Source organism: Barbus barbus, assembly GCF_936440315.1.
Source record: "Barbus barbus genome assembly, chromosome: 41".
Taxonomy (NCBI): Eukaryota; Metazoa; Chordata; class Actinopteri; order Cypriniformes; family Cyprinidae; genus Barbus; species Barbus barbus.
In genome coordinates, this window is record NC_136719.1 from 19183378 (window position 1) to 19471735 (window position 288358).

A 288358-nucleotide genomic window follows, 5' to 3' on the forward strand; every position below is an offset into this window, starting at 1 on the left:
ACCAGATAAAGTTTAGAAAATATTAAATATATTATTGTAAAGTTATGCGTTTTAGTGACCAATTTAAACAACTGAAAGGGATAACCATAAATTTACCTCAGACTCTTTCTTGAACCACCTCCCGCACAAATACACCAACAGGGATAACGTTAGCCTATGTAAAATAACAAAGAGGGGAATTTGAAGACTTATTAACACAGAACAATATAAATTTACAGGGAAATTTAACATTACATGGACAAAACAATGAATAAAAGTACATTTATAAAGCTTACCTTTGGCTTGGCACCCATCCGTCCGTCTGTCAGATGACTGTTACTGTGTAAAGGCCGCCGAGTCCCATCCTCTGTAGGTTTTATAAAGTGTTTCCAACGTAGAATAAAGTCAATTACATACAGAATCTATCGCGGTGGTATTATCTTCAGTCTTTAGTAATATAACGTTACAGAATTAATACGGACGCTTCATATTAAATCATATACTGGCACGCTTACCACATTGCTGATGACTGATAGCCTGTGTATGGCTATACTGCTGTGAACTGTTTCAGGCTTTCCATATCATAACATTTTAGAAATTAATTCATTGTAACATTTCAGAAATTGCATATTTAACGAGAACATCGTGGAGATCTAGACTGCATTTGCTGTTTGGGTCAGAAATGCAGGCGGACCGAAGGAAAAATCGCCAAAACTATTTTAAATGTCATATAATGTTCATTGTTAATATTATTATCTTATTTAAACCTTTTATGTGTTTCAAACAAACTTGTGTCGCTATCTGCGTTGCATTCATGCAGAGAGCAAGATTTTGCTCAAGAGATGTGTGGCATCATTCTTATTTTGTCTAAATATTTTTTTCTTCATTACAAATCTTGTTTGGTTTTATTTTGTATCATTGCATGTTAAAAATAATTCACTATGTTATGCAGATGCAAAATGCTAGACGGCGAATAAGATTAGCTACAGTTTCACATTTTATAAATATTTGAACAATATATTCAACATATTTAACCTGTTTTGTATCTTTATTTAATGCATATGCGATTTATTAAAACAAGTTTATGAGAGTCATTAAAACAAGTTTCGTCATTATCTTGATCAGCAGCAACTAATGCTCAACGAATTGGATCGACATCAGCCAGTTAGATCATTTTAAAACGTCAAATGTAGCCTTCAATTTGCAGGTTAGCGATGCATCTGTCTCGGATGTAGACTGGTGAAGATTTATTTTAATGTGGATTCCAAACTCTAGCGTTAACCTATATAAATGTACTACATTTTTGGCCTATATCTAAGTGTTTGTGTGGAATATCAATGCGCATGCATGACAGGGAGGCAGGCGCCCATGCAATCACTTGCATTTTATCCTGATAATGAAACTAATTAAAATCAGTTTGAAACTGATTTTATTTATTCAAATTCATAATGACAAAAAATGCTGAAGCTGGTTGCCTTAAACTTTTAAGTCGGCTCAACTTTTTTTTTTTTTTTACAGTGTTACTGTCAGCACCACAAGCATTGCGTGGCTGCAGATGTCCATGGACTATTTCCAAGCTCTTGTTCTTTGACATCATCATGCAGATTGATTCAGACAACGTAATTGGATATCTAAATGTTTGATCCGCTGCCATGCTCGGCTTATACAATGCTTGGAGAAAAGGCCACAACAGAAAGACGAGTGTGGGGGTGTTGGTGGGACTATCTTTTTTCTTTCTGATTTTTTCTTCTCTTCACACAAAAGAAAAACTGGGGTTGGGTTTTGCCCCCTCTCTCACTTTCTGGCTAAGCGTAACAAATCCCCTGGGCTCTGTGGTTAAGGAGGAAAGACTGCCATGAGAAAGTCCTTGTGCTTTTGATGGCAAGCAAAGGATACAATCTTATGTTTTCAATTAGGGAACATTAGGTAGAATTGCCCCAGTGTTGTGCTGCTTGCTGAACATTAATTACCCCAGCAATTATCACACCTCAGCCAAGCCACATTAACTCTGTTTATTCCTCAGGCAAAATGGCAGAAACCACCATAGAAGTGCAAACTTCTCTATAAAGTTATATGCATGTAACGAGTATTACAAAAGCACAACAATAGTTTAACTCGATCTGTTTATGTATGTAAAAATCAATTAATGAAAAGGCTTTGTCCACAAATAGGGTGCAGTTTTCTAATAATATATATTTAATTTAATAGTAAATAATTTACATTTTTATATAAAATAATATTTTGTGTATATATAAAATTAACATTACTTATATTTGATATATTGATATATTTTTTATATTTGTTGTGCCGTTTGATAAGGTTTTTCTTTTTTTAACCCTAAAGGATTAATTCACTTCCAGAATAAAAAAAAAATCCTGATAATTTACTCACCCCCATGTCATCCAAGATGTTCATGTCTTTCATTCTTCAGTGGAAAAAAATAGTAAGTTTTTGAGGAAAACATTCCAGGACTTTTCTCTATATTGTGGACTTCAACAGGGACCAACGGGTTGAAGGTCCAAACTGGAGTTTCAATGGAGCTTCAAAGGGCTGTATATGATCCCAGGCAAGGAATAAGGGTCTTACTTAGCGAAATGATCTGTAATTTTCTAAAAAAACATGTCACTAGATAAGACCCTTATTCCTTGGGTGGGATCGTGTATCCTGTTGAAACTGAAAACTGAAGCACTGAAACTGCAATTTGGACCTTCAACCCGTTGGCCACCATTGAAGTGCACTATTTGGAGAAAAATCCTGGAATGTTTTCCCCTAAAACCTTAATTTCTTTTTGACTGAAGAAAGAAAGATTTGAACATCTTGGATGACATGGGGGAGAGTTAAATTATCAGGAAATTTTTACTCTGGAACTGATCTAATCCTTTAATCATGGAAAATAGACAAATTTATGAATTTATCATATAAATTATCAATGTGAACATATTAAAACTCAAAGGATACAATTAAAGTTTCTGAGGAACTGAAACTTTGTCATCATTTTCTAAGTTGCTGTTTGACTAATATGATGATCCAACCAGCAGACTGGTCCAAAATGGTGTCTTAGAGTTTCCGCTCGTTACAGATTTTGTTGAACCACAGACTAATTACACACTAATGTTTGGACTCAGGTTTTTGGATAGTTATATTACCAGAGCGCAGTGTCAGAGTGAGAGCGGTTGGAAGCTGGATGCCAGCTGTGAGAGACGCAATAACAGCAAAACTACATTGGAGTGCCAGGGGAACTTCAGAATAACATACTCACAAGAGCGACAACAACAAACCCTGATATATATTCAGATTATCTTGTTTTTCTAATTTAAGATGATGTACTAATTAAACATGACTGTTAGTTGTTATTTCACATTTGTTCATAATATGGCAATGGCAATGGCAATAATATGATACGTAATAGTTGTTTTGTCCTATTCTTAATTATAAGTGAAGTGATGGACATAAACGTCTAAACATGCAACTTGCCATAATTACTGTTTGCCCAGATGATCTTTTCACATAATCACAGAATTAACTGCTTATTTTTCCACCCTTTCAGATTCAATCAATATGCATCTCTGAAAAGCCCAGTGAGACTGAGCACACCCAAATTGGAGTGATGTAAGATATCCTACAGCATTTGTGTATAGGCTGGGTACATGACGTTAACCTCACTGGAGTGGCCTGGGACTGCAGCAATGCCAGGCAATAGCTTAAAGCCATGAGAAACTGGCAGCTGCTTGTTTTTATTGGCCAAAGAGTGCATCATCAACCAAGGAGAATGTTCCAGAACCAAGGAACGCAGATATGAGGTCCACAAGCTTATCATTTCTCTCCTTGCCACATAGTGACCCCTGCCATCCATCTTGTTTTTATCACGCATGATGCACTGGCATGCATGAACTTCCTCTTTCTTTGTGCCTTGACTATGTCTTTGTGTAGCTAAACCCATGAAAGTATGCATCTGCTGTCCACTAAATAGCTTTGCTTGTGCTATCCAATGTGATAAAAAATACTTTACATATTTGATAATAGTGCCTTTAAACATCCTCTGCGTTGTGCAATTTGGGAATTCCCATGTGTTGGTTCAGATCAGGGCAGATGAATTGGCTTCTGTTGGTACAGTTGATCTAGGCCTTGGATTTTATCCAGATATCTAACTGTAATACACCACAATAGCGGTTTTAGGACCGGGAAAAGACCTGCTCGAGGGACGCAAGGCATGCGTCCCTCGAGCGCAGACCTTTCCACTGTCTGCCAGGGAACTAAAGAAGGTGTTTTCTCACTCGCCGTTGAGCTCAAATCGCAGCCAGATTCAATAATATTCCATGATGCTTGGGAAGCACCAACCATCATCCTGGCACCTCTCCACTGAATTGTCACATTGCTACCAGGGTGTATAATGGGTGAACTCACAACATGGGAAAAAGTGGTAACTGAAATTCAGAGTGTTGTTCGGGTGGCTAACCTAACTATGGGGAGAATGTGAGCTCAGCTAAACACATTTGCCAACAGGCTGTCATAGCGAATCATTCTTTCTTGCCCTTTCCATCCATCAGTTGAGGAAGGTTGCACCTCTGAAAGAGCAATACTTACGTTGGGAGGTCACTGTCACATTTGAGCCGTGGGTGGTGGGTTGGAATGCAGTTCTTATGAGTCTTTCCTTGGAGTCCTCATTCAAATAGCATGTAATTTGACCCTTTTTAGCCACTTAGCTTTGGTTAATTTAATTCTGCAGCAACTGTAGCGTGTGGTTGCCTGTCCACATGGCTGAAACTACTGATCCGGTTATCATAATTTGAAGGTTTTTCACTTCACTCTTTCTCATTTTGTACATTTAAATGTATGCATTTAGCAGATGCTTTTTATCTATACAGTAAGTTTGATCAGTTCATGTATTTTCTGGGAATTGAACCCATGACCTTATTAGTGTCACATGCTTCTGAACAAGAACAAACTCTGACAACACAAATATGTTATTTAAAACATATAAACAACAATTTTAGCTTCGAGTGAAGTCATGCAATCCTGTGAAATGAGCTGAATATGGTGCCAAAGTGGTGTTGAAATTATTTTGTTTCGGTGCTGATGTTTCAGTCACTAGAGTGATGTTTGAATTTGCAGCCAATTAACATGGTCTTAGAGACAGTAGACATCAATTTTATGATCTAAAAACTCTACATGCTCACATATTTCCATGGTTGTCTGAAAAGTGTTGCTACGCTTTGACCGTCCATTGGCGAAGTATCACAGGAGTGCCAATTGCACTGAAGTGTCAAGCATTTAACAGACTGGTGGGAATGGAAATGTATAGTGCTTTGCGGTTTCTAAGTGGCTTCATTTGAACAATGTCTTCTTGCAACCTCCAAAGTTTTAACAGCAGCATGGCTGTTGCAGCCTAATGAATTCAGCTGGTTTACAGTTTCACATTACTCTTATTAAAATATCTGCGCTGACCATTTGAGGATAACTATAGGAATGTATGGCACATTAACTTCAGATTTTATATTACACACTACTGTATAGCTTTGGCTAACTATGCAGGGTTCTGTTCGGCTGCCTAATTCAGTTTTTCATTTAGCTTGAAAACTGATTATGTGCTGTTTGAGGGTTTGTCTGGTATGGAAGTCTGTTCTTTTGTAGTACTTTTCATATACAAAATCATTTTTTCTTCTATTTTAACAGCACTAGTTTCCTGGTAAAAGTTTGTTCGGTTCAACCACCATACTCTTGAGAAGCTGCTCCGTGTTCAAACATTCCCACCGTTCAACCTACAGCATTACTCTCACCTCTTGGGAAAAGGGAATGGGGCGTTCAGCTCTGCCCTGCCCACAGGGCGTCACTTACAAACCAGCTTTTTTTTACTCCTTTTTGAAATAACGGACATGCGGTAACCTCCCTGAAAGGCGAGTGCCTTTTACGCACTACTGTCTTCAGCCCTGTGACTGATCATGTAAACATCCATCTATTTTCAGAAGAACATGAACCAAACGCTGTGGTCCTACAACGACTCCACACGTACGACTGCTTTTCGAAAAGACAATTTCACCACATGTAGTCTCAGAAAACAGGATGAAGATGCTTAATAGACTCCTCAGACAGTTTTCCAACCTCTTCAGTCTCCAAACACACACATATACGCCCATGTTCCAGCCAGCTCCACCCAGAAAGAGAGCAGGATATAGCCCACAATTACGATCAACGGCATGTTTCCACTCCAAACCAGAGCCCTTTGTTTGAGATTTCCCGCTAACTTTTTAACTGTCTCCTCTGAGTAAACACTACAAACTGCCGGCTGTCACATCAATCAAGGTGAGACTGTTTTAGAGTAAAATTTAATAAAAGCCCCTTAAACCTCAAATATTAGCACTCAAAAGCAGTGATGCTTTTATACAACTTAAAATATAATGTATCCACTTACCGAATGATTTCCTAACAAATTATGAGGAAAAAAGATATTCGTATAAATCCATACAACAAAGAAGCTTAAAAATTAATAAGGATATATAAACTAAGAACATAAATACAGTGTGTAATCATAAAACGCTGCATGTAAGGCACAATATAAAGTACAGTTTACAAAAGACTTCAAATAAACTTACTGTGAAGTAAAAGAAAGCCGAACATTAAAGCCAGACCCATCGTTTTCCAGAGCTCATTCATTCTTTGTACAGCCATTCTCGTCTCTGTGTGAGAGGGTGTGTGCAGGCGCTGGGGCAAGGCTGAGAGAGTTTAGGGGTTTCCTGTGCCTGAGACAGAAATGAGCGGGTCACAAGATAAAGCATGGCTTGTGCTCCAGGGGTTTTATACGGCCCTTCTCCACTCCCCCCATGTCTCTCTCTCTCTCTCTCTCTTTCTCTCTCTCTATCTTTCTCTGTCACCCTTATCTTCTTCCAGGGAAGACCACCTCCTTCGTGTTGTGTGCATTTGATGGTATAAGAGATATGTGTGTCTGTGGATTTATTTAATTTAATTTAATAAAAAAAAAATCTTAAGAACTTTTCACTGGTAGTTTTCTGAATATACCAGGTGAGAATTATGTGATTCATTTTATTTAATTTTGTTATTTTTATTAGGTTAGCGAAATAAAAAAAAAGTTATAATTTGCGTAATTTATGTTATTCCAAACTTTATTCCAACTTTATGGCAGATATATAAATCTTTTAGGAATTCCTTTAAAAATATTCAATTTTTAATTTTTTTTTTTAAATTTGTACATTATTATGTAGGCTGGATTCATTCAGATTTTATTTCACATTTGCACTTAATATCTCATGATTTGACTTTTTGTCACAATGTGACCTTCTGATTACAATCTCACAATAACTTGTTCATTTTTTATGTGTAAATGATCTTCAATAGTTAAAAATGTTTGTTGAATTGTTACAGAGGAAATCTAGATTTTTCTTTATATTGAGTGTCTGTACCTGGGCCTGAAAAGTTTAAAACCCTGATTAAATGAATTTTGCATGTCTGATTTGCATTTAGTTCTCTTTTATTATTTTAACTATGCCAAATGTGTGATGTATTAACCGAACTGTTCTTTCTTCTTGCTTCTCTGCAGACTTTATATTGTGTTCATAGCTGATCAGCTTGTGAAAGCACATCACGTCACACACGCTGGATTTGTGTGTCCCTGGACCAATGAGTAATGCAGTGAGTCATCTTTAACCCTCAATCACCCAAAAATGCCAACACGCACACACTAGGGAAGTGAAGAACGGAAGGCAAGATGAACAAGCTGACACGCACACATACACCAGTGCATCTAAACATGCGCACACCCTCATGCAAACCCATTTCCCCTAGACAAACTTTCATTTCTCCTCAGTGTGACTGGGCGGGAATCGTTCACATGTATCTGTGTGTTGGCGCCGCACAGAGAACATCTGGAAACAGTGCTGTGTGAGCAGCTTTGTGTGTTCTTGGGGACTGCTTGCAAAATTACTTTTCAAACATTTCGGCCAGATGGGGGAGAGAGCAGAGAACATGTGTCCCCCTCCCACAAGCCTGATTTTTTTTCGTTTCCCTCCCTTTTTGAGGTGAGGGGAGTTTGGGTGAACCCCACACTGTAGCCCCTTCCTGACCTCTTAGGGAAGAAACATGCACACCGCAACACTGATTTCCTTCTTTCTGTTCTGTCTTTTTGGAAATGAAACGATCGATAGGCCCAAGCATACAACATCCACCTGGGCTGCTCGGTTTCTGGCCAGCAGCAGTGGGTGGAGTGGGACCTCTTAACACCACGGTGTGAGGAGGGTCCGACGGCATGGCCAAGACTCCACATATGGAGCCACACGTAACCTGAGCTGTTTTGCCTTATGCAAAGAAGCTACTCCAGTTACAAACGACCAGTATGTCTCTTGAATATATCATTGATGCACTAAATGAAAAGAACAAATCTGGAAATTAATTCCTGTGGCTGTGGTTTTGTAACGCAAGACTCTCCAGGCACTTAGCGTGACCATAACTCACAGGAAAACTCATCTGTTTTCTGCTTCATAGTGGGTGACTTTGTTTTATTCTTAAGCGGATAGACATGAAAAATGAACAAGCTTGTGCTTTGAATGGCCATTTAGTACGCAAGTAGCCATTTAGTGTGTGCATTTATCAAACTTAAAGTATTTAATTTTAATTGAATTTCAATCCCAAAGTAACTGCTATGAGATTAAATGAAGGGCAAAAACATTTTGATGGTTTCTTTTTCTGTCATCCAATGTCATAAAATATAGCCACCTTATCTTATGGCTCTATCCTTTACATTTCCTTATTTGTGTAAATTTTTTTCACAACACATTTTTGAAATAAAATAAAAATAAAATAAGTGAGTGTGATGAATGGATAATGTATTATAGTTGTGTGTTCCACATTTATTGTTGAGTTTTCATGAGATGGATTGCCTAAGGGAAGAAACTGCTTCTGTGTCTGGCCGTTCTGGTCCTCAGAGCTCTGTAGCGTTGACCAGACGGTAACAGTTCAAAGAGGGCGTGTGCTGGATGTGAGGGGTCCAGAGTGATTTTACCAGGCCTTTTGCTCACTCTGGATAAGTACAGTTCTTGGAGAGTGGAGAGGGTTGTACTAATGATTCGTTCCGTACTACCCTCCGTAGTCTTCTGAGGTCAGATTTGATAGCTGAGCTGAACCAGACAGTTATTGAGGTGCAGAGGATGGATTCAATGATGGCGGAGTAGAACTGTTTCAGTAAGTCCTGTGGAAGGTTGAACTTCCTCAGCTGGCAAAGAAAGTACAACCTTTGCTCTACCTTTCTGACAATGGAGTCTATGAGAATATCCCACTTCAGGTCCTGGGAGATGGTGGTGCCCAGGAATCTGAATGACTCCGCTGCAGTCACAGTGCTGTTCATGATGGTGAGTGGGGGGAGAGCAGGGGGGTTTCTCCTGAAGTCAACAATCAGCTCCACAGTTTTGAGCGTGTTAAGCTCCAGGTTGTTAAGACAGCACCATACAGCCAGCTCCTTAACCTCCTGTCTGTAAGCAGACTCGTCACCGTCCTTGATGAGGCCGATCAGTGTCATCTGAAAACTTCAGGAGCTTGACAGAGGGGTCTTTAGATGTGCAGTCGTTGGTGTAGAGGGAGAAGAGCAGTGGGGAGAGTACGCAGCCCTGAGGAGCTCCAGTGCTGATGGTTCGAGTGCTGGATGTGAATTTACTAAGCTTTACTAACTGCTGTCTGTCTTTCAGGAAGCTTTTGGTCCACTGAAAGACGGGGGTGGGGACGGAGAGCTGGGTTAGTTTATTCTGAAGGGTGTCTGGGATGATGGTGTTAAAAGCAGAGCTGAAGTCCACAAACAGGATCCTCACATAAGTCCCTGGTCTGTCCAGATGCTGCAGGATGAAGTGCAGTCCCATGTTGACTGCATCATCCACAGACCTGTTTGCTCTGTAGACAAACTGCAGGGGGTCCAGTGATGTCCTTCAGATAAGCCAAAACCAGTCTTTCAAATGATTTCATGGCTACAGACGTTAGAGCCACAGGTCTGTAGTCATTAAGTCCAGTAATTTTGGGTTTCTTTGGGACGGGATGATGGTGGAGCGTTTGAAGCATGAGGGGACTTCGCACAGCTCCAGTGATCTGTTGAAGATCTGTGTGAAGATGGGGGCCTGCTGATCAGCACAGGATTTCAGACAGGCTGGTGACACACCGTCTGGGCCTGGTGCTTTCCTTTTTTGTTCTTCCTGAAGACCTGGCACACATCTTCTTCGCTGATTTGAATTGTAGGGGTGGGGTAGAGGAGGGTTGCTGGAGGTGTTAATGGTTGTGTGGAGAGGTGTTCAGAGCGGGTGTGGGGTGATTTTTTCAAAACGACAATAAAACTCATATAATTTGAAGAATATTAACATTACTAATATAAGGAATAAGTGAAGGGGACATGAGGATAATCAATCCTTGAATAAATCTTATGACGAGCTGAAAAGAATGTATAATCCCTAGCACCGTGATTTTGTAAACGCCAAACGTTGCATATATTGGAGTGTCGCAAAAAAGAATTAAAACATCCAGAGGTCACTGAATCAGACTTAGAGGCATGAGATCTATCTAACTGGGGATCCAGCACCGCATTAAAATCGCCCCCTAACACCACAAGACAGTCCTCTAAACTCACAACTAAATGTAATAATTCTTGAAAAAATTAGGAATCACCCTCGGTGGGTGCATATACAGACATAAAAGCATAATTAGTATTATTTAAGGAAACAACAGCATAAGTGAATCGGCCTTCTGTATCTCCACCTGTTCTTATAATTGAAAAACCACTATTACGCTTAGTAACTATCAGCACCCCTTTAGTTTTGTTAACACCCAAAGAGGCAGATATCAATTTAAAGTATTTATTTTTAAAGCGATGCACGTCTGCTGATTTCAAATGAGACTCTTGTGTAAAGGCAATAGAGACCTTTTTGCATCTTAGGTAATCTAAGCATTTGGTTCGTTTAACAGGGCTATTTAACCCATTAACGTTCCATGACAAAATATTTATAGCCATATATTAAAAAGGAAAAGCAACTCACACCAACCACTAAGATGGGAGGACCATAAAGTAATCCCCTGGAAAGATAACGGTGATCAAAACATATGCATAGGCATCTAGGCATACAAATATTACGCAAACAAATACAGAGGCCTACACTAGGCTAATTAAACTTACGTGGGCAGTCCAGGGTATAGAACAAAACAGCAAAAATAACAACAGTGACAAAAACAAAATGGGCAGTAAGCAAAGAGTTAGAACACACTCTTCTATCTGCCCTCAAAGTAACAGCCTTTGGATATGCGGCCACCCTAGCAGTCCAGCTCGTCCATCAACATCTGACCCGGTCATTTTTAGGATGAAGAGACAATCAAATTTTCTCAGCAAAGTCCTCCATAGGAACTGCAGATTCATCCTCGTTCACCTCGGATTCTCGTGACGCAACCGCTACAGCTTTCTTCAGAGAAGGGAAGATCCAGATTGAGAACGGACTTTTCTACCTTGTCTCAAGAAGAGAGATCTTCCCTCGGTGAGTAACTTTTGCTACCTCGGGGTAGACCAAAAAGGACAATATCCCCAGCTGAGTTAGCTTCTTCCTCACCGATGCCATCGCTCTCCTTTTAGACGGCGTATGGGTGCTATAGTTCGGGAAGAAAAGCAGCGGCACTCCCATATGAAGAATTTGTCCAGCGGTTCGGGCTCTGTTCAGGATTGCATTCCGGTCTCGATAACGCAACATCTTGACGATAAATGTACGAGGGGTGAATTTCGAACGTTCACTGCTGTAAATACGGTTGGGTCTTTTTCTCTCCATTTGCCAGCAAGAGAGGGAATCCATTTAGGAAGATGATTCTGTATAAATACCAGAGGGTCATCTCCTTCTACTCCTTCTTTCAGCCCCACTAGACGGATATTGGACTGGCGACTTTTATCTTCGATTCTCGCCAACTTTTCCTGAAGGGAGTCCACTGCTATCTTAACCTCCACGGTGTCTTTTTTTGCGTGAAGAAGAGCTGTTTGCATGTTGTCAAAGTTGTTTCTTATCAGATGAACATGTTCCAGGACTCCAAGTCTATCCGCAATCGGGGCAAATTCTTCCTTAAACAGTTCCCTGAAGAAACTAAGGTCGTCAGCAACAATGGCGCGAAGTTCCCCCTCAGGAACATAATTAGAGTCTTTAACTCGCTCTGTTAGAAAACAGTCAAAAACGAACCAAATATTGATAGTTTTACTGAGAAAAAAATCAGATTAAGGATATCGATTCAGGGAGGGTGGGTCATGTGATCTCCCTCTTATTGTCACTTTTGATATATTTAATGCATTCTTAAGTAAAACAAAGCAACAACAACAAAATATACTGTGTGTGTGTATATATATATATATTTTTTAATCTTATTTACCCCACACTTTTGGATGGTTATATATAACGGTTTCCACAAAAAAATTCAACCTTGTTAATAATAAATGTTGCTTGAGCAGCAAATCAGCATATTCAAATATTTTTAAAGGATCATGTGACACTGAAGATTGGAGTAATGCTGAAAATTTAGCTGTCATCACAAAAATAAATTACATTTTAAAATGTATTCAAATAGAAAATGTATTTTAAATTGTAAACATATTTCACAACATTACTGCATTTACTGTATTTTTATAAAATAAATGCAGCTTTGGTGACCTTAAGAGACCTTTTTCAATCACACAGAAAAAAAAATATATGCCAGACTTTTGACCGGTAGTGTATTTTTCATCTGAGAAGAAACATCTGAGCACTAAGATTGTCCTCTCCTTCATCCTGGAGTAACCTGAGGTTAAGCGTCTTAATCAGGAGTACAGTATTTCATAACTCATTCCTCATGGGGTTTAAACCAATGACCTTATATTCACCAGTCTCTAGCTTTCACCACTATGACTTGCAAGCTTTATCTCGCTGTCCAGGTCTTTATGTAAGGAAAAAGACCTGGACAGCGAGATAAAACTTACAAGTGCGCACATTTCATGTCTGTGATATTTTCTGCTTCCTGTTATTTCCTGTTTGCGGAATGTGTCATTTTGATTTACATAACATGAAACACTAAAACATACAGCATTCGTGCACATTCGCACCATACAAAAGCACACTCAGGCACCTGTTTTGAATTACCATTGAGAAGGCTAATCATCCTTTTCTTCCTCCTTTTCTCTTTCTTTCAGAGTCTCTGGGGTTTTGAAAAGGGATTGCTTCATAGCATGTATATTCTGCCTCCTTCCTCAGCCACGCCTTTGAGAACACAGAAGACAACATGTGAATGTTCCTTCACTCAGCGGCTCCACAAGAGGACAAACAGACCCTCTCTGTGGCCGTGGGCCATGGCTTAGGCACCGTTCAGGCATCGTGAGGCACAGCGGGTGGAGGGTAAATTGTCAGACACTTGACCTACTGTGACCTTGTTTATTTTTCAGTCCATGGGGGCAAGCGGGGGGATGGTTTACACAAACTGCCACAATGTTACTAGCATTCCACTGGGAAGGAGGATGACTTCCACATGGAATGTTTAAGAGATGCACTGTAAAAAAAATTCTGTAGTTTTTACAAAATAATTCTGGCAGCTGTGGTTGCCAGAATAATTTTGTAGAAAATACAGAAAAACTGTAAACACATTTACAGAACAAAACTGTATAAAACTGTAATTTACAAACAGGAAAATTTGAATGTAAACCACTAAATTCAACAACACACACTGCTATTAAAATCAGTTTTGTACCTTTAACATACTGACAGCATAATAATGCAGGTGGTAAAAGAGAAAGCCATATGAAGAATCAAAGCTCATCACACGTAGCTTCACCACAAGCAGAAGTATATACTAATATAAAGAAGGTGCACAGAGTCATTCATGCAAACACAAAACACCGTCATGGTAACGCACATGATACTTAAATAATGCAATAAACGTTCATTAAACAACAGATGTAACATAAAGCCCAAATGTACATAACTGATAACAAAAACTATTAAAAAACATGATTATTTAAACAAAATACTTTCTGGGAATATCAGTTTACAGTTTTTGACTGTAAATTATACATTGATTTGTTATTTTTACTTCTAAAAACTGTACAGTTAACAGCATTTTACTGTAAAATTACATGAAATGTCTGGTTAGATATTTTACAGTTTTTCCCTGTATATAGTACAGGAACTCACTGTTAACATATTAAAAGTTTTTTTCAGTAGCGTTTTTACACAATTTTACAGTTAAAATTACACTTATTATATACACTACTGCTAAAGTTTGGGGTCGATAATTTTTTTATGTTTTTGAAAGAAGTCTCTTAAGCTCACCAAAACTGCTCCTTTGTATATTTTACAGTTGAATTTTTAGCTCTTACACATCTCGTGTCACGAGATAATTCAGAAATAATTTGAATATGCTGATTTGGTGCTCAATTATTATCGAGAATCATTTCTTGTTATTATCAATGTTGAAAACAGTTGTGCTGCTCTGATAATTTTTTCACAATTCTTTGATGCAAAGAAAATTCACAAGAATGTTTGTTGTTAATTAAAAAATGCACTCATTGTATTTATATATTTGGCCAAACAATCTTTAAATTCAAAACGGATTTTGAATTTAAAGCAGGAAGTAAAATAAAGTAAAAATATGATTAAAAATAATAAAAATGGCATGTTTTGATAAATAAAATTTCACCAAATGAATACAAGGAAAAAAGTTTAATAATTACTTTTATTTATTTATTTATTTTTTGTTTCCACAAACACATTTTGGGAAAATTAAGCAAATGATGCAGCCAAATATTTGAACCAGATTCATCAAAATGAGCAATTTGAACTGATTCATGCAAATACAGGGCTGCTGGGAAGTTTGTGAACCCTTTAGAATTTTCTATATTTCTGCATAAATATGACCCAAAACATAATCAGCTTTCTGAAAATAGACAAAGAGAACCCAATCGAACAAATGAGACAAAAATATTTTTTTTGCCATTTATTTATTCAGGAAAAGGATCCAATATAGCATATCTGTAAGTGGCAAACGTATGTGAATCTCTTGGATTAGCAGTTAATTTAAAGGTGAAATTAGAGTCCATCTGTGCAGAGGTGTTTTCAGTCAGTGCAATGACTATCAAATGTCAGTACGTGACCTGTTTTACTCAAAGAACAGGGATCTATCAAAGTCTGATCATGTTTGTGGGAATGAATCATATCACGAACAAAGGAGATTACTGAGGACCTCGGAAAAAGAGTTGATGTTGCTCATCAGGCTAGAAAAGGTTACAAAACCATCTCTAAAGAGTTTGGACTCCACAAATCCACAGTCAGACAGATGGTGTACAAATGGAGGAAATTCAAGACCACTGTTACCTTCCCGAGAAGTGGTCGACCAACAAAGATCACTCCAAAGCAGAGCGTGTAATAATCTGTGAGGTTGTAAAAGTTCCCAGGGTAACTTCTAAGCAACTAAAGGCCTTTCTCACATTGGCTAATGTTAATGTTCATGAGCCCACCATCAGGAGAACACTGAAGAACCATGGTGTGCATGGCAGAGTTACTTGCTAAAGATCATGTGGACAAGCCAGAGGACTATTGGAGAAAGATTTAATGGATTGATGAAACCAAAATAGAACTTATTGGTTTAAATGAGAAGCTATTATGTTCAGAGAAAAGAACACACTGCATTCCATCTTAAGAATCTTATCCCATCTGTGAAACGTGGTGGTAGTATCATGGCTTGGGCCTGTTCTGCTGTATCTTGGCTTGGACAGCCTGCCATCATTGATGGAACAATTAATTCTGAATTATACCAGCAAATTCTAAAGTAAAACATCAGTACATCGGTTTAATAACAGAGTCTCAAGTGAACGTGGGTCATGCAGCAAGACAGAGAACATAAGCGCACAAGTCATTCTACCAAAGAGAGGTTAAAGAAGAACAAAGTTAATGTTTTGGAATGGCTGAGTCAAAGTCCAGACCTTAATCCAATTCAAATGTTGTGGAAGGACCTAAGCTAGAAGTTCATATGAGGAAACCCACCAACGCCACAGAGTTTAAGCGATTCTACACTAAGGAATGGGCTAAAACTCCTACATGTTATTATGCAGGACTGATCAGCATTTACAAGAAACTTTATCTTCAGTTTTGGGTCATATTTATGCAGAAATATAGAAAATTCTAAAGAGTTCACAAACTTTCAAGCAGCACTGTATCAATACTATTATATCATTGTATGCATTCAATGCATCACTCAGTCCTAGTAGCAAATTCTACCATACTGTCAAAAGCCAAAATATGAACTCGGTTAATGTAGCATCTGCACTCTGGACATGCTTTTAGCTTTGTGTGAATGTTTTTCACCTCTAGTTGAAGAGAGTGTTGAGCTTCCCCTGACTCCAGTAAGGAAGTGGGGAAGGGCGGAGAAATTCGCGGCTGTGAGACTGCGGTTTGCATGCAGTGACGCTTCTGTTAATCTGTTGTGCATCTGTCCAGTGTTCATAATTCACGATTACTTTGTTAGGTGGGGATGAGTGATCTGGTGCAGTGAATAGAACAAGGGCATCCAAACCTACTTCTGTAAGGCTACTGTTTTGCATTGTTTTTTGACCCATAATTAAACATACCTGAACTACTTAAGGTCTTCAGACTCACAGGAAAGTGTGCTGTTGCTGGTTGGAGCTAAACTCTACAGTATGTTGGCCCTCCAGAAGCAGGACTGGACACCCTGCTCAATTTGAGATATCTTTCCTGTTTATAGCACAAATGTTGTGGGATGACTTACATACCGGAGTTTAATACTTTGGATTAAAGGTTTATACAAATCGAAGCATCAGTAACAAATAGTGCATGTGAAAGAATAAGACCCTTTAATCTTTAAATGGCTGCAAAATAATTTGTGAAGCTAAATTGCAGATTAATGAATACAGCTGAGCCCAAAACTCCCAAATTGTTTTTAAATGGCAACATAACTTACACTGGCTCATCCCCTGGACAACTGTCATGACAAAAGCTTCGGAAATCTATAAATACACTAAAACAACACATGCATAATGGCCTCTAAATTCCTTCCTTGTCTGTCCAAACAAAAACGAAGGGCCTGTTCAAACAAGCAGCGAGCGGACTGACCAAGACCAGGCCTGTGCTCCCGCCTGATGCCAAATGTGACATTGATATCATCAATGGGTACTTGAAAAAAAGAAAACAAACAAATGGCAAGCCAAAAAGAAACACAGCGGCAAGCAGCTGTTGAGTAATACGTGGAATTATGGGAGATTACTGGAGCCGCTGAATGCGTATATAAAGCACATTCAGGAGGGGAGAATTGAGTTCCCATCTGAAAATAGGCGGATGCAGAGGAGCTCACAGGAACCTGGACTGAATTCCTGTAGAACAAATGAGACTGGAGTCACTTTGGCCAGGAAAAGCAGGAAACAATACAGGGAGCCCCTGTTCTGCATAGTGTGACGGCTAACACTCCCTGCTTCCTTTCCAACTATTGCCTGCTTCCTGTCTTTCGTTGGTATGTGTGTATTTGTGAGTGTGAGTGTGTGTGGATATCTGACCCCCTGTCATTGAACTAAATGTGGACATCACTGTGGGAGATGACCCTCAAGATCCTGGTCCGGGTCACAGAATCTGTCCCACGCTCATTCTGTTGCACTGATGCCGTTATTCTTTTTATCTGGCATTAAAGGGATTGTTCACCCAAAAATTATAATTCTGTCATCACCATCATGCCGTTCCAAATGACTTTCTTCTGTGGAACACACATATATATATATATTTAGTGCAGTCAAACGATTAATCGCGATTAATCGCATCCAAAAATAAAAGTTTTTGTTTACATAATGTGCGTGTACTGTGTATATTTATTATGTATATATAAATACACACACATGCATGTATATATTTAAGACAAATGTTACGTTTATATATTAAATATATTTAAATATGATATAATTTATATGAATATAAATATATACATTTAAATATGTGTCTTTATATATATATATATATATATATATATATATATATTATACATACATATAGATATAAATATATACATGCATGCGTGTGTATTAATATATACATAATAAATACACACAGTACACACACATATTATGTAAACAAAAACTTTTATTTTGGTTTTTATTATTTTATATATATATATATATATATATATAAATCGTAGGAGCCGTCATTCTGGAGCTCTCAGATTTGATCAAAAATATCTTAATTTGTGTTCTGAAGATGAACAAAGGTCTTATTGGTTTGGTACAACATAAGGGTGAGTGATTAATGACAGAATTTTCATTTTTGGGTGAACTAACCCTTTAAAGGTGTATATATATATATATATATATATATATATATATATATATATATATATATATATACTACGTTTCTAGACCTTGAACGTGGTAGTTCCCTTGCTATCTATGGAGTGTCAGAAAGCTCTTGGATTTCATCAAAAATGTCTTAACCCTCTGATGAATGAATTATTAAATCACAAAATAATATTTTTTTTACATGTTTGTTTTTACTTTTAAACAAGTGAAAAATTATGCCAAATATTTTTTTTTGTAAATATATTATATTTTGAGGGAGTTGCATATATGTCCACTGTAGTGGACACCATAGATCAAACGTGAATCAATAGAATTAAATGTGGGCTCTTAAAAAAAACATGTTTTTAAAATATCTACTACGTGAAAATGGTTTGAGTAGACATAAGAACATTCAATGACAACAAGCTATGTCGTGATACAACAGAAATGTGAAGTGTAACAAAACGTAAGAGTGTGTGTCTATGGGACAGGGGTGTGTGTGGCTGTGTGTGGGGGTGGGGGCTATTCATACACAGGTGAGCACAAATACAAACACACACAAGCACACACACGCTCGAACACAATCATGCACACATACAGTATACATGCCTACACTTTTATATGACCTATAAATAAATATAGACTGTAAACATTGAAATATAGACTGTAAACATTGAAATAAATGATCAAATCTGAAGGTATTTATATTAAGATTTATGTTCAATAAAACCATTCAAGTGTAAATTATATCATAATTTAAATAAAACATACAAAATAAGGCAGAACCTATACATAGGACCATAGGCAGAATTATACCCTTTGGTGCATGACGTCCACTGTAGTGGACAGATATATTTTCTGTCACAGAAAAAAATATACAAGAAAAATATTGTTAAAATCTGGATGAATCTATTTCTGACATCCTATTTAACTGAAAAATATTTTTTGTACCTGTCTGGTTTTCTGAGGATAAAAGTATTTAACACTTATTCCCAAGGTACATGGTGCACCCCCTTTCCCCGTCGCCATTTTGAATATATTATGTATTATCTCAAAACAAACAACCAAAAAAATATTTAAAAAGACAACAATTAAATGGAATCGTAGACAACACATTGGGGGTTCGCCAGTTGGTGGTTGGGACATTATGCTACATCTTAAATGGTTCAAAATGGCTTCCAAATATCTGTCCACTGTAGTGACCACGGGTTAATGTGTGTTGCGAAGATGAAGGAAGGTCTTACGGGTTTGGAACAACATGAGGGTGACTAATTAATGACAGAATTTTCGTTTTTGGGCGAACTATCCCTTTAAGTGAGAATTCTACATACCTGTTTGAATTTCCATGTTTTATTAGTGTGGTTTTGTCCTTTGGCTAACTTCAAGACACACGGAAAAGGAAACAGACCCTGAAACAACATACTGCAAACCAGAGATGGACAGACAGAGGGCACTTTTCCATGTGGAAAAAACCAGACTGGGAATCACGGAGGAAACTGATTATAGTGTAAAGTTCTGTGCGGATTGAGATACTGCGTTTTAATTCTGTAGTCTCTTAAGATCAATCCAGTGAGGGCATCCAGATGGAATCCATTATTACTTATTGGCAGATCCATCCCTGAATTGATTGTATCGTATATTTTGGGAAAGTGGGGCTTTTCATTTGTAGATCATTTGAACCAGTCTGGTTTAAACAAACTCTTAAAGTTGAAATACTGTATGTTTTTTTTTGACCCCTGTCCCAGTTTAAAGTGCAGAGACTGTATTCGTAGGCTGATTCCTCAATAAGTGTAGACATTTTGGCTCTGTAGAGCTATCAAATTTTGCCTTAACCAATCATGAGTTTGGGGCAGGACTGTTTGTTTGCCTGACCAGTGGTAAACGTGGAGCGGGGTTCTAATTGTTGTCAGTCATCTTTAATATAAATAATAATTACATGCTGAAATTTTTAAGCAGTTGTGTTTTGTCTCCCACAATATTCCAATGTTTTTTATATGCTTGTTGATAATAATAATACCTTTATGATACATGTTGCATTAACTACACTACCACAAAAAGGAAGTATTTTTCAGCATTGATAATTGGCATATTAACATAATTTCTGGAGGATCATGTGACACTGAAGATTGGAGCTGCTGAAAATTCAGTATTGCCATTACAGGATACTAAAGATTGCAATCAAAGTGGATATATAACAGGATAATACAAAACATATTCAAATAGAAAACATGTATTTTGAAGTACAGTAGTATGTATTTCACAATATTACTGTATCTTGAAATATTAATGCAGCATTTGTTTGCATAATGGCTGCTGTATAAATATTTGATGATATACTTTAGAAGAAGTCTTACTATTTGTACAAAAAACCAAATATAAAGGCAACACAAACATTTTGTCTGGGCCAGATGTATCAGAGAATTATGGAACTTGCTGTTTTATGAACAGTGGAAACTGATGTGCATTTAAGTGAAATGAGAACCTGTCAATAAAAGCCAAAACTCCACTTCAAGCCACAGCTGCTCGATGACGAAATGGACAAATGTGCGAAAGCAGAGAGACATGTGCCTTTACGTAACAACTCTTGTAGCTTTTCAATCTGATTGTGGTTGAAACTGATAACGTGCCGGTAATTGTCACTATAGCAACCAATAGGTAACTCAGACCACTTACAACCGGTTGGTTTGTCTCTAATCACTTTAAAGTTATCAGGCTAAATTGTTCATGAAATTCAGTAAAAATACAAAGCTCTGTGTTTCTTGCTCTCTTTCCAAATTCCCCTTCATTTGTTCTAAACTCCTCTCTCATTTCTTCCCCTCTTTTCTTTCTTCATAGCCTCTTGTCCAAGCTGAGCATGTGCAGATGTTTGACTTTGGCAGTTTTATCAAGAGAAAGGACTCTCCATGTGCTAATAAAACATCTTCACCACACCCAACAGAAAGCGTATCCTCAACAGTATGGGAAACAAAACATACAACTGACATTCAATGGAGTAAAGAAACAAGAATATGAAAAAAAAAAACAAGCACAATTCGCATCTTACAGATGTGTTTGTATATCTGCTTTTGCACTCACACAGGTCAACAGTGGCTGTAAAAAGTAAAAAACATGGACACTTTCACCTAAAAATGCATAAAATGTACTTAACTTAATTGCATTATAACCAAATATCAGCAAAGTTTTTATTTTGAAGAAAGTTAACAAAGTTATATAAAGAATGATTTGTTAAAAAAAAGAACCATTTGCAACAAACTATATTTGTTGAACAAAAGGGGGGAAAATTGCCAATTGCCAATTTAACCTATTTAAATAACCAATTTAAAAGTACAATTTGTTAATAAAAATATTAGTTAAAAAAGGAACTGGTGCAAAAGAATGATTCTAGCCAAAAAAAGAAGCAGTTTAAGAGAGTGATTTGTAAAGAACTGATCTGATTCAAAAGAATGATTTGTTAAGAATAAACAGGAACTACCAGGAATTTGAGGAATTAAGGAAAAAAAGAGGTTCAGAAGAATTTTGATTGATATGATTCATGTGATGGCATTTTAGTGCCACGTAAAAAACAAAATAAACAAAAAAAACAAGATCACGAGAATGAAGTTGTAATATTTTGAGAATAAAGTCACAATTATGTGAATAAAGTTTAAATATTTTGAGAATAAAGTCAAAATTATGAGAATTAAGCCATGACAGATCACTGTATTCACTTCAATTTAAGTGGCATGTGAATCAATCATCATTTCGATTACAATGAGACATAGCCTTCTGATGTTCCTTCATGTTTATATTGTGCTATAACTTGTAATAAAGAGGAAAACACGTTTATAATTTGTATTTTGTGATAGTATGACTTTAATCTAATAATGCTACGCCTTTATTCTCAAAAAATTACGACTTTAATCTCATATGGCTATGACCTTAGTCTCGTAATTTTGATTTAGTCAAAAAAGAATCAGTTCAAAATAACAGTTTGTTAAAACTTTTGAACTAGTAGTTCAAAAGGATAATCTTGTTAAAAAAGAATCTGTTCAAAAGAAAGATTTGGCGAAAAAGAACCATTTTAGAAGAATTTGTTTTTTAGAAAAACAATCTGTACAAAAAAAGATTGGTTTAAAAAAGAGCAGGTTCAAATGTACAATTTGTTAAAATAAAGAAGCAATTTAAAATAGCAATTCCAAAAAGGACCAGATTTGATTGTTCAAAAAAAGAACCCGTTCAAAATAATGATTTGTTCACAAATGGGACTGATTTGGTTTTCAATTTCAAGTCACCGATGCAATCCGGACGTAGCTCAGAAGCTAGTAAATAGATAACTATGGCTTCAGAAGACTTTTAATATAGTGCACAAGTCATATGAACTACTTGTATGGCACATTTACACATGAGAGATGGAACGAAACTGTGCAGCTAAAAAGACAAACGCATATTACTTAAGTCTGCTTAAACACACAAATTCTCTCATCATTGATGCCAGTTCTTGCTGTACTAATGTGGTTCTGGGAACCAAAGCATTTATCTATCATGTTCTGGCTCTGATGTGGGTTTAACCACATCCTTCATTTCATCATCTTCTCATCTCTCTCTCACTCACTTGCTCTAAGCTCGTTCTGTCTTTAGCTGATTGAAGAGGACAGAACACACCACATGACCAGTCCTAATTGGTGCTGATTGGGCGGCTTGGCAGCTCTTGAAGTGATTTATTGTGGACTTTAAACCTTGTGAAAATCTCAAATCTCCTTCAGACATCAATATAACCCTTAAAGTGAGACCTAGGGGACATATCAAGAAGAATAAAGAATAATTCCTAACCCTTTAAGTGCAGTCATTTCGTAGCTTAATACTTCTCGCCCAAACCCACTTCCCACAATGCCGTTCTTACACATACGGATGTTATTCTTGGTTTTCAGTTCGATCTCTGCCCATGTGGTCTGATACCATAAATCAGACTGAGGCCTGTCTGCAAAATGAGCGAGAGACAATACTTGGAAGAGAACTGAGAAAAAGCAAACAGGGATTTTGCATTGTAAATTCAATCATTTTTGTGTGAGCCTGAAATGACATGCAGTTGTAAAGCATGTCTGCGTTATGGAGTCTATTTTTACTGTAAATCTTTTGAAGCGTGTTTATGTATAGTGTTAGTGTTGGAGAAAGCTGGAACAGAGTAAAATGGGGTTTGCCAGCAAAGGCTTGTGAGATCGATCCATTACGGAGCACATGCTTCTCATTACATCTGCTATCAGAATCATATCTAAACTGAGGTCATGCAGTTGGACTGTCATGTTTTCATTTGACAGATTTCCCACACAAGCAATTCGCTTGTGATATATACCTTGGAAAGGTTATTCAACACAGTAATCTGATAAATAATAGAGTGCACTATATGTATGAACTCATGAAAATGACTTGTGTTTAGCCTTCTATCTAACATTTTAATCATAGTGTGGCAAGGCAAGGTAATCCTCAAGCATTATAATTTTCATCTTCTCTACAATTCTCTGCAATTAATTCAGCTTGAACAAACAGACATTTTGTTTTGCAACTTTACTTTCAAAGAAATAAAGAAATCTCTTGTTCACCAGTATAATCAACAGCAATGAGGTCACTGAAATATTTGCATACTGGATTTGTGATCAGTGTTTCTTCTTGCATTTATTCACATATTAAATTGTGTCTGTTTTCTTTTTTCTCATATCTATATGGCAGCATGCAAAGATGGTGTCAGATTAGCTTTAACATCAGGTGGGTGTGAGTACTGTTTGCCCCTGATGTATTTGCTCTGGGCTTGAGCACAGACTCGCAGGTTCTATGCATCACATTTTTTTTTCATTGGTATAATTATTATTTTTTGTCCAGCCCAGTTATCCTGCTGGTATACAGTAATCTGTAAATACACCATTTGGGCCTAAAACCGTCTGTCTCTATTCAAATGTTATGTATGTATATCCAAGTTTTTATCTTTAGTTCTCATATGAAGTCTATTATTTGAAACATGTAAGTTAATTTGGTAATATGTTGAGTCTACTTGATTAGATTAGATTAGATTAGATTCAACTTTATTGTCATTTATGCAGAGTACAAGTACAGAGCTAATGAAATGCAGTTAGCATCTAACCAGAAGTGCAAGAATATAGTGTTTTATATACATATAAGTGCAGAGTAAGTGAAGATATGATTTACAGAATATACAGTGGAATTGCTATATACAGTATTGAGCAGAGTATATACAGAATATAAAATAGGAATGCAGTGTAGGGATTGTATGTACATTATGAACAGAGCAATGTAGATTATATAGATTACAGATTATATATACACATTATGAACAGCAGAAACGTGAGAACAGTGGTAATAAATAAATACAGCTGGATGAGTGTGCAAAGTATTGATAGAACAATGTATTCCATGCAAAATAGCAGTAGTGCAATATTTTATAGAAATAGTTTACTGTGCTTGTACAGTAACAACTTTAAACAGTTTATAGTGTAATGACTTGAACGATGTGCAGTCTGTGCAAAATATGAGTAGTGCAAATGCATGTGTTTAAAGTACTGTGACCAGTGCAGTAATAAGCAGGTGCAGGTTAGATTGGTGGTGTGGCGTTCAGAAGTGTCACAGCTTCGGGGAAGAAGCTCTTCCTGAGCCTACTGGTGCGAGAGCGTAGGCACCTGTAACGCCTGCCGGATGGAAGTAGGGTGAAAGTCCATGGTTAGGGTGAGAGGCATCCTTGATGATGTTTCTTGCCCTGCCCAGACAGCGCTTATAATAAATGTTCTCAATGGAAGTTAACTTGAGTATACGAGTCTGGGTTTTACTGCGTAAAGTTACACTTTTCGAAAAAAATTTTTTTCAGATTACAAAAGCATCTAATTTTGGTATCTAATATATTTATTAATATATAATAAATATTTTAAAAAATTTGTCTAAAAGTCTAGTGATGGCAAAAAGCTTACATTACCTAAAATTTTGAGACCATATGCTGAAAATTTGAGACCATGTCTCTGAGCATTTCTCTAAGCAAAGTCAAACTTTTTTCTTTTGTTCCCAACACAACCGATCCTATTCAGTGAACAAAAATGGTACAAAAAAAGAATTTTTTATTATTGTCTCATTCATATAACTATATGTGTGTGTGTGTGTGTGTGTGTGTTTCTGAGGGTGAAAAAATAAAATGAGTAAATTAGTAAATCTCCCATTGACTTTTTTTTTTTTTTAATTTTCATATGAATAATGATTGCTCTTCTTTTTAGATTTATTTGCATACTAAAAATTGTGACTATTTAACCATCTATATTGCCTTTACAAGCTTTAGAAGCGTCTAATTAACTACACTTTTAACCTACTATTGTTTTCCTTGCCAGCCTTGGTTTTCCCTTCAGAAAATGCGAATCTGGTTACAGTTTTGTCTGATTTTAATATGGTTTATGTTAGTCTTGTACTACTTCATCTTCTGCCTCTTGATGGCAACATAAGACCAGTTAAATCTACTGTTACAGCAAACAGTGAAGCTGAACCATGTTGCAATGCTGTCCTCTAATGGTCAAACATACAATCTTCTGTGAACATACTAATTATCATGCACCTCGTATTTCATAAGACAGCATAGTCTAGTAAAAGCAATGGCTGCTGGGAAAACATTAAACAGATTGTTTCTTTGATCCTCTAAAAACTCGTCATCTTCAAATGCATCTGCCAATGTGATGCGTTCAATAAAATTCAACAACATGGCGCAGCGGCTTCTCTCTCTCCCGGCAGACTTGAAAATGCAAAAACCTACTCCAAACTATTGTATTCATCTATCTCTGTTTCTCACAGTACACAATGTGGTCACTTTAAATGTGCTTTAGAAATGCACGAGACCCTTTTGAAAGTGTTGAGCAACACAGAGACAATAAAACTAATATAGCTACTGAAATTATGTCTGTCTATATGCTAAAAGTTAATTTTAGTAGAAATGTACAAAGAGTTTATAGTCTTGTTTCAGGGGTGTGTGTGTGAGTGTATGTATTTGCTCTGGGCTTGAGCACAGACTCACAGGTACTATGCATCAAATATTTATCCCGCAGTAACTCTTATGCCTTAAATAATTCTCAAAGAACTGCAGCAAAACCAAGCCCTTACAACCTCAGACACGCTTCAACCTGGACAATGGATTCAAGGAAACAGAGAGAAAGAGAGAAAAACTATTGGGGAAAACCTAGAACTGACAAAGTGAGAGACGTATAGGCATTGTTTAGCTAAACTTTAGCATCATGTCTTTAGCTAAACTAAATTGTCCAGGCAGCACAAGCTTTGGGTTCAGCACTTCATGTTTAATGGACTGATCTGAATGATTTTCTGTGGACCACAAAAACAGATTTTGTAAAATGTTCACATTGTGCTTTCAGATAAAGGCAACCACATAAAGGACTGTTAAACTCCAAAAATGACACAAAAAAACCCCAACAACAAAAAAATATATAGCTGCAAGCAGCGATTACCGGGGTTCAAACTCTTTAAGGCCTTAATGATTTCTATGCTTTTAAGGTGTAGCCTAATGTGAAATGCAGGTCTGACACCAGAACACATCCACAATGGAGAATTCATTAACACCGTATTTCTCTCTCTGTGTCACATACACACACAGACAGAAATTAAAGGTTTAACAACACTGATACACAGTAAGCATGCTAATACACACAAACACGCAGACACATGTTGTTGTAGATATAAAATAATAATTCTCAGCTCCATTGCTGGAGACCTTCTGCTGTGCGCTGCCTTGCTTATTGAACACACCTTATTCAGATCACCGGCTCATTAGAAGAGGTTTAAGCATGCAGGTTTAAGCACTTCAATGCCTTTATGACTTTTATTCTGTTAGGCCAACGTGAAATGCAGGGCTGACTATAGAACACATTCACGATGGAGAATTCATTAAAACTCTCTCTCTCTGTCATATAAACACACACACAGGGAGAAATTAAAGGTTTAAAAATACTTAATAAACAGCAAGCATACAAACACATACACAGAAATTAAAGGTTTAATAATACTTAATACACAGCAAACATGCTAACACACGCTCACTTTGTTGCAGATACACTTCAGGTCTTGCAGTCTCCACTAATGAGCTGATGAGTTGAATCAGGTGTGATAGATGAGGGAGACAAACAAAATGTGCAGGGCTGGGGATACTCCAGGACAGGTTTGAGAACCACTGAGTTAGTTGAATAAGCCTATTAGTGGTCTTCCGCTGCCATCTAGTGGTTATAAATGGCAATTTCTCATACAACACTGTGTTTTTAACTATTATAGTGTAATTTTTTGCCCAATCTTCAAATTTTGCACGCTTGTTTAGAATTAAATGCATAATTTTACACAGATTTGAGAATTTGTAGGATTTCTTTTGGGATTCAAAGGCCTTTGGGTACACTATGTAAAGAAGATATTATTAAATGACCGGTAGTTGTCCAAATGCATATGTTCAACATTTTTTGATAATTATTGACCTAGAGAGTCTAGAGAATAGTACTGCACTGATTTTTATTGATTTTGATTTGAAAAACCATGTCTAGTTCACTAATAATAATAATAACAATAATAATTAGTTACATTTATATAGCGCTTTTCTCGGTACTCAAAGCGCTTTACATAGAGGGGGGGGGTCTCCTCAACCACCACCAATGTGCAGCATCCACCTGGATGATGCGACGGCAGCCATATTGCGCCAGAATAATAAGAAGAATTAATACTGCAGTGGTTTGATCGAGATTGAGCGGAAAACCAGGGACTAGTTCGCAAAATTATTGATATTCACTATCCAGAGAATTGTTCTGAACTGGTTTGGTTCAGATTGGGCGAAAAACCTAGGACTAGTTCGCAAAAGTAGGTTTTGGACATAGCTCAATTTTGCGGAAAAACCGTACCTCGCAACTTTTGCGAATCTGTTTTTTTTTAGCTTTTGACCGCCTTGACCCAAGGATTTCAAAAATGTAATTTTTTGGAGTCTACGACAAGCGGTTTAGGGGCTATGAGCGATTTCACATTTCTGTTCGCTGTAGCGCCCCCCCCCCATAAGGCCGATTGGGGCGAGCCTTGGTATCTGACAAGAAGGCTGGCCTACTACCATCTGACCAAGTTTCAGCTCTCTAGGCCTTATGGTTTGTTCTGCACGATCAGTTTTAGGGAAGAATAATAATAATAAAAATCCTAACAGTTACAATAGGGTTTCAGCACTTTGAGCTTGAACCCCTAAAAACACTACAAAAGTGCTCCATATAATGTGTGTATTATATTCCATGTATTCTAAATCTATATGATCGCTTTGTGTGAATAAGGTTAAATCATTCCTCTCTCTGCTGTAGATTTCAAATCTCAATTCAGATTTGCAAGGCATGTTACAAATAGCATAATCAAACATTTTTTTTTTTGGTTGAACTAAACCTTTTAACACTTTATTTTCCCCCACAGCACCATATGAACGACCAATGAAAATCATAGTTCCCTTTCATAGGTTCACTTCAATGCTGCGATGACGTCATTTCTTCGAGAATACCCCCGGTGTGACGAATGTCTGAAGCCCTTATACCATCATGCCGATTTCATTGGCCAAATAGCGCTTAGCACCGCCCCCCACGCATGCGTACCGTATGCTATTCATCAGATTTAATTTCCTTCAGGAAGCGAATCATCTGTCGCCCGTTGGAAAGCTTTTTCGTCGTGTTCTCAGCTATTTCTTCGGAAAAATAGAGCAGTTTACTCCTTTCAGCGGACACGATGAGCCACAGGAGATGCGTTGAGCCATGTGACAGGTTCATCACAGCAGGAGACACAGATGACTGGTGCATGCTTTGCTTGGGCCGTAATCACGCTCAAGCTGCTCTTAGCAGCCTGTCTAACTGTCAACACTGTGATAGCCTGCGGCTAAAAGTATTGCTCTCGAGGCTCGCGGCCTTTTCGAAAAGCCTTGCGTCTAACCCCCGCCAATCCGTTTCTGCAGTTGCCGAGGCGCCGCACGAGACGATCGCTTGGGGTGACGCATGCGAGTCAGAGCACATGGAGAGCGAAATGACGGAGTATTCTCCTTTCCTTGCGCTCTCTCTCGGCCATGTTCAAGAGCTCGAAGAGCGTTATTTAGAGCCGGTTGTTTTCGTCCTTTCGTCCTCGATTTGCGGCCTACCCTGGAGGCCCGCAGCGCGGTTTCCTTTGGTTGTGGGCCGTATAATGATGATGTGTTGTCCACCGTGACCTCTGATTCAGAGGATTTATAGCTGATTCGTGCAGTTCTCTCCCTCCAAGCGGATAGGAGAAACGCAATTCCCCATCTTACAGCGAGCTGTTAGACGTTGTGACACGAGCAGTGGACAAATTGGGATTAGATTGGGACTGTGAGCTGACGCAAAACCAGGCCCAATCTAAATTGGATGACTGTTTTTTTACTAGTCGCACTCCATACTAGCCCCGTAGACCTCTTCCCTTCTTTCAAGACCTCCACCAAGAGGTTTCGAGGTCTTGGAAGCAACCTTTTTCAGCGCTTATTACTAACGCTGCTGCTGCTGATTTCGCCACTGTTTCTAAAATGGCGGAACACAGTTACGGTGCGATGCCGACAGTCGAAGAGACTCTCGCAACCCATCTCGCGCCTAATTCAGCTCCATCCTGGAAGTCACGTCCCTTGTTACCGTCCAAGCCGTGCAGGATTAATTCCATCTTAGTTGGGAAATCGTACATGGCCGCTGGGCAGGCTGTGGCCACGCTGCACTCTATGGGCGTGCTCCAAGCCTATCAGGCAGAGCTTCTCAAGGAGTTGGATGAAAGGGAAGGCCTTACTCCTGAGGCTGTTAAGGAGCTAAGGAGAGCTACAGATTTGGCGCTTAGAGCTACCAAACATACAGCTCGAGCAGTGGGTAGGTCCATGGCAGGTATGGTGTCAGTTGACAAAGCTTTTCTCCTGGACGCTCCCATTTCAAAGGATGCCCTATTTGGGGATTCGGTCACCACCGTGGTGGAAAAGTTTTGATCAGTGAAGCAGCAGTCTGCCGCCTTTTGCCAACTCATCCCGTGCAGGCCTAGGGAGGCAGAGCTTCAACCACCAGTGGTCCGTTCACGCTCATCTTCTCTACATCGTCATCGGGAGGTTCAGCGTGGTGAACCATCACCTATGGCAGTGGTTCCCAACCTGGGGTTGCTAAAGATTTACAAGGGGTCGCCAAGCTCACTCTAGTTTGACCACAAGATGAAATTCCCGACAGTTAGTGCTACCGTTTAAATATTCTATATTATCATTAAAACCATTTGTTTACTAGGATTATAAAAACTCACCTAAATACTGTCCAACATAAAGCAATGGTAGTAGCAATCTCACACAGTCGCAACATGCAGCGCAGGTTTCGTTTTGTTTGAAAATATGGCGGAAAGCAGTGAAAGGTTTTACAGAGGGAAATTATATGAATTAAAATATGAATGAATTAGGGGTGTGCAATATGACGATTTTTGATCGTGGATGATAAAAATCTCTCCACGATCTGGTTTTGAAGTAATATCGTAGTATCGTGCTACAGAACATATTCTATCAATTACAGTTCTGGCGCCGCTGTCTCTGTATACTGTACAACACGACATATAGCAATAGAGTTACTCTGACAGGACACTGCACTTATTCGCGATCGCAAAAGTACATTATTTGCATACATACAAGGTTAAATGCTTCATTCGCGCTTTTTCTGAGCGCGTACACCAGAAGCGTGCGCATTGAAATCTTTTGCGCTAATACTGTCAAAACACACAAGGTTTACATATAGACTCAGTTGGTTATGTCTAACATGAAAGTAAACCGTTGAGAGAAAAATAGATATGCGTCTGTAGATGCGTGCAGGTCTTAAAGGGACAGTACTGAACATGCTGCCACTGTCATTAAAGCGATAGTTCACCCTAGAATTTAATTTGTCATTATTTACTCACTCACGTTGTCCCAAACCTATATAAATTTATTTCTTGTGCTGAACACAAAAGAAGATATTTTGAAGAATGAGGGTAACCAAACAGTTGCTGGTCCACATTGAATTTGATAATAGGAAAAAATAATATGGAAGTCAATGGGGACCAGCAACTGTTTGGTTTTCCATCTTCTTCAAAATAGCATTTATGTTCAGCAGAAAAAAGAAACTCACTCAGGTTTAAAACAACTTTTGTGTAAATGATGGTATAAAAATAAAACATTAGATGACAGAATTTTTATTTTTGGGGTAACTATTACTTTAACGTTAATAAAACAATAAAACGCAAAAAGAAAAATCACTCACTACTCTTGACTGAAAAAGTTGCTTTAGGAATCAGTCCATATAGTTTTTTTATTTTTATATTTGTTCATTCAATTTCTTGAATGCTCCTGCTAAATACACATATTGTACCTGGAAATAATAATATATAAAATAATAATATTGTTTTATTTGTATATTATGTGTATTTGTAATGTGTATTTTTGTTCTTATTTTTTTTATGAGAAAGATAAAATAATGACAAAGATTTTAATCTTCGCCCACTTTGGCCTGTTTCCCGTTATTGTTCAAATCAACGCAAAAATCAGACCAAATTTTTTATGCACAGTTGTAAATTTTAACCGGTTGATAAAAATGACCTGATCTAAAAATTTGATCAAATAATATAATCACCTTTAATCATTCATCATTTTGACTCATCTCTTTTCTTATAAATGGTTTTAAGTATGAAATGTAATTTTTATAATTTGAAAACATTTTTGTCAAAACTTTTTTTTAATATGTCATACATATGTGAAACAACTGTATGTTAAAATAGGGGTCTCCTGAAAAAAAGGTTGGGAACCACTGACCTATGGCACTCCCTCGGAAGGATTGGGGCCCTAGGTCTCGCCCACCAGTTCGCCTGCGCCAATGCAAACGGATAGACCTGAGTTCGACAGCCACGGCCTCTCGTTCTCAGGCTCCTAGTAGTAGTTCCTGATTCTTTCGCTCGGCTTCGGAAGCAGGCCCTCCTTTGGAGAGTTTGGTCGGACCGCAAAGCGTATCCACCTCTCTCACTGTGGCCTCCTGTCTCAGATCTTAACTGTCCCACCACTGGCTGCACCTCGGGCGGTTTTAGGTCGAGTCCTTATGTCGAGCACTTCCTCAGACACTCTGCGTATCCCAGCCTTCAGAGTTCGAGAAAACCCCAAGGGTCATGCGAGCATCAAGGCCTTCAAGGCCCCCACTCTTGGGGTGGTGGGTCGGCCCGACAGGGTTTTTGGACGTCGTCCTGTTATAGAGGATCCCGCCACTCAGTCGCTTCAGGGCCCTATGGAGGAAACTCAGGTGAAGTTCTTATTAAGTACAGCAGCCCCGCTCGTGCTACTTGTTCTCGCGGGCACCAATGGCTCTCCGCAGTCAGATGTCTCAACACCTGTATTTCAACCGTCGCCAAACATAGAGCGACTAAAGCCTCTAGCAGACTTTTGGGCCACGTGGACAAGCTTGCCCGGCATCTCGCAATGGGTACTAGGCACCATTCGACACGGCTACACCATACAGTTTTGGAAAGGGCCACCCCCTTTCAGCGGGATTCTTCCCGACAGTACGTCCTGTGCAGGCCGCTGTGTTATGCCAGGAAATTGTGTCACTCCTAGAGAAAGGATCTATAGAAGAATTACCCCCCACTCAGATGGAGTCGGGTTTTTACAGCTGGTATTTTGTTGTGCCCAAAAAAGATAGTGGTTTACGTCCGATTTTGGAATTGCATCGTTTGAATCTTGCGCTCAGAGTGAGCAAGTTCAAGATGCTGACTGTAAAGTCAGATTGGAGATTGGTTTGTGACCATCGATCTAAAGGATGCATGCTTTCACATCCTGAATTACAAACAATATTTGGAATTCGCTTAGGAGGAAAACAAAAGACTGTTTTTTACGGGGGTGCTAAGCACACTTAAATAAAAGACATCAAAGTGCATCCTAGGTGAAGCTCAGGCCTCTTAAGGCTTCTATTTACAACGTATTAACAGTGTCGAGCAATGTGGCCAATCACAGGCATATCTATTTTCAAGTTAAAGTAATGTTTAAGTAAAAGAAAGTAACTCAGTCAGAATCGATTCAGTTCCGAGTTTTTGTTTAGTGCTGAGTATGCACGCTCGCGAGTCATCTCATTATAACAAAATGCAGACACAATGTAAGCAGAGATAGCTTCATTAATTATTATGGAACTTGGTGAGATCACGATTAACTGAAATGGGTGGCTTTTTACCGATTATAACAAATTCTGAATTTCTAATTGGAACTTTAATGACAGCAAAACTCTAGATTGTCTCACATATTATGTTTTTATGTCTGTATTAAAATAAATTAAGATTGTGCAGGCATACAGGTACATCTCAAAAATTTGAATATCATGAAAAGTTTTTTCTTGTAACTTATTTCAAAAAGTGAAACTTTCATATATTTTGATTCATTACATGTAAAATATCAAAAGATCATTACATTTTTGTTCTAATTTTGATTATTAGGGCTTACACCTCATGAAAGTCAAAAATCAGTATCTCAAAATATTAGAATATTTACATTTGAGTTTCAATTAATGACCATCCCTACAGTATAAATTTCGGGTATCTCTTGTTCTTTGAAACCACAATAATGGGGAAGACTGCTAACTTAGCAATGATCCAGAAGACGAACAATGACGCCCTCCACAAAGAGGGTAAGTCACAGATGGGTAAGTCACAGATGGTCATTACTGAAAGGTGTGGCTGTTCACAGAGTGCTGTATCAAATATAATAATAATAATAAACTTATTTAATATAGCACCTTTCAAAAATAGCATCTCAAAGTGCTTTACATACAAATACAAATATGAAGTAAAAAAGAGACACACAAGAGTACAGGCAGTAAAAAACAAATAAAACAATACAAGGCCAATATAATAAAACACAAAGTAATCACATAAAAGCTACCCTAAAAAAATAAGTTTTAAGGGACGATTTAAAAACAGTAAGAGATTCTGCATTCCTAATCTCAGAGGGCAGGGAATTCCACAATTTAGGAGCCAATGAAGAGAAAGCCCGATCACCCATGGTTTTAAGCCAAGTTGATTGAACAGTTAAAAAACTAGCTTCAGAGGAGCGTAGAACACGTGTAGGTGTGTAGGGAGTTAAAAGCTCTGACAAATATTGGGGAGCCAAATTATTCATGGCCTTATAAGTAAGCATGAGAATTTTTAAATCGATACGAAAACTAACAGGAAGCCAGTGCAATTTTTCCAAGACAGTTGCAATGTGCTGGTCCTAGTCAGTATTCTGACAGCTGAATTTTGTACTAACTGTAATTTACTTAGGGTAGCTTTTGAAACTCCAGCCAGCAAAACATTACAACAATCAATACGCGAAAACACAAAAGTGTTGAGTAACTTTTCAGCCACAGAAAAAGTCAACATGGGATGTAATTTGGCAATGTTTCTGAGATGAAAAAAGATGCTTTGACTGTATTACAAACATGCGGATCAAATGTTAAATTGGCGTCAAATATCACCCCCAGATTTTTTAGTTTAGTTTGAAACTGTAAAGCAGAGCCATCCATACCTAACGTTGTGGACTCTGCTTTGCGCAACTGGTGAGGGGAACCAATAAGCATCACTTTGGTCTTATCACTGTTTAGACAGAGCAAATTTTCAGACATCCATTTTTTTTATCTCAGTAAAACATTGAGAAAGAAAAGATGCAGTCATATTGACATCAGGTTTAGAATGTATGTAGATCTGAGTGTCATCAGCATAAAAGTGGAAATTAAGACCAAGTGTTCTTAAAAGTTGGCCAAGAGGAAAAATGTAAATACTAAAAAGTAAAGGGCCCAAAACTGATCCCTGGGGAACACCAAAATGCACCACACTGACCTCAGACCTGCAACCACCCATCACAACAAACTGCTTTCGATCAGAGCGATAGGACTAAAACCACTTCAATGCAGTATTAGAAACTCCAAAGACAGTCTCTAAATGGGTGATTAAAATAAAGTGATCTATAGTGTCAAAAGCGGCACTAAGATCAAGAAGAATTAGTATAGATAGTCGGCCAGAATCAGAAGCCATTAACAAGTCATTGGTGACCTTAACTTAGGCTGTTTCAGTACTGTGGAGTTTATGGAATCCAGATTGAAGTGGCTCAAAAAGATCGTTAGAAGAAAGATGTGAAAGCAATTGAGAAGCCACCGTTTGTTCTAGCATTAGCATGGTTCAAATCGTACTTATCTGAATGCCATTAGTTCGTAGCAGTGAATGAAGAGGTACCATATCATATCGATCACAAGTGCAGTACGGAGTACCTCAAGGCTCAGTACTAGGGCCATTACTTTGCACGCTTTACATGTTACCCTTGGGAGATATTATCATATGGTGTTAGCTTTCACTGTTTCACTGTTATGCTGATGATACTCAGCTCTATATTTCTTTGCGGCCCAGCGAAACACACCAAATTGAGAAACTAACGGAATGCATAGTCGATATAAAAAACTGGATGACGAGTAACTTCTTACCCCACATATAATAACCTAGAGCACTATCTAACACTATCTAATTCATCTTCATCAGTTAGGAACCTAGGTGTGTTGTTTGATAGCAATTTTTCCTTTGAAAGCCATGTTTCTAGCATCTGTAAAACTGTGTTTTTCCATCTCAAAAACATATCTAAACTGCGACCTATGCTCTCGACGTCAAATGCAGAAATACTAATTCATGCGTTTATGACCTCAAGGTTAGACTATTGTAATGTTTTATTGGGTGGTTGTTCTGCACGCTTGATCAACAAATTACAGTTGGTCCAAAATGCAGCAGCTATAGTCCTTACTAGAACCAGGAAGTACAACCATATTAGCCTGGTTCTGTCAACACTGCATTGGCTCCCTATAAAACATTGTATAGATTTTAAAATCTTGTTAATTACTTATAAAGCCCTGAATGGCTTAGCTACTCAGTACTTGAGTGAGCTCTTATCACATTATAGTCCTCTACGTCCGCTGCGTTTTCAAAACTCTGGCCATTTGATAATACCTAGAATATCAAAATCGACTGCGGGCGGCAGATCCTTTTCCTATTTAGCACCCAAACTCTGGAACAATCTACCTAATACTGTTCGGGAGGCAGACACACTATGTCAGTTTAAATCTAGATTAAAGACACATTTCTTTAACCTGGCTTACACATAACACACTAATACACTTATATTATTCAAATCCGTTAAAGGATTGTTAGGCTGCATTAATTAGATCAACCGGAACCGGGAACACTCCCCATAACAAAAGATGTTACATCATAAGAAGAATGGCATCTATGCAAATATTTGTCTGTTTCTTTCTTATTCTGTTTCTCAGTCCGTGTCCGGGTCAGATGGTGGATCGGCGCCGGGAGATGATGTATATGGCCCTGATCGTCAGCGGAGGCCGGACACCTGGATGAGCCCCAGGGACATATCCCCAGTGAAGACCTCAACTTAAAATACAATAAAACTTTTACTAAATAAAATAAAACAAATTACTAAAAATATAATAAAATACCGAACTACATAATACTATTATTGTTAGAAATTGCAACAATATAAAAATAGAAATATAATAATTTATACATTTAAAATTTTAATTAAAACAATAAGTAAACAATAAATAAACTATAATAACCTGGCCAGAGGAGAACTGGACCCCTGACTGAGCCTGGTTTCTCCCAAGGTTTTTTTTCGCCATTCTGTCACAGAGGGAGTTTTGGTTCCTTGCCGCTGTCGCCTCTGGCTTGCTCAGTTGGGGACACTTAATTTCTAGCGATTATCGTCAATTTGATTTCACAGATACTATTTAAACTAAACCGAGCTAGACAATGACATCTCTGAATTTAATAATGAAATGCCTTTAACTGAAAATTGTGTGTGTTAGTGTTTAATCTTATTATTATACATTACTGACACTCTATCCTCCAATTTGATACTGTTAAGTGCTTTGACACAATCTGTATTGTTAAAAGCACTATATAAATAAAGGTAACGACTTGACTAAAATTTTGGCAAGGAATGGAAAAAGTTGACTGGAAGGAAGAATTTGGGTAGGAAAGGTGCACAAGCAACAGTGACGACTGCAAGCTTGAGAATACGGTCAAGCAAAGCTGATTCAAACACTTGGGAGAGCTTCACAAGGAGTGGACTGAAGCTGGAGTCAGTGCATCAAGAGTCACCACGCTCAGACGTCTTCAGGAAAAGGTCTACCAAGCCACTTCTGAACCAGAGACAACGTCAGAAACGTCTTACCTGGGCTGTGGAGAAAAAGAACTGGACTGTTGCTCAGTGGTCCAAAGTCCTCTTTTCAGATGAAAGTAAATTTTTCATTTCATTTGGAAATCAACGTCCCAGAGTCTGGAGGAAGAGTGGAGAGGCACAGAATCCATGTTGCTTGAAGTCCAGTGTGAAGTTTCCACAGTCAGTGATGATTTGGGCTGCCATGTCATCTGCTTGTGTTGGTCCACTGTGTTTTCTGAAGTCCACAGTCAGCGCAGCCATCTACCAGGAAATTTTAGAGCACTTCATGCTTCCTCCTGCTGACAAGCTTTATGGAGATGCTGATTTAATTTTACAGCAGGACTTGGCACCTGCCCACACTGCCAAAGGTACCAAAAGCTGGTTCAGTGACCATGGTGTTACTGTGCTTGATTGGCCAGCAAACTCGCCTGACCTGAACCCCATAGAGAAGTTTCATATGTTTTATCAAGGTATTGTCAAGAGGAAGATGAGAGACACCAGACTCAACAATGCAGATGACCCGAAGGCCGCTATCAAAGCAACCTGGGCTTCCATTACACCGGAGCAGTGCCACAGGCTGATTGCCTCCATGCCACGCAGCATTGATGCAGTAATTCATGCAAATGTATTGAGTGCATAGAAATTAACATACTTTTCAGAAGCCTGACATTTCTGTTTAAAATATCCTTTTTTATTGATCTTATGTAATATTCAAATTTTCTGAGACACTGAATTTTGGGTTTTCATTATCTGTAAGCCATAATCATCAAAATTTCAAGAAATAAGAATCTATAAAATATATGGGTTTCACTTTCTGAAATGAGTGACAAAAAATATTGACCTTTTTCATGATATTCAATTTTTTTTAGATGTACCTGTACCTATATATTTATGGCTTGCTGTGACTCACTTTTACTGAGATATAAAAGCAACAGTAGGTTAATGAAGAAATCACGTTTCAACTGAATCTTTGTCGTGTCAAATATTAAGAGATTTGGACATTGCCAGATTTGATTTTTACTTTAGTCACTGTCACTATGGTTACAGGTTAAATAGAATCCTGGCTTTTATGATGTCTTGTGTTTGGGACGAACTTTGGACGAACTGTCTTTTTATGAAGGTAAATCTCTATAAAAATACATGAATACAGCAACAATTATCGACTTGTTCAAATTAATACCGCAAAAAGATATTTCTGAAAATAATCTCTTTTACATGTTTTTTTTTTGTTTCTTTTCATCTTCATGTCACTACCATTTATGGTAAGAGTGGCAAGAAAGACAGCAATTAGCTTAGCTGATTTTGAATTTACAAAATGTGTAGAATATGGAAACATTAAAAACTGTATTAACTTGCGTTAAAGTGCAGCATGAATCTTATACGTGCAAAATGTCAGTATTTCTGAACACGTTCTTCGCTGTTTCTTTGCTCACATGATTCTTTCCATCATGTCATGGTTTGAGTCGTCACTATGGCAAACTTGCTTAAAATGCCATATGACAACATTAAAAGGTAGCCTAACTTAAATCTCAAAGTTTTATATGAATACATCAAAAAACAAAAACAAACAAACAAACAAACAAAAAACTATTAGCTTATGTTAAAATCCAGCATGTACCCTACATTTCGGAAAATCACCATATTTCTGAAACTTAATCTTTGTTTCTTTCTTTGCATGTCTCTTTCCATCTACATGCCTCTTTTTGATCTGCCATGATGGTAAACATAAAGTTAATGTGACAGCAATAAAAGGCAAGTAAAATCTGAATGTCTTGTATTTGAATACATCAACAAACTGTATTAACTTGTGTTTAAATGCCGCATGAATCTTATAATATAAAAACATAACTGAACATATTTCTGAACATGTTATTCTCTTTTCTTTTCTTCACTCTTTCTTTCTGTATGCCATGGTTTGAGCTGTCACAATTGTGAATATGTTAAGAAAGGTCATGTGTCAACATGAAAAGACCTGTATAAACTGCAACATGAATCTTTTTCTTATTCTTTCTTTGCATGACTCTTTCCAACTACATGCAAAGTTTGAGCCGTCACAATGGCAAACATGGTAATACATCAAAAAACTGTTGTTAAAGTGCAGCATGAATTTTTAATTCTGGATAATCACTGTATTTCTGAACATATTTTGTACCTTGCACAGGTCATGGAATTTCTGGAATATCATGGAATTTTAAAAGGTCTGTTCCAGATATTGAAAGTCAGGGAATTTTATATATTTTTTGTCCAAGTCATGGAATATCAGGGATTTTTGTTTGTCAACTCCATTCAGTACTTGTGCGCAGGGCAACCATTGGGCTAGGCGGGGCCCGAGCAATGAGGGGGCCCGTGATTGGCTGTGGAGTAGATTAACTGGTCATTGATAGCGCCGATCGCCAAAGCCCCACCACGCCCCCCACTTATTAGCGGTATTATTTAGTGGAGCTTTTCCATCAATTTCATTCAGGTTTGAATTTGTCTAACCAATCAAATGCATTTATTTTATATTTTGATTTTGAATGATCTGTGTATCTATCAGGTGACCGCTGCGTCCACACTCACCTCTCTTCACTTCGTTCTGGCGTAATCTGGAAATGGTCATGCGAAGAACAATATAATGTCAACTGTTCTAAAAAAAAAGCTATCATGTCATATGGTTTGAGTCGTCACATACTGGAATACAGTGGTGGATAATTTAATAAAGATCATGTGACAACATAAAAAAATGTGTTAACTTCTGTAAAACGGCAACATATTATTACGGAAATGTACTGTATTTCTGGAAATGTTCTTTTTCTTTTCTTTTATTTATTTTTTGGTTAGCCCATACAGTTACTATAGTTCTTTATTTATTCATAAATCTCTTTTTTGTGTTCCATGGAAAAAATATGAGGGTGAGCAAATAATGACGGACTTAGGGGCCAAGCACTGATGAATTATCTAGAATTATCTAGTTTTAGGGGTGTGCAGTGTTTTAATTAGCAACTGACCCGCTGAGATTCATAGGTAGCAAACATCTGTATATGTTAATATTCATGCCAGCAGGACACTCTTGGTATGCATATGCCCAACTATGTCTAAAGTCAAAGCCAACGTGTGTAACAACGAGACTAAATTTGGTTAACAAGCTCTCAAATGAATGCAACAGCTAGATGTGTCCATCAACAATATATATTAACATGAACTATATATGAGAATAAGCATTAATGGACACACAAGCACATGATCTTACCACATTCAAAGCCTCCATCACTGCCTCTACTGCTCAACCCAGATGGTGTGGGAGCATGAGGGGCCACTGAGGGCCATTGAAGTGCTCTGCATTTGTTTACCACACTCTTCTTGCTGCTGTCAGGGAAAAAAAATGAGACACTCATAACAGAACGTCAGAACACTTGAGCCTAGTGAGTCATCTAGTTCAGTGATACTGGATGAATTACAAGTTTAATGAGACAGGGTGAACATTGGAGGAATGTAGAACCAAGAAAAACTTCTCTGCTTTATTGTGACGCTCAACATTTCTGACAGAAAACAAGTGTATGCTATGTCGACATTCTGAATAGTGACTCACAAAGTAGCATGATGCCAAGACTAGTGCTTGTAAGAGCCCTATGAAGTCGTTTTTATTTTTTCTCAAATTCCCTGTTTTAATTTTTCCCATTTGCCATAATTTTAAAGGGTTATTTAGATAAAAAAAATCTAAAATGGTGTCTAATCAGTTGAATTCATAAAACTTTAATAATGTAATAATTTATTAAATTGTTAACACTTATAGCCATATGAAATATATATATATATATATATATATATATATATATATATATATTTGGTAGATTTCCATCTTTTTGATTTATGATAATTGGTGTTAATCAAATTCATGCAACTTTAGCAATGCAATTAATTGTTAGAACTTAAACAATTCCTTTCATTTTTGGCAAAGTGCTGCAGAGGTTTACTGTTTAATTAAAACATGGTTGAAAATTTGTGTGATATTCCTTAAAAACAAAAAAGGTATTATTGTTATTGTTATTATTATTACTACTACTTTGGGAAATACATTCTACTGTATGATCTATTCTACAGATAGTGTAAGTTTTTTCTTTATTATTATTTTTGCTATTACATTTGGTGGCGATAGTGGCACGGAAATTACAGTTCCCCTCAACTTACACTGAAGCTTATTCCTTAAACCTGCAAATTTGCCATAGAGAGAGAAAGAGATAGAAAGAGAGGAAAGTGACAGATAGATCAGGTGAACAGGCCATCACTCTATAAATAACTCTACTTTGACGCGTGGAGGGTGATTTCACCCTGACGTTTTTTTCTCCCCCACCAATTTTCCTTTAAATCAGTCTTTAGACATGCCACTCTTCCTGCACACCTCTCTCCTCCAATAACACACAGCCGTGCTGCCCTCTATCTCTTCCTCTGTCATTCAGAACCTCACCTCTGATTTCACAAAGTCTGATTATTGTGCTCTTTTCTTCCATCCTCTTCTTCTCTCTCGTGTGACATCCCTTTTCAAGTTATTATTAGTTATCATTAGTTCATTAATCCCTGATTGCCCTCCCGTTCTCATCTGTATTAGCCACACTGCTCATTCTGCTTTTGTCTCTCCAGCCTTCACACGATCAGATCTCACATCCCCTAATGATTTCCTCCCACTCTCTCTCTCTGACAGGTACCCTGTGTGGACAGCTCTTTGAGGCTTTAGTTCTGTAACTAGCCTCGTGGGATACGGTGGCTAGCCGCTGTCGGAGTAGCCAGGATTAGGCCGTCTGCTAGAGGCCTGCGGCTGACAGCGGTGCCCATCTCTTCACCCTTGGCATTGCTGGAGGACCGCCATAGAGGTGAAATGTAGATAAAACCAAATTATTGATCAAAGCTTCTGTATTTTGTTATGGTTACATTACAGTTACTTTGATATAAATATAATTTTTAATGCATATTCTATGCCACTGCTTCTCTGGTGGTCTGTAAAGTCCTCCAAATGGTCTGTACATTGATTTAAAAAAAGGTAAATGATCATTAGAGTTAATATAATCAACAAAAAGAACCTTTTGAGTTAACATTAACATTTTTTTATATTAATATTATTTACATCACCAAAGCAATCGTAATACACTAATTAGCGTTTTCACGTTTTTGTCTTATATTTATATCTTATTTTATTTCAGCTTTATTTAAAAAACCAACAAACAAACAAACAAACAAATAGTTTGAAGTTAACAATACCGGTTTGGCATGAAAGTGATGTAAATGATGACAGAATTGGGTGATATATATGTCTCTTTATTTTAAAATACTAAAAGTAAAGTATTTTCTGTTGTATCACTTTAATAACTGATGTTGCATCAGTGTACATACAGTGGGGGAAATTATTTTTTGATCCCCTGCTGATTTTGTACGTTTGCCCACTGACAAAGAAATGATCAGTCTATAATTTTAATGGTAGGTTTATTTGAACAGTGAAAGACAGAATAACAACAAAAAAATCCAGAAAAACACATTTCAAAAAAGTTATAAATTGATTTGCATTTTAATTAATAAAATAAGTATTTGACCCCTTCGCAAAACATGACTTAGTACTTGGTGGCAAAACACTTGTTGGCAATCACAGAGGTCAGACGTTTCTTGTAGTTGGCCACCAGGTTTGCACACATCTCAGGAGGGATTTTGTCCCTCTTTGCAGATCCCCTCCAAGTCATTAAGGTTTCTAGGTTGACGTTTGACAACTCGAACCTTCAGCTCCCTCCACAGATTTTCTATGGGATTAAGGTCTGGAGACTGGCTAGGCCACTCCAGGACCTTAATGTGTTTCTTCTTGAGCCACTATTTGTTGCCTTGGCCGTGTGTTATGGGTCATTGTCATGCTGGAAGACCCATTTTCAATGCCCTGGCTCTGACGGTAGATGCCCTGTCCATCGTCCCTTTGATGCGGTGCAGTTGTCCTGTCCCCTTAGCAGAAAAACACCCCCAAAGCATAGGCTATATTCTTTACTAGTAACCATAGCGACAGTGACCAAAGTAAAATCGAAGATGGCGACGTCGATAAAACTGAAAGTCTTATCACTTTCTGACAAGACAAGAGTCCAATTGAGCCGCGAGTTCTTCCGTCAAATCTTCATTAACGACAGCAGCTTTTTAAATTTAATGTTACACTGTCAGATATGCAAAAGAAATCTCTCCTATCTCTTGCTCTGGCTACTGTGTATAGACCGCCAGGGCCATATACAGATTTCCTAAAAGAATTTGCAGATTTCCTCTCTGACCTATTGATTAATGTTGACAAAGTGCTAATTGTCGGAGATTTTAACATTCATGTTGATAATACAAATGATGCGATAGGACTTGCGTTTACCTGACCTAATAAACTCTTTTGGAGTCAAGCAAAACGTCACCGGACCCACTCATCGTTTTAATCATACGCTAGATTTAATTGTATCACATGGAATTGATCTTACTGATATAGATATCGTACCTCAAAGTGATGATGTTACTGACCATTTCCTTGTATCGTGCATGCTGCGTATTACTGATATTAACTATATCGTCCAGGCAGAACTATTGTTCCAGCCACTAAAGACAGATTCACAAATAACCTGCCTGATTTATCTCAACTGCTCTGTGTACCCATCACTGAATTCAATAATTAAATGCCTTTAACTGAAAACTGAGTGTTTAATCTTGTCATTTTACATTATTGACATACTTTTTTCCTATTTTGATATTGTGCAGTTGCTTTGACACAATTTGTATTGAAAGCGCTATATAAATAAAGGTGAATTGACTTGACTTGACAGGCTCTATAGACAGGCTCTAAAAGCTGCCAGGACCGAGCATATCCGCAAACTCATAGATAATAACCAAAACTCATAGATACTAACCAAAACAATCCAAGGTTTTTATTTAGCACAGTGGCTAGATAACCAAATAACCAGAGGCCGCTCGATTTAAATATTCCCTCACATTTTAATAGTAATGACTTTATGAATTTCTTCACTGATAAAATAGATAACATCAGAAAACAATAATAAATGTAGATTCTACAGCGTCTAGCACTTCAGCTTCATTCATCGCACCCAAAGAAAAACTGCAGTGCTTTACAACTATAGGACAAGAAGAGCTAAATAAACTTATTACTGCATCTAAAACAACATGTCTATTAGATCCTGTACCCATTAAATTACTGAAAGAGTTGTTACCTGTAGCAGAAGAACCGCCTCTCAATATTATTAATTCATCATTATCTTTAGGTCACGTCCTAAAACCATTCAAGCTGGTGGTTATTAAGCCTTTTATTAAAGGGGTCATATGCAATGCTAAAAAGAACATTATTTTGTGTATTTGGTGTAATGCAATGTGTTTATGCGGTTTAAGGTTAAAAAAACACATTATTGTCCACATACAAGCTCATCGTTCTGAGAAGCAAGGTTTACGCTGATTGGCCAGCTATCCAGTGCGTTGTGATTGGCCAAATACTTCAAGCGTGTGACGGAAATGTTACGCCCTTTACCATAATGTGATGCCGTGTCCCGGCACGACGACACAAAAACCCATTACAAATGACTCGAGGCATTTGTTGCATCCAGTTGGGACATAATTACTGATTATAATGACTTATACTGTCTTTTTACACGTTGCATTGCATCGCACCGCGTAAACATAACACCAAGTTTGCATTTGTGATCGGAGAACAACAAGCACTACTCTACACTGCTCAGCAAATTCTTTAAATAAGCAAACGTGCTTACAGACTGTGAGTCAGAAGCGCCAGACTGTCCTTGCAAAGTTGGAATTGCCCCACTTTATAGAAACAGCCTTTGAGCACAGCTGGTATTGTAGGCTACTCTCCTCCCAGGTTCAGGAAGCAGTCCTCCGTATAATGCACTGCACACATCTGAGTATTTGGGTTGAACTGTTCTGGAACAGTGTTGTAAATACAACTTAACCACAGATTTCTAGCTGCGTCCACTTTTGGAAGGCCAAACAAGGTACTTTCACTTTCACAATGAAACACGCAGCGTCTCCACGACATGGCGGCAGCAACAATACTACAGCGAGAATAATAGTTCCGCCTTCTTTCTTTGCGTATACATTTGGGCGGTCTCCCCACATCGTGATGTAGACATGTGGGGGCTTGTTTGAATGAGTCGTTTTAGGAGGGCGTGGTCGAGTCTTAACTTTTATAAAGAATATCTCTTTGGTTTTGAGACTTTAGACTTTGCAACTTCAGGGAACTCATCTATGCACGAACATCTTGTAACACTCCAAAGAGAAAGGAAAACTTGAAATCGCATCATACGACCCCTTTAAGAAACCACAACTAGATCCTAGTGAACTGGCAAATTACAGACCCATTTCAAATCTTCTGGTTATGTCTAAAATTTAAAAATAAAGTTGTGTCTGCTCAATTGTGCTCCTTCTTGTAAAAAAAAAATTATATCTATGAAGAATTTCAGTCAGGTTTCAGGCCTCACCATAACACAGAGACTGCACTGGTTAAGATTACAAATGACTTGCTTCTTGCGTCACACCAAGGCTGCATCTCACTGCTAGTTTTACTTGATCTTAGTGCTGCGTTCAACACAGTGATCATGGCATACTCACAGATCGATTACAAAACTATATGGGTATTCAAGGGCAGGCTTTAAGATGGTTTAGATCCTACTTGTCCGATCACTACAACTTTGTTTATTTAAATGGAGAGTCATCTCAATTATCACCAGTAAAGTATGGAGTGCCACAAGGATCTGTCCTAAGTCCTCTGCTATTTTCAATATACATGTTGCCCCTTCGTAATATTAAAAGAAAATACGGAATTAGTTTCCATTGTTATGCTGATGATACTCAACTATTTATGTCAACAAGACCAGATGAAACTTCTAAATTATCTAAGCTAACAGAGTATGTTAAGAATGTAAAAGATTGGATGACCAATAATTTTCTGGATTTTTTTGTTGTTATTCTGTCTCTCCCTGTTCAAATAAACCTACCATTAAAATTATAGACTGATAATTTCTTTGTCAGTGGGCAAACGTACGAAATCAGCAGGAGATCAAATATTTTTTTTCCTCACTACAAGTGTTAGCTTCAACTTGCCTATAGTAATTTCACTCTTGCCTAAGTGTTAATCAACTAGCTGTGACTAAACCGTCAACTTCACAGTTTCTTTTATCAGCATGAAAAACAACTGTTATTCAAATTGTATTTAAATCATATACAGAAGGCATGCAAAGAACACTATCTTTACAATCACCGAAGCTGTCAATCACTTCTGTTCAGTTCATAAGCATTGAGTTCTGTACTCTTGTGAAAAACACTCTTGTGGAGAATCAAAAGCACAAAATGTTTGAAATGCTTGCAGCGGTACTATCAGATGGTAGGCCTGGTTCTGTTGACCAAAAGAACAAAAAAATAAAACAGTAGGATTTTGGATTACTGCAGAAAATAAGATCTGTGACCAACAAATGTTTATGTTTCTGTCACGCTTTGTTCAAGATAGTCATAACAAATTAACATAATGTTTATGAATTTTGAAGCCAAACTGGTGTTTAACTGCTCGGGTAGCTGGTCTCCCAGACTGACCTGCTGAAAAATGCCTAAATCCTTCTGTAACCATCAAAGCAGACCAACCTAACTAGCTTGGCCAGACTAGCTGGATAAATATTATGTATGCACTGAGTGAAATATATAAACTGCATGGCCATGCACAAAAAAGTCCTGTAGGCAAGAGTTTGGTAATTTTAGTGAATGAAAGTACACACTGTGCTAAGTTGGTATAGTTAGCATATAAAAACTCATGTAGTGTGAATTAGTCCTTCTGATTAGACATATATTTGTGTATATGTTTTATAATAAATCAAGATTAGACAATAAAAACACTGCTGGTCAAAAATCCATTATTTAAATGTACATTAGTCTGCTATAGAATAGCCATTTCAAATTGACATCATTGCCAATTAAGCTTAAACAAGCACCTCTTTTAACGAACATTCTTAACTTGGTATTGAAAGCTTCTCACATTCCCACATAAAAACACATCGACAAGCCATCAGCATTCACGGTGAAGCATCATGGCTAATGAAGTTGCACTAAAACCTACTCCACTGCCTTGGGCAGCACCTCAATGGTGATCAGAGGTCTCGGCAGAGCACGCGCTAAAATATTTATGACCAGCTATTACACACAGCCTCTTTCATTATTGATGGCTGTGGTTGATGGCGGCCCTTTGAGCCACTTGGACTGTGCGGGACCTCTATCTATTTGACCAGCTAATTAGCGACAGGCCTCACCATGCTAGCTAATATTGACTAGATGCATAAGCCTCAATGACAGATGGATGGTGGTTGAAAAACTAAATCGACCAGCAGCTCTTTTCTCACAGGTCGTTTAGCTAGCTGCTGCAGCTGTTGTGGCGATCACTCTTGCATCCCTGCAGGTAATAAGAAACAGAGCCAAACCACACATCCCCATGTTCTTCAGCAACCCCAGTGAAATCCCTGCTGAAAAACACTGCATAGCTGCTAATCAGCATATGTCATGTTGTGGTTGCTAGTTTTCTAGCATGGACTGCTGCTATGCTGGGGTCCCTACCAGGCTTCTTAAAGAGACAGTTCACCCAATTCTGTCATCATTTACAACACTTTGATTAGAAAAAATAGAAATGTTTCCTTGGCAATAACTGAAATAAGTTTAAGTTGAACTAAAATGACTAAAACTGAAGTAAAATTAATTGAAGCTGTATAGAATTATTAAAAAGAACTAAAAAGGACGAAAGCACTTAAAAAAACTGAAATAAGTTCACGTTGAAGGACTGAAATGACTAAAACTGAAACGGAAATACAAATTAAAGCTATATAGAAATAGTAATAATAATAAATTATAAAGATGACGAAAGCACATAACTAAATTATAAAAAAAATGAACTAAAATTAAAATAAAAATAAAAATAGAACATAAATAAAAGCTAAAATGTGAATAAATACTGGATTCGTATGTAAATAATGCTAAAATAATACTGTTCCAAATACACAATTATCTTTCTTCAGTTGAACACAATCTTCAGTTGCAATTTTCCATACAATGACAGATCCAAAATTTGGTACAAAATACCATAAATATGGTGTTGGTTAATTATTATTTTTTTTTGTTTTATTTGTGTAATTGCTTTGGTGATGTAAATAATATTAACATAATTTTATTTGAATAGGAGTATGTTGTAGCACACATGTCTTTGTTGCTGAGCCACAGTTCCACACTTGCTTTTTGTAATTTTTGGAGCTTCAACATCCTGGTTGAGCTAAACCAGTACTAATGCTGGTCTTGTCAGTACTCTGAGAGCACACATACATTTCCCAGACATGTATTTGATGTTTTCATCTGACTGAATTTTGAATGTTTACTCAACCACAGTATGCCACTAAATCACTACCTGTCAGATGTTACTACAACATTCAGCTGTTAATGATGCATCTTATGGGACAGGGTCACCTTAGTGGTCAACAGCGTTGAACAACGTTTTAAACAACAGTGTTTAAAAACAGTGAATCAAGGTTGCAGTAAATAAAGTTACAAAACACATTGCCTTAGGCTGTATTTGGTGGTCTTCTTGCCTGAACCAGACATCTGTATTGATTAAAAACCGGCACATCCACCTCAGCCCCTCTGGGGGCATTTTACACAGTCATCCAATCAGAAACCACCGGCCCATTACCATTGTAATGTAATTTGTCTGAGTGTGGTGTGAGAGAAATGTCCAGCTAGGGATAATGGCCACGTGAGAAGACAAACTGCAGCGCTGGGCTGTTTAAGCTCCATTGGTTACCTTGTTATGCAGTGAGTCTGAGTGTGAGTGTTCATTGATGGCAGGGTTTAAATTGCATCCCTAGATTAACCCCAACTAAGTGGGATGAATGTGTGGCCATTTTTCCCTTCGGGCTGACAGAAGTCATTCGGTTTTTCGAGTAATGACAGGGCAGTTTATACCACAGGGATATATCTGAATGAGTCGAGCAGTTTTTTTAACCAGTAAATTTTATTTATATATAACAACAGTACAAAGTGAATCCTTGGCTTGCAAAATAGGTGTGCTTCATATTTACAATAGGTACACAGTAATATAATATAACAAAACAAAAGCAATTAAAAAAACAAGACCGACTTTTTTTCTTTTTAAATACTTTAACTCTCTTACAATTTTCACAACACTTAAAAAACAACAAGAATAGACAACCATAAGTGTTATTATTATCATCATCATCATCGAGGTCATTATTATTTCTATGTACTATGTTACAGAACTCCAGTGTCTACAAAGAGAGATTAGTTTATAATTTTGCGTGATGGAAGGATATTCACCTCTGAGGTGATCAAACCGACTACAAAAGTCTTTCTCGCTCTCGTTTTTGTTTCCTACGATCAGTAATATGAAGAGAATATGAACATTTCACTTGTTCGTAGCATGCTATTCCATCACAGAGCAAAACATGAGCTAAAAACAATAAAAGTGCACAAAATTGATTCCAAGACAGTCGATTCGTGCCAAATATATAAAATTAGCAGCAGTTGTGACCGCCACAGATGACTGCTGATATTTCAGAAAGCTGCCCAGTGCTGTCAAATTTTATTCTGCTCTGCAGAATAGCGCAATAAAAATTATAATTAACTTTTCTCTTTTTTTCGAGGGATCAAATGTCTTCTAATAAACATTAATAAGTGTTGAGCTACTGAAATCTCTCTCAACAAAGTGCAATTTCCTGTGCCACATCATTTCAAACAAAATGTTAAGACCAGAATACATTTTGTTCTTTGAATTTCTTTTTTTTTTTTTTTGCAGAAGCAAGAGAGTAGTCTCTCCTCGACTAATGTGGCAGCAAACAAGATTCACATTAAAACAGAGCTGCATTCTGGGAAAAGCTCAAGTGCAGCGGGGTCAATGGAAGGTCTCTTGCCCTTATAGAGCTGGGATGAGCTCTGATGAATGGAAAACGGGGAAGACTATGGATAACCAAAAGTAGGAAGCTTTTTCATGTACCCTAATGTCACTAACATGCGACATGGCTTGTAAATTCACATATGTTGACTATACAGTGTGTGTTTGTTAGAGGAATGTGTGGTTGTTCAGGAAGAGTAGAATTACTATAGGTCGTCCTATAATAGTTCATCCCCCCAAAAAAATCTGTCGTATTTTAATGACTTACTTTCTTCCAGTGAACACAACAGGAGAACATCTAAACATTCTTAAATCACTATATAGCATAATTTACTTAAGCAAAATTAAGATAAGTCCTGTTTTCTGAGAAATTAATTTAAACTCGAGTTTTTGCTTATAATATTTGCCAATGAAGTAAAACAAATAAACTTTTTCTTTTTAAAAATATAAAGCATGCTTTGATATTTATACTGAACTTTTTTTTGTAGTGATAGTTCCATTATAAAACTTTCAACTTTTAAAAAGGACACAAAAGTGCCATAAGACGTTCATATACGACTAACAAAGCAATGCAATAATTTTGTGTGAGAAATTGACGTTATTTACCTTAAACCTTTCCTAGATTTTTTCATGTAATAGCTCTGAATCATTGTTTTGATTCAGGGCTGTGTTTTCCAAAAGCATCATAAGCCTAAATTGATTGTAGCTCCATTGGTTTCAATGGATGTATACTGTACTTAAGCTTACGATGCTTTTGGGAAACGCAGTTTTCAAATAATTTGTTGATTTAGTTCCCAAAACCAGTCTAAACGATTTATTCACAAATTGTGGTTGATTACTTTCCCACATCTATTATATGACTTTAGAAGATAAACCTCTGTGTAGCTGTATAGCACATATGGACCACTTTATGATGCTCTTTTCCATCCTTTGTGAGGAATGAAAGTATCATTTGCTATTCATTGCAATTGTATGTGAAAGATCGACCAAAATATCTTTTAAAATTTCTACTTTTGTGTTTCATGAAAGAAAGCAAGTCAAACAAGGTTTAAATGAGGACGAGTAAACGCTGACAGAATTTTCTGGGTGAACTATTCTTTTAACAGATTAATTCATTGTCTTTCATGCAACTCTTCATTTGTAATCTCCTTCACTGGATTCTATTTTTGATGTGTTTTTTTATCTCCTGATCACACTGTGCACACGACTAGTTGAGATCAAAGGCGAGCTTCAAAGCAGCAGGAGGAATCTGAAGCTAAAGGGGTCTGTCTCTCTCTCCATCTCATTCCTATGCTTCTCAAACACTCCAGCAGACACCACCCAGCACCCGTCTGGGCGAGGGTATGCTTCTTTCACCCTTCTCCATCATCACGTTAGCTCTCTTTATCTGATTAGTCTCAAACACAGCTAACAAAGACAGGGCGAAAACAACAGATTGAATGTTCTAAGGCCACAGGGGGAAAACACAACAAGCGCCATTTGAGCAATTTCAGTCCGTTTCTTCACATCAGATACTGCATTTTTACCGTATGAACTGAGCTGAGAAGTTAAGTCTCTCCCAGATACCTCTGTGAACCTAAGATGACTCTGACCTGAATGACCTTGTCTATTTTGGTTTAGATGATCTTCAAGAACAGTTCTACCTGCCATCATGCATTATAAATGAAAGCTATGCTGTCTTTTGTTCATGCGTTCTGTTGACATACTTCATGTCAGGCGGGGGAATAAAAGAGATTGGAAAGAACCCACTCAAGCTATCAAGATCCCAGACACCTAAAGTATTTTACAAATACTTTATATTTACAAATACCGTTCCAAGCTCATGGTCTTTTCGTACCTGAATTTGCGAGTGAACCTTCTAAACCAGAGATTTTTTACAGTATACAGGGTCCGTTCCCTTAATAAAGCATCAACCGACAAGTGATCTTTTGGCACTTAATCCCGACGGGCACGTACAGAAAGGAAGTGACATGGTATATTACATCATCGGCATTCCTCTGAGTCATCCACAACTCACATGACCTCTTGGCACTTGAACATAGGAGTAAATGGGAAACGAGACTATTTTTTTTCTTTATATGAGGTACTGTATAATGCATGCAGACTACACACACATCGGACCATACATAATAATTAATACTCTCTGGTAAGATGATCTCAAGCGAGTCCATTTGTTTGAAAGGGAAGGTGGGGTTTCTCCACGCGTGATTTGAGCTGAAGGTGCTACTCATCGCCGTTATGTATCTGAATCGCAGCAGCGCTATAACGGAGAGGGATTTTCAGTTCTTTAGGACGTCGTGCCGTGGAGATCAGCTCAACTGACTCCTGTTTTAGAAAAGCAACAAAAATGCGAAGACAAAATAGTGTAACGTTTGTACATTCACATACGCTTACATGTAGAAAACAGGACATATGCACATAGAGAGACCGTAGAGCAGAGTTCATCCAGTTTGATACTGGCTTCTGGTCAATCCAAGAGAATTAGGGACATGCTGGTTGAACTTTGGCCCCCTTTTTGTTGGAGTTTCATTATTTCCCAAACAATGTCGATGCCTTGTGGTCTCTCAGGCCAGTTGAACTCAAAAGTTTAAGTATGTACTTGCGTGTCGACATGCATGTGTGTTGGTAGCAGCCACTGCTTTCCAAGGAAAGAAAGAGACTTGAACTTTTGCCACACCGACGAGGAATTATACTAGCTGACTCAACGAAACAAACTCAAACAGCACTCATGTATAAAAATAAAATTTGGAAGTAAAAGCCATCAACTGGACGGTAATGGCGAGGCAGTAGATGTCCGTTTCCTTCAGTCAAATCCTCCTGAAATGGTTTTAGCAAGCACATTTTTGAGGAAGTATCGGTGTCTTGCATTCATCACGTAAATCAGTGCTAGGCACATTGAACCAGATGAACTGAAGAAAAAAACAAACAAACAAACCAGGTAAACTAAAAATGTTCCAGGAAGCTGCTTGTCCCACAGTTTTTTCCTTAAAAAAAAAGAAAGACAACTAAAAACAGAACTCCATAGTTTCCACTCCTGATCCCGTCCTCAAGATGAAAGCCTTGTGACTTGCTTTCATCAAATAGTTGTCCATTGGTCTTAAAGGTGACCTCTTCACAAAATTGTAGAAAAAAAAGCACAAGCTATTGTTGGTGTCGAGTCTCTAGCCAGTGTTTCTCTCTTTTGTGTGGAGAGGCTTTGGATGATGGTTTGACTGATTGAAGGTCTTTTGTCCTTCTTTCCAGCTATTTGTTTCTCTTATTTGTTTCTATTATGTTTCTCTCAGCTCTCCAGTGACATGGCGGCGATGAGCTGCTCCACTTTGTAGGCCAGTCGCTGTTTCTTTGCCGTTTCGTCCTGTTCTAGTGCAGCAGTGATCTAGGAAAAGAACACAGGAAGGCGTTAATCACTGTACGGCTTTACGACAGATCTCAGGTGAGGGGGCAGATTTTGTATGCTCTGAAGAACATATTATAACATAGTGAAGGATGGAAAAATCTAAAATTTTATAAAGCATTTAATATGATCCCAGGACAGAAGGGGAGCAGGGTCACAAAATTTAATGCAGCATTTAATGAAATGACTTGATAGAAAAAGGGAAATATATATATATATATATATATATATATAAATAGAACATTAAAATGTATTTTAAAATTGAACTTATTTAAAGGTATCTTAAGGATGCTTAGATGTAATAGAAGAATGTTTGAAATTGACTTAAAAAATATAATAAATCAAATAAATATAAAGTAATACAATGTTTAGATTTTTCTAGAACAGAATTGGGTTCAATGTGAACAAAGCTGATGTTTCAACTAAAACTTAAAACTGTTTCAGGCATCCATTAAACACCAGACACGTTCTTCAGACGGCATACTCCATATCTAATTATCACCGACCAGTTACTGCTCACTGTGATAGCAGACTTGGACTAATTTTCATTCTCTGAGAGAAAAATTGCTAGAGACTTAATTTCATGAATATTTCTTTAAAAAGGAAAGTATAACTTGAGTCTGACCCAAACTGCGGAGTGCCATCTCTCATTTCCATCTGTGTGTGTTTTTCTGAAAACAGAGTAGTCAAAAATGTCGAGTCATGGGATCGACCCCTCTCTGTGCTCATGTCATAATCTCTGACTGCGGTGAACACGGCAGGAAGTGGCACCGTGGCTTCTGTCTGCCATTCATTTGCACATCAAACAGTGAAATAATGGGAAACTAGATCAATACGGTCACATCTAGCAAGCCAAGATGGGGCTTCATTAATGATAGCTTTCAAAGCCTAAAATGGTGGACGTGAGAGCACTGGAGGGTGGGTGTATGTGGAAATCTCCTCTTGTAACTGCGAAAGAATGATTGATTGTAAACAAAGACAATCTGGTTCACTGCTCTAAAACTCACAGCGATCTAATACTTCCAACTTTATAAATACTATATTGCTCAACTGACAGCTGCTTCTGCAATGGAACAAACAAGATGTTTTGCAGAATGTTCACTTTACACTTATGATCACATACATCAAAAGCATAAAAAAATTACCGCACAAGGACTGTAATGTAGTATCATTTTAGTATTATATTGATATACTATTGTAGTTTTTATTAATAATTTGAATTTTATTTTAGCTTTTATTTTATAATTTCAAATTTCATTTTAATTTTAGTTTAATTTTGTTTGTTTCCTTTCTTTATTTTTGCTCTTTGTAAGACTCATTTATTTTTATTTCAGTTTTTGTTAAGGTTTAGTTTTTCTTTCCAGTTAGTAATTTTATTAATTCAACTTTAAAATATCTAAAAGTTCAATTAGTTTTAAGTTGTAATAGTTTACTTAACGATAACAAAAAAAAAGTGCATAAAATACCATTGAAGACCAGACCAAAATCTTACTTGTAATTTGTTGTAATATAAATAAAATGATCATAAATTATATTTAGTAATGTGTAGTTGAGCTCGTTTGGATGCTATCTATGCATATTTACAGTAAAATAATAATAAAAAATGAATAAAAATAAAATGATAAATAATAATAATAATAATAAAATAAAAAAATAAACAAAAACAAAAAAACTTTATAATGTCCTTTGACTCCCGTACTAAGGAAACCCCAGTGAATCGTGGCTATTTCCACCACATGTTCTTGTGTGTATCAGAACTGATTGTGTTACTCCTAGTTTGAACAAACAGAAGTGCGAGAACATTCTGCAAAATATCTTTTGTGTTTCACAGATTCATATATTCATCCAGGTTTGTAATGACATGAGTGAAATGACATTACTTACATTTCACTGCTGGTTATACTCTGTATAATTGTGTATGTAACGAATAAAAAAATCTTGAATCTTGAACATGAGCGTGATTTATTTATGTATGTATTTATTTATTTATTTTTAGGTGAACTGGCCCTTTAAATGCCTTGCGCAAAGGCACATCTCATGAATCATAAACAAATCTGCTACCTTTTGGGTAAACCTTAGGATCTTCAATACTATATTGCCCCAGACAAAATCCAAACCAAGTTAGGCCCACCCTTGCTCAGCGTCAAGTTTCATCCCACCGACAGTAAGGAATTACATTAGTGTCACTTCACCATCAAACTGAGACGCATTCATGCATAAAAGTCAAATTTGGAAGCCATCAACTGGATCATGAGGCACTAGATGTCTTTTTCATCTTCTACCAGCATCCCAGTATTCCCAGTACGCCTGCCATCGGAGCCAAGTGGGCCCACACCTGCTGGGCTCGTCTTGGCAGCTGCAGCTACACTCCTCAGGTCAACACTCCTGCAGCCGCTGCGAGCTTGCGTTCCAGGTTCACAGCATGAGCATGTATTAGACGAGGAGCGCGTGCACTGAATTTTTCATGCATTTCAGCACAGCTGCAGGAGCACTCTCCACATCATTGTGTCTGATTCAGTCGCCTTCATTTTAAGAAGAGCGCATATTCTCTCTCTCTCCCTCTCTCTCATCAGGTTATTATTTATTATAATCATTTTCAGTTGTCCTATTGGCATTGTATAATGAATCTGAATTACTGCATGCAGGTACGGAGTGTCTCACCACACACATTTGGCTGGGTGAACAAAAGAATGTTCTCCTCTTAGCATTGCGCTTGCTTATTCTTTTTTTTTGGAGTTCAGTAGGGAAAATAAACACAAGCAGGTGGCTTGATGGTCTACACAAGCGCTTCCAAACATTGTTTGTCTCCCACACAGCTCAATTCACTGACAGCAAACCAGACATTCTTTCCTTTTCTTTTAATTTTAACTACTATTATATTGGTTACAGAAAACAGTATTTCTGCCTGTGTTTATCAGAAAAGTCAGAGGAAACTTAAAATACAAGACAACTTGAATTGCAGATTAGTAATAATATTTACATTAATGTCTATGTAACATGTCTGTGTCTTCCCTTGTGACCTAGTTTTCCCCGTGCTGTCTAATTAGTCATTGAGTTCACCTGTCGGTCCTCATGATCTGCCCTTTATAAGTTCCTGCATTTGAGTTTTAGTTTGTCGGTTATTATTTCATGTTCTCGTGTTTGTGCTGTTGGTTTACTGAGACTCCTTGTATTTCTTCCTGGATTGTATATTAAAAAGACTGTTTAATTGTTCCTGCTCCTCGTCGTGCTCCTAGTCCAGCTCAGCGTGTAACAGTCTACAAGAAATACTATAAAATATAATCAACTCAAATATATATATATATATATATATATATATATATATAAAGTACCGTATAATAGTATAAAATGGTACTATATATACACATACATATATACAGTATATACACAGACACACACAATTTTAATTAAAATTAAATATATTTTATAATATTTAATGTGTAAACTTTAAATATTTTTACTATATTTAAACATTAAATATTTTAATTATAACCTGTTTTATCTAATATTTATATTTCCTATTCATTTATTTATATAAGTAGCTGTATATTCAAACTTTTGCACTATTATAGTGTCATCCACACAAATGATATTAACTTTATAATCATTTTATATTATGTATGTGTGTGTGGTGTGTGTATATAGACTTTAAATTTAATAAATAATAATTATTTAAACATTTATCTGTATATAAGCAACATAATGTAAAATCAGCCACTAGGAACATTAGGAACAAATACAAAGGAACCAAACTATACACTTGATGTCCACCCATAATGTCAGACAAGGTTTTTTGTACAGTTGTAATTTAGTTCTCCATGACCATTTTCATTGTGAACATTAGAGTATATCAGTCAAGTAGATCAGACTCTACACAAATTGCTTAACCCAAAATTCACATATTATATTTTCTGTCCTTAAAGCAAAAATAAATATTTTGACACCTCTAAAACTGGTTAAAATTATTTAAATGTAAATTTAATGATTTAATCTACAAAGCCCAAGTACCCTCTGGAATCTGAAGTACCCCTGGTATAAACATACTCCTGCATTTGTAATCACTGCTCTATTTGTAGAAAGAAAGACCCTGTGTACAAAAGAATGAAAAGGACACACAAAAAAGAGAGACTGAGAGTATGCGGGAATGTGAGGACAAGAGAAAACAGACCAGCAACCAAAGAAACGATATTTACATGAGAGCGAGAGGAGAGGCTGCAGGCGGAGCTGTGTCTCCGGGCTCTCGGCGCTGTCCTAAATGCTATGTAAAGTAAAGGTCAGACTAATGGGTCCCCTGAGTGGAGCTGCCATTACGGTTGGAACATCTCCATCGTGGGCCCTTCTCTAGCGCTCTTTGTGTCGGAGTGGCTGTCAGTGATCTAGCTGTGTGTAATCTTCCTCATCAGAAGCCTATTCATTCTCGCTCTGTCTGTCCCCACACTGTGCATAAGTGTGTGTGTGACTCTGAAGCTTGCTGCCGCTGGCTTTAGAGACTGGTTAAAGATGACATCATCCTGTGAAACTCTATTTCATGAGTACCTCTTGTTTCAAAGTTCTAGTTATTACACAAATATGGCTGTATTGATTTTGGACAAAGTGTTTATGATTGAGTAATTACACCAGTAAAATATATATAAGTACAGACATCAACTTTTGGCAACTTAATTGTGGTTTACTAACCAATCATCTGTCAGCTAGACTTCAGTAAAACAATATAGTACTCTAGATACAAGAAACATTGTCTGGCTTTGTTGTAACGTTCCAGTGTATTATTATCGCGACACGCTTAGCCCAGAACCATCAATCCATAAAGAAAATAAATGTTTTATAATGTATCTTTTGTGGCTATTTTCAGGCATTTAGACAGTTTATCTGCTCTGTACTGAAATCGACTGGCGACACTGAGTCAAGAAATCAGTCTGCATTGATATAATGCAAGAAATCAATAAGGATGTTTTGAAAATTAGGGTCGACGGCTTGTTTTGATATTTCGCCTCACCTCTTCGCTGTACTTGCTAATGTAGGAGTAAATCTCGTTGAGGGCACTGAGCATGTTAAACTCATTGGAGTGCAGTCGTGCCTGTTCCGCCAAATACGCATTCATGTCCTGATCGGAGATGGCTGGAAGCCTGCTGATGTCAGCATAGTACCTGTGGAGACCACCAGGGGGCGACAGTCAATACTCAAAATCAACGTTGTGTGAGAGCTTGTTTGTACTACTGAATTATTAACATTGTATGAAGGAAAAGAGAACTATGGGGTTTAGTTTGTTACAATACCACAAAAATATTGTTAATACAATTCAATTTTTACCTTTCTACCCAGTTCTTGTAGTTGGGGATATCTTTAGCATAAAGCAGCTTATTAGAGGGCGAGTCTTTGCCCAATCTGTGTTCAGATGTGGAACATGAGTCCATGAAGGTTTGAGCCACCACAGACAGACACGCATCTGTGATGCTGCTCTTATGGATGTCAAAAACAAACTGGGGATTCTTGATCACATTCACCCAGAAACGCAGAGGAAGGCTGCGGGGGATAGACAGACACAAACACAGAAAGAGAAAAGTTACATTGGTTTGAATTGCAGATACCGGGTAAAAACAACTGTCATTTTTTTGTTCTTGAGGTATAAGTGTGTCCTCTCACCAGTTGCTTTTCCAGGTGTGGCGGACGTCAGTGTCATGTATGCTGTGCTTGTCTGCTTGTTCATCCAGGAAGTCAAACATGTATTTAATAGCTAATGGAAGCGCGCTGCCCCTGTGCACCGTACTGAAAAGAGTCTCGAACAGGTCATCCACGAATTTCTGCAGTGTACCCTAATTAACAAAAGAAAGACCAACTGTTAAACACGTGTAACATTAGGAACAAATACAAAGGAACCAAACTATACACTATGCACTTGATGTCCACCCATAATGTCAGTCAAGGTTTTTTGTACAGTTGTAATTTAGTTCTCCATGACCATTTTCATTGTCAGTCAAGTAGATCAGACACTTCAAAATATGAATGACTAGTTTTCTAATTCTAAGTCCTCAAAGTTTTTTTTATTTTTAATCAAATGTAAATTCATGTCCCAGTCACATTTTCTTGGTTAAGTAAACATTACTTGCACTATCAGAAAAATTTAAAATTCTACTTTATATTTTTACGTTAACAAATGTAATCAAAATTCTTTTTATAAACCCAAGTATGACATTTCATCAGTGCTTTTAAGCATTTTACATGTATTCCAAAACAATAACTCAAGGCAGTAACAATTTAAACAATATATTTTATTTGTGAACTTATGTTCAGCTATTCTTTTTAACAATGAACTTTTATCAAAGCTCGGTAAATATTGGTCACAGACAGAGATTAAAAATTTCACCAAGCTGATCACTAAAACTCCAGCAGATCTTGTTTTCATGCCATTTTAAGTCTTATTTTGATGCAGCAAAGTGGTTATATCTAAGTGTTTGAGTTGTTTACTTGCTTTTTTAAATTAGTCTTCCCATTAACGCTATTATACTGTTCATTCAGACTGATTTGCAAACACGCACAAACACAAGAGGTGGGATTGATCACGTGAACCAATCACAACCAGACATAACCAGTCATATCCAATCATATCACAATGGAGACATTGCCTCCTCTCACGTGACTTTCCCCCATTCATTCTCAATTACCCCCCACCAAACTCACCGCACACTTTAGGGGAACTGTTAAAACTTTATGTTTAACTTCTTTTTAACATCTACGAATTTCTTTCTCATCCAATATTTTGAGGCTGCACCACCTCAGAGGAAACGACTGATTTTGTTGAAAACTTTCAAATATAAATACCATATTGACCGGAATATAAGACGACCCTGATTATAAAACGACCCCCTTTTTCCAGATGTACCTTTTGGAAAAAGGCTTTTTGAAAACCAAATCACATTTATTCTTAAATTATTTTCATATTGCATATTTTTCCTATTTGAATTTTTGTTTCGAAAGTATGGTAAATACTGGTAAAAATGTACCAACAATGACATTTAAAAATATACACTTTTTGATATACTATAAAAATAAAAGGTAGCCCATCTGAATTATATAACATTTAGGCTATCCATCTCATAGTAGCCTACCAAAGTTGTATTAACAGTAGAAGTGAAATCTTATTGTAGTCTTCAAATCTGGGTACTGTCTTATGTTTTAAAATCACTTACAGAGGAAGTTTGTTCCCATCAGGCTAACATGACAGTCAGGGCCGGCGCTAGCCATTTGGGTGCCCTAAGCACAAACGCTTGGCGGTGCCCCCCCCACCACCACCAAAGAACCACCAAAGAAATTTTACCTTTAAAAGAGGTCTGATGAGGCACAATATAATAATTCTGTACATAATTTGTAGGGCTGGGAAAAGATTAATCGCGATTAATCACATCCAAAATAAAAGTTTGTGTCTACATGATATATGTGCGTGTACTGTGTATAATTATTTTGTATATATAATTTATATAATTTGTATAATTATTTTGTATATATAATTTTGTATAATTATTTTGTATATATAATTTCTATATACAAAATAATTATACACAGTACACGCACATATATCATGTAGACACAAACTTTTATTTTGGATGCGATTAATCGAGATTAATCTTTTCCCAGCCCTAATAATTTGACAACTCTGTGAATATGAAAATATACAAACACTGAGATTGTGTTTTTTTTTTTTCTAATTTCAGTTTCACCAACAGATGTCGCCCTTGGCCGAACCTCTTGAAAATGACCGCATAGAACAACAACGAAAAAACTTTATCTAAGCGGTCTAATTTGGCAAAATCACATCACGTTCAGTTGCAGGGTTTTTCTAAAGTTCACCTTACCAAGAGGCAGATAGGCATTATATTGAAGCGAAGAAATTACAATAGGGAACGTTCTGCACTAATAGCTATATGCACACACATCTGTAACGTATAGCCTACCTAGGGGGAAAATTTGCTTTATTTGTCATTCAAATATGACGATGAGGACCCCAACGATTGGCCTTCCTTTCCTTCTCAAACAAACTGCATCTTTAACAGCCCAAGTTTCAAAATTTCCCGGGGGAGAAACCCCCGGACCCCGTTAAAATAAAAGACTCAACATGCAGGGCTAAAGCCCCGGATCTTTTGCACTACTAGCGACGCGGACGCGCCGACGCCCCTGGACATGCATACTACACGCACAAAACTAACATTTTTATTTAAAACATTGTCTTACTTGCAAGCGACGCGCGAGCATCATCCCGCTGTCTCTTCTTTTTTCTTTTTTCCGCCCCCGACTCTTGGTGCCTTTTCGAGGCCATGTCTGAGGTCGGTGTCGGCCAAATTTGAAATTGATTGAAGCATAATTGAACAGACCACTGGGAGGTGGGGAAGGGGGGGCACCAGAGGGAGACTGGCACAGAGATTCACCTTTTTCTCGACTAATTTGGTCTAGGCCTATATTACTTTTGTATTGCTTTTGTATATTAACATGCTAGAAATATTTTATTTGTTATTTATACTAGTAGCCTATATTGTGATGATATTTTCACGACCCAGATTTTTTGGTGCCCCCCCCAAGCACTTGGTGCCCTACGCGCAGTGCGTGATGTGCGTGTGCGGAGCGCCGGCCCTGATGACAGTCACGACTCATGCCGCTGTAAGCATTTTCCTTTTTCTTTTGTTTTTAATTACGATCTTTACAACACACATTACATGACATATTTCATGGCACACTCGTTTTATGCGTGCTTGGCGCCACCTATTGTTGTGCGTGTATTATTGACATGTCAAAGTCTAGACCCTGAATATAAGACGACTGTGTTTTTTCAGATGTATTTCCAAGAAAAAAACATAGTCTTATATTCGGGTCAGTACGGTACATTAAAAATGGCAAGTCAAATTTTTTTAAAATGAACCACTAAAAGCAGAGATGTTACCTTAGTAGCTAGCAGGCGGGTGAGGTAGATCTCAGACACCATCTTGCTGCCGCGGTCGCCCTCCTTTTGGTCTCCGTGCTCATGGTTCTTCACCAGGTGCCAGACTTTGACTCCGCTCTCCAGGTCCGGGGTGATCATAGGAGCACGGGAGCGCAGGCTGTCCGGACTGCCTGTGTACCGGAATGTCGAGTCTGTGGGAACAGAGAGAGAGAGAGAGAGAGAGAGAAATAAAGAAAGAGGATTATGATCTTCTTACACCTCCATTCTTCCACGTTGCCATTCTTTGGCATGAACAGAAAGAGCGTGCCCCTCTCACATTTCATTTACTCTGTCTAACCCTCTATATCTCTTTCCTCCTCTCTCTCTCTCTGTAGAGGACTCGTCTCTGTATTGTTCGAGACCGAGCGAGATGAGTCGACGCTCTCTGGCCTCTTCTTCAAAGGCTTCATAATTGGCTTGTCCTGATTCATTGTGCTGCAGACATGCTTTAAACGTCTGCATCGCAGGACCTAATCAATGCATCTAAAGATTCCTAATGAGTTAAGCTCCCCGCTCATCCATCTCATCTCCTTTCCCCCTCCATCTTCACGTGTTAAGTAATCAGTCTCTTGCTCACTTCTACAATTAGATGTGTGGCTTTTTTCACAGTGGTTGAGTGCTCTCTTGGGAGGTCAGCTTGGCTTCTCACAATGGTGTGATATATTCTTTCACATCCTTTCAAATACTCTCTCAGTTTCTGTCCTCATCACCTGGCTTCAAAGGGCATATAAAAGGCAAGTATCCCGAGCTATTTCAAGACAGAAGTGGAATTTTGAGCAGATCAGCACCACAAGGGAGAACCCCAAGAGAAATGGTGGTGTTAGCAGAGTGGGGTACAGGAAGAAGTGGATTGCAGTTTCAATCCACCCTAAACTACTGCCAATTTACAGGCCTAATCCCTCAATGCCACAATACTGGCATTGAGGGATTACTGCTAGAGTGTATATGTGTATACACAACAGAAAATTGGACTAACTTGCCTTTACCACCACTTTTGTAGTGTTTTTCCTGCATTGTCAAATATACGAAGTCAAGACAAATATGTTTTACAAATTTGCTGTCTGAATTGTGATGAGATGCTAGATTTTTTTTTTTCTGTTGTGTTTTTTTTTGCTGCTGCATGCAATAATAATCTAGCACATCCAGTTTAGTCTAATTCACAAACACATTATTCTTGTAATTTGGTTCTTTGGTAAAAAAAGTATTGTATTCCAGTATAGTAAAGTATTTCAGCACATAAGAAAATAATGCTTTGGTAAATCATAAAAAAGTCATAATTATAACATAAAATGTTGAAATTAAGAGATATCAAGTCATACTTATCAGATAAAGAGTCAAAATATGACAAATACTAATTATGAGATAAAAAGTCAAAATTGTCATATTAAATCACAACTATTAGATACATTGAAATTATGAGGTAAACTGTTGATTTTTTTATAAAGTTTTATTTCATAAAAAGTTCTCATATTATCTCAGTTGTTTTAATCAATAACTGTATGGTATTTTAAAAATACCATTAAAAGAATCATAATCTAGCAAACAGAATTCAGAACGGTTAGTGAATTAAAATCTGACTCACTTGTGGACTGGATGTTTATACAATTGTGTAAATACATCGTACATATTTATCATTTCAATCAAATATTTAAATATAAAATGTTAAAAAAAAATAGTAGAGTGTTTTTTTTATATGCAGTGAAAAACAATTATCGGATAAGCGCTTGATCACATACCAACATAATCTGGTGTGTACAGTTCAACGTGCGTTTTCAGTGTTGCTCGCTTCAGCCAGTCAGAGGTGTGTGAACAGTGTTCTGTTTTGGGCCGGGGGTGCTGGCATGCTAAATTGAGCCGAGCTGCTAAGTGTTGAGCATTAAATTGATATGAATCAATCAGCGGGTGCCTGTGCACAGCTGTGCCCGCTGTGCCATGGCGTGATTGATGGGCACCAGGGCTCTGCCAGATGAGATAGCTGCTTTTTATGCACCACACACAAGAGCAGGTTGTAAAAACAGCCAAAAACAGTGCTGTGTTGTGCCACCTCATTCCTATTTGATGAGTTTCCTAAAATATACAACAAGCCTTTTGCAATAAAATAGATCAAAGTGCCAAGCGTGACCCTAAAAACTCTTAACTACCAAATTCAGGGGGAGGATACAAAAAGATTGAGGTTTGTTGGTTAACGAGAGCACGGCTGAGAAATAAAGATAGCTTTATTGAATATTTCTCAGGTTGCTTCCCAGTCAGCAAACAAATTTGGCCCAAATTTGGCATGCATCTGGCACAGCTGGCATTCATTCGGCACTGGCATACAGCATGTGGGCCAAACATGGCCCGGGTTTGGCAGAGGTAGTACCGGGGTTAAGACGGCACACAAGACATGGGCCAGATGTCAAATGTAGTATTTGGCCCAGATGTCAAATATAGATATGTAGGCCACAAAACTATGGCCGATCTTGACCCACATGTAAAATCCATTTAAAATATTTTTGAGTAAAATGCCAATGTTTTCCCATACAGAAACGTAATATATTCACATATATGTGAAACACTGTTAAATATACTTAAATATATTTTGAAAATGCATAACATAAAGCTCATGTTGCGGGTTTAATTATGTGTTTACATGCTAAATTGTATTCATCCCTCATATGATATTATATGATATATGATAATATATTGTATATTATAGAATAGTATATCCTGTTGTTTTATATATATAATATATATATTCATCTGCCATTCATCCGGCACTGGTATACAGCATGTGGGCCAAACATGGCCCGGGTTTGGCAGAGGTGGGACGGCACATAAGACATGGACCAGATGTCAAATGTAGATATGTGGGCAGTGGCATACAGCATACAGAAAGGTAATATATTCACATACATGTGAAACACTGTTAAATATATTGAAATACATTTTGAAAATATATTTTTAAAATGCATAATATAAAGCTCATATTGTGTGTTTACATGTGAAATTATATTCATGCCTCATGATATTATATGATATTATATCTTATTTTGTAGAATAGTGTATCCTGTTGTTTTATATATACAACTGACTTCAAACAATGCTTTGCATTCACTGCTTTCATATTCTCATTCAATTTACAGTTTGATGTAGGCCAACTATCCACTTAAACAATACATGATGAAGTTTCAGGACATTTTATTTGACTTTTATGTACTATTTATGTAAATGCATAACTTTGATGTGTTTTAGGCCATGCTGGCCAATCAGAAGCCTGAAAAAATTTCCAGTAGGCGGAGATAACAGTGCAGGCTCCGACGTCACAAGCCAAAAACTCCGGTTCGACACCATAACACTGCAACCAGAGTTTTTGAAAATCTTCACCCTGGCAGGAGTTTTCAAAAATGTTCGGTTTCAGTGACCTGGTGCAGCGTTTGCGTGAGGGCGAATGGCCAAACAGCATAGAAAAAGCTGCAGTTTTGTAAATTCGTGTGGGCATAACTGGCCCAAGTCTCAGTCAAGTTCCTGAATTGGTCCAGTTATGGCCCATGTGTGGCCCTTGTCTGGAATCCAGACCTGGTCCACACTAGGACCGTAATTCATTGCGGTATGTTGGCCAAGCAAAAGCTGATTGTGTGGGCCGGAGCTGGGCCAGAGAAAAATTGCTATGTGGGTTGTTGCGTCTTTGGCCGTTTGAAGTGTTCCCTGAACTTTAAATGTCATTATGTTTATAAATGATAAGAGACGATAATTACACTCTTTCATTATACCGTATCTATGTGAGACACATCCTCAAGCTTTGATTAACAGAATCGTGTAATACGCCAATACAGGCCGCATTTCATGTGGATCTAGTGAATTGAAGCCAGGTGAGATGTTTCTGTGCGTCGTTTGGCAGGGTTGCTAGGTGACAACGCACAAGGGGCTTCATTTCATCGCTGGCCCTGGAATTTGGCTGCGTGTCGTTCGTGTTTTTTCGCCCGTGTGAAGTATCATCGGTGGTGCATAATTAGCAATCAGAGTGGCCTGCAGCTCAGTGTGATGGAAAATGAGAACGGGCCAGATGGGGAGCCCTGTGGCACTCCCTCAAAGCAACGCTATGGGGAAGGAGCTAATGTGTCCATTATGGGTGGCATCCAAACGCAGCGGAGAAATCAGCATTACTCTGCTTCACACTAACTGCTAACATCTCTCTCTCTCTCTCTTCCTCTTACCCTTCCTAACATGGTCTCTCGAATTTGCTCTAATTCTCTGGTGCCCAGAAGGCTCCTATGGGCAGCAAAGCAAAACTGCAGCACGTGGCTTGTGCGCAAAGTCATCATTTAAAGCCAATCTTCAGCTGTGTATTTACCTCAAACACCTTTGTATTGTAAAACAATGAGCAAACTTCAAACTTCTAATTAGCTAAACAGATAATGCCACCAAATATACTCACCATATCTACTGATAGAAGTTCGAGAGATGCTAGTTGTGGGTGGAATGTTGTAGGAGGATGTCTGCTTGGGCACCAAAGCAACCACACAGCGGTCTGATACCTGTACAGGAAATACAAAGTTCAAGTCAAGCTTCTTTCCTTTCCCTGTAATCCTTATTTCACAGTTTTTGGTTTCACAGCCTCTTATTATCAAGAAACGTTCAAGATAGTGGAGCACAACTACTGTAATGCGGTTTTATTCTGCTTTTGAGGGGTTGTTATTACTTCTGAATTAAATAAATTTTTGCAGAACAGATTCTCAGTACATATCTATTGCTTTTCAAAAACGCTGTGAAATTGTTCGGTTTCTCCCCAGTGCCGAAAAAAGCAACGTTAAAGTGCTTCAAAAAGATCTGTTCTAGTTATAAATGTATAAGGGGTGTTCACGCTGTGTTCTCGGATCAAATGCGCATTAAAATCTTTTCTCGGGTAAAAGCAGAGTTTCGCCTTTCGTGTTTCGCACAGAAGAAGGATTGTGATTAGACAAGAAACATTTACATATGACTGCACATGAGATCTCCTTCACTGGGACGCATGTCACTCTACAGCACTCAAAGATGACTGATGGAGTAAAAAAGAGCGAGGGAGGCTCATTGAAATGTAATGGCATCATTCACTGCCTGTTGTGCCTTGTACACTCAGGAAAGATGAGTACTGAGCTTAAATAGTACAAAATATAGCAATATGAATGGCCCAAGAAGAAGAGAAAGGAAAAAGGAAATTAAATACACATGTAACACCAAGGTTTGGACCTTGACATCATGAATGCAATTTTGCGGTAACTCAAACTGACAAACAGCGCTGAGTTTGCATATTTTTAATATCCCTGTTGCTAAGCAACTACTGATAATCCATCCCGTAAATTAGATTATTAAATCAGAGGGGAAAAAAGTGTTGCAAAATTTAGCTGCTTTTCATGATAGAGAAAATATGCTAAAAATAATAATAATTCTCAATAAAATATTGTTTTTAATAATAATACCTGCATTATAAGCTTTTTAATAATATGAAATCGCATAAATAAATAAATAATCCACACTATAATCAACAACAGCTCTAGGTGGATTCATGTACACAGGTCGAAAGAAGTAGCTAACACATAGAATGGAGGGTAATGGTAAAAATACAAACACAAAGGCAGGCCAACAGGAAGAGTTTGACAGGTGAGGGAATGTAGTGATTGAGTCATTTAGAGATGAGAAAGCAGAAAGGGATGAGGAAAGATGAGGTTATGGAGTCCAGGACTTTTATAAATTGGGGTGAAACTCTCCATTTTTCTCTGTCTGCTCTGTGAGTGCTCGTGCTCCATCTGATCTTCTGTATTAATCTGAACTGTCAAGGGATGCAGAGGAAATGAGGTCTACTCTCACAAAGGCAACTGACTCAACCTCGATTCAGCACAAGAAAGCAACTTCCTGAAAGCAAGCTGGCAAAATCTTGACCGATTCTCATACTATCTGGTTTGGAGGTGTTAGCTGTAACACAGAGAATATAATAAATGTTTCAGAGATTCATTAATTAGTACTCTCAATATTGCAGCCATTACTCTTCAGAATCCTTCAGAAATGATTCTAATATGCTGATTTGCCGCTCAAGAAACATTTCTTATTATTATTAAATTATTTCTTATTAATAATCTTATTATTACTTATTACTTCAAATTTTATTCATTTAACAAAAGCTACTGAGAATAGGTCAACATCCTCATTTATAAGCCAAAGGTTTCTCAGATACTAGCGAACTAGGTCAAGTGCCACAGTCCTGAGACCTCCCGTCAACATAAAACATCACATTTCAAGTCCATTTCATTTCAGAAAACCTCTCTGTCCACCATAATGGAGACGATAAGCACCTCCTGAGCTCCTGTGAAGGGTAGTTAGGAGTTTTCACTCACCTCCCTACACTCTCATGGCTGATGATGGTGTTACTTTAGCCCCTGTACGCCCCCATAAGCCCCAACCCTATTAGTGCAGGTTTCTCCTCGGCCGACCCTCACTGCAGAGTGGCCTAATAGCCTGACTGCAGAGACACTTGAAAGAGTCCAGAACTGTGGACGAATCACCTCAGAGCGGTGGCCAAGTGGGATGACACTCACAAACGTCTTTCTTATGTTTTTGCTCCCTCCATGAGCATCAAATATTAGTTACTGGAGAACATTATTTTTGGGTAATGGGGTTTGTACCTTATATTTTTGGCTCCACAACATCTACAGTAGGGGTGTGCTCAAAATATCGATTCTTAGATACATACCGATATAATAAAAAAAGATACAGTATCGATATTCTAGCCCTTAGTATCGATACTCCGCCCAGCCATTAGGGGGCGCAGCGGCGCCCGCGAGTTTCAAAAAAACTCATGGAAAATGTTAAAGCAAGATGTAGCATTTAAAGGTGCCATAGAATGAAAAACTGTCTTTACCCTGGCATATTTAAATAATAACAGTTCTGTACATGGAAATGACATACAGTGAGCCTCAAACACCATAGTTTTCTCCTTCATATGTAAATCTTGTGATTAAAAAAGACCACTGAAAAACAGGCGAATCAGAACATTTGCATAAACCCGCCCTTGTTCTAAGCCGGCCGAACCATCAGAAGCTCTGCAGGTATTGTAAATAAACAAGCGCGGACAACAGCGAAAATAACAAAATAAATGTTATGTTCCAGGCCGTGCAGGGGGTGTGAAGTGCAGGGATGGGTTGGTGTCTGTATTCAGAAAGGCACAGAAAGCAAATAACGCGAGCCACTAAAGGGACATGGTTAGCTCCTTGCTAGCGGTAGCCTGTGACAGTACATAAGATTTCACTCTCAGTAAGGAGAGATGAGGATGATGGCGAATGACTTACAGATCCTGAGCACCACTGACAAGCATCTGATCTTGTGAAATGTGTGGTAAGTACTGTTGCTCCATAATGTAAACATAGTTTGTGTGATCGCGTCTCTTGAAAGTGAACTATAACTCGATCGATGGATCGTTCAAAAGCAGTTTCAATGCCTCGCATATTAATAACGGCTCCCTGATGCCCGCGTTTTATATACAGTATAATTACCCGACGATATAACTGCGAGAGAAAGTATTTAAATATATATTTTCCTCCCTGTGCTTCCTTCTTGCTGATGAGCCGTACTGTGAAACAGCCAATCAGAGCAGAGCTCATTATTATTCATGACCCTGCCAAATAAGCCAATAACAGACCGTTTCATTCTAGGGAGAAATCCTAGGGTTGTAAATGGACATGTAAAATTGTTTCTGGAGATTTTTTGCCCTTACCTAAGCCACATACCTTCTGTGTAGATATCAGAGAACAATTTAAAATACTGTATCAATGCATTCTATGGCACCTTTAAGTGATTTCATAGTGAAATATGTTATGGCAGTACATGGTGTCACAAAAAAGAATTATAAGAAGATTTAATAAGAAGTTAAGAATAATAATAAGAAGATTTTGTGCTTGTGTGAGCTCAGACTGTACCCTTGGAAAGTTAAATGTTGACTTGTGGTAATTTCCAGATTAATACAATTTGTGTACAATTAATCAAAGCACTTAAAGTTGCAAATATTTAAGCAAAATGCACTTTGTTATAATGCACTTTTGTCTTCATTAAATTGAAGAAAAATGCAGAGTTCTGTTTGTTGAGTAAATGTGTTCAGCATTAACTAATTGGCTCTGGCCCATGTATTTTTATTGAATCGTATCGAATCGTGTCACATTGTATCAAATCGTATCGAGACAGCTCTGTATCGAGGTACATATCGAATCGTGACCTGTGTATCGAGGTATGTATCGTATCGCCAGGTTCTCCAAGGTATACAGCCCTAATCTACAGTAGCCTCCCGTGCCGCCACATGTACAATATACTCTTCTTCTCTCACAGTGGGTTTCTGTGGTGAAGGTGGCCGTACAGAGCCTAAATGATGGAGGGGAGATGCATTTGCCCTTGAGGGATAATCCTCAGCCAGGCAGGCGGGCTGCCGGTGGGTGTGAGAGTGATAAGGGTTGAGCTTTCCTCATGATAACGTTTGCATCAAGCAGACAGCTGACCCCCTTTCCCCATGTCTCTCTGATCCTCCTGCCTGTGCTCTATCTGATGGCGATCCGCAAGCTAACGCGCCTTTAACTCAGATGCCGCATCCAGACGGTGGGGAAGGATGAGGCGATGTGTCCGCCATTCTGCCTCTTTTTTGAAATACGGCAGGCTCGGTCACGCTAGCACAAAGAGCGTGAAACGCCTTTGCCACATGATAAACACAGCAGAATGATGGGCGTTTAATAGCTGAGATGGATGAAAGCATCATGATACACACGGTTAATGTGTTGAGATGTAAAATGTAAGATGCCTAAAAAGGGAAATCCAAGGGAATTTAACTATTAACAGTTAAAATATATAACGTAAGTCTGCATTGTATGTCTAGTATCTAGTATCACTCTGTCAGTTTAAATCTAGATTAAAGACCCATCTCTTTAACCTGGCTTACACATAATACACTATCGTATTTCTATAATTCCAATCCGGATTGGAATTGTAAGGATTGTTAGGCTGCATTAATTAGGTCAACCGGAACCGGGAACACTTCCCAAACACCTGATGTACTTGTTACATTGTTGGAAGAATGGCATCTACGCTAATATTAGTCTGTTTCTTTCTTTTTCCAAGGTCACCATAGCCACCCAGATCCAGACTGTATCCAGATCAGACGGTGGATCAGCACCTAGAGATGACCTCTACAGCCAGGACACCTAGATGAGCCCCAGAGACTGATCCCCAGTGAAGACCCTGTCTCCAAGACGGCCATCGGGACAAGACCACAGGAACCAGATGAGTCCTTTGCACAATCTGATTCTGCTTTAGCCTAGATTTAAACGGCTGATTTTGTCTGGCCAGAGGAGAATAACACTATTTCCCCGTCTAAATACTCTAAAGCTGATATAAAGCCACCCAGCTTTATATCAAGCTGATGTAAAGCTGCTTTGACACAATTTGCATTGTTAAAAGCGCTATACAAATAATATTGACTTGACTTGACTATAAGCGATCAGCAGTTGACAAACAGGCTTGTATGTCAGACTGTAAGTCCTTGAGCTTTGTCAGCACTCGAAAAGACAGCTTAACCCCTGGCAGTGATCTATGCCAAGCGTCTTACACAATGATATACAACAGAGGTGTTTATCTATTTTCTTTTGGAGCCAACAAAGCTTACTTACACTTATGAGCATCAAGGGCTTGTGCTAAACGCACACACACACGACTGATTCTGTTAAAGACTCAGTTATCTAGATTTTTAATTAGAAATAAATTTAAATCCAAAACAAATTCATTCATAAACAAAAAAGTGACTTTCTTTATGCGTGAGTCGGTTCTTCTATTAACTTCTATTAACCAAAGAGGAAACATTAAATTGATTAAAAGTGACAGTAAAGACATTTATAATATTACAGAAGGTTACTGTTTCAAATAAATGCTCTTCTTTTGAAGTATTCATCAAAGAATCATGAAAAACAAACATATTAAGCAGCACAATTTTTTATTATTAATAATAAATATTTTTTGATCAATGTTACAAAAGATTTGTTTCAAATATATGCTGTTCTTTTGATCTTTGTATTTCATCAAAAACAATCTTGAACAAATAATTTATCATGGTTTCCACAAAAATATTAAGCAGTATAGCTGTTTTCAACATTACTAATAATTATAAATATTTTTGAGCACTAAATCAGCATAATAGAATGATTTCTGAAAGATCACGTGACACTGAAGACTGGAGTAATGGGTGCTAATTTTTTTTAGCTTTGACATCACAGAATAAATTACATTTTAAAATATATTAAAATAAAAAGCAGTCATTATAAATTGTAATATTTCACAATATTACTGTATCTTTGATCAAATAAATGCAGCCTTGGTGAACTTAAGAGACTTGAGAGACAAACAAAAGAAAAAAACAAATCTTGCTGACCCTTTCAAACAGTAGCGTTTTTTTCTATGTTTACTATTTAACTACGTAAGACTAGTTGGTCTTAAGAAACCCTGGTAAAAACAACTTATATCAGTCAAAACAGGACTGCTGGTGTATCTAACCTTGTCTGTTTTGATGGTTTTAGAAAGGTGTTGGGCACTTGTCAGCCTGTCAGGTTTAGTTAGACCAGCTAAACTCCACCTTAAACCAGGTAAGACTGCCAATCTAGGTTAGGTTTAGGTAACTAGTGGAGTTTGGAAATACATCGTTTTGCACACTCCTATTTAAAGAACCTTATTGAAAGTACTGGGCTATACAACTACTGCTGCAACATTCCCTGTGAGGGATAATAACGCACACATTAACAGGGGCCTGTTTATTTGAATTGTTAATGCCAGTGTCTCTCATGCTGCTCCAACTATTTAAATTGGAAATTTGAGGAGTACGGTGGCCCCTCAGGGACACGCTGCCAGTCCTCTGTAATGTCACTCAGCCTACGCAAGGTCAAGAGGCTCACTGATTTCAAGTAAGAGTGGACGAGTGAGAAAGAAGAAAGAGAGCAAGTGAGTGGGAGAAGCAGCAGAGCCTAGAGAAAAATGTTCAAGCTAGCATTCAGACTGATGAAAACTTTTTTTTACACTAGTGCTCTAATCAGCCCTGTGCAATCAAAAAGAGCAATCAGTGAAGAATATGGTGACCACAGGTTTATGAAGCCACAGCACGAAATGTTAGAGAGACACAGCTGCTGATTAGACTGTCTGCTCTCTTAAAATATGCCCTTACTCTATTAAGGAACTCGACGAATGGCGGAGATTAGCATATCCGTAGTATTTCAGGAGAGGTGAGGGTGCTTGTGTGGAGGGCTCAAGAGTCATGTATTTTAATGCAGTGTTCTCTACATCTCCCTGCCTTCTGTTTTCTCTTTTCTTTCCCTAAACTCTCTATTTCACCAGTCTCTGTGGAGTTAATATAGCAAATAGTGAGTATACAACTCCCTAAGCAAGATACCTCGTGATTTACTTTGAATGTGTCACACACTTCTGCACCAAATGACATACAGTATGCAGAGGAAAACAACAACAGCCATCATAACAGTTGCTAGGCCTTCAGTCAAAAGTACAAAGGCATCGCTCTGATATACAGTATTAATGTTACATAAAATATAACGGGATGAGATTTTGCTAAAAATAAATCTCTTAAAACTACATTCCATGACACAAAAGCAGTATTATTTTTTAAAACTATAGTGGATTTGGTTGTCTGCCATGACACCACTGTGAGAAATACCGCAAGCGGAGTGGTATAAATGGTGAAACGATTATATTCTTATCAGCTAATCAGATTTGAGGACCAGAATGAATTGATAAATATAGAAAATAATAAAAGTATATAATAATAATTTGTAATAATATAATAATTTATATATAGAAATATAATTATATAATAAAAATTTAATATAATTTGGAATATACACAATGTATATTTATCTATTTTATATAATATGTAATATATTATACATATGTATTAATATATTATATAATATAATTTATTTTTCTATAAGAATAATAAGAAAGATGAAGCTACTAATAATAAAGGCAGTTTGTGAATGGGAAAAAGTTGGCTAATATACAGTTATCACAGTTCCACTGAAGTAACAACAACTAAGTATGGTATTTTGTGGGAAAATGTTTACCATGGTAAATTTTAGCAAAGGTAGTTCTCAACACTATGACATGAAAATGATATTTCCTTTTTTCTGTATGATCTCTTTTCATGTCTGTCTCTTCCTCAGATCACACTAGGAAAGCACATTTGATGAGCTCTTTCAGGACTAATAATGAGAATATGTGTGCGCATGTCCCGTGGCATCTCCTATGGACACAAGAAGAGGCAAAATGTGCACATACTCTCTCTCTCTCTCTCTCTCAATAAGTGCTGTTATCAGGTAGCTGCTCTGATGTGTGCTGTCTCTGTGGTGTCTGAAGTAAAGACAAGGTAAAGGCTGTAATTAATCCGCTGAAGGTAAAGGACAAATCTATCTCTCTCTCTCACACACACACACACACACACACACACAGAGACACACACGCACGCACTTTTCCAGCAACACACTTAAAATTTTCAGTGGCCAAGCTCAATAATTGTCCTCTATTATATTGTCCTGTGTAGTGAGATCTGCTGTCTGTCTCCCTGGAGCCAAACACTCACAGCGAGACATTTTGGAGCACTGTTAGAGATACATTTTTTTTTTTTTGGTTGAACCTAATTATTGTTTCATGTCTGAGGAGTTAAATGGATATACAGAGGATTTCTTTTTGTAGCATGTTGTAGCAATTTGAATGATTCCTGATGTTTTTAAGATGCTATAATCTACAGTTTTGTAGCATTACAATTTTTTCATTCCATTTTAAGCTTTAAGGATATTACTATATGTTCACTAGGAAAAATACTGATAAGAACATGATTTCTTTCTATTTTTTTGCCCTGGGGAGAGAGCTTTGCATTGAGAATGTATGTCTACACAGTACATCAGATTCTTTTTTTCTATCAATAGAGTAAAGAAAATTCACGATACGTCCCTTTTAATGTCTACCCACTTAGACAGAAGAGGGCACCATAAGATTATGTATGAGCGTGTCTGTCCTCTATTGTACCTGATAGTGCATGAGAGTGTTGAGCCTCTTCCAATCATTTTCAATCTTAGTGGTGATGTCTTCATCCTGCAGGACCACTCGGGCCATTCGTCCCTGACGCCACTCTGAAAAATCAAATATGTGCCATTAAAACAGGCACAGTGAATCTCCCCCAGCTCAAAGCAGATTGATTTGATCCAAAGCTCTGAATGTGTCTTTTCACATGGGTTAGAAATGTGTGTATGTATGCACAGTAGGGTATAATTAAATGCTAAAGAGAGAGCTGATAGGATACAGACAGGCTCAGAGTGAGAGTGATCATTGATTTTCTCCTCTGTTGAATGGGGTTTATTAGTTTACGTGGTTGCCAAATGCACAGATGATGCTTGCAGAAACCTACCCCCAACACACACACATAGACACACACAAAAGCAATGCCAGTTCTGCAGCTACAGAGACAGAACATCATCATGGAAGAGATTGCTCTGGCCAAGGTGCTGGAAGGATGATTTGCACCGCTGACAGGGGGCTTTTGTGTGGCGTGTGTGTGTGAGATAGGCGTTTGTGTGCCAGAAATTAATTGTGGAGTCAGTCTGTCAGCGCCGTCTGTCAGCTTTTACCTGGGTCACACACTCACACACACCTGCTTGTGTATGCGCGCGCAAAAAGTGTACATTTCTATCACTGTTTATGCATTACATACATGGAATCAAATCAAAATAAGTTTACATTTGAATGAATATGAAATAGTGACTGAAACGCGACTCATTAAGACTACATAACCAGCTCTCCCTTCCAAGATGCTGGAAAAAATCCTGATAATCGAGCCGTCGTCTGATGAAATCAAATGCACATAAGATAAAGATAAGCTGTGCTGTGATTTCAGGTATATTTTGGATGTAAAATTAGAGAAGCAACTTAATATCTGTGTTTAACTGAAAGCACTGCTCCTCTCCGCCGCTCGCTGAACAGAGCAGACGCAAAGAGAGAGAGAGAGAGGTGTGTGCGTGCGCTGGGAAAGCAAGACCTCGCGCTCACACGGCAGTACCGGCGAATCTCAGAAACTAAATAAGTTTGGTTTGGGTGCTTTTTTGAGGGGAAAAAAAGTTGCTAAAGGTGTCTGCAAAGTCGCTAAGTTGGCAACACTGTGCATCTCCATTTCTTCAACTACGAGCTAGGCCACGGGTCAAACAGAAAATGCGCGCTGCGTTAACTGCGCGTTAATAAAATTAGTGCCGTTAAAATGAATTTGTGTTCACGCGTTTTTAACTTTGACAGCCCTAATTGAAATGTATCAATAAAAAGCTTTTCTATGACTCTTTCTGCAGCTTACATTGTCACGGCAGTAGGTGGTGACTTTTTTATTAGCGTGTCATTGAATCATTCAAACAATTTTGTTTAAAAACCACAGATTCATTCAGAAATTAAACAAGTGACTCTTTCTGAGTGAGCAAATAAATCATTCATCCAACTGATTCTTTTAAAACACTGATATATTAAGGAACTTGATATATGTAAATTTTCTTTACATATATCAATCACTCAATTAATTCAAAATCACTGTTCAATCATTTAGAAATTCAACGATTTTTTTATGAGCGAGTAATTGAATCATTCAAGCTAACTGATTTGTTCAAAAGGAACAATGCAATCAAGAATATATCAGATGACTATTTTTGTCAAATAAATAATTCACTCAAATTATATGTTTACGAAAAACGATTCATTCAGGAATGAAACAAACGACTCTGTGACTGAGAAACTGAATCATTCAGTTTCCTTCAAAACACTGAGAAATTCAGCAACAAAAGAACTGCTAAATGATTAATTCTGCTGCAGCTTCATTTTTTTGGTAAAATGTTTTTTACAAAGTAACACAATATTGCGGCTAAAATGTTAGTTACACATTTTTTACTTAAATTTTGAAAGCAATATCACACTCGTGTGCACACGTTAAACTCACCCAGGTCCATGTCCACAGCTTTGGGTCTCTGTGAATACGGCATGTTCTTATACACGGCATCCAGAATCTTTTCTTTGACCTGCGTGATGGTGTCGCAGTTCAGAACCTTGACCGGGATCTCTGGGCTGTTCTCGTTCTCTGGATTGACACAGTTTAAGATCTGGAGGGGAAAAAAAGAGAATAAGGATGATGAGATGTTGGGCTGTGGTCGGTGAAGCCGTAGGTGCGGAGCGTGGCTCTGGAAAAGGCCATTTCCTGGCCCGGGAAATCTAATTTCACACCCTCTGCAGGACCCCAATCTCAGCCTTAGCAGGGTATGAAGAGACTAATGAATGCTACCCTCCCTCGGCCAGACTGTCTGCTTTTAAACACACACACACACACACTAACAGCACTGACATTCATGAGAGTTTATTAGATACTATGTTTATCGTGTGGTGTGGCTATGAGGGTGTATGATGCTGACCAGTGTCTTGTAGTCAATCTGTTGCCGGATGAGTTTGTCCTCACTGAGGGAGTATCGGGCTTCTCCGGTGATGGCGTCTATTGGGCCTTTTTCCATCTGCTGTTTTATAGCACAGTACAGCATGAAGAGAGGCTCACCTGCACACTCCTGTAAACACAGACACCAACACACATTATTATTATCACTTCTTATACGCTGACTGGTCTAATGCTTCTTTGAAATATCACACTAGCATACTACTATTTCTGCAGTATATAGTATGGACACAACCATTCATTTTTTGAAAGAAATGAATACTTTTATTCAGTAAGGATGCATTGACTTGAATTGTAAAGACATTTGCAGTGCAACAGGATTTCTATTTAAAATTTTATATTAAATACGAACATAGTGAAGTCATGTCTAATCTATCAAGATCATGTGGTAACAATGTACAAGTACATAACAGACTACCATAGTAAATGTTTATTATTGCATAATGTGTACAGTTAGTATGCAGTATGTATTATATACTGCACATTCATGTTTACTTTGACAATTTTTGACCAACATAAAAATGCCAAAAGCTTTCTCAAAAAAATTGTTTTAAACATTCCCAGGTTACTCACATACATTTCTGCTTAACTACACACTGTCTGGATTCACTCCATTCATGGCAAGATATAAAAATATATTTTAGTTCGAGACACTTAGCAGTAGCAAGTAAACATAATATCCTGAGCACAACTGAATGCTAAAACTCTAAAGTCCGACCATAAAGTCTAAACACATTAATGTCTTTGAAATTTCTCCTACAACTATTTGCAGAGACTCCAATTATTTGAATGAGCTCCTATAAACATACAAACTGTAGTTGATCATGACATGACTGGCACTTCCTGTCTTATTGGGCAGCTCTGAGCCAGAATAAGCTGCAGAGTGAACCAGACTTCATGCTGTGCATCAAAAGTCTGTCTAGATGAGACTAGTACTGTTACAGGAAGCCAAAGAAGCAAGTTACCTTCAAGAACCTATGAAGCAGGAAAGCAAACCAGTTGGTTAGCATCTTCTCAGCAACAGACTCTGTCCTGAAACACACAAATACACAAACATCAGCAAGTGACGTCACTTATCGTCAAGAATACCTGTGTATTTCCTTTTTATTTGTTGTATAATAATGGCTGGGTTTTGATGGAGGGGAAAACAGAAAGTGTGAAACACTTTAGTTGCCTTCCCTTGTCAGTCACTCCAGACTATCTTTGTCCATTTTTTAATTTTTTTTATTTTATTTTGACCACCCCCGTCTCTTTCTTTCTATCTTTGCTTTGAGGGATGAGACAGACACAGACACAAACCCACAAATGACAAACACACGACACAAACGGGGATCTCTAGAGTTCTGGTCAATAACTTGGGAAGAGAGAAAAAGAAAGAGCTGAGGGTTTGTTGAAGACAGAGCAGGTAGAAAACCGAAGAGAGAGAGGGAAAGATAAGGCAGATAGAGGAAGAGAGAACAAACAGCACCCCGACGGGAGTGGTTAACGAGCATGAAAAATACATGAAAGGGTTATTCCCTCGTTCTGACGGCTGAGCGCGCCTGTGGAATACCAATACCTCTCTTCCCTGCAAAACATTTCTCCTTTCACCCCAGAAAATACTTTTTTTCCCCTTGCTCTGTTTGTGGCAGTGAGTATTATTTTCACTTATGGACATTACAAATACACATAAGCATCACAGGACGATGTAATATCAGCTGCGTAATTGTCGCGGCGATGTCTGCACACACACTGCTCGGCCGCAGTGGGGACGGTGAGGTAGCAAACCGGCAATTTACTCAACAGCGGTGAGAGAAAATGACTCTCTTAATGCATGTGGAAATAATTATGATTACACCACTGAGACAGCCTGCAAACACTGAGTGTGGAGAGAGTGTGTGTGTGTGTGTGTGTGTGTGTGTTTGAGCGTGTCCACATGTTGTATTGTGTTTGAGGGGGTCATGCTTCAGGGTCACACGTGAGAGTGAGTGCTGATTGGCGAGACAAGATGAGGTGCGTTTATAGAGGTCAGGTCTGGATGGTGATAAACCGTAATCTTTGCATATTCAATCTCTCATGCTCACCAAGTTGCATTTATTTAATCCAAAAAAACTGAAAAGTTATAGTGGAACTAGTTTCGATTCTAATATATTTTAAATGTCATTTGTTCCTGTGATGGCAAAGCTGATTTTTCAGCAGTCTTCAGTGTCACATGATCCTTCAGAAATCATTCAGTATCATCCATGTGATATCAATGCATTTTTGAAGAAATAATTGAGATATATTACTTTGATTTGTCTTTCTTATGGGAACTGACATATATCTGCTGAAAAACTAACTAAACCTAGTTTAAAGATATGTTCTTATATCAAATTTTTTTTTATTGCAAATTGATTGAAGTCACAAAACCATAAAAAACAAAGTTATGCTGCACAGGACAGTAAAATATGCTTATCTAAAACAAATGTACATAAAATAATCAACAACTTAAAAACTAAAAAAAAAATCAAATTCAAGAACGCATACTGCCCCTGTATAGTTGCCTGGAACAGGTTAGTCCAAGCTGATTTAAGTAGTCGCTGAAGCAAACTACTGGTTGGTGAAGACATACATATAATTATGATACCCATTTTGGCATATTTCATTGGCATAACATACAGATTTGGAGATAGACAGAAGCTATACTAGAAAACAGTCATGATGGCCACTCAAAAAAACAAGTTATTAGCGCATTAAGGGGTTTCAGGGTTTGTATATTCAGGAGTTAAGAGTCCATTAACATAAAGATGATGTTATTTGCATTATACTGCATTTGTTTTTTTGAGGTATTCACCCATCTGGGTTAATGCATTAGCAGATGATAAATGCTAATTTTACTGAAAGAACAAACATGGCTGTCGAATAACGAGGCCGTCAAATTATGCTTATTTAATAATGGTGCATTTTAGTGAATAAATCAATGGCAGTCTCACACAGAGCTGAAATGAGAGAGGCGAGAGGAGGGCAAATAGAAGGAGTGATGCAAGATGCAGTGAAATGAAGGAAAGTCGTCATGTTTGTGACGAGACCGTCAGTCATTCGGTGGTTCTTCTAAAGGACAGTGTGTGTTTTATTCAGCAGCGCGTGTGGCGGGCTATACAAAATATTTTCATGTTTATATATTCTCTTTTAAGCCTGTCAACTTTCCTTTGTATCCTACCTGTTTTCTTCTGGGCCTGTGAGCTGAGGGACTTTGGATGCAGGAGCGAGAGGAACCTGTGTGTATTTGTGCACTGATGCGTGCATTCATATATGATATTCATTCAGTGAGTGTGTGTGTGAGTCTGAGTGAGTTATGAGCTCTGACACACACATACACTACAATGACAGAGCGTTTGATGCTGGTTGCATCAGGTCTTGCAAGAATGTTTCCTGTCTTTTTCCTGTCTAAGTCAATCAGCGATCAATGATGGACGATGACGGACAAAAAAAACCCTACAAACAGGGGCTGAATTACCAGTTACTGAACAAAATTTACTTCCTTTTAAAATGCAGTATCCTTGTGAAACTAGTTTATTAGAAGCATCCGTTTCAGTGCTTCTCATAAACTAGTTTCACAAACAGCTGAATTGGGCACTCACCTGGCGCACCAACACATTTCATATTGCAGAGGCTCAGAGTGAATATCTGGCTTCAAAATATAATTCAGACCCACAGAAGCCAATCTCCAAAATCTCTTCATTGCTGATTTGATGCTTCAAAAAACTCTTTTGCCACTGAATCGCTATTTTCTTTCATCAGGAAGCTCAAACACATTGCCTGTTCATCCCCCGGTGAGAGAATGAATGAACAGAAAGTTAATAGTAGCTAGGCTATTTGAGCACCTAAATGAGTTTTTGCATCCTCTAAAACTTCATCACACCAGGCTTTTGTGTATTTATGCCTCCGTCCGCTCAGAAAGAGTATGCTCCTTCAGCATTTTTCTGTCTTTTTGTTTTCCTTTTTTTTTTTACAGAGTTTCATTAATGAACATGAGGGTTTTATTAGCTATTAGCGTACTTATGAGTTGTGTATGTGTGTGTGTCTTATGGCGGGTAAAGGAACGCTTCATTGAAGGGGCGACACATAACACAATATGTCTCACTAATAGTCCATTCCGAGGCTCTGTGAGCCTGCAAATCTCATTAGGTGAAAACATGTACACACACACAAACATCAGCAAGAGAGAGCCCGAGGCCATGGAGCCGTTCCATTTTTAGCCACAGTCCTCCACAGATATTAACATGAGGGAGCGAAAGACAAATAAGAAACCTCCAAAGTCCCAAGAAGAAATAATTTGCTGTTGTGGCCTAGTGAAATTGAGTCGTGGTGCTCATGTGGATGACACAAAAAGCTTGAGAAGAGCCCAAAAAATATTCTATAATAACTGTAACCCAGAACAAATAATTACCTGGCCAAGAAAATAACCTTCAGACAAAAAATGAGGTAGAACTGCGGAACCAGACGCACCAAGCCAAACCACAACAAAACAAAAACCATGCACTATACATGCAGAGCTGTGTCAGGTTTGAATGCAGCCAGCCACAAAATCTCCCACCCCTTTTCTTTCTCCCATGTATATTTCCAGTCTTTTCGCTAATGTTTCTGTCAATAAAGAATGGCAAAAAGCCACCAAAAGCCTTTTTACGCACTGCGCGACTGCGATTTGATTCATTGTGGCTTTCCCACTGAAGTGATGAATCAGTCTTCACTGAAAAAAATAACATTTCCCTGCTGATCCACAACCAGAAGCCCAGAACAAGTCTGAGTCTTGTGTCTCCATATATATTCCATAATCAAATAAAGAAAAAAATAACAACAGATAAGCAAATATTAACGCCAACTAAGCTTCAGGCTATTTGAAATTAAACGTACAGTCACTCTGATGACCACAGAGACCAGACAGGCCCTTGTTATTTTTCACAGTCATTTATCATTAAATGCAAGTGGGTCACTTTATGAAAATAAATTAGTCTCTCTGTTGATATTGTCTGATTCTTAAAAGATGTCTCATTTGCAAGCAACTGCCCTACAGGCATCTTTGACTCATTATTTTTCTTAACACACATGAACGTCCTTTGTTCCTACTTCAAGAATATGTAGAAGGATCACACACTATCAAAGTAGCTCACTTGGTTATGATTGTCAGCTCAAAGAGTGACGATGATTTTAAGCTGCAAAACTTGTGGTTCTTCCCATGTTATTAAAACTGCAAAAGGGAGTTGGATATGTGGCCAAGTGGCTTGTGCTGTATATTGAGGCTTGGTTTTCATGTGGGTAGCATGGTATTTGAAAAAAAAAAAAATATATATATACTTTTACACTCTGCATTATTAAATTCCAAAGAAAAAAAATTCCTAAATGTTGCTTTGTCCTAAACAACGCCTATAAAATTATTTACGATCTTAAAAATGAAATAAAACATGATGTTGTACATGATGTTAAACATTTTTCCATTGCAACAGAAGATACTGGTAAATATTTCAGAGGCGTCTTTGTCAGCCATGTTCAATTAATGCTGTCATTAATACAAAAAACCCACAATGACACATTAAGAGGACAGTGGAGCTATAGGTAAGGGTCAAAGGTAACCAGTCATGGTGTTTTGGTTGCAAGATCTCACACCGAATGCCTAAATATGGCTTTTAAGAATAAATTTGTGCCATAATTCTTCACTTAATTCATCTGTACAACAGGAACTAAGACCCGCTTGATCCAGAAACACCAATGAATGCATTGCTCACTGATGTGGGACAAGCTCCAGATGTATTCCATTATCCGAGAAATGTTAAGATGAGGAGCAGATACAGAAAGAGGTCACAAGAAGGGCAGGGTTTGTTCACATGGATCAATTGAAATCAAAATGCTTGAGACAGAGAGAAAATGAGAGCGAGAGAGACAGAGTAATGCCGTTAAAGGAACAGAGAAGAAAATTAGTGAGATGGAGTCCAATCGATGTGGAGGGAGTGGAGGCCAGCAGTAGTTGCAGAAACGACGGTGTTCGTTTAACCGTAACACCAACAGGAAACCATGAGGCCGAATGCGATAGTGAAAAAGGAAGGAAGCCATAAATGAAAACACAACAGATTTGTTGGGTTTCTAATACAGGCTTCTTGTTCTCCAGATGCTTCCTGGAAAAGTGAAGACACGGATCTGCAAACAAGACCAAAAGGAGCATGTCGAATCGATAATCTCCTAAATTCCCATAGAAAAAAAAGGAAAAAGTGTCATCTAAAACCATGGGCCCCTGATCCCCACGGCCCTGCCTGCCAGCGCGGGGGGATTAGTGTTTTGTGTTCCTAATGACAGCAGATAATGAGAGAGACGCAGCGTCTGTCATGTTAAATAACGGCGTAATCCACATTTCCCCTGCATCTATTTGCTGTGACTGCTAATGAGCGGAGTCACGTAACGAAACACCAAAAATCATTCAATGAGATTGAGAGAGAGCAAAAGAGGAACAGCTGTGGTGTTTGTTTGGCCTGTCTGCTTTGAATACTCAAAGTGTGATGTATAGCTGATATAACAAATCACCTCCAGCTAAAGCTAAAATACACTCGGCCTCCATCAAGCGGGGCTGTAATGAAAGCGGCCGTGGACTGCACTTAGCCCTTGGGCAACTCTTTGTTTAATCATTATTAGTCTAAATCTTCTAGTTGACATGCTGCTTTGGAAAGACTTTGAAAAACCTATACAAATTTGGAGGAAAAGCATTAAGGACAGCCGAGAGCGAGAGAGAGGAAAAAACAAGTGGATTTGAGCTGCTCATGAATGTTTTATGAGTACCTAGCGCACAAATGATAAGTGACACTGACAATGGGGCCGTACTGAGGGACTGCAGAGTTATGGATCATGAATCAATATAGCTATTATGCCCGGCTAAGATAACACAACAAAACTTTGAGTTCAGTTAGTGACGTATTCATTCAAAGTAAATGGAAAAACTAAATGAAAGCAGAAACATGAAGTGAATAGCAAACCTCCTGAGCAGTAGTTTGGGATGGTTCTTGCTCTCCAGGTTCTTGTCGATGAGGTCGGAAAGCAGGTGTTTGAGCACATCCGTGGCGTATTCCAGTCGACCCTGGAGAGCCGTCATTATTAGTGATGCCACATTGCCACGGTCACGCATGGAGAAGGAGCGCTGCATTTCCAGCGTACGGATGAACGTCAACAAAAACACCTTGTTGTTTATCAGCTGGGCAAACAGCTTCAGAGCTTTTTCAACGCACAGCTGCCCATTACCAGAGACCTGGAACACACAACAACATCTTTGCTGTTAAATACAAACATTTTTTATAGACTGTCTCAATGAACTCAATAATGCATAATTTAAATACAAAACAAAAGCACACGCAACATGAAAAGTTGTAAATTACACCATGTCCTAGCTAGGTTTGATATTTTTATAGTCATTTGCTTTCTTTTTATGTGGTATTGTGCTGGGATAGGCTCAATGGTTAAAAAAACCCATTCCATATAATTGTATATTAAACATCCAGTGTGATTGCATATGATTGTGTCACATGGCACAGAAATTTGTTGTTAGGACAACTTGTTATAGAAAAGTGTTCATGAAATAAATCCTCTCAACATAGACTGCAGCCCACCTCCAGCTCTCTGAGCACAGGATGATCCTCGATGCCGGGGAATAACACTCTCATGGCATATGTGCGGTAATCCAGATAGGGAATTCCGGCCCGGTCCAGATCACTTGTCAATTCATTAATATCTGTCTGCAGTTCTGCAAAAGCTGAAAACAAAAAGGGGTAGAGAAAAAAATAGAAATGATTTCAATACACAGTTCAATGTCCAGGCCATGATGTTTTGCCAGAAAATCAAGAAAAAATATTATTTAAAAGAATGATATAAATGATCATTTATTTGTCTTTAGCACATTCTTATCAAATTCGAAATCTGTAAATGGAAAGTGCATCATGGTATTATTTGTTATACTAATACATGCTTTAATATAATTTATGAATTGAATTTATGAATATTTTTTATTCATTCAAATAAATATTATATGAAAATCACAATTAATATATTAACAATAACATTAATATTATCAAAGATTAAGAAATATAACAGTAACAGGAATTTAGAGAGGAAAATGTTTTTAACTGTCATCAAAAATATATAATTTCTTATTTTAAATTACTTCAAATATATAAAAATTAGTGCTGTCAAACGATTAATCGCATCCAAAAGTTTTGTTTACGTAATATATGTATGTCTACTGTGTTTATTATGTATATATAAATCCACACACATACAGTATATATTTTGAAAATATTTACATGTATATAAATTTATATAATTATATGTAATATATAAACATAATGTTTTTCTTAAATATATACATGCATATGTTTGTATTTTTATATACATAATAAATATACACAGTACACACTCATATATTATGTAAACAAAAACTTTTATTTAGGATGTGATTAATTGCTATGAATCATTTGACAGTACTAATATATATATATATACACATATTGACAGCACTAATAATAATATGAACTGGAACAGAAACTTTTACTTTAAATATACATGTATGATATATGTGTTTTTTTTAAAGCTGTAGTCACAAACTGAACCACTGAACTGCTAATCAGCATCTCTGAGGACTTTGTTTTGTCCAGTTTGAGGTTTTTATGAAGTTCCTGAAGGGTGTTGGAGGCAGACAAAGAGAGCAAACCAAAATAACCTCTCAGCTTCTCTCTATTTATGGTTTTCTTACTCACACAAACACACACAGAGAGTAAATTGCAGGCTGCTGAAGTGCTTGTCCCCTGCTGCTGGAGACTGGAGGTGGGATGTCTTTAATTGGGTCCATTCTGACAGAGCCTGGGGCAGCACTATTCCCTGAGGGAGTTATCTATCTCTCTTTCTCTCTCTCCCCATGTTTCCTTATTTCTCTTTTCTGGAGCGTTCCTTCTGCCTTCACTCTATTGTCTCCCCTCACCTGTCCTCCTCTTCCTCTCAGCCCGGCGTCTCTCTCTGTGCCTTTTCTCTCATCTTAACTCACGCTCTCGCAGGCGTTCATGGAGTGCAGGACTCAATCTGCCCCTTTAATACTTCTGCATTTTAAATTCCTTGCGGCTCCAGAATCAGTCAACACAAACCTCATCCTCTCAGACCCGCTAACCGTAGGTCAGGGATGCTTTCTCTTCTGCATTGTGTGTAAGAAACACTTTTATCTGTCAGCCACCTGAAACCTTCAAATGCTGATGTATGTTGCATTGCTCTATGACTAAAGATTTAATTGGTACAATCTGATAAATAAGAATATGACATCAAAACTGTGTTTTTGGCAAGTAAGGGAAGAAATAGATAACAGAACAAACACAACTAACAGCATGTGTTCTAATATTTAAAACATTTGACACCTCACATCCATCCTGTGATGTATTGCAATCCCCAAACATAATAATTTTCTCTAACTAAGAGTATGTATATGTTGAATGCACTGTAAATTTGGCTCACACAGTCATGTTGTATGGTTGTAATGAAACATGAGATTATTTTCTCTCAAATTAACACAAATAATCCATAACGCAACATAGAGAAAGGGTGATGGCTTTCTCACCTTCTTTGCACTCCAGCGCGACCCTGGACTCCAGGTTGTCCATTTGCATCTGGAGTCGTTTGAGTGTGAGGTCGTTCTCGCGGGATTTACGCTTGTAGGCAATAAGCACAAGGATGACGATGATGAGAAGGAGGCCGCCGCCGGCAGCGATGCTGACAATGGCAGGAAGAGTCAGGAGGCTGTCAGAGAGAATGTTTACTGAGCCGGGGGACACATGCAGACCACCGACCTGCACCTGAGATAACAAACCCACATATATATACACATGAGAATCAATCAAGAATAAATGCGTACACACATAAAGATGCACATACAGAGATACAGAGTGTAAAAATATACCTTACTCCCCTAACCAACAAAAATCTAGAAAAACACATACACATTGATTTGAGTTTTGGGCAGCACTAACAGTAATTGGTTTTCTGTTTCTAGGGAACCTGGTGACAGCAACAAGACTGTGGCATTGCTGAAGGTCTGGTCTGCGCCTCAACAAGCGGTACAACAATAGTAAATAATGAGTGTTTAAACAGAATATTTAATGCCCTCCTCAACAGCACAGGTCTCAAATCTAGTAAACAAGCACTAAAGGGCTTTTCTAGCATGCAAAAAACATAACACATGAGGTATTGTTCTCAGAAATCAGCCTCAGTTTTTCATCAGATTATTAGAGCTGACTGTTTTCTTTTACAAAAACAGCAGAAAGGAACAAAAAAGCTATTAACTACATTCAAATGTGATCATGAAGGCTGCATTTATTTGATAAAACACAGTAGAAATGGCAACACTGTCAAATATGATTACAACAACTTTTTTTTTTCTATTTTAAAATATTTAAAAATATAATTTCTTCCTGTGATGGCAAATCTGAATTTTAAGCAGGCATTACTCCAGACTTCAGTGTCACAGGATCCTTCCGAAAACATTCTAATATTTGCTGCTCAAGAACTATTTCTTTTTATGATCAGTGTTAAAAACAGCTGTGCTTCTTAATATTTTGGTGAAAACTGATGACTTTGGGATTCTTTGATGAATAGAATGTTTAAAAGAACAGCATTTCTTTTGAAATAGCAATCTTCTGTAACATTCTAAATGTCTATATTGTCTCTTTTGTGTACTGAGTGTAAGTGAGACGTGTTTCCGAAATCAGATTTCAAACCACTTATGAAGATGGTTGAGATCTGGGTTAAAAAATATTTCACAGAAAAACTAGACAGATTTGATGTGGATGTGTTCAAAAAATTTTACATATACATATTTTTGCATATGTCTTACCATGATTTTGTACTGGCCGGTGAGATTTGGTGGTTCACACAGCAGTTGAGACTCAGATACAGTGACTGAACAGGGAGTCTCTCCTATCAGAACAGTGTAATTAAGCTTCACTCCTCCAGAGGCCGATGGAACCAGATTTTTACCCTAAAACACACACAGCAAATGTGATTGATGGTTAGATATGTTTGAAAAGCTTACACTACTAAATATTTCTGTATACATATTTATAGATAACAGATCTTTCAGGATACATTGCATATGCTTATATAGTAACAGTCTGATTAGCTGCTCTCAGCTCAAATGGTCAAGCTTGAGGATAAACATACCTTTAAAATGATAGGTGAGCCAGGTTTCTGTTCCAGGATGCCATTGGTGCTGAGAGGCTCAAAATAAGGGTTTGGGTAGTACATGAAGTTAGTGTTGTTGTACACTAGAAGAGCTTGCACATTATTGAAGATGAATCCAAATTCGTCTGCATGCTTGACTGAATCCAAACCCGGCCTGTACTCGGCTGTCAGCGAGGGAGCCAAACAGCTCATAGTCGTGATGTTCAGAACCTTACACACCTGGAAATGAGAGAGAGACAGAGAGAAATATGCTTCATTTTCATCAGCATTTTTCGAGAGTAATTGTTATTCATTGTTTCATCTCACTTCAGTTCTTTCCCATTAAGATCCTTTTGATACCATCTGTTTTCAAGCATTTTACTGAACTGAAAAGACTGCAAATGCATTTCCTTTTGTTAGACAACAACAGAGCTGGAGAACAAAGGAAAGAGTTCCTTTTAAACTCAAAAATCAGGAATAAACTCAGAGAGAAAACATTAAAAGTGTAAATTACACTCTTCTGATCGACTCGGCATGTCACATTATTATGAGACTTTGTTCTTCAAGATAGAAATAAGCTGCATATCTAGAGGAAAACCTGTCAAGAACATGCCTGGGTCGTCTTATTTTGGGCAAAAAAAAAGTAATCATTAAAAAAAAAAAAAATACTATACAATTAACATACACTAAAAATGTTACCTGAAATAAAATAAACATTAAAAACATGAACATTAAATAAAATATTAAAATCATAAATTCATTTTTATTTCCACTAGTTTCCAAGGCATCACTCTCGTTTTATTTTAGTTTAAATAAGTGCTAAATTAACTAAAACTGAAATAAAAATGTATGAAAACTATAAAGACATATATAGTTTTATATGAAAAAAAGAGAAAGAACAACAAAATGACAAAACAAATTCAAAATAGTAACAAAAATATAATAGTATATCAATGACACTAAAATAACACTATTGCAAATAGTGGTATTTGTTTTCAGTTAACATTAATTTATGATTTTGTTTTAAATAAAAAAACAGGTTTAAGAAATACTGTACTACAATAACGAGAATCTAATGAGAAACTATTAAAAAAATCAATAATAACAAAACGTAATGGAAAATGTCATTAATTAGCATGAAAATATTTTCACTACTGAAAAAAAAAATAGTCCTTAAAGCTGCAGTCCGAAACTTTTTTGTGTTCAAAATTTATAATTTAAAAAAAAATAAGTGAGTACACCATGAATCCATTTTCCAAACCGTGTTTTTGGCTTGTCCTGAATCACTACGGTACACCTATAATAAGTGTTTATATTCTGACTATTTTAGACTGGTTCGGGTAGGTACCCATTTTTCCAGTGTGATTCGTCATAGACATACAGTAAACAAAGAGAAGTAGTTCCGGCTACAACGTTCTTCCGCAAGACGCATGCAGTTCTGTTTATTAACCGCTAGAGCGCTAAAGGTTACAGACTGCAGCTTTAAAGAGCTTTAAATATATACATACGTATTACAGAAAGATCAAACATGGTCTAGAGTTTGACTGGAACCTGCAACACAAGCAACAAAGCTCAATGTATCTCTAAGCGCTAGGCCCCGAATCCAATGTGATTGCATTTTTAAGCTGAAATGATGCAAACTGCAGCCCTCTCATTCCTCAAGTGTGCAACAACTGTGATCTGTACCGCATAAACATCAGCAGTCACACTTGACGGATGCACTCAAGTCTACGTGCACGGGCACCGAACCGTTCCCTCAGAGTAGCAGAGAGCAGCGCTGACGCTCGAACAATAAAATTGATTGCTGTGAAACTCTGACTGTGCCGGGAGGTTTTCATCTCATTTCTTTCTTCTCCCCGACGCTCAGGGGAGAAACTTAATTAGAGCTAAATATCTTCAAAGCACGGCAGGACCGGCGAGCACCACACCTCCTACTCGCATCTCGCATCTCGCCTCCTCGCTCAATCGATACTAACGCATTTTGACCACACAAACTCGATTTGTGCGAGATTGAGGGTGCATCTCATTCCATAGCTTTTGGTTCCTCATTCCTTTGCTCTTCCTCTTCACTCGGCCCTTGAGGAGTGTATAATAAGTGATATTTGTCAATTCTGAGGTTGAGATGGTTTTCTTGTCAGTGATTAACTGGTATTGGCTTATACTTGCTTGCTAGGTCGGTGCTATTACAAGTAAACACTACGGGGTGTATTACGAAGAAAATGTTTTCGTCCTTGAGGCCAGATTCTTGGAACGAACTGAGAGTCTGAAAGAAAAATAAGGCACAAACACAAGCAAAACGCAGCCTCCACAGCCTTTTGAATGTATTTAGGTAACATTTTGTACCTCCCAAAGTTTATTTTACATTAAATATTCTTCAAAAACTCAAACATAGGGATTGAACCTGCTGTTACCAGGCCTGAACATCCCCAAATAGTGCAAAACATCAAGCATCTATAGAAGGACTAACCGACTACATTTTTTTAAGAAAGTCAAACAGAAAAAAAGAAAACTTGCTTCCAAAGTTACAACTCTGAGGCAGCTGACTGAACAGCATGTAGGTTTGCACAATATTTGACGTCGCCACCGTGGCCTCAGATCTCTTCTGTAGGCACTTCACATTACGCACAATGTTTGCGTGATAACAGAAGCTCTCTTGCAGCTCAGAGGGACTGGATCTGGTTAAAAATGAATGGGATTCAATAACTCTAAAGTCACACTGTCATCAAAACATGTAATCCCATTACACACTCCACAGCACCCCCCGTGAGGTAACTGAGAGGGCGCGGAGGAAATGCAGATCTAGTCAAATTGTCGAAAAACTGATTCTTAGCGGAGCTAAGTCAATCAGTCACTGAATACAGAAAAATGACAAGATACTTCTGATATAAACATTAAATGATATCAGGGCCTACATGCTAATCATATTAGAGAATTTTTTCACTTTAATGCATTTTTATTTATAAACATAGTAAAAAAAAATAATTTTGCACAGTGTAACAGGTTTTAATATTCATATTAGGAAGTGTTTGGTCAGTAAGATTTTTCTTTTATTTAGTAAAGGTGCATTAAATTGATCAAAAGGGCAGGAAAATGTTTCTACTTCAAATAAATGCTGTTCTTTTGAACTCTCTATTAATCAAAGAATCATGAAACAAAAAGTATAAAAGTTTCCACAAAAATATAAAGCAGCACAATCGTTTTCAACATTGATAATTATAAGAAATGTTTCTTGAGCACAAAATCAGCATGTTAGAATTATTTCGGAAGTATCAGACTGGAATAATGATGCTAAAACTTCAGGTTTGCATCACAGGAATAAATCACATTTTATAATATATTAAAATAATACCTACATTTCACTGCTGGTTATACTCTGTATAATTGTGTATGTGACAAATAAAATCTTGAAATAAAAATAAAAAGTTCATTTAAATAGTAATATTTTTCACAATATTTATTGTTTTTACTGTATTTCTGATTATAAAAATTCAGCATTGATGTATAAAATATGTAGGATTAAGTTATTGAAGGTTGCAGGCCCACAAGAGATGATCCATGAATTACCACCACTGTGCCCTTGAGCAAGACACTTAAACCAGCTTGCTTCAGGGATATTGTTGCTGTAGTAAGTGTTCTGTTTGTCACTTAGGATAAAAGTGAGCACTAAATTATTACTTACTACAGTGATGACAGTGGAGGGCTGTTCCAGCACTTCTCCAGTTCGTGGACCACCCCTACCAAAGACTGAACCTGCAACCTTCGTGCTATTAAATTAAAAAGCCATTCTAATTGCAGCACAACGCTGCTGGCCATCTTAGCAGGACAAAATAAGGGTCTAATGCAATTGAACTGTATGTGTGGTTCTCCGTCCTTTCGTGGCAGTGCCATGTCAGAGACAGATGCTGTGGCCACAACCAGCCTGGCACGGCCTGGAAGAGCCTAGCATTGCCTCTGCATGCCATCTGTTTCAAACTGGCTGGACGCGCACTGGCTGTCACATTTTGTCTTGCTGTACCAGTTTGTTTCTTCACTTCCGCCCACATCAAGCTACCAGTTTTCCAACAGTGGGGAAAAAATGTAGCTTTCCACATGGCTGGATTTAATTAGCAGGTTTTAATTGTATTTTAAATAACACCTGCTGTAAGCAGAAGGAAATGCAGATACTGAGTGGGTCAAAACCAATTTATTTATTTTTTTTAGCTGTACTTCAGGGCCTGCACCAGACTAATAACATCTGAGTTCCTCTTCTGTCCTTCCATGACCAGGCTGCAGTAGCTGCAGGTTTTTGGCTGTGGAAATAATTGGGATCCTTCTCTGTCTCTCTGAAATAATTGGATTCAGGTTCTTCCATGGACTGACACATGACTCAGCACAAAGCACATCCTACCCACCTAAACTAATGAATCCAAGCATCTCTCTTCGGCTCTAGGACAAAGAGTTGCATATAGATGGTGCTCCCTGGTTATAATCAGCCACAAGTTACTAATGCCTCAAAGGTATACTTCAGCCAAAAATGAAAAGTCTGTTATCAGTTACTGATCCTTATTTGTTCTAAACCTGCATGACTTTCTTCACCTTTGTAGAACACAAAAGGAGATATATTAAAGAATGTTTCAGCTGTTTTTGTCCATACAAAAACTCAATGAGGTACAAAAACAACAACATTTGACCCCAATGATTTAGATTTTTATAAAAAAAAATTATAAAATAAACAGACAGGTTTGGAATGATTGCTAAAAATACATTTTTAATTAAAAAATAATATTATATAAAATATAATTTGACTCTCCCTCTCTATATACACACTATATGTACAAATACATCATATTTGTAACACTGAAAGTCAATGGGGTCCAAAAACAATAAATGAGTAAATGGTAGATTTGACTTTTTTTGGTAACACTTTATTCTAAGGAGTCATTGTTACACGTTACATGTACTTTACTATTATAATAACACTTAATTATTCATAATTGCATGCAAGTAACCCTAAACCAAACCCTAATCCTAACCCTAACCATATAGTAAGTACATGTAATTAATTCATATTACTCAGTACTTAAATGTAGAATTATACTGAACACAAAACAAAGTGTAACCCTTTTTTGGCTGAATTAATCCTTTAAACTTAAGGTCCTTGCACACTGAGTTTGAAATTTTCATATGCGTTTTTTCCTATTCGCCATCCTAAATATTCGTCACGCACAGAAACGTTCCACACTGAGTCCGATGCATGTCTAAATGTGATTGACACAATGTTAGGTCGTATTTATTTTTAACGTGCAAAAATTTCAAACTCAGTGTGCAAGGACCCTTAGACTAAATATAACCCCATATCCTTATATACATAACTATTCCTTTAAAACATGAGCCTTCTCTGCTCGATTGAAACTCCAGAGGTGATGTACAGTATGAACAGCATGATGTCTTCTTCTGAACCCGTCACAGCAAACTGACACAGGAGAATAAAACGTTTCATGGTAATGACTGAGCAGAGCTGCCCACCAGCTCTGAATTATGCCTTTTGTTTTTCAAGTACATGTGCATGCAACCATACAATGGCAAAAAAAATGAGACGGCTGGAAATAAGGGCGAATGTAGAACAACTATAAGCATCTGCACGACTGTAGAAAAGCCTGTGGCTCTGTTAAATGCTAAGATGTTTTATCGTCCATAGTTCATGTTCTTCATGTTGGTTTTTTTGCGAGCGCGCTCTTATCCGAGGTATCTGGGGAGGTCTTTGACACTGATTGGTAGGAGCGTCTGATCGCTTCGTTTTAGAAGGAAAAAACTGAAGTGCCTTTGTGATCGGCTCAGATAGCGACGCGCAACGCTTTAGGAATCCGTCTCCAGACTTCATTACCGAATCTCTCCACCGGTGCACGTGTCAAGCTATTTTTTTTCTTCTTCTCCTCCTCAAGAGAAGACAAAGGTAGAAAAACTAATCTTTTAGCTATAATCAGGAAAATGATTAATGTCTCAATTGCGGGTTGGTGACAGGTACAGCAGGATGCACAAAGGCAATTGTCTGCTGTTCGTTCAGCTTCTGAGAACCCCGCCAGGTAACGGGAGGGGAGGAGAGGAGGAAGAGAAGCAATTTGGGGAGGAGGCAAATGACAGTTTGAAGGCTGCCTTGACGGGCGCTTGGCTCTGATTGCCAGACTCCGCGGCTGTTTTGTTCCACACCTCCCTCCCCAAAAATACAGAGGAAAACGAGGGATGAAAAAAATACATAATCATAACCTCAACAGTTAATAAAAATGCAGGGAATCAAAGCCAGTCGACTCTTTGGTGATCATGCCTAAGAGGCGAAAGCCCACCTTTCTCTGTCTACCTCTGTTTTTTTCAAAAAAGAGAAAGAAAGAAAGAAAGAGACAGCTCTAGCACCTGACACATCAGACAGAGCCCACACAACATATTTCAGGAGTCCCTTTAAGAACTCTAAGAGCTCTGGGCTCTGTGAAGCGTGGAGGAATGCGGGGCTTCTGTCACTCCTCATTGCGCAGTCGGTGTCTCTTTTACTAAAAGTGACTTTCAGGAGAACTACCCGCACATGGGTACATCTGTACAGCTGGGGACTGAAGTGCAGTTATGCTATCGGGAACAGAGGAAGGACGACTATAGCAGTTTGCTTTCACCTTAGCGAAGGAAGAGAATGTGTGATTAGTGCTGTTCTGAACACTTCCACACTCGCAAAACGTTATTTACATATATTGCTTAAAGACATGCAAACAGGCAGACACCTATTGTACATGGAGTCCAATCATCTTTTTTGGCTCTTAATTTAGTTTCATTATGAGCATTTTCCACCTTCTCTTGTTACCTTTAAAGGGAGAGTTCTGTCATTCTCTCACACTTTTGTCTATACAATCAAAAGCTTATATATATAACTGTCAGCAGTTCATCTTCCTTTAAAACCCATTAACCAATATAAGCCTCTTTAACTGGCCACTATCCACCAATACCGCCTCAGATGAAGTTGGTTTTATACTGGATTCTGCAAATAATGCCCAAAAATTCCAGTTTGACAAAGGTGGTATGAGCAGAGTAAAATGCTCACATTAAATTCCTCATCCGCACCACTTTGAGCAGACTGAATAATTCAGCAGGGTACTTAGTCGAAATTACAGATACACAGCTTGAAAAAGAGGTCACGCAGAGTCTTGTGGGTAGGAGATATATGAGATTTCGGGAGCTGTGGCAGTGAGTCACGATGGATCCCGCCTCCGTGGGTCAACAGAAAAGACAGAAATTAGTCTAATGCATCCCAAAAAAGGCAGCGTGCAGATTCTGTGATCCTCTCTCTTCTGAAAGTCACCGATAATTAACTTAAACTTGCAGACAAAGCATCCCACTTCCCAAGGTCGTGCATCTCTGAGGTTGAACTGATATGACTCGGTTTCATTGCGTCGGCCCCCGTGAGATATCAGCTCACATGAGAGAGCCGTTCTCCCAGAAGCCCCTGAGCTCAGGTAACTAAGGTCATTTCAAAAGTGAGGGCGGATAATTGAGGAACCACCGATAACAAAAATGAAGCTACTCACGTTTACAGATTCCCGCCCGCCGTACTTGATCCGAATCCTCGGCTCCTGTATGACATCCAAGTTAGTCCCAGTCACCACCAGAGGCGTGTGTCCGCTAAAAAAACACACAAGATGGCATGAATGTGAATAGGGTGAACGCAAAAACTTTGACACAGAAGTAACTCATCTCCACTTGAATCAAACACTGCCCTTAAATATAGTTTCTTTGTGATGTGGTGCTTAGAAGATAATAAGCTTTTGAGAAGGTCCTGATTAAAGATGCTTTTAACCGGCTTCAGTAGATTTAATCAAACATACTAGATGCGTCTTTGAAAACACTAAAGGAACAGAAGCAGCGGTGATCCTGCTTAGCATTCTGGGAATGTCCACGGCTTGATAAAGCACAACAAAAGAGCCGAGCGTCTGGGAGTGGAATGGGTGAGGAGCTCTAGCTCTAGGTGTTTCAGTTGTTTACTCTTGAGCACTTCATTAGCCAGGCGCCGCTCGTACGCTGTTTTGTTCAGTGTGGCAACGCTCAGGTACAACAGATACAGCATTGTGAGCCCATCTGCTGATGCCCTGGCATGGGGCACTCGCTCACAAGAATGAAAAATCACATAGGAGATTCATTCAGTATCTCAACTGTTGCTCCTAGATGATCAAACAAGAAAGATAAAAACAGTCAGAACTGTTTCCGTCTCATCTTTAATTTTTCTTAAAATATTTTACTGTAAACACCTGAGACTATGTTTATGCTTTCATGTTGAATATTAATGTGAACTCTGTTATAGTTGCCCAAATAAATGTAAAAAATGCTGTCATCATTTACTTCCCTGCATGTGGTTTAAACCTGTATGACCTGTATATTTACAGTATGTATGCAACATCAAATATTTTGAGAACTGTTGCAGTTTTTTTTGTCCATACAAAGGAAGTCGGTATCCAATGTGTTTTGGTTCCCAATGTTCTCCAAAGTATCTTATTTTGTGCTCTTTAGAAGAAACAGAAGTCATACAGGTCAAAAATGTGAGGGTGTTAAAGATGAAAATTGTAATTTTGGGGTAAACTATCCCTTTACATCTTTGGAGCTATGGAAGAGCAACCTTTGTGCAATATAATGCTCCTTTGGTGGGCATGATAATATTTACTTATGTATCTATGTGTTAGATCTAGTGAAAGAGACTTTCTTTCTGTTTTTCTCTCTCTAACAGCTTGCAACGAACCTGTATCTCAGCACCACTTATATAATCATTCTCAGCACATTCTATTTCTTTCTCATTTTTACTTCTGTATATAATCATGTGTAGCTCTTTGATATGAATATGTTGAAGCTCTGTATAATCAGTCCAGCTCTGTACAGCGAAATACTCAAAAATCATCAAATTATGTCTTTTTTTCTTTTTTTTTTTGTCCATTAAATAGTTTTAGTCAGACATGAAATACTCTACAGACTGTGCAAATATATTTTAAGGCTTCAGCAGCAAGAAATAGTTCCTTTTTTGGATCTCAGTAGTGACTTATAAAAGCTTTACTTTCATAAAACCATCCACATGATCACCCCTACATGGCGTAAATCCTTTTTTTTTAATGAAAGTGTCTAACTGAAAACAAAAGTCAGTCATTTATTCATTTTCATGAATAACACAACAGCACACGGCCTTGAACAAAGCTGTTGAACTGCATTCAGTGAATCAGATCAATTTCTTGCAGGAATGAGTCTGATATCCATTCACGCGGTGTGAGTATCAACAGCCTCAAAAGTCAAAAGTGTTTGCTATTAGTGATTTAAATGCAAGCTATTTAGCCAAACTAGCTGATATGCATAATCCAGTACTAAAACATTGCATCATATATGTACATTTACCTCGCAATGCTCCATTCCGGTTCGATGCGTTGAACGGTGGGGTCGTCTATATACTCAAAAGTCAGGATCTCTCGGACCTGTGCACGATCCACGCTCACGTTGATCTGAACCGGCCCCACACCCGTCAGAGAAGGGGCAGAGTAACACACGATCTCCGTCATAGTCCGTCTGAGGACAAAGCAAACAGATACAAACCAATCAGATTCTGAGAAGAGACAAAGCAGGACACAAAGTTTTAACTTAATAACAGATGGCTAGACATATTTTTCAGACACACTATATATGAATGGAGCCGTGGGCGGTTCTCTGCTCTTTTTCAATTGCAGTCTTTTCTTATAGCTCTCACTGAAAGTGCTACCTGTGCAAAGTGGGCATTAGTCATTCCCTCTGCAGCATATTAGAGAGCATTAAGCTATTACTTATTGCACCCTCGCACACACTTGCAACGGCATCTTCCACAAGAACACAGGGCAAATTAGAAATCTGCAATTAGCTGATATCGCATTAAAGTTGTCGCTCTCATGCACCTTAAAGCACTACAATCAGCCTCATCTTTAAATTGAGATCCTGGAGTGAGAGGAAAATGAGGAGATATAGGAAGACACCTGACAGGGGGTATGATATTTACGTACAGATGTATGCTAGCAAAATTAGAGACATAGTTAAAAAGGGGGAAATCTAGAGGAAGTGTTTTTTAAAGGAAGTTCAAACAGGAAACAATCAGAAACTCTCTTTGATTGATATAAGGCATGTAGAAAGTAAAGAGTACAGTAAATGAAGATATGGAACTTTTATCATTATCCTCCATATGCACTGTTCACACTAACTGAACAAAAATATTAATAAAGCTATATAATTAATTATTGTATTATACTATTACTGAAGATTTATTTTTGAGAAGCTACATTTCTTAAAATGGGGATTTCAACCAGTATTCAAAAAGGCTGATTCTTACTCATAAAACTCGCAGGTCTGGTTCCCAAAAAGCACACTGACGCTGCTGCCTGCTCCCAGGTTTTCCCCCATTATGGTCACTTTAGTTCCTCCAGACTCTGGACCCCGACTGGGGGACAATCCTGTGACCGATGGCATCTGCAAAGACAGAAAGAGAAGATGGGTAGGAAACAAGCAAGCGATGGAGACAAAACAGCCTTTACCTCAAGTTTAACTTTTTTTTTTCAATGTCAAATAATCTGCGTGGCTCAGTACTGAGTATTATATATCACTATTATTTAATTTTTATTTACATACGCTACCAAAAGTTTAGGTTTGGTAAAATGATTTAATTGTTTTTGACAAACATTTTCATGCTCACCAAATCTTCATTTATTTGATCAAAAATACAGTACAAAACTGATATATATATATTTTAAAACCACAGTTTTCTATTTCAATATATATTATATATATGTAATTTATTTCTGTGATGGCAAAGCTGAATTTTTAGCATCATTACTCCAGTCTTCAATGTCACAAGAAACATTTCTTATTATGATCAATGTTGAAAACAGTTGTGCGGTGTAATCTTTTAAGTCTTAAAATGTCTTTACTGTCAATTATAAGCATTATAACAGTATTATATTATATACAAGCACATACTGTAATATAAGTATTATAAACATTTAATTATATAATTAATTCCATTAACTGTCACTAGAAGCGCAGAAATGACAGTGCAGCTTTCTGAATCAGCTGAAGACATGCATGTTTTGAATCTGAAGCTGTCTAGATGTGGGTGGACAACTACGTCTGTAAATAACAACTGTCCTTCATAAGCCTCATACGCCGCCTGCTCAGCTCACAAATAAAGACATGCCATTTCCAGTCTTGTCTAAGTGATGCAAGATCATAAAAAACACGTCTGAGGATTAAAAGACTTAAAATGTTGTACATAAGCTCTATAGTTCCCAATTCTCTTCCTTTATTGTACACAGGGACTGAAAATAGCAGATGGAGAGAAACAGAAACAGACAGCTCTGCGTCTTAAGAAAGCACAAGAAACGGCTTGTGGCTGACTTCACACGTGCATTGACTAAAAATGAATTAACACCAATTTTGGTCTTGCCTCGTATTGTTCTACAACTGGTGGGCCGCTCGGGGACCCCGTGTTGTCCAACAACATTTGGCGGAGCTTTTGAGATAACATGCTGCTTTTATATTTGACTGCGATATGAAAGGCGTGGAGGAAAATCACACGCACGCTCTCACAAACATGCATAAACGCATACAGGAAGGGGCTGAGGCGCATATTGTAAAATAAACAGCTCCCCTAATTAGCAGAGGCTGTTAATTGTGGTGGTATGGATAATTGTTTGCCTTAGTGTGCGTGTGAATGCTGCTGTTGATTATCTATTAACCCCAGGCCGGCGGATGGGTGTTTGAGACAGGTGCGCAAGAGTTCCCACAGGTGCTCCTCCGCGATGAGACAACATGGAAACCATCCTTCCTTTGATTCGCTTAATGGCTTTTATTGTCTCCATGTTCAATGTGAACTCCCCGTGGTGCTTTGTGTTCATAATCACTCAATATTTTCATAACTGAGAACAAGTTCTATTATGCTGACGAGAGCTTCGCTTCTTAACGGAGGAAGCAGGGCTGCTGTTTTACCAATAATAATGACAAACGCAGCAGCAATCTGTAAATTAGCAAGTTTTTACGGCGTATCTCAAGTCTTTTGTGCTTGATGAGTGCATTAGATCAATAAACATGCTTTTCTTTTAATGCCTTGGCAAATACACGTGTAAATAATGCTATTAACCAGTAATCCTCAACATCATTTTAGAATCTACTGAAAGTGCACAAAAATACTACTTTAAAAAGGGCTAAATAGAACAATTACCTGATAAAAACGCCACTCGAGCCATAAAAAGGTTAATTTATTGACCTTATGGCTTTTAATGACTCAAAATATGCATGGAGAGACTGCTCCAACACATAATGGAGTGATTACTACATAACTGTCTGGACAGATACAAACAATCCTGCTACGACAATGTAAATATATTATAAATATAGTACTGGTTTGCATCAAATTTGCTTAGTATAAAGTATAAAGAGTATGAGGTTGTATAAAGTCTATAGTCTTTAAGGACATGTAGCATTAAAGTACAATGTTATTATTTGAGAAAAGGAGGAGTTTTCAAACTAGAAAAGGGAGAAAAATATTACAATGTATTTTAGTGCTGTCAAACTCAAATTCAATAAAGTATATTTAAAATGTTTGACTAATGAAGATATGGACTTCATGCCATATGAATTGGTACAGAAGGAAGTCTTTATTCCTTAAGAGTAGCTATTTGAACAGTTGAAGCACAGTATGTTGAGATCTGAGTCACTTCCTGTGATTTGACATTTTTGCTGGTAAAGCGCTTCTGAGAACAAAGCAACCTCAGCAAGGTTCACCTGTCCAAACGCATAACATCACAGTGACCTGTAAGTTCTCTTCAATGGACCAAGTAAAGCCCAGTTTAATAAAACCAAAACAATGGCCAGGTTCACCACTACTTCACTGCATCATTCAGATGTAGCAGAGCTCAAGGTCTTACCACAAAGGAATAGAGTTGAGAAGAGCGTGTCTGGAGCTCCGGCTTACACTCCCCTACACACAAATGAACCGGGCCGGGTTTACGGTCAGTGGGAGCTGGATCCATCTCACACACAATCCTGAAAAAGAAGAAATACACAAAGTTAAGTTACATTTTTAACCTTGGTTTAAATGAAAGTTGCCTAAATGGATGGATGTCACTGCCTCATAACTTCTGTACAAAAAGATCCAGGTTCACTCAGTCCCCATGATCTGGTTTACAAAGCATAATGTTTCTGGACTGACTCCAGAGTGAGGAACCAAAGCATTGGAAGTCGACTCCAGCCCTGCTGAGTGATCAGTATGCGACTCTTCCTCTCTCTCCATTGATTTCCTCTTGATCTCAATGTAGTTTTTGCTTTGGTTCCTTGATTACTTTAGCGCACACATTCCATTAGCTGAATTGACAAGATCACTCTACGGGAATGCCGATGCATAGACATGCCACGCTTTTGTAGCAACAAAACCATATGTTCCTGCAGGCTCTATGAGTGTTCTTTTGGGAAATAACTTAAAACACATTTTCCTTACTGGTTTATTTAATTTGTCCACTAACCTAGTTGTCCATTTAGTGGACATGTATACATCTCAAGAGAAATCTGTCATCTTTATCCTTTTCCTTTTCTTAAATTGTAATTTCCACCATGAAATAAAATGGAAGACTTGTTTGGCTTGTTACTGTATGGCTAATTTTATAGTTCGTATTTTATGCATCCTAAATATACAAAAAACATTTTCACATGATTTCACAAAATTATAACTTGCATACTTATATTTGCAACTTTTGGAAAGTTTTTACACACACACACACACACACACACACACACACACACACACACACACCCTTACATTAATGTCCAAACCGCTGGCCACAAAAATGAGTACACCCCTAAGTGAAAATGTCCAAATTGAAACCGACATGAGAATTTAAATCTGAGTTGAAAGCACGCGGGGGCGGTGCACTGCAATCGATGTTTGGTTGATATCGAGTGTTCGCATCATCAGGGATAACTGTCGGAACGCATGTGGCGCAGACTACGTGATGGTGGGCGTGATGTGGCTTCCTGCGGTGAGTCTGACAGACTCGGCAGACAGCGTTCACAGCTGTTCTCAGCACACATTATGCCCTCTCAATCACACTGAGTGGAGGACTTTCACTTCTAAGGCAATTAAAGTTGAGAAGCAAGTTTGGATGCTCAATCATTGCTGCTGCGTGGTGAAAGTTTGGCTGGTGGGCTTCGGAAATCACCAGGCAGTTGCTATTATTACGCCATTTTGTGGACGAAAAACACCTTTCTCCACTGATAGCCATTCAAAAGTAGCCATGTAAACGTGCAGTCAGATTTACCTTGAAAATCCAGTCATTAATTGGGAATTTTGTGTGAGAATCCTAAATTTCGTAACAGGTTATATTTGGTCACAATTTGCTGTGTTGAGTGAAATTTTGCTAATGTGGCCGCAACCTAGTACAAGATTGTGCACAAAATTTGACATATGCTATGATACTCATATAAAAAATGGCTAAAGATAATCTACAGCAAGCTTGGGCATCTTAATGTGTACACATTTTGTACAAAGCAACCAGACATAACTGTTAAAACACAGATAACGTGGATTTCTGTTTCCGTTTGTGGATTTGATGGGGTCCAATGGCACATTCTCTATTTCCTCATGACACCCCTTCGCCGCGCCATACAAATGAATCCACTCCCACTCGGCTCGGCTTCGTCCCGCTCAGATTAAACTGCTGTCAGAAGAGAGAAGGGCTGACAAATCTCCCTCCTACAGCCGGCAGCACACCGTGCATTTCAATTACCACACGTTTCCCCCCTTGCTCCGTCTGTCCCCACCTCAGCGGCAAAGAGAGGTGCTGTGGAGACATACTACACCCTTACAACATGATGGTATACAGTAAATGCTTGAAAGCCAAACGTTCAGAATGCCTGTGTACAATAAGGTCAGGGTGAGTTTTAATGCAACATAGAATCGCATATCACATTCTGTTGAAATGGACATGGCTAACGCTGACGTGTGATTCTCTCAAGAATACAGTGATACAATGTCCTACTAACCTAGTGCTTGCAGCAGGGTTATCATAGTCTAAATTTAAACTAAATTTAAAACCATTAAATTTTTTTTTTACTTAAACTATAACTTAAATAGAATAAAATTAATTATATTAATTAAACATTTTATTTCTTCTAGTTCTCATTTTCATATAGTTTTAATTTTATTTACAAAAACTAATAAAAACAACAAATTACTAAAACTTTAACTAAAATTAAAATAAAAACAGGACATAGAAACTAATTCAAAATATTAATAAAAACTATAATAGTATCTCAATAATTTGCAGCTAGCTGTCAGTTCTGAGACGTACCATTAATTCTTCTTGAGCAAAAGACAGTAAGGTGAGGACAAAGAGAGACAGATCGTGAGAAGTGTAGGTTTATTATTGCGTGAAGAATAAAGAGCACTAAATACATCCTGAGTAATTTAAAGATGAAATTATTTTGATGTTAATATATTTTCTTCAATTACAGATTAATATGCAGAGACAACTATATAACCTGTAGGTTGAGATCTTCAAAGCCTAAACACTGTGGAGATTTCAATACATCTTTAAGAATTCTGACAAGCTTGACAAAGCAACAGCTCAACCAATGACGTAAGTTTGGGGCTGTTTGTCTGGCCAATCAAAGATGAGGGGAGTGTTTAAAGGAAACCTGCTTGAAAACAAACATTATTTTTGCAATTCTGTAATGCTAGTGTGCAGAAATTACTAGTGTTGTAATCAGATTACTTTTTAAAGTAACTAGTAAAGTAAAGCATTACTTTTTAATTTAGAAGGAAATAATTTAGGAGTTTTTTAGATATTTTCTAGATATTTCATTTTCTTCTCCTGTGTCATATTGTTCATGCAATTTGTTTGAGTTGTGCCCTCTACTGTACAGACATGAACTTATATTTCCTTCAGCCTGAGGTGTATTAATTTAACTTTTGTTGTGAAAAGGGCTTTTTGTAAAAGAAGATTTTTTTTATATTAAAAACAAATAAGCAAGCCCTGCCCAGATTTAAAAAGTAACTCGAAAGAAATGTAACACGTTACTTTCCATAAACAGTAATTAAGTAATGGAATTAGTTACTTTTTCAGGGGGTAACGCAATATTGTAATGCATTATTTTTTAAAGTAACTTTCCCCAACACTGGAAATGAAAGATTTCACCATTTAAACCAATTTCAATTTTTTTTTTTTTTTTTTTTAAATCAAATGGCTGGTCAAAATAAATTAGACAAAAAAAGCTTAGTGCAGCCATTTTTCTGCATGTCCTAGCAAAAACTACTACTACAAATCGTACTCGGTTACTATCGTAACCTCGGTTCCCTGAGATACGGAACGAGTACTGCGTCTTGCTAAAGACGCTATGGGAAAAAGCCTTTTTTCTCCTTTACTGAAGCCTTATTCAATCACGCAGTGAAACTGCACGATCATTGGTTTGTGCAGTGTGATAAAACGAACCAATGTGTCGGCAGCGGAGCTGCACGAGCCTATGGCGACGGAGCCCGCCAGATCCCGCCAGAATGGGCGGGGTTATCTGGCTATATAATCAGCCGTCTCGCCATAGGATCCTCAGGTTTACTTCGACTGAAGCGACGACTGAGTCGTGCAGCTACCTGGCACGGCAAAGTACGCAGTACTCGTTCCGTATCTCAGGGAACCGAGGTTACGATAGTAACCGAGTACGTTCCCTATCGATACTCCACTCGTACTGCGTCTTGCTAAAGACGCTATGGGAACACAATTCAATCACGCCGTGCTATGGTAGAGGAACGACTGTGTAAAATATCTCCATAAGCATTACATGCTCAGAGGGAAGTATAATAGTATACTCGGGCTAAAGCGAGCTGAGCTCATAGAGGTCACGCTCGGCCCGGGTCATTCCATGTATTCCTCGCATACTCAGCACTTTCAGGGCTGAGATATGTAAGGAACCCATCAGAGAGCTTGAGTGCCCATGCAGTCAAGAGATCTCCGTTAGGGATGTTCCCACAACATAAGTCATACTCATCTAAGCAGATAGGACCTTGGCCTGTAAGGTCGGTACATCCAACTTATAAAACTTTGCAAATGTGGACGGCGAGGCCCAGCCGGCCGCCACACAAATGTCTGTAATGGACACACCGCTAGACCAGGCCCACGACGAGGCAATGCCTCTAGTCGAATGGGCTCGTACTCCAATGGGGCATTGAAGGCCCAAGGAAGAGTAAGCCAGCGTAACGGCATCCACTATCCACTTAGAGAGTCTCTGCTTCGTGACCGGAAGCCCCTTGGCGCGGTTACCGAAGCTAACAAAGAGCTGTTCCGTGCGCCTGAAGGAGGCGGAACGCTCAAAGTAGATCCGTAGGGCTCTAACAGGGCATAACAGAATGAACTCCCGGTCCTCCTCAGAGGGAGGAAGCGCGGAGAGTGTGATGACCTGAGCTCTGAACGGAGTGGAAAGTACCTTAGGTACGTATCCATGCCTTGGTTTTAGGACGACCTTGGAGTCGTTTGGCCCAAATTCCAGGCAGGCAGGGCTCACAGAGAGCGCCTGCAGGTCTCCTACTCGCTTGACTGACGCTAGTGCTAGTAGCAAAGCAGTCTTCAGCGACAGCGACCGAAGGTTCGTAGACTGGAGCGGCTCAAAAGGAGGGCCCCTCAGGGCCCTCAGCACAGTGGGTAAGTCCCACGTAGGGACAGTAAGGGGCCGAGGCGGATTCAGCCTCTTGGCACCCCTTAGAAAGTGGACGATAACATTGTCCCTGCCCACTGATTGGCCCGCGATAGGGGCGTGGAAGGCCGCTATAGCCGATACGAACACCCTGAGTGTGGAGGGAGAGCGTCCTTTATCCAGCAGTTCCTGCAGGAAGGACAGAATCACCGCCAACTCAGATGTAGGGGGGTCCTCACCGCGGTTTAGACACCATTCGGAGAAAACCGCCCATTTAAGGGCATAGAGGCGTCTCGTAGACGGGGCTCTAGCCTCAGAAATGGTATTTAGCACTCGCTCTGGGAGGCTGGTAGGCTCCCGTTGAGCGGCCAGAGGTGAAGCGCCCACAGTTCGGGACGAGGGTGCCACAATAAACCGTTCGCCTGAGAGAGGAGGTCTCGTCTCAGGGGCACGGGCCAGGGGGCTGCGGTTAGCAGCTGGGTCAGCTCTGACATCCAAGGCTGGTTCTCCCACAGGGGGGCCACCAACAAGACCTTGTGTCGTTGTTCCCTGATTCGCCTGATGACCTGAGGAATCAGAGCGATCGGAGGGAATGCATAGAGGAGGAGGTTGGGCCAGTCGTGGGCCAACGCGTCCTTGACCTTCGAATAATAGGCTGGGCAGTGAGAGTTGTCTTTGGAGGCGAAAAGGTCTACCTCGGCCTTGCCAAAGATTCTCCAGATCATTCGAACCGTCTGCGGGTGGAGCATCCACTCTTCTGAGGGGACGTTGCTCCGTGATAACATATCCGCTCCTTGGTTCAATCTGCCCGGCAAATGTGCTGCTCTCAGCGAGCGCAAGTTGAGCTGAGCCCACTCCAGAAGTCGCTCTACCATAAGGAAGAGGCGCTTCGAGGAGAGACCTCCCTGGTGATTTACGTAGGACACCACTGACATGTTGTCTGAGCGGATCAGCACATGTCGTCCCCTTAGCTCTGGCAGGAAAAACTGGCAGGCTCGACACACTGCTAGCATTTCTAAGCAGTTGATGTGGAGGTTCTGCTCCGCCTTCGACCAAAGGTCGGTTTGCCTTCGCACAGCGCCCCCAACCCATGTTGGAGGCGTCTGTTGTGACAACTTTCCTGCTGCAGACCATCCCTATGGCCACACCCTTTCTGAACCATCGTGGGTTCTTCCAGGGGACCAGGGCTGTTACACAGGCCTGGCTCACCCTGATATGTAGGCGATCATGTCGCCATGCGTGGGGTGGAACCCGTGGTTTCAACCAGCGCTGAAGGGGCCGCATGCGAAGCAGGCCCAACTGTAGCACCGGCGATGCTGTGGCCATGAGGCCCAGCATCCTCTGAAACGCTTTGACGGGGCGAGCGGTGCCGCTCTGGAAGGAGGCTGCGAGCTTTTAAATGGCCAGAGCGCGTTCCGGCGCTAGCACAGCTCTCATCTGAGCTGAGTCCAAAACTGTTCCCAGAAACGACACCCGTCGGCTGGGAAACAGCGCGCTCTTGGCAAAATTGACCCTGAGCCCCAGGCATTCTAGGTGGCTGAGGAGGAGGGCTCTGTGTGAGAGTAGTTGTACCTCTGACTGGGCCAGAATGAGCCAGTCGTCGAGGTAATTGAGAATGCGGATTCCCATCTGCCTGAGAGGGGAAAGAGCCGCGTCCATGCACTTCGTAAAAGTGCGTGGGGCCAGGGACAGTCCAAAGGAAAGGACCGTGTACTGATAAGCCACTCCCTCAAAGGCGAATCTCAAGAATCGTCTGTGATGGGGGGGCTATCTGGACGTGAAAGTATGCGTCTTTCAGGTCCAGGGAACAGAACCAGTCCTCTGAGCGAATTTGCGAGAGGATCTGCTTCAGTGTGATCATCCTGAACGACCTCCTCACGAGGGCGCGATTCAGGCGTCTGAGATCGAGGATGGGCCGGAGGCCGCCATCCTTCTTGGGAACGAGGAAGTAATGGCTGTAAAAGCCTGATTCGCTCTGAGCTGGAGGAACCATTTCTATGGCTCCTTTTTTCAACAGCATCATCATTTCTGAACGTAGAACGTGAGCGTTCTAGCCGTCTACAGAAGAGGAGACCACGCCGCTGAAGCGCGGGGGTCTGCGAGCGAATTGGAGTGAGTAACCTCGTTCTATTATCCGTATAACCCATTCTGACACTCCGGGGATGGCCCTCCAGGCCTTGGCCCGCGTGGCAAGGGGCTGGATAAACTCGAGTGGCAGGCCGCCAAGCGGGGACCTGAAGCTCGTGATAAGAGGGAGAGGAATGTGCTCCCTTTTGAAAATGTTTGTGTCTTATTTCCTTGCTATAACAGCGATCAGTTGTGTGGGCGCTTTTTGAAAGGGCCCAGTGTTCACAACAGTATTTACCACAAACTCATTGCCATCGGCACCCGGAGCTAAACGGGGTGTTTGGAGGCATGACAGAGGCCATTTGGGCCGTGGGCACAGCCCAGAAGCGTCAGGAGTCTGAAGCTGTCAGTTATAATCATAGTGACAACTTGCTTTCGATCTGCCTAAAAGGATCAACCACTCTTAGAAGAGGGGTATTAATTACCATTGTGTAAACACACCAGCAGATCAAAAGTGCCGCGCGCATCCTCTCAGATCCGCTCGTAGCGGACGAGGGGAGGGGCCATCTTCACTGAAGAAGGCGAGCCGAGATCAAAGAGTGAAACGCGGGGCTGCCCTGGCGTAAATTCACTCAAGCTTGATCGCGCGAACCCTGGAGCTTGCAGTTTCTTCCCCGAGATAACTGGGAGAGTAGAAACACTAGAGCAGGGGAGGCGTGGCCACCTTCATTGAAGAAAGGGACCGTGAGCGCGGCAGGGACAGACTGAAGCTTTCATAATGAAAGTAGCGCTGGCAGATCAAAGAGCTGCAAGAGGCGCTAATACTTAGTGTAAACACACTGGCAGATCAAAGACTGTATGCAGAGTGAAAAACGCGGGGCTATGCCGGCGCGAAAAATCACTCAAGCCTTTTTTTTTTTTTTTTTATCCGTCTCCTTCTCCGAGGTGACTGGGAGAAGAGAAACGCGAGAGTCGGGGCCGCCCAGTGCAGCATGTTACAATGTGCACAGAAGGATTGAGCCACTCAATGTAATGAGGCGCGCTAATCCACACGCGCTGGCAGATCAAAGCGCTGTATGCAGAGTGAAACACACGGGGCTATGCCGGCGCGAAAAATCACTCAAGCCTGAACGCCCAGCCATGCGATTTTACCGTCTTTTTCTCCGAGGTGACTGGGAGAAAATAAACGTGAGTGGGTGGCCGCCCAGCGCAGCATTTTACAATGCGCGCAGAAGGATTGAGCCACTCAATGTAATGAGGCGCGCTAATCCACACGCGCTGGCAGATCAAAGCGCTGTATGCAGAGTGAAACACACAGGGCTAAGCCGGCGCGAAAAATCACTCAACCTGATTGCTCAGCCTCACTCGCTGTTCCTGTCTCCGAGGTGACTGGGAGAAGAGAAGGGGGGAGGCGGGGCCTGCTACATAGAGGACCGCGAGCAAATCAGAGTAAAGCCCGGCTTTCGGTGAAAGCAGGCTGCCTGTGTGAGCGCAGTCTCAGTGACGCACACACATAACTTTCCACTCCGGTCCGCCAAAGAGAATAGAGCCGCCCAATGAAGGAGGAGCTCTGATTCTCACGTGTGAACACCGGCGGATCCGAGCGCTGCAGGAAGCTCCGTGGCTCTGATGTTTCATTCTCCGAGCTTTGCTGAGAGAGGGGAAACGGGAGAGCGGAGCTGCCTCCACAGAGACGGACAGCGAGCGGGAAGAGCGAGACTCATACTCGAACGAGCTGTCTCAGTAAGCGCGCAGTCAGTGCGTGGGCGAGACCCAGACAGGCGGCACGCGCTCACTGCTCTTTTGCATCGTGCAGGATCCCCTGCACGAGCCACACTCGCTGTTGCGGCATTTGCAACAACGCCGATAAATATGCATTTTTATAGCACTCACCGGATGGCGGCAGCGAACAGACCGGGGCTTCTGCGGGGCTGGAGCGCGGTGAAAGCGGCGTCTCAGCTGGCAGGAGGTCTCTGGCTCAGCTGCGAGGCGTGTCAACGGCGAGGCGGCTTCTTGGGATCAGCGAAGGCGAGATGTCGTCGCTGAAGGAGAAGAAATCTGAGGATCCTATGGCGAGACGGCTGATTATATAGCCAGATAACCCCGCCCATTCTGGCGGGATCTGGCGGGCTCCGTCGCCATAGGCTCGTGCAGCTCCGCTGCCGACACATTGGTTCGTTTTATCACACTGCACAAACCAATGATCGTGCAGTTTCACTGCGTGATTGAATAAGGCTTCAGTAAAGGAGAAAAAAGGCTTTTTCCCATAGCGTCTTTAGCAAGACGCAGTACGAGTGGAGTATCGATAGGGAACATCACGTTTTAGCTCCTCCAGCTGAATTTTTCCCCCAGGAGGTTTAATATTAATGATGAAATCCGGGCTTAAGGATATTTCCAGACAGGGTTAATAACACAATTGCAGGGATAAACACAAACATATGCTGAAAAATGGGACCTACTGCAGACACAGACCAACCCAGGTCTGTCTGGACTCTAATTAGGACTTGTTTCGGCTTCACAAGAGCCCTGGTCACTGCTGACAACCAGCCCTTCAGATAGAAATGTTTCCCCGCCATTGTTAAGATGTTTCTGTCAGATAAGACAGACCCAATAGAGCATTAAGGAGAAGGCCATGACCAACCCTGCCTTTCATACTTAGCCCTGATTGGTCGCTTTACGCTTGTGACATCAAAGCCGTGTTCATTGGATCCTGTGCGTGTTTAATGGACTCAATCCTGCTGTGCTTTAAAGTGAACCGGATGAAAACCCGAGGTGTTTTTTTTTCCCCATGAAACAGCTTCTCAGTATGTGTAATGTAGGACATTATCTGTTCTTAGCTTTTGCTATTTTGACAAAGATTAAAGATAAACTAAACCATTTTTTTCCATTGCACAGCATGAATTCATCTGAGTTTTACAGCTCTACAGTCACTCACTGTTCAGCGATGATGTAGCCGTTCTCCTGTGGGGTGCACTGGACTCCTGCTACTTGAACATTGCTGACCATGTCTGAGAAGGACAGGCCCAGGTTCACACCACGGATGGTCACTCTGGTGCCCCCTTCGGGTGGTCCGGCCACTGGGGTCACCTGAAACAAGAGAGGAAGAGTCATTCAGTAATTCATTCATTTAGTGAATCATTCAATCAGTCATTGTTTTGGAAAAACGTAATATTTTACAATAAAGTAAAGATACACACCACCATTCGCAAGTTTGGGGTTGATCATTTTTTTTCAAATTTGCAAATTTGTTTCTTATGCCCACCAAGGCTGCATTTATTTGATAGGAAAATACAGCAAAACAGTAATACTGTGAAATATTATTCTAATTCTAAATAACGGTAACACTTTATTTTAAGGTGTCCTTCTTACACATCTTACATGTACTTACTATTTACTAACCCCCCCCCCCCCCCCCCCCCCCCCAAAAAATAAAAAAAATAAATAAAATGCAAATAAATAAATCAATAAATAAAATAAAAAAGCTCATTACAGAAAGGAGGATTTTGAATTTGCGAGCGTGGTGATGACGTAATTTCCTCTCATCCAACGGCTGCTGCTGACTGCCACAATGATGCTAAACTGTGCTAAACAAAAGTATTAATTTTCATACTTTTTTGAATGCTAGTGTAAATATAACTAAGTTTGGAATGACATGTGGGTGAGTAAATGATGGCAGAAGTTTCATTTTTGTATGAACTATCCCTTTAAAAATTGCAATGTTTTAATACAAAAACATCAGGAAAGACACAAATATATATCTGCATAACACAGAGACATAATTAAGAAATTTAACACGCATAAGCCTTAACTAGCTAAAGGTCTCCAAATGGACCTTTTAAAAGGAAGCCTTTTAAAGATAATTGTTCCTTGCATTGTGTTTCACTTTAATAGCTCCAAATTAGATATCAGTAAAACTCATTGTGGCAACTTCCTATCCTATTAAAGTTGCATAGTACATTAAAATTCTCCAGTCAAGACTGCAGCAGATCTGCATGCTGTTGCCACAGGCAATAAATCTAACACGAGGCCATTTTAGCCCTCGGAGCAGCCCACCCTCTCATAAAATACAATATGGCCACTCAGCGTGACCTTGGCTCTGGGTGCCAAAAAGCCTTCTGTGCTGTTAAAACCCAAGAGAAGCTTAGCCCTGGACCTTCTCCAGACCCAAATATCACTGAGAGAGAGGCAGATAGAGAGAGAGACGGGGCGACGGACAGAAGGCCACATGCACAGTACAGCCACTACATACAAGGGGTCAACCAACATGATCAACCAACATGATCAAAGTAAGAGCATCTTCTAAGTGATCTGAGAGCAGTGTGCTGCGGGAAGTGCAGTCACTCAACGGGAGCAGCGTATCGGTGAGAGTTTAGTGGACATTAATCGGTTAGGATGTAAAGTAAGTGTTTCACTAATGAACCGTAGGGTGGAAGTATATGAATCTTTTATTGCTTCTTGGCAACACAGGACTGGGACATTAAGAGGAAGAATGGAATGCTAAATATATCCATATCGGTACGAGTCAGCATCAGACTGACTATATCTAAGACAAACTAACTACAGAAAACTGAATAAACTGTTGAAATAATACAGACCTGCTACCAGAACACATTGTGCGTATGATCAGAATGGCAAATAAAAATAAAAGTCATGTGTGACCCTGGACCACAAAACCAGTCATAAATAGCACAGGTTTATTTTGTAGCAATAGCCAACAATACATTGTATGCGTCAAAAGTATCGGTTTTTTTTATGCCAAAAATAATTTGAATATTAAGTTAAGATCATGTTCCATGAAGATATTTTGTAAATTTCCTACTGTAAATATATCAAAACTTAATTTTTGATTAGTAATATGCATTGCTAAGAACTTAATTTGGACAAATTTAAAGGTGATTTTCTCAATATTTATATATTTTTTTTTGCACCGTCAGATTCCAGATTTTAAAATAGCTGTATCTCGGCCAAATATTATCCTATCCTAACAAACCATACACCAATGGAAAGATTATTTATACAGATTTTAGATGTATAAATCTCAATGTCACAAAACTGACCCTTATGACTGGTATTGTGGTCCAGGGTCACATATATATGTATGCAATGTATAGTAAACCAGTTTTCTTTATGCATACTGCATACTGTTACAAATACTTAACTTCATAATAGTCAAATTATTTACACAGTATTTTTAATATACTGTTATGTAAAAGATTTCAGCAGTCTGATCAAATAAGTATACACGAAAAAATTAAATTCAAGTTTTGTATATTACTTCTGTTGTATACTGCATATTTGGCTTGTGTTTCTTCTTGAAATGTAAAAATAAAATAAAATAAAGCACATCTTTGTTTATAATATTTTTAAATAAAATATAACAAAAGAAAAAATAATTATATAATTTTTTTTATTTTATATTATAAATAATATAATATAAAAAATGTATAATTAGGAAAAAAATATACAACTAGGGCATCATCTACATAAAACATTGTGAGGTGATGTATTTGAAACATTTATGCATACTGCATAGTATTAATATTTAAAACTAATATGCATTATATACTGTACACCGTAGAAAGCAGTACCACTATTCAACTCCAAACAGATTCACATCTTCTTTACAGATTACATAGATATATCCGTACAGATGTATCCTTATTATTTATGCCTCTAAATAATAAAAAAATCAGGTAAATAAATGAAAGCATGGTGGTATATACACAGGCGGCATTGCTTTCATCTGTAGATTAAATCTCATCAACTCATGTGATAATAGTCCAGGCGTCAGATTCCAGCTTCACCCCGAGCGTGGTGCTGTTCTGTCTAGCCATTACAGACATCAAATGGGCTTTATTCATAGAGCATAAATATCTCTCACACTGACTCAATACTTCAAAGTCTCGTCCGCCCACTCGGAGGTGAAAGCGCTGCCTTGTTTGACCCAGCAGACAGCCTCCTCCGCCACACAGCTACTGGTTCCAGAGCTACAATTTGTGCTCGACTGCAATTTCACCATCATTACAAAAGTGACTGACTGGATTCCGGCCTCGGAATGAGAACTTCTTGAGAAGATCTTCAGAGTTCTCACGGGTTGTTTGGCTTTGAGTGATACGGACACATGCACACAGACACACTTCCAGCCACGGGCCAGTGTCATGTCTTAAGAGTGGCTCAGGAACAAACAGGAAGTCTCTTCATTCTTAATGCATGCTTTTTTAAAGCTGTAGCCCTGCTGCCTGGATGCTCCTTACCCAAATTGCACCTGGGCATCGTGTCCTCTTGCAGGTAAAAACTGTTATTGTGTTCTTCTTTCGTTAAGTAATGCAGAAAAGCTAATGCTTAACACCAGCATGTTCAGGTCTAAACGGAGATGTATTTCCTGTCCTCGGAGGGTTTACACACACTCAATTGCTGCGTATAATTAGGAAGCTGTAATGAAAGTGTGCAGCAGGAGGACGAAAGCTGTGATTTGTTACCAGGATTGGAGTCTTTTCAGCTGATTCAAGCACGTCCCAAATTCACACCGAGATGCGATTTATGGGCTTGATAAAACTCAGCTTATGAGTTGTTTCTTGCTGCATAAACTGCACACTAAACACTTTATTTGCTCTTAAATGTCCCCGTGGTTGGCTGCGATAAAGCCTGAAAAGAGGGGAAAAAAAGAAAAGAGGGCCTTCGTTTTGATTTTCGGCCAAGCAAGCGAGTGTTTAAGCAAGGAAAGACTTGAAAGTGGTGCATCCGGTTTTAAATTGGAGTTTGTGGTTGAGTGAGTCGAGCTGAATGCTCTTCTGTGAATAGACATGTGACTTTGTGGAAAGGCTGTGTCGTACTACACAAGCGTTGTAGCTCTGATGGGAGAGAAGGTTCTATGAGGCTAAATATAATTTATTCATTATGGTTTTCATCGTGGACGGTCTCTCTCCTTGACAGTGTGTGTGTACCTGTGTGTGTTTGTATTTAGGCCATATTTCCTGAGGCTTTGGCCCATGTTTTGAAACAAACTCATGGCTGGTTGCAACTGCATTTCTAAGTGGCCAGTGACATTCGCTCACCCCAACCTCACCAAAAAAACAAAACAAAACAAAAAAAAACTATTTAAATTCCAAATTAATGAAAAATAGTACAAATATTTTTAATATAGTCTAGTCTGCATATTATGCAATATTGTGTGTATTTAAATTTGACATGTATTTATAAAAATAAATAATCAGTGATAGTCAATTACTCAAAAACAACTCAAAACCAAAACATCAATACTGATCTGAAAGTTCAAAAAGTTCTTCATGGCTGATCCAAGATCAGTTCTGTGAAGCACGAACTGACACCATCCTTTTCCGTGACTGAGCTACTAAGGAGAGGCTCAGAGACCATCTGAAGCAAAGAGCCATGTCAAGACCAGCTTCAAGTGCCTGACTTTCCTCCACATTCATTTGATGCCGAACCCTCTGCTTTCACTGAGGACTTAAGCCTCATTAATATTAATAAGTCTTTAGAGGAGGGATAGAGTGCTGCTTAATAGAAGTGTTAATCATTCATGACTGTCATTTTCTTGTAGGCAGATCTTGCTAATGTCTATGTATTTGCACAAATCAGCTTACGAATGTCTATATTCAGACAAAAACACAGAAAATAACATAACTAAATTAAGAACAAAAGATAATCGTGGAAACGACTGCTCGTTAGCGAGACTGAGAGAAGAAAAAATGGAAATTAACAACTTGGAAAGAACAGATTAAAAATGGATGAATTAAACATATTCATACTAATTTGCTTTGAAGGAACTGCTCTACTGCTTTGTAATGTGGTCTTGGCAATTGCATGTGTCTGAAACATAAAACGCAGGGCTCGTTTTTCATTGGTGGGTGTAAAAATGTTTTGGGTTTTCAACTGTTTATCAGGGTCACTATATATTATATAAATACTACATATTTCATAAAATTGAGTGCTGTGTTTTAAGACTGGCTTATGAGAGCATGCACATACAGAAGTAGCATATTAATGTCTTCACATACTTTGTTATGATACTAGCATTGCAAAGCCATTAAAATAATCAATATTGATGATGTAGAGAGTCATATACTGTAAGTGTAGTACTAGTATATTTTAATTTAACATTTTTATGACAGAGGGATGATTAAACATTTAGCATTTACAAGAAGTTAATTCCTTAACTTCAGCTTTAGTCAACAAAATCTAGTATTTTTAGACATATAAAGACATATTTTGAACATTTTCACAAAAAATGGCAGAGCCAAATAAACAAGTATTTAAAATAAAAAAATAAACTTAAAAAATAGAATAAAATAAAATACAAAACAATGATATTTTACAAAATAAATAAATTACTTAAATTACTTTGAGTTAAAGGTATAAGTTCCTTTATAAGAACAGGTATAAGAACAGGATGTGTATGTTTCAATACACCAATAATGATATTTTTAACACTTTAAGCTGTTCATAACCTTAATTCGCCCATTCATCCTAAATGAAAACATACAACAGGAAGTCATAACCTTTACTTTTTAATTGGTTGGTGTGCACATGGGGCAACAGCTTGTGATATGCAGACTGCAAACAGCCACATGAATCAATGAATTCCATGAATCAGGTAGTTTAAACACAGAGCACTGGTGCGTTACCTAAACTAATTAAACACCATGTCTTCCCTCAGTCTCCCAGCAGACACACACACACACACACACACACACACACACACACACACGCACACACACACACACCTCACAGTATGCCATCAACGTTCCAACATTGGGTTAATTACAAAAAACGTGAGATATTGGCTGCATTGGCAGTATGACTGACGATGAGAGTGGCAGAGAAGCCGAGAGAAAGAGAGATATTACTCACGATACACATAGCTCACCTTTCTCTGAGAGTCTATGAATAGCAGCATCAATAAAGAGCTCAGTGAGATTACAGAGTAGAAATATGAGCTGATACAAACTCTTCCACACAACTCTTGTGTGTATGTGTGTTCATTTGCCTGAGGTATGAATGATGTTAAATACAAATTTGTTTTGTATACTTTCATCAGAAAAGTAAATAAAATGTATATATATAAAAGGTTTATGTTATAGGTTTATACATTAAAAATGTTTGGGGTCAAAATGCTCATCAAGGCTGCATTTATTTAATAAAAAATACAGTAAAAATTTTAATATTTTTACCATTTAAAATACCTGTTTCTATTTTAATACATTTAAATGTGTAATTTATTCCGATGACAACAAAGCTGAATTTTCAGCAATCATTACTCGGTCTTTTGTGTCACATGATCCTTCAGAAATCATTCTACTATACTGATTTGTGCTCAAGAAACATGTTTTATTATTATCAATGTTGAAAACAGCGGCTAAATATTTTAGAGGAAATAGTTTTTAATTTTTTCAGGATTTTTGATGAATAGAAATTTCAAAAGAACAGCATTTATTGGTATAGAAACATTGTATAACATAATAAATGTCTTGACTTCCACTTTTGATTAATTTGTTGATTAAAGTATTAATTTCTTGCTGAGCCCAAGCTTTTCAACTGTAGTATATATATAGATGATATATACAGTAAATGTCTGATTTCAGTGTATAAAAAAAAAAATCATTTTTGTTAAGAAAAATGTATGCAATGTAAAAGAAACAGAATTTTTATATAAATAAAAAAATACTTATATATACTTATACTTATATATATATATATATATATATATATATATATATATATATATATATATATAGACACACACACACACACACACACACACACACACATAATTTTACAGATCCCTGGAACACTTTACTCTGATTGGTCAGTTGGAAAATGGCCAGCTGACTGTACATGATCTCTTAGATATATTTCTGCCATATGTGCCCTAAATGAAATCAAGTATCGCAGAAAAACAGAATGAGTCCTGTATAGTACGTGGCCCACCTCAGTGATTCGAGGGTTGGTGCACTTGACGTTTGTGCTGGCGAGGTGAAGCCAGCGGCTGGTGTAGGGGTTGGACATTGGACAGTGCTGGCGTAGGGTACAGCGGCCCTCCATTCCGCACCAACCACACTGAAACTTCCTCTCGGCTTTCAAACACACGCCACAGCTGTCCCTCTGAGCGCCACACTTATACAGGTGCACTGTGGGATACATGTAGAAATTACTGAAGTGTTTTTAAATGAATGCTATTTGGTGTAAAAGTTTTTAAAAAGTTTTCTGACTTCGGTTGACCTATCTGACAGTTTAGTAGAGCTATTATATTTATTGATATAAACGTATCAAGGCTGATGAAATCATGAAGCTCAGCACAACCGTGATGCTTAAGAGGTTTTGCTGAGCATGAGAAAAGTAGCTTCAGACTTTCATATTTTTTTATATAAAAACATGGAATGAATAATAATCAGTCCAATCAATCACCTAGGATTCTGTGAGGATATGTTATAGAGTTTTGGTTTAAAAACACATTATTTTGGTTAAAAAACATTATTACCTTTGATGTTCTCAGGATTGTCAATGATGAAGTTTCCATTCCACACCACTGAGAAATCCACTGGCAGCTCACTGATTCTCATCCCTTCATATAGATACTGCAGAGACACGGAGAGATCGAAAGAGCTTACAACATTTTCCTGACAGCGCAAACGCTGAGATAATATAAAGTTTATTAAGATTTTTATTGGATTTAGTCTTTGCCTGTGTCAATTATTGATTACAACATGCAGCCAAAAAGTGAACGAATAAACGGCAAAGTACACAAGAAAATAACATGAGAGAGAAAAAGAGAGCGAAAGAGAGGCGGTTTGACTGTATTAGTGCTCTTATTGAGTTACTCCAGACTTGCATCATCGGTCTGAGGAATAAGGAAGACTTTCAACACTCCTATTTTCTACAGCTTGGACACGGAGCTCTAATCGCCTTCATCTCTACTTACATTGTGTGTGTGTTCAGTTGAAAGATAATGACTGAAAGAGAGTGAAAGATGGAGGCAGAAAGGTAAAATATACCTTGGCTGTGTTAATATCAGGATTCTGTTCAATATAACATCACACACAGGTAACCAGTGCTTCATTAGCTAAAAACTGTGCTTTTCTGGTACTAGATTAAGATCAAATTGAGGCATTAATTGCTCTCTTTCACAGCTTAGATTATCGTAGATACATTTAATGCACTGTAAGTATCATTTTTGTGTTTCCTCAGGAGAACCAAATAAGGCAACTGCTGATGTACAGTAAGAATATAGTGTTTTAAAATAATGTAAATAGTGTAGCTCAGATCGTTCAGGTTTAGAAAGAATCCGATGATTATTATCTTGGCAAATATGTGCTCAATTTGAGACTTGAGATCTCTTCTGAAATACAGGATTTTTTCTTACAGCATGGAGCTACAAAACCAATCTGGTAAGTATAGCTCAGATAATTTGGTCTTGGAAGAATTTTATGAGAAATGATTAAAGGTAATACAGAGATCTTGAACTTTCGATTATTCACTAGATGCTGTATCCTAGCAAATCTGAGCACAGTTTGAGACACTGTTGAGATCTCTTATGAAACTCTGGACTCTTTCTCATGAGAGAAAAGCAGAAGACTTTAGGATAAGTCTCAGTTTGTTTTCAATAAAATCGTATTGATGTCTAAGAGAAATAACTTTCATTATGACCTTTACCATGCAAACCCAAACACATACCGAGCTGTTCTGGCACTGCACACTGGAGCTGTTGAATCTGAGTGCCGTGACTCTGTGACTGACTCCTTGTATGTGTAACACACACTCATAGCCGCGCTGACCCGACTGAGGTTGTGGAAGGTTCCGGGCTTTCAGTGTGATGGGCTTCACCTCCCCTGCCGGGATCAGGATCTCCTCAGAGCGGACCAGTTGAGGACAGTCCTAAAGGAGTGAAAGGAGTAAGAGGTGAACAGGTAGTCAAGACAAACAAATGCAAACACATAAAATCCTAAACCACATGAGTGCACTCAGTAGAGAACATGAAAGCTAAATTGATAGAGCCTTATAGAAACATACAGCGCACAAAGAAATGCACACACTTCAGCTTTACACATGCTCCCTATGCTCACACTTATAGGGAGATGATATACGCTAGCAGGGGTGGACTGGCCATCTGGATGTTCTGGAGAAGTCCAGAATGGCCGTTCATCCAGCGGCCGTCGGCCTGGCTGGTTCATCATCAAAGAAAAAGTGTCAGATTAAGTAACGCAGAGTGTCTATTTACACTAACTCCGCCCACCAACGTATGATTGGGCTAGTCAACATTACAAAGGATGGTTCATCAGCTTCAGTGGCACAGATGGTAAAGCGTGTGTCATTCTCCTTTTGACACGATCGACCAGGGTTCGAATCTAGCTTTTGGCAAACTTTTTTTTCTCCCTTTTCAAATTTCAAATCACATCAAAAAAGCATTTATTTTTTAATGAAGGAAATAATCAAAAAGTTGAAAATAAAGTATCGGGTAGGTGTAGGGAGGGCTTTATTGTCCCAATAAGGTGGCATTCATTTAATAATTTGAATTAAAATTAAAATTTACACTCACTCAATAAGTTATTATTGCATACTGTTTTATAATGTACTGCAATACAGAGGTGCAGATAATTGCCAATATTTGCAATAAGTAGCATAAATAGCAATGAAGTCACCTATAAGGTGATTAGTTTGATTAACATCACACACAAAGAGACATACACTCAAATTGAAGAATTCTGTTGTTTCAGGTTTCTAGATTCTAGGTTTATGTTTATCATTGTCATATTATACATTTTGCGTTCTGCTCTTTTTATGTAGTTTTCAGGTATTTTAGGTCATACAATAAATATATAATATGAAAAAAAAAACAGCACATAATTTGTAATGGTTTTACTGATTTATAATGAGAATTGTATTGGTTTTAATGGAAACTGTAATGGTGCCTGTTGGTCTCTACTGGTAATTGGTTGTTTAAAAAAACAAACAAAAAAAAAAACACTAAATCCTACTGTAATATGTCCCAAAACACATTACAGGAAACAATTATTTAATTATTTTAATGGTTAAAAGTTGATAGTTTGTAATGGTATTTGTAGTGGAAATCATTAGAATTTCTGTGATGGTTTCTGTTGTTTTTGTCAGCAGGGTCACCATGGGTTTTGTGATGTTATTTGCCATAAATGCGACAGGATTGCTGCAATATTGTGAGATATAGCGACTGTTTGTACTGTAGTTGTGGTGGGCCTATTTGGGAGAAAATCCAGGGCCATTTTTTACTCCCAGTCCGTCCCTGTACGCTAGTAGGTCAGCCTGTGAGAGCTATCCCTAGTGTCTCTCTAATAACACACTTAGACACACACACACACACACACACACACACACAGCGCACACACACACTATAGAAATAAATTACGAAGGCAACATTAATTAAAAATGTTGCTTCTTTCACTTAAAAGAATATTAATTTGTGCAACAAACACAAACACATTGTTTCATTTATATATACTTAAATTTAATGAAAATATTTTTTAATTAAAATGAATTTAAAAAATGTTTTGTTTAGTTTTAATTATATATTACATTTTTTATTAATTTTAAAGTTAAAATGAAAAATAAACAAATAAATATATAACATTATTTTATTTATTAATATGACATTATTTTATTTATTAAGATAACATAACCATTCCTAATCCACATAACCTTTTGTTATATTTAGCTAACTTCTAGGACAGCAATTTTCTCCCTAAAGTATAAGGTTAAAAACACACAAACATACACTTATACACATGCAAGCCTGCACACACGAAAATGCAAATGCACATGTATACACACACACCCACACACACACACACACACCATGAGTGATGGTGCACCGTAAGGAGTTTTTGCCTGTGTAAGTATAAGTGTGTGTGTTTATTTTGTGCATATGGCTGTGTGTGAATAAGTGGGAAGTCTGTGTGTGCTGTGAGGGAGAATATTCCAGATATCGACTGCTAATTGCTCGCTGTGAGAGGGTGAGCAAGTGTGTTTACCAGCTGACAGGGTGTAATGTAGCACATTGATCAGCTGAACACCTGCAAACACACACGCGCGCTCTAGCGAGGCGACCGTTGACTTCACACACACTTTTCAGCAGCTATTATTGGAAGCTCTTCCCCAGAGGTTTGTGATCTAGTAGATTTGCCACTGAGAGACTCCAACCTCAACACACAGTGTGTGTTTGTGTGTGTGTACCTCTGAGGCATTGACGCGTCCCTCCTGGAAAGAGCAGCTGGAGGGGTCGTGGGTGCAGAGGTTTCTGTACTTGCACCAGTGGCAGCGGAAGGAACTGGTCACACAGGAAAGACACCTAAACAGATGGAAAGAGTGTGCGAGAGAGAGAGAGAGAGAGAGAGAGAGAGAGACAGAATAAAGTATTATTACCACTCTCATGATGTCCATGATTTATGATCCAAAGCCCTTTTTTGAGGGTACTGGGAAAGTAGTCAGCATAAAACGTAGCTCTGGGTTTTAGATTAGCAATGGGGAGCAGGATGTGCCTTTGAGACCAGCACTGCTGTGTCCTTGACCTTTGCGGCTTAATGCTGAATAAATTAAAAGTGTTCTGCGGAAATTTGCATGTGCCGTTGGATAGCGCTGTGCCATTGAAACCCACATACAGATGTACTGCAGCTCAGCAAATGTTAGAACTCAGACATACAATTATCACTTTAGACCTGAGACATACAGATTTTGTTAAGACATATGGTCATAACACAACATATGATTTGCATTAGGACTATATTGTCTGTGAGTGAGACAGTGGACTGCCTAAGTGAATATGGAATGGGCTTGGCTATCTAATTCTAATTGCAATAATTGTGATGCCAAGTATTATAATAGTTAACAAAAGTAATTGTGTTTTATAGTCCTTCTAAAAGGAAAAGTCTAGTCTATAGGTTAAATGTACATTTAGCAGGGAGTCATTTAGAGCAGTACAAGTCCAGGGCTGCTAAACAAAGAAACTAGTTTTGCCTTTTATGATATAAATATACTTGTGTTAACTGTAGCCCAAAACGGTACAGAAAACAGTTAAATAAAAAATAAGGTGTCCAAGTGTAATTATAAGTTTAAGTACTGATAAATATGTACTTATGTACAAACATATGTACTTACTATATAGTTAGGGTTAGAATTAGGGTTTGGTTTAAAGTTACTTGCATGTAATGCGGGCGCGGATGCAGGAATGCTGCGTCACGCGTGATTAGCCTACTGCCCACTGCATAGGGGTTCACCGTAAAACGCATTTTTTTAAATATAATTACATATATGTTAATGATTTTTATTTATATATATGTATATGTTCATTTTAATTCTAATATAGAATGAAAGTGTTTTTTTTGAGCAACTGGGATGGTGCCCCCCCAGGAGTTGGTGCCCTACGCAAACTGCGTATTCTGCGTATAGGGAGCAGCGGTACTGGATTTCAGTATCTGAATAACAACAAAAAGCCAAGACAGTATAAAATAATCTGAAATGGTTTTTCAAACCAAGACTGTTTAAACTGGGTTAGAACAAATTCATGTTTAATTAAACGTGGATCATCACATGGTATTTGAAACTCATGTAAAGGCGTCAGTAGTCAATTTAAGGGAAACGGGCAATTATTTAATTTACCGATACAGACAAGTGTTTGAACGTACAGCTGTTTTTTCTTTTTTGGCTGTTATTCAGTAATTCACGGTACGTTAATTGCGAGCACCATCTCACGGGAGCAACATGAGGTTAAGTGTTTCATTTAAGGCCACAATTGAGATAAACCGGGGTTGTGATCCCTGTATCGCTCCACTTCCAGTGCGCTATCTGTATTTAGCTGTATAATCAGTATTCCAATAAGCAGCAGGCAAACCATGAGAGAATATGGCCATACATTATGAGCATGTGTGTTTGCATGTATCCATGAGTGTGCTTGCAGCGGAAAGCTTTCTATTCATCATTTATATGCAGATGAGCACAGCTTGCGAGAAAGAGCACGTCCAGAATCCATAATACCAACACGTTCCAATAAACCACCTACATCAGTCCCTCCAATTCAGAAGTAAAGCCATGACAGAGTGAGCAGGCCTTGTTCTGTTTGTAGAGGAACATGTCATATATTTGATATTGAGGAATCTTGGAGATGTAAACCTCTACAGCACTTTAGCACAAATACACCAATAGTTTGTGTTTTCTGCTTGATGTCTAATTTATGCAGCAGGATTATGCTAAAATATTGATCAGAGCCGGCTTGCCATTGGGCCACTGGGTTCAGATGGACCAACCCGATTGGACGGGCGAGATTTGTATATAAATCACGCAATATACCACGATGTACTTAATCACTATATTGGGAACTCAAGATAAATTAGAGCATTTTACAATATTTGAAGTGAAAGGGAGTGTGGGAGGAAAACCGTGCCAAAAACTGAGCCAGGTTGAACACACAAAGAGGGGCCATTCTGCCTCAGACTACCAATAATCCCCTGTGGCACTGGCACAACGCACCAACGGAGCTCGGTGTAAGGTCTTTCACTCGCGAGGGGTGCGTATTCAGAGGGATTGGATACAGAGAGTTTGTTTGATTAGTTCCAGATCTGTCAGATGCTCGGGCGACACGGCCGTGAGAGAGCAAGGAAGCAACGGGAACGGGGAGGGGGCGAGTCTTTCGGCGCCAAACAATCAGCGCTCTCGGAAGCTACCTCTCCCTGAGCCTTTTAGAAAGCTTCCAGCTACTGGAGGGCTCTGTGATCTCCTGCATCGAGCAGCATCTGTTCTCCGTAGAAGGCACGCTTATGAGATGTTGTTACGAATGCACATGAGAGGCTACGAATATACGCTAAACACACATAAACACGCATGCGAGGGGAGTTTGGAGGCACGGCGTGAACAAAGACTCAAAGCTTGTTCAGACACAAGCGGTTGTTTATCAGCGGGCCTCCTGGAGAGTCAAGATGCAGTCGAACTCGCTCCTCTCTGATCAGCCATCACAGCAGATGAAGTGGAATTGAACTGTGACAGACAGTGATGCCTCCAGCCGGAGCACCAAACCCACAGCACACTTAGATTCAGCAATTCAGACGACATAGCCTCGACACTTGAGAAATGTCAAGCAATCAGCCGGCATTTGCCATAATGGATGCTTTTTATAGCCACGAGGCCCTCGCCAGTCACGGAAAAGTGCAGCCTGGGAGGGATGTGACACTGGCGTCCTGCAAAAAATGATTTGGAGAGTTCAAATTTGCTGTGAGAATCTGGTGCGGCGCCAGATGCAGCCTTGATAAACTCTTTGAATATTATCAAACGCCCGTGGGCCCGAAACATTCACAGTTTTTCCGTGTTGCATAACACTTTTGAAACATTCACGGCGTGCGGAGTGAGCTGGCTCAGTGCTGTGACACAACGCTGATACTCTACGACACAGGAAGTGAGAGAAATATCAGCAGGGCTGTCTATGTGGGACAAATATCACAGCAACGCGCCACTGGGTAGATGGTATGACACATCGTATATCTCATGATGTATCAGAAAAAGAATTCCGATTGAGTCGTAAAGCTGAACAACATTCGCTAAACAACAGTTATGCAATCAAAAACAACAGTGTCAAACAATTCAACCAGATACTATTTATTTTCTAATGACATTTTGTCACAGATTCTCTTGTGAATGCTATTCCAAGAAAATAAATGTTTATCTTGAAAATGTTTAATAAAATTTTTTATTAATCCTAATTACAATTTTGGTTCAAAACTACTTGCTCTTCCCCTCTGAAAAAGCATTCCCTTTCTGCTGGTGTTAGACTGTACGGTCCATTAGATAATGTTACTCAGGAGCCAAATAGCTATTTAAGCACAGTTTTAGCAAACTTGCATTTAGTGTTGTGTTTAAATATCAACTCCTCAATGTCCTCAAACATTTTTCCTATAATTCCTAAAGTTTTCACTTAATTGAAAAAAGAGTTATACTACCATTTAAAAGTTTGGGTAAGAAAATGGAATCCAGGATGCACTAAATTGATTTAAAATAACATTAAGATACATTTACAGTGTTACAAAAGATCTTCTATTCTATTCTTTTAAACTTTCCATTCATCAAAGGATTCTGGAAAAAAAAAGTATCATGGTTTTACTGTATTTTGATCAAATAAATGCCACTGTAGTAAGCATAAGACTTTTGAACGGTACTGTATCAAAAAAAGCTATAAAAATAGAGCCATAAAATGACAAGAAATGTTCTAAGGCTCTGAAATCTGAGCTTTTCAGAGACATGAGAGATTCTTGATGTATTTTCTCAAAAGAAAAACCTGTAAAGATGGACATTTGAGCCTTTTTTGCTCAATTTAACCAATCATGGGGAAATGATTGAGAAATTAACGAGTTCTCACATGCAATTTTTCTTAGCTCCGGAAATGAGTTAAATGAAATGTGTGTATACTCACAGCTGGTGCACGCTGCAGTTGTAGAACTTCACCTCTGTGCTAATTAGCATCTGACCCGTTTCCTTCGAGTTCAGTCTGAGCTCGACACCTGACCAGTCTGAAAAGAGAGCAAGAGAGTAAAAGATGAGAACATTTCTGTCACATCACATTCTGTTGTGTTTGGTTAGCCACCCTTTTTTCAGCTTGCTTCATGCTCAAGCTGTCTTCTGATTAATACTTGGCATTCCTCGCATCGTATTCTCACAGTCAAGCGGAGCCTTGAGCAGCGCTGCAGTGCATGGCATCCAAACCGATATGAGCATATTTGGCTCTTTTTTTTTTTTTTGTGGAGAGATGCTATTGTCACACAAATCACAGCTGAGCCCTGCTGTTAATGTGAAACAGGCCCGCGGGCGGCAGTGTCGATGTAATGGCGGAGGAGCGGCTGGCAGCGCCGCAGAACACCAGCCAGGCCAGTCCCATTTGGCAGGGTGGCTGCGTGGAGAATGCCGATCGGCGTTCAGACCAAACGCTCGCGCTCGATAAACAGCCAGCTCCTTCATACTCAAATAAGCACGAGCGCCGTCCCAAACAGGCAGCGATTCAGCTAGCATACAGTGTGTGGGAGTCAGCAGTGACCCGAAAGCACCACTTCCTCTCCTCTTCCCTCCTTCGCACCTGTTTCCGCGCCTCGTAACAGGGATGAACGGCCTAAAGGGTAAAAGTTGGCTTTTTAAACATGTTTTTGGCACATATGCCAAGGTCAATAACTGGCACGCAATTCCCAAACGCCAAACCGTCTTGTGCCTTGTAGCTATTGGAAATAAACTAGGAATAGAAGCACCCACCACTCAATGAGCAGGTATTTCCACACATGATCGATGCTCTTATGTTCCTATCGAGTCCCGATTCAGTCAAGAGAGATGCGGCAAATATGAGGCACCGGGGGATTAGATGACATTTACCTGAGGGAGGCCACTGATTGGATAACGCTCCCCCCAACAAGAGCTGGGGGGTTGTGGGTAAACAGAGCTGTCATTTACTGTGAGCTGGGAGGGGATTATTGTGATTCAGATAATCACCACCAACTTCTGCCGCATATGCGGCCATCTGCTTCCCAACAGAGGTTAGACGGAAAGCACATGTAGGAATTTGCCCGCAGACGAATGTTAGCTTTTAAAAAAATCAGTGTAATCTTGCTGTATAAGCGATGCCAACAGAGTGAATACTTAAACGATGCCTCTGTAGTCACATATACACTTACACCATGCGGTTTTTCACGGAACTGGATCCGCTACTTTTGGTTTCCTACACTGCGATCCCCGATTAAATTCATAACCAAAGATGACTCTAAACCCGATTGTTGATCAGCGTTCGGGAAGAACTCCATCCCTGCAGCTATTATGGGTAGGGAGAGGGCAGAGGGCTCGTCACCTGTAATGGGCGTAAGTGTGTCTGAGAGCACGCCTGTAGCCCTGGGGCCGACCCAGGGTCGGTGTAGGCTCATTAGAGCCGCGGTTGTACGTGGCCGGTGGGATCGATGGTACGGCTCGAGTGTGAGAGCAGGCGGCACCGCTGAATGAAGCCCTCATTAGGAAGCGAGGCTGCTGGGTGCGCTAGGGAGGGTTTATTAATAGAGCATCTATACAAGAGAATAGAGATCACCTCCCTGAGGGGAACAGGTAGACAGATGGATAAAGAAAAAACAAAAGAGATGCCGATTGATAGGGAAAGTTGAGTACATGGAGAGCAGGAGATATCAGGAGTAAATCTATGGGGGTATAAAATAGTGCGGCAATATGGAGTTTTAGTTTGAATAGTCTAGTTTGAATAAATACCTTGATCTGTGGGGATGATGGGAACATCTTTAGCAGCGGGAGAAGTGCAGAGAATCTGATTCCCATCCACTCTGCCCTCAACCTCCGTCAGGTTCCCGAAGGAGCATGTGATTCCAGCGGAAAGATCCGGAACATCTGTCACTTTCACCAGCAGCTAGATGGAGGAAAGACATCAGATTAGAACAGACGTTTTCAAAATAGTCAGAATTACTTTATTCTGAGAGCCATATTTTTGTTTCTATTCAGGTTTCCATATGTTGGATAGAACAAAATACAGTCTGGGCTTAAAAAAATATTTATCTAGATATAGATATAAAATACAGACATTAGTTCACATAAACAATATTTTTATTTTGAAAACTCCTGGATGTGGGGTCACAGCAATATTGACTAAAATTAATTTCAATAATTTTATTTTTCATTCATTTATAATATTTTATATTTATATTAGCATTATAGATACTTTATTACTTTTATTATTATAATCACTTGACGAATAAAGCTGATTCTGATTCTGATAAATAATTATAAAAATATATAGTAATATGTACATTACAATACATACATTTTTTATTAATACTTTATTTTAATTAACTGACATTAATATTTTATTTTATTATGCTAATATTTTATTGGTATATTAAAAGTACTTTATCATGATATATGATTATTTTATTGTAATTGTAACAATTATTCTCTATTCATATTAATACTACTTTGTACATTATTTTATGTAAGAATTTATTTTATAATGTACAGTATATATAGAAAACAAATACAAAAAATAGAGAGTGGGTAGGATGAGTACTCGAACGAAAACCACATCAGAACCATGAGTGCTATCCACCATGCTATGGGTCCGAAAGAAGCTATTTATTTCTGATAAAATAACCTCAGTCTCAGTCACATGGGCAAAGTTCATTCTGCAGCACGCACCAGATGGTCTCACACAGCAAAAACTCCAGCCATCATTACAGACTTAACCTTATAAAGACTCCTGCTCAAAGAGGGCATTTAACAATCCATCCGTTCCTTCTCTATCTTTGAACTACATCTCCTGCATTTCACACGAATGCTCTCGCACATCTTCTCAAAGCACACATGGCCCTCTGAACTCATTCTCTGGGGGACCGGTGACACACAGGACGGAACTCACAGGCTATAAATACACACATTTCACATGCAGGCAGGTCTTCTCGCCACTGAAGAAGAGGACAATTATTGCTGTGACATTTGTTAAGATTGCGTGGCCAACTTTTTTGCTTTTACCACATCGGTTCCAATAGTTCGGAGGTTACGTTCGGACCATCTCATTGACTTCTGCCCTCTCTTTTGAAATTTCCAATGTCTATATGCCATCTAATTACTTCAAAACCACACGAATGCTCAATTCTGCACTCTTTAGGCTAGTTCGCTGAGAGCGATAGCTACAGAATTGCTAATTAGCTGTCTTGTTATTTGTTGTAGATACACAAGCTGTACTCAAACTTCAAGACGAGGCATTGTTTTGCTATAAAGCATTGTCTGACCATAACAACACTGATGAGGCGTGATTGGTGTCTCTGTGTTTTGCCTTTGCTCCTTTCATTGCGCTTTTTCTCATTTCTCGTCGCGGCTGCCGATGTGCAGGGAGGGCTAATTGTTGCTAGCATTACTAATAAAGGTAATTTGATTGTTTTTGCTGCTTTTCATGCTCCTCCGGCGCCCGTGCGGATGGGTTTTGTTGTCATGGTGATGTTTCCCTTCATTGTACGGCACGCCGAACAGCGGTGACCCTGTTGTCATGTCGTCGAGCGCTACGGCATGACAGAAACATCTAATTTAGAGCTGGACGCCTCATTATCTTAATCAGGTAGCTGTGATACAGGAACTCTATCAATTATCTGGACATCACAATTTTTTTCCCTGGCTTCCTAGGGAAGTTTAACCAAGGTGAATACCTTCAAACTACCTGGTATGCCTGAGACAGTACTTTTTTTGCATGAATACGAAGCATCTAGCAGGATAAAACTAAAAATAATGTCCAAAACAAGAGTCTTAGCCCTGAATCGATGTCTTTGTCTTCTTGAATGCAACTCCTACTCTGGCCCACACGCTTATTTGGCATCTCACCCACACATACCTTTCCCAAAGGCCTCTGTTTCCAGATATCTCGCTGTTCAAGCCCTCCCACACAGCGCACGCTTTCCTAAACCCAAAACTGTTTATCTAGACATCGCACTGAAAACTAATTCACGCTAATTGTTCTCGCTAGAAGGAATCCATGCTCCTGTATTTCAGTCAACATAGCCTCGACGTTGTTAAGGTGTTTGTGTTCTTGTGAGTAAAGGTTATAAATGGTCTCACCGGTACGCTGGGTTCAGACACAGCGATGCTGTCCGGGTACACTGTGGCTTTCACACACTGGTTCAGCGTGGCAGCAAAACGGTGTGGCTCGTTTGCCCGCTCGCAACGATCCCTTTGAGAGCATCTAGAAGAGAAAGAGAGTGCATAGTAGTTAGTTGGGAGAATATTGGGACAACCACAAAGACTGATGTTTATTAATTTGGCAGAAACTCAGTAGAAGAGAACCCTTTTCTGAGCACATATCAATGCTTAACGAACCAATAAACAAAAATAAAATGAATTTATGAGAAATATTCACTAGATAAATTGTATTCTTTCATCATTTTCTCACCCTCGTGTCAAATCAAAACAGCAGTTAAAACACATTAAAAAACAATGGGCTGATGCAAAATGCTGTACAATAACATAGCACATACAAAAATATATACAGCATAATAATAACTCCAAAAATGAGGAAAAATAATTTAAAAGTGATAAAAAGGAGCCTGAAGCCATACAGTAAAACTGAAGCAAACTTTGCATAAAAAGGCAGAAATTTAAATCATTATTTCCTGAAAGTCTTCTCTGCTAGAGTTTTCAAATTTTCACAAATGTTGCATTAAAATGTGTCACACTAGATTTGATGTCTACGACAAGACACACCAATGATGTTTGATACCATGAAGTTAAATCTGGCACGAAAAAATGAGCATAAATGAAATTTCAGAACTATAAAAGAGGGGAATATTTCACATTTTTGCAGTTTGACAGTCCTCATTATGAAAAAGAGAACGCTGGACATTCTCCAATAGATCTTCTTCTGTGTTCCTTGGAGGAAAGAAAAATGCATGGATTTGGAACGACACGATGGTGAATTAATGATCTGTAATTTCCATAACATTCTTTTTATTTCCCAGTGAACTACATTTAAAAGTGTGGGTTGCTAAGGTTTTTCAAATGCTTTTACAAGAAGTCCCTCATGCTCATTTGAGCAAAAATGCAGTGAAAATTATTACAATATTATAACAATTTTAAACAACCGTTTTTTAAAATGGTTATTTATTCCATGATGCAAAGCTGAATTTTCAGTAGCCATTACTCTAGTCTTTAGAATTGAATATGGTAGTGTATCCCTTTGACGTTTAAGTGTGTTTGATTTTCACACAGGCTGCATTTAGCTGCTGTCCTTGGTGCTGAACGCTTTCAAACCATCACTCTCCCTTAAAGAGCAATCAGTGTCTTCTAATTCCAGACCAGCTGATAAGACAGCACATGACTAAAGCTGTCATTGCTGTCACAAGCCAACAATGTTCGTACCTTATACATGTATAATTTTTTACTTAGCAGAAAGCACGGATGGACAGGAAAACATTCAGGACATTTCACTGCTGGTAATACTCTGTATAATTGTGTATGTTACGAATAAAAATCTTGAATCTTGAAAATGCCTTTTTTGATGCCAAATTATAATTTTTTTTGTTGCATTTACACATAGACTAGCATAAACTACTATGGCTGATCCATCCTACAGTTATAAATCTCACTATACTTCTGCAAATCTGAGGGTTGTTATTTTTACTTTTCACACCACACTCATTCAGCCTGTCACTTGGTTTTGACTCAGCCTCCCTCTCTCTTTGCTCCTCTATCTTTGACAAAGAGCACGTAGGCTTGCAATTTGCCGTGTCTTTTTAACATGCCTAATGCTCTGGGGGGAAGAAATGACCCTTAATGTGCTTCACTGTCTGAAAACGTGGGTGTGGGTTTGTCTGCGCGAGTGTGTGCATCTCTCTGAGCCGCCAAATCCAGGCGCCGGGTTTGATTTTGGAGGAGGAGGTGGGTGTACTCGGGATGCTGCGTTGCCATGGCACCAGGAGAAGGCCATTATAATGTGTGTGTACATGTAAGTGTGTGTACTTAGTGGGCAACCTCTTCTCTCTCTTTCCTTAAATGAAGAGCGTGTGTTCCCAGTACACAATTTTGTCTCCAGAGGGGTTTATTCTGCCTCTCGACAACCCTGGTCCTCTAAAGACCTGAATGAAATGCTTAGAGAGCTGTATACTCATCAAAGAAAATGCCTGAACACACAAGCACACACATACAATATGATTCATGTTTAAAGTCAAGGTTTGTTGCACCAAAATGTGTGTTTTTTTTTTAGCATGACTCCTCTCTGGGCCTTATAATTAAACAGGTTGTTTTAGCTTTAATATCAGCAACCTTTAATATGCAAATGAGCTGTTGTGCCTGACTAAACTCTTTGCATTGACTTACTGAAAACCGAAAGCTATTGACATACTGCTGTTAATTATGAATAAGCGTTGATATTTGATGTGGTAGTGATATGTTACAGGTTGTATGTGACAAGCTTTAAGATTTATGAATGACCTGTTTTCAGTGTGCGTGTAAGAGAGAGAAAGCAAGAGACAGAGGAGGGTAATAGTAGTGGTGGGTTAACCTTTGGGTTTTTCACTACCGTCTGCTTTGAGCCCCATGCACCAGACAGGCAATTACAATGTCTTTCCTTCTCCTTAAACACTCAACACACACACTCAGCCCTGATGAGCAGAGACAGACGACAGGAGAAGATTTTCTCTTGTTTCTTTCCTGCGTTCTTACCAGCATCCCCAAAACATCCCGCGAGGTGTGTGGCGAGACATCTGATTGAGCAAAGCTCTGAGGGAGGAGAAGACGGGACGTTTTATAGATGAATAAATGTCTCTTTTAAAATAAAATTGAGAAGAAAGCTGTGGGAGTGTTGTGAACTCCTCCCTGGGAGGGTTCAGATGAGATGGAGAAGAAAACAGAGGAGTCACGATGAGATGAGTAAAGATGGGACAAGAGGAGAGGAAAGGGAGCGAGAGACAAAAAGAGAGGAGATGAGAAGGGGAGACCAAAATGAGATGTGAAAAACGAGATGAGAAGAGAAGTACAGGAAGTGGCAAAATGAGACAAGATATAGACAAGGCAAAAAGAAGAGACGAGTGAAGAGGCAACACAACAGTATATGAGAAGAGGAGACATTAGACGAGAAAGAGAAATAAGATGAGACAAAGACAAAGACGAAAATTGAAAATGAGTGAAGATGAGAAAAGAAAAGAAAACAGACGAAAAGAGAAAGGTCGAGATGAGAAGACAAAAAAAGAAGTGACAAGAATTGGAGATAAGAGAAAGCTGAGATAAAATAAATGAGTCAAAATGAGATGAGACAAAGGGCTTTGATGAAAAAATTTGATGAAAAGAGAAAAGATGAGAGGATAAAAAGAGAAGGGTTGAGATGAGATGAAAAGAGAAAAGCTGAGATGAGACAAAGAAGAGAGGGATCGAGATGAGACAAATACAGTCAAGAAGAGATGACGAGAAGAGGACACGAGTAAAGATGAAAAAAGAAGAGCCAAGAAGAGATGAAAATTGAAAAGTGTAGATGAGATGAGAAGAAAAGAGATGAAAAGAGAATAGTCAAGATGAAATAAGACAAAAAAAGAAGTGACGAGAAGAGAAGAGAAAATTAGATGAAATTAAAAGAGAAGAGTCAAGATGAGACAAAGAAAAGGGCTAAGATGAAATGAGATGAAAAGATAAGATGAGATGAGACAAAAATGAGAGGGATCGAGATGAGAAATACAAACAAGAAGAGGAGAAGTGAGGACGAGAACAGAAAAGTGTTGAGAAGAAATTAAAATTGAAAACGAGTGAAGATGAGATGAGAAGAGATGAAAAAAGAAGGGTCGAGATGAGATGAGACAAAAAGAGAAGTAAAGCAAACAGAAAAGTTCAGATTAGATGAAAAGACTATAGTTTTCGTCAAGACTAATTGAGTACAGATGAGGAGATGAGAGATGAAAAGAAATGAGAGGAGAGCAGATGGGACAAGGAGAGGAGGTGAGGCGAGACAACTAGAGAGGTAATACAATAAGAGTTCAAAACCCAGCACCAGTGTAAATCGATCTCTCATCTCCATACTGCCCCAGTATTTGTCCAACAGGTGAAATAATTCACTCATAAACAGCCTGTGAGGGGGAATCAGCTTCCATTCCTTCAAATCAATATGTAATTAGGAATTCATTTAGCTGAACACCAATCCCATATCACCTGAACACAGACCAGCCCCATCTAAGTTCATTACAGAGACAGAGGAGTAAATGGTGTGGCCATGTAATGAGCAGCAAATGATTGTTATAACCATAATCGCTATTTGAATGAACATTTAAGCATCTATACAGCAATCCTTCTGAACGCATGCAGGTATCAATGGCATTTAATTTATGAACTGATGAAGTGATGAGTTGTTGCTGTTGATTGCCAAATAATTTTGTTGTGACTATACTTATGTCAGTCTAAAGAAAAGACAAGAAATGTCACTGCTTTGTGAAATGAGTAAATATTATTTACTCTAGAATTATTTCCATCCAATTAAACAAAATTAAAACGTATTCCAGACTACATTTTTTGAAAACTGTACTAATTTTCATAACCTTTTCAGGCCTGTTTTATAAATATAATTTCTGTGAAAATCGCAGTGAAAATTGATCTTTTTTTTTCTGCTTCATTTGTCACATGGAAGGTCAAGTCAAGTGCACTGCATTATGGGACACAACATCTCACACATTGTGCTCTGTGCATTCAATGCATAAGAAAATTGCCATATGGTGCACAGTATACAGTATACGTGGCAGAAAAAGTGTGCTAGCCCAACATATCAAGAATGTCCATGCGGGTACATCAGAGAGAGAGAGAGGGAGCGAATGCTTCCTCACAGCACGGATCAAACGCTGAACCTTGCTGTGAAGTTCGTCTCCCTCCTGGAACGGCCGCCACAGCCATGCAAACAAGATCCAAGCCGAGAGCTTACACACACACACACATACACACACACACACACACACACACACACACACACACACACACACACACACACACACACACACACACACACACACACACACACACACACACACACCATTTCCAAACACACATGTATTACATAATGTTAAATGCGCTTACACACTGCCCTTAAACACTGATCAGCACTAAGATTCCCCACCTCCCTCTTTCTCTCTATAATGAGCTAAATCCTAAAAGCGATTATGGATCCGTTGGAATGATCTCTGCTGAGCAACTGCTGGATCACTGATATTAAACCAGCCTTTGACCTCAAAGGAGTTCAGCCAATCAGATCATCTCCAGGATTAGTGTTCTCTACGGGCCAAGGAGATTAGTCTTCCTAAATCTGACAGCAAACTTTATGCTCTCCTCCTTTTTCTGTCTCCTCCCAGTCTCGGGGTCCCACCTAACTGGCCAATGAGAGATGTCGCCTAATGCCAGACAGATACCAGATAGATGCTTTTTGCCTTCATAGTCTAAACACCAGCAGATTTAGTGCTGCCTCATATGCTTCAACACTATCTTGCTTTGTCTCTTCGCGCTCATTTTTTCTCCTTTCAATCACATGGTGCGCAGCAGCAGCTGGTAATTAGAGGAACTTTGACAAATCACATTATTCTGAACTGAGGTAAAAATAAAGAGAGAGCCGTCTCGCTTACTAAGAGCAGAATATTGTTGCTCTACAAAAAAAGTCTCCAGGGTAAAAAAAAAAAAAAAAAAATCCTTCAAACAAGGCAAGAACAATAAATAAATACACTACCATTCAAAAGTTTGGCGTCAGACTTTTTTTTTTTTTTTAAAGAAATTAATTTATATATTTATTAAGCAAGGCCACATTAATTGATTCATTGATTAATTGCTGTACATTTGAACTTTTTATTAAAAAAAACTGCATCACGGACAAACATATTAAGCAGTACAACTATTTTCACATTGATAATAATAATAAAAGCACCAAATCAGCATATTAAAATGATTTCTGAGGGATCATGTGACACTGGAGACTGAAGGAATGGCTGCTGGAAATTCAGCTTTGTCACAACAGGAATAATTTACATTTTAAATTTGAACTTGTAATAATATTTCACAATATTACTGTTTTTATTGTATTTTTGATCAAATAAATGCAGCTTTGGTGAACATAAGAAACTTCTTTCAAAAATCTTACCGATACCAAACTTTTGAACAGTAGTGAAAACATTAAATGACTGACATGAGACTGGACCATCTTTCAGTACTGAAAACTTCAAATCAAATTTTTCCTACAAATTTGTAACTTATAACTTCATCAAATGAATTTTAATTAAAAACTGCAGTGCTTCTTTCAAAAAAATGACGACTTATGGTTATGTGACAGATTCACACAAGTCTGTGATATTTGCCCGATGTGTTTTTTAAAGACATTTTAAGGAATTATTTTTCCTTAAACCATCTGCTTTGGTGCTTTAATGATCCCAGAAGAACTATTTAAAAACATTTATTTTAAAGTATGAGCAAAAAAAAAATTATAATTGAAAAACAATGCAGTGAAGGCTTAAAGACTAATGAAACCATTGTAGTAGGTGTCAGCAATCTCTCTCTCTCTGTCTGTCGCTCTATCAGATGTGGAAGGACTGACCCCATAGGGGCCGTGAGGAGTGAGAAATGAGCAAATATGAGTTTGGAGCTGGAATTAGAACGAGTGAGAGGTGTTAATTTCATTAAGAGAACACTGACTGTGAAAAAGCACTCGCCATGGGGAGGGAGGAATACTAGCACACATGGAGCGAAAGAGAAAATGAGAGAATCTGATATACAGCATGGTCTCGAGTGATTACCATATTGATATACCATGATATTTACGGTATATCTTCCTTCAAAAAAAAAAAAAAGTAGCTTAAAATAAGTACAGCATACAGAATATAGTTAGAATATATCTATAACATATATACCATTCAGTACTATTCTCATATATATATATATATATATATATATATATATATATATATACACATGAATAAAATAAAAAATATTTATAAATTAATTAATTTCAAAGAATATGTCACATTAAAAAACAAAAGTAGTAGCATGGTACTTTTAGTTCTTTTTGCTAGTGAATTAATAAATACATAAGCTTGTCTGCACAGCACAGCATGGTATGTTTGAGAATTGAATGGCATCTGTATTACATGAGCTTTAATACAGCAGAAAGCCCCGGAGGACTGATGGAGGAATGTAATCCTGCCGTGGTAACGGCACACTGACTGAAAAAACAGCCCCATGCTGAACAGAGATGCACAAATACCGCTCACTTCGCCAATTATTTGTCCCTGTCCTGTCGGGAGTCATGTAAATTACTTTAAGTGCACTTTTCCAAGGGAGGTACGCCCGCCATTACTGTAATGATGCCAGTGGAGGGTTTACACACCCCTACAGAGTCAGGATGCGAGAGAGAAGACAACGGCACAAAACCACTAAAAGATGACCAACGCAGTAATGTCAGTTGCCTGTTGTTCTGGAAACGTAAGATTCAATATTTAAAAGCATACAAGCATCTGAGGATTCAGCACTGAGTGAGATATTAGCATCTGGATGCAGTTGCACTAGTCCACCACCAGAGGGCGAACAACCTCTGTGCCATCCGAGCACCACTGGGCTTTTACATATGATCATTTCTAGACTAGAGATTCTGGTCTTCAAACACATGAAAAATCTTTGTTATTTACTATTAACTGTGTGCATAAATCTAAAGAAGGAACTTACATGTTATGCAGAACACACCAGCCACAGTGTGGATCTCCAGAGCTCAGACACTCTCCACAAGTGCCATACTGCTCACAGGACTCGATCGGCACCCGTGTAACCTGCAGAACAAAGAAAGAACAGACTGAGCATATTCAATCAACACAAGCTGCATTAATCCATTCGATGGATATATGATACTAAAGTAACATTGAAAATCATAGATTCCAAAGCCACTTTTTGCTGTTTTGAGACTATGGACCAGAAGGAGGAGAGAGAAAAGTGAACAAAGTGACACAGGAACGAGATGAACCCCAGTATTTAGGAAAATAATACTAGTCAAAAGTCAAATGATTTCCACTTTTATAGTGATATATAGTAAAGGAAAAAATAACGAGATGACATGGCAAATGAGAGAACAGTTTGAGACATTGAGGTCAATTTCTTCCTGAAAGCAGGATAATACGCCCCAAAATGAAAATTCAGTCATCATTTACTTAAGAAGATAAGACAGTTTCGGTTTCCACTGACTTTGATCGTCTGGACAAAAATACAATTGAAGTCAACTGGAACTGTTAGTTACCAGCATTCCTCAGAATATCTTTATTTTGCCTTCCACTGGAAAAAGAAAGTCTATGTATGGTATGTATGTAAGGTATGTAACAACATTAGTGTGAGTATATGACAACAGAATTAAATTTTTTTGGCTGAACTGTCCTTATAAGTAGAAATGGAAACACAATGCCCTTGAGAAATAATTTCCATTTTATCTCCATTTCACCTCATTGCTGTCTCTGAGAAACAGCTGTTTCAATGTTTTTTGTCTATGGCTATCCAAATGTGTATGTGTATTGTGTATTGTGAATGTGCATAAGAATGTCTGTGTGTTCATGTGCAATTGTGTTTCCTTTGAAATGCATAAGTCAAAGACGAACATGAGAGTGTTCAGTGGTAAAACCTGTACTGTGTGTGTGTGTGTGCTAACAGAAACAGACAGAGCAGAGGAAACAGGACACAAGCAGCTGTGCTACTGCCACTAAGAGGAATAGCATCGACACAGTGCTCTTTTGTGGTGCCCAGTGCACCTGTCCAACTAGGTATGAACACACACACACACACACACACACACACACACATATACATACATAGAGACATACACCCACCTGCTCAAACATACAGGAAATATGTATACAGTACCTGTATCTGACCTAAGATCAATATATATTTGTATAACACTGTATAAACTGCTTGTAATTTAGTTACAACACAATTGACACAATTTAATTAATTTATAATTTAATATTTTTTAATACTACTAATATAAAAAATAACATCAATATTATTCATAATTTAAAACACATTTAACCATAAAAATTAAATAAATATTTACTTAATTTATGTTTTCACAAATGAGGATTTCCCTTACAGTTCTAGTCATAAATTTGACTTCAAAGTATAGATAAGTAGGTACACACACTCACTCGCACACCCACACCGACCCACCCACACACACACACACACACACACACACACACACACACACACACACACACACACACATACACACAAATAATAGTGATTAAGTCAAGTTTGTTTCCAGAGTGAGACTCAATTCACTGACCATTATAAAAAGCAAACATGTCATTCCTCAAAACTCAACAAGCAGTGTGCCTCTGGTAAACAGTCTGAACATATGCTCTCTCTCTCTCACACACACACACACACCTAGAAAATCAAACACTCCTGTAATACCTCAGAGATGAGTGCTAACCAGATACACATTCACAAAGGATCGCTACAACAGACTAGAGCCTTGCTTTGCCTGCTGACCCACAAAGCCCCTATCCACTCCACTCGTAGAGCCTTCTGCTGCCCACTTGGCATGCTGGGATAGCGTCGCTGTGATGACCAGGCCACAGCTCTGTGATTTGTGCCTGCACTTGTAATATCTCTTTTATCTATTCATGTATTTTCAGGGGTTTGCTTTCATTGCCAGCGCTGGAGTCTGTGATGTCCTCCCTTGTTGCTGAGGGGATTTTTTGGGTGCACCTGCATCCTATCAACACACACAAGCAGAACAGGATAGTGTGAAGTCATTGAGGATTTGGGGAAAAATAATTTTTTTTTTTGCATTTTGACTGAAATGAATGGATGGTTAAATTAGGTCTGGTGTGTTACAGAGAAATAACTGTGTGTGTGTGTATATGTATGTATATATATATAAATAATACATAATGTACTGTATATATAACTGTGTGTGTGTGTGTGTGTGTGTGTATATATATATATATATATATATATATATATATATATATATTGTTATTATATTATAAATTATTTATGAACTATGAAAGAATGAAAGACATCTTATGTAGGGTTATGTTCGTATCAGATAAAAATAAAAGAACAAAATTGTAAGAAAGTTTAACCAATAGGACCAGTGTGCCAGTTAGTATTCAGAATTTGGGCACAACATCAAGCTTTTTGACGGTTACCGGCATTGTGTTTTCTTTATTCTGACATTTGTGACGGGGTCAAAGGGTAGGATGAAGTGAGAGACAGTTTTAAGATGGATGAGTGGGCACACAGTGTGCATTTAGTGAGAGGGGTGGAGAAACATGCAGGGTTCCCGCTGCGTGCGTGTGTGCGCGCTATATGGCCGTGTTAAATGTCATTAATGTGTGAGCGGCGGGGTCTGACGGGGGTGGCCATCCACCTGTCCCTGCGACACACAGCCACGGCAGTTTCAAAACAAAGGCACACATTGAGCCTCCAGCTACCAGCGTTGTTTCCACCGACACACGGCTGTGATCGCAAACGCATGCACAGTTGTGTTTATACATACGGTGTGACTTCATGGCTAAACCGAGATTGGTCCCACAAGGATCCGTCCTGTTCCCTTTTTCATTTTCACCCAGCTCCCCCTCCCTCGTTTCTCTTTATTTTTCGCTCACTCGTTGCCCCAGGACAAACAGGTGGTCAAAAGTAATGAGTCCAGCACATCAGCGCTGCCGCCCAGCCTGATGACAAACAAGCCCACCAGGGGCTCCGCTCACAAAGCAACACCGGCCATACGACGCTGGTTCAACATGGCAATAAGTCTCAATGTTACACAACACTGACTTAGAGCCAGACCAACAATCCAACAACATTAGATTCACAGATACCAGATGATGCCGTCTTGACGCCAACGGTCACCAAATGCCGGTTCTGGAGTCACACTAACTAGCTTTGTTATATGTTATGAAGAAAATGTAAGCCCGTACAAAATGCAAGGGTGTTTTGATAGTTGCCAGGGCATTACTATGCGGTTGCTAAGGTGTTCTGAGTGGTTGCTGGGGCATTTTGGGTATTTTTAAGTATTTAAAAAGCCTACTGCCAAGTCTCTTTGATATTCTGGCCCCTAGATATGGCTCGGGTTTCTTCTTGAATTCATTTTTTCACCAGTTTTATCATTAGTTAGGTAAAAATCTAAAGTTTGAAACTAAAGCTAAAACCATAACAGTTTTGTTACTTGAAATAAAATAAACTATAACTGAAATATTTAAAAACATTTTTTTTATTTCAGCTAATTAGCAAAGCAACATTTCTCCTTTTCATTTAGTTTATCTTGATTTACTAAAATAACTAAAACTGGAAGAAAAAAAACTAACTATACAGACATTTTTAAAAACAAAACAAAATTACTAAAACTGAAATTAATATGAATAAAAAAAATACAAATAAATAAAAACTAATTCAAAATATTACAAATATATTATACTTATACTAAAATAACACTGACTTTTAACCTGTCAGCTTTGTCCACCTTTTGAGCCCAAACCCCAAACAATTGCAAACCAATTTAGATACTGTTCATGAAGTGTAATTGTTGTCTAATTTGAAATAATAACCCTCTACACCACAATAACCCTAGTGTAAGCAATAGTACTAGTGACACTAACTACATTATGAAGATCTGCAGCAGTGTCAAACGCTGATGGAGCGGATCAGAGAGGGGACAGCTGCACTGCAGGGTGACACAGCTGCCGCAGGTGCACGTCCACGCCTGCACACTTGGCAGGAAGATGTCAAAGGAGAAGATGGAGACAGAGAGATTGATAGAGAGACTTCCAGACAGAAAAAGTGAGATGGATAAAGGTGTTATGGGGGTTGCGGGCAGGCAACTGGAGCAGCTGTTGACCAGCACATGCTTTAGTCAGTCAACACAGTGGGAAGCACAATGAGGCCTGTTCTCCCACTGAGAGCAGCTTGTGATTGTGTGTGCGAGTTTGAATGTTTTCTCATTAAACCTTGAGTTTAACCACAAAATAGAGAAACACGGTTTTCATTTGAACCAATTTTTTGATTAGTTTACAACAGAACCAAATATAAGGTAATAAGCAAGATCATGCTCTACAGATTTTATCACAGTTGTTAGGCATGATGCAAGCTGTAGCAACAGCAATATGATAAAAGACAGCAATGTTCAATAAATTATTACACTTATTAATATTAATAATCACAAATACTTTTTCTGTCATGTAAAACTACCAACCATGGTAATTATCAACATGAACTCTTTAAGTCGCCTTTTCTTTCCATATTTTATTTTTGTATTTTTATTTTTTGATAACTAATAACTACCATACAAGTTGACAACTAACATGTGGTGGTGTTTAATTTATGCTGCAGTTTCTGGGTGTTTACTCAGAACACAGGAACTTAAGTGGCCCGTGGGCAAACTTCCTCATGTAAAGTGTAAATCTTAGCATTGTATTGTTGATACATTTATACAGTTTAGACAGAAATATGTGCTTAGTAGTCACTAATGTTGCCATATACAGTATGTTGTCCAAACACCCCCCCCAAAAAAACCAATACACTTCAAATTGCAACATATTTGGGGGGGTAAATTATTGGGTTGACAGAATTCAACTTATGTTTGTATAGCTAATTTAAAACTGATTTTAAAATAAAAAATTAATTATATATATATATATATATACACACACACACACACCAATATTTTTTCTATATTTATATAATTCTTTAAAAACAAAATAAACTATTAATTTACATAACAATTATATAAAAAAATTTAAATATATAAAATGAATAACTATATGTTTAACTATATCACATGAAAAAAGTCAGCAACTACACTGATTAGTCAGTTTTGTGTATTTGATTCAATTAAAAAAAACGGTTCATAGGAGTCATTTGTTTGTTTTTGATTTTTTTTTTGTATTAAAGAAATATTGAAAGTATTTTCCTATAAGTGGTCTGACAGTCTAAAAGCCATTCCTCCAAAAAACATTCGAATGCACCACAAATGCCATTAATCTCCACTTGCACTTGTGAACTTAAAGTATTAATAACAGCCAATTGGCTTAAAAGACAACTGTAGTTAGATTAGCGAGGAATTCTGGGTTCAGCCCAAACTCATGGTAGGACAGGGTGCTCGCCAACTCCTAATTTCCTCTTGAGCTTGGTAATTCTTCCACATATTAAAATGCTTCCAGGATGCTATCTGCTAATCTCTATCTGGCTTGAATTCGATATTTTCCACTCGCTCTGATGCTGGCCAAGAATCGCCTGGAGACAGGACATTTAGAAGAAAAGAAGACGGAGTTGGCACCGAATTCTTGTCTTATTCACAAGCAACACTCCTCAAGTCAAGCTTGTAACCTCCAAAGAACCTCTGCTGCTGTAATCCAGACCCAAGACGTTATAATTACAACCGAATGGATGATCTTAGACCTGTGCTTGGGATCAGCATAGAGAGTACAGTATGCTAGGGGAGCTGGGAGCTGGACCACGAGAATAAATGCTCTCATTAGCTCTCTTTTCCATATTCCTCGAAACACCCTCGCTGTCAAATGCACCTGTCTGATGAACGGAGAACCATTAGAGAGAAAACAAGAGCGAGAATGAGAGCAAGAGTGATACAGAATGAAAGAAAGCTGCAGGTCTGAGGTAAATGATTAAGAGCAGAAACATGTGGAGAGAAGCATGTGGACTTGCGATATATCCAAGGGTTTAGAAGGAGAATGAAAAATATGAGGGCAAACCGAGGGTAAGGGAAATCCTGTTCTTGTGTAGCCAGACTTGACTATCAGCATACACTCTGATCAACATTATAGTTTGTTCTGGCCAAGAACTTCTGACTTAGACAGGAAAAAAAATGTCTGAACAATATGTAAATTGACCAATTTTTGGCATGATGTTACAGTTTACAATATGATGGATTTCGGATTAAAAAACAGGAGTTACTTAATCAAAAATGTCTTGCAACTCAGACTAACATAGAAGAGAGAGTGTTTTTTGTTGTTGAGGAACATCATAAAATATAATGGATGTATCTAGGATATCTTATTTATTGGGAAATAAGTAGAATAACTGTCCCATAAAGTGAAGTGAGTGAAGTGAAGTGACATTCAGCCAAGTATGGTGACCCATACTCGGAATTCGTGCTCTGCATTTAACCCATCCAACGTGCACACACACAGCAGTGAACACACACACACACCGTGAACACACACCCGGAGCATAAACCTTCAAATTAGGCAAATTTTACAGTTGGACTCCAAAATCTCTGCTGCTTTCTCATTACAATGGTAACAATCACACTGAACAAAACATTTCATATGCAATGGATAGACTACATTTATCTGTTTTGTCAAAAATACGACCATCTACACATAACTGAACACAAATCAGCATTTTAGAATGATTTCTGAAGGATCATGTGACACTGAAGACTGGAGTGATGATGGCTGAAAATTCATCTTAGCTGTCAGAAATCAATTACATTTGAACAAATTTTGTAAAGAGAAAACAGTTTTTAAATTGTAATTTTTCACAAAAATACTGCTTTTACTGTACTTTTGGAATAAACGCAGGCAAAAAAAAAAAAACACCCCACAAACTTCTGAACAGTGGTGTATACAGATAATGACTCTGTGGGATATCTGTCAGTACTGAAAAGTCCAGCAGCTTATTCCTCCAAAATAAAACTAATCAAAATAAACACAGACTGATAAAAATCTGTGCACACTGACTCCCTAAAAAAGCTTGAGGAAAGTTGTAATGCAGTACACAACATATAGTCCATTAAGAGCGGGCTTATCGTCTGAGCTGAAACTCAAGAAATCCAGAAGCCTCTCATCTACAAATACTGTATCCAGATGGTTACGCACACTCAAAATGTTCACCAAATCCACATCGTGGTTGCCATAGCAACCAATCCAGGCATTGACCCCCTACCCCTCTCCTGGAGTGAGCCGTAAACAGCTGGTACCTCTGGGACACGCTGCCACCTACACACACAGACACACACACTCACACATTCATTTTTAATGTGAGATACTGAACGCTGCACCCACAGCAATGAGAGCCATCGATCACGTCCCGTCAGACACACACAGAGTGCAATAATCTAACTGACACATAAATCCATCGGCACTCACCGAAAATCAGAGGAAAACAGCATGTTTGTGTGTATAAGTATGCACCTACTATATGTGTGATTCATTATCCACCAACAATTACAAATCACACGTATTGGTCAAATATGTACAGGGAATGAATAAAAACACTTTCATAATTATTTGAAGACCATGAATTGACTAGATGAGTGTTTTTTAAATATATATTTTGATTTATTTCCTATTGAAACAACAAGTTTGGTCGGGACAGATCACATCTGAATGATTTCTGAAGGATCATGTGACACTGAAGACTGGAGCAATGGCTACTGCCATCACAAGAATAAATTGCATTTTAAAAATATTAAAATATAAATGATTTATTTTAAACTTTAATATTTCAGAATAACTGTTTACTGTATTTTTAACCAAATAAATGAAGCCTTTTTGAACATAAGAGACTTATTTTAGAAACATTTTTAAAAAACGTACCAATATGCTGTATGATAAAAGTGAATTGTATTCATTTTATCAGTCTTTAGGAGTAGAGTAGCATATAGAGAGTTTTAAAGCAAAAACACATGGAATAATACTATAAACTCTAATTTAGATTTCTTCATGGGGTCTTTACATTTAAACAGTCAATTTACACAAATCACTTAGGACAAGCATGTGTGTGTGAGAGAGAGAGAGTGTCTCACACACACACACACACACACACACACACACACACACACACACACACACCTCAGTCCTAAGGACAAATTCTCTGGTGATAAGTTCATGCTTGGCTAAGCTGAGGGCAACAATTGACTGACTCTTATCCGTTCAGTGCAGTGTCTCTGTGGAGTCAAGCGGCCCACAAACTCTCAGACATGAGGCTAATCTGACCTCTCGAATCCCAGCAGAGATACAGGACAACACTGTCATTTACACACACATCTGCACAGATATACACACTCCAATCAATGAAGAAAGATACTTCTCGCAGCTAAATTGTGTATACGGAGGCTAACGGGGTCGTGCTAACCAGCCAAACCTTGACCCTTTGATTCTGAAGCACAGATTTTCTCTCTCAGAAATCCACATTACGTTTTCAGCAAACCCACTCAAACTAGAGTGCAATAAAACATTCACACATGATGTAAGTTACTACACACACATACACAATCGCTCTGTTTACACAACTTTCCCAGCCCTGTTCACTCGCATCTTGCTAACGATCATGAATGCATGAGTATGTGTGTGTGTGGGTTGAAAACTCAATCAAAGCATTCTTGATTGCGTGAGGAGGCCCTCTCAGCAAGACTCCAACGTACTGTAGGAGAACGATGGCATGATAGAGTGAGCGAGAGAGTTGATGTGCTTCAAAGTACATGAAGACAATGGCTAAAGCAAGCATCACTATTTTGACTGCTTATTTTTAGTGTTAGCGATTTGAACAAACCCCTAATACTTAAATATTAAACTTCAATGTGTAACTTGTCCTGCACTGTGCTATTAACATGAATGATACTGTACCTTAAGGGAGTAGTTCACTTCCAGAACAAAAATTTACAGATAATGTACTCACCCCCTTGTCATCAATTCAAAATCGTCCTACATCGCTGCAGAAGTAGCAACCCAATGTTTACAAAGTGAACATGCAAAGAAGATCAAACACAGTTTACAAAAAACTGTTAAACAGCGACGTAGGACAATTTTGAAGTTGGAGTAGAAAATGAGATGGGAGTTTTTTTTTTACATACCCTGAGTTCACGCAGAGCTAGACAAGATGAGCGTTTGAGGTTAAAAAGTATATAAATTGTATATTTTTTAAGAAAATAATTTTAGAAAATGATCGTTTCACTAGATAAGACCCTTCTTCCTCGGCTGGGATCGCTTAGAGCCCTTTGATGCTGCATTTAAACTGCATTTTTAGCAAAAAAGTTAATATTATGGATCAAACACTTTTGTTTGAGAGCATAAGGAAACTGACTGTGATTGGTGGAAATTTATTTGTGGAATCATGGGGTATGTAGTATTTTACCAAGAATTTTGCTGTAATTATTACAATTATTTTTAAAATAAGTTTAAATAATGCGGATTGATGGCTTCAAAAAATCCATCAAAAACATATAACCATGATATATCAATTGACAACCTCATAGCTCAACGTAGGTCTGTATTTAAATTTTTATTTAAATTTTATTTTAAAAGGTATTTGTCAAAATCAATTCCCAGAAAATGCAGAAAAACAATCAGATTTTTATTTCCGGATCCCATGTGTTGTACTTCATAGTACCTCTACCACATAGCTATCATCTAAAAACACGCTGAGAAACTTCAGATTATCACAGCAATGAGCTAACAAGCACCCGAGCATCATGCTGGAGATCTGCACAGACAGGCACTACCATTTTCATCAGAAGAATATTTTACAAATAAAATCTAGACACATCAGAATAGCACAACTGATTAAGAACTATATTAAAGGCAAAAGCGCAGCATGTGTGCTCATGAGGTGACCTTTGAAATCCCTCTCCACTCCGAACTTAAATGTCATATGGAGTTTTTCTGTCCGACAGAAAAAATACACATAAATCAAAATGAGACAACCTCCTAGCTAGCTAACAATATTACATTGCAATAAAACAGCTAACCGCCTGATCAAAGGAAGCATTAGCTTAGCCTTAGACTGTTTCCAGAACACAACAGATTTCAAAAAGCATTAGATAGTTGTTAGCCAAAAATCGATGGACATTTCTGAGTGAGGCATCCAGTCTGATTGTGTTTTAGATGAACAGAGATGTGAGCCTCCTCAGCGAACCGTTTCTTTCCCATCAGAGCTATTTGTGTAACGGATTTGGCCTGAACGTATAGATTTAGCTCGACTGAAGCATCTCGATGCTTTGGCACCAGAGGGGCTATGCAAGACTGCTATAAAAGGCCTCTGAAAGCTTCAACTATAGTAAATCTCAGTCAACATACAGGCTCGACTTCCATGAGGGACTGCGTTTCTAATCGCACATTGGAAAGGCAACACACAGTGGGTCTCACTGTACAGCTGCGTCACAGAACTCATGCTAAGTTGGAAACGTACAGTATACACACCTAGAAAAGTAGTCCTACCTCAAAAACATGATTCAGTCATAATTGAATGTCTGTGCTTAAAATGCTTAAACGGCTCATTTGATTTGATTTCAAGTTTTCCTTTGTCTTTGGAATGTTACAAACAGTTTGTGTGTATATAAGATCAGTAAAGTTACAAAGGCTAAAGTCTCAAACCCAAAAAATATATTCTTTATAAAAGTTAAGACTTGTCCACGTCTTACTAAAACGCCTCATTTAAACACGCCCTCACATCTCTATGTTACTGTGTTGGACGATTTGCAAAACACCGCCCAAATGCTTACACAAAGAAAGGCTGCGTAACTTTTATTCTTGCTGTAGTATTGTTGCCGCCATCACCATGTCGTGGGGACGCTGTGTGTTTCCAAATATGGTAAGGGGCATAAAATTTCCATCACACACTTGAGGCCAGTCAGAGCACATAGTGCTTTTCAGAACAAAAATCAACGCGTTTTAGAAAAACGGGGCAGAGAGAAGCAATAATAATATACGGTATGCAGAAAATAATGTGTTTTTGAACATTAAACTGTGTAAACACATTGCATTACACCAAATAATGTTATTTTTAGCATCATCATATGACCCCTTTAAGGTTTAGCTAGCTAGCATTTGATTACTACAGTCACAACTTACAATTTAAACTAAATTTATAGAGACTTTATTAAACAGATGGTTCACTGAAAAATGAATATTCTGTCACCATTTACTCACGCTTGTGTTATTTCAAACCTATATGACTTTCGTTCTACTATGAAACACACAAATAAAGATATTTTGAAGAGATTTTGTCCATACAATGAAAATCAATGGGGTCCAAAACAACACCACTGACTTTCATAGTATATATATAAAAAAAAAAAAAAAATAATAATAATAAAATAAAAACAAAATAAAAACTTTTAAAATATATTTTTTATATTTTCAAAATAGCAGCTTATTTGGAAGAACTTGAGGGTGAGTAAATGATGACATTTTCATTTTTGGTTGAATTATCCCTTTTAATGCATTTTGTTAACAGTTGTAGAAAGTCAGATTTCACAAAAAATCCACACGCTTTCAGGGATCGGGGCAGAGTTTACAGGAAACGCACATGGGCTGTAAAAGGGTTAGCGAGACAGACAGCGAGAGAGACAAAGGAGGATTGAAATAATGGAGAGGTAGACTGGACCTGAGATACGGAGCTGGAAACTGCAGCCAGTCGATAGAGAGTGAGTACATCAATAATGTATGACTGAAATCCTCTCACAGGAGCCGATGAGGAGAGGGCCATGTGTGTGTGTGTTTTTTTTGCCACATTATTCAACCATATTTCATGACTCACATGGGCATATGTACAAAATCTCTGTCAGAGCTGACAAAATAGTGATCCACACTGCCTCACCTGACAACAATGGTCTCCGCATACTGTGACACTAATGAGAGGAAGATGCACAGGCGGCCCACGTTTGCCTCTTCGTGGAGCCCGCGAGCCCGGGCGCAGCTGCTGGGTGCGCTCGGAGCCCCCTCGGGGAGACGCCGGTAAAGCCCTGTAACCTGTCTGTCAGCCAGCCTGTCAATTAGCCCCTGGCACACTCCTCTACATTGTGCCAGGGGGGCACAGGTCTTGAACTACTTCTATCAGTCTCTAGGAAGGGGGCTTTTGCTCATGGTCCCGGTCAAAACCTAACTGTCAGATAAGCTAACTGATGAGATCTACAAATGTGATTTGTAGCCATATGCCTCCTGCTCCATCTAACACCACATTCACACACAGAACAATACTTTAGTAATCAAATAGAATATTGTTAGTGCACACTGAAAAAAAGCAGATGAATTCTTAATTTTTTGTTTGTTTTTTCCTAGTATTTATTAGAATATTATAAAATTAACATTTTATAAAGTATTTATCTGTAGCACATTCAGACACAAAAATGTAAACATATCATTAGCACACTTTCAAAAATACCAGATACACTTTTATTTTATTTTTTTGCCATTATCTAGTATTTTTTTATCTATATTATGTACAGTGGTGTGAAAAAGTGTTGGCCCCCTTCCTGATTTTTTTTTTTTTATTGCATGTTTGTCACACTTTAATGTTTCAGATCATCAAACAAATTTAAATATTAATCAAAGATAACACAAGTAAACACAACATGCAGTTTTTAAATGAAGGGGTTTTTTTTTATGAAGGGAGAACAAAATTCAAACCCACATGGCCCAGTGTGAAAAAGTGCTTGTTTCATTTCTAAAGCTTTGGGACTCCAGCGAACCACAGTGAGAGCCATTATCCACAAATGGCGAAAACATTAAAAGTTTAACTTTTTGGAAGGTGTGTGTCCCATTACATCTGGCGTAAAAGTAACACAGCATTTCAGAAAAAGAACATCATACCAACAGTAAAATATGGTGATGGTAGTGTGATGGTCTGGGGCTGTTTTGCTGCTTCAGGACCTGGAAGACTTGCTGTGATAAATGGAACCATGAATTCAGCTGTCTACCAAAAAATCCTGAAGGACAATGTCCGGCCATCTGTTCGTGACCTCAAGCTGAAGCGAACTTGGGTTCTGCAGCAGGAAAATGATCCAAAACACACCAGCAAATCCACCTCTGAATGGCTGAAGAAAAACAAAATGAAGACTTTGGAGTGGCCTAGTCAAAGTCCTGACCTGAATCCTATTGAGATGCTGTGGCATGACCTTAAAAGGCGGTTCATGCTTGAAAACCCTCCAATGTGGCTGAATTCTAACAATTCTGCCAAGATGAGTGGGCCAAAATTCCTCCACAGCGCTGTAACAGACTCATTGCAAGTTATCGCAAACGCTTGATTGCAGTTGTTGCTGCTAAGGGTGGCCCAACCAGTTATTAGGTTTAGGGGCAAGCACTTTTTCACACAGGGCCATGTGGGTTTGGATTTTGTTTTCCCTTCATAATAAAAAAGTTCATTCAAAAACTGCATGTTGTGTTTACTTGTGTTATCTTTGATTAATATTTAAATTTGTTTGATGATCTGAAACATTAAAGTGTGACAAACATGCAATAAAATAAAAAAAAAATCAGGAAGGGGGCCAACACTTTTTCACACCACAGTATATAATTATGTATTATCCATTTTTTGTGTGTAGATCCATTCAATTCAACTTTAATTCCAGACTCAAGGTCCATTAGCAAGAATCAATCAATCTGTCTATCTTGACTTTATATAATGTTGTATTATATAAAGTAATACTTTAAATATTACACACACACACACACACACGCACGCACACATACATCATTATTATTAAATCATACATAACATTTAAATATAAAATCTATTAATACCCAACAATATGACACAAAACTACATTTTAACCATAATATTAGTGCATTTTAAAAAAGAGCTTTTTTTTCTAGCATTTATTTATTTTGATTTAATTTTCTTATTCGTTCGTTTTAGTTTGTATGGTATTTTTTGTTGTTGTTTTTGATAGTAATTAAAAATTATATATTTGAACATATATGGTAAAATCCTCACTATTAAATTTTAATTACTTTACAAAAAATTATTTAAAAAAATCACAGAAATTCAAATAGAAAGAAATTGATTCAGAATCATAATTTTGGCTTAGTTTTATTAAAATCATATTTTAATTTGCATCTAAAAAAACTATCAAAAATCAGAATGAAAATGTTAACTAATATTTTCAACTGCAATTCTGATGAGATTACCATTGCTTGTGGACAAAAGACGGAGAGGTTTTAATACAACACAATAGCGGCTAGTATTAAAGCTAGATCCCAGAGCAGCAATACGGTGGCCTCTAAACTGGTAATTCAGTTCGAACTGACAGCAGGCAAAGGCTGAGCTACTGTGAATAATTCAGCTGTCAAAAGCTCAGAGCAACAGGCTGAGGGCTGCGTCTCCCTCACACACACACACACACACACACACACGTGCAAGCAGTGGTGTATATCAGCAGGGGAGATGATGGGGCCTTATTGATTTCAAGAAAGCAGCCAGACAGTGGGTCGCTCTGACCCGGGGCTGCATAATAATCCAGGTTTGATTATGTGAAATTAGAGAGTGAGAATGTCAATGTGAGAGTGTGACTGCATGAGGACTTCTTTTGTTTGCGGAAGACAAAAGACATAGGGCTGTGTATTGGCAAGAATCTGGCGATACGATACATATCACGATACAGGGGTTGCGATACGATATATTGCGATACTGTAAGCAAGGCGATATATTGGGATATTTCTTATTTTAGGAATAGGATATATATTTTTTAGGAAAGCTTTAATTAAGAACACACCACCATATGCAAACCTTAGCAAAAAAATTAAAAATAAAAATAGTTTAACCAACACACTGCAGAACACACTGAGATCTGCATTTGCAAAAATCAGTCCCTATAACATTCAACATTACTGAACCACTTTTTGTGCAGTACGAGTAAAGGGGGAAATATTCAAGTGCTTGCATGATTCTTTAGTTAAAGGGGAAGGGAAATGGAAGTGGTGTGTGGCCAAGTATGGTGACCCATACTCGGAATTTGTGCTCTGCATTTTACCCATCCAAGTGTACACAAAGTAGTGAACATACACCTGGAGCAGTGGGCATACACTCACGTGTATCGATATTTTCTTACACCCCTAAAAAGACATCACAATTCCACTCCTGATTTCAGCACAAACCGTGTGTTTGTTGTGTGTGTGTCGTGGTTTATGCCCCCTTCTCCTGGCTCTTTGTTTGCCAATCGCCCCCCTCTGCATTTGTGGAAATCTCTAGCATGTGTGTTGCATGCGTGTGCATATACAGATGGCGGGTTTGGCTGCACCCCACTGCTCTCTTGGCTGCTCTGCAGGCGTACGCTCAGATTGATTGGCTGGCCGAGGTTTGGGGAGAAGGGGGGAAACACCGTGATGGCTCAGGTGGCCCAGTCTGGTACCAGTCGTATCATAAACAAGCCTCTTCCACTCAGCCGTGAGCTCACTGCGGACCTGCGAAAAAAACAATTTAGCAGAACCGCATGGACACAACTGATGCCCCCTCCTCCGATTCACTCAGCAGATCATGATCAGAAGATGGTGACATGATGTCCCAATTTCTTTCCCTCTCCAGGACAGCAAAGGAGGAGGTAGATGAGCTCCAGTGAAGGAACCCTAAAACACCACCGCAAGAAATAATGGGCCCTCGCTTTGTAGAAAAATGTGAAAGCAAACACACGCCGTTCCATTCGCCTCATTTAATCCAGCCGCTCTGGCAGTACCCTTCTGCGACGCTGTCGAAGAGGAAGTCATGGAAATATTCCGGTAATGAGCCTCGGCTGTCTTTGGGTCTCATTTTGTACATCCAGTCAGCACTGTGAGAGGCAAATGTGGCTCATTTTTATTTGACTGGATGGATCTGCACCAATCACCTTAAGCTTATTTGAGCTTCAGGCTTATAGCTAATACGAAACGTATTTCTTTATCTTATGGTTTTAGCATACAGTTTGCTTGTATTAGGTGCTTATTGCCTGTCATTCTCTATGCCTGTTCCTTCAGAGACGAATCTCATTCAATTATTTTGGTGCCCATTAAAATCGCCACTAAATATTAAAGATTTGGGAGAACAAAATGTAAAACTATAAAAACTGGAATTTAAAAAGCACAAAATAATTTACTTAAACCTTATTATTTTTTTTTTTACAATAACAATATCTATAAAAATAGTAAAAAAAAAAAGTAAAATGAAAAAAGTAACTAGTAAAAATACATATTCTAAATAAATAAATAATCATGTATTCATTAATTTGACTTAAAAAGCATTATTATTATTTTTATTAACAATAAATAAAATACATTAATACATTAATAATATTATCAATAACAATAAGAACAACAATAATTATTATTATTGTTGATTTCCTTTATTATTAATAATAACAATACATTATACATAATTGAATAAATATTATATATTTTATTTATTTATTATTATTATTATTATCATTATTGTCCAAATATGGAGAAATATGGAGGGCCCAGGGCTTTAAACACCATCCCAAGATCTAAAATGATAAATTACTAACCACTCTAAACTAGTCTTGTGTCTGGTGCACACCTGCAACGAAAAATAATACTTCATAAGCCTAAAAAATCCTTCCAGATCTGGGGGCAATCTTCATTCAGTCCTTTATATTTCCTTCCCAACATTCATCACTGTCTCTGGCATGTATAGCCCACCGTTGTGCCTCCTGCTCCCTGTTGAGTTCTGTCAGCATCGTGCCAGCGCACCACTCGAGACTGACATCCATCACTCGCTCGGTGGAGGAAACATAAGCTTGCTGCATTAGTATTATAAGCGTGATGCTAATGCACGGTGCATCACACACACTAAACAGATATAATTGAAGCCAGTGCTTCTGTCAATAACCTACACATCTAACTCTGGAGAGCAGGTCATGGAGCGGAGATGGGAAACCTGACGATGCGAAACCCGGCCTTATTAAGTGAGTCCGAGAGCATAGGAGTATTATTAACATATCAAAGGCTGCTAACGGGAGGTGTGTGGTGGCATTAGCTCATAAGAAACTGAGCGTACGTCTCCCTCAAGACTAAATGACACAAACACGAAGCGTGCAAGATGCATCCATCAGTTTGGCTAGTGCTAAAAACGATCTTCACTGGAGGACAGATGCAGGGCCGCTAGATTGATTCTTTTCACTGTTGGCCGGCAACGCCGCTGTTGGACAGACAGCAGAGCCACTCTTCCGACACATGCGGTACCCGAAAAGGCAGAACCTGCCACTACCGCTGTGTAACCCAGGAAAACAATCACCTCACGCCGTGCAGGGTGTTTACGGTTGCATCTGAGCCATTAGCAACCCAGACAAAGAGCATATGCAGCTCTGGCAGGGACTGCATTGGTGGGATGGCAGGCGGGGGTGGGCTTCATTTACAGCCACTCTCCACAAAACAAGAGGGGGAGCGTTGGCCCCACTGCGACATTCGGCAGGGATACATTGACAGGATCTGTCTGGAAGCACGCAGACACAGTGGGAGAGGTACACTCATCTCCATTATGGGCTGGCACAGCCTGAGACTCCACTCAAATTCAGGCAGATGTAATCGATAAAAGAAGGACAGGGGTTTTGTTATTCCGGTATCTGCGAAGCCAAGGCTTTAAAAAGCTTGGACTCGATTAGTGAGAAGTATCTTGGAATCGCTGCCAGGAACCAGATCAAGCCAAATGAGGACGGAAATACAAAGAACCTGTTTTGAAAGAGAGATGGAAATTGTGAAGTCAACAGCTTCTGTAATAGGACGAGTCCATTATGAGTTAGCCAAGATGGTAACAATCATATTATCTTGGTAGCCGAGAACAAATTTACTATACTCTATAAATATATATTTCTAGATGTTCTTCACTGCACCGCCTAAACACTGCAGCCGCTTCACACAGCGCAGCAGAAGCGCTTCAGCGGACGAAAACAAACACAATTATGTCAAAATGTGCGATTTTGGTGAATTACCTTGTAAACGTAGTCTTAAATGAGTTATAAAGTCTTAAATGACCATAAAGAGTTAGGAGAAAATTGGATGTGTGTCAGAGCCGCGTCATGTGCTTCAGGTTTTAAAGACAGTGCTGATTTTAAAGTGAAACCTGCTGAAGTCTGTCATTGATGTAAATCAAAGAACAAAAGAAAAAGAGAAATCATTGGACTGTTATAGTCGCTGATTAACTTTTGTAGCTTGAATAAAGATTAATTTGTGTAGTTTATGCATAATTTATAGTTTATGTGAAGATTGTTTTAAAATCACTTAAATTAAAAGTTGTTTAAAGCCTATTACATGTTAAAAAATAATGGCTTTCAATTATACTATAATGTTGAATGGCTATAATTAATAGTTAAAATCCATAATATACAGACAACAGTAGCAGGACAAATTAAAAACAATATATGTTTAGTCATTGTAGTAGTAATAAATTCCTGTTTTTGCAAAAAGACTTTCATCACGTCACCGGCCATTGGCAGGTATGGCAAAAAGTCTTTAGGCCCCGGGGCCAGTTTTATTAACAGCTTGCGCTAGTGCAAACCGTCTTTTGGTGTTAAAATAGTACTTTCAGGCTTTACTAAAGATGTGCAGGGACGAATTAGCGCCGAAAAGGCGTGGAGTTATTTTTGCACCTGACCTTATTGAATATGCATTTGTAGGAGTTTCCCTTTCAGACGCAAAATTTATGGGAGGAGAGTATTCAAATGAATCACGCAACAAGATTTACTAACGTTCACACTCGTCAAATTACTGGTATTTGCACCATTATTTAACGTCCAAAAAAGCATATCTTAAACAATTTTGCACTTGAAATGGCTGCAATTGTTGTTGATGGGACGAGGCACCGCAGAGAACAGAAGTGCGTGGTAGAAGGATGATGATTTTTTTCCACACATATTAATTTATTTGGAATGCCAGAAGAACACATTATCCGAACATATCGTTTGCCAAGCCATGTTATTTTTAATTTGTTTCAGGATATAAAAGATGCCTTGGAACCCTCAACTAGGAGTCACACAATACCAGGTCTATCAAAACTTCTTGCATACCTTCATTTTTGGTCTTCGCTTCTTTTCAACCTACTGTGGCTTCTTCATTTCTTTATTCTATATTTGCGACTATGCTAATTTGTGCTGCACTTGGTAAATTGATTTGGTCAATAAGTAAATGATATGTTGTGTTTGTGTTCTTTAATTTACACTTTGTTAGTAAATCACCAGCAGAAATGTCCATGCCCATTGGCACTGTTTTGGAATTGCGCTCTCACGCTAGTTTGCTCTGTTTAGTAAAACTGGCCCAAGATCTTCTAAAATAAAGCAATACTTGTACACAAATCAACAGTTAGCATATAGACATTCAGTAATGTAAAACATAAAATGAAAATTATCAACCTGTAAACGTAAAATGAAAAAACGTAAACGAAAAACAAAAACGTAAAACGAAAATATACAGTATCAACCTGTTTCTAATAAGAGATGGATGCTGTAGTAAATAGCTACAATTATCAGTTAGCCAAGAAGCTAACAATCATATTACTTTGGTAGCCGACAACAAATTTATTACACTCTATAAATACAATAGCATTAGCGAAACAAAGTGGGATGTACAAAGAAATCAGCCATAAAATATTTTTTCCTAAAATAAAGCAAAAGTTGTAGACAAATAAAAAATTAGCATAGTGTAAAATGTAAACAATGACAGTCTGCTCTCAGGTCAATCCCAGCATTCAATATGGTGGCTCTAAAAACTGACATACTGCCTTGAAGTTAAAAAATCCAATGAAATCAAATAAGGATGGAAATATAATGTTTGTAAAGAGAGATGGAAATGCCGTAGTAAATAGCTACAATTATCAGTTATCCAAGAAGCTAACAATTGTATTATCTTGATATCCAACAGCACATTTATTATTTACATTTATGCAGACGCTTTTATCCAAAGCGACTTACATTGCATTCAAGTTACAGTTTTTACATTTTTATCAGCTCTTGCTTTCCCTGGGAATCGAACCCATGACCTTGGCGTTGCTAGCCATGCTCTACTATTTGAGCTACAGGAAAGCTATTATCCTCTCAGAGAGAAGTTTGGCTAAAAGTTATATACTATAGTGGCACTTGAAATGCATTAATAAATAATATTAATAATAATCATAATCTTGTTTATCATCTTACTTTACAGGAAGTCGTGGCCTAATGGTTAGAGATTCGGACTCGTAATCCAAAGGTTGTAGGTTCGAGTCTCAGGCCGGCAGGGATTATAGGTGGGGGGAGTGAATGTTCAGCGCTCTCTCCACCCTCAATACCACGACTGAGGTGCTCTTGAGCAAGGCACCGAACCCGCAACTGCTCCCTGGGCGCCGCAGCATAAATGGCTAACCACTGCTCCGGGTGTGTGTTCACGGCGTGTGTGTGCACTTTGGATGGAATAAATGCAGAGCATGAATTCCGAGTATGGGTCACCATACTTGGCCGTATGTCACGTCACTTTCACTTACAGCAAGCAGACTTAGCAAACAGGACAAAGCTAGTTAGCAAAGAAGCTAACGACAATAGCCAACAACAAACTTAACTTCTCTAAGAGCTACTTAGAATGTATTAGCAAAACATTAAACTCATAATCTTCAATATCATCTTCTAGAATAGCCAAAAGTTGCATGCAAATAAACATTAGCATAATACACTCTCATAAAACCCTACAAAAGTGCATCTAAACAACAAAACTACCCCTAAAAGCATCAACTAATGTTCTTTGCCTTCAGGTTGCCTCAAATCCCTCAGAAAAAAAAGACGCCTTGAGATATTTAGAGAATGAAACAGTTGTTGTGTTCCGCCACGCCGACAGGGAACAAAGTCATTTCTGCATGTTCTGTCTCTTAGAGAGAAAAAGACAAAGAGAGACACACAACACTGCCTTCGTCAATTAGACAGCTAGCGCTAATGATAACATGCTAGCAGCATTTCTTGACAGAACTGAGCCTGATTACTTGAACTGGAAGTCACTTCTCAATGAGACTCCTTTTTGTTTAATTAGGCTTGTAAATAATTATTGCAATTAAAGCCTGCAATTAGGAGACTGAAGCGGCACTATTAGTGATGTGACGGATGCCAGGGAGACCCCTTGGTGTGGTGGGGTACGCACAAAAGCTACGACATTATGCAGTCATGCGCTGACAGCTAGAATGAGTGTTGATATGCTAGAACATTTTAATTGCAGATGGTATTATCTTGCCATCTTCACGTCTGTTCCCTGAGACAACAGCACAGTCGCTTGAAAGTAGCAGAAAAGTTCCTGTACACAACTGTATATGTTTCAGTGACTGGGGGAAATTACAAGCTGGTTTCAGTCGTCTCTCCTAAAGTTCCTTCAGAGAAATAAATACAAACAAGTGATAAGCAGCCAAAATTTAGAAATTTAAGATCTCTTTCTTGTCTTGCTTTAATTGTTTTTTCAAGCTCTGGAAACTTGAATGTGATCCTTATGTTTAGTATAAGTATTAACTGCCTCAGATGCTTCTAAAACTCAAGAAAACAAATGCAAATGAGAAATGAGATCATTTTGAGATCTCAGCCTAAAGGTCAATTGTATATGGTCACCATTGCAAGATACACCATTGAGACTAGAACAAAACCTTGGGGTGGATGTTTTGCTTAGAAGTTTCTCTTTCAATGCTCTTAAAAACTTGATTGTGATTCTCAGACAAGTTTCATTTACCTATCATCTGCCTCAAGTACTTCTGAAACTCCTTAAGAGAGAAAGAAAGACAGAAATGTGATAATTCTGAGTTGTAAGGACTTAAAACTGAGAAATTAGTGTGAGATGCATGAGAGATCTCTGTCTTGCTTTAAACTCTAAAACTTTTTGAAAGCTATAGTGACTCGATTGTTGACAGAGTTGGCATTTAAATAAAACATTGCAGACAGTCACAACGGAGTTATCAGTTTTGATACATTTGTATCTAATCTCATTTGACTAATTTTTTCACTTCTAAGTTGATACTTCAATGAAACATTGCTGACAATCAGAATTAATCATTGAGCTATGAAAAAGAAAACAACAAAAATTGTCCTTTAGAGCTGAAGACAAGACAAAACCAAATTATCAGTTTTGACTCCTAATATCCAAGAAGCTTCTTAGTTCTCATTTGCATCTGTCCCAGGTGGCATCTCTTAAAAACTCTTAGAGGTAATAAAACAGAAATAAATTAGACACTCCTGAAATAGGAGTCAAAACAGTTTGCTTTAATTCCAATCGATCGCTGAGGTTGCTCTTTCATAGATCATTTGAACTTTTCCAGCACTCTTTTTGACCATGTTTTTCACAAAGCAGCAGGGAACGTGTTCAGCCACTCATCACCGCTAATGCTTGTCAAGCCGTTTTACGCTATCGATATTTCTCATTGGGTGGTCCGACTCAAGATTGATGCACAACAGAAAGATTGCAAAGTCAAATGTACCCTCTTACCTCTGCCGCTCTCTGCTTACTAGCCGTGTTATCCTGCACCCCCGCAGAGCCACTGCTCTCTTAACAAGGAACCCAACGGCCCCTAAACAAGCCGAGCAAGCAGATCTCAGGCATCCACCACCTCATTTGAGACTATTAAATCAACGCTGCACTGAAAGCCCCCTAGAGGCCTGTGAGACAGTGACAGGCATTCAGCAGGTACAACCAGCGCCGTTAGTGCCTGCCCTCGACTAATAACATCCATTGTGACACTGGCTTGTCTCCGTACGCTGTACTAAATCTAGCACTAGCCTGACGGGTCAGAGGCCAGCGTTGGGTGCAACCAGGTTGTTTACTAACAAGAACAAAGACCTTTCACCTAAAGAGCCCAAATTCTCGGCTGAACAACAGGCAGCGATAGTTCTCCCTGTGCGGCGGAGCAAATTATTTATTGACAGCACAGCTGCCGCTGGGAGCAGAAAGGAGGAGGGACGGAGGGCAAGAAAAAGCACCTTCAAGGCAATGCGTGTTTGAATTAAACACTTGATAGGGGCCGACAACAGTTTTGCTATTAAATAATGAGGTTCAATGGTTCTGGTCAATGGTTCCTGTGCACCAAACCTGATTAGTGCAAATCCTTGCTTAAGTCAATTAGCGATGCATTAATGCGAGAGGAAAGGATGCATTTCGTGCTCCACCCCAAGGTTTTGTTCTAGTCTCAATGGTGTATCTTGCAATGGTGACCATATACAATTGACCTTTAGGCTGACCCTGGCAGTTTGATACACTGTGCCAGGTCAGCCGCTGACCCAAAGACCGCAATATACGCAGCGTTCAGGCGTTAAGCCTTCAGGTGTCTGGAGAGAGTGTGAGATTGGAACCAGCTTTCACTGAATGAGTCCGCTAAGTAGCTTCATCAATAACACTGGACGCGGGATGTATCGACAGGGGCATTTATCCTGATCTGTCACTCTGTCAATAGCAAGTGAAGCCATCACGTTGACACTCAAACGTGCACCCTATCATTGGAATCGATTCACCTGTACTTTCTCTCGTGCAAGCAGTGACCCCCTAAAAATCTGAAATAACAAGCAATATCATATCAATCAGCTCTGCCATTGTGCGAGGAAGATAGTATACTAGCAAGCTGTGATAGTTAATCAAGAAGAATGATTGTCTAAAGCAAAATGCACATGCTAGCAGCTCATCACTGTTCGTTTAATGACCTGCAGATGTCAGGCAGTCGTAAAGGCCTCTGTGTGGCGTCAACGACCTTTTGTTATCACGTGTCACAGACTAGCATTGTCCAAGCCCTGTTGTCCATATCAACACAAGGACTGATTTCATGAAGTGGAAAGTGGAAATCTATACACACACACACATATATATATAAACATATATATAAACAGTGAGAGCAGTCATTTTTTAATTTTTACTTTAACTTTAACTTTGAGGTAGTCGGCACTGATAGCCTTGTGAGCAGCGCGACGATATGTAGCGCCGTTGCTTTCCCGTGTTCGAGTCCCGGCTCGCAGACCTTTCCCGATCCCGTCCCCCCTCTCTCTCTCCAACTTTGTTTCCTGTCTACCTACTGTCCTATCAAATAAAAGGCAAAACTGCCAAAAATAAGGTTCAGGTTTCTACTTAATACATTGTTTATTTATATAACTTGACATGTTATTATATGTCTACTGTGATGTAAACAGAGATATGCGATACCTACTTTGGATAAGCTGGACTGCTCCAATTTCTTATGAATACAATGGATCCCATTTCTCATTCGTTATGCTTAAAAAAAGAAGATTTTCATTCTTCCCTGTCAATTACCATGGCAGCTACAGTTCATCTAAGTCTTTGTCCAGGGCAGCATGAATGACAGTGATTGGTGGATAGAGGGGAGACGGAGGTCGCTGGTCAAGACACTCTCCTTGTTCCCATTTTATAGCAAGAGCAGCTGCACTTTCACAGAGTGACCAGAGGTCATGAAAATGCTAGGGGCATCTGAGGCTAAGAAGGCACTTTTTTATTTTCAAATTTGCCTGAACTTTGGGCACAATTCCTCAGTTTAGCTCATTGTTAAGTCAAGCTTGTTGTACAGACTACAGCAAAACAGAATTCCAGGCTCCAGGTCTCTTCCTGTGCATTGTGCATGAGAATCAAGAGCTGAGTGCGCACACTTCTGTTAAGTGAATATTAATGCTGCTTTGTTCTCATTAATCACATCCTCTGCTCTGTTGATTTCCTGTTAGCCCTTTCATCATATACACCCCCATCCCCCTAACCACGCTACAGTCACCCAAACGCTGACATCCAGACACATGCACACACATTTACAGAACGCCACACACACAGAGAAACCAGTGGCTGACGGCCAACTCAATCTGCATGCAGTATGAGGGGCAGTTCAAACCAAACAAAGACAAACAAAAGACTCCAAAGGCACGGAGCGTAAATCACAGGATAGATATGATTTCTGGGGGGCATCATCTGCACAGACAGGACTTCAGTTAGTTGACATTAGAGCATTTGCATAAATGAAGCAAAATCAAAAATGTTAACTAGACTAGTTGATACAATTATTTTTTTCAGTGTAATATAAAGTACTATCATATATACATATATATATATATATACACACACACACACACAGGCCACTTTATTAGGTACACCTCGCTAGTACCGGGTTGGTCCCTCTTTTGCATTCAGAACTGCTTTAATTCTTCGTGGCATAGACTTTGGTCCATATTGACATGATAGCATCACGCAGCTGCTGCAGATTTGTCGGCAGCACATCCATGATGTAAATCTCCCAGTCTACCAGTCTGAGATGATTTGAGCTTTGTGACATGGTGCATTATCCTGCTGGAAGTAGCCATCAGAAGATGGGTACACTTAGGTCATAAAGGGATGGACATGGTCAGCAACAATACTCAGGTTGGCTGTGGCGTTTAAACGATGCTCAACTGGTAATAAGGGGCCCAAAGTGTGCCAAGAAAATATCCCCCACACCATTACACCACCACCACCACCACCAGCCTGAACTGTTGAGACAAGGCAGGATGGATCCATGCTTTCATGTTCTTTATGCCAAATTCTGACCCTACCATCTGAATGTCGCAGCAGAAATCGAGACTCATCAGACCAGGCAACGTTTTTCCAATCTTCTAATGTCCAATTTTGGTGAGCCTCCTCTGCCCTCTGACATCAACAAGGCATTTTCGTCCACACAACTGCTCACTGGATATTTTCTCTTTTTCGTTCCATTCTCTGTAAACCCTAGAGATGGTTGTGCGTGAAAATCCCAGTAGATCAGCAGTTTTTGAAATACTCTGAACAGCCCGTCTGGCACCAACAACCATTCCATGTTCAAAGTCACTTAAATTCACTTTCTTCCCCATTCTGATGCTCGGTTTGAACTTCAGCAAGTCATCTTCACCACATCTAGATGCCTAAATGCATTGAGTTGCTGCCATGTGATTGGCTGATTAGCAATTTGTGTTACCAAGCAATTGAACAGGTGTACCTAATAAAGTGGCTGGTGAGTGTGTATATATATATATATATATATATATATATACATACACATACACACACTATAATCCCAGTGTTATATATAAACCTTTAAAACTTCCAATTTACATTTAAATGTAGTTGTTCATAATATAAAATAATACATACGTATAAATTTGTAGAGTATGAATTTAATTAGTATGAATACATAAATACATACATTTAACGTTTTCAATATTTCATTGTCAAAAAAGTCTTAATTTTTAATTTCTTTTAATTTTCATTTTTTTTTTTCATTTTTTTTTTTTTTTACTTTGAAGCTAGTGATATACATTCAATTAAATTTTTAATCACTGATGTATACAATGATTTTTTATTTTTTATTTAAAGCTAGTGATTTGCATGTATGAGACATGCAGTTTTTTCCCCCAGGCCGTATCCCACCTGAACAACACATAACACTCCCCGGTACTGTACATCTGTAAATAACCCATCAAACCTTCATCTGTACATAGGACACATGCACATTCACAGTTCTGTCTATGGTCATGTCTCTTTTCTGTATATTTTTATTTTTATTACTATTGTTATTCTTATAATTAATTAACATATAATTAAGGTGTTCTTTATCACCTTAATTATATGTTGTCTGCACTATGTTTGTACTTTCTGTACTGGAAGCTCATAACACCAAGACAAATTCCTTGTGTGTGCAAACACACTTGGCAATAAAGCTCTTTCTGATTCTGATTCTGATGCAACATAACATGCTACATAAATCAAAATATTAATAGTTTAAAAAAACACATACTGGCCATTAGACATGTAACAATATCAAAATCTCACGATACGATAATATCCCAATATGAAATCCACAATACAATATTTATTGTGATATATAAAAAAAAGACATGAAGAATTGGAAAAAAAAACTATTTTGTACATTTTAACATTTTAAAGTTAAATTATTCTATCTAATGCACTTTGAGAGTTCAAAATTAAGAGCTCCAACCCATGTTCTTAACTAAGAAAACTTTGAATTGTGAATTGACTTGTACCTGAAATTTAAAGGGGACTCAACCCTCTTTTTATTTGTGGTATACTGTCTCAGTCTAAATTACATTCACACTGATGTTTTAGGAAGCCAAACAAATTGGAATATAATAATAATACTAACAACAATGACAGTAATAGCCATATATTGTAAAACAATTGCACTGTAAAATAAACGAAAATGAATATTTGGCTATATTATTATTGCTTTACACTACAGTAGGGAAATTACAATACTTCTTTCCAAATTTCTACACTTGAAAGAGATATTTTGAATTTGGATTGCTTTTAAACTGCTAGCTAGCAGCAATTCATACTGCTTTTATTTTGACAGAAACGGCAGTAGAACTTTTATTTTGAAAGAAAACCCCAGCTTCAGTGAAAACATGCTTAAAAACGCGTCTCACTACAAATCTAGTGAAATGCTGTAATCATCTGCCGCGAAAATAAAGCCTAACTGGTGGCTGTTGCATTCCCAAATGCGCGCTAAACTCAGCATGTGCAATAAACGAGTTCACTGCATTCATTCTCTGTGAATGGAGCCGTTCTGAGGCGTGGAAAACACTGGATCACGAGCTGATCGCCTGAACTAAGTTCTCGCTTCACTTTGAAATGCGCAGTGAAAGCAGACTTAATGAAGAGATTAAGTCATATTGTGCTTTCGGTTTTAGTTTGTTTGACAGATACTGTGCCAAAGCATAATGGCCCAAAACACAATTTTAAAGACATTTTATGTTAGAATAAGAAGATTAAAAAAAACTACACTTTTTGCCTGGAAGACCTATTGTGACATCCCTACTGGACATTAGAATTATCAATGCTTCAAGATCAATACGCCATCCCCTAAATGTCAAACTACATTATTATTTTCAGAATAGAAATGTAACATTCAATCACAAACGCCTCTATTTGCGATGCCTCTAATTTGAGTTATGCCAGTACCGAACGCGGAGATGATTTCTGAGTCGACAATCTTCAGCTGGATAATGGAAGGAGAGTGTTATTTTAGAAGCCGGCTGGAATGGACTGTGGAAGAGAGGAGAGAGTCTCTAAACTATCTCACTCCGGGTGAAAAATCCCATTTCCCCGCGTTTGATAACCACAGTTAATTTCCTACATTTCCTGAACAAAGGTAGCACAGGCCTAGAATGTCCTTCTGTGCGTGTGTGTGTGTGTGTGTGTGTGTGTGTGTGAGTAAGCGAGAGATCAAAATGGTAAATACATACATATGATTCGAGGTACAGCATGTGTGTGTACCAAAGGAGGCTAAGGCTATGCAAAGACACAGAGCAAATAATCTGGTTCTTCAAGAGGGGGAAAAGGGAAGCCATGCATGGATTTTAAATTTCACAGCTGAGCACTTGGGAGAGAAATTGCCAGGGCGGAAATACGGAGGCTCCTTTATTTGGTTGATGATCTCGGTTACGTTGCTTTTATGAGCAGGGGTGGGAAGGCGAGAGAAGGGGAGAACGAAGCAGATCTTGGATTCTCAAGTTCAACCTAAACGTTTCTCACTATATGACTGACAGAAGCATATGCAGAGAATCGGGTTTGGTTCTGAAAGCCGACACTTCATTCACAAGCTTCTCCACATTAGTCACGCCGATGCAAATTTCACGCCACTCTTAATAGTTGGTGTGGGACAGACAACGTCAAATCTTGAGCTGGGTTTTTAAAGCCAACTCATGAAATCGACTTATGACGCATGTTTAGAAAAGAAAAATCTTTCAACAGACATGTTCACATCATATTAGTCGTGGCCTAATGGTTAGAGAGTCAGATTCGTAATCTAAAGGTTGCGGGTTCGAGTCTCGGTCCGGCGAGATTGTAGGTGGGGGGAGTGAATGTCCAGCGCTCTCTCCACCCTCAATACCACGACTGAGGTGCCCTTGAGCAAGGCACCGAACCCCCAACTGCTCCCTGGGCACCACAGCATAAATGGCTAACCACTGCTCCGGGTGTGTGTGTTCACTGCTGTGTGTGTGCACTTTGGATGGGTTAAATGCAGAGCACAAAGTCTTTGTTTTGGAGTTTTGTGTGCTGATATGCAAAAAGGTAAGTCGAATAAACCTGCTAGGCAATATGTCTTTCCTCCTCACAGTTTAAGGGTTTGATTTACACGCTTCTATGAGAGTGAGTGGAGTTGGTTACATGTGCTGGATTTGCATATGGCAGCAGGTGTGGCTTTGCTTGTCCCAAGTGCTCAAGCCTCATTTGATTGTGTGAGGTCGCACAGATGACACACAAGCGCTGTTCCAAACCCTAGTGAGCTCACGCCACAAGTTCATCCAAAAAGGCAGATCAATTTCACATGCATCATATTTTCTTCAATTCTGAACAATATAAATAAAATATACAACAATTTTACCAAATATATCTGTATGTACTATGCACATAGTAATATTTACACGCTCGTTTTATTCATAGTTCATTTTATGTAATATCTAAAATACATTACAATAACACAAAAAACAACACTATACTACATTGCACAAATATTATACATCTATCCAGATAAAATCTAATTTATCTATCTATTATGTATATATACAATAAATATTATACTTAAATTCTGTCAATAAGTGATTTTTGCTAGTATCAATCATTTTCACATATTTTTAAATGCAATCCTAAACAAAATCCTATTATAATGATTCAAAATCATTAATACAACTATTAAATTCAATAATATAAATACTCAGTAATTGTTATTTTTAGATAGATAGATAAAACAATAGATAGATAGACAGAATGATAGACAGAACAACAGACAGATAGATAGATAGATAGATAGATAGATAGATAGATAGATAGATAGATAGATAGATAGATAGATAGATAGATAGATAGATAGATAGATAGATAGATAGATAGATAGATAGATAAGATAGACAGAGCGTCAGACTCCCACTCATGAGCCATCAGTTTGGCAGAGCGGTGAAAAGTAAAGACTGTTAAAGGCTGGAATGTAAAACCTAGATGAGATATTTTTGAAGCGGTCTTTGACACACATTTTGCAAATGTGCATGACATCGCTAAGTCTCCATGTCTCTTTCAACGACTCCCTTTTTGTTTCCCTCGCCCGCCGCTCTCTCCCTCTGTCTCTGTAAAGCTGTTATCAGCTGAAACAGCTCTGACCTTTCGTAGCTGTTAGCCTCTGGCTCACTTCCCCAGCCAAACAGCCAAAGCACTTTATCACAAGACTATGAATTACCACAGAAAGGACACCATCTCACTGCCTGCGTGATCTAAGACTGCAGACGCTCCTGCTCTGCTCTGAATGCTCTTTCTTTCAAGCCCTTCACAGACTTTCGGTAAACACGACTGCCATAACCTGTGTTTTTGACTGCTCTGGTTGTGGACACATCTTATCTGGAGCTCATTTGTCTATCAGTTCCACTGTGTTGCTCTAACCAATAACTACGGACCATTAACATGGCATTCGCACATATAGACTGAGACAATGGCCTCCGAAGTCTATGAATGTGTGTATGTGTGTATTTCTCTTTATGTCAGTGCGAGGCAATCCGTTTTAAATCTATTTGTGTTCTAGTGAGGGATGGCTATGCATTTGGAATGAGCTATATTTATGTGAGTCTTTGAGGAAACGCACAATATACGGCATCATAGAAAAGAATTATAGATGCCGAATGGGAAATGAGGTGGCGTGAAGCGTTAGTGGATAAAAATGGAATGTGCTTGTGCGTGTCTCTCAGCGTAAAGCAAGATTACATGCTGGTTTGAGCATGCATGAATGCTAAATGCAAATCCATCGGTGTCTGATGCATGTGTGCATGTATGTAAATTTGTATTCTGTGTATCTGTACCCACACATCCATCTGTACAGTACTCTTCACATATCAAATCGCACACACATACACTCACTAATGGCAAATGACCATAGACCTTATAACCCTTATGACAACATAAAACATTTGCAACACATTTGAGTTCCATAATATGATACATTTACATATTTCAGAATTAGAGGGAAATAACACAGGATGGGACTTGATTCTATCCATTACCAGACTGACTGAATCATGGCAAAATATATATAAAGTATACAAAAAATATTCCTTTATAACTAAGTGATGTCGGTGCAGCCAATGAAATAGATTTGTTTAAAAATTACCAGCATCAATTGTTTCAACCTGTTTTTACATTTTAGACAGAAAGATTATGGAAAGTAGTTTATGTACTTAAAATTTAGTTTTTTATATTTTTTTTTAGCAAAAAACAAACAAACAAACAAAAAATAATATATATAAAATACATTTCTATATCTTATACTATATATTACAAAGTTGTGATTCTAAATTCACTTCAGAATTCAAACATATAGTTTTTATTGTATTATTATATATTATTTTATTTGTCATTTAGTATCAATCATTTCTGCCAATTTGAACATTTTAGACATTTTTGCTGTGATTTAGTGCTAACTTAAATGCATTTATATATATATATATATATATATATATACACATACATACTGCATATATATATATGCATATACACACACACACACACATATATATATATATACTGTATATGCAGTATGTATGTGTATATTATAATATTAAAAACTAAATATATATATATATATAATATATTATTGTTCTATACTTCAGTTATAGAAAATATGATGTTATTATGTATTATGGTAAATGACCATAACAGTATGTATCAAACCATATCCCATCTGAAACCATCACTGTACTTGTCATTTTTCTGAATAATAGCAGGACAGAGATACGAAGGATTGCCATGTGCCTCTATTCTGCCATTTTGACTCCTCTTAGCCAGCGAACACATAGACATTATACCACACATCCCCATGGAGCTGCAATGACTACCCTAGTTCAGCCATTTTGGCTGTTTTCATTAAATTACACCCAATACGTGACCACGGTGAGCTCCACTCCGCCATGACGGCTCTGTTTCCTGCTAGCATAAGAGCTGAAAGGTGAATGGTAATCCTGGTGCTCTGTGAAGTGTGAAGTGTGACTACACCAACTGACTCCTCAAACAGCGGTGCGCTGGGGTGACTGAGGCCGTGCGGTCTTTAGCACAATTTTTTGTTCCTCTCAGCCCAACAAGTGAACGTCTCGCACCTGCATCCTGAATATTAACACTACTCACAGAAGATATGGCAGGCGTTATGAAGAGAAATACCTCAGAGAGCAATTGAGCCCGAGTCAGACTGAAAGAGCTCATTGAGCCCAGCGATGCCTCTCATCACGGCAATTTAATAAGCTGTAATATTGAATTAATCACCTGAAACACTTAAAACAGGACAAAAGAGGGTGAAGAAATGATAGAACATGCTGATGGCTCTTTTACGACAGGATCGGTTTACTACGTGAGAGGGACGAATCTTTTGAGGTTTCAGTGAATACTATTCCCTAAAGACTGTTAAATGCAAGTGAAGAGATTCACACACACACAAATAAAGCTTAAAAAAAACAGCCTGATGCCAAATAGCTACATTTATCCTCTACAGTGCTATTAGAGAATAGGGATTTTCAAACTTTTTGATGCCAACCCCCCCCCCCCCCCCCATCAATATGATGATTCCCATTCCAAAAATATAAAGGCACTTATCATTTTTCAAATATAAAGACCTATTTACACTGTGTGAAACATATTTAGTGTTATATTAATTAAATAATAAAAATGACATTGACCTATATTTAAAACAAATCAAAACAAAACAGGTTGGTCCCAGTGGACAATTATACAGTTTGCCACAACTTTCAAGTTTGCCCAATCAGAAACAAGTATCCTAAAAAGCTGCATAACTTGCCATCTTTTACTAATTTTGCACTGCTTTGGTAGTTTAATTAAACTGAATTGACAACAACTTAATTAGGAAAATGAATAAATGAATCAATGAATGAATATAAATTAAGTTGTTTCCTAAATTCTAAGCTAATTTGATATTATCTGTAAACATTTAGCAATTTGTTAAAAAATTTGCTGTAAACATATTTAATAAATAAAATAACATAACATAAACTTGAACCCCCCCCAAAAAAACAAAACAAAAACAAACATTATTTTGTTATTAAAATAAATAAATAAATACTTCATAAAAAACAAAAAACACCAGTTTGAAAACCTCTGATCCATATACTGTAACTACAAGTACATTTTGACTTGTCCCTCAGTTTGCAAAGAAATGCATTTACAATGAAAGTACATGGGATAAGGATAAGTGAGTGAGAAAGAAAGAGAAAAAGCAGAGTCTTTGTAAGTCTATATCCCCGCTGTTAATTCATGGTCACCAGTTCTGGGTGATGCAAGGGCCTGGGACTCAAGTCACAAAGTTGATAAAATGCTGTGCTCACTTCTACATCCCTGGAGAGGGTGACAAGATGTGTGCGTAGACACAATGTGCTGACTCAACAAGTCTCCTTCTCTTTCTCCTCATTTTTCTCTCATCTGCCACACGTGCTGCCCAGTGGGGCTGACCCAGCGTGTGTAGCGATATGATGTGAACCTGTCAGCCCGCTGTGCATTAAACCACTGCTCTCATTACCGGCCCTTCCTTCCTGCCACACCCGACCCCATCCCACTGCCCACACGGCACCCAGAGGGGATATCAAACCTCTAGAATGGATGCTAAAAAAAGCCTGGAGATGTAAGCAACCGGCCTGGTCATCCATCTCAGAGCAGATACAGTATTTTCTCCTTCTTTTCTCCTTTAGAAATTCTCTCTCTATTTTTCTTCCTTTCTTTCACTTAATTTTATAGTCTAAAATAGGGCTGGGCAGTATAATAGTATATTGTTCAGAGCAAGAAATATGTCAGCTGTAAGAGTTTCTGCTATGCTGTACAGTATTTCCATAGCACAATTTAAAAAAGCAAAAAATACTATAATAGTAATTACATTAAACACATTTTGTATTTATAGAAAATAATACATAAAATATAAAAAAATAATTGCACTAACAATTATTCAAATAATTATATATTAAGCTATTTAACAAACTCAAAAGTAACTGTTAATGCAACTTGGTGCATTAATAAAGAATTAAACTGATTTTCTTTATTAAGTGATTATAGTTGCTTTTTTTGTACAACAGCTTCAACTTATCCAATAACACCATTTTGTGAATACCGTGAAGCAGCATTCTGCTTTATTATGTGAAATATGTTTGGTATGAATTTCCAATAAAAAAAAAAAAAAAACTACAACCTCTGGAGCAACAACCTATTTTCATATCCGAAATAAAAAAAGGTAATTGTGAGATAAAGTTTAAAATAAGAACTAATGTCACACTCTGAGATATATAGTCATATTGTGAGATAAAAACTCAAACTGTCCTAAATTAAGTCACACTGTGATATATAAAGCTGCAATTGTGAGAAATAAAGTTACAAAAACAAGAACTTTAACCACAATTATGAAACTCAAGTCATGAGATTTAAAGCCACAATTATACAAACTAAAGTCGCTGTTGAAAAATAGTCACAATTATCTTTTTTACTCTGAGTTTTCCATAACTGTGATGTATAGGGTTACTGTGATATAAAATGACTCATACCACCCACCTTTAGTCTAAAATGCATCCCATGGGAAATGTTGTGTGTATTGATATTATATGAGCAGGGTCTCTCTCCATCTCTCTCTCTCTTCATTATGCTGTCAAGAGAGAGAGTGACCTTGTTCTCACTCCATCTCTCCTCCTTCAGCTGTCCCTCAATCACTCTCTCCTTCACTGACACAGTCACTCTACTCTCTTCCCATTGCTCTTTCATTAGTGGATATTGTCACGTTCTCTCCGTCCTACAGCTGTTATGGATGGAAGAAAGACGACGGGAGGGGAAAGCATATACATGTATATATTCAGACCTGTCTCTCCGACATGACGTAGATGTAGCTGTTGTCCAGGGAAAAGGCCATGTCTCTGAGAATAGGGCTTCCGTCTTTGATGACCGGCAGAGTTTCATACTGGACACCACCTTGAGGAGGACCATCAACACGAATCTGAAAGAGAAAGAAGAAAACATACGATCATGAGCAGAATTGTAATTTTCGTACAGTATCTTACACATTTTTGAACACTCCAGGGTGATTATGAACATGGAATTATCCAGCCATGGCTTCCTGTTTCACAGAAATATAAACAGGAGGGATCATCCATCACAATGAGAAAAACCAAAGAATATATTTCTGATGTGCAGCAAAAGATAATTGAGCTTCACAAATTAGTGAAGTGGCTTTAAGAAAAGAGATAGAGCAGTGAAAATTCCCATTTCCACCATCAGGGCAATAATTAAGAATTTCCAATCAACAGAAAATGTTATGAAACTGCCTGGAAGGGGACGTGTGTCTATATCGTCCTAATGCATGGTGAGAAGTAGAGTTTGAGTGGCTAAAGACTCTCCACGGACCACAGCTGGAGAATTGCAGAAAATAGTTGAGTCTTGGGGTCAGAAAACCTTAAAAAAAATTGTCAAACAGCACCTACATCACCACATGTTGTTTGGGAGGGCTTCAAGAAAAATTCTCCTAGCTCATCCAAAAACAAACTCCAGCATATTCAGTTATCAGACACGACTGGAACTTCAAACGGGACTGGCTTCTATGGTCAGATGAAACCAAAAAAAAAGAGCTTTTTAGCAGCAAACACTCAAGATGGGTTTGGTGCACTCAGGGATAAAAAGTACCCCATGTGTACAATGAAATATACTGCTGTATTTTTAATGTTGTGGGCCTATATTTCTGCTGGAGGTCCTGGACATCTTGTTTAGACACATGGCATCATGGATTCTATCAAATACCAACTGGTGACTGACTCTGTTAGAAATCTTATAATGGGCCATGTTTGGATCTTCCAACCGGACAATAATCCATACACAAACCTCAAAAACAACACAAAAATGGGTCACTGGGCACAAAACCAAGCTTCTGCTATGGCCATACCAGTCCTCTGACCTGAACCCTGTAGAAAATGAGTGAGGTGAACTGAAGAGAAGAAGCATCAACATGGAGCTGTGAATCTGAAGGATCTGGAGATATTCTGGATGAAGGAATGTTCTCTGAACTCTTGTCAGGTGTTCTCTAACCTGATCAGGCATATATATATATAGGGTGCGATTTGCTGGGGGGGATATCCCCCCCTCTGGTCTATGCATCCTTGACTCTGCTGAATTATTTAATCCCAGTGGGGGTAAAAAAAATCCTGCGAGCCCGCTCGGAAATCCCGATCTAAATCAAATGATTTGCAAAATGCGTTTTGAAGTCCCGTTCTGATTCATGAGACATGCTTTGAAGCAAAGTCCCGTTCTGAATCAAATGATTCGCGACACGCGATCCAATTGGAGCGCTTCGAAACAATGACTCATTTTGTGACGCAATGGTTTCTCTATATAATTTATTCGTTGTTTGAATGATCATAAAATGAAATCATTTTAATTAATACGCCTATAGGCTAATAGGCCTAGATTACACGAGAATTTTTTTTTAAAAGCATCCCCCCTTCTGCTTTTTCTACAAATCGCACCCATATTAGTGCTGTCAATCGATTAAAAATAATTAACTAATTAATCGCACATTTTTTGTGAAATTAATCGCGATTAATCCCACATAACATTAAAGTTTTTAAATATACATATATATTGCAGTAATTTAACATTCGATCTTCAAATTAATGTACAAACAACATATTTTTTATATTTGTTTAATAATAATTTGCATCTTTTTTATGACTGAAGGCCAGTATCACTGATACCAAGTAATACTGATTTCCCTATTAAACAATTTCCCCTAATATTTAACCATTGACTATAGCCATTAAATATTACATTATAATTAAGCGTAGGGCTGTGCAATTAATTGCGCATCTCGTCAGTAAAGCCACTTCTGTGATTAGCGGTAAATCTCCATCACCTGTTTTCAAATGTGTTAATACACAGTTAATACACAGAGCCGTAGTTCACTGACAAGCTAGGCGATATCACGTTCAATAACACAGATGAATCACATTCGATTATAAATGCGATATTGTGTAGCTTGTCAGTGAACTACGGCTCTGTGTATTAACTGCCACTCCATTTGAAAACAGGTGACGAAGATTTACCGCCAATCATGGAGCCGGCTTTACTGACGAGATGCGCATGAGAAATTTCTAATTTAAGTGAACTTAAAACAATCTTCACATAAACTCATTATAATAAATGTTATATTTAGCTTGGCTACCTGTGCCCCTCAGCAGAAATATACAGAAATTGAATAAAGTTATCAAACACTAAATTCTAAACTAAATACAGATAAATACTTACAGCTGTATAAAAGTTGATTATTCCTGATGAATTATTCCTGATGAACATACATCACAGCAGCTGGTTATTAGGTTGATTTTGGCTGCAATTACTTTAAGATGCTGAACGTGACGTGGATCTGACATCTGACTAATTTCAGGTCTTAAAGTCTCTACTAATGAACTGACAAGTTTAATCAGGTGTGTTAGATGAGGGAGACAGTGTTAGAATGCTCCAGGACAGTTTTGAAAACCATTTCAGAGACATGTTCTTAATGTAACTCATATATAACTTATTACATGCACGCACAGTTTTAAGGCAGCTTTAATCGCCTTTTTGGTAACTTCATGCTTTAACTGACTACGACATTGCATGCATGTAGATAAAGGAGTAAAGGTAAAGGTAAATATAGGAGATATAGGTAAATATAGGAGCCTGATTAAAAATGCTAATTTTAGAAGAAAATTTCAGATGGCACTTAGAGGCTTTTGCATCTGAACTCTCCGTATATATATATATATATATATATATGAACATTTGTTCATTGCATTTTCATTATTGGCACATTCTCTCTCTCTCTTTTCCTCCCTTGTTCCCGTATGTACATTGTAGATGGCTGCCGTCCCTTTGGCTGCAATGTGCTGCTGTCTTTCTCATTCAGAGATGCTCCAACAGCAGAGCCCACGCTAAACTACACCCAACAATCACACAGTATTCTGTGTGCTTCGCCCATTTTAAATAATGCATTTTATGTGCTAGTGTTTTCATGCCAGTCAGCACTGAGATCATGTCAGTATAATAAGTGAAGTGACATACTGCCAAGTGTGACCCATACTCGGAATTCGGTGACCCATACTCGGAATTCGTGCTCGGCATTTAACCCATCCAACGTGCACACACACAGCAGTGAACACACACACACACCGTGAACACACACCCGGAGCAGTGGGCAGCCATTTATGCTGCAGCGCCCGGGGAGCAGTTGGGGGTTCGGTGCCTTGCTCAAGGACACCTCAGTCGTGGTATTGAGGGTGGAGAGAGCACTGGACATTCACTCCCCCCACCTACAATCCCTGCCGGCCCGAGACTCGAACCCGCAACCTTTGGATTACAAATCCGACTCTCTAACCATTAGGCCACGACTTCCTTAATGCAATGCTATTTATTTATTTATTTATTTATATATACTCGTTTGTATATAGTTCATATAGTTTACTTTTATATGCATGCTATGCTGTCTCTTCCTCCATTTCTTTCAAATATTTCACTTTGCAAATTCATTCATTGGCACTCTACAGTATATATGAGTAGCTCTTTGTGTACATATTGTTTTATGTGCATTTGTGTGTGTTTGTATTTGTATGAGGGACTTCTGAGACCGCCGGTCCCTTCCAGTTACACGCTCATGCCAAGAGGACGCTTTTGATGTGAGAATGTAAGTGTGCTACAAAAAAGTGCTTGAAGAGAAACCAGACTCGCATTGAAATTCTCTCGCTGTTTAACATGATAACATACTGCAAAACACTCGCTCCCACATTGTGCATGAGCACTTTATACGTGAATCCGCGCACCCACATCTGAAAGAACCTTTAGGGTACCTCGCTTTGAATAGATTCCATTTCAGATTATTCATGTTAACTAACTGTTCTCATCCTAGAAACGTACTGAATACAAATCAAACATCTTGAATGCTCACATCCACATAACCCTCCCACAACCAGAGGGATACACAACTCTGTTTACCTCGAAACGTATTATTAAAGCACAATTCAATCTTCCTTTAAAGTAATTACATGACAGAGATGGCAGGCGTAAGAGGGTCATTTAATTCTGACACAAAGCACTGAAACATAAACCTGCTCAAAGATATTCAGCAACAATATTTACTCTCTTGTCTATTTTTAGCCATAACCTCTAAACCACATTAAGCATGAATGTTCAAAGCAGAAAGAGGACCAGAAAAATCTGAATGTCTTTCCCATATGTATTTTTCTTTCTTTTTTTCACTATGAAAAAGGCTATGAAAAGCGCAGACCTCAAGAATATCGTTTCCAATCGCTGTGGGACTCTTGCACAATGGATGTCCTTGTTTAAATGTGTGTGCATGGGAGCGCGAGGGAGTCAGAGACAGAACTCAGACTGACAGAGCAATCTGTCCCGTGGCCTATCTCAGATCTTCCGTAATCCATTTTAAATGTGTAGGCTCATGCAGTATGTCGAGACACACAGAAAGAGAGAGAGACTCTGCCACCTGAACACACTGAATCCAATTACACTAAAGGGGATTCCTCAAAATTGTCTGCTCTCACAGGTCAAATGTCAGCGCTTATCCAGTAAGCGAGAGGGTAATGCTAACCGAAAGGGTTAACTGTCAAAAAAGGCCAACCTGACTATGTACATTTATGCAAAGTTAGAATGACAGAACAACGGTTAGAACGATTGAGAGATAGTGAGACAGACATACAAAACGATAGATAGATAGATAGATAGATAGATAGATAGATAGATAGATAGATAGATAGATAGATAGATAGATAGATAGATAGATAGATAGATAGATAGATAGATAGATAGATAGATAGATAGATAGATAGATAGATAGATAGACTATTTACGGTAAAAAAAATGGCAGCTGTGGTTGCCGGAATTCTACCGTAAAAAATACGGTAACAACATTTTAGGTTTCACGGTTTTAACTTAAATTTACAGTTAAATACTGGAATTTCATTAACTGATATAATGCTAATATACCAACCTATTGAAGTACTGAAATCTGTTTTGTACCTTTGAAATATACTGGTAACCACCAAATGCAGGTGGTGATGAGAAAGTCACATTACAAAACAAAGCCCATCACAAGCAGCTTTTAAACAATATATATAGAAGGTGCACAGTGTCATTCACACAAGCACTAAACACCATCATGGTGAGACTCATTAAACTCAAATATGCAATATGCAATAAACATTCATTTAACAACATTAGATGTAACATACAACCCTAATAAACACTAAAAAACTAAGAAGAAACATAGTTATTTCAAAGAAAAAACATCAAATTCAAACAAAATTTTAAATGCAACGCAGGGAATTCTGGGAACGTCAGTTTATGTTTTTTCCCTGTAAATTTTACATGAGCTTACCGTTTACAGCTCACCATTTAACAGGTTGTTACTGTAGCATTTTCACAGTTTTTTTTACCGTTAAAATCATGGTAATTTTTTACAGTGTAGATAGATAGATAGATAGATAGATAGATAGATAGATAGATAGATATTTCAGGTCTGTTGGACGCAGCAGTATCTCTCTCTCTCTCTCTCTCTCTGTCTCTCTCTTTCTGCTCTTGGAGAGATTTTTCTGAGCCCCAGTCCGCCTGGATAACACATCTAATCCATCACCTGTGTCAGCTTGAAGAATTCTGGTGTCAGCAAGCCCTCTCTCCCTTTCTCTCTCGCTCTCTCTCTCTGTCTTCTGATGGTTTCTATCAGTGGAAAACAGGCTCTTTTGTTCTCGCTGCTGTTCTACAACACTATCTCCCATAACGCATGTGTTACAGCAACAGACTGCTCGGCCCGTGTGTCACTTTCCATCCAGATGCATTTGAGCACTTAAGCAGATCTCAACCTCTCAGGGACAGAGAGAGAAAGCAAGAGAGCGGGAGTGAGTGGACACTTTCATTCTGACTATGATGCTTAACTATTTGAAGGGCTCAAAATTCATTTAATTTAGTTAAGTATTAAAAAATGTTTAATAATTTTGTCTGTTTTCCAGTAAAACATCCCTAAAGAATTAAACAGTTTCATTAGTCTGTTTAACATACTCTTGAGCCTATGTGAAGTTCATTGTGCAAATAAAGCCATCATAAACTAAACATATGCACTCGTGTGATATGCTATATATACACATGCATAATCAGCACCTAATCATAATGGCTTACTAAAACTAGACTTTGCTTCACAATGTACGGATATTTCTTTAATGAGTTCCAAACCAACTTGCTGAGTCCCATTCCTTCTGTCACCAACTTCTAACTTATGGTTTTCATTAAAAACACTCCAATAAAGCACAAAAAGGAAGTTATACTCAAACAAAAGTTATGTATAACTATAAGAATGTGCCATTAAAACATAATATTAACCACTATTCTGAATATATATTTATGTCTATGGTGGTTACAGCCCTGCTCATGTTTCCAATAACAATGGTAGATCACAAACATATTCAAAGATAAAAATAAAATAATAATAAATAAAATATGAATTCCTACAAAATTTAAATGATTGGTATTTTCCTTTTCCCAGTTTTGTCAGATTTTATAGATAATCCAACCACAAGCAATTAAAGACTACCAGTAGTCTAAGGAAAAACTAGTTATGCATGTCATCATAAATCCCTCAGCAGTTACCTATGGTCACATGAGTACAATACAAATTACTAGGTCAGTCTAATTCCATGAGATGAAACAAAAGTGCCTGGAGGACTTCATGTCTAGATAAACTTCCTAAGAATCTTCCTGCTTTGATATTACCTGACCTAAGTTTAAAACCCACACAACTTAGAGTCAGCTTTTTTCTTGCTGGTTACAGAAACCAGTTCTGAATAAAAAGGGGTTGTGGTGAAACATGATCAAAAATATCCCTAATTATCCAAAAATGCCAACACGCAGCCTCGCTGCTACGGCCAGCCGGCTATATTTAGAGAAGTCTTAAAACGACAGTACCACTGCCAGACTGGTGGATTGTGTCCAAGTGAGATCACTGAAAATGAGTTTGAGGTAAAACTAATGTTGAACCAGTGGTTATATGGTGTTTTTCTGCACTTAATTGGCCTGAACTGTTTTGCATTAGAATTTATTATACAGCTGAATTCCTCGCTGAGGTTTCCTCTCTCTCACAGAGTTTCGTATACACAGTGTTGTACCTTTCTAAATTCAGAGACCTTACGATATTAAGGAGAATATTTGCTCATGACAAAAATTAGTTAGAATGAGACTAATTTTGGTTTCAGCCTCTATTATGGATTTTGCTGTACTCTCAATGGCTTTATCCATGTTTACCAGACCTGTAGAGAAGCTTCAGAAGAAAAAACTGTGTTCTGCTCCGGAGAGCAGGCAGAGTATTCACTATAAGATTGTGTGTCCTATTAATTGTGTGCGGAGGAGAAAAATAATGTAAACATGAATTATACAGCCCCTCTAATTTGCACCACGACAGCAAGACCCATAAAAGCAGTATCAAAGCAACATAAAAACAGCATGTTAAAACAAACCACAGACAAATTTGTATGCAACATTAAAAGACTCAACTGATTGAGAACACACTGTAACATGCCTTTTTTAAGCTTTAAAGTATAAAGGATAGCCATTCATAAGATTATTTAAATATTAATAATATACAACAGCTTTTACAAGATAAACATTAGGGATCAAAATAAGTGTGACAAATCTCAAATCTCAGTTGGGATTCAGTGAAAACAGAAAGTCAGGGTTGTTCCTGATCAGAGGAACCAAAACGACCTTAAGCGACAACACAATTATTAGTGACAGCCGAGCTGCTCAGAACCGCTGTGGTGAATTTAGTATCAATAGGTGCATGATTACGCACACTCTATCAATGCAACTACAAAAACGTTTGTTGCGCCGCCAAATCATTCGCGTGAGCATAATGCATCTCTCTGTCTCGCTCTCTTATCATTTAAGTGCTTAAAGTGAAAGTGAATGATATCTAAAGTTGCAGTTTGAAAGGAAAACAGAAAAGGGAAGGCAATACAAAACAGTTCAAATTTCTCCCCAGAGAACAATCATATTGTATTTCAAGTTAGCAGGCTGTAATTTGACAAAGTGAACAAAAAGTACACTGAAACCGAACTGAGTGCATGCTCTTTAAAAAAAATAAATAAATAATAATAATGATAAAGAAACGCATGTCAGCCGCTTGTGGAAACTGAGACGGGTGCCGGATTCATTCAGATCAATCAGAATAAAAGCCTCATTTATCCTCCTAGTAGTCTCAGCCTTAAATGACACGACCAACGCAATGGTCTCTTCCTGTCTAAGTAGGATTTTGGCCGGAATAAGCTGCAATGAGGACGAGACTTTATGGCGTAAATCAAAAGTCTGGCCAGGCGAGACTATCACCCTTGTAATTAAACATTTCTGCCTCTAGAAATATACTTGTCTGAGGTTATTAGATGACGTTTGTTGCTTTATCAACTTCATACTAACTTCATTAAAGATGCATTAGAAAAATATGTACAATGCTACGCCTTATTAACCAGAAAAAAACTCATGTAGATCTTATTTATTCAGTGCATTTCTAGGAATTGTTTTTTATTCATTATTCTTCCTTTTGTTTCTACACAAATGCAGTTCATTGTCTTACATCGTCTTGGGAGTAATATTCTTTCAGTCTTTGTCCTTTGATAAGGTCAGTCTATTTTTCACTCTCTCTCTCTTACGATACAATACAAGTATACCCAGGGACCTTATCTGTTCTTTCTTTTCTTTCTCATGATGCGTTCACAATGGCCATCTATTTGTCTCTCTCGGGACTTCCAGATGTGTAAAGATACCTGATTGTTGTTGGATCCCCAGAATGGACTACAGTAGGTCGGATTCTGCTTGCAACTCAAAAGTATACAAATCATCCATTTTATTTATTTATTTTATTTTATTAATCATTTTCTTTAAAAAAAATTAAATACATGTGATTTGAAGTGTCATCTGTATGCTTTTAATAAAAAAAATATATTATTTTATTTCATTTAGTCTTATTTTAATTTATATATATATATATATATATATATATATATATATATATATATATATATATATATATATATAGTATATTATCAAAAGCAAACAAATTATTTTCTAAAGAAAAAAATGCATGTTCCTTGAAGTGTCATTTGTATGCTTTTGCTAGATATAAAATTTTATTAAATTAAATAAAAAAAACTAAATAAAATGGTTATTTATACACAACCCTATCAGAATCAAGTATTGTAAAAAGCTGCAGGATAATTTACCATATTTAAGTTATTTTGTACTGCTTTGGTAGTTTAATTAAAGTGAATTCTAAATAATTCAACTGAGAGAGCGATTGCGGAAGAGAGAGAAAGCTGTGATGATAATAAATCAACTTCTGGTCCACCTGCGAGGCAATTGTATAAAGGGTTTTGATTAAAGCTCACACTAATCTCTCGACAGTGCCATTCTACATCTATACACAGACATGAAATGGAGGCATAAAGCGTGTAAAGAAAGCAGGACAGAGGAAATGAGGATAGCAGAAAAAGAGAAAACGACTAACAAAGTGTTGAGAGACGGAGCACAGCTTTGTTTTTATTGGAAGCTGTGTATGAGGAAAAGTTGTGTGTGTGTGTGTGTGTGAGAGAGACAGGGCTCCTCTTATCAGATGACCTGTTCGGCTTTCCCTACGGACCTGCTGTAGCTTATCTGGCCCCTCACGCCTCAAATACGCTGTTTTCATTCAAAGCAATATCTGCTTTCTACTGTCCTACCAGGAATGACCACTCGTTCGATGGCCCTCCTGGGCGTAGAGAGCGATAAGGGTCACGTGACCCTCTGTAGTCGGAGATGAGGGCCATGTGACCTGCTGAGCATGCTTGTTTTCATGGCCATAGAAAAGCAGGCCACAACCCTAATGCCCAGGATCAGCCACCACCATCATGGTAACTACGGCAACACGTCCCGCGGGATGCAGGGGGTATTACAGTGGTAAGCCCTAGCGCTGACCCGCTCAGAGAATACGTACACGCAACCTCTGAAATCAGGCACAATGTAGCACACGTTCTCGTTTTGCGCAGTGCATACGTCCTGTGAACAGGTTTATGGTGAGTCTCGTGAGATGTGTGCTAATTGATCACACGTGCTTATATGACAGCTTTCCACAACATATGGGCACAAACAAATGCACATATGTCTGACACACTTTCATAAAAAAAGGTTTTGGGTGTGGGCATTTGTTAGAAGGAAACTGGACTAATCTACATATACTGTATTGTGTTGTGTTAAATGACATATTTTCATAAATTTAATGTAATATGTGGACTTTGCTGCATCAATCAGCACCAAACACATATGTAAGATTCACAAACAAATGACTCTTATAGGCATGCTCTTTTTGGTAAATCAAAAACAAACCACTGCCAGTGTAGTCAGATTCTTGAGCAAATGACTCCTATGAACTGGCTCTTTTTAGTAAATCAAAAACATTGCAAGCAGTGCAGTTTGATTCACAAGCAATTATTTCTTATAAGTTTGTTTAAGTGAATCAAAAACACATCACACCAGTAGTGTGTCAATCTATGATCAACTGACTCTCATGAACCAGTTCTTTTAAATTAACCATTCAAAAAAAAAAACCTCAAGATTTTTGGGTTTGAATCATTCTGATGAATCCTTCATCTCCTACAAAGCTAATTAAACATATTAACAATATCAATGCTAAAGATGTTAAAATATGAAAGCTCAAATATTATTTAAAATATTCAAAAATATAATATTATATTTAATATAATATTATTATATTGAATAATAATATTCAATTATTATTATTATTATTATTACCTCCCATAAAGTTGATTCTAAAAACTATTAAATAATTGTTTTATATATAAATTAAAAGAAAAAAAGCTCAAATTTAATAAAAAGCTATCCCCCTTCACACAAATACAGTAGTTATAATTATAATATTAAGATATTAGAATTAATATATATTTTTTACATCTATTTTTTCATATTTATTTTAGAATTTTTAGTATCAACAACTTTATGGGAGGATGTTTTAATTTTTCAATTTTTATTTCTTTAATATTGTAGCATTTTTAATCCATATATATATATATATATATATATATATATAAATAATGGTTAAAATGTAATTGCTGTAATTAATCAGCTGGTGATGCTAAAATATTCACATGAATATTAAAGCTAAAAAAAAAAAACATGAACTAGTCTACTGATCCATTCATAATGTTTACACACACTTACACAAAACAGACAAAAGTACAGAAATAAGCTTGGAGAATCATTGAGATTTTCGCTAGCAGGTCCCATTGTCCTAAACTGAGAAGAGACAGCACATCATGCAGCCACACTAAATTGACAATGCACACACATACACACACCTAATACCCCCTTAGCAGATCAATAATTGAACAAAACCTGGAGGTCTTGTTACAAAGACAAGATCACCACTAAATCAACCTCTATGCATTGTGGGTAAAGAGGAGGGGGTCATAACAGCAAAGCTCTCCTCTCTCATGGGTGACTGCAGCTATAAATTCAGTTGAGGTCCTTCGCTTCCTGCTGTCGTCAGTGTACACCTCCATCACCCCTTAATGACATGCTGCCGTGCCCTCGTATACAGAAGATGCACACATATGGGGGGGCTGAAGTAGCAGTGGACGACTATACTCCATGCCGCAAATCATGTTGACAGAACCATAGGGAGGTGGAAACCAGATGTGTGTTATTGTCTCGGCCGTTCAATATATTATAAGAACAGAGGTGCTGCGAGGGCTCGAGGGGGATTTTAGACTTGCCTTCCACAAATGACCCTCCCTAAGAAACACAGGAAAGCTGATATACATTTCCACATATTACTGTTTCTTTCAGCACTTCTGTAAGGTTGTCCGATAGAGACGGATCTAAAGGAAGGGTGAGAGGTGAAATAGGAAGGAAATGCCTGAGCTATGACTGTTAAGTTCTTAGGCCAGAAACATAATGTATGCAAGCGGTCAAACATAAATGCTTGTCTTGTAAAAACTGCAATATTGTGAAATACGATTACAACTTAAAAAGTTTTCTATTTTAATATGTTTTAAAATGGAATTGATTCCTGTGATGACAAAGCTGAATTTTCAGCATCCTTTCACGAATCATTCTAATATGCTGATAATATTCTGGTATAAATATTTTTCAAAATTATTTAAGAAGCTAGCTATCTATAGCTAACTTTCTTAGCAAGTTTTGCCTCAAACTATTGCTAAGCCACAACATTAATTTACCTGAGAGACAGGAAAAGTATTTTTTTTAAGGTAAAATTAATCTGTTTACATTGGCGGTTTACACAAATGACTACTATTGCATATTTCGGGTCCTTATAGTCAAATAAACATGAACAAATATGTCAGTAATCTATAATTCTACTGAGACATAACATTTAGCTTATATAGCTAGCAATATCTGTTTACGTACTTGAGTATGTTTTGGGCCTTACAGTCATGTATCTCTAACAAGTATATGAGTATGGTACAGATTGTTTAGCACCAAATCTTAAATAAAAACATAACTTGAAGGTTTCATGCTATTTCATACACCTGGAGTGAAATATGAACTTGGGTTGAACAAAAAAAGAGGTTAAAATTACACAGTGTTAAACAAATCTCAGGTAAATGTGTTTGACTGATCTCACAGAGACAAACCACTGAACAAAAAAGGACAGACCGATTCCCAGTGTATGTGTGTGTAAAAGAAGACCAGAAGACATAAAGGAAAACAGCATTTGATAAACTGAAGGAGACCAGCAGTGGCACTGAAGAGAATAAGTGTGACAACAAGAAAGAGAGCGAAAGAAAAGAGAAGAAAACAACTAGTTAGTAAAGGCCACCAAAAAAACGATCAGTACAAATGCTCAGCCCAATTTTTCCTACGTGATCTGTCTATTCAGACCAATGCATAAAAAAAAAAAAAACAGCAGACGGGCTGAATAAACACAGTTGGATACACTTCAGCAGTTCAGTTACTTCAGCTCTGGTCATGTGACCAAAAGCATGAATCTTATTGGCTGGCCAGATTTACTGCCAGCATGATGGAAAGGAGTTTAAAAACGCATCTTTATTATAAAAAAATCTGTTGTATTGACAGCAAGCGAATGTTTGGTCTGAACAGACGGAATTTCACACCGAATATCTTGATGTCACACTAGGAAGCAGACTAATAAAATGAATGCTAAATATGTGTACAATTATGCTTCTTTCTCTAATTTATAGTACGCAAAAATGTAGTACGTCAGGGTATTTTGATTTAGCAAATACCTTGCTCTAAACTAATTGTAAAAACAGTGATTTTGCATCAGTCAGACGGTGTTTTCCTGTCCAATGGGCGCTTCTTGGCTGCAAGAAATGACAAAATAGACCAGACTTCATGGTGATAGTCAAAAGTCTGGCTCTGTGTGAAAAACATGTTATTTTAAACACTATCTAACATCAGTATCATTGTTCAGCCGCCACATGTTTTGAGATTGGGTTCAGTTATTATGTATGCAAATCTAACCTTTCCTGCTCTCGTCTGGCTCTGTGTCCTGTGCACTCCACACACACACACGCCTGGAAGACACTGTATGTAGGCCAGAACCATTAATGCCATTACTGCCGGTCAGTGCCCAACCACTGTGTGTGTGTGTCTGTGTCTAATTTGAGTGTGCTAACTGTATGCGGAAACACGGCATTATAACGTTCATCTACGAGGAGGAAACCACGAATGGCAGAAAGTTATATAGACAATTGAGGAAAAGGGCCTCGGGCGAGTGTGTGTGCCCCCCCCCCCCCAATGTCCGATGCTCAGGCCCTAGGGTGCACTCAGAGAGCCTCAATATGGAAAACAATGACAGCTTTCTGTCCAATGTGGGTCAAATGTGAATCAAATTATTTCAAATGCTGACAGCCCATTCAGGTACAGCTGCTTAGACACTGGAAAACAATGTTTTAGCCGACAGGATGCATAAATATTAGACTATCTGTTTAAAATAGGACATCTAACATGTGTCATATCCTCCAATTATGGTTTATTACCGAGAGTGAGAGTTGAAGAGCAGGTCTTGTCCTGACCGGCCCTGAGAAGCTACTGGATGTCTATGTCTGCCTGTCCGTCTCCGTGGAGTGATGTTGCGCTGCATTACCTGCACCATAAAGCATTTCCTCACTCTAAACTGCCTTTGTGAGGTAACGTCTGGCTCTGGCAGCCCGATCGAGACGCTGTGTCCACGACCGAGCGAATGGCAAATCAAACACAGTTGCTGTTGATTTAATGTGCTCTATTGTTTTCGCGAGAGGCAGACGTTTGTTATAATGAGATGGAAAGCAAATGTTTTGCATTTTGTCTCGGCTGTTTAAGATTTAGTGAGCTGGACAGCATCTGCGTGTTGCTAAACATATTCTAAAGGAATGAAAGCAGAAATCGATTAAAAATGGTCGTTTGAATGAGATGGCCAGGAAAGGACAGACTCTCAGCCTCCATCTGTCTTGCTCTCTATCTGCACCAGACAAACCTCTCAGATGTTTCTATTCTTAAGGAGAAATAAAAAGACACAATTGATATGATTGTTGAGGTTTTCAGGATTTCTTTGTCTTGATTTTTAGCAATATAAAATTAAAATTACTACAAAACATTATTTTTGTTCTTATTTTAGTTATTTCATAAATGGGGTAAGAAAAATTATATACACAAAAGATGTTAAAGCTGCAGTCCGTAAGTTTTGCCTCTTTGTCGCCATCTCTGTTTGAAAACCTGGAATTGCAGCTCTGTGCGGAATTATCTTCCTTGCGTGGGGTTGTGCTCCGGCACGGCTCTAGCGCGGATGATGTTTTGAGGAGTATGTGTGTCAGTATGGTGTCAGTCTGTCAGTCACCACACCGGTGTGGATACTGTACTTAAGAATCACAGATTCTAGCCTACATCTTGGAATATATGACTCAAATAAGAATTTTCACTGTATATTGAACAAGTAAGTAACAAGTCTGCCACGTTTGTTCTGGCCAACTAAGGAAAAAAGCGTTACAATAAATCACGCTACCAATGGTAATTAAATCTAATGATCGGTTAGCTCATATCACATCTAACCATGCAAATTATTATTATTTTTATACTTTATTCTCAAATTATTAATATTAATAACATCAGCGTTGCGTGACAATGAGTATAGTATGTTTTAACGTGTAGATTTCAATTTCTATACAGTCTAATCTCTAATTGTCATTCGAATTTCATATTAAGAAATATTCTCCCTTCGAACTGGTTTTCTTTAAAATACAAATCTTGTGTAATCCCAGGCTATCTGTAATCAGAAGCACAATTAAAACTGGAATATAATTTAATTTCATTCACATGTGTTTCATAAATACATAATCCTCTCTGGATTACAATCCGCCATCGAAATGATACATTTAATTATTCTAGTTGCTGTGAGATAATGCTAAACGAACAGCCACCTGCAGGATCCTCACGTGCGACAGCCTAGTAGCCGGGACATCTTCTTTATGTTTACAGACGTGACGTAATGACGCCGTGCCATGCTCGAATTTCCCGTGAAAACCTACCCGTACCATGCAAATTAGAAAACATTGTTATAAGCTAACCGCTGTGAATCGGGCTAAAGTAAGGCGATAGTTTTGAACACTGGCTGGTTATGTACTTGCTCAAATATTGATTTTGGTCATTTTTAACACTAAAAAGTTACGGACTGCAGCTTTAATTATATTATTTTATGTAAAAAAAACACACAAAAAAACAAAACAATAAAATTTACCACATAATTTGGTCTTGGAAGAATTTTTTATGAGGAATGTTTGATTTCATATTCATTAATTGTCTCTATGAAAAACCATTCAGATACTTAAGAGATTTGTCGTTTCTCTCTCCTCTGAGAACAGGTACAGTTAAGTTCCCACTCTTTATTTGGAGACTTAAGAGCCAAAAATGAAAGAACACACCAAATTCCTTCCCTTGCTCATTCTTCCCCTCTTTTATCCTCTCACCACAGACTCCTTCCAGTCGGCTCTGTGTTTGTCCAGATTCAGGCCAAAAACACTCGGGTTTCCTGTTGGTCAATTTCAGTAACTGAACTTGTGTGCTTTCTAAAAATTTCTATCCCTCTCTCTTTTCTTTCTCTCTCTTATTTGCAGAGGTGGAAAGTTACAAATTACATTTACTCGCGTTACTGTAATTGAGTAGCTTTTTGTGTACTACTACTTTTTAAAGTAATTTTTTAAATCTGTAATTTTACTTTTACTTAAGTATATTTTGTTTGAAGTATTGTACTTCGCTACATTTGAAAACACATTAATTATTGAGTAAAAAAAATCGGAAACTACTGCAGTAAATAATGTGCAGGAGAACAAACTGGCGCAAAAATCACAAGAAAGATGCAGACGGACAAGACAGTCGTTATGGTGCAGACCCAGCTGAAAATAAAACCCTGTCGTATTCTGCTGAATTTGAACTCGAAGGAAATGAAGTGGACCCCTGGCCATGTTTATCCTCTCTTATGCAGTGTAAGCTGTGTTTGCCTTGGGAGACCAAACTAGCATCTTATAAAATCTCGACATCACCCCTTCGCAAGCATGTAGAGATAAGGTAAATACTTAAATTGTTGCATTGGTGGTTAAAATTAAGCTTGGGCAGTTTAGCAAAAGGTTTTGCAAAAATTAGCCAAAAAGACAGCGGTGCAGGGTGTGCGATATATATCGTCTGCTATAATATCGTAATTGTTGTTTTAACGATGTGCGATTTTACATTATCAGTATTTTGCCAAAAACCAAATAAAACTCTCACAGAGTGCTGTGAAGCAGGTTAAACTAGTGAGCGCGCATTTAGAGTGTGTTCTTTCATTGCGTGATTCAGTCTGTTAAAATGCATTTAGAATGATCACAAAATTAAAGATATAGGGGCAGAAAATGTATATATTTATATCATATAGTAAATCAATATCACACGAAGAGTGACGTTTTTACTCCAAAAATCAGCATGATTACATATAGATTTTTTACAACATTTAAAAAAACAAGAAGTTAATTAAGATACTTATTTTAGACACCATACTGCTCTATTTCGACAACAAAAATAATTCCAAACACAGCCACAGTTTTGCATCTCTGAGCAACAGAGTGTGTCATTCCTGAATGAATCAACCAACTGTTTAAATGATTCGGTTCAATTGCAATGACTCACTTATTAACATTGCCTTGCTGACACCTACTGGCGGTTTTAATTTCACATTTAAAGTATCTTTGGATTTTTTTTTATAATTTCAAACGAGTATTCAACATTTTATGTCTTATATATCAAAACATTATTTCTGCAGACTAAATGCATTCATGTCCTGCATTAAACAGTCTGTAAATGCATCTAAATGCCTCTTCAGATGAAGCTTCTGTGTTTCCTCTGCATTGCAAAGATGAATTTTGTTGATACTGGTTTAATTTGCCTGGTAACAGCCCAAATGTCTTATTATTCTAAATAACTGATTCCTTTAATTAAAAACAACTAGTTTGAGATTTATAGGCCTATCCCAGGGGTGTCAAACTCAGTTCCTGGAGGGCTGCAGCCCTGCAGAGTTTAGTTCCAACCCTGCTCCAACACACATGCCATCTAGTTTTCAAATAAGCCTAAATGATTAGATTAGCTGCATCAGATGTGTTTAATTAGGGTTATATCTAAACTGTGCAGGGCTGTGGCCCTTCAAGAACTGAGTTTGACAGCCTTGGCCTATCCCAGTTTTGCCTCCCTCCCACTGTTAAATTGAGTAAATAGTACCAGTCTGAGTAAATTTTAGACTGGTACTTTTACTTGTACTTAAGTAAAATTACATTAATGCAATGGTACTTTTACTTGAGTAGAATATTTTCGTACTCTTTCACCTCTGCTTATTTGGTGGTTAGAATATGAAGAAATAGGTCTTAACATTTTGTCTGCAAAATAGTCTTGGTCCTGTCAAGTATTTACAACCTTGTCTCATTTCCTCTTTTTCTTTCTCTCAGTCCAAAGCTATTTTGTTTATGACAGCGAGAAAAAGGTTCTTGTTAAAATAAATAAATTTGTGTTAAAAAAATAAAATAGCTGATAGAAATATAAAAATGCATTGACTGTAAATATTCTACTACTGCTTTATACTGCGACACATGGGTCATATTGTAAAAGATTTTCTTTTACAATTTTAAAATGGTAATATTTGGCTATAAAAGATTATTTTTAAAACATCTGTCCTTTTTATTATCTCAGACATTGTTATTTGTTATTGATCAATTTAGTGATACCCAGAATAATTAATAAAATACATACAAATTTAACAGAGAGAAGCCTAATGTACTTTTCTCAGAGCAAAAAAAAAGACTACTTAAAACTAAATATAGTAAATAACAAACATTTTCACTGTAAATTGTTAGGAGATTAATTATGCTTACTTGCAAAAAACATGCAAGCAATTTTTTACTGTAAAAGCACGTGCATTGTGTTGTTAAATATAGAATTTTACTCTAAATTAAAGGGTAATTCATACTTTTTACTTCCAAAAACCATGATATTTACAATATTTCACAGAAATTATAGCACTGCTTAGAAAAACCTATAATTTTCACCATATATGGTTAGATAACTTACAGTTACTCATTAACAGGTTTTTCCGGTACCTTTCCTACATCCTTTTTCTGTTCAGATGACTAACATTCTGGACAGTGTACATAAACAGTCTGCTCATCTTTCCCTTTGTTTCTCTCTCAGTCTTTCTCTCACTTTATGGTTGGTTGGACCCCCCCCCCCTTTTGTGTGAATAAATAAAGCCTGAATAATGGGATCCATATGTAAGAGGCATCAAAAACAGCCTCTGTCTTAGTGGGGATATACAAACTATGCTTTGATGAGGTAAATGAGTTTGTGTTTGGGAGAGTCAGAAAGAGTAAAAAATGTGTGCATGTGAACACAGTCCCGAGGGCTCTTAAACAGGAAGTGTCGATGCTGCTCTGTGGAACAGAGGGCTCAAAAGGAGGCGTGAAGACCAACAAAAGCATAAAACACGTGTATTTGTGTGTGAGTGTGTCATTTGACCTCAGTCTTGTGCCTGAGCCATGGGGCGTCCGAGAGGGGGGTGTAGATGGATGTAGGGCCATTTTAGTATGTTGTTTTTGCTACATTATATTTAAAACAAATACTGTGGCTCCTTAGATGGTAATAGACATGCAATACTTACAAAAATGCTTATAAATTCAAGAGGTCTGCTTAGTAAGCCCTGTATTTAACTGCCTAGCAGTTTTGGTTAGTGAGCAAGCGGTGCTTAACGTTGGCGAGATTCTTGCTGACTTCCGATGGTGCTCATGAAGATCTGGAATTAAAGGACCTTTTGTTAAAGTATGGTGAATGCTACGATACAGACAGACCAAGGTGATGGGTTTAGTCACTCATGTGTGCAGGCAGCCGTGTGGAAAGACAGACATCTCCCTTGGCGTCTGCAATGCTGCAAGCTTTGTCTCCTATCCCTTTCCATTTTGTTGTACTTCTCACATTATATCCATTCCTCCCCCCCAGATAGAACTGGCAGACTTTTTCTGCTTTGATTTGGACGGACGGAATACACGGAATGATGTGTTGAACGAAGCAAGTAAATAAATATATAATTTGCTAGACTTTCTTATTAGACAAGCTACTCAAGGCCTCCAGTAATATAAGTGACCACTATACAAATAAATAAATAAATATATATATTTTTTTACATTTTATTTACCATCTTTTAAAAAGATTTCTTAATTAAACTTTTTTTTTTAATATGTAAAAAAGTATATAACTATATAATTAAATGTATTTTAAAAAGATGCATAAAATTATGTAGATTAAATTTTTCTCATCATTTCAAACATCCATTGGTGAGTCTCCATCAGTGGTAATTCAGTCATCCATCAGCAGTAATTTAGTAACCATTCTGATTTATTCAAAGCCTTTTTGATTGATTTCTTAAACGAGCTGGCTCAAATGAGTCATTTGTTTGAAGAATGAATTTCAGCGTGTTAAAAGCAGCTGCGAATACTACATTCTTAATGGTAGCTGAAATCAGGCCTGTAACCAATAGACATTAAAAGGGATGCATTTCCCCGTAATGTCAACTGCCATTCAATATTGACCAATACTGGATCCTAAATCATAAAATTTTACATTTCGTCTATGCCGACAATGAATATTTTGATATATCTTGGCTGAAAATATTAATTAAAATAACTAAACTATTAACTAAATTAATGGTGATTGATGTGTACAACTTGAAAACGAAACTGACGTGTTTCTACAGGCACAGATTCCATGTGGTCCTGCTCATGATGTGTTAAACATTAAAGATGAAATCAAACAATCCCCCGCATCCATCAAGCGAGCAGCTTGTCACTTCTTTGGTGCTCAATGGCACTCATCCCAGGTAGAGGAAGTCACGCTTCACGGGCCTGCACTTCCTCTCACCCTCAGCCGTGCATTGGGGGGCCTGACCCCGGACAGACGCCCTCCCATGCGTAGCCCCTACAGAGACAGTAGGAAGGGGTAAAACTGTGATCTAGGGAGAGTGACAGGGCTGTAGCATAATTCAATAACACTAATCCCCAATGAATGGACAAAGAGGCTAGAAAAAAGGGGGGCGGATGAACTCAGCATACACTGACAGACCCAGAGGCACGGGGATGCCTGGGGAACGGGTGCAGCTGACACATGCCTAAAAGGAGGGGTAAAGGGATGGAAGGGGGGGTCTGCTGTGCCCCCTATCCTGTGGAGGAGAAAGGGGGGTGAGGGTGGGTAGTTTTGGGGTCCAGCTGGCTTGCAGTCAGCTTAGTGAATTATTGCCCATGACTGCTGAGTCTGTCTGCATGAATGTGCATCCATCTATCTGTGTGTGCAAGGCATTCGTATCAATCGATCATCGTTTGACTCGCAGTAACTCATTGACCTTTGATCCCAGTGCCGGAACCAATATCATTATTGCCTATGAAGTCTCTTCCTACTTCCTGCACACGCATTTTGTATGGAAATGAAGGTATGACAGATGTGCAAACGCACACAGCTGACCAACCCTCTCAATTCCTGTTTTGTTCATTTTGACTGATGTGAGATCAAAACAACGCATGGTTTGTGCAGCCATTAAATTGGTCGGTCACACAAACATGGGCTGCAAACGTTCTGGCTTCGCTTGACTGCTCAATGATTAATCAGAGCAGACCGTCTGACCGCTCAATCTAATCTGCACACAAATACACACAAAATCAACATATGACACAAACAAAAGACTAACTAAAACACAGTGATCCACCTGTGAGCCATTTAAAAATAAATACGCATTCAAATTAATCACAATTAATTAATTCACAGCCTTGCAGTTTTTATGTTAATTCATAAAAAAAAAATCAACACCCTTGGTACATATGTCATCCAATTAGATGAAAAATTCAACAATCTCTGTGGTAAAAATACTACTAACTCTATGTCTATGATGAGAGCTAATAAGCTCATAGTCATAAGACATGGTAGAAACAGACACATCAGACGATCTCTCTGTCTCTCCGCTTCAGCCTAGAGAAAACAAAATGAATTTATCAGACTTCATCCACAGACAAGCTCCCCGGGGCTTCCACTCACATGGCTGATGTGATTTTATGTGGAGTGTGTGTGTCAATGATTCCTGCAGTATTTTGCCCTAAACAAAACATACAATACTATTTACTGACATATTTTATCATTTTCAAGTAAATATTCAGCCAGTGTGTCAGATCTTTGTTCATTTACCTCTCTGACTGATTCAGACACAAGTCTTACAAGTTTGTGAGTCACATTGATTGATTCATTAACAAAACTGGCTCATAAGAGTCCTTAGTGATCAGACGAGTCTTTTCACAGTATTATAATCTCTAATAATAATTATTTTTTTAATTATTATACTATATTGCATTTTTAAAAATAGATTCCTTTTGGTTTAGTAGAGATTCAAAATAGCAGTGCAGAAAACATTGGTGTGTGTTAATGCACACTAGCAAAAAACTACAACTGCAAATATGTTTTATGCGCCCTTAAGAGCGAACCGACTCTGAGCCACATACACAATGAGACTGTGCCATCTTTACAGTTTAAATAAAATCGTGAATCCGTAAGCAATCCACAATTGATACACCACAAACGTTCACACAGTGGACAGCAAAAGCTGTTATTAGCAGTGGAGACTGGAAGACTATTCGAACGCCATTGCGGCTTTACTCAGAAACACTGTGCCAGTGTGAAGTATGCACAAAACACTGCTAATGCAATCACAACTCCATTTATAGCTTTGTTGAGTGGTTAACAACATCTTTAACAATTTATTAACAGCGTACTAAAAAAAAAACATTCAACCCAACTGTTGAACTGCTTTATTGTTTATATCACTAAATGATACTTGCCCACTAGCGTGAGTGTTATGCATAAGAGGACAGGAAAGAAAACCACATTTTAGAGTGCCGACAGCTGCAAAATCTAAACGGCAGCTCCATTGGCTTCAGTAACGGCTATGAAGTTGATATCGTATATGAAGGAGAGGGAGTCATGGACCCTGTCGCCGGCTAGACCTTACATACTTCAGCCATGAGAGAACTTCCTCTCTCAGAAAGAAAGAGCAACAGAGAGGGAAGAAACAAAGAGGGATGGTTTACAAAAACAGCGCTTTACCACATAATTACAGCTGCGAGAACAATTCCATCCAGGAGGCTGTCTGACAGCTCTTTAGCTGTAGGCACTCTTTATAACCTTAGACACATCTGAGATGAAAACCAACAAAATTTCACAACATTTGGGTTGCATTTACTTTACAGTGTCAACCAATTCAGAATTTTCTGCTACAGAGTTGATCTTGTTGCATGCATATCAACAATAAAACACAAGAAATCCACATCTGAGTTGAGTCGCTTTCAAAAAAACGCACGTAACTCTCCCACTTAGTAAAAGCAATTTTTTCTTCATTTTATTTAATATATGTTAATATAACATCATAATTTATAATAAACTAATTGATGTTTATAGATGATAAATTACTATTGTGTAACTACTACTACTACTACAAAAAAAACAAGATCCAGTGTAAAAAACAAACAGCTATATCTTAAATGATTAAACCAAACGCACAAAAAAAAAGAAAGCGCATTGCAAGTATACAAACAGTCTTGGTACAGCCGTGTTTCACTAAAGCCTTCATAATACAGCACTAGTTTCTGAACAAGGTCATTTCAGGGATCAAGCGAACACTTTTAACACATTCTCTTTGGGTGAACGCAGCCGTACAAGATTTCTCAGCCTAATCTCTGAGGCATGTCTGACTGATGCTTGAGCAGTCAGGTCTATTGCTTTAACACTGACAGCAGTCCAAATTGTTGCAGATGTTGACTTTGAGGGCTATGATATTTCGTAAGTAATCTCTTTCTGGTGGGAACCTGTAAATCTGTTTGCGTCTTGTTAAAAGACAAAAAAACTCTCTCAGGAACACGCATCTATGTGAGTCATGGTTACGTGCACATACAAAGTCCTGACTGTCAAGAAGTCAACTTGTTACCTGCACCATGAACAAACAGGTAAAGCCGTAGCATAGCCTCCGGGTCTGTCCTCATGGAAACCAGCAGTAATGAGTCAGTCTGAGGCTTACGGTGGAGCTGGGAAATGAGTCGAACCATGACCCCACAAGGCCAGAAACCAGACGGTGGATCCGAAGATCCCAAGTCACAAAGAAGTGGTCAGAAAAGTGTCTGGGTTTTCCCGCCTATTCAAACATTCCCAGAATAATTGGCGCTTGTGGAAACATGGCCATGACTGTGCTTTTAGGTTTAATCAATCAAAAAAGCATATATAGAAGTGAAAAGACATCAACATCAATTTTTTAAATATATTGAATTTTAAATTTGCACAAAGTTTGGTTGCGGCATATATAAAATAATTACATTACATTACATTACATTATATTAATCATTTTGGAAATGAAGTAATTCACATCTGCATGCCAATGCAACAGCTATGCTTTCTAAGCAAACCCCTTCATGACTGGCAGGGAAAATGTGTGCAATATGCAATATAATATAACATATTAATGTATTTAAAAAAATAAATAATTAGAACTACTGTGTATCAGAAAAAAATATATCATATAAAATAATGTGTATAATGTATTATATTTTAATTTACATTTTATTTAATATATTTGTTTTCATTTAATAAATTAATTTTTTCAATAATTATAATCATTTGTTTTAAGTTTGGTGGTGCAGATATTATTATATTATATTATATTATATCATATTATTATTACAGTAAACCAATCATTTTGGAAATGAAGTCATTTGTATCTGCATGTCAATGCAACAGCTATACTTTCTAAGCAAACACATTCATGACTGGCAGTGAACAAACTGTGCAATACGCAATATGCAATATAATATAGGATATTAATTTATTTTTTAAAATAACTATAATAATTTATTAGGTGTGGTCAGCAGCAGAAATATAATATTACAGTAAATTATTATTTAAAAAAAATATATATAATAAAAATGCTTTCTAAACAAACACAATCATGACTGATGTGTGCTTAGTGGTTGCACTAGTCATGACAGTGTTTGTTTAGAAAGCATAGCATATTCTAATTATTTATCCTCTCTGTCTCTTCCTCTTTCTCTCTCTCCATCTGCAAATCAACAGCCTCTTAACAGAGAAGAAAATAAATAACCAAAATTGTCATAATGAAACCTTAATTGCAAAGCCATTCGATTGAAGTATGGAATGAAAATAGAATTACCTGAGAAACAATTGCATGGGAAAAAAACACTTGCACAGAGGGGGGTGTGGGGGCAGTGGAGACAATGAGATCAAGCGCAGGCCTGGGAACGCAGGAAGGGATTGGGCTATGGATTGAACGATATAAGCTGGAAAAGCGAACTTGAGAAATACTTACTCAACAATCCTGAAGTTACAAAGAGCACTTTTCTATTGTTCTGAGCGGTATGAGCCAAAAAAGAAAAAAATGGGAAGCATTTGTACACTACATGTACAATATGAAATTCCCTTATGGACAGACGAATGGATGGATTCGCACTTGTTTGAGTCTAAATCAGGCTAATTAGCCAATTAATGAGGTGGCAAATGTCAAGCCCTGCTGGGCAGCCGGGTTATGAGGACAGTGCTGGAGGCCATTTTAGGAACTCAAATCTCAGCATTTTCTGTTTCAGCCTGCCAAGGGATTCGAAAGAAATCCAGCCTGCACGTACCTGAAACACTTAACTACATTTCAACACAAGTCTCACAGAAAACAAACCAGAAACAAATGGAAGACAAAGCCTTTTTGTACTTGTATAACATGTAATAAGTAAAGAGGTTTTTAGGCTCCTCTCCACAGAAGACTTGAACATGTTAAATTAGCTGAATTAGAACTCTAACATAAGAGTATCTGCTCTCATTTTTCCAAAATACATTCATTTGTATTGAATTTTTTGCAGGATACTATATCCAGCACTCCTACAGTAGCCATCAAGGATCATCTAACACATCTAAAAGCTTCAGTTACCCATTTATGAAGTCATAACTTGGATACGATTTCATGTCTTTGTAATAAAGGTAGCTTAGCTTTAGCAAATACCGCTTGACTCTGACACGAGAACATTAACGGCAAACAAATCCAAGCAAATAAGTTCAGTCCTTAAAGTACGTATGGGCCCAAGAGACTGACAGAGAGGTTGACACTGGAGCCTCAGCTTATTTGCACATTACAGGCCCTGTCAGGAGTTGTTGTTTTCCTGTCACTAATCTGAAGACCAGCAGCTTTCCTTCAGCTGTTCGGGGTGTTTTGAAGGGTCCAGCGACAGCTCGTCGACCCCCCTTCACCTTTACAGTAACTCTAACCCGCAATGACATCCAATCCTGACTCAATGCTTTTCTCAGTGGATTAGGCTCCTGCCAAGTTCAGACAAATAAACTTTCCACGACTTCAAAATAATGCTTCGCAGACTCCCTCTGCATGGGGTCTGGCCGTCGTCCATATGGTCCCCCCTCGTGGCTTACATTAAGAAGGGGAGCCGTATAATGTGACAGCCTGAAGAACCATTAATTGCAAAGTTGAAGCCTGTAGTGGCAACGCTATGCTAATATTCTAAAGTGCACAGAAGAACAGTTGAGGAGAGAAAAATTCAACAGGACAGTTGTACAAAGAGACAGTACAGGAAAGAGGTGTAATAAAAGGACTACAGAGCTCGGCGGGTAGCCTCAGGACGCTGGGACACCACAGTGCAGAACACACACACAAACACACTCAGTTGAAGAGAAAGATGCTTCAGGCTTCAGGAAACAAAAGGATCAGTGTTGTGGAAAACATGGAGTCTGAAATTAAAGTGATGTGCTTCAGCTCCATCCCCAATCGCAATTGAAAATAAGAGAAAAAGTTATATGTGACCCTGGATAACAAAAGCAGTCATGAGGGTCAACTTTTCAAAATTTAGATTTATACATCTGAAAGCTGAATAAATAATCTTTCCATTGATGTATGGTTTGTAAGGATAGGACAAAAATTGATCGAGATACAACTATTTGAAAATCTGGAATCTGAGGGTACAAAACAAATCTAAATATTGAGGGAATCACCTTTAAAGTTGTACAAATGAAGTTCTTAGCAATGCATATTACTAATCAAAAATTAAGTTTTGATATATTTACAGTAGGAAATTTACAAAATTTCTTCATGGAACATGATCTTTACTTAATATCCTAATGATTTTTGGCATAAAATAAAAATCAATAATTTTGACCCATTTAATGTATTTTTGGCTATTGCTACAAATATACCTCAGCGACTTAAGACTGGTTTTGTGGTCCAGGGTCACATATTTGTCATAGCCATTCTCTATATGGTGCTTTCACACTACAACTTCTGATGCAGAATTCAGGTTTGGTAGCAATCGAATCGAATGCAAAGCATTTATTTGTCCTGTTGGTAAGTTGTGCTTATCTAATGTTTTCTCCATTTCAGATGGGGCTCAGGACAAATCAAAGGGGCTAAGCTCAGTACAAGCAGCTTATCCAAATGCAGCCTAACCAGGGATTTGTGCTGTTTCATTCAAACAAGATTTATGCTTTTCACTGGCACTTATTACGCACATACACGTTCAGCACAGAAGTTGAAGCAAATCAGCCGGTGACTTAGACAGACAGATGTACACGTGCCATCCCATGTGCAGAAAAAAACAAAACAATCAGATCGGCTTAGAGACCATCAGCCATCAATCAAATGGCTGAGCAAACATGGGCTTGTGATGCATGATGGTGCAGTTAAACATTTTGTTCTGCATTCTGATGCCATAAATCACAGCAACGTAACCATTTCCTGATTTTGCACTGTCTATGATGCTGACACAACAGCGTAAAACCAAAACCTCAGTAGAACTGCATTGGCATTAAGCAGTGAGGGCAATGCAATCTCTTTCGGGTCAAGTGCATTGTGGGACTTGACGTCCCTATACAACTGGATCAGCAATGCATCTTAATGAGGTTCCTAGAGGGCTGAAAGTTGTAATTTTTGTATGACTTAAAGAGATAATGTAAATTCTGTCATCATTTACTCAACCTCATGACTTAGTTTCTTCTTCAAAACACAAATTAAGATATTTTGAAAGATGTTTCAACTGGTTTGGACATGGGTTTGGAACAGCATAAAGAACAAGTAAATGATGACAGAATGTTCCTTTAACAAGTCTTGGCACTCTCAAAACAAGAAGCCAAGAAAATGCATACTGTGTGAGGAAGAGGATGGAAAACAGAATATTCAAGACTCTTAAAAAGTTAATGGACCCGTTAGACAAAAAGCTGCTGCATTTACTGTCTATTTTATGGTTTCTTTATTAGGTCTTTGTGGCTGGCGTGTATAAGCCGAATCAATTGTTTTGTTCTCAGATATAGTGAAGCCTTTTCTGTTTAGCTGCGGCTTGTGTGGAGGATGTTGAACAAGAGGAGAGTAGATATATTTACAAATGCATCCTATAATGATCTCTTGAGGCCCATTTCAGGGTAAAAAGAGAAAGAGCAAGAGAAAACAGAGGCATGGAGCCGAGAAAATGACTAAATTCTCCAGTTCACCCTTTAAAACCCACACTGTCTACTTTAAATCTGATATGAGATGACGGTACTGATGCAAAATCCAAATCCCTTCTAAAGTTGAGTAGAAAGAGCATGCTGGAAATACAGAAGAGCGAGAGAGGGAAGTAAAAACACAGGCAGACAACAGATGCCTGCAGTGTAAATATATTATTTTCCTCCTCTGACAGTCGAAGATGATTCTGTTATGGGGGAAGTCATTGTGGTCTGAAAGGAGAAACAATTTCCTCTATATCTCACGAGGCAACAATAGCAGCCTGCGTAACCGCTCTACAGCTGAAGCCATCGCTGCCATTGTTGGTTACATGATCCCAGCGGTCTGCATTTTTTTCCCTTTAGACGTTATTGTTGGGCCTCGTCCTCTTGCTTATAAAACAACTGTCGGCGGCCAACAGACTGTGCACTATTAACTTTCCATGAGCTTGAATAAAGATACATAATTACAAAACAGAAGAGGTATTTTTTTCAATGTATATTTAAAATATTTTCTATCAATTAAAACTATCAGTATGTCTGAGCAATACACACATTCAGCCATACATACATAGTTCTGAAATGCATTTATATATTAGGATTTTTATATTCACGATTAGCACTTTTAGATTTGGATTATACATTTATATCATAGTATAACTTATTATACTGCATTATATTTACTTGTCTAGTTATTTTCTTAATTTGTTTGGCCCACCATAATATACAAAATATGATATTTAACAAATAAAAATAATAATAAACAAAAACAGCTGAAGGTTTTAAAGAACTAAAAATAAAAAAAAGTAAAAAAATAAAAATATTACTAAACAAAATAAACTAAAAGTAAATCCAAAATAAATAAATAAACACGTCAATAAATAAATTCAGAATTAAAGTTTTGTGTACATAATATGTGTGTGTACTGTGTATATTTATGTATATATAAATACACACACATGCATGTACATATTTAAGAAAAAAAAAATATATATATTAAATATATTTATATATAATGTAAATATTTTCAAAAAAATATACTGTATGTGTGTGTTTATACAATATATACATAATAAATATACACAGTACACACACATATATTATATAAACAAAAACTTTTATTTTGGATGCCCAGCACTACTTTATTTAAATAATGTATATTATGTATTTTTATACAGTGTTTTCATTTGTTTAGCCCAGAATAATGTATATTAAATCCAATTAATTTATTGTATTGGACAGCAGGCAGGGTAATGTATCTTAAATGTTAAATACAATTATGAGACAGACATTATGATATAGGAAATCAGAACAACTTATATTTGAAGAGCCCTTAATGATTATCAGAAAGACAACTGAAAGAGAAGGTGGGGGACAAAAAAGAAAGATAGAGAAAGTCAGCATTCGAGTGCTTGAAACCTGATCTTGTGCAACACAGTTAATCTTATCTCTGTCACGCTGCTCAGTGTGACCCTGTCTAAAGCAGACAGCGCTCTGGAGAGAGAGTAGCCCAAACATCAGACAGATCTCATTACACGGGGGCAACCCAGGAAGCCAAGACTGTCACCCGATCCACCGCACACCTTTCAGCTCTCACACTCAGCGTCAAAACACCGCATACCTGCAGGGAAGGAGAGGACAGGACGCTTTCTGCCGCTAGTTAGACGATTTACACAATGCTGATTTGATGCTACTGCATAATGAAAGTATAGCTGAAATCTTAATTGGTTCTGTGGGGGAAATTGCAAAGAGAAAACATCTCTGAAAGCCCTCACAGAAGATCAGGGAGATATTGGGGCCAGTGCAGTTTCATTGATGCCCAGGGAGCGTACAGACAGCAACTGAACTGATGATGGAGCATTCTCTGGGTTTACTCAGCCCGGAGGGCTGCTGTTTACTAGCTTTCCATGAGGGTGACAGAAAAACAAACTACAGGTCAGGGTCCAAATCTACACCACACACACCCACACAGCCCGTGGGTCTGGACCCCCTGCAGGACCAGCAGCTGCTTCGAGCCGAGCCAAACTGTGTGTGCCAAACACACCAACAGCACCAATCCAACAATCTTTGCATACGCTTACACAAAAGAACAAAGGTGTTACCATGTTTTTGGTACATTAATAATTTGCTTTTTAGAGACAGAATCATGGTATACCTGGGTATAACTTGCAAAACCATATAAATGCAAAAGCACATTAATACAGTAACTACAGCATACATTAAAAGTACCATGGTATTAACATCTGACACCATCACTGTACCACTATACTTTCCTAAAAAGGCCCATCTTTTAGTCCATAGAACCAATCACAAGCAACATATCTTCTTTTTGTGCTTTGAATACACATAGTCGACGTTCGACTATGAATGCATGGCTGCCCTTGTTTGGCCTCTTGAGAAATCGCTGTGATGGCGTTGCACCGGAGGTGATTATCTTTTAATGGATGACATCAGTGCCGGCAATGTTAGCCATGTTAGTGTGGAACATGTATCCAAAACCACCAAGCCTTGCACTGGGATGGGACATTAACCTCACATGCCACAGCTTATTAGATATTATACACCACACTCACAAATACATACACAGACCTGCCCGGGTTGTAGCCCAGTGCTTGGCATTTCCTGTCTCTTTCTCTGATTGTGTAATGGGATTACATGGCCCTGACCTTGCTCTGTGCACTAGCACTCCTGTTGCCCTCTGGACTGACTCACCGGCAAAACATAATGAAAAAGCCCAAAGCCGGCAGTGCCGAGAAAGAGCTACTCGCACAGGATTCCAAATGAGAACCACAAATAAAAATATTTCATCTGGGCTCTGCTGCCTGTAGTGGAAATCGCTCAGTATTCTGGGTGAGCTTGAACATGAGCTTTTTGCTTCAGTAATATATTTGCGAGTGAATAAAAACAGGATTGGACTTAATTTTAACCAACAGGTTTGTTTGCATCTTCCTTGAATGCTGAAGATCAAGTTCATCCTAGCATTCAATAAAAAGAATGTCGTAGATGCTGAGCAAGATCTATTTGCAAAAAAGACAACCATTCTTATTAGTTCTGAAACACTTTTACAGTATCATTCAATTTGTTAGAAATAAATAAGTAAATAAATACATCAATAAGTAAATAAATAAAAATGTGAAGCAATTATTAATAAATAATTAACAAAAAATAAATGTTAATTTACAACTATTATTACAGTAATACAAACAGAAAAATCTTAATCTTACTGTATACCATTTAATGTTAAGCAAGTTAAGTAAGCAATTATCAAAAAAAGAAGTTTTTTGATAATTATTAATAAAAATAGAAAAACATTATTAATAATAAAAATAGAAAAACATTAATAAAAATAGAAAATATTAATAAAAATAGAAAAACATTAATTTGCACAAATTTTGTTCAACATAGCATGAATGTTAAGTTAAAGCAATTACTAATAAAACTTATATAACTTAAATGTTAAACTAGTTAAAGTTAAGTAGTTATAACTAAACAACTAAATAAATAAAATAATTCAAACTTGGTTAAAAAGACACACAAATGCTGTAAAAGTAGTGTTGATGATATCTAATGCATGAACTAAACGTAACATTGCAGTGTTCAAGTTCAAGTTTATTTGTATAGCGCTTTTTTTTCATTTCACTGGAATAACATTTGCTGATTAAGAAGTGAAGTGGCCAAGTATGGTGACCCATACTCGGAATTTGTGCTCTGCACTTAACTCATCCAAGTGCACACACACACTGTGAACACACACCATGTTTCAATGTAACATCCCAGGTACCCTGAGTAAATAAAACACACGTTATTAAGTTGCGAAGCAGAGCATTATTAGGGAATTTGCAAGCAAGTAAGCATTTCCTTTTTATGCTAGTCTAAATGACTGCAAGTGCATTTGGCATGCATGAACGAGGTGAGCCTGTCAGTTTGCATTAGGCGCATGGAAGTGTGACGTCACAGGGAAGTCTGCCACGAGCCAGCCGGCTGAACAGGAGGATTGGGGTAAGTAATTACTTAGTGAAGGAGACATTATTACCTGACGTTTGAAACATTATCGCACGCTATTAGATAAGTATCACAATTCATTAGAGATGATGGTGTCTGAATGCTGTCTCTTTGGCGATAAAGACAGAGAAAGAGGTGGACAGGCCAAGAGAAGACAGGAAATTACCAATAACACTCAGATAGCAGCTAAAAAAAACCTTCCATAACACCACAGAAATCTCTGAGAGAACGTTATGGGGCAGCCAAACTAAACCTAGTCACATGGTGTTTCTTTCTAGATGCTTCAAGAAAGTGTTAATGATCTACAATGAAGTTCTCAGTAGAACACATCACCACACTGCCGCTATAAAGTCTTTTGACGCTAATAATGGCACCAGCGAACACAATACATCTTGTCAGCTGAAATGAGTTCATAAGTAAGACGTGTAAGATACAAAGCTGCTTTGATTGTTGACACGGTCCAAACAAGATGAAAGTTTTTGAAGGTGTTAGTTAAAGTGACAGGGAAAGAAAAGAAGGAAAAACGCTCACACAAGCACAAACAATGTGTTTTTTGTGTTAAAAAAAACATAATTCAGGCTTTTAGCCAGAGAGCCTCGCTTGAAAGCAACCTGATAAAGACACAACAGCATCAACAAATCACAGCGCCACACAAATGACTGACGACAGGTCCTTTTGATTTCCACTCAAGGGAAGCATGTCTCTTTATCTTTATTGCAAATATTTATGCACATTCAAATATGCGTCATAACTGAAGGTGAGGTAACATGGTAGCAAAATTTTTCATTGTCAGTTGCATAGCTCTCATAGAAATCGCTTTCAAATGATTCAGCTCTTTGTTGGTCAGTGCGATGAAGCCATGTGACCAACCTGAACTTGTTGAGAAAAACGCGTAGGGAAATCTTTCGTCCTCGCATGAAAATCCCAATCGCTTGTATTCCTATTAAAACGAGTAGATTTCAATCATAAAATTAAACCTGAACAACAAAATGTGACCACAGACTTAATGGAGTTTAACATCACTGACATCAAACCTATTGCAACACATCCTTGTGCGTAGGGCTGTGCAATTAATCGAAATTCAGTTTCGATTTCGGCCTCCAACGATTATGAAAATACAGTAATCGAGATAAAATGATTATTGCGCCCCATTCCGCCCCTTTCCAGCGGTGCCCTTTCGTTCCTCCATAAAAGGCCAATTTCACGTGCAAATCAGTAAAATCATGTAACGAGACTTTTGCAAAATGGGACGTGCTTGATTTATTTAAGTTGATTAGATTTATTTTTGTTTTTAAAAGCGTGACAGAGAACATGCGAAACAAAGGATGTTTAATTCTTACAGTGAAGACTATGCTGTTTTATTTTACATTGTTATTCAATTTTTCTAGTAGGCTGTTAACTGAATAGCTACTTTAGACTTGCATTAAAAAAATTAAATAAAGCACAGTTTGTTTCATTTGTCTTTTTGATCCTATTGTATTCCTTTGCTTTTTTATTACTGGCAGTTGAATTATTTTCAATAATTTTGAGGACCTTTTTTGTTGTTGTTGTTTTAACTAGTTACTCTGGTATTCTACTGTGGATAATTGTGACATTTCGCTGGTCTCTAAAAAGTAGATGTCACAGCAACCTTATTTACAGAAAATATATATTTGATATATATCACTATCTTTAAATAAATCCTTCATATAAAGTTTTGGACATATGGCCCACTAATAATCATTTTAAATAATCGGGATTACAATATTGACCAAAATAATCGTGATTATGATTTTTGTCATTATCGAGCAGCCCTACTTGTGCGATAACTACGCATTCATGAAACATGTACGGAATTTGTTATGTTCTTTTGTCAAATGAAAAGATTTCTTTCAAAATGATGCAAATTGTACACAGGAATTGTTTTACAAACAATTTAGAAGAAATTCCAAAATTATAGAAGAAATGAGCGTGTGAATAAGCTACGGTGGAAGGCATTTTCTCTCTTTCTCACACAAAGCTATCAAATGCCTTCAGAAGAGTCATACGTATTCATATTATGGTGCTTTTTTTGTCATTTTTTGAAGCTTGAAAGCTCCAGCACCCTTTCACTTTCCATGTATAGAAAGTGAGAAGCCAGGACATTCTTCAAAACATCTTCATTTGTTTTTTTTTTTGTTTTTTTTACTAAATAAAGACATGGGTTTAGAAAGACATGAGTTTGAGTAAATAATGACAGAGTTTAAAGGGATAGTTCACCCAAAAATGAAAATTCACCCTCAAGTAGTTCCAAACCTGTATGAATGTCTTTGTTCTGCTGAACACAAAGGACGATATTCTGAAGAATGTGGGAAACAGAGCAGTTCTGGGGCACCACTGACTTCCGTAGTATTTTTTTTTTCCTACTATGGAAGTCAATGGTGCCCCCAAAAATTGCCTGGTTACAAACTTTCTTCAAAATATCTTCCTTTGTGTTCAGCCTTTAATTTTTTACTATCGATTTAACAACAGTTATTCCTAAATTAATTGCCCCATTGTTTAACAATGTAATGGGTGGTCAGGCACACACCAGTGTTTGCTGTAGTGAAAGCCAAGCAGGTTTTAATTGGTTTAAAGTGCACTCCACCTACCCAGACATGCACATGCAGGACAATTTGAGGTTTTCCCATCTCTAGGCTTAGCTTTTATCTAATTTCCTCTCTGCTCTAAGAGACTACACTAATGAATTGGGTAATCACAGATATCTGGCCCATTCAAGTGCTTTGTAAAGTAAATCAATATGGTCTGGCGACGGGCCAGTTGTCCACTTTGACGGACAGTAGACATCTATTTGTGGAACCAAGGCCAAAAAAATGCTTTTACGCTCTCTCTCTCTCTCGATCCCATTATCTATTCCTGTACCCTCTTCATCCTCGTGGCCTCATTGCTTTCCATGCTAAAGGTGGGTAATAATTTTATGTAAGGAGCTTATGGAACTTTGCTTCATTTCCGCAGTAGTGGATCAATAAGGCCAACACGATTGACAGGAATTTTAATGAATTTCAAATGCTTTCCCTGCAGTGATTATGTGAGTCATGCGCTCTGTTTGAATATCGATATACTGATGACTAGCCACGCTATGCTAATGCTCTGGGCTTCAACCAAACCTCAGTGAACATCACAGCCCTGCTAATACAAAACGAATGTTTCTGTGTTATTACAGAGGTTTTCCTTTTCTAAACATGCTGGAACGAGGTCCCGCAAGGACATCTGTTTGCAATGAGCGCAACTCCAATCTTTAGAATGCTTTAGTGGGAAGACTTTGAGATGGGAGTGCAGATCTTCTCTTATGTGGTTTACCAGTTCTGATCATATTGTCAAACGTTAGTGGAAACCGCCACCCAAATCGCTAGTTCACACGATTACATTTAGACCTCAAGAGAAAGACTGGATTACAGTGACTTTGACACTCTGTATTCATTCAAACACTGGAAGAACGTGTAGTATAATATAGTAGACGTGACAGATTACCAAAATGGAGGTGCTGAACGTTACCCGATGTTAACCACAGTACATAACGCTGTCAAATGCAATCAGATGCAATCTCTATTTGATGAAACAGCACCAGTTTCACTTCAGGAACTGGCTATGATAATATCGCCAACAAAAATAATTATTTTCAGCCCAATTTGCCATATTACCTCACACATCTACATGCTTTCTCCAAAGCAACATAATGCATGTATTCCCTGGGAATCGAACCCACGACTTCTTGAATTTCCTCCAGAAATTTAGTTGTGAAAGGGGTTGTGGGTAATAGTTTAAAAACCATTCAAGGATGCAAACTTTGAAAAAAAAAAACACCTCAAAAGCATAATCTAGGCATCTTGGGCTAACTAATTGTCAATATACTATGACCTGGGATGCAAATACTGTTTTGGTACAGAAAGCATGTAAACTGGTATGCAAAGTCTGAGGTGTTCTAAACTTATTCTACACACGTTCCTTCAAACTGTCCTCCTCTTACACACGTCTCAGGAAACAGAGCTTATAACATGAACCGCATCTTGAATTTAGTCAAGAGGGAAATAAAATGGTAAGAACCATGGATGTAGGTCTCTGGTGAGGACTGACACTAATCACAAGGTTAATTCACCAACCTCATGACGTTAAGACCAATTACGTCTGGCAGTCAACAGGGTAATGTACCGCTCTCCTGAAAAGCGATAAGAAGTATATTAAATTAAGAGGTAGAAGTTTATAGTAAGGAGATTAATAAAGTAGAGTAGGAATAAACAGATGCTGCGAAAGAGTGCAGCACATGGGATCCTGAGAGAGCGCATTAGCATCAACTACCTAATCAACTCTCCTGAATGCAATCAGTCTACAAAACAAGACAACGGCTATGTTTAGACAAGTGTTCTGACATACAACTTACATGAAAACACAAAATGAGGATTTTGCAGAATGTGCTAGTTAGTCTTTTCCACGCAAGTACCTTGAATGGAGACTGAAGCATTAAAGCTTCAAAAAGGGTAGAAATGCAAGATGAAAGTATCATTGAAGTGGTCCACGTGTGGACTAGTGTACTATATTCCAAGTCTTCAGATCAAAATTTAATTCATTTATTATTAATAGATACTTATACTCCTCCAGTGAGCTAAGTGAGTTTAACTCAAGAATCATAAGTGAGATGAAATAAAGAATCAAATTAGTCTGATTCATGAAGAAATTATTCATTGGTTTGGTGATCTGGATCAACTGGTTCATTGAAAAGATTTGGGCTCAAAAAAAAAAAGATTCATAAAAAAAACTCAACATTGCCACTTTTTCAGCTAATAACTACTTTAGTTTTAATCTGTTTCTCATACGAAACTTCAAAAGGACTACTTTTAGCATACTTTTTTTTTTTTTCATTTTCTCAGCTTAAAAGCCTTCATTTATTGTAATTCAATGCAAAAGGCGACTAGTACAATTCTTTTAAACCCCCTATTTAAGTTCCATGGACAAAAGAAAGTAATAAGGGTTTGAAACAACACAAAGTTGAGCAAATGATGACAGGATTTCATTTCTGAGAAAAATATTACTTTAGGAGAGCATCCACAGAGATTTTAAAATGCCTCTTTAACAGCACAAAGTACAAAAACATGGTTTGAAAACAAACTTAAAGCAGTGGCAAAAAGAGCGAATGGAGAAACAAAGAACCAAGCGACTACAAAAGAACAATAATTCACAGAGAAAAAAGCAGAATCTCAGGAAAAAGAGCGAGGGAGAGAAACGAAAGACAGCTAGGAAGAAAAGGAGAGTGGAGAAGGAGAGAGAGTGTGTAGGTGTGTGTGTGTGTGTATGTCAGTAATGAGATCACTGCAGGGTGGGCTGTCTAATGGTAATGTAACGGACTAGGTAGAAAGACAGTGTGAGAGACAAAAACACAGAGATTCAGAAAAGAGAGAAGATGAAGCATTGAGCTCACAGAAGCACAACAAGCGAAAGGAAGACAGCTGGCTGCTACTCAACTCTCACACAAATAAGGCTCGGACACACGACTGTACGCGGACAGAAGGCCGACTGAAGGCCGTGCCAAGAAGATAAGTGGAAGAGGTCTGGGGGCAGAAGTGTGTATGGGTGTGTGTGTGTGTCTTTGTGCCGACGTGTGTTTGATGAGTGAAAGGAACAGCAGGGTCCCTCTATCTCTCAGCCTTTGGCTCTTTAGCTGCGCTTCAGTCCTGAGCCAGCACAGGAAAGCTTGAGATCCCTCCTAAAGAACTGTGAGGCTCAGCCTGAATAGCAGAATGAAGTTACTTGCTCTCTTTTTGTCTTCGCTGCTTTAGTTGGATGGGTCAACCTGGGGTCAAGGCACCAAAAACGTGTCTAAAGATGGCCAAAAAACACTGCTAACCAAATAAACATATATCAAGCTTCACTACCTATCATGATTTGAGACTATAAACATTCAGATTCTAAAAGGTGATTCTACCATTGCAATAATGGAAACGCCAAACTTGACTGCCTATAAAGCGGTTGCAACTACTTGAAGAACTGGGTTCTTTCCTGTCTAATCTAAGAACAGGCTCCCATTGGAAAATCAGGGAAAGCCAATCTTCAATACGTGCTCTCGCAGCTCCTAATTTCAACAGCCAATCAGAGACTCCCACTATTAGTAGGAGGCAAATTGAAGTTGAATTGCCCAGTGTACAGTAACATGATTAGGAAGATTGCTCGCAATCTCGCTGAGAGCCAGCAAGGTGGCACTGAGGGTGCAACACCATCTGCAATCACAGCAGACAATAATGATTACTGTAATCACCTGATCATGCTATCAGGACACATCTGCTGATAAAACTGCTTTCACGACTACAAAATGTTTGAAAACAGTACACTTATACTCAGACAATACATGTTCAAAATGTGATGTAACAGCTACTTTTCACAAATTTCACAAACTTTTCGCAAAATTGGAATATATCTGGTTTATTATATTTTTTTTTGTGTATATATATATATATATATATATATATATATATATATGAAAAAATAACACTTTTTAAAGTAATCAAACATTAAACTGCATCATATTTGTGGAAAATGGCTGCAGTGACATGAGACATGAATAAAGACAAAGCATTCAATTTACAGGCAGATTGATGCTAATTCAACATGAAATTGAAGGAGGAGTGAGAAATTGTTATGATGATTGAAACGCATGTTCTATTGTTTTGCTCATTTGTGTTCGATATAATGAAAGCTTCCTTACAACGCTGAAACCAAGAGGAACATTTAAACAAATGCATCTCCCGGCTGTTTGTATCTGGCAACAGATACTGTATTGTCCTCAAAGGCTGACACTTTTTTTTTTTAAATCTAAAATACTCTGGAACCAGAAAATGAAGGATAAAGACAGACCACACTAAATATGGAATTAAAACAAGAAAAGCTTGGCTTTTACAAAAAGCACTCAGTTCAAGTAATTATGAAACTGCAGGAGTATAGCCTCAGCCAACAACATTGCAGATACAACAATTTGTGTTGCCATACAACAGCAGAATTTGTTGTAGTGTTGCAGTATGTCCAGAAAATGCCACCAGTATGAAAACCGATGTGCCGGATGCTCCCCTGACCTTGAAAAAACAAATTAACACATAACTGCTGGGCAAGTTTTGCTTAGCGGGGCGAACTCTAGTGAGGGTTTTTGCCGCTGACAGCCTGTTTCTAAATGACTCATTAAGTTTCTGCTAAAGTAAAAATCATCTCTGCCGATCTCTGAGGAGAGAGCGGTACATACATCTGGAGAGAGCAAAGGCTCTAAAAAAGATTTATGTGGTTTTATGATAGTTGTGTGGCTTTTAGTCCATTTTTGTTAAGATACAGTCACAATGGCAATTGCACAATTCAAAGCAACAGGAAGTAGTACGTCTAAAGATTTTAGCTATGAAAAAATGAAATATGTCAGCATAGAAAAGAAAACTGTGTCAAGTAATTTCATGGGATCTTTAAAAATGTATACCGCTACAGTGAGCATACGTGCATGTTTTGTGTGTATTCTCATGAGACAGAGATGGTTTTATTCTGAAGTTCCTGTAAAGCTAAGCCACAGAAGTGCTGGAGAACATGTTACATGTTCAAGCATTTCTTCTCCCCCCTTCAACATTCCCAACTCTCTTTCCTGCTGTGCATCCCAGACAATAAAGCACGTCTTTAGCCACGGCTCATTACGGACCAAATCCAAGGGACGACCTGGTGAAATCTGGAGGCTACAGACTGGGAAAGCTAAACATGCTAAACCCAGCTGTTTCCCAGCTCATCAAAGATTTCAGCAACTAGCACATCAGACACAATCTTACACCACAAGGGATGCTCGGAACAAAATAAAGGTGTTTCTGGGACAGAAGCGATGGAGGTTGAGCTAACTAGCGGACACAGCTGCGTGTTGATGCACTAAACTGCCGTTGCTTTCATGTGGGCAGTCAGCTGCAGATCACCGCTGCGTCTCTGTTTCAGTCCTGAACATATCCACCATGTCAGTGATGATGTCAGTGTCGAGGAGAGTGGGATGGGTGCCCAGAAACTCACTTAACCAGTTCAATGAGACATTTGTCCAATTAGGGCCTCAATTGCCTGCCAGAAGGAAGCCACCTGAACCGTTCTTCCTAGCCCTGTCGGAACACAGTCCAAACCAAATACTGATTAACTAACGAAGCAAAATGACAGAAATCGGTTTGGTCATGCATGCCCACTGCACTGTTTATGAGATGTTAATGCCGGCATAAACAACAACATAGAAAATCAGTACTGTGAAGAAGCTAACTAAAAATAGCGATGCTACTAACTACACTTCACAGGAGAATAACAGTAGTGCATCTGTTTTCAAAATGGTATAGTAAGCTAGCTTTTCAACCAACTAGCAATATAACATGATAATGCTAGATTGCTGTTTTTTTTTTTTTTGTGCAGTGAATAAAGCTTTATAGTCATGCAAACCACAGAAGCAATCAAAAGCACTTATCTAAACCGTACTATTTTACTCATATGCAGAGTTAAAAAAAAAACGGCTTGTAGGGACTACAACGAGTTACATCCCGGTTCCGTTACATCACGAACCCAGATAAACCCGCCTTCGGAACATGTAACGAAGGGGACGAGGCCATGCTGCACTGCTTTAGAAAAGAGGAAGAGAAAACTAGGGGTGCACGTAAAAATCTATTCATATATGAATCGCGATTCTGTCTTCTAACGATTCTAATGGATTCACAAGTTTCAAAATCAATGTTATAAAGCAGCGGTTCTCAATCCTGTTCCTCGCGTTGCCCTGCTCTGCACACGCTCTGCATCTCTCTCTCTCTCTCTCTCATTCAGATCATCAGCTCAGTGAATCCGTATATTAAAAGCTAACAGAAGCAGTAGAATTTACAAATAACAGCATATCTAAAAGTATGAGACAACAACAAACCAACATACCATTAAAAGCCGTACTAACTCCTCTTCACTAATATTCTCTGGGTCTCAATCGGGCTTAAATTGCTAAGAAATATAGACGATGCCATTGTTTACAATACAACCGGAGCACATGCCGTTGAGCTGAGGGGCGAGACGTTTAGACGCGCACTAGAGGCGGTTTAGCCAATCATAACACACTGGGGCACCTAACCAATCGCGTATTTCTGAGGGAGGGGCTTCATAAAAGCAGGAAATGATCAGCGAGTTTATCAGAGAAGGGACAGAGCTTGAGCGCACCTGATGCTTGTCATAGCTCTTATTAAAACATGGTGCGAGAGTTCGTCGGGGCCACTACTCCCCTGTTGCTCGAGCAGTTTGCCAGAGCCGCACTTCAATTTTGTGGCATTATGTTTTGTTTCGCATCCACTCACTAGCACTGACCACACTTCACTTTGTGTATCCATTCACCTGCATTTCATACTGATTGATATTGCTGATACTGTCTTTGTGATTGTTATTTTTGGTTAATTTTTGTTGTAATAAATATTATGCTTGAAGTTATTCTGCCGTGTCGTCTCCCATAATGTTACATCTCTAAGCCAGGTGTAACAATATTTTCTGTCATTTTCAAGAACAGCCTGACTATTGTTTATCTATTTTAAAGTATCAGTAGCTTGTTTTAAAGCAGCTTCCCCAACACGACATACTGTGACACAGACGTAGAATAGTTTCCCTTTGGGGGCTTTACATGAGTAGAATTACCATGTAGGTCATGCAAACTACTCCTCGCATCACAGTACTTATTATACCACCAATTAGAAATAGAAGGATGTCTAATGGGGGCGCATATAATTAGCACAGGTGCTCTTTTCAATTGACTTTTTTTTTTAGTAAACCTGAGTCACGCACAATTTCACACGTTTCCTGCAGTCCCACAGTTCACGATGCCTGTGCTCTGATTGGATTAATGTAGTACAGATCGTGTGACCATCTGAAATCAGCGCTAATCTCCCAGTGGGATAACTTTAAAGATCTAATTTTAGCATGCGGCCTTTTCCTCTCTAACAATATCAAAGAGAAAAGCAACCCTCTGGGGCCGATCGCTCCTAACGTATTCCCCCTCCTCTTAGGAAGCCCACACTCTCCCCTGAGATTTGCACTTAAAGCAAAATATAAACTTAACTTCACGCCCTATAATTAATCTGACGCAATACTGCTAAAAGAGGCTGTATTTTCAATAGCAAATATAGCCCATCTTGTTCTGTTTACAAGTAAGATGTTATTTTAATATAAATGTTACATTTTAGAATGGTAGAACTGCATATTTTCCCTCTGAATGTAAATTAACATGCCCATTAAAATCAGACGCTATCGTGACCTCTAAACAAAATGGCTGAATGGGACATTGAATGCCACTGATTTTTTTTATTCTGTTGTCCTTGCCACCTTATCTGCCAAAATCCTGCTGAGGTGAACAGTATCAGTGCTCTGCCACCCATCAGCTCAGAGGGCAATGCCACCGGGGTAAGGTCAGGAGCCTATAACACACACAACGTGCTTACATTTTCTGACAGTATAAAGAACACCACCACAATATAGCGGTAAAATAAAAATAATTAAATAAATAAAATAAAATAAAATGATAAAAGTATTATCATAATACATGTCCAAATGAAATAAAAAATATCAGTAGATACGACAGCATATCAAGACAGTAATGTCTATCACATATGAATAATTTCCATATCCATATCAATGTACATCTAAAAAATATAATAATAATAATAATTATTATTATTATTAGTAGTAGTAGTAGTATTTATGTCCAAGAAAGACAATGGAAAAAATAATAAATAAATAAAAGCCAAAAAAACCCAAAAATGTTTTTACTGTAATACCGCTTACAAATCCGACACTTTAGGCCATATTTTAAAAGATTTTTGTTTTTATATAATTATTATTTTATGATTTTTTATTTTATTTTTATAAAATAAAAATATATAATTATATATTATATAATTTTGATGCTCAATTTCACTTCAAGCATGTGCAAGTTTAAGTTAGTGCTCTAGTACGAATGCAATTCAGAATACATTTACAATATTGACCATCATATATTATCATTCATCAGTCATTACATTTAAATATTCAATGCTATCTGCATTGACCAAAATGTATACGCCGTTACATTCTTAGTACAAATGGTTATGGTGTTTTCAAAATCCTGCATGCTATTAATCAGTCTCGGAGTCCAGTGGATGGCTGTTAATGTTGCTTACATTCAACACTCTCCAATATTTCATTCACCCTAAAACAGTTACAGAAAAAGAGTGTGAAAATAACCTACAGCAGCTTGATGGAATGTGGACAATAGCACCCTGGGTCTGCTTTCATTAATTCATTCAAAGGGCTTTTTACTCAACTTGTGTGTCCAGCTACTAGTCCAGCTACAAGAGCCAATGCTGCAAGATCGCTGTATCTGCTTTACCAGGATACAGAGAGAGAGAAAGAGAGCTCAACCAGCATGGAACTTCTGCTTGGAGCAAGGGAGGGTACGGCAGGGGACTGTGTGGACTGAATGGGGAATTGGTGTATGTGTGTGAGAGCGAGCAAGAGGGAGGTAGAGAAAAAGAGAAAGTGGCAATAGAGAGTGGTGGGTTTGCTCTTTGGGAAAGGAGCCAATCCAATTACAGGCAGCAGTGCAAGCCCGGTTTCTTCAGCTGAGCTAAATTTCACATTTCATCAGTCTCTTCCCTTCTCTCGCTGCTGCGCTACGCTTTCTCCCTCTTTCTCTCGCCCCCCCCCTCCCCCCGTTGCAGTTGGAGGGCAGGAATAGGGAGATCGTGCAACTGACTCCATTCTTCAAAGGATGAGGTGCAACCATTCACCCCTGTACAACAGTATATTGTCTATAAAGCATCAAAATCCTTTAACATCAACATGGCTGCAACTAGGGCTAGGTCATATAGCTAATAGCGGAAATGATACATTTAAATTCATTTAAAAAGTTATATATTGATATTAGTGATGTCAAATCGAGTAATCGCATCCAAAATAAAAGATTATGTTTACATATACACAGATACCTGTATATTGTGTAAAAATTTAAAAATAATTTAATAATAATACAATTTTTCATATAAAAACACCTCAATTGTAGCATAAAGTAAAAATCTATTTATATATGATTTATATTAATAATATATTATATATCTTAAATAAACATGTATGTGTGCATTTTTGTATAAATATAACCTAAATATGCACAGTCACACACATATGTAAAAAACCTTAATCGATTAATCCATTTGACAGCACTATTTCATATTAAAATATTTGTTGTTGTTATTATCATTAACTTGTTATATATACAGTGAAAATCTGTATTTAAAAATACATATTTCTTATTATTATGATCATCATTATTAATATTTTTATAGTATATTTACTATGTGCACATTTAATACACAGAGTAATTAAATGTTTCAATATTTACTTACATTAGATTAATATTTACCTACATATACTTTAATTAGACATTTAATATATATATATATATATATATATATATATATATATATATATATAAAGTACCATGCAAGCGAATCATTGAATCAGTGCTTTGTTTGATTAAACGGACAGTTGATTCATCGAAATGAACTGAACTAACAAGCTCCAGTGTGAGTTTTGCTTCTGAAATCTGTATATTAAAACATCCTTCAAAAAATGTTCATACTGGCCAAGAGAGAGACAAGAGAGGATCACAAAACTACATGGTCATTAGGAAACTTCATGGCCAAATAAAAAGCACATTTAAATAATTGCAATATCCATGATACTGCTTAATTGAATAACACTGGCGAACTCTCAAATAATAGATGGTGAATGTTCAATAAACATCCCAATTATCATCGAGCCCTAGCTGGAACACAGAAGCCAGATTCTCAGAGTCACACAGCAGGGAAAAAGGCTCATTGACACAAAACAAATCTTCTCACAAACCCCAGCTTCCTAAGCTCTCTAGGCTCGTCTGTGTATTCTCCAAGAGACACACTTTTTGGGGCTGAGATAGGAACCTAACCTTTCCAAAACACACAAGCTCTCATAAGGCCGTCTCATCCTCTTCCTCGACACTGTTACGCCTTGTGCAGATGTGACCGAATTCTCAGAGTTTGCAGAGACGCTCAGTATTTCCATTTAGGGTAATACCTCCCTAATTCCACCACATGTTTCATTATCCTTTCTAGCCACTAGGGCGGCGATATGCACCAGCTGAGAATGTAAGCAAGCTTGAGGCAAGACAAACCTGCCACGGCAGCACATCTAAGAGCATGGCGCCGTTGGCCTAATTTAATTTCACCAACCACGAGGAGAAAAATAACATTAATTAATAAGCCACTAAAAACAAGAGGATTACAGAGAGCGAATGCCTCTGATGCTACTTCCTGATTGCAGTGCTGATTCAATTATAAATTAATTAATCAAGGCACAAAACACAATTTGGACGTTGCTGTGCTACCGGCATGAAACAAACACTCGGTTTGACACTTTGACATTGTCCGTTCTCCCTTGCGTCTGGGAAGGCAGCTGTTATTTGTGTGTGTTTGTAGGGGGCAGGTGGGAACGAGGGACAAAACCAACATTTGTAAAGCAGGTCTCTCTCTGTCTTCATCCCTTTGGTGTCTCCTGCAGCTGCTGTGGGGTGATGACATGCCTGTTCCTGCTCGTCTAACAGGGTCTGGCCTGTCACTCAACGCTGCCATGCCCCAAAGGGGCTACGAGTCTCAAAAGCAGCTGACGGACCCCTTGTGATTTTCATAATTGCCTACTGCAGGTAGTCTCATCTTGCTACGAACCACAGCAGTTCTATTAGCCACATGCTAACATGTCAACACTTACTGAACTGGCTCCTCAATAAAGGACAAACATTTTGAGACACAAAAATAGATCTGTAAAGTCAACATAAAATAAGATGGAGGCCAATTATTTTCTCTAAAAACACTTATTGGATTAATCGTGCACATTTCAGTTCATGTTTATGTTGTATTGTTACTGTTAAGTTTAAAAAAAAAAAATCACTTTCAGTAATTGAAATAAAGATGAAATAAACTTTTTTTTTTATAAAAGTGAAAAATGGATAGAAATAGAATAGAAATATTAGAAATGTTGCTTTGGCAACAAAAAATGAAATTTGTAAGTTTAAGCACTGGAATTACTAAAATTGAAACTGAAATAAATATAAAACTTTTTAGAAATATATTTAAATAATGCCAAAACACATAAAATTACTAAAACTTCAACTAAAATTAAAAAATAAAATATAATTAAAAATTGTAATAAATACTATAATAATATAAATAACACTAAAATAAAACTGGTTTATTTTATAAAAAAAACTATTTGTCTAATCTTTAAGCAAAAAGGCTAAATTGTCTCTGGATTAGAAATTATTTTTCTTTTTGGCTAGCGACATCTAGAGCAGAAATAAATCTATCCAATTAGCTAAAAATGTATTTAATTATTGTTTTAGGCTTATGTTGTACTGTAGGTAACAAAAATGAGTCAACAGTAAGCACAATGAAGATCAATTTTAGATAAAGATAAAGATAAATGTAAGACCCATCTACATCTGTTTCTTGTTATATACATCAAATCTAAGGTGTAGTGAAAGGCATTTCATGTTTACTTAATAAATAGAAGTTGAGGGATGGTTTCTTGTCTATCGCTGCTATTACCAACCAAAAAGGTGCGTTTAACACCACATTTTCTCTTTATGCCCTTTATCTGAAAGAGATTACAATATGATAGCCCTAACAATGTCTGGCCTCTTGTGTCTTACATCCTTTCCATGGGTTTGGCTGAGAAGACATTCTATTAAAATTAATATACTAGGGAGGCAGACAGGAACCCCTGAGGTCGCTTTAAGCTGGCCATTATGGTTGGGAAAGTGAACAGAACCAGAAGAATCCTACAAAAAGGTATTAAATATTTAGTCAAAAAGTTTCTGGTTCCCTCTTTTCCATCCATACTTTTAAATGAGGCCAGTAGAGCAGTTCAAAGCAGTGCTCCAGAAGACACCATTAATAACTAACGTGACACACTGTTTGCGAACAAAAACGCTTGCAAGTATCTGAGGTGAAAGATCTACAACTTCTCCACTTAACTCAAACATGTCCGATTCTGTACATATCTCAGCTTCTCAGGGCTGTTCCACAAAAAAAAAAAAAAAAAAACTGCACTCAAGACTCACCTTCTTCAGCTGTCCACTCTTGGTGCCGACGAAAGCCACACAGTAGCCATTATAGACGTAGGAGGTCACCGAGGTCATGCGATCACGGCTTTCCGTATAAAGCGTGTGTCCTGTCACCAGCTGAGAGCCGCCAAGGGGCTGGTTGATGTCCAAACCGCAGAAGGAGTCATCAATAGGGACAGGCTACAGGAGGAGAAAGGTCAACCGAGAGTCAGCAGTTTGCTTTGAATCAAAAAGTCAAGGTCAGTTTGGTTGTTTATACAGACATCAGTAGGAGGGTGAAAAGGTGGCACTGATTTTAATACATCGAAGCACTTTGTAAGCAAATCACATTAACTGATCCAACATCAGCTGGTTGTTTTGTTGTCAAGTGATGTGGAATTAGGGAACACTAAAGGTCGATTTGCACCCTTTTTGGTACAAAAAAGTATAGTTGGACAAAACTACAAACTATCACACACAAATACTGAAATGTTATACTGTAAAGATTTGTCATTTTTATTTTATTTATTTATTTACACACTGTTGACATTTTTTACTGCCTACAAAAAAAATCACACTATCAAGTGACCCCCAACCAGCTGGTAGTTTGGGTTTGCAGAGCAGACCAGAAAATACTGACTCTAGTTCAGTTTCGGAGGGGAGACAGTAACCGGACCACTGAGTGTGGTTTCCCCAGCCAGACACTTGGATTTCTGTTCAGCTGGGCAGACATGTTCCCGCTCTGCTCTGGTGAGTCCTGCCGGGCTCTCTGGCTGCCTCATTACCCTGTGCTATGAGAATAGTGTAGCTCACCCCAACTGGGGACGAAAGCACATTCACACACACTTACACACCACACCAGCCGAAAAAAAAACACCTATACAGATCATTTAAATGATCTAGTCATCTAGTGTTTCTATAAGTTCAGGCACTTTTATGTTGCTGGGGTTTTTATTAATACTTGCAAACAATAACTTTTTTTTTTAATATATAGTTTACAAAACTTTTTTTTTTTTTTACCATGTTGCCTTTATTTCTGCTTTTTTTTTTTTTTTATTGTCTCTCAGTTGTGTGATTTCCAGTGGTGTACTTGATTACACTAACAAGTCAATGTAAATATGATTATCAATATGTTTAGTGTGCAATTTCAATTGTTATAATTTTGTCAATTTAAGCAACAAGTAAAAAATATTATTTATTGGTTGTATTTGTGACAAATAGTGTATAATGCTAGCTATTAGTCTTAGCAAGACAAAGACAGTCAAAAAATGTATCCTAAATTTGGAAACGACACTACTGGAAATGACTGGAAATGTACAGAATCCTCTGGTTCTCTGTGTATATCAATTTTTGGATACCGTTAGTAGACAAATAAACTAGTCAGAGAGTAAAATGTGTGTTCACAGTGCCAAAACAAACCCATATTTTTCCCCTCGCTCGATCTCTATTGCTCTCCCCCTGCATCTCCTCTTCTCTCTCAGACACACAGATACACACCAACTTAAATTGAAGAGATTGAAGCTTGTAAACATTTACAATGAAATGAGAGGGTCTACAGCCCATTTTTCATGTCACATGCATGCATGGGCCACTATCAATCCCCATTTGAGTTTGGGTGCCGAGTTACAACACTCTGCGGCGTTTAGATTCAGGTCATCGGAGTTTGTGACTGACACTGGCCTCAAAGTGCCATGTAGAGTAAGAGGGATGGATACTGTGCACTCGGTCATGATGCTGAAGGCAGCACTGCTCGTCCCCAACACTCCGGAGCCCTTTAATATCAGCCTGCTCTACTACAGGCTCACGCTATAAAATCTTTACTGCCTCCCAGCCCTTCACAAGCTGGGGGACGGCAATAAAGCAGGGATGTAAATGCCTCGAACTCGGCAGATCTCGTTCCAGCCCTTCTTCATCATGTTTTCTTTTATTTTCCAGTCCAAAAATAACTGCCTTAGAGATTTTCAGATCTGTTCCTCAAAAACAGTTGGCCTTTGACTACATAATTTCAATGTTTGTATGCAAAGTCCTTTTTAAGGCAGTCCACGCTGCATTCATCTCGGTAATTCCCTAGCTATGCCCAGCTATGTTCTAGTCTTGCAAGTATTATGCTAATTTAGAGAAAATGATTCATTCTACATATACACTTCAATGGGGAAAGACCAAAATTTTGAAAATTGTTTGCCAGTCTTATATTTCAATAGCATCAATCACAAATGAAATCTGGCAAAGATGGCAACATAAATTTTGCTACTTTAAATATATCAGTTTGATTTGAGCTAATGTAGCATAATTTATATTTCTACATGCATAGAATTGAATATCCAAACAATATGATAAATATGATTAATTTTTATCGATTACTACATTCTATAAATGTTGTTCAGTTTCAGAGGGAAAACAGTAATCAGACCATGTAAAAACATTTTATTATTCATTATTTGACAGGGACAATAGACAGTCAGAAAACTGCCCCAGAATTATCTACAGAGCTAAATTTAATCTGCTGTCCCTGGGCAGGAAAATACAAAACAAATTATGTGACAAAAACATCAGTATAATACCATTTACAGTAAAATCCCCCCACAATTTATCAGATAAAAAATATAATCCTCCACATAGAAACTACAATCCAAATTTCTACAAAATATCCCCTATAAATACTACAAAGCATCATCCTACAAACGATTATAAATTTTTTTACAACTCACCAAAGTTTAATTCAAAATATAGAAATACTCAATGGTCACACACCTGACTCGTCTTTAACCATATTTTCAAATGTAGCTTAAATTGTGCTAAGGTAGAACACTGTCTTATAGTAATTGGTAACATTCAAAACAAAGCAAAAAGCAAAGCAAAACAAAAAACAAACAAACAAAACAAAACAAAACAAAACAAAAAAACAAAACAAACAAAAAACAAAACACAAACAAACAAAAATAAATAAATAAAAGCACAAAACAGCAAAACAAATAACACACAAAACAAAACACTGTTTTTGAACATTCAGAATAAATGTTTTTTTAATGTGCCCTTTGTTTGGAACCTATCTAAAGTGCCTGAAAAATCAGGATAAGGGTCGTCCCTTTGGAAGCCACCTGATCAATAGGATGTCCTCCTTAGATCACTGTTGAAAATGGCACTGCGATAGGCTTGATTAGGCAGCCTGATGAAACGTTACACCGGCTGAATGAGTGAATAGCATCAAAGGGCTGGATGTGAAGCAGCGAGCAGGTTGGCCAAGCAGGAAGACAGTTGCAAGCTGGGCTCTGTGATAAATCTTTCATTCGGCCTTCTCAGCTTATGACTTCTCTTCCTCCTCCTATCACCCTGTGTGTCTCTAAGTTTCACTTTCTCTGTAATTCAGCAGAGACACTGGAGCCGAAGGAACTAGACTGAAGTCTACGCAGAGGCCATGTTTCCAGTGATCAAAAATAGCTTAAAATAACTGACAGGAAATTAAACAAAAACATCACGGTAGGGGATTTCTAGCAGTATTTTTTAGGTAAAACGAGCTTGAATAGCAAACGAAAAAGTCTGAGGAAGATTATTTCATTGTAAAAATATTTTCATACTCCTACTGGTCATGAAAAGGGAGTAAAAAAAGCTTTGTGGCAGCAAGAGGGTAGTGAGTTGTGGCGATTTGTGTGGGATCACAGACTTCGCTATGCTAAACGCTAAAAATCTACCTGCATAATACCATGGATTTGTTGAACGGCATCGACTGAGGAGTTTTTATAGAAAATATATCTTCATGTTTTTATATCTCAGACCTCCTCCTCAGTCAATCCTGACATTCCTCTAGTACCAGGAGAGAAGACGCATAAGGTTTCTAGTGCAATGTTTTTAATGAGGCCTAGAAAAACATGGAGGAGGGCAGGCTGACATCATAAGCCACTGACGGCCCCCCTGGGGTCAAACAGGGGATCCTCTAGGGTCCTTAATGGGGCCAGAGTGGAGTCTGCTACTATGAAGACCACCCTGCTCAGACACTCAATAATGTTTTCCTCAGAGTGACAATCACCTCTGACATAATGCTAATGGCAAATTTACTGGAGCTAATAAAGGATGCCCTCGAGAAAACCATGTAGCAATAGTTTGTCATTAAAGACTCTCTCTTAAACTCATGCAGACACATTGCAAAACAATCACTGACAGCCATAAAAATATACACATATTCATATATATTTATATTAGCATCGACACACCAATTGTCAGTGTGGTAACCTGTAAATAAACATCCGCACAGAGAATTATTAGTGCCTCTAATTCAGTTTGTTTACACCCCTGGTTAAACAGCAAATACTTAGAGGACTGTGGTCTTTTGGGAGCAAGACTAGTAAAGAACAATGAAAATGCTTGAGTAATTTCATGTGGTCTTCTATGTGACTTCCTGTCACATCCTCCTTTTTTTTGGAAGAATTTAGGGATGTTTTAAACTACATATTTTTTTTAAACTGTAAGTAGGCTAAACCCTGAACAATTAATCTATTTCTAGATTTATTTGCATGTCAGCACGTTTTTAAGGAGTGTCTACAAAGGGTAAGAACACTGAAAAAATTAGACTAGAAATCATTTTATGGGATTTGTTGGGGTCTGCTTTCATGCTTAGACTAACCCTAACCATGTCTGACATTCAATCCTGTAGGTTGCGGGGTCAACAGGATTGCTTGGATAGTATCCTGTTACACTCTTAAGAATGAAATATGGATATGCAAGAACACCAACCAGCAACATAAACATTATGATGCAGATCCTATCTTCATTCCAAAGAAAACAAATTAATAACAATTCCCCATCTGACTGTTTTGATCTACTGAGGTTTTCTCCTGAGCAGAAGCAGGCATGGGAACTGTCAGGTTCTTAGAGGGCAAAAAAGTATATTGCACCAAGAGAACAGCATTCAAAGGCATAGAACTCGTAATAAACCTATTAAATAAGCCATGCACACAACAAGCTCAATTAAAGTAGTACATTTTGGAAAGAGCTTCCATGATTAGGGTTTCTGATACTGCATTTAACAATGCTTCACATACAAAGCTGGTTTAACAAGCTAATTAGTAAGCTAGCTGCTGTGGCTAGTAATAACAAAAAAGGTTTCTTACCGCTTTGGTACAAGGTACATCCTTTCCCAACAGCCAGTTGAGCTCCAAGTTCCCCTCTCCTTGATAGCAGGACTGCATACGCTCCTTGATCCGTGCATTGATGTCCCGGATGCTGAAGACGCAGAGGGCCGAGTCATCAGGTGGATGATGATACTGTTTTTGACCCTTGGAAAAGATGGCAAAGAGCACATCATCTTGAGCACTAATGTTGAGGGATGCTGCAAGCACTCGTCCAGGTTTGCCCAAGTAGGCTGCTTGTAGAAGGCGGTACTCAATTCTGTTCCGGACACAACCAATAGGCAATGACACATAAGAGTGGAATTTGTGGTCATCTTTGCAGAGTCGGACGATTCGAGAGGTATAAAACAGGTCGTTTGAGGGCCCGCTGGAAGACATGCTGTTCTCAGGCGTCTCTGGTTGCACGGTCAGGAAGTAGACGAAATTGCCACTAGCAAAACCATAGATGTAGTAGATGTCGAAATGAGAGACCAATGCCAAAGTGTCGGAGGGAATCTTGATGAGTGATGAAACAAAGTCAGTGTGTAGCTCATAGTCCAGCATAGCTGAAGACTCTGGGTCACGAGGAAGCTTCCGACTTGAGATGGTTGGAAAGTAGTCTTGCTTCCCATCCACAGCTGTACCAATGAAGAGGGTCCCATCTTTGCCCTGTGAGGGCACGATGACTCCATACATGGTGCCCGTCTGGTTGACACTGGAGAGGTAGTGCTCCTTTTTATGAGAGGGCTCCACCAGGATGAAGAGGTCGTCCAACCGTAGCAGTTTGCAGACACCTTGGTAGAGGCTTCCGCAGGCAAGTAGTCGGTTCTGAGAGTAGTCGATGAGTAAGAGTTTGTTGATGTTGTTGGTAGAAACCAGAGGTTCAGTGCAAGGCTGAACGATAAGTGGAGGGTAGCAGGCCTTGTTGTCATCTTCTGGACCAGTATCATGGGATACTAGGAGTGTCAGGTTGCCTGATAACTTATAGACGCGGTTGACAGCACCAATGTAGAGTGCGCCTGTTGTCTTGTGAACCGTCATATGGTTGAAGGCCCATTCTCGTCGCTCAGGGTGAAATGTCGTAAAGGACTGTTCACAGGACACTACAGGAAAGATTAAGACTAACAACCAGCACGTAAAGGACCATTTGGAACCACATCCAGGACTTTGCTTCAAAGTCCTCTTTAAATCCTGCTGTCCCTCCATGGTCCGAGGGACCTGACAGGTTAGAAAATGAAGCGTTTAAAAAAGTATCAGAAGGCTTAAACTTCGTCCTCGTAGTCTAAATGCTAACTCTATGGTCCAGCGCCTCACCAGGGTCTTCACATTTTTCTGAAAGAGAGAAGAGCAAGAGTAATGAGTACATAAATCAGCATCAGAACATCTAGACTCGCAAAAGTAAACAGACAATGGAAATTGCACCTCATTCACTAAACCAAGGCTCTCCTTTGAAGGAATGTGTCTACTTAACCCAAGAGGGGGGCGGCTTCTCTAAGGGACAATGTCAGGAAAGGTTTATCTTCACATTCCAAAGGAGTTGTTGGGCAGGATTACACAAAGCAGGAAGGTGAAGCACATCGTAGCAACGGAAATTAGCATGACCTGAGTCACGCTGTTCGCTGGTTCTCTGAGACAGCAGTTTCTAAGAATGGCATTCAGTCAGAGGTCTATAGAGTAGTGCCTGTTTTATCAATTACAAGATCTAACATCAAAAAGAAAAAAAAGAAAGGAACTGTAGCAAAAGCGTGTCTGAATAGGTCTGACAAATCGTTTTAGAAGTATTCTTCTTTTAGCTGCGGAGCCATTCCATTTTTTGAGTAATGCATTTATGTCAAGAAAAGTGCGCTTAAGAGTTTTCCTTTATGACAAATATTAACATCACCCTCTTGTTTCTTGACATTTGCTTCTTTCTTACTATCTACACTTCCCAACCTAGTTTGTCAGTGAGTAAAGTACATTGAGAAAAAAAGCAATTTATGTAATAGCAGTTTGCAAAGGCCGGTATAGTGTCATCTCCCCCATATGATAAATCAAAAGGGGGGCCCCCTTTCTACTACATTTATCCCAGGGAGTTAATTATCCAATCCATTGCACGAGGGAGGCCTGGATCTTATTACTACAACAAAGTGTGAACAAATTGGGTGCCGGTTCCATGCACCCTGTTTTTACTATCTGCTCTGTAAGGGGGCTGTTTAACAGGATCTGAATCCATTAATTATGCTTTCCAATTCTGTTCGTCTGTTTTTCTCTCTTTCCTTTTTTGTATCCCTTTGACACCATTAAGTCCTGGAGGGATTAATAATTGGCACCAGAGCAATCATCCCTAAACGAATAAGGCAGCCATTAGATATATACAATCTACACAGTCCGAACACATTCACCATATTTCCGCTCCTATTTTTTCCTTCCATTTGATTTGCATGCATTATTAGTGCTGGGTGGTCCAAGAGGGCTAACAAATGTAGGCAATGCCTGCACATCAGAGAATCACATATGATTAAGCAAAGCAGTCCAACAATTGTAATTAGCCAAAACATGGTGATGAGTTTAACTGAACAGGGCTTTGCTAGTGTGCTCGGACATGTCAAGATATAGAAGCTATTGTTTGTCGCTTCGTGACTTGAATGTAGAGGCTAAAGGGACAAAGTGATCAAAGGTAAACGGCATGTGCAGAATTATAAACAGTACTTTGCTTACATAGAACAGAGTGCTAATATCCTAGCTTAGCTGTCCTCCTAGCTCAGTTCTGAGGTGCAGTATATTAGCATGGAGTTGTAAAACCCAGTCCCAGGGTTGGTTTTGTCCTTCACGCTGCTCTTTTGTGTGACTCCGCACATGCTGGAGGTGCAAAGCACATTCCCCTGGAGGTGTTATCTGGCATCTGCAGAGCAAGCAACTTTCTGCACCCTTCTGGCTTTTAGGCCTCACCTTCACGAGCACAATCACCTCTTCTCTCCAACTGTAAACCATCACCTGTTTTATCTTGTGTGATTTTACGCGCTTAACTACCACCACCCCTCTATTTTCTTCCATTTCCCTAGCTCCTTTTTCCCCTGTTCCCTGCTGACTGCTGGCTCAGAGCGAGTGTGCGTCTCTCTTTTTATGTCGTAGCGACAGCTGCACTGAAGAGGGGACCAAATGGTGTAAATAACGACTGTTCAAAGTTTAGCAGCAGTGCTGTCAGGAACAGAAGCAATAGGGGCTTTGTTTATTATGCTTTGTGTTTTTTCCTCTCTTTTCTGCAACGCCTGACAGGACTCTGCTTATTATGCAGCCTGGCCAAAGAATTGAATAGATGAGACTGATTCGCCTCTTAGCTTCCTTTTATTGTTTGAAGTCAGTCCTTTACACTTGGCTCTCGGAAGAGATTACCATGTCAATGTTTGCACCTGTAAATAACGGGTTCGGCACACCACAGCCTATAGCGATAATGGCGCGATTTAGGCAGGTTTGTCAGAACAGGCATCTGTATTGTGGAGACAACAGCACGGGCATTTTGGCAAGAGCTGTATTTCACCATGACAGTGATTCACAACCGTACAGTGCACCAATGGAAAGGTAACAGTTGCCTCATTAGCATATCCATTATGACCTCACAACCACAAGACTGAGCTTTTATTCCAATGTCCTGCCTCTGTCTCTGGTTTCATTTGTAGCAGAGTTGCACCTGCATTAGTAAGTCCCATAAAAAGACAGTTACTGCACTATAGGCAATACTATTTTAATAATCTAATTAAAATATTAAAAACTAAATATAGATTACAATAAATACAATTACTAATATATATATATATATATATATATATATATATATATATATATATATATTTTTTTTTTTTTAAATTTCACCATGATTTGGCAGATTTTGCCCATAAAAGCACAGAGCTAACTACGATTTGGAAATCCAGTATACTTTACCCCAGGTACAATTTGGATTTAAAGCACTTGATTTCTAATGAAGAAACCATCACTAGTACTCCACCGAGCCCCTGACTGTTATTTCAGTTCCATCTGACTTAGCATCCGCACATGGTTCCACCGAGTGTCATTTTATCATGTGAAAATCCATCCCTGGGTTATAATCCTCTCATCACATTTACATTAAACTGACCTTCGGGATACAATGCTGTTCAGATGGGATCCAAATTTAGCGCCACTAATCTCTCGTGAACCATGGCGAATTCGAGGCTATGCTTCTAAAAGATTCCTCTGCTGAAATGTGCACAGGCACAGAGCTGATTTTTCAGGCCACATTGGTATCTTTTACACTGCGGTATCCGACTGGATAAAACTCCAAAAAGGGGGTCATGAAATTTTCTAGTGCGTTATATCCGAATACATGGCCTTGGATTTCAATGCGGGGCTAAATGTGAGTGTACAGACTAAACGAACAGAAAAACCGCTGCATTCCAGTCAGTGCTGAGGCTGTGATTATTGTACAGGAAAACTGTTGTTTTCCTTAATTAACACTAAGGCAAAGCAAACCACATGTTAGGGCTCTATAAACACACAGTGGCCTTGACTAACTCTGTGCAGTTCTCTCATCTATAGAGTATGTGCTAATATAATGATCAGATTTCTGCCAGGCACACTGCGGTAGCTTCCTAATCTCTGGATGTACGAGCCATACTTTATATTAGCGTTGGCATAGGGACATTAGAAGTGGTTTAGGGATGAAAGAGTAATGCTATGTTGTGATTCATTGCAGACTCTACCCACAATTCAAAGCACAGGCGAATCGTTTCAATGGACAGAAGGGTAATTTTAAACTCTGAGGGCTGATCTCTGTATAGAAAGCCCAGCTCAAGGGCTCAAACTATGGATACGAGTGCAAAGCGAACCCCCTCCTGCCCCCCCGTGTGCTGTGACATATTTTCCCTCCTTTTATAAGCTACTTAACAATAGAACCAAAGTTGTTTGATCTTTTAAATTTATATTTACAGCTATTGTACTGCTTCAGATAAAGATCCTAAACCACAATCCCGTTATGGCGGAAAATCCTATTAATTGTTGTGCAATAGGAAAAAAAAATGACACTTTGGAATTTCATGCTTGGGATTAATCCATCATTCCTAATAGCGACTAATCTTTGAGCATGTAATCTAAATGGTTAAATAAATACCAATAGTCATACCGGCACAGAAAAGAAAGTTATTTAAGCAGACAAAATCAAGCAGCAAGGAAAAAGAAACCGAAGTCTGAAAAGTTGCTGCATTTGAAAAGGCCGATCACTTGGCAGCGAAGAGTCTTATCTCTGTTGCCATTTTTTTTATCAGGTTAAAAATAGAAAGTCTAATTTTCCTTGAGGGAAGCAGCACTTTGTGGGAGTGCGTCTAAAAAACGATTAGTAGGAGAGGTTAGTCCATTAGTCTTTATTTCTTCCCTGACATTCTCTGGTGGTGATAATGAGAGGCTTTGTGAGAGCAGGGTGTCGTGGCAGTGTAGTGATATTTATAATATCTTTTGTCTCTGCGGGAGCTCCGGCTGCACCAGTAATGGCTACTTCTCTCTCTGTGCCAGCTCCCACTGCCGAGCGCATCCATTCCCCCATACACTCCAACAGTGTCTCGGCCTCACACCCATTACCACGACTGGCAATCTGCTTAAGGATTTACACACACACACATACAGGAAGTACTTCTCATCAGAGCTGTCTGTCAAGCACAGGTTTCTATTAAGGCTTATTTCCATAAATCTGAATTGTAAAGAGCGGCAGTGGGAGACGGGGAGCCCTCGGAAAGACACGAGACACAAACGGAAAATGTCACCAGAGGCCACGGGATTCAGATCTACCTCCCTCTGCTTTGCGGTTTTGAATTTAATTAAGCACTTTGATTGACGCAACGCTCGTTTATCAATCAGGAAGCTCAGTAATGTTGACTCAGAAAGTCAACATTACACCGAAGAGTTGCACATGAAAGAGCGAGTGAAATCTGCTGCTGTCTGTTCAGAATGTTCTTCTTTCAGCTCAATTGTTTCCATCAGAAGTTGTTTATTTGCAGGATGGTGGATGCGAGTTTTTGAAAACTGTAACCAGATTTATTCAAGATGTGACTGACAACAGATCCTAAAAAAAAAAAAAAAAATCCACAAAAACGAAACATATCCCACATTAATCAGCCACGAATTCAACATGCAGAGAAAAGTTTCATTGCTCGCATGGTTTTATTTCTGTCATATTTAGTTGCCCTGCCCACTGTGAAAGCTCATTGGTCCAAAATCCAGGATCAAATATTTCTAAACTGTGAGATTTCACTGCAGAGCATTTTTGTTTTAAGGCAAGGGGAAAAACACAGGCACATTACAGTCTACAAAACAAAAGTTCACAAGCCTTGTTTAACTCAAATAAACAAAAAATTTTATTAAAAATTAAAGTTAAACAATATTAATAAACTATACAATTTAAAATAGAATTTAAAATAATTATTAAAATTGAATTAAAACAAACCAATTAAATAAAATAAAAAATGAGTTACACAAATTTAAAAAGAAAAACAAAGAATACAAAGAATCAAAGAGAAATAATACAAGAAAAAACATTACTTATTAATTCTAAAACAAACAAATAAATACAAAAACAAACTTTCGGTTTTAAAATCCTTTAACTTTTATGGAGGTAGTGTCATTGCTGATTTAACATCACATTGTGTTAATAATGAACAAAGTATCATGGTGGTTTAGAACTTTATAAACTAATGTAAAGCATTGGTCTCTGATCTCTCTACAAAATAATCTCTAATCTTCAAAAAATATATTTGGCGTAAAATTATTTTTAAATCACTACAATCAAAGTCTCACTATCCAACTGTTACTGGCCCCTTCTTATCCATCGCTCACATTCCAGGGTCAAGTCACGGGTGTTAGGACAGAGTGAGAGCAGTATTAGGTGTCCTGCAGCAGAAAGGAGGACGGGAGAGATTTGCCGGGTGCTGGATTATGTAAACAGCAGCGCTCCCAGCTGTGAGAAGGGAACATTAAGCTTTCTCAGGCCCACATCCTAACACCCCAGACTGGGGTCAGTGTTAAACCAAAGCCTCACACTGCCAAAACTCAGCCACAGATTTAGCCAATGAGCTAAATCACATCTCAACACACAGCCAATCAGATAGTGGCAGAGCGAAACAGAGCCGCTATCTAATAATCAGCCTGAATCATTCTCAAACGCCACTGAAGCTGGCTGCTTAACACAAATACTCCCCTACTTATCTCCTATTTAGAAAACACAATGAAATCTGATCAAATCCTCAGAACAGACTCAAAGAAGTCGAAGAACGAATTTAACCTTGTGGGAGTGAATTTCTCCCAAAGGAGTTCCTCAGCTTTGGATCAGTATATAAATGTGCGTGTGTGTGTGTGTATCTCCGGGTTTTGGCTGGCAGGGAGACGGGGCTGTATGAGGCTCTGGCACCCAAGAGAGAGGGAGAGGCAGCAGAGGCCCAGCTATTCATTACTCCAGCTGGGCAACAACCCGTTACAACAGCAGTCACAACTCCAAAAACTGGCACCCACACATAGACTATTATCTGGGGCAGATTTACACGGCCTGGCACAGAGAACTGAAAAAAAGAAAATCAGTGAGATAGAGAAAGAGGAAGCGAGGATGATTCAGAATATTTGTGAAAAAAGAAGGCATAAATAGATGGACAGCAATGTTACGGAGACGACTGAACTGCATAATATTACTTCAATCTGCCGCCGTGATGCGTGGCTCTCAAATCCGACGCATTACATAAGATATTCATGGAAATGAGAGGGCACCTGTCAGAATAATCCACTCCATTCTGCTCCCACTGTTTCAAATAAGAGCTCACCAACGGGATCCAGCGTGCTAATCACACAGCCACTGTATGCACAGCCACTCAGAGCTACCACCTGGCTACTCTACACACAGCGGGAGGCACAGCTAGGCACTCACACTCATCCCGCAGTGACGACAGGGCGACAGGGACGCCACACACAGAAAATGACACTTGTGTATGTGAGTGTGTGCAATTCAAGCAAGTGTGACAGTCTTCAGTAAGTAGCAGTCAAGTGATTCCATTATCCAGCTTATTGGTAACTATTCAACAAATAAATAATTGGGCATAAATTAACTGGTAGAGTGCCATGTAATAACTAACTAACTATCTATCTATCTATCTATCTATCTATCCATCCATCCATCCATCCATCCATCCATCCATCCATCCATCCATCCATCCATCCATCCATCCATCCATCCACTCCAGCCTAGATTCAAACCACTGTCCAACCCAAAACCTTGGAACTGAAGGTTCGACATAATGAACACAGGTACAAGAAGAAGTTTCAGTTATGGAGTCCAATGGCAGGTAGTAGACCAGTGTCCATTTTACCTACTCTGCTTCACTCACTATTGTCTAATCAATCAGATGCCAATCCAATTAATGCAGTTTCTGTGCAGTAGAGCATCCTGTAATGGCCAGTAGCAAAGGGGGCCGCAATGTTCCAGGTTAATCTGCGACAGCGGAGCTAAAGTATACTCTTTCATAATCCTTTTTGTCATAACTCACGGCCACGTAGCTTAACAAACAATACGGACAGCAGACGGCCTTTAAAATGTCATTCGGAAATATTACAGACTCCTCCAGTCTATCCAAAACCACAATGTACTTCCTGACCACTAATACATGCGTGGGACCATTAACTACAGAAGTTTACGGTACAGACAGGGACAGATTTGCAGCAGTTGATGTATTTTACGCCATCATTGTTGTCGAGCACTTGAATAAATCATGTAAATGCTGCTGAAATAACTGCTTTGGTGTCGTAAATCTGTCTGTTAATTATAGTCTTATGGGGCCGTTACTGTGTATTGCTTTCTGTGCTCAGGCATGGAATGTTAGGAAGCCACACTGAAATGCCTCACTGTCTACACAGGGAATGACAACTGTATGCAGTGTCACGGCAGGCCACACTGGCCGGATCAACCGTCACGCCCTCCCCAGGCGTATAGGACATCCTCTCTGTTGAGTATATGCTGTCAATGAGCAGCGTTTATTAATAAACAAAGGGCTGGGGGAGCGCTGTCGATCCAGCGGCCCAAGGATGTCTCTCAGTCAATGTTCATCCACCCAGCCGTATCCAAAGCATATCAGCTGATTTATCACACAGGAAGCACAGGCATGGAGATATGCCAATGAACCCCCATGATAGTCGCTTCTTATCCCAGCTCAGTAAATCAGGGACGCTCTTTAAATCACACAAGTCAATCGACAAACCAGTGTGTGGGTCATGGGAAGGTTTGACTGTACAAAAAGCAAGGTTGTGAACAATGTAAGGTTTGGCTTTATATTTGAATCCCATCAAAAACATGCCCAGGCAATATTTTAACCCAACATCAAAAGGAGTATTGTTGTCCCTGTTCTACAAAAGGTCTTCATTTTCTTTAAGACCAAAATCTCATTCTCATGGAAGAAACTCTCAATTCTGACTTTTATCTCAGAATTGTATGATATAAACTAAATTGCAAGAAATAAAGTCAGAATTGCAGGAAAAAAAAAACTTTAATTTCTCAGAATTGCAACTATTTCTCAGAATTGAGAAATATCTAATTTATCTAATTTATCTCTCACAATTAGGACTTTATAACTCACAATTGCGAGTGTATATCTCACAATCCTGAGAAAAAAAAAGTAAGAATTGTGAGTTTGCATCGTGCAATTCTGAGAAAAAGTTTATTTATATATTTATGTTATATAATAATTATATTTATTTAATAAATCTATTATATATTAATTTACTTAAATTGTATTTTTACATCATAATTGTATTTAACTTCCATTGTGATGAGCAGGAATCAAACCAAGCAAAATAAAATAAAAATAAAAAATCGCATGATATACACACACACACACACACACACACACACACACACACACACACACACACACACACACACACATACATACATACATACATACATACACACAGAGAGAATTGGGGAGGGGGATTAGCATAATTATCATAAAAATATCATAATGCCAAAAAATGCTAATGATCCTAAAACAGTCTCTTATTTTCTTCTCTTTTTTTTCTTGTGATTTTAGAGTGAAATAAGACCTGGAAATGTTTTCTTAAGATTGGCCCTTAAACGTATTTATAACAATGATGGCAATGCATAAAATCTAGTTTTTCCTGTGGCAAAGATCGCAAACTACAGCACTCAGGGGTGCAAGATTAAAAATAAATGTGATCAAGCTTACAGATTACAGCCTCAACATTTATTTTTTATAGGCAAAGTTTGAACGTATGCTCATTCAGCTCTTATTTGTTCACATTTACATGTAATTAAGAGTTTCTGCATGACAACTACATCTGTGAAACAGGCACAAAATACATAATAAACACATTGCTGAGCTATTCATCAGTAAACAGAGTTCAAATCTATATTGATCAAAACTAAGGCATTATTAGCCCAGTTGAGAGAGCGACTGTAATACAGGGTCACACCATAAGAGTCTGGCTGCTTGTTTGCCATTTATTTATGCATTTATATGGATTTAATACACCAGTCTGCTCCAGGCCCTCTCCACGCGCTCGCTGTGTTACACCAAGAAAGGAAGCTGCTGTGATTTAAGAGCCGATCTCTGCCAGAGCTCATAGAGTGAGTTAACTCTACCGCAAATGCAATCAAACGTAAGTTAAAAGCCTCTCGTGCCGCAAGCTACAGTACAATAAGCACGTAACTTTGAGGCAGAAAGATTGAGAGGCTTTGCAATGAGTGGACAGATACCTTTTCTCTCTGCCATCTCATCCACTTTATCTTGATACACACCGAATAAGTGTTAAATGCGTCCTAAATTCTATTTCTCTGCTTTACGGTTACCATCCAGCACACAGACGCCTTAAAATCTCATTTAGCACATACAGGACCCATTTCTTCAGTCTATTACATTAGAAAAGGCCTGAGCTTCTCCAAAGTGCTATTGCTCTTTCTCCATCATCCTCTTGTACTCTTCCAGCAACCACAGTTTCCACAACAAAAGGCCATAATTTCATCAGGGGTGATAAAAACTGAGCGAATCAAGTCGGCGGCTTGTTACTTAGCTTAATATCTGCCTGCATCAAGGCAATAAGGGAACAGCACTGCCTGTATTAGCTAGTGAAGACTTACAGGTCTTTTACAGAAGCACAGAGAGTGTCTGCCGTGGCTTTATCTCTCTAAATATATCTCCTTTTCCTCTTGCCCTTCAGACAGACATCCTTTCTGAGGATGTACACCGTGAAGCCCAGCCTGACGTGATCGCTTTTAGGTTGGCTGCAGAGACAGACACGCTGCTGCTCCGAATGAATTCATTCAGATGACAGGCAGATGACTGGGACGGCTAAACTTCACATGGGTATGAATAAATGAAAGCAATTAGTGGATTGCTTCAGTACCACATGGCGACAGAAGTAGGTCAAAAGCTACCGGATCGAGAAGGAAAATGCGCTGTGTGAGCGACCATCGTATGAACACATGAATCTTACTCGTTGCATTTAACGGCTATTGTTATCCTGATCCTGTTTGTGGACTTCAGCTCAGCCTTTAACACTATCATTCCAAACCTCATTCTGCCCAAACTAACTTAGCTCTCCGTCGCCCCACCTCTGTCTGTCAGTGGATCAACAGCTTCCTGACAGACAGGCAGCAGCTAGTGAGGCTGGGAAAATACACATCCAACACCCGCACGATCAGCACTGGAGCTCTTCAGGGCTGCATTCTCTCCCCACTGCTTTTCTCCCTCTACACCAACGACTGCACAGCTAAAGACCCCTCTGTCAAACTCCTGAAGTTTGCAGATGACACCACACTGATCGGCCTCATCCAGGACGGTGACGAGTCTGCTTACAGACAGGAGGTGGCTGTCTGGTGCAGTCTTAACAACCTGGAGCTCAACACGCTCAAAACAGTGGAGATGATCGTGGACTTCAGGAGAAACCCGCTGCACTCCCCCCACTCACCATCATGAATAGCACTGTGACTGCAGGGGAGTCATTCAGATTCCTGGGCAGCACCATCTCTCAGGACCTGAAGTGGGACATTCACATTGACTCTATTGTGAAAAAGGCCCAGCAGAGGTTGGCGAAGGAAGTTCAACCTGCCACAGGAGCTGCTGAAACAGTTCTACTCTTCCATCATTGAATCAGTCCTCTGCACTTCAATAACCGTCTGGTTAAGCTCAGCTACCAAATCTGACCTCAGAAGACTACGGAGGTTAGTCCAGACTGCTGAGCGAATCATTGGTACAACCCTCCCCACTCTCCAAGAACTGTACTCATCCAGAGTGAGCAAAAGGGCTGGTAAAATCACTCTGGACCCCTCACATCCAGCACACTCCCTCTTTGAACTGTTGCCGTCTGGTCGACGCTACAGAGCTCTGAGCACCAGAACGACCAGACACAGGAACAGTTTCTTCCCTCAGGCAATCCATCTCATGAATATTTGAACTCTTAAAAATAAACATGAAACACACAACACTATCATACTTTTTATTTAACACACATACTTATTACATTTCGAATTTGCACCTAACATACCTGTACATACTGAATTGTAAATTTTGTATATTGTGTTTGTGCTATTTTGCATATTGTCCATTTTGTATATTTGTACATTATTTTTTTTATTATGTGTGTCCTGTCCTGTCGCTGTCATTCTGTCGCACTGTGGAGCTACTGTCTCAAAAACAAATTCCTTGTATGTGCAAACATACCTGGCAATAAAGCTAATTCTGATTCTGACTCTGATTTTCATCCAGGTGGGTTTTCACACGGACCCTCTCCATGTAGAATAAAACAGTTTTTATTATGTTGCTGACATCAAGGCTGGCTCTTTTAACTTGTGAACACCCAAGCAACCGGTTTTTATTATCACAAAAAACAAAACAAAATGAAAACATTTGACTTAACTGAAAAAAACATTAACATAACTGAGAAAATAAATTTATGATGTGCTAGTCAATAAATATAATAATCATAAATATGCTTCTTTTCTTTTAAAGAAGAATGTCTGAAGAACAAATAATGTTGAAAGTAGAAATGTATCTGGTTTCCTTCTGTCAAAAGAACAGCAAAGAACATACCTTTCCATAAATGCCATAAGTGTCATAAATATAATTTTTCCAAAGTTTGTATGTCTATAAGTCAAGGGCCCGGTTTCACAGACAGGGCTTAGACTAAGCCAGAATTAGACCACAGTTCAATTAGGACTTTTAAGTAATTTTTATAAACGTCCTTAGAAAAAAACATTACTGGTGTGCTATTTGAGACAAAACAAAGGCACTGATATATTTTAAGATCAGTCAGTGCAAGTTTCTTTCGGTTGAAACAGCTCAGACTTACATTTTAGTCTAGGACTAGGCTTAAGCCTTGTCTGTAAAACCGGGGGAAGGAGTATTAAAGATATTGCAATATGATTATAGATTTTAGTTCGTGAAACACTTTTCTTTTGGAATCATTTTTTAAGGCCCTACATCATTCAGTCCCAGAGATATGGGGACCTCAATGAGGCTCCATATTCAGATTGTTGAATATTACTCATTTTCAGTGGTGGTAACTTTGTATTTAAAGTGGAATGTCTGACATATACAGTATATATATTAATTTAGAAATCCTGGTAGGGATGTCTTCTGCTCTTATGCATGATTGAGGTGTCGAAATTATTAGTGATTATCCAAATCAAATTCTAGTACTAGACAGCTTCATAGCTGGTGAGGCAAGAAGTGGTCTGCTGCCAACAGCTCAAGGAGCATGTCCATCTTCCGGCCTGACTGAAAGGGAAAGGTCAGTAATATTTTGAGCGCTTGGAAGTGCCAACTTATTCATCCTGAACCCTGACAACCATGGATTCTAGCCAGTGGAAATGCTGAGTCACTGCTCTCCAGACCGCTCAGAGTTCAATGCCCAGAGGAAGGAGTATGAAGTGAAAAATAAGAAGCCTGCTTCCTGTAGGCCAAACACCTCGTGAGCTCTGGCATCATGTGACCCTTGATCTCTGACGAGGTCACTTCCTTTTGCACAGACTACCAGCACGACCCATTCAATGTCACAGAGTTTCAAGACAAATTAACATTTAATATTTAGACTGGAACTTTCATGGGTCACTAAATCCCAAAAAGATTAATTTTACATTTTAAGAAAAATACAAGTCAATTCTCTCAGCCGTTCTTTGGTGTGCTTACCGAGGGCAGCGGAGAACCATGCTGATATTCCATTCTTCACAAATGTGAAACTGAAAATCGAGCTGCAGAGGAGCTGCGGAGAGTAGTGAATGTCACACTGACCTACAACAACGGATGAAGAATTTTGTGTCACGATACTAACAGCAAAGCGCTTTTTCCACTGAGGCATGAATCTAGCACACCAGGCCAGGTGTGAGAGATCAGGCTTAATAACAAATGCACCAGATGTAACATGAATAGGCACAGCACTGAACAATGGAGGAGTGGAAGCCAGTACTGATGCCCAGAAAAGAGCAGGGAGAGATGCTAAAAGGCTAAAGCCATGGGACTTTCATTTCATGCCCTTGGTTTCAAAGGCATTGCCCATCATGTTAAGTGCCAAAAAGTAGTTGCTAGCTTCCATCTCATCCACTCTCTCTCATCTTTTATTAGCAATTCCTCTCTTCCAGTGCTTCCTTCTATGTGAGCATCTTGGACAGAGTGGTGGGTCACTCGTGGTTGGGGGTTGGGGGAATTTTACAGTATCAGTCCATGCATTCCCTGAGAATCAAGCCCATGACCTTGATGCTGCTAGCCCAATTATTCACTGTTTGAAGAACTACATGACTGCTAGTGTATTGTACTTTTACATTTACATTTAGTCATTTAACAGACACTTTTATCACCACATAGTACCACCTAGTTTTACTATTGTGAACAAATACATAATACAAAAACATAACTGAAATATTAATAAAATTTAACATAACGGAGAAGAATTGCAACTGAACTAAAACTAAAATATTTTCAGGAAAAATTATATTCTAAACTATATTCTAAAGCTTTTACAAATCAGATCCATTAAAAGTTTAATTGATACCAGTTACCTGATACCTGCACAAACTTCGTCAGTTCTAAAATAACTAATTAAAGCTTTTATAATAAACCAAATAAATAGTTAAATGGTTAGATATAAATAAATTAAAATAAATACATAAAACTAGACAACTCAAAATCTACAACTACACTAAATCTACTAATAAAATGAAAGCAAAACAAGTATATACATAAAAAAACTGAATAAATAAATATATACAAAAATAAGCATATACATAGGGCTGGACAATTATTCAATATCAATATGTATCGCGATATAATTTTTTTCAATGATGGTGATTTCATTTTTAAACACATTTCCCATATTTCGATATACAGTGTTTCCCATACATTTATTTATTTATTTTGTTTATTTACTTCGTGCTTGAACCTAAATCTTTTTATTAATTAAAGTATTAATTTCTATAATCTAGAAATTATAGAAATTAATACTTTTATTTAGCAATGATGCTTTAAATTGATCAAAAGTGATGATAAAGACATTTTAATGTTACAAAAGATTTCTATTTCATATAGATGCTGTTCTTCTGAACTTTCTATTCATCAAAGAAACCTGAAAAAATTCTGCTCCACTGTTTTCAACATAATAATACGTGTTTTTTGAACAGAAAATCAGAATATTAGAATGATTTCTGAAGGATCATGTGACTGGAGTAATGATGCTAAAAATTCAGCTTTGAAATCACAGGAATAACTTGCATTTTAAAATATTTTCAAATAGAAAACAGTCATTTTAAATGGTAAAAATATTTCAAAATGTTACTGTTTTTGCTGGTAAAAATATTTCAAAATGTTACTGTTTTTGCTGGTAAAAATATTTCAAAATGTTACTGTTTTTGCTGTATTTTGGATCAAATAAATGCAGGCTTGGTGAGCATAAGAGAATTCAAAAAACAGAAATCTTAATGTTCAAAAACTTTTGACTGCATGGTATTGTATGTTAGCCTACAGTTTGAAGTTAAAGATATTAATATTAATAAGGTGAGTCTGAGATGTTTATTTTTCAGTGATTTCACATTTCTTGTTTGTATGAAGGCTAAATACAAATAAAAGATGAACATTAATTTATAGACTTGGTAAATTCATTTTTCATAAGTTTGTAGGTACAGACATCTGTTGTGGGCATTCTTGGCATTAGGCTTTTTTTAATAGTGTTCATATCGATTTTGGAATTATATCGTATCGACCGAAATTAAGAAATATATCGTGATATAAATTTTGGCCATATCGTCCAGCCCTACATATACATAAGATAAACAATAAATAGATTTATTTAAAGTTAATTTACACAACTGAAAGGGTTAAATAAAAAAATCTAAAACTAAAACTAGTAATCATAACGTGAAAACAAAACAAGTATATAGATTAACAAATGTATAAATACATGTATAAACAAACAAATATATAAACAATAGAGTGTTTAATTATTTTAGGCAATTTATACAACCTAAAATGTTAAGCAATTAATTAAATAAATAAAAAACTAGAACAGTCTCAAAAATCTAAAACTAAACTAAAACTAATCAGATATTTTTTTTTATATTGTATCTTTTCCTATGTTGTTCTATAGGTATAACCCCACCATAGCTCTACATGAATGAACATATATTAATGAAACATACATACTGGCAGCATCACATGCTCATGCACAGGCATACATCAGAAGAGCAGGCATTGGAATTCAGAGCAGGGACTTACTAGACCCAGCCCCAATGTGAACAGAATAGTAATAGAATTATACTACTGACTATAGTAGACTACTATAAGTAGACCATATGCAACACACACAGATCCTTTGGGACTAGCATTGAGGTGTGAGCCTCAGGGTCATGCTGTTTGTAAGCGGTTCAGGCACCATTTCTGGACAATCTGCATTGGTCATGGTCTCGAACCTGAATGGCTATAGCCATCTAAAATGTTTCTTTCGCTCATCTGCGCCTCTGACTCTTTCTCTCGCAGAGTCGATTCAGAACACATGAAAGGGTGGTTTTTTTCTCCTCTCAAATGCAACAGACGCTCCTTGGGCATTAAGCTTGATCAAAGACTAATCTGTGTGTGAATGATGATTCAAATTAGCATCTGTTTCAGCTGGGCAAGAGTGAGCGGCTGAACCCAAAGCTATTTGAGGAAATAAGAGAAAAGAGAGAGAGAAATACAGAAAGAGATGGAAATAGAGAAGGATCTGACACTAAATGGGACCAGAATCTTTTGCAAATATGTAATGATATACGATGTGCCATCCCTGCCAATCACACCAAGTTCAAACAGAGATACTGCAGACTGATTTACATAGCTGAAGTGGAATGGCAGGAAAAAGAATTTACTGAATGGCAATGCATTACCGATTTTCAAAGATTGTCTTGATAAACTTCTTTTGTTAAAAGTTTTGTTAACAGTTACAGCAATTTCTTTGAGTTTCACTCATTTAAATGAAACCTACATCATGTTTGCTGCCTTAATTTAAATTCAATTCAAATTCAAATTGGAACTTAAAAGGCATCCTCAACTCAATTCCAAATGGAATTCTCAATGGAGGTTCTGAATGGACGTCTTCCTTGAAACCTATACTGTTGCAGGCTAAGTGAGTCAGCTGTCAGCTAATACATCCAACCAGGATTTAACAAGTTACTTCATGGAGAGGTTTACTGTCTTGTGAGTCATTTAGCAAATGCAAAAACAGAGCAGGAACTTCACCCATGGAATCCAGCTTTTGATGTGCAGTAGAGAGTGGAGGTTAAAGGCACCTGATGTTTGAAACTACATCAGGCAAAACAAAACAGGTCAATGTTAGAGCATGAGCAACGCATTCAAAAACCAAGGCTGTGATTGCTAACATCAAGCTACATTAATCAGGGAGGGAGGGAAGTTTTTATACCAGGTGTTGACTGGAATAATTTGGGTGGAGAATCGGAAATGACTTTTAGTGCAAGAATATACTTGAGTTCTGACTAGGCGTCTCTCCAGAGAGGGTGACTTATCTTGCCTGACCTTAGCATGGCAGTGTGCCAGTCATCCTTGGTGACCGGCATGTGAAACAGTAAGCCACTTCTTCCGTCCTATGAGAACGGTCACGCCAATGCTGTGCCCCGTCCGTCAAACTTCCCCTGAGCACTACTAATATAATGCCCATTTCCTTTTTGCTCCCTTCCTCTTCCCGTCTGACTCACTTACGCCAGGAACAATCAGAGAGGTCTTATTCACATTCCATCTTTCTTGTTTCCCGATTCAAGTCATATTTTGTACTGCCAACGGATACTGTCAGTCAAAGAGTCACCATTAACTTTTATAAAGTAACCAGAGCCCAGCTACTATAACAATCAATAATCATTTATTACCTTGTGAAAAGTGCTGAGAAATTTGCGCAAATTTCACATTTCACCATTATAAACCGCACAAAGAATTTCTTACAGGGACAATTCCCACGGAGTTACCAGCATAGTTCTAATATCCAAAAAAATGATATTTACATGAGTAACACAGATGAGGTTGTGTTGAAATTGAAAAGCATCCAGAGAATCCAGAGAAAACTACAATCAGGAATGTTTTACCATTGCATGCCATAATTTTCCAGCAAAACGGTGTATAATTATATGGATATATTTACTTATAATAAAAATAAAAAAATCAGCTTGTTGCTTAATTTTAGTAAACAAAAATGTAGTTAAAAATAAAATTGTGGGTCAGTAAAACAATTTTTTTTAAAAGAGGTCTCATATGCTCAGCAAAGCTGGATTTATTTGATTAAAAATACAGTAAAAATAGTAATACAGTGAAATATTACTACAAATTAAAATAACTTTTTAAAATATATTTTAAAACGGAATTCATGCATGTGATGACAAAGCTGAACTTATATATATATATTTTTTCCCCTAAAAAAAAAAATGCTGTGGGCCTTAACAAATGCAACACGATTTTTTAGTTGTCTTCTGTTTAATGCTGGTTTCTGAGCACTAATTTGGCCACGGAGACCACTGCGTGAGAGAATTCGACAAACTGTTCTTGTAGATACAGGGGTTTCTGGTGACCAGTTGTTATGTAGCTCTGCTGCAGTTGAAAAAGGGCTGGCCCTGGACTGTCGAACCAACAAACAGACAGTTGTCTTACGGGGTCTGCCTGACCTGGGCCTGTCATGAACTTCACCAGTTTCTTCAAGTCTTTTTCTTATCCTCTCCACTTGATGTTTAGATACATTAAAGATGTCTGCCACCTCAGCAGGAGACTTGGTCTTCAGACTCTTGATGATCAGCACTTTGGTCTGTGGTAGAATCTTTGGCATGCTGTCAGAGGTCAGGATGCATTTCAAATGAAGGTTGGGTGTGCTGGGGTTCTTCTTCTACACACCTGGGAATGTGTTAATTACAGTATTTGTCACAGGTGACGCTCTAATCTGTGATTGGTTGAATCCTTTAAAGATGTGACAAGACTTTTGTCTAAGCAAAGTCTGACCTTTCTGTCCTAATTAAATAATTAAACATCAAGGCATGATACGATTTTATTTTGGTAAAATAAGCGTAATCTACTCAAGTCAAGTCAAGTCAAGTCTGCTTGACTTGACTTGAGTAGTCTGTCAATTCTTCCACATGTACGGCACATACATACATACAGAAAATTGAAATTGAAAGGTGAAGTCTTCTGTGCAGTGGAGCTGTTTTGTGCCTCAAAGTGAGCAAAGAAGGCATTCAGCTCGTTCAGCAGGGAGATGGTGCTGTCACAGGTCTGTGGTGGGGGCTTGTAGTCTGTAATGGTCTGTATCCCCTGCCACAGACTCCGAGTGTCTCTGCTGTCGCTGAAACGATGAGCTATCCTCCTGGAGTACTGTCTCTTGGCCTCTCTGATGCCGCGGGAAAGGTTGGCCCTAGCTGTCTTCAGGCCCTCCTCATCTCCAGCTCTAAAGGCAGCGTTCCGAGCCTTCAGAAGTCTGTAGACCTCCCCTGTCATCCAACGCTTCTGGTTGGCCCTGACAGTGATGGACTTTGTGACCGTTACATCATCAATGCAGTTGGTGATGTAGGCATCTAGAGGCCTTTGCCTTCCATATAAGCCACTTCTGATTCCAAATGATCAACTAGAAGTCAAGTTATTATTTGTTGTTCCTACAACTTGGATAGGCAACAAGACTTTTGTCAGGGGGTGTATATATATTAGGGTGGGGGCACGGTACACAGATGTCATGGATCGGTACGTACCTCGGTTCGGGGGGTCACGGTTCGATACGATTTTGGTACAACAGGGAAAAAAAAGAAATCTACTATGCTCAGTTTCTTTTAATTTATTTTGAACAGACAGTAGTGCAAATTACAATTTTTTCCACCTAGATGTGAAAATACTACATTTTATTACATGTTATATATATAAAATCCGTATTGTTTTCATTGTGAGTGTACACAAATAAAAACAGACCTTTATACAGTGATTATTAATAAGACAATAAGCCGAAGCCGTTTAAAGCCGAAGCGTGCGCACACACACAAACACACAAAAAAAAAACACACACATCCGATCCAGCATTGCTAACTTGACAGCGCAATTGATACTTTATCAAAATAAAGTACAGTGAGCCAAACATCAGCGCACCCGCCTCTGTGTCACCGTTGGAAGGCGACTGAAGTACAAAGCCTATAATTTACATAATAAATAATAGTTTAGCATTCAGATACGTTACATAGCAAATATGGAAATATTATGGAATATTTGGATTTGTGACGAATGAGAGAGGTAGGACACACGAGCCCAAAGCCCCATTTCGCAACTAGTTGAGTGCGCAAGCCTTTAACGTATACTTTCAGAATCAGCACACGGTCATTGTTTAGTGGGCTTTGTTTTCAAGTGCGTAACTCATAGTTAAAGCCGGGCTCACACTGTGCAATTTTTAATAGTCTTTTGCTATTGTTGCTTGTCACACTGTACGAACATGATCCCCATGTCAGACTGTAGGATCTCAGTTGTCTTAATGTCAGACTGTAAGACAGTCAAGATGCAACAAAAACGGACGTACTCAAGAAGACTTGTCCGGAGTTTTACATCATCAATACGTGACCCGCGTTCTCTCGCTATAATGGTAGCTAGCAAACAACAGCAACGTGTAGCGTTAGTTTTATTAATTACATGTCTTGATGTTACCCCCCCCTCCGAAAAAGACGACGTGTGTGGAGCAAGTCATGGCTGGGCAAAAGAGGACTTTATGGACTTCCAGTTCTACAGAGCAAACTTGAGGTAATTTTGTTATTCGAGTTTAAACATCCTGCCCCTTAATAAGTAAACTTTACTTTGTACATATATTGTTTTTACAAATAACGAAGTTGAAGTTTGAAGTTGTCGCGCTAATTACGTCATCAAGTTCAGTGCTCCTATTGGTTCTTGGTTTGACGGTCGTCGTAGAAGATGTCACACTGCAGGAAAATCAGGCACTGACACTTCCAGAATTTAATCGGAGGAAAAAATTGATCGCAACGGCCATTAATCGGCTGTCGGTGAACATGTCAAACCAGCGATCTAGACAACCGATTTTAGCCTAGGATTATAGGAATCTTTTAGGATTTTAGGATTTTCAAAATTTGTCTCAGACGACCAAATCGTGGCCAAAATCGCACAGTGTGAGCCGGGCTTAAGGCTAGAATGGATTCGTATGGTGCTACATAGCATTCATTGTTCTTCTGCTGGCAGTTATCAAACAGCGTTGAATTACTGCGGCGCCCCCTTCTGGACTGGGGTGAATTGCCTGTACTCGTCGTAAGGCCTCATGCACAACCGAGATGTCCGTACCGTGACGGTTCAGTACGAATACATGTACCGTGCCACCCCTATAATTAATAGGCCTATACTATTAACAAATACATGCAATACATATAGCTACATAAATATTTTCAATATCAATTAAAAAATGCATTGCTAAAACATACAAATGAATCTTTCTGGAGAGCCAGGAAAAAATCCTTGTAATATTCAATCCACATTGTTGCTTCACAGTAATTTACATCCTGCATACGAGATGAGACACAAAGACCTCACAATGAAGCACTGACTCAGAGGAAGATCTCCCACTCTGCACTAAGTACGCTAGAAAGTGCAAAACAAATCAAAACTTTTAGCTGATGAAAAATGTCACTGTTGCACGTAGGAGGACGAGAAAGCATCAGAGAAGGATTCAAATGTGGAGCGACATGTTGAAGATGCGAGGGGGATTGATAGGCTGTGACCCGCAGTATGTCAGACAGCGTACATCACCGCCAAGCTTACCATGATCTCTACATTCATTTAATTCATCCACTTATCACACTTGCAACAGCGATGATGGACACAAACATGATCTGTAGTCACCACTAGGTTCCCTTTAACCACTGTTAGAACATCAAGGAGATTGAGGCTGATAGCAGGTCACGATATACTGATGAGGTCTTCGGATGGAGTTATGCCGTATCCTGAGGTGTTTCAAGGATTTTATCTAGGTGAAGATCTTTTGTTCTGAGAGAGAGCAAAGCAGAGTAGCCGCATGATTTGAAGCGTATTGACTCGAAGTGAAAAGCCTGAGGCCAATTGGCTAGACAGAAGCACAAATTCACAAGAAGAACCCAGTCACGGCCGCACACTTAGACACCTTGGGCTTCGTTTTACTGATCCAACATCAATGGAAAGACAATCAGAGACCTGCTTTTCATTCTAAGAAGGACAGGTGTGTGTGTCTCTGGTCATTAATGCAGACACGCTGGGCATCTGCCAAAGTCCTGCAAAGATCATTAGGTGATGCAACAAGCCAGATAAAGCTTGCCAAAAGAGGGCATGGTTGTACTGACACCGCAGCACCAACATCCATGCGCAACTCCACCGAACAACATGTACGCATGCACACATATGCTTGCTTGCAGCCACATACACTTCTTTCTTTCACATACCTCACTGAGCAAACAGTAGGAGGAACAGAGGAACGAAGGAGGGACAGTGTTTAGGAGGGGTGGAAAGCTGTCTGCTACAAGCTGTTAATTGTCAGGCAGAAACTAAATGAGTAAACAAACAAACAATATAAAGCGCATTCATTTTTAATTCGGGATCTCTCAAACCATACTGTTTTGCGGCACGCTTGCTATTGACAAAATTCTTCAACAAAGCCAGATTCGTTCTGATGCATAATAATGACAGGCAGAGATAATGAAATATTTATCGCCTCTAGGAACAGCAGCTCTGCCTTTTTTGAGTCCGTTACATAACTGGAGTATTTCCAAAACAGTTGATGTGGGACCAATGCAATGAGCATATGCGGTGGGTGGTTCACCTCTGAACTCTTGCCCGTGGCAATGAGCGCCGTCTTCAACTCAGCTGAAGGTTAGAAACTTCATTTTGAATGTGTTCGCAAGCAGTTAAGACGCCTCGGGTTACTGCCAAAAACTCACTAAACAATTCAACCTAAAAGACGCTTGTGGTAATGAAAATGTTTCTCCAAAGTTGTATGTTTTCAGAGTTCATCAGGCTGTTCTATCTGAAACGTTCATGGAAAATATGATTCCTCACTAGATGACCACCAGGGTTGTGTGCCCTGGTGAAAATATGAATTCTAAATTTGAACTGAATTTTAATTTACATTAGCAAAACAGCATGATTCAAATTTGAACGCATAGAAGTAGAACAGAAATAAATTGAAGAGCACTAATTTTTGGTGCCGATTTTCAGTGCTGTATTTTGACCAATCCTGGCATATGTCTATCAACTCATCAAACACCTCAACAACTCCCTAGCAACCACACAGAACACCCTAGCAACAGTTTGATGTCATAGGAACATCCTAGGATTTGGTTTTATTTATCAGGAATGGTTTATCTATCAGGAATTTTTACAAAAAACAAAACAAAAAAACAAACAAAAGACAGTAAAAACCTGTTTACTACATTATCATATACAGTAAAAAAACTGTAAATGGTTTATCATTAGATAATTGTACTATAAAATACTGTAAAATCTTAAAGTGCAAACTAGGAATTACCATATTACCATATTGGTGAAAAATGGCCAAAAGGACATTGACATAAGATTATTTTAAATAAATGACTTTGTTTCTTCTCATTTTTGTTATCAGTAATGTACTTTACGGTTTTGTGTGTTACATTTTGCTCATGATCACTGCATTATTTAGGGACTTAATAAAATTATTTCACTTTTTTAAGTTGTAAAATATACAGGAACCAACATGGCATCCTTTAATACTGGACCATTACATTATAATTTTTACAGTGTAATTTCAGAGGCAGAGCTAATTTTCTTGGAATAACATGCACCAATTAGAGAACAATCAGATCAAGAAGGTGTATTAAGAAAGTAAATAGCGTCCATTTTGGTTCATGTCGACTTCAAAGTTGAGGAAGGCCCCAGGAAATGGCCAACAGTTAGATAACCTGCGATCTGCTAAGCTTACACAAGTCCTGATATGAACCGTTCATAAAAGCTGGACTCAGATCAGTGCAAGAGCACCGCGCTGAGTAAACACCAAGCTGACACCATTACATCACAGTGACAGAGTGTCACAGATTCCACGCTTTCACTTCTTGTGTGGCAGGCATTAAACAGCATTAACCCATAATCCTAAACTGCTACAGATGCAGACTTGAGCCGCTATTCATTCACAGCAGAGAACCTGCCCAAACCCCCCGTCCATTCTCCCTCCCTCCCTCTCTCTCTCGCCCCGACCCTCCCCAACCCCCATCGGCAGGCAGTAGCTTCAGCGCAGTCATATTTAATCAACATCTCGGCGGACAACACAGGGATATGCCGTCCTCTGTTGAGACTCTCTGTGCTGACACACTTGGGATAATTGTCTTAGATACCCTAATTCGGCAGTCGCTTCCCTTAAATGCACAAGAAAAGAAGCGTGGTTGACCTACATTGCTGTTGATCTGTGAATTATACACAATGTCAACATTTGATTATTTATTTCCTGTAGTGTAATTCAAAAGATGAGCGCTTACATTCATAATTGTGCTGCCTCAAACATGGAGAGCTGAAATGTCAAGGTTTGACACGGCAGGAATCACGCTATGCTGAGCATAAGGGAGAACTTCTCAGTCCAGAATACTTTTCCCACTCTGAGTCGCTCCTTCGGTATGACCCTCTGTTCTCGTTTTAAGTATGGATCCTTCTTGTTTTCAAAGGAGCGTGTCCAATATTCCTGGCACCAGCCGGGCCTTCTGTGACTGTGCTTGCACAAACCAGTTATGATCATGGGTACACAAAGATGGCATGTGCCATATTTTTAACTTTGGAAGTTGAGAGTTTCATCAACTTTCATCATCACTTTCAGTTTGTTTTGCTCTATGCTGTGGAAAGTGTTTATCTTCTTGAGTTCCCTTCTCTCCTGCCTCTGTTTCTCTCTCTCTCTTTCCGAGGAGCTCTGTTTGCTATCAGACTCAGGAATGAATTTGGGAGGCTTATCGGAGCTCTTTTCCCAGCTGAGGCGGAGAGGATGTGTTAAGGCGTCTGCCTCCTGACAGGAAAGAGGAGCTATCTCTCCTGATAAGGCCATGGCTGACTTGAGAATTGTAACAAAGCAGACAGCATGGATGCAGGTGGGTACACGTCAGCGTACGTGCATAAGCCCGCAGCCAAAAAACTCAGACAGGTAAAAGGAGGTTAAAAGCAATTATATTCCCACAACAAAGGAATTATTCCCACCAGTGCACCACTGAGAGGCTGGAAAAGGTGTGATTTGAATGCGCACTGCTCTTGAATCAAGCAGAAAAAAAGAGAATTAGAAAGAACGTCAATGCAATCCTGAAAACGACAACTTCAGAGTAAATGACAAAACCAAGGACTACAGCTTCCAGTCAACAGGGGGCAGTGTGCATATCCAAAGCACATGAACCTTGGGTAACTCTTGTCTACCTGCCCTTGGCCTTCATTTATTTCTTCTGAGGGACATATAAAAATGTCTCAGCATTTTGAATTAGTTTGGACCCCATTGACTTTCATTCTATATACAAAAACAGTTCTGCAAGGGAAAGAAATGCACAACTTTGGAACGACGTAAGGGAGAGAAAACTATTTTTGGCTACACTGCCCTTTAAAATTTAAATTATTATTACATTGTCTGTTTACAGACATTTGTCAATCAAAAGGATTCACTGCATGGTAATTACACAGCCAGTGACCATTCCAATAAACAAGACAAGTAAGCAATTATTCCAACACTGATAGGATGAAGTTCTATCACACAGAAATTACGGATTGTAAAAAAAAAAAAAGCTTGTTCAGCACATCATTCTTTTCGTCTAGCATGTCTGTGGTGGGATCTCAAGTTTAGCAAACACAACATGAGGGGTTGTGGTTAAGGGAGGGAAATCATTAGCGGTTTGTGGAAGGCACAAAAGGCTTGCGTAAGCATACCGTGTCTCCTTTTAGACGCCGTGTAGAAAATCAGCATTAGCATTTTCAAGGTTTAACATACCGATTTGATGTTACCATACAATCAGCCTACAATTCACTGACAAACAAACAGAAACACTACAGTCCATAGATTATTACTGTTATCGCTGAAATGGGCGGGCTTCGCATGCTGTGAAATATGGCATGCATGTAGCGGAAAGGATTATATAAACGGAAGAATTATAGAGTCTTAGAGTAGTCCCACAAAGAGCGAACCTCGAATGCGCAAGGAACCTGTTGTGCGTAAACTGCTAATGTGTTCCGCGCAGAAGACAGATTGAGGCATTGAAGAATGGCTGTCCTATAGAAGTGTGTCATGAAGGCAATTCCATTAACATCTTAATAAAAGCAGCCCGGGCCCAAGAGAGCCTGGAGGCTCTGACTAACGCTTTCAGTCAATGGCTTGGGATGAAAAAGTAACAGAGGGCCGCACAGTGCAGGAACTTCGTGGCAGCATTTTTCAGGGACCGTTACTCTTCCCAAAGGACCGGCCTTTGAGTTTGTATGCTCCCCATCATGGTCCACTTGCTCCATTCCCTTTGCCATTTTCATTTACTGTCCTTCTTCCCATCTGCTGGATTGAAGATCTAAACAAAAGCTTTTGTTTTCCACAAGCTGGCGGCGGCTACAGGGGGAGATAAGGAGAAGGGGAGTGCTGGGTTTAACTGAAGAACTCTTGCCTCTTATGACCAGGCACACGGTTACATGTGTCTTGCTCTCTCGATCGCCCTCTCTCTCTTCCGCTCCACACACACACAAAGCCTTTTCTCTGCCTTCTTCAAGTAGTTTCTTTCTGGCCAAAGTCTCAAGAGGCAAAACTCCATCATGAAGACTAGATAAAACTTAGCACAGACACGGCCCAAACATCCAAAAAGCCCTAGCCATCCCAAATCAAAGCATCTCACATAATAACAATTTTCCATAAAACCACCCTCACCCGGTTACCCTCAAAAAGTTTTCTCTCCGAACAGAATGGATTATCAGCCCACTCATTAAAAGGCAGCTGAAGGTCTGAGTTCATATTGGAGAGATGGGAGGCAATTGATTTTTGTTTCTGTGTTTTGAGTTGCTCATACGAAAGCACTGCTTCAGATAGTCGAAAGCAAAAATGGTCTCAACAAGCTACTAGTAGCAATACCAGTATTTCAGATGATCAAAGTGCAACAAAAAAAAAAAACTGAGTACAACAAGTGCCTTAAGAATAGTTCACCCAAAAATTAAAATTCTATCATCATTTATTCACCCTCATGTTGTTCCAATTCTGTGGAAAACAAAAGCTGTTTTTTCTGAAGAATATCCTAGTGCTGGTATTGGCCATTAAATGAAAGTTAAGAGTCCCCATTGTTTTAGTCCCCACAGAAACAAAGTAATACAGGTTTGGAATGACTCAAAGATTAATCATTTTGTAGTGAAAACGCCCCTTTTTGCTTAGGGAGAGTGCCATAGACAACAGATCTTTTTTAGAACATGTGTTTCCATTCTTAATAAAATGTTGCATAAAACTGGCAGCGTTCTCAGAATCTCCAGCACCTGTGCGTGATTGACTCGTCCGATTCTCTTGCCCACACTCTGGAGCTGTAAATGCGTTAACAACCCCAATTCTCTGTGACCAATCTGGACACTGGCACTTTCCAAGCGAGAGTCTGTCCACCAACTGTTCAAGGGTAATTAGCTGCAGCAGAAAACACAGGCCTAATTACAGTGTAGCCGAACGTCAGGTCACCGTATCAACCCTATGCATAATCCACCAATGCTGAAGACAAATTATCGCACCAGGTTGTACAGAGATAGACAGAGAAGCCGGACAGCCGGAACTACCTATTTGGTAGACCAGTGCACACTATTTTCTATGTAAACTGAATCTGCAGCCTGCTTCCAAATGTCAATGTCACAGGATAATTGTGATCGGCACTACATCTGGCTCCACTTTGTACTCTTGGACGCATGTACACGTACACCTAAAACACGCTTTAAGCAAGCGAAATGGGTCAAGAGTGATAGTGATCTTTGTTGTGACAGTTGGACAGTAGAGAGCCCTAGATAAACAGCCGAGCGGCAACGCTGCAAAAGAGAATGCAAGATCAATGCGTGAAGGCAAACAAACATTGGATACACACACTAATACATGAGACTAGCATAGAGGAAGCAGATGAACTCTCTCGACAAGAGCCCATCCTGCAGGGCATAAGCATGCGAGAGTCTGTCTGTGTGCATGAGCGGTGGGGGGACAGTGGAATGGCTTGCATTGCAAACACAGTCCTCTGCATGCGTTTGTATTGTTCACTCATTAAGAAATAGGTCAAGGATTCCGCCTGCATGCATCTGGACTTGTCAAAATCTCTTAAGCTAAATGGGGCAAGCCCGTATGCCACCATGAGAGAAGAAAAGAGGGGGTTCTCTCGAGGTGTAGTACACACTGGTGACACAGCATGTAACTAAAAGGAGCACAGGCTTATGTATGACCCTTCAACCTCAAATGCCCCTCTGCCTGTGGTTAAACCACTCTGGAACCCTGGGTAGGTCGGACATTGTGGTTTGTTGCTGCAATGTATTTATCAATAGGTGGCGCTACTGAGCTACATGGTCCTACTCGAAGGATGGGGGGTGTCACGGTGCACACACGAGGGAGGAACCAGGAACACGCAGACGAGGATATAACTTCAAATAATATACTTTACTAGGACAAGACATCAGGACAGGACAAGGCAAGGCAGACACGGACATCAAACACCGGGGTTAACGAGTAGACCAGACAAATTGTAACTCAACAGACAGGACTAATATACACAGGTAAATCATAGCTAATGAGACAAACAAGGCTGGACAAGAATTAAACTAATGATATGACAGGAAACAAACCAAATAAGGAAACACAAGGGGCAGGAACACACGACACACACGACAGTTCCCTGACATAACTCCCCCCTCCCGAAAGGCTCGTCCCGAGCCTTAACAGTTCCATCGGGGAGGGGGGGTGGGCGCTCTGGAGGCCTCTCAGGACAGACACGGACCACAGGACGGGGACCTCCAGAGCGGAACAGACAGACAGGACCCATGGTAGAGCAGGGAGCTCAGGAGGCCATGGCAGGTGGTAACTGTGGCCATGGCATCCTTCTTCGGCCCACCCACTCCACCCAGAGCTCTACTACCCCCCCCCAAAATTTCCATGGGGAATCCAGGGGGTATCAGGAGCCCTCCGGGGCTAGACAGACAAAACACGACAAGACACGACAGAAACCCTCCAGGGTCAGACAAACAGGACAGGACATCCCACAGGAACCAGAAGCCCTCCTGGGCTGGCTAGGAAGCTGAGGCTTCCTCTGGGCATGACGAGGAGTCAGGGGCCCTCACAGGGTCCCTCAGCGACCTCCTCCACTTCTGCGACAGGGGGGGCAAGCGGCTGCGACTGGCCTCCATGGCCACAATTCAAGGAGCCGCCTGCCCCAGACGAGTCTCCATGGACAAGACAAGACATGGCATGACAAGGTGTTTAAAATGTTCCTGTGGGCACAACGAACACAAACACGGCTCTCCTGGCCGTGACATGTGGACTTGATCCACGGAGAGGGTATCGGCGACCGGCAGGCTTGAGTCAGCGGCAATCCGGTGGGCTTGAGTCAGCGGCGGACCGGCGGGCATTGAGTCAGAGGCGGACCGGCGGGCATTGAGTCAGAGGCGGACCGGCGGCGTGCACAGGGGAGCCGCGGACGGCGGCGTGAACAGGGGGAGCCGCCGACGGCGGGTTGGCTTTCCCCGCGGACGGCAGCGTTGATCTCCCGCGAACGGCGGGCACGGTGAAGCCGCCGACGGTGGGTTGGCTTTCCCCACGGACGGCGGACTTGGGTGAACCGCAGGTGGCGGCGTGAACTCCCGCGAACGGCGGGCTCGGTGTGCCGCGGACGGCGGCGTGAACTCCCGCGAACGGCGGGCTCGGTGTGAGCGGCGAGGTTGGGATAGCCGCGGGCAACGGCGGATATCTCCCGCGATCGGCGGGCTGGATGAGCCGCGGACAACGGCGAACTTCTCCCGCGATCGTCAGACTGGAGGGCTCGCGGCCAGTGGACTCGCGGCACTCGCGGTAATCCTGCCGAACTCCCACGCCGACTTGACGCGGGCTAGGGCAGAAGGACGAGTGGCGACTTCCATACCACGAGGGACAAACAGAACCGGAACAAACAAAAAAACTTTTCAAAAAACGGAAAACAAAACGAGGTGAAGGGGCGCCGCTTACTGTTTTGGTCTGGTCTTCTGTCACGGTGCACACACGAGGGAGGAACCAGGAACACGCAGACGAGGATATAACTTCAAATAATATACTTTACTAGGACAAGACATCAGGACAGGACAAGGCAAGGCAGACACGGACATCAAACACCGGGGTTAACGAGTAGACCAGACAAATTGTAACTCAACAGACAGGACTAATATACACAGGTAAATCATAGCTAATGAGACAAACAAGGCTGGACAAGAATTAAACTAATGATATGACAGGAAACAAACCAAATAAGGAAACACAAGGGGCAGGAACACACGACACACACGACAGTTCCCTGACAGGGGGGGGGGGGGGGGGGGGGGGGGGGGTGTTTGCGACTATCCATCAAGCATTCATCCCAACGTTCAGTCAAAGCCAGAGACAGAGGAGGAGCTCTTCTGCAAACACTAGATGCCTTGTGGACAATGGGAGAGATGAGTGATGCGATAGCACATACTTTAGGATCTTTACATTGCCGTTTTCACAGCTGCAGAGTCTCCTCTGAATGGACTGATAAGGTAATCTCACTGACCTCAAAATCTAAGCCAAGAAGATACAAGCATGTATCCAAATTGGCCCCTAAACTAACACACTCGAGCATAGCATTTAACTGGGGCAAGGAGGATAAGCACTCAGCATGGGTCTCTTGTGGCCACACCATTCAGATTCGACCCTCAGCTTTCTAGCTAGCTTTGCATCAATCTGAGAGCCAACGGCTACAGAGAGAGGAACAAACCCCCTTTAAGCACATAATACCCTCCAATTACCTTTCAGGAAAGGCTTAATGTACCTGACTGACATAATCAAATCAATAGCATGCGACCCTATACGTAAGAATGCTAGAGGCTTTTTGACAATCAGGATGAACATGCAAATCCAACTTAGGAAGCTCAAGCTGTGAGCAAGGGAAAAGACAGCCCTTTACTCTGATCAAACTGCATGGAGGCGGTGAGGTAAGCAGGTAAAGTTGATGGGTGTGCACCCAATGGAGACTTGTCCTCTCGGCTTTGTGTAGTTAACCTTATTGATTAAAGAGCCTGTGATCTAGAGATGCTCTACAGCTTTCTCTGTTTCTCAGCTCCTCATCAAAGAGAACAAACTACAAAGCCACATAGTGAGCAGAATGCAACGTACAAAATGTAATCATACTCTGCCATACATAGGGGAGTCAAAGTGACATTTAATGCTCTCAGATGAGCAATGTTTAAACCATTGGCGTAAGGGACGCTGTGCGGGGGGGGGGGGGGGGGGCCTTAATGGCAGTATAAACCAATTATACAAAGGTTAAATATGCCTATAAAACGTTTGAAATCTGCAAAGAGTCAGCATAAATGACACTGGAATCATAATCACAGAAAAATGTACCAAACTTGTTTATTGTTATAAATTAACATCGCATGCCGGACCAAATACACAATGCATGCTGATTAACATGAAGGAGCAGCACTGAAAAAGTATTTTTTGGCAAAAGTAACATAACTTGTGCATGACATCACCACGGGAGCCCAAGTCTTGAAGAAAGCCACTTCAATGTGAAATATGAAGTGAGATATAATGACTTTATGGGGTTACAACTGAATTGGCCGATCTGACAGCCAAATATGCCTGAAAGGGTCATAAAACAAAAGCTGAGTGAAGAGTGATTAACTTACATCAAATATAAAACAGAAACGTTTGCATAACCATAGAAAATTAATATCCATCATTGTTCTCTTCTCGGGTTTCTCACGACAACTTTTCACGTCAAACAGACAAAGGTGTTATTTAATGAAATTTAAAAGGTTAGATGTCAGAAATTTTTAGAAATTCAGCTTTTTAAAGTTGCTATGGTTACATCCTCTGGCGAGCGTCTATTTAACGCACTGACGAACTTGTAACCTAACTTTTGGGGTTACTAAAAGGTTACTTGCAAACGCTGTCGAAACATAGAACAAATACAAACTTTTAAGACTTCCTTTTGGGTTTATCTGCTTCATTTTGCATCTCAAATGAAATATGGATCTAAATGACCTCTAAAATTCGTTAAATGTCGTTGTTCTCCACTAGCAACGCGTTCTTTCAGTTAGTGAGTGAACTTGTTCACCCTGCAGACACGCCGTCGGTCAAACCGCTGCTTCGCTTCAAGACGGAGATAAAAACGATGATGTGAAGAGGTCACGCTCGAGATGAACTCACCTCATCTTCCTCACTGAAAGCGCCGTTTGATTGTGTAAATCAGACCGATTAATATCACCCCTGTCCTTCATAGCAGATGCCAGTGATTCTCATGCAAATGCTGGCCGATTTTCTACTTAAAGAAACATTTATTTTCTTTAGAGCCGATGTCAGAGCAGTGTGTGAGGGGAAATGAAGATTTGTGAGTGCATCTGCTGTCCTAGTCCAGATGAACGGAGCCGAGTTTGAGGAAGAAGAGCTGAATTATGACCACTCGGCAGTTTCACATTCTGAACGTGGATCAATTCCTTTGATAGAGTCCCACAAAACTGAATATATGACGGGGTTAGTCCACTTAAGTCAGAGTCTATTTAAAAGGAAGATTCAGTAGACGAGAATTAAAGCAGATAAGATCGCAAGGAGAGCGCAATGTGAAGAGCATGAGAGAGCATTAACTTTAAATTAGCGTAAATTAAATAGCCTAGATGAAATAATGGATTGTGAACGTGCGAATACGAGGAAGATTCATGACCAACATTCTTATTTGCACGCTTACACGAGAATCATTTACAAAAATGTTAATTTCATTTCTTATTCTGATCTCTTATCTTGTGTAGGGAAAATACAAGGAACGCAAAATCAAAATTCAGTCAAATAATATAGCCTAGATGCACAATTATTACCGCTTACGGCTAGTCTATTAAACAAAAAAGTTGAAACGTGACATTGAGGATCAGGTTATCCTGTTTCTAAAGTGAATACGATATTTGGACTGGCCAGCATCAGCAGCAGCACATATTTCTACATTAAGCAAAACTACCAATTTAAATCCCATTATCCTAATCAAACTGCTGGTAAAGCACAACTTCATTAGCAATTTCATCCCTATAACATGAATGGTCTGATTTCTCAATGCTTTGCTCTAACACACCGCACGGAACACATTAGTATTCGTGGCCACATCTCGCACGTAAAGCATCTCTGGGCTGAAATGAATTCATGAAGCACGTTTGTCCACTCACCTACAATCCAGAAGAAAGCTGAGGATGGTGTCTACTATTCAGTTTAAAGATGTCTCTGCGTTCAGCTCAGTTTTGACAGATAGATCCACATCCGAACGAACGCCAAAACATCAAAGGCAGCACCTTCAAAAAAACAATTCTCACAATTCCTCGAAGATTTCTTGCATGCAAGACGATGAATGAACGATCGCTGCGCGGCTTCAGGTAACTGATCTATGCAGCAAAATTCAACGCTTCGTCTGTCGATGCCGGAGGATGGTCATTCACAAGCGCATATGCCAAGTGCACGGCACATTCCCCCAGTCCTCTGACACTGACAGCGGCTTGACATCACGCCTTTTCATCAGCAACTCTCCGTTAGACCGCCATACACGCGCTCATTGCTCTTCTGTGAAGGTTTTACGCGAGACTGGCACAGGCATCGAAGCCCAGCAGCGTTACAGTAGCAGCGCGTTTAAACCCAGCCCCCTGTGCTAGCACTCACTTACTGCTGGCTCTATTTGCATGTCGCATGTTTTAACTGTTTCATGCACTCAACGATGGTCATTTTACAAATGCACAACTTAATGTGGTTAGAAATGTACATTTGCATATTTAGGTTTTGAATAATGAAATAACATTGCATCTGTGCTCGCTGAATAGTGCATTACATGTCTCAAGAGTCTGTGTAGACAATATCTGGCACTACAATCTTTTTAATCTAATCTTTAATCTATCTAGCTGCAACTGCACTGATGAGATTAATTATTTAATCAAAAACTTTGTTCGTGATAAACATTTGCATTTGTGTGCAATCACTTTTTGTAGCTGCTGCAAAAATAGTGCAAATGTCAAAGAAGAATTCTGGGGCTCAATTACTTAAAAAATGACATACAGATAGATTTTCCTAATAAAGCATTAAAGCATGTTCAAAAACAACATGGACAAAAATCTTAGGATAAGATGTTTTTTGAAGTTCTTGTAATTAGCTATGACCTTTCTATGCAAATAATTCGTTTTTTTACAGTGAATACAAGACTCCCTCGCAATATGTAAAATCCATTTACAAGTAAATCTGTTTTTATTGTCCCTTGTTTTACAACCAGCTGCAAGTGTGAGGGAAGTGCTAGTCCAGTAGTAATTTTGCTAGACAGTGCCATCTTTGGGCAGAAATATGCTATTACCTCATCTAAACCTAATCAACTGGGACTTTGTAGCCTTTCAAACAGGGTATAATTTCATTTTATTGGAACAATTATGGGTCCACAAAATATTATTACCTTTCAAAGTAATGAAAAAATGATGCTGAGTATTAAATAAACAATTATTTAAAAATGCACAATATTGTATTGCTTATTAAAATAACACAAATGTATTAAATATCTTAATGACGTTTAAAGTAAACAGTCAGAATCTGCATTTTTCTTCCTAGAATAAAAAAAAGAGGAATTTAGCATAATATAAACTTACACAAAACTTTGATAGATACAGTAATAATCTCTATGGCCTTTTGCAGTTTTGCACAAATAGAATATTAACATGCTGAATTTCACATGGATACATTTGTTTAGTCACAATAATCATGCTTGTCCTTTATTTTGTGGATTGTTTCTGTTAAAAATATAATTTCAGCAGAATGCTATAATTAATCATATATTTAGAACTGCATAGTCACAAATCACTGTTAGCTATTCCTGTCTGTGCTGATGCTCATTTCAGATACAGTGTGAATGAGGAAAATTCATTCAGATAGGTGCTCTATGAGCCAAATTTTGCTTCATAATGATCGGTGATGCTACTTTCCATAAAGAAACCTGCATCTATATATAATCACAAGAGTTTTGCTTCAGCATTTCCTTCCAGAGGAATTTAAAGCTGAAACTTGTGTTTCATCGAATATGAAATATTTTCCAGCATCACAGAGCCATATAAACCTGACAAATGATATTTGGCTGTCAGAGAGGATTAGAGGGACATTAACAGCCTCTTTCTACAGTAAACGAGATATTGCATCATCAATTCCTTTTTACAGGCTACATCAATCTTTTCCCCATTCTTTTTAGTTTATGGAGGGAAAAAATATTCTCAGATCTGACAGCAGGGAAAGTTGCTGGAGGTAATAGAATAACCACAGCGAGACGCTGCAGAATTTTGTCACATCTCCCAGCTGCACATCTGTCGCCGAATCTTTTAAAGTGGCATTCTACAATCGATAGTTTGATCAGTTAGCTCAAACAGAAATGGATTACACATTGGCCTGTCTTCTGCATCTTTGTACTTAAAAGGGGACATTGCGGGAGCACTTATTCCATGATCCATCAATAATTTAGAGTGGGAAAAGAACCGGTGGCAGCCATCAAAAGTATTGTAAAACTGCTAGAGGAGAAGAGCGCATCTACCAAGTCTTGTGTAAGTATAGCCTACTAAAAGCTGTGTGTACTCTTAATAGAGGCAGGGTCAATATCTGGAGGGCGTCCATATTGAAGTCCCACTACACTAACTCTCAAATGCATCTTAGTCATCCACTGGCAATCAAATATAGGTTGTTTTTTCCCCCAATATATTATTAACAGTTCTGTTGAGAATAAGTAGTATGTTTAAATAAAAGGGAACTGGATTTGAATTGCAAAGATAAAGCTCAATCCAGTTAGGCTGAGCTGAACTCTCATCTGCATAAAATGAGAAAAACATTATTTTATCTGTATGCCATTAGTGGTGCCAAAAAGTTCTGTAGAAACTTTACTATACAAATCTTTTATGCATTTATCTGCCGGAGCCATTGTTTAGTGGTTAGTGCACAATCTCTCTCTCTCTCTCTTGGCATAATTATATGGATTCTCTCAACTAAAGGCAAATAAATAAATAATTGTGTTTTTATGGGTCTGTAAACATGGTATTTAAACATGCACCAGTATCAGGCCAGATTCTCTCACATTCCTGGGGCTGCAATTACTCAAGCTCAAGCCTATGAAAAGGAAACGTTTGACTTTGGCCATTTGAAGTCAGCAGTGACAGATGTGTGTGAATGGAGACTACAGCTGTGTACCGGAGAACACATGTCCCATGTTAAAAGCACTGCGCCGCTTGACTCAAGGTTGAGCTCAAGTGCCAGCCTTGGAACGAATGCTATAATTGGTACAATCCATGAAACAGTATCCCTGTCTGACCTTGGCCGTGGTCGTACAATCTGAGCCTAATTACTGATGATTGCTGGACTCCGAGGGGCAGTGAACGCGCCCAAACTGGGTCCAACTTCCAGATGGTGAAAAAGTTAAATGGATCTGAAATATTACAGAAGACTCACTTTAAATATGTCAGTTTATGTTTGCTAGAGATCATTAGGGTAATGACAAGTGGAAGTAATTCAAAAAAGATCAATGCTTATTATTAATATCAGACACTTTTTGTTGATGTGTAACAAAATCATCAGATCATAAAATAAACATACAGTATACATTTCCAGATTCTCACAAACTGCAAATATATAAATGTATTAATATAAATTGATCAAATATGACAGTACAGACAACTGTAATGTTGCAAAAGATTTCTATTTCAAATAAGTGAGGTTCAACTGAACTTCTATTCATCAAAGAATCTGGAAAAATGTCCGTTTTTAAAGCAGCACAAGTGTTTTCAACTTTGATAATAAGACAAATGTTTCTTAAGCACCAAAGCATTATATTAGAATGATTTCTGAATGATCATGTGGCACTGGAGACTGAAAATTCAGTCTTTGTCATCACAGAAATAAACAACATTTTAAAATGTATTAAGACAGAACAGTTATTTTAAATTAGAATATTTCACAATAATTGATCATATATGCAGCCTTAACGAGATAAAAAAATTCTTCCAAAAACATAAAAAATAAATATATATCCAAGCTAAAATATTTAAAATGCATATTTTAATAGTAGACAACATACTTTTTTAAAATTAAATTACACAATTAAATTATCCATTAATCAATACCTATAAATTTTGAAATGTCAATATCAATAACCAATATGGTATGAAAATATTGTGCCTCTTCTGTATTATATTATCATATCAAGGATAATGGCTTAAGGTTAAAAAAAATGTGCAACAAATTTACACAAAAGCTCTATTTCTCATTGTGGGTTTCTGTGCTGATGGATGGTGTTTCCTTGGTATCTAAATGCCGCGCCTCTACAGCAATGTCCACTGAACCCTCCTTCTATCCTCCCTCTCCTCTTTATCCTCTCTGGCCATTTAATCCTATGCGGTGGATGTAAATCGATTAGCCCATAACTCACACACACCTCTCCTGTCAAGGATCTCCATTAAACCCCTGGGATTCTGCCACATGTGTGTGAGTTTGTATATGTACAGCGCCACACCAGCTGCCCGGCTCGACATGCTCAGCGCCACACCGAACAGGCAAACAAAAATGTGAGTCATTGCTCACTCTGGTGACAGCTTTGCGCTGCCATGATATGCCGCTGCATCTCACCAGCCATCCGCCGAGGAGAAAGCTGACAGACAGCGCCCAAAACGAGCCTCCCTCCACCTTAATGTCAGTCTGTGCAACGTATTTGCAATCCAAATGCATTTTGAGGCCAAGGTGAAGGAACTAATTTCAGGAATTAGACTGCATTAAGCGACTATTGTAATGGTTATCCGTCAGAGAGGATGTGGCAAGACAAGAGCATGGGTTTTGGGGGTTAAACTGCATTGTGTTATGAAATGGTGCGATTCCACGCCATGCGCTGAGCTGATTTCAATTTGTCGGGTGATCAGCTCAGTGGGCGAGTCAGACACAGGGGTGAGCGGGAAGCGTGCTGAGAGTAATGCAGGGCGATGGCCCGCTGCAAGACCGCTGCTCATCCTTTTGCGGATCAAAGTGCTCACATGCCGTAATTTTGTAGCGAGCTGAAAGGTTTCGAACCGGCTCTAGCTTTGACGCTCCATGGTGTCTCATCTCCCCCCCTCTCTTGAGGCATCTGAAAGCGTCACAAGGGCAAGCGTGACTCCGTCGGCGGGACACCCATTCCTCCTCTCAGCTCAGCCGTGGCACTAAGCTCACACAACACACACCAGCCATAACAACAGCTGATTCTTATACACACATAGAGCACTTTAGAACATTGGCTTAATCTGTTATTATGACTGCATGCTATTGATGCGAAAAGTAGTTTGGCTAGGAGTTTCTTGCCTCTTTTGGTGTAAACACGCACTCAGTCAACACTCTTCAGGAGATACTGAGCATTTTCACAACTCTCATGGGTTTAGGAAATTCTTACGACAAAATGAAGCAGTAAGCCACGAGAGGATGTGTGAAGCTCAGAGTTTAAACCTCTAAAACTGTGGTAAAATCACAGTAATGCACATTCAATTTACTTATTGCTTTAATACAAAAGTGCCAGCAGCAGTGTGGTGTTTAATTTAGAGATACATTAATATGAATTAAGCATAAACCAACTAATTAGGCATCCGCCAACTAATATTGTTCCACATCCCAAATGGCAAAATAGCAACATGGTGCATTAATATAGAATGTGGCATCAGTGTATGTTTAAATAGTAATTTTACACCAGTTTCAAACACAGCTTTTCCAATGAGAATGAATTGGAACCAGAGTAATTCGGCTTAATAAAATAGTTATAAGAATATGCATAACGGTTCAAAAGTTTTTTAAGATTTTTACACATATTCAGGATTAATTCAACTGATAATAATAATAATAATAATATTAATTCAGACTAGATTAATTCAACTGATAATAATAATAATAAAAAAAGTTTCTTCAGCACCATTTCAGCATTATAGAGCATAAGACACCAAACTTTTGAACTGTAGTTTTCGTATAACTAAAAGGAATAATTCACCTCAAAAAAAAAAAAAAAAAAACTTTTCAGACTTTCGGTCTGATCCTTACAAAATTACTTGTATAGTGACTGTTTTTATAGTGTCATTTTTTTTCCTTTAATCACACTCAAATCATGTCTTTGTTGCAGTGTGAAATTTCTTTTGATTTTTTCGTTTTGTGTTCTATGGAATAAATAAAGACATGCAGGTTTGGAATGACATGAGAGTAAATGACAGAATTTTTCATTTTGGGGTGAACTATCCCTTCATAGATCAGGATTTTCTTTAATTTTGCATGTCATTGTGTCTGGGTGGTGGTATTGGGTTTCTCAATTACACTGTCTCTTTTGACAGAGAAGGCAACTGCCATTTCCTAACACATGCACGCACAGACTATGATCCGTGTGTGTGGCAAAGTGGCTAGGGCAGAACCTCTGCTCACTGAATGGATCATCTTTGTGTAGTGACAGTTGTTTTGTGTGGTAGCATGGCTGCACGGACACACACAGGCCTGTCAGAGCAGGGCTGACATACATTTACTACACACACACACACACACACACACACACACACACACACACGTTTGTCCCCCTCTAAAGGCCCACTCAAGGAGGAAGCCTGTGGGTAGCTTCATCATACACTACAACTAGCTTTCTGTTAGTCTTGTCAATCTGTACAGGAAAGAATGGGTCTATCTAAGCAATACCTAAAGACATCATGATTTCTCCATTTGTTAAAAAGTATATTGGAATCTGAATTAAAAAGAATAATTCACACAAAATTTTTAATGGTTCATTCTCATGTTTGTCCAAACCGTATGCCTTACTTTCAGCAACACAAAAGAAGATATTTTAAATAAAAAGATGCATGAACAACATATCAAGCAGAGTTTAGGGCAGCCAAGCTTCAAAAACATTTATTTATTTATATCAATAGATTGATTGAAGAGTGATTGGTACATCTGTGTGTAATCAGTGCAATGGATGATGGGAAATGCAGTCCAGGGTGATGTGTAACAGTCTGTGTGGTGTGAAAGTCAATATAATGGAGGGGTGACCTTGGCAATCGGACGGAAGGTCACAGACCAGATTCATTACAGTATAATAGGGGAAGAGAGATTTTCAATACCGCACCCCCCAGCCCCCCATTTGTTCTCAGGCTACAGGACAGGGGGAGCTGCAGCACCCTCAGCACACCTACTTCCCGTGGTAATGGAACTACATCTGTAAATTATGACAGAATTTAGGTGAACTGTGCCTTTAAGAGATGGGAGGAGTTTGAGCTTCATGGACCCTGGTCACTTCTGCTAGAAAAGTGCACCTTGAACATTCTTCAGAATTTCTCTGCCTGTATCAATGAAAGAAAGTCACATGTATTTGTAACAACATAACAATGAATAACAGCATGTCAGAATTTGTATGGCAACTCTTCCTTTAAGTGAACATTTAGCATAGATCAATGTGTTTTGAAGATACACTTACGTCTGCTCAGTCTCCATTTTGCAACTGTCAGGGGCCCATCTGAACCGTTCACCTCTGCTTCGTCATTTCTGAGCCTCTAACTTGTTTCCATGGCTAAATCATCTTTCTCTACCCATCTGATCAGGAATGAAAGACACTCACACTCAACAGAGAACAAACATCATTCGATGTGATGCCCTCTGGAGACCTTCAGTTACTTCTACCAGTTACTTCTTCAGAAAATAAAATGCAGTTCTCCGTCTCTGTTGTGTTCTCACAAACAAGAGAGTCTGTAATTGCCAGCAGGGTGTGAGTTCATGCGCGCCTTTGCGTGTGTACGTCGTGATACATATCACACTGAAGTGTTTATTATTGTTTTTGCCCTTGCTTGAAGGCGTCTGACTGACAGGGGGTGGAGGGAACTCGCAGCAGCGCTGCGTTCTCGCACATCCAGTGCGTGGGAGAGAGTGGCAGGCCTCGTCAGCTAGCGGTGCTAGCAGAAACAACGATGACAACGGAGAGACTGAACCACACAGATGGCCGAGCCTTCAACACAGCGCTGCCATCCGTATCACATAAACATCATCCACACTCCTACTAGAGAAGATCATGATGGAAAAAACAATTAAGTACGCCACTTTCGCAGCAGAGTCATTTACACATTTCAGCGTTTGCGATAACTCATTTTCACAAAAGATTCCTAGGGCTCCAGACAAAAATGAAACATTTAAGACTCAAATTACTTTTTTAGTTGACAAATTAGAGAATCACTCAACTGTTCAGAAGTACTATAGTTCATCAAGTACCCTACATAGCTTATTACTTTAGCTTCTATTAAGTACCAGTAGTCAAACAAACAACTCAGTAAATAGACTAATATTAAGTATATCACAAACCTAAAAAAAAGTCACAGTAGCCTAATAGTTGTCGGTTCATTTCGAATCGCAAATAACTAAAATACTCTAAAAAAACTTAATGACTCATTCAAACCGATTAATGATGAATCTTTTTTATTGACTTAGTTTATAAGAGTCATTTTTCATGAAGCAGATGCGATGACTCTTGCTGCGTTTATTGTTTACAGCATGAAACCATGGCACACACAGGATAATATTTGACAAAACTGCACTTGAGTGCACAAAAATCTTTGAATAATGAGATTGTTGCGCATTTTTATTTTTTGTCACATTTAAGTTTGCATTCTGCAATGGCACACAAACATGCCTACATACACACAGTCATATATTCAAAGATATGATCTGTAAAGACAATCGATAAACTTGCCTCACCAATTCTGATAAACACGCAACACAAGCGCTTGCAAAAATTACACGCATGATAAATTGGCCTCCATTTTCATAAGATGCTTATCAGAATGTGCGTCTCTGGGAAATGACTATGTGTTTGCCTGGCTCTCTCATTGTCGTGGATTTTGATAATGTATTTGATTTTAATTAGATGTATTTCCACACCCTGCTACGCCAAACACCTCTCAATGGAGCCGTGTCTAGCGTAGCGGGTGGAAACAGGCGTGGGCACGTCCCAGCGATTCTGCACGGCTCCGGCCAAATCAGATGCATGGCTATTAAGCAGAACCACAACGCTTAATAGGGTAATCTCCTGTTGATTTTGTCATTATGTCCCCCACAATCAGTAATGAGGCGTAGTGTGCATACTAATAAACTACTTTGCATATTTGCGAGGAGTTGTGAATTGCTGCCATTCAAAAGGCTCTTTTTAAAATATATTCCTCTATAAAAAACAACTTCACATCAGTGACACACAGGTTACATCTGAAACATCTCTAGAAGGGCACAAAGTCATCCCTTGACTGGTACTTTTTCTGCTAAGTCACTTAAAAAAGCATCTGCCGACAACATGAATGTAAATGTACATGACATCCAGGCCTTCCTCTACAAACATTGAGATCTTGTTGTTTTGCCTGGGGTTCAGTTGTTGATTTCCATTTCCCAGATGGACTAACTTAAGAACAAAATTTGTTTTCTTGGAAGCTTAGAAGAAAGAAGAAAACATACAGGGCATGCAGACACAGTCTTGACATCTCTCTGCTCTAAAGATAAAGAAGTGGAGGGAGAAAAACACTCTTTCAGGGATAATTCTGCTAAATATATATATAAATAAATAAAATAAATAAACTTTTGTCATCACGCATACTCATTTGTTCAAAACCTTTACTGTTCAAAGTTGAGTCTGTATGATTTTTTTATGTTTTTGCAAGCAGTCTTTTATGTTTTCCAAGGCTGAATTTATTTGATTAAAAATGCAAAAATAATATTTTTTTTATATTGTGAAATATTATAATATATACAAAAATGGTTTTCTATTTTAACATATTTTAAAATGTAATTTATTCTGGTTATGGCAAAGCTAAATGCTGTTATTATAGCCTAAATGTTGAAAACAGTTGCTGCTTATTATTTTTGTGGCAGCATGATACATGTTTTTCCAAAAATATTTGAAGAATAGAAAGTTTTAAACAATATTTATTTGAAATGGAAATCTTTTGTAATATTATTAATAACTTTACTTTCACTTTTGATCAATTTAATGTGTCCTTACTGAAGAAAAGTATTAATTTGTTTTTGCAAAATTGTATTTTAGATATGTAAATAATTTATATAAATTAGATTTGATTTGATATCATATTATATCAAATAATAGATGGTCTATTTAATTGCACGTGCTCATTTAAATTAACAAAGGTGATGGCAAAGTTAATGTTTAAAAACACTTATCTTAAAAACTAATCTTAAGTGAATCTCAAATCCATTTTTATAGTTCTGACACAAGTTCCAGCATCAATTGGTTTGATATTGTTATCTAATGCAATGACATTCATACATAGTAAGTGTTTAAATCCTTTTTTGAGGCCAAATACGCAAGAAATAAAAATGCACATTTTTATGTTTTAATGCCTAAATTCACTTGTAGCATTCAAAATGTTGCAACTGACTTTGGTTTTATTTAATTGGACAAAACTGGCACAGTTCAGCCAAAATCATTTCTACACACAAATCATATGGAGATTAAGGGTTAGAACCATAACCGAGCATCTATAAACTATACACTATATTAATCCATGGCGCTCATGCGGGCAAGATAAATTCAAACCCCATCATCTTCCTATTATTTCCTGTCTGTATACCATCTACTATCAAAAAAGTGGCAAAAAAAACCCTGACAGGTTATATTTCAGCTTTTCCCCATCAGACAATGATTGTCAGTTTTTAATTAAGCATGTCAATGTTTGCAGTGCCCTCCACAACCCAAGTGACACTGAGCTCAATTAATCTTATATAATTCCATTTCTCATGAGCGAAGCCAAAGGACACCAGACACGCCCCATCACAAATTCATCCCATTACCTTTTCGTTAAACCCCAAAAAATGCCAACAGACATGAATTACTCATTTCATCTGGCTAATATCCCCCACCAAGGGATGCGGAACGCACAAATGACGAGACAATTGCATTCAGCATTACGTGTCACTGCTCTCCATTGCCAGGGGAACAGATGGAGTGATGCTGAGAACGAGAGTGAGACTGATGAAGGTTTACTCGCTCACGCTGTCTCCCAGGACAGGGATTTAGACCTCTCGTCCACCCGTCCCGAAGACACCACAGACAGCTGCTGATACTTTAATCCCACCTGGCCTTTCACTCCCGACCCAGACCAAAGCCTATGCAGATAGGAGGATGTAAATGGAGGGTGGAGGGATAAAGAAAGGAAGGATGGTGGGGATCAGGACGTGACAGAGTCATTAGAGCCGGCCTCATCTGTCACGGTGCCGGAGAGGTAGATGATAAGGACATGGGTCACGGTTAGACATGTGACAGGAAGAATGTCAGAGGGCCTTGCAGGAATCTAAACAGCAAGGAAATGTGGCACATTGTGACCTCTTGGCGACAAGATGGGATTTATTTGCCAAAAAATAAATAAAACAATATTTCCATAGTATTACTAGTTCGGTGTTTGATGGTCATCTAGTGGAAAAGCTTGGTACTACGCCCAAACAAAATTTCACTGAAAGCTCATTTTTTGAGATATCAACTTCAAATTTGGAACACAACTTCTTCAGATTTTTTCTTTTGTTTTAGAGTAAAACATGTTTTGTAAAATATATATTTTAAATAAAATATAAATATTTAAATTTTTACATTTTATATTTCCATAAACTAAAACGTCCATAACTTTTTTATAATATACTTTTTATAACTTTTTTCACCTCTACGATAATCAGCTAAGTGTCTTCTTTAAAACGAGACCAACCTTAAGTATCTTCTCCAAACCATTCAAAATTGATAACAATTTAAGTTGGAAATGTCATTTTCAGGCCTATACTCAAAAAGTGGAACCGACAGTTAACAGGTTAAGATCCACCTTCATGAATCACAGGAATGTGTGGTGTGAGGGAGGCAACAGCAAAATACAGGGTGAAAAGTCTGATTACACCCTGCCTATGATGTTCTCAACTGAATGACTCATGCATCAGAATGAATAAGCTAATAAACAAACAAACTTTTGGTCACATAAAGAAGCAAAATAAAACTTGAAATTATTAGGAATTCAATAACAGAAGCTATAAAATACAAAAGAAACTATAAAACATGAATACAAAAAAACATGACATGAGCAATGTACAAATGTTTAAAACTGTATAAACATATAAACATATACATTTATATTATATATAAATATATAAACATCAAATTAAACTAAAACACACATTTATATTGGACTTAAAAACACAAAAAAAGAGAGAGGACCATGACATGCTACTGATGTGCTTTTCTGCTGTGTCTCTCTATAAAAGTCTTCCTGCAGCACATTTAAATTTAAATTAGCTTCATTCCAAGTTTCATTTTTAATCATGCATTATTCAAAATAAAATAATTCCAAAGCGCCACTGATGTATCCTGTAGGATGGCTTTCTGGACTATCATTATCTATAAAAACAATATTAAAAATGTACGCCACGCCTTAGGACTAGCTCCCAAATCTCTCTTATCCTGACCATAAGAGAGCAAATACGATTTAACACTTTTATCATCTCAAAGTTCTCGTGAGCAAAACCGTTATATGACTCCTTTGGGAAAACAAATAAAAGTTTCTAGATCTGCTGTTTCTTCAATGATAAACGGCATTAGTGCTAAGATCAGTATTTATGTTTGATTTAAGTTGGCAAATAGTAGTCTCAGGGCTCATAAATGCAGAAAGACTGTGTTTAAAACATAATAAAGACTTCTGAGGTGACATTGAATAGGCAAAGCACTAAGATAAGGATTTAATAAGAAAAGTCAAGAAAGCAAGCAAGCAGAAAAAAGAAAACAGCCAGAGCCAACAAACAACACTTGATCACTCAGCCTTTGGTGAAGCCCTGTACTTCATAAAATACCACTAAAATATAACCCCAACCCCTCGTGATGTCCAGAGACAATACTTAGATGGTTTTGATGGCTCTCCTCACCCATCAAAGCCTTTTAAGCTCCGACAACGTCAGCACTCCTCCGTACACTTCTAACATGCCCTCACGGGTCGCTGTGGTCACAGGATATGTCAGGCAAGATGTATTTAAAACTCTGAAGTTCAGTCTTTTCCAAAGTAAACACTAAAGTCCACAGAAAGTTAGGATCTGGAGGTTTCTCAGAGCGGGACTGCTATGTCTGATTTTCTCTCTATTTGTGGGAGGACTCTGAACGTGGGTCACAAAATAACTGCACTGTTATATCTGCCTACCTCAGTGTTTCCTCTCTGAACCTCAACACTCTTGTATAATAGAAACAAAATATGGGATCTGTATATAAAATGTAAAAAAAAAAATGTACTGGTAATTTTCTGCCAGGATATTATCTATTAATTTTTCATATTAGTTTTAAGTGCTTAAACACTGTGCAATATTGCAATATACATAAATGCCATTATATAGCTAAAAACTAGATGCAAGAAATGCATAAAAAAGTTAGAAAAATGTCAATAAAAATCTCAGCAAAGTAACCCTCTATTCAGAAGAAACACTACGGGAGACTCATCTACTGGAGAATAAGCTGAGTTTTTCTGCTGAAGCCAGCTATTCATTCCTTTTATATCTTTTAAAAACACTAGAGCATCTTTCTAAAAGCCTAATGTATGTAGACGTATGAGGCTGAGCAACAGTGAGAAAGGAGAAAGGAAAAGTTATGAATCCCCTGTACCGCAGCATGGTGAAGTAACATTCATCTCTGGACTCACAGCATCTGCCAATATGAGGATTAGACCAGAGGCCCCAAAACCGAAATCAATGTGATCACCATTACTACACCGAGATCTGAAAATGCTAATGATCTACACCAAAGGCACATTACACCAGATAAGCTTACCTGGACCATAAAGTTGTCATAAAATACCTAAAAAGCTTATTTCTGTCCATGCAAACACAAAACCTCAATCTTTTTTCTAATCTCTAACTTAGAAGCTTTTGTGGGTTTGGAGGGACGGTTCTAAATTGGGTTAAATTTTTCTTAACAGCAAATTTTCTGTCAAAATAAGAAATGCATCTCTTCTATAAAACTTCTGGCCTCAGGGTTCTATTTTAGTACCAGTTCACTTTTCAATATGCTTCACTGGGTTCCATGGTGTTTCCTTCCATTGCTACGCTGATGATACACAAATTCACCTGCCTGTGGCTTGAAACAATCAGATACTTTGGATGAAGTTGAATTTTGTCTTTCATAAAAACTTTCTCTTTTTCAATGCAGATAAGACATTATTGACTTTGGTCAATCAGATTTTATGGGGAGGAAAAAAAAGATTGAGCTTGAATATCTGAATTCTTTTGTTTTTCCTCGTGTGTGGAATTTGGGTGTGGAGTTTGACAGTTATTGAAAATTTGACAAATTAACTCTAATAGGTTCTAGTTTTTTCATCTTCATTTACTTGCTAAAATTTAGCCATTCCTCTCTGAGAATTCTTTGGAGGTTAAAATCCATATTTTCCTTACATTTTGGCTGAATTACTGCAACTCTCTTTATTCAGGTATATCTAAGTCTCACATTTCTAACTTACAAGTGGTTCAAAATGCAGCAGTGAAAATTGTGAAGGGATGTATGAAATTTGCTCATGTCACTCCCTTCTGTTCTGAAATCATTACACTGGCTGCCGGTTCAATACAGATCTTTTTTATTTTATTTATTTATTTTAATTTTGCTGCTTATACACAAATCATTACATAATCAAGCACCTAACTACCTGGCTAACTTACTCAACCTCTGTAAACCCTCGAGAAGCTTAAGATCTTAGGATAAATACTTCCTAATACTCCAAATTTCTACTACTCATTTAAGCTGAGGAAATCAAGCTTTTGCAGTGGCAGGCCGTGCATTATTGAACAGCCTGCCAAACTATTCCTACCTAATAATAATAATATATATATATATATATAACACATTTGAAAAATGTATATATTGAAGTTGCTCCAATACTGTGGTAAATGCTTCATCTTATGCCTAAAAACACCCCTTACCCATCATAAAACATCCAGAAGGAAGGCCTGCTGGAAAAAAAAGAACAACAATCCAAAATAGCAGTCCAGCAACACTAATCTTACTGTTATCATGTTTGTCCCATTATTACTGTGGATTTATTGGCCATTGCTGCTCTAACACAGGTTCAGTCCTATTCCCAAGACTCTCATCTAGTTCTACTGCTACAGAAAGTATGTCCCATCTGAACCTGGTTCAACTTTACTGACCTGTTAAACATTTATGGAGCTGTCAGGCACAAAAAGGGCAAACTGGAAAGCCAGGCTCAGCTGGGTGTCGAGGAGGACATACACCTCCATAGCATCTCTAGCAGTTATCACTTTACAACCATTAACAGGGAACAGTGGGGAAATGGCCTTTAATTGGTCAGTTAATTGCAGCATAAATTTGAGTGGTGAGCAGCCCAATCAGACGGAAATTGTACCCTCTGATGGAGCTTCTCAGCTGGGTTGGCATAGCCAGCAGTTATCTGCAGATGGACATCAACTTGACCAAACCCACAATTAAAATGACAACAAGGGCTCAAACAACAACAAAGGGCTAAATTCAACTCCATTTAAAAGTTTATGCCAATAAATACATACAAAACACTAATATACAAACTGTATCACAATTCATTGACTATAGCTATTAAACAAACCACACAGACTCTGAATGTCTTGAAGCTCTCATATGATAGCAATACAGATGTCAAGTAAAATAATACATTAAATGATTGCTATATTTAAGGTATTCACCCTGTACTTCAAAGAAATCGACTATCATGCAAGCTATGAGCATGGTACATAAAGTATAACTAATGCTCATATCATGATGTTTTGATACTTCAGAGGTTTTTGCAGAAGCACCAGCCCATTCATAAACTTGAAGTGGTGTGAAACATTTTATTTATTTATATATTTATTTATGCTCAAGTGTAATTAGAATGTTTAATCACCTTTATAGTATTACAAAACTTTGAACAGTGAAAGATAACTTTTTAAAGTCAACTTAAAATATTCGTCTGGTAGACCATAAAACACATAAAACACATTTTTGTCACTTGAAATATTTTATTTCATGCAAGGCAACATTTCTAATTTTTCATTTAGTTTAACTTGATTTACTAAAATAACTAAAACAAAAAAAAAGAAAATATAAAAACGATAGACATATTTTCAATAAATAAAACAAATAATGACAAAACATGCAAAAAATTACTAAAACTTTCAAACTAAAATGAAAATGGAAAAAAAAAAATATTCTAAATATTAATAAAATCTACAATAGCGTCTCAATGATACTAAAATGTCACTGGCTAAACGGATGAAATCCCCATAGACTTACATTGAAGAAGTCATATAGAATATCATAAAAACTTAGAGGTGTAATATTTTGACTTGGGCTAGCCAGCAATAAACCCTAGCAAGAACCTTACAACCACTCAAAGCCCTGTAGCAACTGCAAGCACAAATTACAAGTTTGCTTTTATTCTTTTTTTTTATTTTCCATCAGTACTCACTGAAATGTGTACCTCTTGCCCAGCTGTGATTTGCACTATGAGAAAATCTAAGTTGGACACAGCTGACTTGACTGGGTTTACTCTCAGTAATACTAAAAACGCTCCGCATTACTGAATACCCATTAGCAAGGCCTTACGTTTGCAACCCCACCTCCATTAAGCGGAAAGTTACTCAGCCTGGTTAACAAGATTCTATGGGCAATTACTCTAAAAGAGTGGAGTTTGCACTTTTAAAACACACCAACCAATCCTGTTTAGGAGGAGAGGGGGTTCTAATTCAGTTACAACCGAAGTGGCTCTGTAAACGGCAACACTGATCTTTCCCAATCCGCCCCCTGAAAAAAAAAAACCCTGTGGCAAGTGCCTCGAGGGAAAGCATGGAAGAGAGAACCCATCTAATGTAAATATGGAGACAAACACCTCCCCATCCCATCACTCATGCATTTTCAACAGCTGACATTTCACTGACATTTCAGGCCCGGGACAAACTAAACAAAATGGTTGCCACACACCACGTTAAATGGTGGAAAAGACTAAGCCGTGGCAGTATGTATGGGTGCGTTCCTCTTATACGTCTCTGTCTTTTCGGCTGATTATATAAACAGCGAACACCTGGAAATGTCAGATTTTCCGCTTTGGAAGGTGACTGGATAAATGGAAGACATTCATTGCGTTTTGCTCTCTGGGGGCTACTTATTTAGCGCTTGATGGTTTGTTGTGCCAGACATTTTGATCAAAGAGACCTCGAGTTAAAACATGTTTTTATTTAAATTCAGCATGGAATAAAACTTCACTTTTGTGCCGAAATGATTTTACACGGGAGTCAGTTCCCAGCGGGAGTGCTCTGCCCATGTTTGCTCACTGCTTAACTCCTATGTTGATTGTTGATTCAGCTTGCATTAAAGCAAATTCAAGAGTATTAAACTCAATGTGTTGTCTAAGTCCTTATTTATGTGGTTTATTGTGTTAGGCTTTACAGTCAAGGTGTAAGAGGCTTTTTGAGACTAAATACAGCTCTCCAGATGTACAATTCCCATCTCTGAGAGCAAATTTCTGCATGAGTGTGTTTCTGTCTGTCAGTACTCTGCAGATTTGACACATTTATTTATTTGTCCTGGTCTGTGACTGTCATTTTGGTGACACCAGCACCTCTAAAGCTAATGTGGTGTGAAACTAATTCCCATTATTATTCCAGTGAGTGACCCCCCCCCCCCCCCCCCCTCCTCCCCACACACCCTTTTTTGCCATTAAACCAATTATAGTATTACCTCCTCAGAGGTCTCTGACCCGCTAATGAGGGTGAGCAGCCAGAACCCAGAATCTGCGGTTGGGGTTTCACAACATGATCATATACACAGGACACAAGGGAGTTTAATATACACACACACATACACACACACACAAACCGAATACAATCCAAAGAAAGCACTGTCCAAGGGCCCAGACTGTCATTTAACATTTAATTTTCACCTTTCACCTTCTCATATTGTTAATAACTGCAAATGGACAGCATAGGCCATTTCAGAATGCTAATTATTAACACAGGAAATAGAAATATGTCATAAGAGGAATCTAAAATTAACACTGGACAAGAGCCATAACTAGGGAGGAGATATCATAAAAACTTGGGGGTGGGCTGTTTTGACTTGACATAGCAACAGCCTAGCAATCAGCAATATGGGAGTAAATTTTATGCTTGAAAGCACCACTTATATATTAAAAAAAAAAAGAAAATAAAATATATACACTACCAGTGAAAGTCTTATTTATTTAACATAATCAAGGATGCATATATTTGATCATAATAATAATAATAATTACATGAATCGTTGTTACAATTTAAATATAATTGAATATAATTATTTTATATTATAATATATTTATTTCAGTGATGCAGAGCTGAATTATCAGCAACCAAACTCATTCTAACATTTCTTAATATGATCAATGTTGAAAATATTTTCTGTGTAATGTTTTTGTGAAAACCGTGATACACTTCCATTTTATGTATTGTGTGTGTGTGTATATATATATATAAGTAATCAAAGTAACACTAAAGACATTATAATGTTACATAAGATTCTTATTTTCAATTGAATGCCTTTTTTTCTAATCATCATCCTGAAAAAAACAATTATGATGATATCCACAAAAATAATGTAAATATTACCTATTTTAAATGCTTAATAATAAGAACCATTATAAGTAACTGAGTACCAATAATAATATAAGTAGAATTACCATAATAATAATATTTAACAATATTAGTGTTTTTACTGTGCTCATGTACGGATGAATTTAGCCTTTAAAAAATTTATTTTAAAAACATGACAAAATCTTAATTATTCCTAATTTCTGATTGGAAGTGTAATTTATATTGCTATTTCCATCCTGAGACCACCATTAAAGCAGGAATGAGATTTCTGAAATGTGAGCACATGGTCAGCTGTGACCCCCGTTTTACAACCACCGGAATAGTCTGAGCACACTTTTCCTCTCCACCTGACAGAAAATATAAGACAAGTAAGATCTCAGAAGCACTTGCGCCCCTGAACAAGCAAAAAGAAAAACTCCCGGTTTGGTTCATGAGACACAACTCATGCTTGCTGGTGAACGCTTAAGGAATTCTGTGTGGTCCACTGCCCTTGAGTCTCCATGTAGTCGTGTCTTGAAGCAGTCTGTCAGCACGCTTGGTGGGTTAAAAGCCCACCTGTGTTTCAGAGCACTAAAGGATTTCTCAGTTTGCCATATTTTCTCTTGACCATAAAAGCACTATGCTCCAATATGTGTGTATGTGTGTGTGTGTGTGTATTTATTAGTGCTGCCAAATTTTAAATGATTAATCACATTTAAAATAAAAGTTTTTGTTTACATAATACAGTATATGTGTGTATATTAATTATGTATATATAAATAAAAACACATGCATGTATATATTTAAGAACAATATTGTTATTTATTGGTAAATATTAATGTAACTATTGGAATCCCCAAAATATATGTATTGCAAGTCATTTTAAAGAATATATCAAATTATATGTATTGTTTTAATATAGTTTTTATATTATATTATATTAGATATTCACATTTTTATATATGCATTTTCTAAAATTAAATTCATTATTTTGTATTATTGTTAAATACCAATTTAACCATTTGATCCTTAAAATTGAGATTTTGCTCATTGTGGAATTTTTAGATATTCTTTTTAGAAGGCACAACCATTTAAAAAAAAAAAAAAAAAAAAAACCCCGAAAATGACACACAAAATGACAACTAAAGTGCTTGCAGCTCAGAAACCCTTTTAGAGAGAAAACATAAAGAGGGATAAGAGAGAAAAAAGAAGAAAAGATTGACAAAAATAAATCTGAGCACTCTCTTTTCTCTCCTTCTCTTTCTATCACAAAGAGCAATTCAGTTGAATACTGTGGTGCAGTGGATATGTACGAGGCAGAGAAAAGATGCAGTGCAGGCATGTGGAGGGTCCTGGGGTCCAAAGGGCACACCAAGGAGAAGTGTGCCGCCTGGCAGAGCTAATAAGCGCCCACCCTGGCCAAAGTCTTCTGAAAGGCTCATTTAACCCCGCTCCAGCCTCCAGAGAACTGCAATTTGATTTGCTCGCTGGGTAATGTACTAGAGGAGCCCTTAATGAAATTTGCGGGCGTGCGTCAGAAAGAAAGCAGGGAAGAGATGGAAGGACGAAGTGCGACGAGCCAACGGAAATTGCTATTTTGCACCGAAACCCCCAAGGAGAATGGGTGTATTCAATTTAGGTGACTGGGGCATCTGGGGGCCTATCAGAAGGAGCCTCCGATGGAAGTCTAACAAAAGGCAACGCTCTTGGCCTTTATCTGGCTGGGCAGGAGGAGTTTGTTAGCGGCTCTATTATAAAGTGAATGGTGGACATACCGCCGGGTCCTAATTGAATCGCCTCCACCAGTGACTCATCTTCTGACCCGCTTTCATTGTTAGGGTACAGGTCCCATCGGTTCCTCCTGAACACCATGCACTTAATAACCTGATAAAGCCTGTGCTCTGCTTTTCACAGGGACAGAGAGACGGAGAGACCTGCTAAAGAGTGAAAACGTGGTGGGGATGAAAACGAGAGGGAACAGGAAGGAAACAAGGGAAATAAGGTGAGAGTATGTCTGTCAGGAACAGCCTGTCATTTACAGACTGCAGAAAGACAGACAAAGGTAAGCCTGTCCAGGTGAGACAGGAAGAAAGAGAGATAGGAAGATAACGAGTAAGAGAGAGCGTGTTTTCTCCTAAAAAAATAGCTTTAGAACCTTCTAATACGTGTATGAGGTTAACATCTTAACATCTTTTTTAGAACTTAATATAACTAGAAAATATATATTCGTAATAAAAAGCCTATGGCGTTTTACAGTTGTATTAACATGGCTTTTTCAGGTCTAGAAATCACACTTTTAAACTTGCTCTTCCTCATATAGCCAGATTGTTTGAGAGTTTTGTTGAAATATCTTGATTTTTAGTTATTTTATACCTTAGAGAGTAATGCTTGTTTTGTCTTATTTTAGATTGTTTAAAATTATCTTGAGGGCCTCTTGGAAGATTGCTGAGGCATTATTCTGCCTGCCATTCATTTTCATAGTGTTGTTAGAACTTTATTATGTCTGGTGTCTCTGTATCATTTCAGTGAGTTTTTCTGATATTTTATGCATGGAAACCACTTGAAAATGATAGTGTGGATCGACAGAGTATTGAAACGAAAATGCTGTTTTCAAATGTAACTGGATTAATGTAGATGTAGCCTGAGAAAGATTGACCACTTTATGGTGATATTATGTTGTTTTTTAGGAGTTTAATAGCCACTTCATTCTGTTAAATTTTGTATGTGTTCCACATAAGAAATTATGCTTTATAGGTTTGGGAATAACACAAAGCTGAGTAAATGATGACATAATTTTCTTTTTAAGGTGAACTGGCCCTTTAAACCACGAGTGAAGACCTCTTGAAACCCCAGAGTTAATTTTTCACAAATGCTGCACCCATCAGCTTTCTGCTTAAAAGACTAAAAACATTCATGTGCTGTGTGTATACTTTAGCATACATAGAAGCTCATGCTATGGAGTCGACAGAGAAGACTGGGGCTCGACCTTCGTTGAGTCAAGGTCACACTCCCCAGAACAGCTGGTGTGGGAGGAAGACATTTGCCTCTGTAATTAATGGTATGCATCAAGGTCACATACATGCTGATTGTGCTGCTTATGGCATGCAGAAATGCTTAAAAAATAAAAAATAAATAACTTTCATGCAAGTTTGCATATGAGTTTTATGACTTGAAAACACAAGAAATTGTCTTCTTAAAGAGACAGCACACCCCAAATTACACTGATGTCATGATTTACTCAGCTAAAAACTGTTTTTTGTTGTTTTTTTAAATGAAAAAGTAATCATTAGATCTCAATACGTCTTATTTTAAACTTTCTCACAATAACATCTACATTTTTTTACTTTAAGGGAGGAACAGGCTTCCATACCACTCAATAAAATACAGGTCAATAAAACTGAAAGTTGTCTATGGCTGTCTCTGGTCTCAATTTACTTTCACTGTAAAAGCATAAATGTGCATAAATGATGAGAAATTTTAATTTTTTAGTAAACTCCCTTTAACATCATTTAATTAGTCTGTCAGCTCACTGCTTTGAGAAATGCAGCGAATGACATGGCCCCTACCTCACAAAAATACAGTGGTGTGAAAAAGTGTTGGCCCCCTTCCTGATTTTTTATTTTTTTGCATGTTTGTCACTTTGTTTCAGAACATCAAACAAATTTAAATATTAATCAAAGATAACACAAGTAAACACAACATGCAGTTTTTGAATTAAGTTTTTTATTATGAAAGGAAAACAAAATCCAAACCCACATGGCCCTGTGTGAAAAAGTGCTTGCCCCCTATACCTAATAACTGGTTGGGCCACCCTTAGCAGCAACAACTGCAATCAAGCGTTTGCGATAACTTGCAATGAGTCTGTTACAGCGCTGTGGAGGAATTTTGGCCCACTCATCTAGGCAGAATTGTTGTAATTCAGCCACATTGGAGGGTTTTCGAGCATGAACCACCTTTTTAAGGTCATGCCACAGCATCTCAATAGGATTCAGGTCAGGACTTTGACTAGGCCACTCCAAAGTCTTCATTTTGCTTTTCTTCAGCCATTCAGAGGTGGGTTTGCTGGTATGTTTTGGATCATTTTCCTGCTGCAGAACCCAAGTTCGCTTCAGCTTGAGGTCACGAACAGATGGCCGGACATTGTCCTTCAGGATGTTTTGGTAGACAGCTGAATTCATGGTTCCTTTTATAACAGCAGGTCTTCCAGGTCCTGAAGCAGCAAAACAGCCCCAGACCATCACACTACCACCATCATATTTTACTGTTGGTATGATGTTCTTTTTCTGAAATGCTGTGTTGTTGTTTTTTACGCCAGATGTAATGGGACACACACCTTCCAAAAAGTTCAACTTTTGTCTCGTCAGTCCACAGAGTTTTCCCAAAAGTCTTGGGGATCATCAAGATGTTTTCTGGCAAAACTGAGACGAGCCTTTATGTTCTTTTTGCTCAGCAGCGGTTTTCGTCTTGGAACTCTGCCATGCAGGCCATTTTTACCCAGTCTCTTTCTTATGGTGGAGTCAAACACTTTTTCACACAGGGCCATGTGGGTTTGGATTTTGTTTTCCCTTCATAAAAAAAAACTTCATTTAAAAACTGCATGTTGTGTTTGCTTGTGTTATCTTTGATTAATATTTAAATTTGTTTGATGATCTGAAACATTAAAGTGTGACAAACAAAATAAAAAATCAGGAAGGGGGCCAACACTTTTTTGTGACAACACACCCTGACAATCAACAAAGACCAAGAATATGGGATGTGAAGGGTATTATCCTACTCTAACATGCTTATCAGTATCACAGAGAAAAACTGAGAAACAGGAAGAGAGGCACTGCCACAAGGACATCATCCAAACTAAGCTGGCATTGTTTCAACAGCAAAACGTGCCAGGCCAACATTATCACACACTCACACAAATTAAAAAAGGAAACTTTCAGTTTCACCCCACATAAGGACATTAAAGGGAAATTTCTTTCCCATCTGTAGTCTTATTATTGTAAAAAAATAATACAAAAACAAACCAAAAGGAACAGCTCAGTAACACTTTTCTTAGTCTGCTTAGGACTTTGAAACATAGAGGTTGACGCACTGCCCTCTTGAGGTGAATTTAATGAATAAAGATTTATTTAAAAGATTTATTTGATGTATTTATATGTAAATTGTTTTGGGGATTTGTATGTAGATGTAGAATGTAGATAAAGAAACACATATTGCATTGACAGTCAGACTGCACTGATATAGTTATTGAATCTGAATATAACCATGGAAAGCAAAAATGCTGAAAAGAAAGAGTGTATATAAACTAATATAAACAGTCAGTTTATGCTTTTGTTGCTTTCATAGCCAGTTTAATGTCTCACTTGGGTTATCTTGTCTATTTACTAGACTTCGGTTTGATGTCAAGGTGACACAGCTGAATTGTTTAGCCGTATCAAGCCATGATTTTTAGAGAAATGTTTTTTCTCAAAACGAATCATCCATTAACCATTCAGCTATGTGGGGAAACATTGATGTATTTGATTGGATGTGCTGTGTATCATCCATGCAATTGAAAAAACAAGGCCATGTCTTTCTCATGAAGACAAATACCAACCAATCAGCTTTATTCAGAGTTAAAATTAGAAGGTGATGGCGTAGAATAAACCTCCAACTACACCCGATTCAATGAACACAAAACCATCAGCTGAACAAGAACATGTGACAGAGGGAAGTAAAAATCTATTTATTAGACTCAGAAAAATAGTGGAGGAAAAGCTTTCTGTTTGTAACTAACAGATGGCAAAATCTCATATACAGACCATTGCTTTTTTTTAGCTAGAATAATATGAGAATTATGAGGTGGACATAGAAAGAAAGAAATGGAGAGAGAGCAGAGAAAGAGGACAGAAAATGCTGAAAAATAGAGGTTGCTAGGGGTTTGCTTATTGGTCTATGTAAAAGTGGGATTTTTTTTAATTTATGCTGAAATATTAAAGGGATAATTCACCCCAAAATTTAATTTTTTTCATAAATTACAAACCTGTATGACTTAATTTATTCTGTGGAATGTACTTTAATTCTTTAATGTAATGAAAAACTATATTGGACCATATTACCTGGACAAATCAGTACAGTATATCTTTGTGTTTCACAAAAGAAAAATATACAGCTGTGAAGTTACATAGAGATGAGTAAATCATTTTTGGGTGAACTATCCAAAATGTAATAGTGAGATGATACAGACTAAAAAGAAAATCATGAAGAGAAGAGAAACGAGATCATCCGAGTATTATTCTGAGGATGGCAGCAAGGGATGTTATAATCAACATTAGATGACGCCATACAGCAGGACTACAGCCCACACATCTCAGGGGAAATCACCCCATCAAATCTCTCATTTACACTATACTTCTGTGGCTTCCTTGATTTAGAAATACAACTTGGGCTGAACAACATTTATTTTCCATCTTCTTCTCTGTGTTCATGTGGCATTAGATATTGCATTAGAGATATCATGTGTTTAGTGCCACAGAAAATTTACCTAAACCTGATTATTGCGCAAGTAAGACATTTCTGCATTACCATTACCATTTTTAGGCATGGCTAAATTAAAATCAACTTGAGGTGACTTGAAACCTGATTTGAAACCAACAACATCCCTAATGGACAACCACCTGACATTAAACTCTCAGCGCCACTATTAGTAGTTGAGATGCACAACACAGATTAGAGTTAAAAACTCATCACCGTCTCAATGCTTAGTCTATTAGCAAAGAAACTGCCTTTGTTTCATCAAGACAACATTTTTGCTGCAGGGGAGTTTTAATGGCCCTTAAATTAAGGGACAGTTTCACTTGTGACCTCAATCTTCTCCCACTATGACGGAGATGGGATGATAACTCTATAATGCATCCTAATGCGTGCTTTTGTCGTGGTGCAGGCGACGCTTAAAGCATGCAAACTACCCACAGGAGCACGGAACAATGTGTGTGAGAAAATGACTCTAATTGCAGCATATGCCTCCAACGTGACAGATAAATTAGCCACTGTCAGCATGCTGAGTTGAGAAGCCTTCCTTTTTCAGTTCTGCTGCATGCCAAATGCTCTCCTTTTGGCACTTTACGCACGTGGAAAATCGAGTCTACGTCAAGTGTGCCGAGAAAGCATATAGGTGTCAGCCGAAACCGTAAGCCCTTTAGTTTCAAATGGGCGTATTTTCTCCCTTTTCATGAATGATCAAGGTTAAACGTTGCATATTTGGAGAGATACAAGCTTCCGTGATGTTTCAGAGAACATTCCAGAGAACATGCGTCCCAGCTTTCACTCAAAGGCACAATGACGTCTGGAAATCTTCTTTTGTTTTCTGCATAAACAGATGGCCATAAATATGTATATATGACTCACTCTCAAACAACTGGGTTCAAACTGTCTTCACAAAGCCAAGGAGGAAATAAACAAAACAAAGGATCCCAATCTTTTGCCAGCCATGTTGAAAAAGGCGCAGCTGGGTTCTGTGCTGGTTATGGCACCTTTGGATCTCCTGGAGGTGCTTGAAGAGCCAAGTCCGTTCCAATTGTTTTATATGCATGAAAATTAGGGGCCAAAAGAGAAGCTATCATTGAGAGAAGCGGTCACAGTTAGCATAGGCCAGAACAGTTTAGTCTGTTTTAAAGATTAACATGTTTGGCTATGAACAGTAGTGTTTACTTTCTGAATGAATTAATCGTTTGAATGAATGATTCAATGACTCTCTCATGAGGACAGTCACTTGTTTCGTTCCTGGACGTATCAAACAGGAGGGCCAAATTACTTTGGGTCAAGGTCTCGGGCCATTGTAGCCAGCCCATGCTGAATGCCTGGGGATGTAAATATGCTAATAACGCTAGAGTGAACCCAAAATAAAGCTGACTGATGAGTCCGGCAATTAAGGGAAAGGGAAGTGGTGTGTGGCCAAGTATGGCAACCCATACTCGGAATTTGTGCTCTGCATTTAACCCATCCAAGTGTACACACAGTAGTGAACATACACCTGGAGCAGTGGGCAGCCAATGCTGCGGCAGTTGGGGGTTTTGTTGCCTTGCTCAAGGGTCTCACCTCAGTCGTGGTATTGAGGTTGGAGAGAGTGTTGGTTATTCACTCCCCCACCTACAATCCCTGCCGGACCTGAGACTCAAACCCACAACCTTCGGGTTGTAAGTCCAACTCTCTATCCATTAGGCCACGACTGCAATCCGACAAAGACCCTTACTTTGCTTGCTCTTTGGAAAACGCTTCACAGTTGGAACGGTCCCCATAAGCGCCATTATGGATGTGCGCCTGCCTCTTCTTAATGGGGCTTGTGGTAATTATGGGATGTCAGGAACAGGTAGTGGGTAATCACTTTCAACTGATTGAAAAAGAACATTTGCATTTGTACAAGTGTCAGAATGAGGAGAGGCTGATGTGCTTGTAATTCTGACAAGTTTAGACACATTAAATAGTTGTTGTTCAATGCAATGAAATTTCTTCACTTATATATGTAAGCATTGCTAAAAATATGTATAGTCTGTTTAAAATTCAACTGTAATATTATTAGCGCTGTAAAAATGTACACCTTGTACACAATTTTAGAAATCAAAATTATGTGCATTTTGTTGCTTGTGTTAGTCCATTATACTGTTGAGATATTGAGTTTATGGTGACATAGTCTTTAAAATAGACAAAATTTACATTAAAATTCATATAATAGCAAATCATGTTTATGGCTATTGCGTAAACAAAATGCTATTAACCACTGGTACTCTGATGCTAAATGTCCCGCTCCAAGTACCTGTTTCTACACTGTAAAAAGCGATCAGTTGACTTTACTTAAAAAAGATTGAGGAAACCCGTTGCCTTGAAATTATTAAGTAACGGAAATTCATGCATAATTAAAAGAAAAAAGTTAAGTGAACTTGACAATTCTGAGTTACATTAACAAATAAACAAAAGAAACTGTTGTGGTCACTTTTTATTTTAAGTTGGACTAACTTAAATTCATTAAATTGAGATTACTTAAAATTGTGAATCTACTTCATTTAAAACTAACAAGTTAATCTGACTTCATTAAATTGAGGAAACCTGTTGCCTTGAGAAAATTAAGTAACCACAACTTATTGTATTTGTGTAATTACAATTCACTTGAGACTGATGTGATG

The 288358-nt window shown here is 38.4% G+C and overlaps 2 protein-coding genes across 2 annotated transcripts in view; both read right to left on the reverse strand.

The window, feature by feature from the left end:
• cd34 (CD34 molecule) overlaps nt 1–6828 on the reverse strand; it is a 20223-nt gene extending 13395 nt beyond the window's left edge. The window contains exon 1 of the mRNA XM_079402470.1: nt 6570–6828. Coding sequence (XP_079258596.1) covers nt 6570–6645 — 76 coding nt within the window. The 5' untranslated portion in view covers nt 6646–6828. The remainder of the gene's footprint in view (nt 1–6569) is intronic.
• Nucleotides 6829–53737: 46909 nt separating this feature from the next.
• LOC306860340 (plexin-A2-like) lies at nt 53738–228068 on the reverse strand (the record flags this gene model as incomplete). Its single annotated transcript, XM_079401989.1, has 31 exons — nt 53738–53833; nt 58848–58998; nt 59162–59374; nt 59495–59664; nt 62781–62971; nt 67234–67333; nt 75885–75988; nt 77827–77986; nt 78293–78439; nt 79293–79359; nt 85305–85573; nt 85932–86074; nt 87920–88154; nt 89192–89335; nt 89518–89757; nt 97062–97155; nt 98905–99072; nt 99860–99996; nt 102450–102567; nt 112202–112353; nt 119212–119411; nt 119762–119858; nt 120955–121155; nt 123484–123598; nt 127703–127799; nt 129520–129673; nt 131866–131989; nt 139471–139571; nt 174337–174471; nt 221779–221961; nt 226866–228068. 31 exons carry the CDS (start codon nt 228066–228068, stop codon nt 53738–53740), a joined length of 5709 nt encoding a protein of 1902 aa, XP_079258115.1.
• Nucleotides 228069–288358: the final 60290 nt, after the last annotated feature.